The 243,793-nt window shown below is 37.3% G+C and overlaps 2 protein-coding genes and 1 pseudogene across 5 annotated transcripts; all 3 read left to right on the top strand.

The window, feature by feature from the left end:
• Positions 21,838 to 106,640, top strand: ANO5 (anoctamin 5). 3 transcript variants are annotated; one of them, XM_005661072.3, is made up of 22 exons: positions 21,838 to 23,163; positions 34,407 to 34,453; positions 41,221 to 41,268; positions 47,925 to 47,966; positions 50,907 to 51,020; positions 54,576 to 54,644; positions 56,694 to 56,978; positions 62,292 to 62,405; positions 65,521 to 65,636; positions 75,143 to 75,277; positions 76,087 to 76,192; positions 76,291 to 76,351; positions 84,017 to 84,168; positions 86,521 to 86,595; positions 87,721 to 87,943; positions 90,162 to 90,331; positions 90,684 to 90,781; positions 94,980 to 95,110; positions 97,978 to 98,183; positions 100,330 to 100,508; positions 102,101 to 102,206; positions 104,449 to 106,640. In XM_005661072.3, exons 1-22 carry the CDS (start codon positions 22,392 to 22,394, stop codon positions 104,668 to 104,670), a joined length of 3,471 nt encoding a protein of 1,156 aa, XP_005661129.3. In that variant the 5' UTR covers positions 21,838 to 22,391; the 3' UTR covers positions 104,671 to 106,640. The 3 variants fall into 3 exon arrangements, with proteins under 3 accessions (XP_005661129.3, XP_020938909.1, XP_013849933.1); XM_013994479.2 differs by lacking the exon at positions 21,838 to 23,163 and adding an exon at positions 23,170 to 23,348 and having other exon boundaries at positions 104,449 to 106,543; XM_021083250.1 differs by lacking the exon at positions 47,925 to 47,966 and having other exon boundaries at positions 104,449 to 106,633.
• LOC110259289 lies at positions 125,533 to 128,414 on the top strand (annotated as a pseudogene).
• On the top strand, positions 139,107 to 179,059 carry SLC17A6 (solute carrier family 17 member 6). Of its 2 annotated transcripts, none has more exons than XM_003122911.5 (12): positions 139,107 to 140,350; positions 143,041 to 143,293; positions 144,806 to 144,924; positions 164,425 to 164,539; positions 165,203 to 165,290; positions 165,800 to 165,886; positions 168,471 to 168,613; positions 171,625 to 171,774; positions 174,983 to 175,115; positions 175,526 to 175,636; positions 176,106 to 176,233; positions 176,925 to 179,059. In XM_003122911.5, the coding sequence occupies exons 1-12, from the start codon at positions 140,265 to 140,267 to the stop codon at positions 177,258 to 177,260; spliced, it is 1,749 nt and encodes a 582-aa protein (XP_003122959.1). In that variant the 5' UTR covers positions 139,107 to 140,264; the 3' UTR covers positions 177,261 to 179,059. The 2 variants fall into 2 exon arrangements, with proteins under 2 accessions (XP_003122959.1, XP_020938908.1); XM_021083249.1 differs by lacking the exon at positions 139,107 to 140,350 and adding an exon at positions 142,295 to 142,847.

Below are 243,793 nucleotides of genomic sequence, written 5' to 3'. Positions count from 1 at the left end.
AGCATTCTGAGAGCACAGAGAAATCATTCTATGTCTCCTTCATCTCTCCTCAACCCCAGGAAAGGTTAATATGTCAAAACATCACTGTCCCATTAGCTTCTGTGGTCAGATAAGTTCTTTGCATTTCACGTATAAATTTACAATTTGGCAATCTGGCACAAAAGCTCTTCAAACACAACACATCCAAACATCCTTAAAGCACTGTAGTAGCTTTCTATTTCTCTTAAGATGCAGATGTTGGGTGAACATCCATGCCTTCAAAAGTTTTACCCTTCTTACAATGGTCCATGTCCCATCCATTCAATTGAACAAGACAGAAATCTGGGGTTTTTCTTGGTAACATAGGATATGCTCGCATACCTTCTACAACCAATCCATTACCAAGGCGAGTCAATTTCTGCCTTAAGAATTTCTTAAATATATCTGCTTTTTCTATCTCCAAGGACACATTCCAGTCCAAGGCACCAAAATGATACATTCACCATGTTCTAGCCAGAGTGACCTAATGATATCACCTCAGCTAAAGCACTTCAGTAGCTTTCTATTTCTATTAAGATGCAGATCAAAATCCTTGAATAGTTTACAATCCTCTGTTTGTCCTGACACCTACTACCCATTCCTCCCCTGCCCCTTGCTTTCTTTGTTTTAGCCATATCAGTCATCTTCAATTAATTGAAGTGTCACATTCCTTCTTGCCCTGTCTTCCACATGAAAGAACTCTATTTCTTTGCTCTGCCCAGGTAACTCCTAACTTGTCCTTAGCTCCCACTTCACTATCTCCCCTCTAAAGCCTTCCTGCTATTCCTGTCTAGATCAAATCTCCCTGTTATACGCTCTCATGGTAACACTGACCTCACTTTCATAATGTTATATTATTTATGTTAATTTCATTAATCTTTATATCTTCTATAGGACCATACACTTAACACTTAGAAGGACAGGGAACATATCAATTTATTCTACCCCCAGAACCTACCATAATGGATAGTTATCTTTAAGAATTTGTCTTAAGTACGTAAGTAAACGAAAGATATATTACTAGTTTCTGAAATACAAAATCAGTTACAATAGCAGATTTACTGCATTTGAGTGTAACATTTAACATTTAACATATGAGGAGGAGGCACTTGGTGGATTTCCCTTTTGTTGCCCTTATTGAGCAAAATGTGTCCATCAAGAACTTGGAAGGTCTCAGAGGTGACCCAGAGGTTGACTGGGAGGGAAACTAGATAGGCAGTTAAATGGTGGGGAACCAGGAGTTCCCTTCATGGCTCAGTGATCAATGAACCCTACTAGGATCCATGAGGATGCAGGTTCAATCCTTTTGTACTCACTCAGCAGGTTAAGGATCTGGTGTTGCCATGAACTGTGATGTAGGCCACAGACATGGCTCAGATCCAGCTATGCTGTGTCTGTGACATAGGCCAGCAGCGGTAGCTCCAATTTGACCCCTAGCCTGGGAACTTCCATATGCCGCAGGTACAGTCCTAAAAAGCAAAAAAAAAAAAAAAAAAAAAGAGAGAGAGAAAGAACCAAACACCTCCACTTGAACTGGATTAATTTTGATTTTCCCTGTGTTTTACTATAGATTTCCACAGACTACTTTGTTTGAATAAGTGCCTACTCTTCCTCTTCCGCCTCAAAAAGTTTTGAAAATTATTGTACTAGGTAAATTTCAATATAGAAATAAGAAAACTGAAACCTCCATTAAATAAATGAAATAACCCAAAGCTGCAGAGGAGGTGAGTGTAGAATCTCTCTATGAGATGGGAAAAATGATACGAATCCCCTAGAAAGAACATGGTAGTCCTCTGACAACAAAGAGAAATCACACTTTTCTCTTTTCTGGTTGTTCCCTTCCCCTCCTGCTACTTTTATACTCACAATAATCACTATGTTATCAAGAAGTGGACTTCACAGACTGAATGTGAATATCTCATTTTCTGACTTTGTAAGGGAGAGCCACGCTGGTAACAAAGTTTTCCAGGCAGTTTTCATTCTTTCATTTGCCAGATGGAAATCCAGATACTTTTTAATGCCAGAACTCTTCCAAAATAACTACTGGCTGCCACTCATTTTTATTCCTGGAGTAAATATGAAAATATTCAAACATTAGCTCAATCGGTACTGATATAATTCATCCATGTGAAGGAATCCTAATAAGCAAGAAACAGCGTGGAGGTAAAATATATTGCTATCTTTTCTTTGCAAACACCAGAGGGCACTAAATACTGAAAAAGAAGTCAGAAATTTTACAAAGTGTACACATACAGATGTTCTCACTAGAGGGAGCAAGAAAAAGTTAAATTAAGAATTTGGGGTTAATAGATGCAAACTATTGCCTTTGGAATGGATAACAATTGAGATCCTGCTGTATAGCACTGGGAACTATATCTAGTCACTTATGATGAAGCACGATAATATGAAAAAAAAAAGAATGTATATATGTACGTATGAATGGGTCACCTTTCTGTACAGTAGGAAATTGACAGAACACTGTAAACCAGCTATAATGGAAAAAAAATTAAAATCATCAAAAAAAAAAAACACACTACGAGCACACTTAAAAGAGTCTCTCTCTATGGAACATATATGCTACGTTAAGATAAGGGAACACATATTTATGTTAATCTAGAGAAACATTATTATCAGAAGAATTATAATAAAAATCAGTAAAGAAAATGATCTCTTCTTCAGGAATCAAAGTAATAAAAAATCTATATCTCTATCTATATAGGATATTTCATTGCTATCCTTTCTCTGTGTCTCTCTCCTTTCCTTCTCCTTCCCTCTCTCTATATTTATACTTCTATTTCCATTTTCATCTCAAGCTAGCTTTATACATTTAGATAGTATATGGATAAGTAGCTGTCTCTTTCTCTCTCTCACTATATATAACTATATACGTATAGAATGAAAACATAATTCAAAGAAATAGCATGGCAAAAAGAAAATTATAAGGGAAAAAGTTTATCTACCATAGTAAAAAAAAAAAGCAATATAACATAAAACTAAAACAAAATTAAAGTGTTAAATGCTCGTAAGTAAATAGCAAAATAGACACTCATACACCACTGGTAGGGGTATTAAGTCGGTCAAACAAATAAGAAATTCCAGAAAACAATGTGAAGATGCACGTGTTTAGACAGATTTCTTTAATCTGAAAATCTACTTCTTTAAATCTACCTTAAGAAGATGAGAGATACATAATATATGAAAGTACAGACATTTGCCAGAGCAAAATAATAGTAACAAAGTAGAAATAAACTTAATACTTTACAGTAAAGAAAATGGTATAATAAATTGCTGTTATAGCCAAAGATAGACTATTATTCTGTTATTAAAATTTAGGTATTCAAAAATTATTAAATGATATTTGATAACATTATAATAAAATGTCAAATTTTTAAATGAGAAATAAAATTATATACACAATATGTTCCAAATATATTTTTAAAATATTCTTTCGTTAGCAGTGGTTAGATTTACATAGTAGGGCTACAGATATATCTTATTTTCTTTTAAAATTTTTCATTCTTTCTAAATTTTCTAGAATGGACGCATACTAATCTAATAATTAGAGAAAAGAAACATTTGTAAATTGTATTTTGAAAAAAAAAGTTACCCAAAAGATGCAAGAATAGCAAAACTTTTATTAAGATACATTTAAAGAACTGAAAATGTTCAGGCTAAAAGATGTGTCATTACCTATCTGTCCATTCATCCTTCCAACAATCACCTATCAAGGCATACACTTAGGAGTTATCTGTTTTGCTATGTACCTACCAGCACTGAATATTATAATTTGTTTGTGTTTCATGTAGCATTGCTTGATTACTATTGAAGCTGAATATGTGTTGTGATTTTTGGCCATTAGTAATTCTACCACTGTATTAAATTTCCTGCTATTATATTGTGTGCAGACCATATTCAAATTTTACCTATATGCCAGAAATTTCCATCTTATAATTTTTTCATCAATCAAGAACCTATCCAGGGTTACACAATACAGTTACTTGGAATACTTCCTTAGTCTCCTTTAATCTAGAACAGTTCTTTAGGCTTTCTTTGCCTCCAGAAACAGTGATTTCTTTGAAGACTACAAGATAGTTATTAAGCATAGTGTCTCAACAATTTGTGTGGTTTTTTTTTTCCTTATAATTCAATTCAAGGTATACTTTCTTATCTCAGATACTAATAAAGAAATGTTTTCTCCTCAGTGAATCATATCAGATGTCCTATTTTTGGTGATTAGTAAGTAATCTCTGGAAAGCTACTTTGAGATAATGTGCATATCCTATTTCTCATCAAAATTTACATTATAGTTTTATCATCTTTTGATGATTCATGCCTGAGTCAGTCAGTACTGTGATAATCACAAGATGGTGACTTCTCTATACTTTCTTTTTTTCTTTTTCTTTTTTTTCTTTTTATGGCTGCATCTGAAGCATATAGAAGTTCCTGAGCTAGGGGTCGAATTGGAGCTGCAGCTATGACCACAGCTATACCACAGCCAAGGCAACACTGGATCTGAGCCACATCTGCAACGTATGCTACAGTTTGTGACAACACATGATACTTAACCCACTGAGTGAGGCTAGGGCTTGAACCCACATCCTCATGGATACTAGTAAGGTTCTTAACCCACTGAGCCACAATGGGAACTCCAATGGTTACTTTCTAATACCATCATTCCTTCTACTTTTGGTAGTTGGCATTCTTCTATTATAAAAAGCTTTCCTTTCCACCCATTTACTTAACAGCAGTATAGACACATGAGTCCTTCTAATCAATGAGTTATAATACATTTCTATGAATTTTTTATTTCAATATTCCAATTGTTGTATATTTAGCGACTGGAAGCCTCTTAAGGTTAGCCCTTTGTCCTTTTGCCATGTCCCCAGCATTTTTTTTTTTTTTTACATTTCTTACTTGTGGCCCTACAAAATGTTCCAAGCTCATCTTGTGCTTTTAAACCATGGAAAATTCCAATCTAACACCATGGTATTCTTTCTAGCCTTCCTCTATTTCCATAATTGTGTCTTCCTTCTCTAGGACTAACATGCTGGCTCCAAACATCGTCAATGTTCTTACCCATTAGCTTAACACTGCAATACACAGAAAGGAGTTTTTTTTTTTTCTTTCTTTCTCTCTTTGTATTTATTTATTTATTTATTTATTTATTTATTTATTTATTTGTCTTTCTAGGGCTGCACCTGAAACATATGGAAGTTCCCAGGCTAGGGGTCAAATCAGAGCTGCAGCTGCCAGCTTTTGCCACAGCCATAGCATCACAGGGTCTGAGCCACGTCTGTGACCACAGCTCACAGCAACACCAGTTCATTAACCCACTGAGCGAGGCCAGGGATTGAACCTGTGTCTTCATGGATACTAGTCAGTCAGGTTCATTACCACTGAGCCACAACGGAAACTCCCACAGAAAGTAATTTCTGAATTGCTACACTCATACTACTGTGAAATGCAAGCCTACTAAGTATGTTCAAGATTATAGTTCTTTTGTCTTTAGAATAAGAGTATAGTTCAATGGTTATTTGGTTTAGACAATATTTTTAAAAATTATTTGGTTGGTTCTTTTATACCCCTTAGTTATGTTATCTGAAAAATTATTATTATTATTATTTTTTTTTTTTTTTGTCTTTTTGTCTTTTTGTTGTTGTTGTTGTTGCTGTTGCTATTTCTTGGGCCGCTCCCACGGCATATGGAGGTTCCCAGGCTAGGGGTCCAATCGGAGCTGTAGCCACCGGCCTACGCCAGAGCCACAGCAACGCGGGATCCGAGCCGCGTCTGCAACCTACACCACAGCTCACGGCAACGCCGGATCGTTAACCCACTGAGCAAGGGCAGGGACCGAACCGGCAACCTTATGGTTCCTAGTCGGATTCGTTAACCACTGCGCCACGACGGGAACTCCTGAAAAATTATTTTTTACAAAGCTAATTATATTTGTTTAAATTTAGCTTATGTGAAAAAGTTGGTATGAAGGTTCTTCTGAACTTATTAATGCATTTCAATTTGATACCAAATTAGAAATATTTTCATTTACTTTGTTTTTTTACAATATTACCCAAAATATAAAATAAAGTCCATACTGATGCAAATAAATGACTGAGTAAATAAGTGCAGAACTGGAAACAAATCTCCTATGCAGAATTCCAAATAATTTATGCAGTTATTTTGTCCTCAAGGAGATGGAGCATAACTCCTTTATATTTAAGTGTGGGCTGTGCATTATGGCTTTCTGTCAAAGAGAATAGCATGAAAAAGAAATAAAAGAGTAACTTAACAGTAAGGGAATCTATCAGACACTCTCTTGTCAAGGTTAACTTCAACAGTGATAAATCATTCTGATAGTACTACCCTTGTGGGGTATACAAGAATTCTCCCTGTTCTTTGTAAATTTTCTGTAAATCTAAAGATATTCTAAAATTAGAGGTTTATTTTAAAAACCAGTGTGAAATACTTGTAAAATAAAAATGTATGAGGAGGAAAACTTAATCATTTCCACTTTCCTAAATGAATACCTTTAATATTTTTTGTATATTTCTCTCTCCCCTGCCCTTCCTCTTCCCTTTTTTTTTCTTCCCTATTTACCCTTGTCCCTCTATTCCTATTTCCATCTCTTTTAATATTTTTCATACTTCCCTTTCTCTCTCACACACTCAGTGACTCTTTTGGGTGAGTATATGTGTAATTTCACTGAATCCCAGAATAAAATAGATGGGAAACTTTAACTGGCTCTTGACTATCACAACCAAATCAAAAGTATAGAAGGAATGGAGAGTAGGCAGGAGAATTGAAGAGAATTCCTTAGAGAAAGCTCTTTCTACAATGTGAGTCCTCACTCCATCCCACTGAAGACCTTGGATAAGAATTTGCTTGAAGCTTATCGAGGCAGCAGAGAACTCACAGACTTAAAATCTGTTTCTGTAGTTGAGAAAACTTGTCCAGTAAATGATTTGGGTCTGAGAATGCCAGCATAGCCTATGGAAGCAAGGTAGAGAGAGTTATATTGGGATAGGTCTAAACTCAGACTGTGTTAAAGCAAGGGAGATGAGAGTTTTCCCTTTAACCAGACATAAACCATGCAGGAGCAAGAGGCAGTATTGGGTTATCCTGGGTCTTGACCAATGCAGCTGTCTAGAAGAGCAGAAGAGCCCTAGCTGCAAGAAGCTGGGTATGACTAATAGAATCTTGGGGACTAAGGAAATGTGCTATAAGCAACCACTTGGAATAAGGATGCAGCCACTCAGGTCAAGGGAATTGCTGGAGACGTGCTTTACTGATCATAGTCACTATGGATCTAATAATACCTGCCAGCAACTGAGACCATTAAGCCATCCAGCCTAGTTGGGATGCCTCTGTGACTTTTGTAGGATGAATGTTCATATCCTCCAAAATTCATCTTTGTGTGATTGTATTTTGAGGTAGGGCCTTTGGGAAGTGATTAGATTTAGATGAGGTCATCATGGAACCCTAATGATGAGATTAGTACCCTGGTAAAAGGAGAAGAGCATTCTCCTTCTCTCTCTCTGCCTCGAAGAAAGGCAATACAAGGTCACAGTGAGAAGATGGCTGTTTACAACCCAGGAGAAGAGGCCTCACCAAGAACTAAACTGCCCAGCACCTTGATCTTGGACTTCCTTATCTCCAGAACTGTGAGAAATAGATATATTTGGCTTAAGACACTCAGACACTACAAGTCTGTATAGCACCCAAGCTCTTAGCTTGGCGCCTTTCCTAACTTCTATTTCCTCTCTTCTCAGCTTTGCCTTTAGAAACCAGAAACATCAGATGGCAGGTGGATTAGGAGGAAAGGAGAGAGATGAAGAGGCCAATTATACAGCCTCTTTCTGAAAGCAGGTGGGTGACTTATACAGACCTCAGCAGGGAGGGAGATAAGAAGTCTTATCTTTCAATAAAGACTGAATCACTTGGCGTGGCAGAAACAAATCCGACGAGGAACCCTAAGATTGCGGGTTGGATCCCTGACCTCACTCAGTGGGTTAAGGATCTGGCATTTCTGTGGCTGTGGTGTAGGCTGGTGGCTACAGCTCCAATTAGACCCCTAGCCTGGGAACCTTAATATGCCATGGGCACAGCCCTAAAAAGCCAAAAAAAAATTTAAAAATAAATAAAAAATGGTTGAATCACTTGATTGATATCTGGAAATGAGCACATTGCAATTACAGAATTGAAATAATATTTTGTAAACATTAAGTGATATTTTAACTCTTTAAAAGCAGAAAAGTATTGGACTCTTTCCAAATACTGCCCAGGGTCAGGAAACATTTACCTCCATCAAACAAACAGGAAAAGACTAACATGGATTAGTGTTTCAATTGTGAAAAAAAAAAAAAATTGTTCATTATCCTGAAGGTATATATGTGATGGGCTGAATTGTATTTGCCCCAAATTTCATATGTTGGAGCCCTTAGCCCCAGTACTTCAGGATGTGACTATATTTGGAGAAAAAGGCCTTCAAAGAATTAATTAAGTTAAAATGAGGCTGATAGGATGGATCCTAATCCAATATGGCGGGTATCCTTGTAAGAAGAGGAAATCTGGATATACAAAGACACACCAGGGGCATGTGTGCACATAAGGACAACCATGTGAGGACACAGAGTAACAATAGCCATCTACAAGCCAAGGAGAAAGACCTCAGGGGAAACTATACTGAACTGAAACTGCTTACACCTTGATCTTAGGCTTGTAACCTCCAGAACTGTAAGAAAACAAATTTCTGTTAAGCCACCTAGTCAGTGGCAGCCCTAGCAAACTAATTCAACATCACCTATCTGACATATCACACTTATTTCCTCAACACCTCCCTGCTCTGTTTCTAACCCTGAATGCATTCCTCAAACTAATTCACTCTCCTTTTTCCTCTGTTGTTGCTCTTGGCTTCCCTCCTAACCTGTAATTGGAATCCTTTCTCTTGCATTAAGCCTGCTTTTAGCCTTTATAGGTACAGAACGATCAGATCTAAATGGATGCTGTCACTTTTCCTGAGGCCTATTTTACAGGGCTAATGCAACCACCAGATGCTATTCTTTCCATTCTCAACCCAAATCCCGTGGTTGAATTGAGATGAAGTCCACCAGCTCTACCTTATAAACATCTCATCAACTAATATCCCACCAAAGCTTGGAGAAATGAACTCCCCCTAAGCATCAGAAACATGTAGCAAGTCATACAAAACCTGAACTACAAGCTCAAAATCTTTGTTGGCTCCTCAGAATAGGGTCAGCCTCAGGAGAGGGGAATAATCTCTGATGGCTGTAGATTTGCTCTCTATCAATAATCTTCTTCTTTCCTTTTATTTTTCTTGATGCTATTCAGAGTAGAGACGTTTGGTTACGTGATAGCCTTGTCAAAAGTTCCCTTTGGTTGGAAGAACAAAGATTTTTTTTCTTCTTCTTTTTCTTCAAGAAGGAGGTGCCAAGGCAATGGAAGAGATAGAAAGAGTAGAGGTAATGGGACCATGTTCACGGCCCATCATACCCCTAGAGTCAGCTGAGAGCTCCTGGACAAGAGAGGAGTTAGGACCAGAGTACAATGAAGGCTCTGTCAAGAGGGACCCAGAGAGGGCTGAGGGACTGGCACTGCCCCTGTGGGACTCGGTGGCTAAAAAGCTGAGTAGAGGATCATTCCCCTCCCTTCCTTAAAATATTCTGCTTTGACCTCCAGGGACATCAGCAGCTTTAGCTTAACTGCATGCATGTATTATCAAAGGCACCCTAAGGTTCCCTCAAGCAGCTGTGAAATGCTGGATTTTGACAAGGGAGAGCCAAGTGAGATGTGGCAGGTGCTACATGCTTGCTGTGGCTGAGCAGAGAGACTGAATTTTGAGCATGTTTGACACGTGCTCTTTGAAGATACCTGGAAATGGTAAGGCAAGATACTTTGCTGGGAGAGATGGTATGGAGTACATTGGAAGGAATGACTGGGCATAGTATTAAGGTGGAAATCTACCTCCTTCCTGTTTCATAATTCCATGTACCTCTAGTTCATAATGATCTGATACTCAATTTCTTTGCATCTGTGAAGATTCTATTTCCAAATTAAGTCATATTCACAAGTACCAGGGGTTAGGACTTAAACATATCTTTTGGTGGGGACACTATATAACTCACCACATTTCCCTACAGAAGTGTTCCTTCAGTTGAGAATCACTACATTTTCTGTTCATCGCTACTAGGCAAGACAATTGCTGCAGTTTGTATTATCAAAAATTTCGTGTTTTTTATTTTCTAAAAAAATTATATTTACCTGAATTTTGTTTTTCAGAATAAATTCTGTCTTACCCTCCTCCCATTCCTATGGGTTAGGAAGCCTCTCAATACCTAACAGTTAAATTGTGTTCCACTGATATCTACCAAGAAAGGCAGCCTTGGGCAGTTCACTACATGGATTGAATTATTATTTCCCTTTCCTCCTTGGCACCATGCAGACTTGCATTTCCCACTCTTCTTTGCAGTTTAGTGTGGTAATATAGCCAAATTCTGTTCAACGGGCTGTGAGCGGAAATATTGTGCCCACTCACAACTGGCCCTTAAAACCCTCTCATGAGGTCACCTACCCACTTCTCTCCCTAAACTCCCTGACCCAGTACTAATAACTACATTCAGGGCAGTACCCCTGACCCAGTATCCCCAGTCTAGACAACCACATTCAGGACAAACTTGAAAGCCATGGGTTGATGACAGTGAATCTTCCATCAGTCTGAGTGCCCAAATGATTAAGTAAAATAGAGCTCCCCAACACTGATCAGGAACACCGTCATGGAATAAGAAATATACTTCTCTCCCATTCAGCAGGAAGTCACTGAGATTTTGAGGATTATCTGTCAGAGGAGTAAACATTCCTTTAATTGATATAAGCAAATAAGGAAATGAGTAATCTATTCACCTAGATCCTTCCTAATTAGGAAGATTGAAATCCAAAGACACAGAATGGCGAGGATAATCCATGGAAAAATGAGAGTAAAAGTCACACATTTCACAGTGACTCCCTGCAGCCTAATCAAGAGCCTCCTATTGTTCATACTGGTCTCTTTCCGGAACTTGAATGTAACACCTGGCCTTTGTGTAGGCCATTCTGTCTTATTGGATTACTCTTCCTTCTATTCTATGCAGTTACTTTCTTCTCATCATTTAAGTCTCAACTTAAACATCATCTCTCTAAAGAAGCCTGCCTAACTGTTCCTATATAAACTATGGGTAAAGTAACCTCTGTCACACCTTTGACCCAACAATTGTCTATCACATTAATCTCTTGTTGTTCCTTTAACCCTTTGAAAATGGTCATTTTAATTTTTTACCTGCTTATTTCTCTCTCCTGAGACACCAAAAGTTTCATTAGAATATGTGTTGGTCACTGACATTATTTTGCCTTTTTGTCCTTTTAGGGCCACACCCTTGGCATATGGAGGTTCCCAGGCTAGGGGTCTAATCAGAGCTGTAGCTGCCAGCCTACACCAGATCTGAGCCGCATCTGCAAACTACACCACAGCTCACGGTGTCCTTAACCCACTGAGCGAGGCCAGAAATCGAACCCACAACCTCGTGGTTCCTAGTTGGATTCGTTTTCCGCTGCACCACGACAGGAACTCCTGTTTGGTGATATATTTTGAATGAGTGAATGAGAGAAAAGGGAAAGAGAAAGGAGAGAGAGATATGGCAGAATACCCCCAAAAAATCGCTTATAATATACTTACAAAAAACTTTCTCTAGTTAAGTCCTGAGTGTATCTCTTCCTTGTTCTATGAAAGGACCTAATATATGCTACACTCTACTGACCTGTGCTATACCATGCTATTCTATACATACTCTTAGAGAATACTATTCTTTTAAATTACTCACCTAACTTTTTTCCAATGTATTTACTTCATACAGTAATGGGCACACTTCAAAAAGAAGAGAATATTTAATTTGGATCAAAGATACCAGAAAATGCTTTCAAGAAGATTTCAGAGTCTGAGGACAGAAAATGGACAATTAGCTGGTTTTGGTTGCAGCAACAGAAGGGGCCTTAATCAAAGTCTATCAGGGCTCAGAGATTCAACATTTTATGGAAAACTGAGACACAATTTCCAATCCACACTGTGCTGCTTACCAGCTTTGGGACCATGGGCAACTTCTTCATCCTCTGACATTTAGTTTCCTTGTTCATAACCGGGGACTCATCATAATGAACTAATAGGAGGTTCCTTTCCGTCCCCTCTGCCTTTCTCTTACCAAGCACCAAATCCAGTCCTGACCTCCCAGGAGTTCTCCAAGGCTCCAGAATCTTCTCTCTCCTTCTTTCCCCTTGTCCAGCCTTTATACATCTTAAAGGAGGTAACTTGTGTTCCAAACAAAGGAAATTTTAGTGGTGCAATTACAGGCAGGTAGAGTTATCTTTGTCAGGGCACCCCCCCCCGGGCCCCCCACCGCCCCTGCCACAGCCCCAGTCATTTACATAACATTCATGGGTAGTCACTTCTGCTATAACATGTCTGCTGGGCAGTAAGAGTTTTCAGCTGTAATGTATAAAATTAATAAACCATGAGGAGGCAGAATAGAGCACAGAGGAAGAGCATGATCTCCTGTGGAAATCCTGGCTCTACCACTGAATGGTTGTGCAATGGTGGGCAAGTAACTGAAACCCTCATGAGAAAAGGAAGGAGACAGGATATACTGTATGAGGTGGTTAGAGACTAAACGAGGTCATATATATAAAGTGAACTTTGAACAGTGCCAGAACCGGAATTAAAATCAATTGAATAAAACAGTTGAAAGATCCCTAAATATAAAGAAAATGATATATATTCTTATACTATTAACCTTCTTTTATTCAAAACTGCTAAATCTATAGTATAAGCAGACTAACAAAGTGCCTCAGCAATAGACACCTCATGCTCCTACTAAATGAAGGTTAGGCATGCAAAGATTTATGAAGTATGATACATACTAGTCACTCATTCATGCATTGAGAAGAAAAACAGATGACCCAGTCAGTCAGACATCTATAGCCTCTCTCTCTCTCATACACATACACACCACATCCTTTATTGCTATGCCCTACACTAGCTCCATCTTATTGCAGGAAAGTCTGTTAATTTTTAAACAAGTTGAATTTAAAGCCATTATAAAAACTAATTAGGAACTAATTTAAAACTATAGTATAGTAGTTAAAAGCATGAACTCTGAGTCATATTTAATTTCTTTATCCGTTTTGCCTGTCTTAACAGATAAGCAGATTGAGATGAGGAGGTGCTAAAATAATTGCACAAGATGATGGGGGGGGGTGTGAAGTGACTTTTACTGAGCATCTGTAATGGGTGAGAGGCTTAAATTCTTTGCTCACCTAATCCCCACAATATCTCTCCACAAAAAGACACATGCCCATTTCACAACTGAGGAAACAGATCCGATAAGAACTGGAAGTTCACGTAAGATTACAGAACCAATAAGTAGCACAGGTATAAATTAGACTTCAGTTTGCCTACTCACATGCCATGTTTTTTTCCTTGGTGAACCTTTGTCACTTTCCTGTAGATGGATGAATCCATATGAAATTAATATACAATTCATAGATTAATATGATCAAATTTGGGACTTTTCTATATATCAATATACTTAGAGATATGCTGTGCATAAATCATCACAGCTCTTTACTACCATTCTTGCTTCCTTTACCTTTTCCTTTCCTTTCTCAGATTCACAGCTTAACACCCCATGGGTACCGACACTGATTTGAAGAGAACACCACTGAAAGGATTTTAGAGAAATATAAGATATGGTCTCTGCTCTCAGATGACTGCAGTCTAGTTGGGAAGATAAGACAGTCACAAAAGAAATGATCAGAAAGAAAAACAATGAAGGAGAGATGCATCTAGACATTAATGCATTTGAATATTCATGTCTAGCCCTGGGCTTGCCTCTGGTGAATGCAGAGATGCATAAGGGACATGATTTGGGCCCTCATGGAACTACAAAGGAGAGATCAGTGAACAAATAATTAAATGATTGCCCATGTAAAATAGGCTTATCTGTCCATTTCTTTTCTGGCTAAACACCCTATCTGGACAAGTCCTGGTCTTTCAGACCCTGCCCTTGGGTCCCTCTGCAGGGCCTTCTCTAAACCTCAATAGAGTGGCAGTTGACCAGTTAACTTTTGAAGCAGCCTGTTTTGCTTTTACAGACTCCCATTTCTTGGTCTTTGAAGATGACTTTTCTGGCAATTCTGGGATAGAGACATGCCCTTAATGTAAAGCAAATATGTAATCAAGCAGGGTGGGCTCTCTTTCTCCGTGAGTGACTGCTTGAAACTACAAATAAGTATCTAGCTTGCGGGAACTAAATAAAGAATGTGCTTAAGAACTTTCTCCTTAAAACATGAAATTAAAAACCACAGCAGGCTCAGTTACAAGAATGTTCATGATTTGGGGAGAGTCAAATATATTCTTGAAGCTTCTTTTGCTACTGGTTAAAACCATGTAGCCACTGGGTGGAGTCCTAGAAAGAGGATTTAATTAGATAGATAAAATGCCAGATGTAACCACTGAGACAGTGAAACTCTTTAATTGCATTTTCTTTGTACTTATGGTTAAGATTGTAAGCAAATTGGGTACTTTGAAAATAGGCTGTTTTCATAAACATATTTTATAAAAGGCCTTCCAATTTCAGTGCAGAAAATTGTAAGCCTTCACTAACTTGAAGTGCCTGTATTTCAGTCAAGTTTGGTTTTCTATTTAACCCAAGTTTCAAGGACTCCTTTAAAATTTCAGCAGTGGGTATAATATATTTTAGGGAACATGAATTGGATGACAGCATATTTAAATCCAAGCATTAAATCATCTTTTAATGGGAAATTGATATTGCTCAGAAACTTTTATTTCACTGCCACAGCACTAAAGATCATCTGAATGCTACATAATGGAGCACTTTAATCAATATGTGAGTCCACTGGGTCTGAAGAGTATTGACAGGTTTTTTTGGCTGTTCCAGCTGTATGTGGAAGTTCCCAGGCCAGGGATCGAACCTACACCACAGCAGCAAACCAAGCAAACTGAGTGGATCCCACTGCACCACAAGGGAAATATGCTATTGACAATTTTTTATTGCCTTTTTAGGGCTGCACCCGGGGCACATGGAGGTTCTCAGGCTAGGAGTCGAATCAAAGCTGCAGCTGCCAGCCTACACGACAGCCACAGCAATGCAGGATCTGCAACCAACACCACAGCTCACAGCAACGCCAGATCCTTAACTTACTGAGCGGCACCAGGGGTGAAACCCGTGTTCTCACGGATACTAGTCAGGTTTGTTAACTGCTGAGCCATCACGGGAGCTCCCCCTTATTGACATTTTTATGCATGATTCATTTGATTTCAAAATCCAAACATCTTTCATTTGCTTCAAAGACTACAAAAGAATTATGGACTAATAAAAATAAGTCCTTTCATAGAAATTAAAGGCATGAATATATATATTTGACAATAAAAGGATCCAGCTTGTCAGAAACCTTACCACTTAAAACCAACAGATCAATCACAATAATACCAAATGCAATAAAGTGAAAATGGCATTCCACGGTTTAATATTTGAACAAGTGAAAGCATAAGAGTTATATTTATTACACCAAACAATCCTGTGAGTTAAGAGTTATTTTCTCTAACCTATAAATAAGGAAACTGAGGCTCAGAGAGGTTAAGAATCTCACCAAATATCACATTAAGAACTGAGAGAGTTAAAATTTGAGATCAGTTTCATCACACCCCAAAGCCAACACACTTATCTATAAACAAGATTTCCTGATGGAAAGGAAGGAAATCAACTATCAGGCTGTCACAGGAATCGAAGAGGGAGGTATAGAGTGATCACTGTAGGAAATGATTCATTGTGGCCTCAGCTGGAAGAAATCATTTTCAATAACTGCAGAGGGAGACGTTTCCAAAGAAGAAATGACATAAAACTGATCATTTAGATATACATTATAAAAATATTGCACAAAATCAAAGGTGATTTTAGTTTCCACATTGCAAAGCTGTATGGTGATTAAGAACATGAGCTGTGGAGTCAGGATATTCCAGGTCCAAGCTCTTGCTCTTTTAATTGCTATGAAATTTGGGGCTTAACATTTTTAAGCCTCGGTTTACTAAATAATTTTTTAAATAGGCATTAAAAATGATAATTTTGTCTTACCCTGGATTTCCCCTAATAGTGAAGCTGAGGGAAGTAGACTTATATACAGGAAGATTATTTTGGGAAGTGATCTAAGGAAGGTTGGTCAGGTGCTGCTGGGAAGAGTCAAATATGAACAAGCCAAGGGCAGATGGGAAGATTCTCCTGATGAACCCTTTAAGAGCTGTGCTAAATGCACCTCAGATTTGTAATATATGCAAAGCACACTGATGAATATTTTTGATAGTAACAGTAGCTATTATAATTACTAGTCACTAACTTGAGATAATCCTGGTGACTGAAATAAATGGGAGAGTTGGGAAGCTGAACTGGTTTGGAGGAAGATTGATGTAGCCTTACATTTGTTCAAATTAGAGTAATGTTAAAACATACAAGTGACTTATATGTTTTGTAAAGAATTTAGAAATTTTTAGTGATCAGTTAGTGTGGAGCTGGATATTTGAGTGGGAGCCTCAAAGAAGAGATAGTTAATAGAAAAAAAAAAGAGTAAATGGGAATAACAAGGGGGATGCTGCAAAAAGATGAAAGGGATGAGGAAATCACTGAATGTATTAAAAAAGATGAAAACTAACATTTCTTTAATGTATACTGTGTCAAGGACTTAGCATTATTATTTAACTTCATAACCACACCACATGGTAGACATTATTGTTTCCATTATATAGATTAGGAAATTAAGGCTTAAAGAGGTGCTGAAGTTATGCACTTCAAACTTGGACAGGTCTGCCTGATCCAGAACATCGGACTTTAATGTGCATGCTTTTTCTTCCACATGCTTCCTGAAGAGAGGGAAAGTCAGAATTGTGGATGGAGACTCAGAATGGCCCAGGTCCATTGTGAAGTTCTGGAAAGAGGCATTGGATATAATAACTGATACACGGCAATGAAGGATAACATTTAAGGAATCAGTTTCTTTCAGTGGCATGATAAGGTTCAAAAAAGATTTGATGGTCAAGAAAATGTAGAGCCAGGGGGTATAGGTTCCCTGATGGAAAACTCCATGAAAGATGAGAGGGAAATACAGTAATACAGGTATCTCTTTTTAAGGCCCAAGATACAGATTCTTATTTGATGAAACCAGCATAGATCATATGGACTCATTTTTTAAAATTTCCTGTTTATGTGTATGCCAAAGAAAAATAATAACCTAAGCATCTGCCATTGAAAAAAGAGGATGTGATAACTTTATACTAAAGGACACCTGTTATTAGAGGAATATAGTAGCAGTAAAGCACAGATGGATTTTTGCTTGCCTCTTCTTGTCATCTGCTGCCTTTGCTTGTCAAAGGTCTGGAATATGTCTTCAAAGAGAAGCCAAAAGATGCTTATATGGTGAGGCGAAGTCCTGATTTACTGTCTGTATGTCTGTCGATTCTAGTTGTAAGAAGGTAAATCTGATGTGTTTTTTTTTTTTTTTTTCAGAATTAGAAAATTGTTTCTCAGAATAGAACTGGCACTTTTGGAGCCACAAGCCACCACAAATGTGTCATCCAATTATTCTCCCAGATACAGGAAAGCCAGGGGCATTGGAGGAGTCAGGTACTGACTCAGAGAATAGGAAATGTGATGATAGACTTGGGTAATTCATTCAGTAAGTATCTGTTGAGAACCCTTCTGTGTCAGGTAACATTTTAAGTACCACAGATACACAGAGAAGAAAACAGAGTAAGCCTTGGCCTTCCTGGAGCTCATTCAAAAATAAATATGCATGAGCAAATAAGTGTACAAAGTCAGAAAGAGCAGCTATGAAGAAAAAAATCCACTAAGAGGATAGTGATGTGAGATTTTTGCTTTAGGGCAGTCAACAAAGTTCTTCCCAAGGAAGTGACATTTGCATAGAAAACTGAATGCTGGAAGTAAATGAACCATCCAGCATCTGTGTGAAGATTTTTAGGGAAGAGAAGAGTGAGTCCAAAGTGCTTGGGAAACAATGGGAAAGTGCTTACTGGAGTTGAGGAAAAGCCTCAAGACAGCATGGCTGGAACGTGATGGGAGACGTGGGATAGGATCAGGCTCAGATCATGTAAATACAGTGTTTCAGTCCTACTGACAAGAAAACTGTTTAGATTTTCCCCTATATGTGACTGAAAGCCATAGACAGACTGCAAGCAAAGAGGTGGCTATTTCAAGCAGGCACGGATGGGGGGATGAAACTATCCCTGTTCCTCATCTTTTGCTGAGAGAGCTTGCCAACTTTTTAGTCTGAGAACCAGCTGCATTTTTCTGGTTACAAGGCGTGGTAAACATGCCAACCAAGGCCTTTATGCTGGCAAATACCAAGCATGCGCGTCTGAGTGCTAAGTATCATACTGGCTTTACTGATGACTATAATGGTTCCAGAGGCTAGCCTGTAAAGTGAGTTTTTATAGGGGAGGGAAGAATGCCTGATAGTAGGCAGCAATGAAGGTCATAGTAAACAGGACTAGGGCTGATTGCAAAAGTCCCAGACCTAAGAAAGTCAGAATTCAAAGAAATAAATATTGCAAATAGAAAGACTCGGGCCCCTCCTCTGAAACCAGCAGATAGTGAGTGAGGAATCTGTGTGGAGTCAGAACATGCCTTCAAAGCCCAGAGAAATGGTTGAAGCAGCATTTTGTAAGGGGGAAATAACAAACTACACATAATACCCCTATCTACTGGTAAATCTATAACTTTACCCCGGCCAGTCGATAAACCTTTCTCATGTTTGTTGCATTTTTATTGTTTCCAAAGCCCTTTCAACTATGATTTGTTTGACTTTCACAACTTTGGGAGATGGGTGGAACAGGCCAAAGACCTTAATATCCACAGATGAGGAACAGGGAAGTAAAGTTATCTGTTCAAGGTCATTGTGCCCTTGAGGTCATTCAGGGACAGAGACAGGGAGAGAATGCAGGTCTTTTGATTCCTGAGTCAAAGATTCCATACCACAGAGCATGCTATTTTATGTGGATTGTAATCATGTTGAAAATACATTGAATAAATGAAAATAAATAATGTTTTAGGGGCTAAAACATTAATGAATGCCTATTAGTTCAAAAGGAAGACATTTACTGTAGGAGTTAAAGCCTTGATATGTAGAGAAATTGAGAAAGCACACTGATCCAAACCACAGACAGGGGCACCCATATCCTTACTTTAAATACTAGCAGGTAGAAGGATTCATCAGCTGACTTTTGAAGGATGTTTCTAGCCTCCAGATTGTAGGTCATGAACTTGTCCTCTTCAGAATTAAATCCATTTATTCAATCAGGCTTCTAGAATAAAAAATATTTGCATGCAGGTGTTGTTCAGTTTTATACATTTTAACTTTCAAACAGATCAGGGTTTCATACTGGTATCTGTAAAGTGTCTTTCTTACTGAAAACTCATTCTTTTGCTTAAGTGTTGGCCAACAAGTATTTCAAGCAAATCTTTGAAAGTTTCCCAAGTATCATCATTTATATATTTATAGTTGTGTTTCTATTGTCATTTAAACACTTTTGCATGCCATCCTTAGTATAGGACACAAAAGGAGAATTTTTTAAAAAGGCACTACCTGGAGTTCCTGTCATGGCTCATTGCTTAACAAACCCGACTAGTATTCACGAGGAAGAGGGTTCAATCCCTGGCCTTGCTCGGTGAGTTAAGGATCTGGTGTGGCATGAGCTGTGGTGTAGGTTGCAGATGCAGCTCGGATCCTGCATTGCTGTGGCTCTGGTGTAGGCCAGCAGCTACAGCTCCTATTGGACCCCTAGCCTCAGAAACTCCATGTGCCACGGTGCAGTCCTAAAAAAAAAAGACCTAAAATAAATAAATAAATAAAGGCACTACCAAATGATGCAATAACACTGAAATAAAGACTGAATAATCTGGAAACAAAGGTTGAAATTATTTGGACAGCTAAAAAAATATAATTTTTTTATACTTAACTGTGCATTCAATTACATTAAAAGAACATGTATTCATTATTCATAATTCTAGAAACATATGATTGAAGATTGTGTCTGAGAAGGCCGGGTATAGCAATGGAGGAAATTAGCAGATTCTAAAATTATGGACAAGCAAAATAAAACATTTCAGTGATAAGAATACAGAGAAGATTTCCCAAGATCTCAAGAGTTATGGATAAGATACATACCTTTCTCAAAAGAACACAGGTAAGGAGTTCCCATTGTGGTGCAGTGGAAACGAATCCGACTAGGAATCATGAGGTTGCGGGTTCGATCCCTGGCCTTGATCAGTAGATTAAGGATCCAGCATTGCTGTGAGCTGTGGTGTAGGTCTCAGATGCGGCTCAGAAAAGGTGTAGCTGTGGCTCCTAGCCTGGGAACCTTCATATGCTACAAAGAACACAAGGAACATCCAACTTTTTGTTAATGAAGTTGAGATGATACACTATCAGCAAATTCAGCATTAACATATTCCATTTAATTTTGCATAAAATCATTAATGTGTTTTCATATATATATCATTTTAAACATGGTGTACAGTCAAGAAAAATAAAACGTAATTACATAAAATTATATAAAATAATTATATTAATTTAATCTACCTAAAGAAAAGATTGTACCAGCAATCACAATATCCATAGCACCTAGCAGAGTACCTGGCATATGGGAAGAAAATGAAACAAACCACATTGTAAACATTTTATTAGATTCAAACCATTATTAATCAAGAGGTAAAAACCCAACACTTGTTACACAACCAGCAATTTATTATAATTACATGTAAGTCTATTCCTCAGACTTATGTATACTCACATTTCTAACATAATTCCAATCTGCATTAGGTAAGAAATTATGTATTGTCTCAAATCACTTGACCAGAATTGATGAAGTCCTAGAGGTTTAAATAGTGAACAGATAGCAAAGCATAGGGAAAAAAGGTGATTTCAAATTCCACAGTTAACCATAATCTCTAGTAAAACACCTCTCTAAAGACCTACTTTCTGTAAAAGGTAATTCCTGGAGTTCCCCTGTGGCTCATCTGCTAATATCTTCCTTGTTCTTAAACAAGTGACTGGGTTAAGGATCCAGTGTTACTGCTATGGCTTGGGTCACAGTTGTGATACAGGTTTGATCCTTGGTCCAGAAACTTCTGCATACTGTGGGTGCAGCCAAAAAAAAAAAAAAAAAAAAAAAGTAATTCTTGGTCCTAAAATGTCAATAGAAGGAAAAAAAAAAGGTAACATGAAAATTAAGGAAGGTCAAGTCTTCCTTGGTCATATCCTCATTTAAAAAAATAAAATAAAATTATTGAAGTACAGTTGATTGTTAATGCTGTTGATTTATAATGCTGTGTTAATTTCTGCTGTACAGCAAAGTGTTCAGATGTATATATATATATATATATATATATATATATATATATACACACACATATATGTATTCTTTTCCTGGTTTATCACAGGATATTGAATATAGTTCCCTGTGTTACACAGTACAACCTTGTTTATCCATCCTACATATACTAGTTTACATCTGCTAATATCTTCCTTGTTCTTAAACAAGTGACTGCCCCAAACTCAGTCACTTTTTCCGTAGGACTCTCAAGGCCTTCAGCTCAGATCTCCACTTCACCTTTAGGGCACCATCATTTGTCTGTTCCCCCCCCCCCCCCCCCATTAAGACAGTACTTCTTATCTCCTAGTTATTGGGGAGCTGGCTGTTGATAAAACCTCAAACACAGAACCAATTCAGAAGAGCCTGTGAAAAGTGGGACCACTGACTATGCTTGATGTCGAAGTGCTCAAGTCACTGAGAAACACTTTGAGGCCGAGCAGGGCTCAACGGACAACGGGTCACTCTTGATAGCAGCTAAAATTTCAACGCGTTTTGCCCAGACGCTTCAACTTGCTCCCCACAAGGCCCCTCGGTGGGAACTGTTAATGGTTCTCCTGAGAAAACAAGCTCATAGAAATTTGACCAAAGCAGTCCAGCTTTTAAGGGGCAGAGGCTGAACTCGAACTCAGGCCAAACATGTTTGCCTTTCCACCGACTGTGTTGGACAGAAATCACGTGTGCGTCCAGGAAGCTGGCAAAGTCAGTACTCATGCGCAGGACTCCGGAGGGAGGGGGCTGCTAGAACCTGGGAGGTCTGTCCACGCGCGGGCCTTAAGGGATGGGGTCCCCTTAAGGACGGACGGCTTTTTCTCACCCGACAAAAAATAACTCCTCAACTGGGAAGGGGTTCTCTCCTTCTAGGCGGAGGGCTGGGCAGATGGAAGAGGACCAGGCCAACTGGCTGAGGGAGCAGGTGGCCCGTCGGCGGGCGTCGGAGGAAGGTTCAGAGGAGGGAGAGGCGGCTGCCCGGGAGAACCAGGAGCCCTGGACGTGGGCCAGCCCTGTGGGATGGGACCAGCCAGGACCTTGGAGCAGGGAGCTGCCGGCTCTAGAGAGCCTGGAGGCAGCGGGCCCTGGGGGGGAACAGGAGGCGGTGGAGGCGGGACCAAGCAGGACAGAAGGCGGAAGCCAAGAGGAGCCAGGTGGCCGGGAGCCGGGCGGGCCGGGGGGCGGGGAGATGGCGGCCCCCGAGGTGGAGTTCGGGAGGAGGAGAGAGAAGCAGGGAGCGAGCCTGGAAGCAGACTCCAAAAGGGAGTTGCAGGAGGGTGGGAGTAGACAGTACTCATGGAAGCGGGGTGACCAGCATCCCGGCACGTTCCGGGAAAGGTACTGGGAGAGGTCCCAGGAGCGCTACCGGGAGAAGTCTGCGAAGCTAAAGCTCAAGAGTAAGATCGAGAAGAAGTATCGGCTGGAGAAGAAGCCCAACTGGCTGAATTTTCCGAGGCTGGGGGAAGCCGAGGACAACGAGGTTAACAAAGAAGATTTCTTCATCCCGACTCCAGGCCGGCGGCCCACGATCAGATTCAGTCTCCAGCCCAGAACTCGCCAACTGTCGCAGCTGTCCGCCTTCTGCGTCCCTTCGAACAGTGTCATCAACGAGCTGGCGAAGATGGGCGACCCGGATGTCCTGGAAATGGTGCAGGAGGAAGGTGAGAGCTGGCGGAGTGGGGCGAGTGGAGGCTGGCGGAGTCGGGCTCCGCGCGTGGACCAAGCCACTCCAGGCGCAAGGACCCCGGGGGACGTTGGCGGCCCTGCGGCCGGGCTCCCGGGGACGTTCGCGGAATGGCATGCTCTGCGCGAGACAGGATCTGCCAGGAGAACAGTCCCTGCCTGGGTAGGTGGGTAGGTGTCTGCACTCTAGGGTTTCTTCCTCAGCTCCAGCGAGGCCCGCACCTGTGTGGTGCGACCCCCCCCCCCCCCAAGGTTGCGAGACCGCTTTCCTTGCTCCCGCTACGCCGCGGAGAGGTTGAATAGTGCAGGGAGGAGACGCGAGCATGCTCAGCAAGTGAACCGAGGTGCTAGGGCCTCTGAACCCAGGCAGAGAAAGGAGAGAGTCTAAGCTTAGCAAGCTTGACCGCTGTGCCCTGTATGGGGAGTCCTGTTGCTTCTTTCTAATTGCTGACTACTCTTCAAGCTTTGAGATCCTTGTTAATTATGGGAGGAGCAGACCAGACCTTAAAGGTCCATCAGCTTAAGATTTTTATGCACTTGGGAAGGCTGTCGGTTTAGAGGATTTCACTGAATATTTAGTTCCCTTGAGACATGTTTGCCCATTGTTTGCTAAGGCCTTTGCATAGACCTATTTTTTGAGGGTCTATTTTAGTAAACACATTTTCCTGAAAATGCACGTATTTTTATGGGTCTGTCTCCAGGGCCCTCAATGATACTCGTTTCTCTCAATGACTCTATGTCTTCATGCCTTGTTTAGTATTAGATCTAAACATGGAAACAGCTTTTTTTTTTTTTTTTTAGTCATAAATGGTCTAGGAAGTCATACTCCTTAGTCTTCAAAAACACCAAGAAATACAATGCATTATTGCATCCCATCTCCCCTTTCTTAACAGCTTTATTGAGAGATAATTTACATACAGTAAAAGTCACCCATTTAAAGTGTACAATTAAAATTTTAGTATATTTAGTTTTGCAATCATCACCATAATCTAATTTTAGAATATTTTCATCACCCCAAATAGAAACTTACCAGTCACTCCCCACCCCCACAACCCCCATTCCCTATCCTCAGCTCTAGGCAGCCACTAATCTATTTACTGTCTCTGTAAATTTACCTATTCTGGACACTTCATGTAAACAGACTCACAATATGTGGTCCTTTGTAACTGGCTTCTTTCTCTTAGCATAATGTTTTTGAGGTTCATCCATGCTGTAACTTGTATCAGTGCATTATTCCTTTTTATTGCCAAATAATATTCCATTGTATAGATATACCACACTTTATCCATTCATCAATTGGTGGACATTTGGGTTTTCCTTGGCTACAGTGAATAATGCTGCTGTGGACGTTTTTTGCAAGATTTTGTATGAACATATGTTTTTATTTTTCTTGGATATAAACCTAGGAGTGGAATTGCTGAATCATAAGGTGGCTCTATACTGAGCATTTTGAGAAACTGCCAAACTGTTTTCCAAGTGTCTGCACCATTTTTTTATATTTTCACCAGTGATATATAAGGGTTCAAACTTCTCCACATCTTCACTAACACTTATTATTTGTCTTTTTTATTTATAGCCACTCTAGTGGTTGGAAGTGATATCTCAATGTGGTTTCGATTTGCATTTTCTTAGTGACTAATGTGTTAACTATCTTTTTCAATGTTTATTGGCCATTGGTATATCTCTATTGGAGAAATAGCTATTCAATCCTTTGCCCATTTAAAAAATTGAGTTATTTGCCCTCTTAATTACTGCATTTGTAAAAGTTCTTTATATAGTCAGTATATGTGACTTGCAAATATGTTCTTCCATCCAGTGGGTTCTCTTTCTGTGTTCTTGATGGTGTCACTTGAAGCAACTCCCCTTTTTTTAAACAAAAAATAATTTAAAGATAGAGGGAAATACAACTGCTGAAAACTGTAAACTTTGACTAATGGCTCTGCTAAATGATGCAGTAAACTTATTTGTTATGGAAAATAATTGATGTTCAGTGGTGCAAAAGAAGTCAAATGGGGAGTTCCCATCGTGGCACCGTGGTTAACGAATCCGACTAGGAACCATGAGGTTGCGGGTTCGGTCCCTACCCTTGCTCAGTGGGTCAAGGGTCCGGCGTTGCCGTGAGCTGTGGTGTAGGTCGCAGATGCGGCTCGGATCCCGCGTTGCTGTGGCTCTGGAGTAGGCTGGCAGCTACAGCTCCGATTAGACCCCTAGCCTGGGAACCTCCATATGCCACGGGAGTGGCCCAAGAAATGGCAAAAAGACAAAAAAAAAAAAAAAAAAAAAAAAAGAAGTCGAATGTCTTTTAGATGTATAAAATTTGAAATCCCTTTCTGTACTTATTTAGTGGCTTCCTCCTTTGCTGAGAGTTACTTCCTGTTGTAATGTCAGTAATCTGATGCTCTTAATAGATTTTGCTTTCATTTGAAGCATTCAATATTTACTTATAATCAATCCTTCTGAAGTAGAGCTATGAGAAACATGTCCTTCAATGAAGGAAGAGTGGAGGAAAAAATGTGGGTATGCAATTTTGTGTGTATAATGAAGAAAATAATATGTCAATATGGCATTACAGATTTGACCACTGCTCTCTTTCAGATGTTAGAAGATCCAATTTAGTCTCTCAGGATAATTTTGCTTACTAGACTGTGTATTTAAATTAGCATTACTTGAGGTCAAGATTACTGAATCTTTAGTCCATCTGAGGAAGATTTTAGAACATTTCACCAAATAATAACAGTTTCGTCTTTTCTTGGTAAAATTTATATTTCCTCTCGTTGTGGTAAAAGCTTTGCCTCTGATTTGGGTAGAGTAGGAGAAAAGGATATTGATATAGAATACCATATATTTGATGACTGGGTCTCATGAATGCATCCTGCTCAAATTCCTGTAACCTGTTTTGTTCACTGATCCAGAATCCAAGTGGCAGAGAAAAGTGGCACTGGTGAGAGCAGAATCTAAGGAGTGGGGGAGTCTAGATCTCTCAGATGACTCTTATTTTTCTAAATGTCTTTCAATATGTCAATTAATTTGCTGAGTTGTTTTTACTGCCCTTTTTTTGAGACTTTTGTTATTTCTAGAATCATATGAAAAGTACATGGCAATGAGGATGGTTTTTTTTGTTTTGTTTTGTTTTTTGTCTTTTTGCCATTTCTTGGGCCGCTCCCGCGGCATATGGAGTTTCCCAGGCTAGGGGTCGAATTGGAGCTGTAGCCACTGGCCTACACTACAGCCACAGAAACTTGGGATCCCAGCTGCGTCTTTGACCTACTCCACAGCTCACTGCAACGCCGGATCCTTAACCCACTGAGCAAGGCCAGGGATCGAACCCGCAACCTCATGGTTCTTAGTCGGATTTGTTAACCACTGCGCCGCAACAGGAACTCCAGGATGTATTTTTTAACACCAACAATCCTGTGGACTTTTGGAAACTCCCTTCTAAATATATGTTTCTTCCTGGAGTTTAATGACACAATTATGAAAATAAAAGTGTTGATTGAAGAAGGCTGAAAAATACTGAGTTTTTTGAGAGCTAATTTTTGAGAGTATTTTAAAAAGCTACATTTATAATTATTTGAGAGGGTTTTAAAATATAAATGGATTTCTTAAAGTAAATTCCCCAATATAGGTAAGCCTGTATCTTCTGTAATATGTATTTCCTAAATCCCCTTTGAAGAGTAAATATGAGAAAATTAAACAATTGATGTACATGTGATAAAATGAGAATGTTAACATTGTGCATTTCAGACGTAATATATATTTCTAGAATTCGTTGTATTTCCTCAGTTTATTTTCTTCACAGTTGAACACACAAGCAGTCAGTGATCTCCAATTAGCTATTTTCCTATGATCTAATAATTTTTAAAATGAAATTTTAAGGGCAATGTGCAATAGAACATTTAAATAGTTATGTAAAGAAAGACTGCTAGTAAAATATCAGTGCTCCTGAAATTGAACTATTGACTGGTTGACATTATAAGGAAGTTCAGATTTGAAATATTCATTCTCTCACTGATTTATGATACATCTGGTGTTGGAAAAGACAGTTGAAGGTTTAACATTGGAAAAGGAAGTTTTAAAGTTGAATGTAAAGTTGCTTGCATCTTTACAACTACGTCAAGCATCATGTTTAACCAATCCACCCTTTCCTTTAGTAATATGAATATTTGATTGCATATATGTTATTTTATGCTGCTGGAAGAAGTGTAAACTGAGAAGATCATTTGGCAAATGCAAGAGCTATTTTTGGGTTCTGGAATTGCTAGAGTATGTATTCTTAGTAGGGTGCTTTCAGTGAAAACTCAAAGCTGAGTTTGTGCTGGCTTGAATTTTAGCTCATATTTTATGATTCTCCATAGTGACTGATATGAAATTCTTCATAGATTTGGTTTCTAGCTGACAGGAAGAGTATAGTCAATTCTGCTCACTTTAGAGGAGTTGCAGGAATAACAAAAAACTGATCTAGGATTGTTGGCTTCAAATCCCATCCCTCCTCTTCAAATAGGATTCTGCTTTGACAGAGATTTGGAGATCGTGCATAGTTTTTAACAACTTTATACTTTGTGGGTGAGTGTGAAAGTGTATCTGGGTCTATGACATGTGAATATTTGTGCGTGTGTGTGTGTGTGTGAGAGAGAGAGAGAGAGAGAGAGGGTTAGCATGTTTGAGAGGGAGAATGCTCTATGAGCAAATACTTCTATATTCTTTAATCTTTCTGCTTTTCAGAAAAGGATACTTTACAAAGTGCACTCCAACTGGCTTTCAGAGAGCTTGAAGTCTTGTGGAGAGAGATATACTTGGGCTAGATACTCACAAAGGGCTAAATCCAGGGTGGCAAGGGAGCAGGTAGGAGGCTAACCCAGAAGCAGATTAGGAGGTTTCAGGCAAGGTCTGAAAGGAGGATGTCCAAACTGATATAAGGGGGAAAATAAGCAAAGAATTAGCTTAGAAAGAAAAATAAGCAAGAATTAGCTTAAAAAGAAATAGGGCGTGGAAGCAGTGAGTTGAAGGGTGAAAGTGTAAGAGGGAATTAGTATGGATAGAAGATAATCTGGAATGGGAGTTCCCGTCGTGGCTCAGTGGGGCTCAGTGGTTAACGAATCCAACTAGGAACCATGAGGTTGTGTGTTCGATCCCTGGCCTTACTCAGTGGGTTGAGGATCCGGCATTGCCCTGAGCTGTGGTGTAGGTGCAGACACAGCTGGGATCTCGCGTTGCTGTGGCTCTGGTGTAGGCTGGCAGCTACAGCTCTGATTTGACCCCTAGCTTGGGAACATCGATATGCTGCGGGAGCGGCCTAAGAAATGGCAAAAAAAGACCAAAAAAAAAAAAATATATATATATATATATATATATATAATCTGAAAGAACTATATCATTCCCTTCCCAGATTCTCAGATAAATGCATTGCATCAAGTTCTGATAGGAGTTTGAAAGTATTTTTTCACTAGTTGTTATATGTTAAATGTGGCAAAAATAATTAGAGGAAGGAGGGGTTAATGCTTCCAGTTTTTCGACATTCTTTTACCAAAATATATAAGTACAAAATGCTCTACAACTTAGCTTAAGGTGTGCATTTGTTTGCTCTGTGCTTGGAACTATATTTAGTTCTATGTATAGTAGTGACTGTCTTTGTCTTCAAGAAAATAAATCCTCCCTACATCAGTGCTCAAGTACCATACACTGAGAAACAAAGCATGTGTGTCTTAGAATCCTATTCTTTATATACTCATAAGAGTTTACTATATTTACTATAATACAATAATAAATCAATAAATATAATAAATTAATAAATTAAATACAAAATAAAGAGTTTATTTTATATATAATAATTTATTATATTTAATCTTTATTAAAGGTTTCATTTTCATTGGAAGGTCCAACAAGAGGTAGTCGAGACGTTGTGGAATTTTGAGCTTTACATATAGACAGCACTTATGAGTAAAAACCCTTTGAAGGTGGTACTGTATGATACCTTATATTTTTCAAGTAATTTTTGCTTGTGTTTTAATCTTTTATATGAGAAAGCCTGTACTCAGAAAAGTGATGTAGTTGTAAGTAGCTACAGTTTGTTGGTTTTCATACTTTGCATACAGTAGACATTACCTTTTTTTATAGATCCTACAACAAAACGATTTGAATACAAAAGAAATTGTTTCATCTTTATTCTGACACTCTAAAATGTAACCCAAAGAATTTAAGAGAGTTCTGAAAATTAATAAAATGATAAAACATGCCCTAATAAAAATAACAATATCAATAAGGATAACTAATATTCACAGAGTTTTCTGTGCCAGTGACTATCTGAAGCAATTTATATGCATTTTTCATTTAATGCTTGTGCATATCTTAAGAGATAGACATTAATATCATTTCTATGATATTTAGTAGCTTTGAATTTATATCGTATTCTAAAGTTGCAAGGAAGACTAGGAAAAGTGGTTTTTTGTTCTTTTTTTTCCTAGTGCTCACTGCTGCACCATATAATTAGTGCTTTGTTAGTAAAGAACAAGGGGAAAGGATATTTGTGGGGAGTCAGCAGCATCAGCTGTATTAATTGCCCACCAATAATATTCTTCCCCATTTCATTAAATGCAGTCTTAAAGCCTAGGAGTCTTCAGTCCTCTTTGTCCTTCAACTTGCACATTTGAAATATGATAGCAGTCTGTTTCAAAGTTTTACTCAAATATCTGTAATCCTTCTACAATGCTTTCACTTGTCTGCTCCAACTCCAAGCCAGACTGCCATCATTTCTTGCCGTTCATCGCAACAGCCCCATAGTTTGTTTCCTTTCTCCATTCTTACTTTCTTTTAACCCATTCTCCAGTCAACAACTACTGCTTTTCCTAAAACTTAAATGTAAATATCATTTAAAAGCTTTTTTTCTGGCAGACTATTTCACTTTGAAAAAAATCCAGGCATACAAGGTCCTCCACAAAGTATCCCCAACTCCGTGCTTTTCTGGCATCTTCTCATGCCTCTCTGCCATTTACCTACACGTCTAGCTTGACCTTCATTTCTTTGAACGTGTAAAGCTGTTCCTGTCTTACAGCCTTCCTGTGTTCTCATATGACTTGTATCCTCTCAATTTGCAGATCTCAGTATAAATATTGTTTCTTGGAGAACTTTTCTGAGTTCCTCAGGTCCAAACAATACCCCTCCCTGTTTCTTTCTTCTTCTCTGCTCCTTTTGTCTCTTTTATAGCATTTATCACAATTTTCGGTCTGATTCCTCTACAGAACTGTAAATTTCTTAATAGTAAAGAATCACTACATGTAGCCATTATTACTACCGTCACTGTTATTATTATAATACTGATGATCAATGTTAAAAACTGTGAAAAGTCTGAGATCTTACTGTACTTGGAAGTTAAGTAGCCTGTTACAATTTCAAGGATACTAGTAGGAGACATGAGACACCAGGATCAGAGACAAAGGACTGTTTATTACTGACTGCAATAACAGCAGCAAGAATAGCAGCATTTTGTGCCATTTTCCTGAGCCCAGGTTGCCACAGATCAGTGCAGAGGACTTGTCCATAGGGTGGTTTGCAATACAGGAGAGCAATCTGAGTTTAGGAAACTTGAGTCTTTTTTATTGCCCAGTAATTTTGCCTTCCAGTTACTCTAGTGGGAGACACTAATCCAATCTTTCAAGACTGTATGCAGACTTTCCCTTTGCTCTACAATGTGAGGCTATCTCTATCTCAACAAAGATCCTCGAAAGATAATCTGGAACAAAGGACCCTGAGTATCTAATTTGCAAAATGTGCAGAAGCTTGAAAGACCCAAGGAAAATTGTATCCCAATAGCATCATGCCCTTAAGTATTCATCCCTGAGTAACATACTTTGGTTTTGTGTAGTTAAATTTAGATAGTTGAAATCTTACTAAATATTTCTGCTATTTTTTGCTAAACAATTTTTGGGAGATTTATCTATGTTTTTGCATGTAATTGAAATTTATTTAGTTTTGTTGCTAAATATAATATGTGGCATGATTACATCACATTGTATTTATCCATTTTACTATTTCTGGATATTTAAGGAAATGATGGTTTTCTAGTTACTCCTAATATACTGTTACTGACATTCTTATACATTCCCATAGTGCATGTATTCTACTGAGTTTGTACCTTAAGATAGCATTTTTCTTTTCTTTCTTTCTTTTTTTTTTTTTTTTTTTTTTTATTTCAATGGCCACATTTGTGGCAAATGGAAGTTCCAAGGCCAGGGATCAAATCTGAGCCGTAGCTGAAACCTATGCCACAGCTACACAATGCCAGATCCTTAACCGACTGCTCTGGGCCAAGGTTTAAGCTGCACCACTGCTGAGACAACACTGGATCCTTAACCCGCTGCTCCACAGCAGGAACTCCAAGAAAACAATTTTTTTTACAACGGTATCAAAAAGAATAAAATACTTAAGAACAAAATTATCCAAGAATGTGAAAGACTTGTACAAATAAGACTATAAAACATTGCTGAAATTTGAAAAAGCATAAACAAATGCAAGCTCATCCCATGTTCATTGATTGGAAGACTTAATATTGGTAAGATGTCAATACTACCAAGGCAATTTACAGATTCAAAGCAATCTCAATCAAAATTGTAATGATATTTTGGAAAGAAATAGGAAATAGGAAAATCCATCTTCAAATTCATATGGACTCTCAAGCGACACCAAATACCAATCTTGAAAAAGAAGGACAAAGCTGGAGGACTCACACTTACTGATTTCAAAACTTCCTACAAAGCTACAGACATCAAAATATAGTATGATGTCAGTATGAAGGTAAATATATAGGCAGTTTTGGGTTAGTAGATGCAAACTATTACCTTTAGAATGCAAAAACAATGAGATTCTACTATATAGCACAGGGAACTCTATCCGGTCTCTTGGGATAGACCATGGTGGAAGATAAAGAACGAGAATGTATATATGTGTATGATTAGGTCACTTTGCTACACAGCAGAAAATGGTGCAACATTGTAAATCAACTATACTTCAGTAATAAAAAAGACAGATATATAGACCAGTGGAATAGAACAGAGAGCCTAGAAATAAACTCTTGCATGTGTATGGTCAAATGATTTTTTTATAAGGATGCCATGACCATTCAATGGGGAGATGACACTCTTTTCAGCAAATGGTGCTGGGATAAGTGTGCAAAAGAGTGAAGTTGGGCCCTACTTAAATAGTCAAAAACCTAAATTATAAGCTCTAAAACTATAAACCTTTTATAAGAAGACATAGGGCAAAAGTTTTATGACCATTGAATTTTTTAAGCCATATTTATTTTATTCTTAATAAAATTTTTCAATTAATTTCTTTTTTTAGGTTTTTATTCTTTATATTATAGTTGATTCACATTGTTCTGCCAATTATGACATTGAATTTGGTAGTGGTTTCTTGTATATAACAAAGGCACAAGCAAAAAAGAAAAATAGACAAATTGACTTCATGAATATTAAAACATTGTGCAGCAAAAGACACTATAAGTGGAGTAAAAAGTCAAGCCACAAAATGGGAGAAAATATGAGCAAATCGTATATCTGATCCAGATAGAGAACTCCTAAAACTCAACAATACAGAAAAAAAAAAAAGTCTGATTCAAAAATGGGCAAAGGACTGGAATAGTCACTTCTATAAAGAAGATATAAAATTGGCCAAGGAGAACATGGAAGGATACTCAACGTCATAATCACTAGGGGAATACACATTTAATGCTAAGAAGAAGTACTACCTCAAACCCATTAGGATAGCAAAACAAAACAAAACAAAAACGGCAAGAATTGGCAAGAATGTGAAGTAATTGGGACCCTGTGCACTGTTGGTAGAATGTGAAATGGTACAGCTGCTGTGGAAAACAATGTGGTGATTCCTCAAAAAATTAAAAGACTTACCATGTGATCTAGCAGTTCCATTTCTGGGTATATATACCCCAAATCATTGAAAGTATGATCTGGGAGATATTCATACACCCATGTTGATAGCAGCATTATTCATAGCAGCTAAAATGTGGAAGCAAGAGAAAGTGTCCATCAGTGGATGAATGGATAAGCAAAATGTGGTATATACACACACAATGGGGTATTACTCAGCCTTGAAGAGCAGGAAATTCTGACATATTCTATAACATTAATGAAACAAACTACTCACATAACAACAAATACTATACAATTCCACTTATCTGAGGTACTTAGAGTGGTCAAAATCAAAGAGGCAGAAAGTAGATGGTGGTTGCCTGGGGCTGGGAAAGGTTAGAATGAGGAGTTGTTAATAGTTATATAGTCTTTCAGCTTTACGAGATGAAAAGAGTTCTCTAGATGAATGGTGGTAATGGTTGCTCAACATTATGAATGGATTTAATACTGTCAAACTGTACACTTGTTAATGGTTAAACAGTAAATTTTATGTTATATGTATTTTGCCACAATAACAAAATTAGGAAAGAGAAGCTATACAAATGGTAGGTTTATATTTTCTGTATTTTCAGAACATATACCAATACTTCCTAAAGTTACAGTTGCTGTGGATGGTTCTTAAGTGATAGCAGTATTTTATTCCATTCCAAGTGTGACATTCTCCCCCCCCCATTTTTTTTTTTTATTTGGGAAGTTTTTCACTTGTGAGACATTTTCTAAGTATTTTTTTAAATTGGAGTCCCTAGAGAATAATAGTCAGTGTTCTATATTTAAGATTTTTTTAATGTCAGAAACTTACTTGAAGATAGATTTCAGTTCAAACAATGCATAACTATCATGAAGCTTTCTGTGCTTTCTGTGAATCAGGAAAGGAATTTGCCCTATTTAAAACTGGTAGTACTCTATTAGCACTTACAATCCAGGAAAAAACACTGATAGATTGTAAATCTTACATGGTTATCTTAAGAGATAGCGATGGACATCCCTGTTGAATGTTTTCCTCTTAGCGGTTTTGTGTCTATGAATTAATAACTGCATTTTTCAGAGATAAGTTTATTTCTTAGTGAGTGAGATTATATTTTACACACCAGTATTTGATGCTTTTCCTCTAGTACAAGTTTTGGTACTGAATTCTTTTTGTTTTGAACAACTTATCTCCAGGAAGATCTTGCATCTCCCAGTATTTTTCCCATTGAACTCTTTTTAAAAAATTTTTGAATTCCTATTTTCTCCTGATCAGACTTTTAACATATTGTGATCAGTTGGCCATTTTAACTTGATTTTTTCGTTGTTTAATTTAGAGAGAAGATCCAGTAGAGAAGCAGACCGCTGTTTTGAAATAGCTGAGGTAAGTTAAATATATGTATTAGCTTCTTATATGTCATAACAGAAAATTGAAACAAGGTTAGAAATATACTTCACAGAAATACTTAGGTCTTTGTACCTTAGTTTTTTACTTGTACTGCATTGTTTATATTTTGTCCTCTAGCCCATTCATTTTTGAGTCAGTAAAGCAAATTACATGTTTCATGCAGATTTTTTTTTTTTTTGGCCCTTCATCGTGCAGAAGTTCCCAGACCAGGGATCAGTCCCAAGCCACAGCAGTGACAAATGAGACAGAGCAGTGACAGGGCCAAATCTTTAGTTACTAGACCACCAGGGAACTCCTTGCACAGATTTAGTATTGAATCTTTCTGGATGTTACAAGGGAGCAGACATAAATTTTGATTTATTCTGAGGCTTCCTATAAAATACACTCAGATATGCTGAGACTTGATATGCAAGAAAATGTTATTTGACTAACACTTTGTCTAAATATAAAGCAAGTATAATATTTGACAGCTTTTTTCTGTTAGTTATTAGTAGTACGTGATTAGCGCATTTTGATTGAGGTATACTTGACATGTAATGTTATGTTAATTTCAGATGTGCAACATAATGATTTGCTATTTGTATATACTGAGAAATGTCGGTATAAGTCCAGTTGCCATCTATCATCAAAGTCACAGGTTTTTTTCTAGCGATAAGAGCTTTTAAGACTTTTTTTTAGCAACTTTCAGATATGCAATACACTACTATAGACTGTTGTCACTATACTGTATATAACATCTCTATGACTTATTTGTAACTGAAAGTTTGTACCTCTTGACACCTTTCACCCATTTTGCCTACCCCCAACCACCTCTCTTCTGGTAACCATCAGTCTTTTCTCTGTATCTATGAAATTTTTTTTTGATCATTTGTTTTATTTTTTAGACTCTACATGTAAATGACATCATACAATATTTGTCTTTCCCTGTCTGACTTATTTCACTTAGCATAATACCCTCAAGGTCCACTGATGTTGCAGTTGGCCAGATTTTATTCTTTTTTATGGTTAAGAAGTATTCCATTGCATATATATATATATATATATATATACACACATCTTTTTCATTCATCTATTCATGGATAGTTAGGTTGTTTCCAAAATTTGGTTATTGTAAATAGTGCCACAATGAACATAGAAGTATGTGTATCTTTTCAAATTAGTGTTTTCATATTCCTTGGATAAATAATTAGAAGTGGAACTGCCAGATTCTATGGTAGTTCTGTTTTTAATTTCTTTGAAGAATCTCCATGCTATTTCCCATAGTAACTGTACCAATTTATATTCCCACTAGCAGTGCACAAGTATTCTTTTCTCCACATCCCTGCCAACACTTGTTATTTCTTGTTTTGATGATAGCCATTCTGACAGGTGTGAGGTCATATCTCATTGTGGTTTTGATTTGCATTTCCCTGATGATTAGTGATGAACATTTTTGCATGTGCCCGTTAGTCATCCATATCTCTTTGGAAAATGTTTATTCAGATCCTCTGCCTTTTTTTTTTAATTGGATTTTTTTCTATTGAGTCATATGATTTCTTTATATATTTTGAATATTAATCTCTTACGTTAAATGACTTGCACATATTTTCTCCCATTCAGTAGGTTGCATTTTGATTTTGTTAATGATTTCCTTTCTTGTGCAGAAACTTTTTAGTTTAATTTAGTCCTACTTGTTTATTTTTGCTTTTGTTGCATTTGCTTTTGGAATCAGATCCAAAAAATTATCTTTAAGACTGATGTCAAGGAGCTTACCACCTATGTTTTCTTCTAGGGTTTTATGGTTTTTGGTCTTACATCAATTCTTTAATAGATTTTGAGTTAGTTTTTGTATATGGTTTAAGATAATAGTATAGTTTAATCCTTTTGCATGTGACTCCTCAGTGTCCCCAATGCTTCAATTTGAAGGCACTATCCTTTCCACATTGTGTTTTCTTGGCTCTTTTGTCATAGATTAATTGATCCTATATACATGGCTTTATTTCTGTTCCATTGTTCTATGTTTCTGTGTTTATACCAATACCATAATGTTTTGATTACTACAGCTTTATCATAGTTTGAAATCAAAAAGCATATGCTTCCAGCTTTGTTCGTCTTTCTCAAGATTGCTTTGGTTATTCAGGGTCTCTTGTGGCTCCAGGCAAATTTTAGAATTGTTTGTTCAGTTCTGTGAAAAATACCATTGAAATTATGATGGATTAGTCTGTAGATTATTTAGGGTAAATATGTCCATTGAGTAATATGGACACCTCAACAATATTAAATTCTTCCAATCCATGAACATAGATATATTTCCATTTACTCATGTCTTCAGTTTCTTTCATCAGTGTTATTTAGGTTTTCTTAAATTGGGTGCATAAATATTTACAAATATTATATCTTCTTGGACTGACACCTTGCTTATTATGTAATGCCAATCTTTGTTTTTATTGCAGTCTTTATCTTTACATCTGAAGTGAGTCTCCTGGAGGCAGTGTATAGAGGCGTCTTATTATTTTTACCCATTCAGCTACTCTTGTCTTTTGATTGGAGAATTTAGTTGCTTGTTACATTTACATTAGTTGTACTTATTGCTGTTTTGTTCATTCTTTTTCAGAGAGAATTGTTCCATTTGTAGCCATTGCTCTCTTTTCCTTTCTTCATCTCTTGTTGTCTCCCCTTGTGGTTTGAATACTCCCTGTGTGGTATGGTTAGATTCCTTTCTCATTATCTTTTGTGTGTGTGTGTGTGTGTGTGTGTGTGTGTGTGTGTCGTGTGTATAAATTCCCCCAACAGCACCTCCATCTCTGGAGAGAGCCCTGACAGGCCCTCACTCCTCTGATATATATTTTAAGATTGGCAAATGAATCTTTTTCACAAAGTTTAGGTGCTTTTAAAATTGCCTCTTTTATGCTAGGATCCATGTTGAGTGAGTCTGCATGTGAACCTTTAAGAGTAGAATCTTAGTTCCACATAGCCCTAGGTCTCCTGGACATAAGCCCTCTTGATTTTCAAAACATTCACTTTTGGGGCTTGTCTCCTTGGTGCAGGTCTCAGGGGTCAGGGTGCTTGATGTGTGGCACAGTCCCCTCACTTCTCCGGGAGGAGCTCTCTACTTGTACTCCCTCCTGATTGTGGATTAGCCATGCCCAAAGTAGAGTTTCGGTGGGACTGCATTTCTGCTTCTTCTACCCCCATTGATGTGGCTTTTTTGCCTTTGTTTCAGAGGTGCTAGTAAGAAAGTTTTCAGCTTTTTCAGAGAGAATTGTTCCATTTGTAGCTGGGGATTTGGTGTGTCCATGGAGGGAAGTGAGTTCTGGATCTCGCTACACTGCTATCTTGAACCTGAGAAATGCTTATTGATAATTATACCAGGGTTTAAGTTATTCAAACTGAATTAATTAAATACATTAAATAAAATAAATGAAATTAAGTAAAATTTATAAAAATGCAATATTCTCTTAAGCAAAGACTTTATATTATTTATATAAACTTGCAAATAGATACTAACAACTTAGATTCAGGGTTTTGGTTTGTTTTGGTTTTGGGTTTTTTGTACATAGAATGTAAACATTCTAATGGTGTTTCAACTGAAACAACCTTTCTGGTAGGCTTGGTTGACCCAGAGCAGTACTCATGGAGTTGGGTGTCCTTGAATTGGGTTAGGGATGAACAGTCAAATAGAAGAAGTCTCTTTAAAAATAGCTTTTTAGGAGCAACTGAAATGCCCACCCTGGGACACACAGGCTATAAGAATAGGTTGGCTGTGTGCTAGTTAGCTGGGTAAACAGGCCCAAAAGGCTGGTCTACTTAAAATTTCTAGAAGTTCTGGGTTCATTTAGAAGCTTAGTGACCAAAATGCTGAGTGAAATAGAATATGAGGTCTATCATATTTTTTAAAAGATAAAGTACTTTGAAATAAAAACAGTATCTCTCTGAAACAAAGATGAAGAATGGCTGATTAAATTTATTAAATAGTTATATTATTAAATTACTTCAAAAATGACTATAGTTTTTACTCTGGAAAAATGAAGTAGACAAAATTGTCTCTAGTTCTTCTGCTAAGTACAGGTAAGAACCCTGGACATTATATATAAAACAACCATAAGAAGAATGTGGAAGTCAGAGAAGATAAACTGGCTAGGGATCTTGGGACCCAAGGAACAGCTGTGAAGTTAGTTCCCTGGGTTTTCTCTTTGCTTCTTCATGTGTTAAGACTAGATGCTTGAGCAGCCAGTTAATACAGAAATGCTAGCTCAGACAAATAAAGCATCAAGAAAAACCTGTTGTCCCTAACCATTGGACCAGGAAAAGGGTGACCTAGGAAGACAGATAACTTTTGGTTAATAACTGCTCTTTGTACCCAAACACTACAGGGGAGAAAATATTGTAGTCCTGCCACTATTCTGTGCAAAAGAGCTCAAGTGGGGAGACTAGACTTTCACCTCTGTCTGCAGTAACAAGATGTCCCAACTCCCCTTAGAGTTGGAGTCAGAGAAGGCTGACTCCTTCAGCCCCCACTGAGTAATAATGGACCCGTTTACACACTTTCTGCATGATGTTGGTGGAGACCATATGGATCTCATGTTTAGTTTTATACTTGACAAATAAAACATGTACACTGTAGGCTGTGATAAATAATGTATATACAATATAATTAATATCAAAAGAAGCCATTTTAAAAATTATGTAAAGAGATACACTCAAAAGCTGTTTAGATAAATCAAAATGGAATTATGAAAATAGCCCCAGTAACCCACAGAAAGTCATAAAAATAAAATAGAGAAACATAATACAGAAGGAACAAATGGAAAGCACAAAAATAAAATGGCAGATTTTTTTCATTCCTAATACGCTGATAACTACATGAAGTGTAAGTGGTTTAAACACACAAATTGAAAGAAAAGAGATTTGCAGAGTGGAGTGAAAAAAATGAAAGTAAAAGGACTAAAAATATGTATTATGGCTGAAAATAAATGCAAACATTAACAAAAAGAAAGAAGTTCTACATTAATATCACATAAAGTATACTTTGGAGTAAGAAAAATTACCACTGACAGAGCAGGACATTCTATAATAATAAAAGGAGTCCATCCAACAAAAGACACAGCAGTGATAAATTCTCATTTAACAAATAATAGCATCACAATGTGTGAAACAAAAACTAATAAATAGGAGTTCCTGTTGTAGCTCAGCAGTAATGAACCTGACTAGTATTCATGAGGTCACAGGTTCCATCCCTGACCTTGCTCAGTGGGTTAAGGATCTGGTATTGCTGTGAGCCGTGGTGTAGATCACAGATGCTGCAAATGGGGCCCTAAAAAGCCAACAAAAAAAAAACCTCTAGAAAATGGAAAGCAGTAATATGCAAATCTATAATTATAACCAGAGATTTCACCCTTTTGCCTAGAATAAGATCAACTGAATACAAAAATCAGTAAGGATATAGATGAACTCATCTCACATCAACCAATAGGATGTAATCAACATTTATAGAGTACCTCACCTGACAACAGCAGAATTGACATCTATTTCAAGTGCTGATGGAATGTATGCCAAGACAAACTACGTTCTGGGCGATAAAACAAAACTTAACAAATTTAAAATAATTGAAATAGTAGAGAGTGTTCTCTGACTACAGTATCATCAAACTAGAAATTAGTAACATTGTTAACAGGCATATCTCCAACAATTGTAAACTAAACATACTTCTAAACAGTCTAAGGGTCTGGAAAGGGCCTCAAAGGAAAAACAATACAAAAACAAAAAACTCCAATGACCTGAATAAAAGTAAAAATGCAACATATTAACATTTGAAAGAGTAGACATAGCAATTCTGAGAGGGAAATTTGTAGTGCTATATGTTAATATAGAGGAAAAGTCTCAAATCAATAATAAGCTTCCATTTTAAGAAGTAAGAGCAAAATAAACCCAGAGAAAGTAGGAGAAAAATAATAAAGAGCAGAAATCAGTTAAGTTGAAAATAGAAAAACATTAAAGCATTGAAACAAAAAGCTAGCTCTTTGAAAAGGTAATAAAATTGAGATTTCTAGCTAAACAGATAAAAAGAGGAGAGAGAGGGGGAGGGAAGGAGGGAAGAAAAGAGAACAAGAGGGAGAGGAAGAGAGAGAAATGTTTGAGTGATCTCAGGAGTATATGTTGTGGTATGTGATCTGACATGGAACATTAAGATTTAAAATCCGCCATACAGCAAGAGAGGCATCACTGTTGCTTTAACAAAATTGATGTATGGCTTTTCTCTTGGGTTATAAGTACAAATCCTTAAGAATTCTGGTGGTGCATTTTTCCCAAGGTATTCACTTTAATGGTTGCAGGCAAATGTTGAAAGGCCTAAAATAGCCAGGTAATTCTGTCCTTCCTTTTGGTCCTGGATTCAGTGTCATTCAAAGAATGGAGCTCCTTGTTATTTCTATGCAGTGTAGTACTTCTTAACCATTTCTTGTGTCTCAGATTTTTTTTTATGATTTGTTAAAGCTACCTTCAAAATTCTCATTTTCTCTCAAGGGCTCTTTGCGTCTTGCCCCATCCCCCACATATGTATACACACACATTACACACCTACATATGCATGGCTATACGCATAGATACAGATAGTTCTACATCCAGTTTCAGGTGTTTCGTAGCTCCCTTCAGTTGTAGGTTTAGAATTTATGCATGAAAAACCTAGAGTTTTTGTTAAAATATATATGCTCTCCATTTGTATTACTATTAACAGTGTTTTATCTTCTCCACGGTGCCATTTGCAGGACCTGAGCAGCAAAGAGTCCAGCTTTCTCATCAATGAAGAACCAGTGGTAAGCAGCCGTCAGTACTATACTTTCTCACATGGAAGTATGTCTTTTTGTAGTTATCGATGGTCAGTTCACAGTTGTTTTTCAGGCTCTTATACCTGACAAGTTTGGGAATTTATTACTTTGGAAAAAAATCATTTTCTTATAGGAAAAAAGTAGCATCAGACACATTCATGAGAATGACACATAAAGCATTGCACTTTGCTTTCATTTACTTTCTCAGTTTTACAGATGAGAAAATGAAGGGTCTGAGAGGTTTAATGACTTGACCAAAGTTGTTCATATGTTTAGGGGGCAGATCCTACACTAGATTAGAACCCAAGTTTCTGGGCTGCCTTTGTTATTCTTTCTCCATGTATCTTTCTTCTTACCTGTAATTACATACCTAAGAGTAATCATAAAGAAGTAAAATTTATCTAAAAATCAAACTTGAGGAGTTACCTTCATGATGAAGCAGAAATGAATCCGACTAGGAACCATGGTTGTGGGTTCGATACCTGTCCTTGCTCAGTGGGTTAGGATCCAGCGTTGCCATGAGATGTGGTGTAGGTCACAGACGCAGCTTGGATCCTACGTTGCTGTGGCTGCAGTGTAGGCCAGCAGCTACAGCTCTGAATCAACCCCTAGCCTGGGAACCTCCATATGCCTCAGGCACAGCCATAAAAAAAAGCAAAAGCCAAAAAAAAATAATAAAATTTGAATATCAATTAAGATGTTAATAAAAGGATTCAAAATTTTTCATTAGTAAATAAAAATGCTGTTTGGTAAGATGGAGAAATAGAGTTATGTTCTTATACTGACAGCTTTGATACATATGTTTTGCTTTTCACTAATGTATTTTATGTTCCAGAGTTAAGATCATGGAGTTGACCAAATTATAATACTTGAGGAGTTCCCTTGTGGCACAGTGGGTTAAGGATCCAGCTTTGTCAGTGTAGTGTCTCTGGTCACTGCTGTGGTGCAGTTCCATCCCTGGCCCGGGAACTTCCATGTGCTGCTACGGCAGCTGAAAGAAGAAAAAAAAAATTTTACAAAAAATATTTGCCCGTGAAAGCATATTGCTTCCTAAATCCTTGAAGGGGCTGGTGCGAGTAAGAGGCACTGAAGCTTAGCTTGTATTAATTTGAAGGTAAATCTGTCTCAGTTTGCAACTATAAAGCAAAGCAGTTCAGAGAAAACTTTCTTCTTTCTTTTCTCTCTTAATCCTTCTGTTGCAACCATTTTTATTTTGTTTATCCTTCAAATGTGTGCTTTACTTTTCTGTGTGTATATATACAGATGTATATTTATATTCCTCTTGCTTCTTATTACTAAAGGCAGCATTCTTTATATACTGATCTATTCCTTGGTTTCCACTTAAAAACATATCCTGGGGTTCATTCTATATTGTGTACAGATTCCACTCTCATTCATTTGTATGCAGCATAGTGTTCTATTGCGAGAGTTTAGAATTGTGCATTTATCCTTGTCAGGTTATCCAGTCCCTTTACTTATGGACATTTGAGTTGCTTTTAATCTTGGGAATCTTTACTCTTTTTAGTCCTTAACCCTGGAAATCAGTCTTATAATATTTTGGACAAATTATATCTTTCTAAATAGGATTTAGGTATCAAAAAATAAAGTCATATGTAATTTTACTGTATAGTGCCAAATTCCCCTCTGTTTTGGATTTCTAAGAAATATATGAGAGTTCTATTTCTCCACAGACTCACTAACAGTGTTTTAATGAGTTTAGAAGTTTGCCTATCTGTTAGAAAGATAGACAGTTAACTTTTTTCATTTGGGAGCTTTTTCCGTTAGCTCTATATCCTAGAATATTTTAAATGTGCATTTCTCTCAATGTGAGTGAGACATTTATCTTTTTTTCTACATTGATGGAATGAATTTCATTCATTGATGAATAAATTCTATCATTTCAGTTTATCTTGCTGGATCATTCTGTTTTTATTGTCTCTATTTTCCTGTCAAACTGTTATGTTTTTCTTTTTCCTCTTGTTTTTTGGAGCTGTTTACATATTTATTATTGCCTCCTTGCCTGTGATATAAGTTGCAAATAATTTCTTCAGTTATATCATATACTAATAATTGAAATTTTAAACTCCAAATGATTTTAAAGTGATTTATGCTATTTCATTCTATATGATGACATTGTCTTTGGTTAAACAGTAAATTGTTAAAATTAAGCAATAAGTTTATTTTTTAATCAACTTTTTTTAGTATACTTTTAGGCTTACAGATTTATTGTGAATCTAATACATAAAGTTCCTTATACCTTATATCCATTCCCCTCATTATTAGCATCTTGCATTAGTATGGCATATTTGTGGCAAATAATGAACCAATATTAGTACATTACATTAACTAAGTCCATATTTTACTCACATTTCCTTAGTTTTCCCTAATTTATTTTTCTGTTCCAAGATCCCATCTAGGGTACCACTTTGCATCTAGTTGTCATGTCTCCTCAGGCTCTTCATGGTTGTGATGGTTTCTTAGACTTGTCTTGTTTTGGATGACTTTCACAGTTCTGAGGAATACTGGTCAAGTGTTTTATAGAATGTCCCTCAATTATGACTTTCTTGATATCTTTTTCATATAGACTAGGGTAATGTATTTTGGGGAGGAAGACAATAGAAGTAAAATGGCTCTTTTCATCACATTATATGAGGGGTACATCCTGTCATTGTGACTTACTATTCTTGATGCTATCCTTGGTTTCCTGGCTTAAAGTGGTATTTGTCAGGTTGCTCTACTGTGAAGTTTTTCTATCAGTTTTCCATTTTTATTCTGTCTTTGGAAGAAAAATCACAATGTGCAGCCCACCTTTAAGGATTAGGGAGATTATGCGCCACCTCCTTAAGGAATTCTATAGGACAGATGTGATTTATTTATTCATCAATATATTTACGTGTTTTATGTATGTATTTATTTATATCAGTTATGAATTCATGGACATTTATATTTTGCACTATAAACCCAATACTACGTTATTTACTTTGTTGCTCAAATTCTCCTTGCTTTGATTATTAAGAGCTTTTTTGATTGACCCGTGTGTGCCTTTGATATAACCCTATTGACTTTTTTTTTCATTTTCTTACTTTCTGGCACTACAGGATACTCTAAGCTCATCTCATCTTATACTTTTCCCATATCAGTCCTAGAATCAGCCATTTCTTCAGGGAAATTTTCTTTTCATGTTACAGAAATATCACAAAAGAAAAATCTTCTGTTTATCAATCAAGGTCCTATTAGGCATATTCAAAATAGGATAATTGAGGAAGGCTTAATTTAAAAAAATTTACAAAAATTGGGTGCAGGAGAAGATCTAATAACCATGAATCCATTATCATTCATAGAACTGAAGGAAATAGGGAGGGAACAGTTATTAGAACTCAGGAGAGAGTCTTAAATAAGACATTCTTGAGAGGCTCAGTGACCTACAGGGGAGAGATACAGACTTCCTGAATCCAACCTCAGAAAGGAAGGTACACTCTTTTCCCTCCCTCCAATCATTTGTGGGAAGCCAGAGGTCAAAGGAGCTCTTTGATGTCTATAACTAGTCACCCTCCCAAGAAAAAAAGAAAGGTAGAGAGGGGGTAGAGAAAGGACCAAAGATATCCAGCAAGATATCGCTGGACATGTGTTCTTTTTGGAAAAAAATTATGATCATTATTATGATAGAACTCCACTGCTAATGATTTCTGTAAATACAGAAGAATTAACATAAATGAACATTTTATTTTATATAAAATAGTCAACAGTGGATTCAATTGAGTACCCAAATGGCTAGCTAAATTGCTTGTATAGAAGGATGCTAAAACCATTAAATGGAATAGAGGAAAATGGAGAAAATTGTACCTGAAAGAACCTGTCTCTGAGTGAGTACCATTTGTGTTTGGGAGAAATAATTTGAAAAGTACTTAGTGTTTAAAGAAGGAGAAATGGGAATTGGAAGGGCATACTAAAAGCATGCCTGAATAACAACCAACATGCCTCTACCAAGTTTTGAAGGGGTGTGGGTCTTGTTATCCTCAGGATGATATTCCAAATATTTAATGACATTCATGGCATAGGCACAAACCGACCAGAAGGTACCACTGAATAAGTAGATCAGAAGCAATTAGTATGACTATAGCTTAGTATTTATAATTGATCTATGTATATACTTAGATATGATTGCTCCCGGACTCAGACATTTAATTCAGACTCCAAAGGATCTTATTCAGTCTCATAGTTTTAAATGCCATTGATATGTTGTAACCCTAAATTTAAGTTTCTAATATAGACATATCTCCTGACCTTCAGACAAAAAATATCCAAATGCTTTCTCTATCGTGTCCATTTGGATATCTAAAGAAATTGTTGCTGAAATATGGGCTACATATGTACTGTGATGGTGAATATAAACACAGAGGCAGAGTTGGAGGAAACAGCAGAAGTAGCTTTAATTGCCAGGCAGAGAGTGAACACGACACGCTAGTGCCTCAAAGACTGTATCCCCACCCCCTGGAGAAGGTAGCAAGGGGTCTTACAGTGTTCAAGGAACAGTTTCTGGACATTTTCCTGATTCGTTGGTGGAGAGGTAATTGGGAGTCTGCCTCATCAGCCTTCTTATTCCAACTGGTCTGGGGTCTCCATGCCTGTGGGCAGCATACTGTTAACTTTTTCCACCTGATGGGGGCTTCACCACCTATAGAACAGCTCTAAGGGCATGGTTCAGAATATTATCTATAATCCTTGAGCAAGACCTAAAGGTCCTTGATTTCGCTGAGTGGCTAAACTAGTATTATTTTGTCTTTTTTGACTGTTTTCCTTTTTCTCTGTATTTTCTCACTTCTCTGATTAAATTGATTGTTTAACTAAAGTTTCTATATAGACAAAAAGGCAGGCAGAGGACACAGGTGGGGTCTGTTCTGGGAAGGCCCCACAGGGTCCTGCTCAGTTACAACATCTACAGATTTACATGTCTAAATTTTTTTTCCTAACAAAAACTGTTCTGTTGAAGTCTTTCATGTCTCAGCCATACACTGTCTATCCTTCTAGGTGTTCATGACAAAACGTTCTTTAAAATTATCATCTTTATTTTTTTATACATTATGTACAATAAAATGTGCCCATTAACAAATTTTAACAAATTACAACAATCTCAGCACTTGTAATGTGGTGGTATTTACCTAACCCATAACTCTAGGGCCAATTTACTCTTTATACATGGCAGTCACAGTGCCTACTAGGGCCCATGATACTTTTTGGAGCCCACAGAAATGTTTTAATTTTAATTTCTTTTAAAACCAGAATATAAAACAAAACCAAATATAATCATATATATTATATTTACTTGGTTTTTGTTTTTCAATTAAATTTTTTAATAGAGGAAGGGGCCCATGAAAGTCATAATGGGGCCCTGTATAGCCCTTTAGTATAAGACTCTTTAATTTCCTTTCACAATTCTGTGATTTCTCAGATGACATCTGAGAAAAACAGTAACCTGTGAATCTTGAAGATTCCCAAGGAAATCAAAGTGCTGAGGTGAAATATTTCAGCCTGGTAGAAGAAGATAGTTTAAAATATGCTTTATTAAATGCTTCCATCTTGTTTCTGTTGTTTTTAAATAACAGCAGTATTAACTGATCTTTACGTAGCAGGTGCATCAGTTTACAGAGCAGGGATTTTCCCTGCTTAGTCACCAGTTGCTCAGGTCTCTGTAGCCTGTTCCAGAGAAACAACACTTTAAGCAAAACTGCATGAAAAGAACTGAAACTCTTTATTGATAATTTTATTAGATTATTTACCATTTTGTTATACTTTAAAATACTCACAATACTTGCCCTTTTTGCCGTAGGTTGTTTTTCTTTCAAGTATTATTGAATATCCCAGATGTTTTTAGATCGTTGCTTTGGTATTTTAAAAATAATGGTCATAGTAACTGAAGACTGAAGACAACCCAACATTTAGATAATTAAATGACTTTCCTTTCCCTCCCCTAGGGTATTGGTAATGAAATGTTTTAATGGTAATGAGAGAATCTTATTCTTTTTTGAATCTGATTAAAGATTTGGAACCTCTTCCTAAAAAATATAATTACACACATACATGATAATTTCAGTATACTTTTCATTAATGAAATATTTTATACTATTGGGTGAACTTTCCGTACCATACATGGTCACAGTGTAACTGCAGTAATTTTGCTTTCTTTGCCTGGTGTATACAAGCATACTTAATAGAATACCTATTTTACTTTACATTTCCATTATTCTCATGTTTTTCTTCATTATTCTCTTTCCTTAACCTAATTCCACAAACACGTATTATTTATAGTTATTGTAAATTGATTTAATTGATACAACACTGTAAATCAACTATAATAAAAAAATAATGCAACAAAAACTAAAAAACAAAAACAAAAAAGAATTTAGGGAAATGTACTTTGAAGTCTCCTTTTTCCCCTTTCATTTATTCTTTATTATTTTCTTCTTATTTTTGTTCTTTTCCTCTTGCTGTCTTCTCCCACCCTCCAGTTTTAAGTATTACACACACACATGCACATTTGCATGAGTGATCATCCTGAGGGTTTGTTTGTTTGCCTGCCTATGTTTTGGGAATCTTTTCTCTAATCCTGGGCAGAATTTGATAACTCTCTATCCATTACTTCACAGTCTGCAAAGCGATACAATTTGTTCCTGAGGCGGCGTCTTATGGTAACCAGTGCTGAATGATGCTGCTTGTGCTTTGAATGGCTGCAGTGCTAGCCTGAGACATTTTTTGCTGCAATGAATACTATTGATATGGGGGAATTTGTCACTGATTCCTATTCCCCAGCCACCTGAGTTTTTAGAATGGTTATTCTTAATATTTGGGGGGATCTGATTAAAGCTTTGGAAAGCTCTTCCTAAAAAATATAGCTCCACACACACACGCACACATTCACCATACACATATACAATTTACATACAGTTTCAGAGGTTTATGAACCTCCATCATGAATCTAGGTTCGGGAGTTCCCGTTGTGACTCAGTGATAATGAACCCAATCCATGAGGATGCAGGTTCGATGCCTGCCCTTGCTCAGTGGGTTAAGGATCCAGTGTTGCTGTAAGCTGTGGTGTAGGTTGCAGACAAAGACTTGGCTCCTGCATTGCTGTGGCTGTGGCCTAGGCCAGCAGCTGTAGCTCTTACTTGACCCCTAGCCTGGGAACTTCCATATGCTGCAGGTGTGGCCCTAAAAAGAAAAAAAAAAAGTATAATTTAGGTTTATGAACCTCAGAATAACTACCTAATTCAAAAGCCATGCAGATATTTGCCTCATTTCCACACTCTGTGGAAAATGATCTCAATGTCTTGTCTAGAGCAAAACGAAAGAATGTTGTGTTTTAATAGTATTCAGTTATATGTAATGAATTACCAGGTTTTTCTTCCCCAGTTATTTAGTTTCAACCAGTTTTTGTTAACAGTCCTAAGATATATATCTCATGGCGATTTACAAGGCTACCAGTGATTTCACAGTATTTTTTAAAAATTTACTGTTTATATTAGAGCAGGACATAATGACAGAAGTTTGGATTTTCCTGGGTACCCTGTGGCTTTCCAGAGAAGGGAGTTATATACCAATTTGACTAAACATTCAGTGAATAACTGGATTCACTATTCTAGCTACTTCATTCCCAAATAGTCAAAAACTCTGAGTGTAATTTTTATTAATTTCTAATGGCACATCTTCTATCACCAGAACTTTTCTTTGGGGACCTAGATTTAGCTTGTTTGAACAATATGAACACTTATAAATATATGTTGTTTAAAAAATGCAAAATGTGACTGTCACTAAATTAAAGCAAAAGGATTATTGTTTCTTACCCCTAATTTTTTTGCTTTGATTATATTTAGTCTACTTAGTATTTTTTTCTTCCCCAGTTAGTTCTAAAAATGTTGGTGAATTTCATAAGATATGCTAACACTGCGATGATTTATAAGAGATCAAATAATTTCTTGTTTACTTTTTAAGTGACTTGTGTCAAGACATAACATGATAACAATTTGAATTTTCTCAGTATTTTTAAACTTTTCTTTTAGGAAAAGAGAGATTATTATGCATTCTTTGGGGTGCAAAGAACTCTGACGTAACATTTGCATTAGTGTACTTTGATTTTTAATCTCTAGACCCTCTAAATGTTTTTTGTTTCTTTGTTCTCTTTTCCACTCATTTCGTCCTGTGCATTGGGAACTAGTTCTTTCTGAGATGTATCAGTTATGCATTCATATAAAGTAGAGTTATTCTGTTCATAGACCACAGATCAAACATGAGATTTGTGTCTTATTCTTACTTGTCTGATCTACATCCAATCCTTTTTTTGGCAGGTCTGCCTGACCTGATTTGATTTATAAACAGTGTAGTGTACCATAAAAGAAATTCATGAATTAACATGAAACCAGTTATGAATATGAAAAACCTCCAGTTCTACATTCACACCTTAGCTAGAGCAGTTACAAAGTTGTCTATGTTATAACTTTGCATCACAGGTTAGAGAGATCATTGATATCACTGCATCATCTATTTGTTCATTCTAGGTGCTATATGTAGGCTATTGTATATTATATTAAATATTACATATTACATATAAACTATGAAGAAGACCAAATCAGTCAAACATGAACTCCATTCTTTATGTGGCTTTCTAGGTTTTTTTTTAGTTTTGAAAGAGGAGGACTTAATAAACTGTACATGTGAAAGTTGAATTTGTAAGTTTGGCCATTATATTGAGAGAATTGATAACACAAATTTAAACACAAGATTGAGGAGTTCCTGATGGGGTGCAGTGGGTTTAGAATCCAACTGCAGCAGCTTGGGTCATTGCAGAAGCATGGGCTCAATCCCTGGCCCAGCAGAGTGGGCTAAAGGATCTGATGTCTCTGCAGCTGTGGCATAAGTTGCAGTTGTGGTTTGGATTCAATTCCTGGCCCAGGAACTTCCATGTGGTACGGGTTCGGACATAAAAAATGAAGACATAAACTAAGGATTGATTTTGGCTCACTTAGGAAATTGATATTTAAAGGAGATTTGCATGAGAGTACTTTTAGTGAAGCCAGCTGGCAAGCTAACTTGCTTTCTAATTTTTAACTGCACCTTGATTTTATTTTAACCCTTCAAAAGTTGAGTTAGAAAGTAGTGATTCCATGAAAACATAGTATAACATTAATCATAAGTTTATGTTCTTGCAGTGAGATTCATTAATTGGTCTATAATTAATTATATTCCCAAAGTAGTGAGTGACCATGAATTATTTGCCGGATTAATTGGTATGTTGTTTAATGAAGGTGATGTCATCTCTCTCTGAATGTGCATTTTTGAATCAATGTGTACATATATTCATTTTGTATTTTTGCGTATTTGCAGCATTTTGTGTGTGTGTGCATGTAGTCGATATGCTTCGCTTCATCTTGAGTCTTGATTGTTTACTATATAACTCCTTCATGGAATTTCCCTTTCTAAAGTAAGCATTGATGAAAACTCTAGTTGTCTTCCTCTGTCATTTCAGACTGAAAAAAAAGGTAGATGATAACCACATTTTAGCTAATCCCCTTTATGTTTTTGCCATTTGAAAATTAAACTATAATTTAAAGTTGTGTCTTTCATGTCCTCTGCAGTTTAAAAAAGATGAACAAAGCAAAGATTCTATCTTCTTCCGGGATGGGATCAGGCAGATTGATTTTGTGCTTTCCTATGTTGATGACATAAAGAAAGAAGCAGAACTGAAGGCGGTAAGTACTTATATGAGAGAAATGGGAATAATAAAAAGAAGCATGGTCTATAGTTTGACAGGGATGATTCCCCTGAATTATATTGTAAAATCAGAGGCCTCAGAGTGTTACTGAAAGCTGAAATTGAGTGAGAAGACTGCACAATATGCAGCCCAAGAATAGATATATGAAGTCAATTTTATTCTTTGGACATTTTGCACAATAACTTCTTCTTCTCCCAAGTGACTGATATATTTTTATATAGAAATATATAACGTTAGAAATAAATGTGACCTTCAAAATTTGAGGTGTACATCCGAATATAATATTTATCTTCTGTGTTAATTTTCAACTTTCATTAATCCATTCTATCTGAAATAACATTGACATTATGTTCTTTCTGAACTTACATTACTATGTTCATTTTTTAAAACTGCAATCTCCAACACCATAAATTAAGTTAAAAAAAAACCAAGGACTTTTATCTTGTTCGTTACTATGTACTCAAATGCCTTGAATAGTGACTGAAGCATAATGGATGCTTAATAAATATTAGATATTTGAAATGGATTAATATATTAATTCATATGGGTGAGCATATAAATACACACTAACATACGTATGAAATAAATGTCATACAAAATAAAAATAAAATCTATAGATTTAATCCCCATAAGACCCAGTACATAGTCATTTCTGTCCATTTCTTTTACCTTTTCCCTGGAAACTCTTCCACCAGGCCTCTACAGTTCATTCACTGTCATAATTTTCATCTCTTCTCTGAATGTCCCCTGCAAACCTGGCTCCTCATGAGGGTTTGGTACCTTCCCCACCAGTCCTCTCAAGTGGTGTTGGTTTTTCCAGACCCTTTTCCTGGAGAGAGATGAATCCCTCTCCCCTTGTCCAGTATTGTTGCTTACAGTCCACCCTCCCTCGTGTTGCCCTGAAACCTCTGAACTTTGAATTTCACTACAGTTATCACTACCCTGCATTGTTGTTGTCATTAATCAATCTCTGGTCTTCTGTTTCATTTCTCAACAATTTTAGCTCCTGGTTCACTATCACTCTCTTCACCAGTGTGCCTTTTTTTATTCATTGATAATCTCAATGCATACATAGAGGGTCATTTTGACATTCTAGCCTCTGTTCCTTGAACTCCCTTTTCCAATTATCTGAGTCTCTAATTCATTCTAGAATGTGTCATTACTAATAACTAGAAATATTTGTAATCTCATTCCAAGTATCCAGCTATCTGACTAACCCCTCATGTCTGTTTGAACAATACTCTTCTTTCTTCAACTGCACCAAGATCAGATAACAGTTATCTTAACTACCTTTTTTTTTTTACTGCTACTCATTATCTTTCTGCTCTTTTTAATGCTTATTCAGTTTAAATCTTATATCTGTAGGTTATACTCTATTGCATATGCCATCCAGCTTACCCTGCTCTCAGTTGTAGTAGCCAGAACAACAGCTTTAGTTAAACCCAACTCTCCACCTGCTTTACGCCAGGGCTATGCAGAAAGAAAGAAATACAATTCTTTTACTGGTTTTTACCTCGTACTTGTGCCAAGGGACCTCAGCTGCATCCTTAACTCTGTCTGGCAGTCGTACTTTACTTCTCTATTCACTTTATCCACTCTTCTTGATGACTATTTCATAACTTTTTCCTCTCTCACACCCCAAATATGCCCAGACCACTTTCAAGCTTAGCTGACCACACTTTTCTACTCTACTGAGAGAACTGATGTAATGGAAGAGAAATTCTTAATTTCCATTACCACATCCTTCCATCTACCAGCATCTTCACCTGAATAATCTACCTCTTTTCCTATCACCATAGGAAAACTATTTTATTTATTCTTCTATCTAATTCCAGTACCTCCGCTTGTGTCCTGGATCCCATTTCTTCTTGCCCCTTATTTAGGAATCAATAAGACTACCCTAAGGTTGCTGATTCATTAAGAGCACTCATAGAATACAGCATATAGCCCATACTCAATGGCTATGTTTTATTACAGCAAAATAGTACAAAGCAGAATCAGCAAAAGGAAAAGAAGCATGCAAAATCCAAAGGAAACCAGGAGCAAGTTTGTAAGAGTTCTCTCCCAGGGGAGTCATACAGGATGCACTTAATTCTTGCAGTGAGGATGTGTGACATCACATTGGAAGTGATATCTAATAGAGAAGCTCATTAAAGTCTCAGTGCAATAAGATTTCGTTGAGGCTGGTCACCTTGTCACCTTCTGTCTAGTATAAACCAACATGTCATAGTCCTGGCAGGAAGCATATATTTAGTTATCAACTACATAGTTTGTACAAACAGCTGAGGTGAAGTGAACCCCTCTTAGTAGTTCTGGGAATGGTGGGAACCCTCCTGCAAACCGAGTTCCCAGATGCCAGGACCAAGTTTGTCAGCAGGCCTTTCTAAGGACAGCAGTGCCAGGTTTGTTACATTCAAACTCTTTTCTGTATGTCTATTTAGGGAGATTGCTTTTACAATCCTTTCCTCTCTCTCCCGAATTACATTTTGTGTTGTTCTTTACCGGATCATTTCTTTCAACAAATAAATGTGTTGTTAATTTTTCCATATTCGAAAATATTAAAAAGCAAGAACTAAAACCTTCTCTTGATCTCCACACAACTTACAGAAGAGTTTGTTACTACAATGAAAAGAGATATTCATTTTTTAAATGTTGATAACAATATTTGGAAGGTTCTTCTCTTCCCCTTGTTTTTCATTTTGTTTTGCTTTGCTTTGGCTTCCTGGAAGTTTTCAGTCTGCCTTTGATAGCATAAGAGAAAGGTAATTGTGGAAGGTGGCAAAGAAAGGAGAAAACTGTTCATGGACATATTCTCACATGTAGTAAACTTTGGAAGTGGAGAAAAAGATCACGTTAAAGTGATCTTCACTGACAATTGCTCAAGGTGGATTTATCCATTTGAAGACGTATCCTATGTCTTAGTTAAACATTTTAAAATTTCAGTTGCCATGTTTCACACTTAAATCACAGTTATAATTTTTCACTTAAATCATAAAGCCAAATGATTTTTCAATAATCGATCATTGTTTTAAAGCCTACAAGAAACGGTTATTTGCATTTAAATAATTAAATTTAATTTTGCTTTTTCTAAGTGAAACTCTTCTTCATGATCAAAATATCATGATGGTACTCTGGCTTAAAATTACATTAAATGTGTCATTTATTTGAAAATTACTGATGTCTTTATAATATAAGTTCTTCCCAACTAGGAAGAATATGATATGTCTCTCTGTTTATCAAAGTTTTTTTTTTTTTTTTCTGTTAACTGGTAAAGTTTTCTGTGTTTGTTTCCTATTGAAGTCCTGCTAATTCCTCGGAGATTATTCCTAGATATGTTGGATTTTTACAGTTATATTGTGAATTATAGCACAGCTTAAATGCAGTCCACAGCACTCAGATGGGGATAATACCTAGGGTACTTTTGTATACAACTAGGGCACCATCTGGAGGCACAGTCCTTGTGTGACAGTCAGCTGATCACTGGGCAAATAAAATGTTTTCCATAATTCTACTGACTTGTTTTTTTCCATAGATGAGAAGAAAAGAGTTTGAACAAAATCTCAGAAAAACAGGTCTTGAGTTGGAAATTGAAGATAAAATGGTAAGTGGAGTTGTTCATCCCTGCCAGAATCTTGGTGTTTTAAACATTGTTTTCTCTTGCTCTGCCTTTGACTGGCTAGGCTTTATATTTGGGAGCAAAACAGTAGCTTTTTTTAACACAGACATATATCATGGGGTTGGCAGGGCCAGTGATCTTCCAGGCAAGTAAGTAGGTCAGTGCTCTCAATTTGAGACGATGAGTGGAATACTTTAAAAATAAGCATACATCATTCTCTTCAGTATCCGGAGAAAGTAAAGTCATGTTTGTTTGTTTGTTTGTTTGTTTGTTTGTTGTTTTATGGCCACACCTGGGACATGGAAGTTCTCAGGCCAGAGATCGAGTCTGTGCCATAGATGTGACCTATGCCACAGCTACAGCAATGCTGGATCCTTAACCTACTGCGCCAGGCTGGGGATTGACCTTAAGCCTCCACAGTGACCCAAGCTGCTGCAGTCAGATTGGATTCTTAACCCACTGTGCCACAGCAGGAACGCTAGGATATGGTTTTTGTTTCCTATCTGTCTCGTTTCGAAGGCTTACTGTAATCTGACACTGTAACTAGTTAGTCTGGCTATTTTGCAACACAGCTTTCTAAGCCAAGACACTTTTTCTCTCATGAATATGCCAAGTTCTTATTTTTTTTTTTAACCTCCTACCATTTATTGGTTTTCTAGAATTTCCTTCAAAATAGCTTTAAAAAAACCTATTTCTGATTCCACCCTGTCCATAGATCTCTAATACTCTCTAGTTCTAAATTAATACTTTCTACTTTTTATCCCTGTTTTTGACTGAACTAGTAAATATACATTTTACCACATATTCTAACTATAACCTAGTTGTTCTTTGGTGTAATGGAACCCTTATTACTTCAAGTTCTTACTCTGGTATAGCCTGTCCATACAGGTGAGAAGGCTGAGTTGAGGAGAGAAAGTAAGTACCTCCTACACTTTGTGTGTATTTCTCATATGCCCTCAGCACAGCTCTGAGCTTATAGGTAGTTGCTAAAAACTTAATTTGCCCAGAACCCCATATGTTTCTGGATTTTCAGGCTAGTGTACATTGACCCTGAAATATACTTTTTAAAAATTTTTTTAATTTTTTTATGTTTTTTTATTTTAATTCTTACTTCCTCAATACAGTTTTTTTTTTCTATTGTACAGCATGGTGACCCAGTTACACATACATGTATAGATTCTATTTTATCCCATTATCATGGTCCATCATAAATGACTTGACATAGTTCCCAGTGCTACACAGCAGGATCTCATTGCTAATCCATTCCAAAGGCAATAGTTTGCATCTATTAACCCCAAGCTCCCAGTCCACCCCACTCCCTCCCCCTCTTCCCTGGCAAACACAAGTCTATTCTCCAAGTCCATGATTTTCTTTTCTGTGGAAAGTTTCATTTGTGTATATATTAGATTCCAGTTATAAGTGATATCATATGGTATTTGTCTTTGTCTTTCTGACTTACTTCAATCAGTATGAGAGTCTCTAGTTCCACCCATGTTGCTGAAATATACTCTAAAAAATATTCTCGGGAGTTCCCATCATGGCACAGCAGAAACAAATCCGACTGGGAACCATGAGGTTGCGGGTTCGATCCTTGGCCTTGCTCAGTGGGTTAAGGATCCAGCATTGCCATGAGCTGTGGTGTAGGTCGCAGACGCAGCTTGGTTCTGGCATTGCTGTGGCTCTGGCGTAGGCCTGCAGCTACAGCTCCAAGTAGACCCCTAGCCTGGAAACCTCCACATGCCGTGGGTGCGGCCCTAAAAAGACAAAAGACAAAACAAAAAAAAAATTCTCTCTTTGTCTCTATGTCACACACACAGACACACACACACACACACACGTACATACATATACATATGTGTATATTAAGTATAATATATGTAACTGTTTTGAGCATTTGCTCTTCTAAAAGTTTTGCTGAAATTTTTCAATAAACAAATGCCTTGGCATTTTTAATTTGTTTGAGATTTTACAGAATTTTCTTTCTTTAATCAACTGAGGAAATCTCCCAGTTATTTTGCCTCCATTTTTATGCAGAACTCTGAAGACGGAAGAACTTATTTTGTGAAGATCCATGCCCCTTGGGAGGTATTAGTTACTTATGCTGAAGTGTTGGGAATCAAAATGCCTATTAAGGAGAGTGATATTCCCCGAGTCCAGAGATTGCCTTTTAGCTGTGTGCTCGGGCCTCTGAAGCTCCCCAAGAACGTGAAGCATCCGCATCCCGAATATTTCACTGCCCAGTTCACCAGACATCGGCAGGAGCTCTTCCTCATTGAAAATGAGTCAAGCTTCTTTCCATCCTCAGCAAGAAACAGAATTGTAGGTAGAGAAGACCTCAGGGCACATCTCTTCATATAAGGGGTGTGTGCCTGTGTGTGTTTTTATTCGTGTGCATGTGTGATACTCTGTCTAAGGGTGTTTTTGTGTACGTTTGATGAGTATTTGGTGGAACTGGTCAAGTTTGAAAGTCCACATGGACCTCTTACACCTGTTAACCTCCCTCTTTTTCAAACTGTTGTCATAAAATGAATGGTTGATTGTGTGGACACAGCAAAGAAAGAGGCCTCATGCAATACTGGGGAAAGCACTTAATTGAGAGCCAGAAGACTTTGATTTTATAAGGTCTTTGTAAAATAGTTTTATAATTGTAGAGTTTAGCCTTATAAGTTCATTGAGCAGTAGGAGAAATATCGGTCATTCCAAAAGGAAATGAGTGTTTTCATTCCTTTATATGTGGGGTTGACTAAAGAAAATGCACAACCTAAAAGTGGAGAATTATGTTTCATTTGAGATATTACTGACAACTGTAGTCCAGAAACAGCCTCTCAGATAGCTCTGAAGAACTTCTCCAAAGAGGTAAGGCAGGAGGCAGGATATATAGGAATTTTTGCTAGAAAAAAATACATGTAGTGGAACATCAAAAGATTGCTGCTAATCACAAAAACCAGATATCTCAGAGTTCCCTTGTGGCCCAGTGTGGTAAGGATCTGGCTTGGGTCACTGCTGTGGTATAAGTTTGCTCCCTGGCCTGAGAACTTTCATGCTACAGGCATGGCCAAAAAACTCCAGATATCTATATTTTAAATTAATGATTTTAGTGCTTTTGTATATATGGAAAGACGCAAAAATCTAGGATCTTTGAAATTATTCCTTCGATACATACCTTATCTCTCTGGGATCTATATCCTATTTTTCTCAGTCCTGAATTCCCCACTGGGGGCTAGCTGCCATGGCTAATGGCTTGGTGGCAGGCAACATTATTATGATTATGATTATTATTATTATTGGCCATAATAGATAGCATTTGAGAAACATCAGAACTTTTTCCTTTCATTTAAAACCATTTTCATTATTTTGAATAATAGTATTTCCTCTCCATTTGTAGTCCCGGGATCTTTAATTTTCCCTTTAAAAACCTCTCTCCTAATCACAGTTCAATGCCATTGCTTCTTCCTGTTAAGATAGGAATAATATCCACCTCATAGGTTACTCTGAAAATTAAATGAGTTAGAATGTGAATGACTTTGCATAGTTGCTGGAATATACTAAGTGTTCAATAAATGTTAGGTGTTACTATTATTACTATTGATCTGACTTTAAAGAAAAGAAATTCAGGTTCTTTGTTGCTCTTTCCCCTTCCACCTGTTACCTAATAATGAAATCACCAGGGTTCTAAAAATCACAAGACTCTTTCCCTTGAAATTACTCTCTTTCCCTGAGGAATAAAACACTTCATTCCCTTTAGGTCCAGCATTATTAAGTGTCTAAGAAGGATTTTGAAATAATCATTTTTCTAGATATAGCATCTGAAGACCTGGTTTAAATTCATGACTCTACTTTCTAAGTAGGATAACATCTTAAAACAGAGAGAATGGTAATTAAGACTGGCATCATTGGGAGAAGCAAATGAAAGGATGTATGTGAAGCAGTCTACAAACTATAAACACTTCAGATATACTTGTTGCATTGAATGCTACAAAAGGTCAAAGAACCTGTAGGACCAAGTTAGGAACTTAATCAGGTATAAAAATATCAGTACTCATTTATCTTTACTTGTTCTTTGTAATGAGTGCCAAAACCTTAGGCTAATTCAGCATTAAAACACAACAATTTCCCCTCCTTCATACTGGAGCAATACTGTTCTTGCTGTTTTGGGAAGTTATATGGAAGACTGATGTAGAAAAAGACCTTCCTGTCTTCATCCAGAACACTGTATAGTTCATGTATGTATACATTGCATAGTTTTGCAGGAGCATCTTACATTTGTATAGAGTTTCATACTTTTCAAAGCATCGTTACAATCATTGTGACATCTGATGCTCTCAGTATATATTTCATAGTATCTAATTTATAGATGTAACATAAATTTATAAACCATCTCCACTTGTGACAGCTGTTGAATTTGTTTCCAACTTTTTTGATACTGCAGTCATTACTGCTGTTTACAACCCGGTATTTACGTATTTCAGCACATATGTAAAATTTTTCTGAAAAATATGTACCACATAGAAAATTTCTGGATTTAATAGGGCATGCACATTATATAACACACACATATATATGTGTATATATATATATATATCACTCTTTACAAAAAAGATGTACTAATTTAGAGTGTAACATAAGAGAATACTGTTTTCTACATGTCTTTCTCAGCACTAAAAATTACCTGTTTTCTTTTTCTTTCTTTTTAAACTGTAGCATAGCATAAGTAGAGACAAGCCCATAAGACTTCAGCATATGGCTATTTGAATTCAGTCACAAAATACACATAGTCATGTAATCACCAGTCAGATCAAAAGAGAAAACCCTCATAGCCCTCCAGAAGCCCCAGTGTTTTCTCCCAGTCAGTATTCCTGTCCTCAGCAGAGGCCACCTCTTACTTTTAACAGCAAATATTAGTGTAGCCTGGTTTTTTTTGTTTTTTGTTTTTCACGTTTGTTCTGTTTTTTTCCTTTTTTCAGCTGCACCAGTAGCATATGGAAGTTGCCCAGCCAGGGGTCAAATCTGAGACGCATCTGTAACCTGCACCACAGCTTCAGCAACACTGGATCCTTAGCCCACTGTGCCAGGCCAGGGATCAAACCAGCAATGCCACGGAGATGAGCCAGATCATTAACCCACTGTGGCATAGCAGGAACTCCTAGTGTAGCCTATTTTTAAACTTTATAAAAAGGGAGTCATAACATATGTATTCTTTTGAGTCTGGCTTCTTTGACTCAACATTTATCTGATTGATTAAATTAGCTATGGTTAGTTAATTGTACAAGTTTTGTTCATTAATTTTCATTATTTTCTTCTTCATTTTTTCTTTCTTCCTTCCTTTCTTTTCTTTTTCTTATTGATATATTTTAACATGTACCAAACTCATATACCCAGACTTGTATTCTTAAAGTAATTATATTCAGAAGTACATACTTAATCCAGTACCCCTGCAAATGTGCAAAATAATTTTGAGATTCCTTAAAATACTAGTATTCCTAATAACAGCAAATACTTAAACAGCACTTACTATGTGCTAGGCACTATTTTTTTGTATAACATAGTGATTCAATATTTTTGTAGATTAAACTCCATTTAAAGTTATCATACATTGTTGGCTATTTCCCTTGTGCTGTTCAATATATCCATGTATCCTGTTTATTTTATATATAGTAGTTTGTACCTCTTATTCCCTACCCTTATCTTGCCCCTCTCCTCTCTCTCTCCCAACTGGTAACCACCAGTTTGTGCTCTATATTTGTGAGTCTGTTTCTGTATTGTTATATTCATTTATATATTTTATTTTTTAGATTCCACATATAAGTGATAATGTAGAGTATTTGTTTGTCTTTCTCTGACTTATTTTACTAAGCATAATACCCTCCAGGTCCATCCATGATGTCGTGAATGACAAAATTGAATTCTTTTCTGTGGTTGAGTAATATTTTAGATCTACACATACTCTTACAGTTTCTTTCTTTTGTCATTACTTTTTAGTAATAAAGGTTAGACCAGGCCCTCCACATTGCTGTTCTTTGTTTCATAGAAGTTTAGCTGGGATGTTCCCATCGTGTCTCAGCAGTAATGAACATGACTAGTATCCATGAGGATGAAGGTTCAATACCTGGCCTCGCTCAGTGGGTTAAGGATCTGACGTTGCCATGAGCTGTCATGTAGGTCCCAGACAAGACTTGGATCCTGTATTGGTGTGGCTGTGGTGTATAGGCTGGCAGCTACAGCTCCCATTCAAGCCTGGAAGCCTCCATGTGCCTTGGGTGCAGCCCTAAAAAGACAAAAAATCAATGAATAAATAAAAGTTAGCTGGACTATTTATCCTCATTGATCCATTGAAACAAAGTACTTGTTAGGTGAATTGACCAATTGTTAACTGAACTTCTTTATTGCCCCAAAGACCCTAAACTTTAATGTACCCTCAAACTGATCCAACATTGGCATGTAAAACAGCCCTTCCTTAACACAAAGAAAGATACTTCCTGAATTTGGTTTACTTCTCCCTACAAAAGAAAAGCCCTTTTCTGCCTGATTTTTCAGATGTTCTTAGATTTCCCTGTTGTAATAGCTCCCCATCCCCTGCAATAATCCTTTATAATAAGGTCTTTCTTAAGTCTGGATTTGTTTTTATTTGACAATACCATGCTCTATTTATTACCATAACTTTATAATAAGCCTTAATATCTGGAGGAGTGAAATTTATCACTTCATTAGCTCCCCAGTACAAACTTCTTTTAGGTAAATCTTTTCCGGGGAAATAATCCACAGTATGTAAAACAGTTAATATTTATACCACATTATTTATAAAATTAAAACTACTTTGCATAAATTATCTTTTATTTGCTGAGACAGAATATCGAACTGCTCCTAAAATGAATAACCAGATTAGATAATGATGATTCGAGTGACAAAGATTACAATCAACAATTCCTTAAACAATAAAATATTTAAAAGGGAAGGAGAGAAAGATATCCTAAACAGTGCTAAAAAGGCCACATTTAGCAAACAGAAAAACAGAAATTCTGCAAAGTTCCTGAAAGACAAAAAGCAGATGAGATTGAATTGACAGAAATACAAGAGCAGTAAACACCAAAGCTCAAATTATATGGAGGAGAAAACTGATAATAATATATAGATGGTTGCAAAGTAGTTGCAGAGGTATAAAAATCTTGAGTTAAAAAATTCTGATATCAGGAAAAGACCCTGAAGAAGTCATTAGAATAATTACTTGAACAATATTCAAGACAACTTGGCCAAGCATCAATTCTATTCCGTATTCCCCTAACTGAACCATTAGTATCAGTGATGTTGGACTACAGCCCCAAGCCACTGTAGTGTGAATTCTGGCACAAGGGACTCCTAGAGGAGCTTGGGATAGAAGCAAAATAAGTTATGACCCATTCCTGTTCTCCCAAGGAAATAGGGAGCTCTCAGGCCCAGGAGCTGAAATTCCTGTAATTCCACACAACCCCACTCTCTGTATCTTTCCCCAGATAAAAAAGGTGAAGATTCTTTTCTTAATCAGAGCCCATATCCAATCTGAGACAAAGTAGACATTGTTAAGTTGTGATTGAAAAACACATGTGGAATTTTGGAAAGCATAGTGTTCTGAAATGTGAGTCTCTTTATGCCTGATAGGTTTATTATATTCTCTCACGGTGTCCTTTTGGCATAGAAGATGGGAAGAAAAGGTTTGGGATTGAAAGACTGCTAAATTCTCACACTTATTCAGCTGCCTTTCCACTCCATGATGTAAGTATGTGCTTGGGCTTGAAATACTGAGCTTTATTTCCCTTTCTCACATTCAGAAGTTGCCTTTTGGGGAGATGGAACCCTCCATTTGCTTACTTTTTTATGACAGGTTACTTGCTTCTCTCTCACATTAGGACAATCCTCATAGACTCCCTAGGTTCAAGCTGAGAATATGCTGAGATACATAGTTACTACTGCTACACATAGAGGCTTCAGTGGAAATTTATTAAAAATATGATTACCTTTGCACATGGATTTTCTTTAGAACCTATATTGAAAATAATTATTTTAAAAGAACATTTTAGGACTTCCCACTGTGGTGCAGCAGGTTAAGAATCTGACTGCAGCAGCTCAGGTCGCTGCAGAAGCGCAGGTTCAGTTCCCAACTTGAGAAGTGGGTTAAAGGATATGGAGTTGCCACATGTCACAGCTGTGACTCAGATTCAATCCCTGGCCTGGGAACTTCCGTATACTGCAGATGTGGCCATAAACTTTAAAAATTAATTAATTAGGAGTTCCCGTCATGGTGCAGTGGTTAACGAATCCGACTAGGAACCATGAGGTTGCGGGTTTGGTCCCTGCCCTTGCTCAGTGGGTTAACGATCCCGCATTGCCCTGAGCTGTGGTGTAGGTTGCAGACGCGGCTCGGATCCCGCGTTGCTGTGGCTCTGGCATAGGCCAATGGCTACAGCTCCGATTGGACCCCTAGCCTGGGAACCTCCATATGCCGCGGGAGCGGCTCAAAGAAATAGCAAAAAGACAAAAAAAAAAAAAAAAAAAAATTAATTAATTAAAATCAATCCAAGAGTCCATTAATTAATCCATGGATAAATCCATGAATCCAAGCTCACAGACTAGGAATTTGGGGGAAATAAAGCATATATACACTTGCAAAACAAGCTGAAAACTTCAGTCCATAAGAAGAGTCAGACAAACAACTGAGATTCTGAAGGATTCTTTGGGACTACCAGATCCTTGTACAAAAATATTGAGTTCAAGAAGTCACCTTTTATATGATGGATCCATTCAACCAAACCTGAAAATTTGGCTTGGCAACCTAGGTAGCCTAGTTTCTGGAGGTTTCTGAGAGAAACCTTTCCTTTTGGATATTCAGTGTTCAAAGTTCATCTGTTGTCAGTAGACATTTAGCTAAACTATATAACCTACTTTGAGATCACCTTCTGGAACTTTTGTTTCCTTTGGTCCTGTTTTACTCTCCCATACTTATAGATAAGACTTTTTGATGATGCTCCCTTTTCAAGAAACACATTCCTTTGGAATGTGGAACTAGGTATTACTGTTTAAACAAGTGCTGTCTAAATCATTGCCCATGTTTTTGAAAATGATGTTGCTATCATGGTTTCCTAAAGCCCAAATCCATCTTTCCCTTTTCCAGGTTTCCTCTGTTAGTATTTATTCAACTATGATAATTGACTGTAGGTCAGCTCAACATTGGTTAGTAGTTTATCTTTGATATGTTTCCTATAAGAGTACAGCAGAATTTTCCAAAATGAGTGGCAGTTTTCAACAGGGATATCGATTCAGGTGAATTTAACTTGTGTTAGAGAAACTACCTACCCTCCACACTCAAGCACATGCACGTATTCCCCTGGGGCAAAAGAACTTCTAGGGGATTATGGATCCTAAATAAGGCCCCACATTAGACCAAGTAGAGAGATCTATAGCAAGTTAAGAAACATTTTGCAACTCATTCTTTGTTAATTGTTCTTCACAAAAGGGCTCATTATTTATTTTTTTGGAAGGTTTTAAAGATTTTGTTTGTTTGTTTTTAGGGCATTGATTCTTTTCTTATTATAACCAGGTGGTAAAGCCAAACAAACTGTCCTTAGTCACCAGCAATTTTAATCCATACATCTAGCCCTCCAGTGGAATCCTGCAAACTCACTAGGAAATCAGTGTTACTGAGCTATTGCTAGAGAGTGTTATCATTGACTGTTAATTTTACTTTTTTTTCTTTCTTCTCTCCTGAATGCAGATTTAGGTATGGATTTTCCCTTATGTGCTTTAAAGAATTTTAAGATACCCAAATAGGTATACCTATATAAGATACCCAAATAGGCTGCTTATACCTATATGATACCCAAATAGGCTGCTTATACCTATATAAGATACCCAAATAGGCTGCTTTTTTTTTTCACTTCTCAAGATTCAGTAGGACTAGCTACAAAAGACAGAAGTTAGAATCTGGATGATATAAAATTGTGTACCTTATCATACAGAGATTTTCATATGTGCTTACTTTTAAATTGGATGTTTACTCAGTGTTCTGCACTTTACTTGTGTAGGCAAATGGTTAAAAAGGAAGTATTAAGGAGTTCCTGCTGTGGCACAGCAGTTTAAGGACCTGATGTTGCCACAAAGCTGCATTGTAGGTTGCAGCTTCAGGCTTAGATTCCATCCCTGGCCTGGGAATTTACATATGCTACTGGCATAGCCAAAAAAAGAAAAAAAAAACTATGTGTAGACAGTACCCTACTAGGCCCTGAAGGGACAGTGATAAAGCTACTCAATTCCTAACAATGAAGATACAATTTATGGAGGGAAACAATACTGAGGCTCTTAAGTACTAAAGCCTGCTGTATATATTTTAAGTCCTTTGGGAAACTGATATCAGTGAAGGTCAAAGAGGACAGGACAGGTTCCCTAGAGACCATCCAGTCATAGCAGGGTGACCTTGGATCATTCACTTAGCTTTCCTTGGGGTTTAATATTTCCATCTGTGCAATCAAAGTGTCAGCCTATTTCCAAAGTCCCAGCTGGTTATGTCATTGTGGGAATCCCTGAGCTGTGACTATTGGATCTGAATATTGATGAAATGAGCATTCCAGGTGAAAGGAGCATCTTGAGTAAAGCCATAGCCTCAGACTTGGGCTCGTGTTTTTAGATAGCTGCCTGTGAGAATAAATAAATCATCATTATTTTCACTTAGTATAGAGTGTAGTGAATAATTTATATCAACAGAATATGAGAGTAAAAATAAAAAAGTGAAAGAGAACATTTGCCTCATTCACTAGCCTTCTTATAAAAGCAGCATGTCTTTATTCACTCTGTGGTTTGCTTTGTCATTCAGCAATTTCTTCTTTTGTATGTGTAGGGTCAATACTGGAAGCCATCAGAACCTCCTAATCCTGTCAATGAAAGGTACATACTTTGCCAGAACTGGGCTCGGTTTTCCTATTTTTACAAGGAGCAGCCTTTTAATTTGATTAGGTAAGTTTCTTGCACAGGATCAAGCCAATTAAAACTTGATTATGTGTTTTTTATTCACGGTGGTGTCATACTCTATTCTTTTTACTACTATTTTCACCCATTACATTTCCCATCTTCCCTGTTTTATATCTACGCTATCATTTAGTTATTTGTTTGTGAGTAAAGTGCTATTGCCAAAATGGTCTTAACCACTGTACAGAGTTAGCCCAATGGTTCAGAGGTTTGGGCTTGGTGTTTAGGTAGACTGGGGTCAAATCCAAGCTCTTACTCTTAGACGCATATAAACATGGTCAAGTTACTTAACCTCTGTGAGACTCATCTGTAAAATAGGAATAATAATAGTATTATTTCTTTATGGGGTTACTTGATAATTAAATGATATATGTATTTTTTAGTATGGGGTTAGCACTTACTGTTTAATGTATATTAGTTTCTTTTGGTTTTCTCTGAGTATAAGAATTTAGAAGATAGCAGAAAGGTCATGTATGGATGTTTGTGTGGGTGTATTGATCTCAGAGAGCTGTGAAGACAATTGTTCTCTGATCTCAGTTCTTTATACAGTTTCATTAGCTGTGCAAGAAGACTATGGTTGCAGGTTCTTGCATGAACCATGACAATACTACATACCTACAGGGTTTTAGGATACTCCTGCTGTGCTTTCAATAAAGAAATAGTCAGATTATAGGGACCCCTAGTTGCTAGAGATAGAATTTTTTCTCAGTGATTTATGCCTTTACTATTATACTTGCACAGTATATATCCAAATCAACTGAAATGTTCTTTCAACAGTTTCATTTAAGGCAAGTAACGGGGGAACATTTTAAGAATAACTAAAAGGCAGCTCACATAAAAATGGGTGCTTTCTTTAAATCATTATATGAACTCTTCATTGGATGGATGTTTTAGTTGTTCTGAGTAAGGGCCATTTAATTTTTTAATTATAAAAGTAGCACATTTATCTAAAAAATTCCAAGAAATAAAGAGGTGTGCAAAGTTTTAAGTGAAATTCCATCTCCGCTGAACTCCACAGATGTTAACTGTGCTTCATTTGGTAATGGCCATTCAGTAGTATTTTTATGTGTGTGCATGGTAAAATACATATGCAAACTTTTTTTCCTGGAGCAATGGATCTTTATCTACTTTTTTTGCTAGGATTGTCTTTTTCACTAAACAGTATATTAATTGGTGTACTTCCCTGTGAGTACGTTCAGAGCTATCTTGTGCTCTTTAATGGAACACAGAATGCCCTATTGTAAGTTTTACCTAATTTATTTTTCTGGTTTTTTTCTATTGAAGAAGCTTATACTGTTGCAACATTTTTACCATCAGTGCTATTAAGAACATTTACAAATATTGTGCCTTTGGAGAATATTTTCATAGTATATTTTCAAAGAAGCAAAGTTTTCAGAGTGAAAGTTTACGTACTTTACATTGTTCAAAATATGTTGAGAGGATTTAACTTTCTACAGATATTTCTGCTATAAATATTCCCCAAGGGTTTGTATTTATAACCCACAGTATACATAAATACAGTACATCTCAGGTCAGTACTTGTTTAGCATTTGCTGATTTTATTTTACAACAGAATGGAAACGCAGCTATTTCATCAGATGGCAATGTCTAGCTTAAACTTAACTTTTCAAAGTTTGTCATCCTATTTTTATAACTTTTCCATTTATAGCAATTCATACTGCTTTCCATTTCAGTAGTGAGGTCATTTTTTAAATAAACTGAAATTTTTAGCAAAATTTAAAGTAAAGAATTGATCACTATGTGTAAAGTTTTCAACTAAGTAACTGATAAGGCAAGAAAGCAAACATTATGTTGTCACAGAGGGAGCAATTGCAGAAAACAGCTTATTATCCCTAAGATTTCTTTTTGGCGATTATGTAAGATAATATTCATATTCTTAGTAATAGAAAATGAAATATTTGAGAATAAAAGACCATGATGTACATATTCAACCAGTTTACTTGCAAACGATTCAGAAAAAGGTATATATATAACGGAAGTACACGAAGAGAGAGAAAATGCAAATGGAACAATATTTTCACAATAAAAGACTTAAAGGGTATACGGGTATTATTTGAATATACTTTTCTGTATATTTTCAGTTAATTACAAAGAAAAATAAAGGAAAGTCTAGGATTAGATCCACACATATATAGTCAGTTCATTTCCAACATGGGTGTCCTGTTATTCACTGGGGAAAAGATGGTCCTTTCAAAACAAGCGATACTAGGAGAAATGGATATCCACATGAAAAACATGAGTCTTGATTCTTTCCTATGCAAAAGTTTAAACTATCTTGAAATGAATGAGAGAACTCATTATAAGTCCTACAGCTACAAAAACTTCTAGGAGGATATGTAGAAGGATTTCAGCTTTGGGGAGCACCAGGTTATTTGTGATAATTTTGATCATCCAGTCGAAATCTGATCCTATTTCACAACTCTATAGATTATATTTTTCCCCCTGCTTTTAATAAGCCTCTTGTTTTTTGTATTGATTTTGGTCACCCAGTTAAGCATTTGTTTAATTTCTCTACCGTTTTTCACCTTGCTAGTAATAAAGCAATCTGTGGGAAGTTTTCCTACTCATTAAAATTTCCACCTGGATGTAGCATATATACTAATTCTTACCTGAATCAATCTTCACTGTTTCGGTTTCAAAATAATTTTACAACTGCAGCCCTCCTTCCAAGTTTACTTGTCACTCAACATTCTTACCAAAGCTCCATTGTGAGCCCTTATAGCTGGATCCTGTGACAATATAATAGTCTTCCTCTATCCTCCCCACAACTCTGCCCTCTCACCTCAGGTACAATAAGATATATTTCAGTTTGTTTTCAATTTTAGTTAAAACTTAGGGAAATGGTACTCCCTCCCATTTCCCTTTCACCCCATTCCTTGCCCTCTTCTCTTGTTATTCCTTATAACTAGCTAACCAACTTCATTATTTTCTGGCATGTCTTTTTATAAAATAATGAAAATATACATATTCTCTCAAATTTTTCCTACCCGAGTTCCTGTTGCGGCTTAGCGGTAGCAAATTCGACTGGTGTCTGTGAGGATGCAGGTTTGATTCCTAGCCCTGCTCAGTGGGTCAAGGATCTGGCATTGCATTGAGCTTTGGTGTAGGTCACAGATCTGGCATTGCTGTGGCTGTGGTGTAGGCTAGCATCTGTTGCTCTAATTCAACCCCTGGGAACTTCCATATGCCACAGGTGCGGCCCTAAAAAGCTAAAAATAAATAAATAAAATTTCTCCTACCTTGTTAAACAACAAGTGGATTCTACTTAGACTCTTTTGCAGTTTACTATTTTCGCATAATAATATATCTTGAAAATCAATCCATATGAATTCATAGAGGCATGCTACATTCGTCTTACTTATGTGTATTTGGACTCAGGTAATTTCGAGTATTTCATAATTATAAAAAGTACTTCAAGAAATAACCACATACATGTGTATTTTTGTATCCTAAGGGTGCATCTTCAGGGTAAATCTCTATATATGAGATTGCTGGGTTGAAGGGCAAATGCATATGTAGTTGTATTAAAGATTGCTGAATTCCTCTTCACTGGGATTGGACTGTTTGGAATTCCCACCAACCATGTTTGAAAGTATGTTGTATGTATGTATGACAGAGTGCACTTTCAAGTTTTCTAATTTTTTCCAAGCCAACAGGTGAGAAATGGTATTTTAGTGTTGCTTTAATTTGCATTTGCCATTATCATGAATGAAATTGAGTATCTTTTTGCATGCAAAGGTACATTTTTTGTATCTTTTCTTATGACCTGCTTATTGCTATATTTTGTCCATTTTTATAAAGGATTTCTGTTTCTTTCTTAATGTTCTCAGTATTCTTTATATGCTGAGGATTTATAACCCTTTATCTGTGATACATCGTTCTCATATTTTCTCCAGATTTGTCATTTGCATTTCAATTTTGCTTATAGGATTTTTGGTTTTTTGTTTGGGTGGTTGGTTGGTTTTTGCTATGCAGAACTTAAGTTTTCTTACATGAAGGCAAAGTTGTCAATTTTTTTAAGTTGGATTCATAGTGACAGAATGCCTCCTTATACACACAAGTCATTTTCTTCTACTTGCACAGTTTCATTTTTTTTTTTATGTTTAGATTCCTGATCCATTTGGAATTTGTTCTATTCAGGGAATAGATCTACTTTTATCTACTTGTCCCAAAATTGTTATTAAAAGTTTATCATTGCCTCAGTGATTCGAGGTACCACCTTTATCACATACTGGATTTTTATATGGAATTGAGTATATTTCTGTATATTCCAGCTATTCTATTTCTCTAGCTACCTATACATGCACCAGCACTAGACTGTTTTAATTGTAGTGGTCTTGCCCTAGAATGTTTTAATATCTAGTTGGGCTAATAATACTTCATCATAGCTTTTATTCTCGGTGTTTCCTTCTACATTCTACATGTTTATTCTTCCAAATAAACTTCAGTATCAGTTTGTCTAGCTTGTTATGAAAAAAGATGGTTGGTATTATGGGGATCGCATTAAGTTTGTAAATTAATTTAGACCTGGTATTTTGATGTTGAGACATTGTAATCAGGAAAACTTATGTTAAGGAAAATGACATCTTTCTTTAAGCCTACTTTTGGGTTTTTCAGGAGTGTTGTAGAAATTAAACTTCATGTTTAATCCTAAGTATATTTTTGTTGCTATCATAAATTATATATTCTCTTACATTATGTCTTCTAACTAGTTATTATTTATGTTGAATGCTATTGACTTTTGCGTGTTAATTTTATGTTCTAATGCCTTGATGAATTCTTTACTGAATTAGTTTCATCATTGATTCCTTAAGGCTATCCAGGTATATAATCATGTTGTCTTTATTACCAGTTCTTATGTCTGTAATTATTTTATTTTGTTCAAGTCATTGGCTAATAATTGTAGAACAATGTTAAATAATAGTGGGTGTCTTTGCCTTGTTCCTGATCTGAGTGGAAACACCTCTGAGAATTTCTATAGGATCCTATCTGCCCCTCTTTTCTTTCTCTTTACTGCCACACTTTTAAGAAGTACCACCCTTTATATCAGAAACTTCCCCCAGAGACATTGTTTCTCTGAGCCTGCCACTTTCAGTCTTACTCAGTTTCTTTCAGGTTCCTTTCATTTCACTAGTGCAGTGAATTACCAGGTCCCAGCACGTGTTCAGTATTATGGCATTTAGTTAGACTTTCCCCCCAGGAGTTATTTTATGTATTTGTTTAATATTCCAACCCAACTTTGCATATTTTCCCTAGGAGTTCTTAAGAATCTTTGTCATTGCTTTCCCTACTTCAGGATTTGGCAGCTGGTAACAGGAACTCTGTTGGAATTGGGTTTATTTTTTTATTTACAGGTGATTTGAAGATCATGATGTTCTCTGTCATGATGCTTGAAGGCCTGTATCAGGTGTGGCTTTATCTCCTCTTACTGATTTTTATAGTTTTTAGGAAAGATTTTTGTGGGAAGACTTGATAGAAATAAAAATATCCTTAGAAATAGGAAGGACTTATTCACAGAGGCATAGTTACAACAATACCTTCCTTTAGTGAACCTTTGTTTAGCATCATTAGATATCAGCAAGAGGCAAGGGCTGTAAAGATAATCAAAACATGGTTTCCTAATATGAATACATTTGTAGGAAGACACAGAAATGCATAATAATTACAGCACAGTGATAGCCATGAGAGAATTGAGCACAGAGGGAAAAGCACCTACCTTTATGGCAATAAGCAAGTTTCACATTGCTTATTCTTGAGTGCCTCTTGAGAGAGAAGTAAAAGGTTGTTAGGTAACCAAGTTAAGTAAGAATATCCCAGGTAGAGAGAGCAAGTACAGAACACTGGCTAAGGGCATTGTGCATTTAGTTCTTTATGTAGGAAGAGTTCCTGGTGAAATTTGAACATTTATCGTAAAAAGATCATGAAGACGTAATGACAAAACCATTGAAGGAAGGAAGAGGGCATTATTTAATTTTTTGCTTTAGAAACCTCAGTCTCTTGGAAAATGGGCAGATAGTTTAGAAGAATGCAAAGGAGGCTGTTAAAGTTTTCCAGTAATAGATATTGAAAGTCATACCCAAGGCATTGGAGAAAGCAAAGGGAGGATACTAGGGATTAGAAAAAGACTTTTATGACAGAATTTATTGGACCTAGTGGATTGGCTATGGAGGATTAAATTTAAAAAGAGAGAGAGAAAGGATGACTAGGGGTGCCTAGGAAGAGATTTAGAATATAGGATTCAAATTCCTACATTTCACACATTTCATGTTATCTCTACACCAAACTTAGGTACCATGTCCAAAAATTTGTAAATATTTTTACTCCCTTTTGGATACTGATCATTTTATCATATGAGAGTCTACTTTTTTCAGTGAAAACGGGAATACCAAGGTTGCCATTATTGGTTTATCAGTCTTTAATTTTATATGCCTTCCGATCCCATATTTTTCTTTCCAGTATAAGAGCTCTGTGTAATTTATCTTTTGATATCACCTATTGTGGTGGTTTAATACTTATAAATACAATAGATATAATTATATAATTGCTATGTAACAAATAAGTTAGAATAAATATATTTACAGTGACTATGATGCTGCTATTAAAAAGCCAAGATAGTGTAATAGCTAAGTTTCTCAGATGTCCGTGAATTTGTGTAAAAATGGATCACTTTAGACCAAATGTTTATTCATTCCTTAAGCCTGTATTTATTTCAGTTCTATCATCATTTTGATTATTTATGTCTCAGACTACGTACCAAGTCCTGGGAATACAAAATTAGACCAATTCCATCTTACAAGATCATACTGCCAATATTATTGAATGTTGTCTACCTATCTGATGCCATATTTGATATTATGGGGCCACAGACAAGTTCAAAGTTTAGTATATCAAATGGACAGGTTAAGATACCATAGTTGAAGATCCCATTGTGGCTCAGCAGGTTAAGAACCCAACTAGTGTACATGAAGATGCGGGTTTGATACTTGGCCTCATGCAGTGGGTTAAGGATCCAGCATTGCCGTGAGCTGTGGTGTAGGTCTCAGACGCAGCTCATATCCTGCGTTGCTGTGGCTGTGGTGTAGGCTGTCAGTTGCAGCTCTGTTTTGACCCCTAGCTTGGGAACTTCCATATGCCACAGTGCAACCCTAAAAAGACAAAAAAAAAAAAAAAAAAAAAAGAGCGAGAGAGAGAGAGAAAGAAAAAAAGAGAGAGAGAAGAAATACCATAGGTGTAAATAAAAGGAAAAATTTCCTAAAAAAATAATACTCAAAAGAAGTATTTATTCTCCTTACATTTGAAACTTTATAGTGTATCTCGTTATTAGACTTTTCTTTTTCTTTGTCATGAATAAGATAATTATTAAATGTTATTTCAATAATATGTAAATAATATATTTGGTTTTTTACCATAATACAAATCTATGACATGTCTCTTGCTTTTTGCATTAAGAGACTGTTTAGTTGTTAATCTATTCTGAAGCTCTCCAAATCCAAAGTTTAGTAGTTTCTATAATTCTATATATAATAACTATTCCTTTGAGAATTTCTCTTTTTGAGAATCTTTTAAATAATAAAGTTCTAGAATTCTTGAGAACTTTTATTTCTCAATGAACAAGATTCTTGAAACTTGAAAGAAAATTGTAGTTCAAGAACAAAGATTTGAAATATCCAGTTTCTTTATGAATTTTCAAATAATTTTTTGATTAAGCCTACAGCAATAATATTTTACCTTAAAAATCATCAATTCTATCATTTTTAAATTTCAAGTGGAAGTAGACATGGTAAATAGTAAATTTTCTCAAATCAAATATCTTTATTCTTTTGGGGGGTGGGAATTTTGATATTATAAAGTCTTATAGTAATTTCTCTATTTTTTGGCCGAAAAAAAAAAAGAGGAGGTCCCGTTGTGGCTCAGTGGTTAACGAACCAAACTAGCATCCATGACGATTTGGGTTCGATCCCTGGCCTCACTCAATGAGTTAAGGATCTGGCGATGCAGCACTGCCATAAGCTGTGGTATAGGTCGCAGACACGGCTCAGATCCCGTGTTGCTGTGGTTCTGGCATAGGCTGGCAGCTACAGCTCCGATTGGACCCCTAATCTGGAAACCTCCATATGCCACCGGTGCAGCCCTAAAAGACACACACACACACACACACACAAAGAGCAAAAGCAGTTTTACTCATCCTGTGTGAGTGAACCTAAGGAAGTCATAAGTGTAAATTAACAAGGTGATACAATAAATAATATACATAATTTGCTTTCAAGTTTATAGTCATTTGAAGAGCAGTACAAGGGAAAACAACAAGGTAAAAATGTTTATTATCACTTAAAAAAATGAAATGTGGTACAAGGAGAAAGATTCCTATTTCATTAGAAAAGATTCAAAACTTTGAAAACTGAAGAATGGGAGGGTCAATAAAATTAATATTATGAGAAATATTATAAACCTCACTTGGAAATTGTTTTGGTTAAGTCTGTATTAAGTTTATGTTATATAAAATTTAAACCCTTTGTGTTGAGTTGCCTGTTTTTTTGAGCATGTGTGGGAATTACAATTTAATGTAAAGTGCTTTAATAGGTTTATATATGTAATGCAGTTAGAACCTAAAAGGACTCACATCTCTCTACATAGAAAACTGTGGAAGGACTTCACGGATTTGGTGAGCTGAGCTCTACGTGAATAAGGGGAAAAATTAACCTATTTTTTTAATGTTGTTTTTTATAAACCTGGTTTTCTGAGGTAGAGAAAAACCTAGTTCTCTGGTTCTTTGAGGGATTCCTTAAGAGAGAAGTCGCTTTAAAATCAACAGAAAAAAAAATTCGGTTATAAGGCATGAACATTGATGCCAAATAATGCTGTCACTTTTCCACTCTTTGTAAAGCAAGAGCTGAACTGTATATTTTATGGAACTTTATTACACAGTCATTCTTGATTCCTTGGTTTGCTGCCTGTCTTACAACCCCATAAGCATCCATCAGTGATCCACATTTGAAGGAAGGTGGACATTCATGTGTACAACGACGCTCACCTGTTGTGGTCCTCGTACTTTCTTCAGTTTTAGAGAGGAAGCAAAAGTTCCTGAGCAGATCGTGAATGTGATTTTGATTTAAGTTAATTACTAGAAGTCACACCACAGAATGATTTGCACTTTATTTTAAACTCTCTTTAACATTAAAAAGCTTTTCAAGTTACCTTATTATTTCACAAGTAAAACAGCTTGTACTCAGTTGGCTTCCTGTTTATATTTGTTATCTCTTTTAATCCTTACACCAGTTCTGTGGATAAGCATAATCCTGCATTTTATGATGTGGCAACCAAAGATTAGAAAATTTAGTAACTTTATCAAAATTACATGGCTAGAAAGCAGTGGAGCCAAAATTAGAATACAGGCTTGTCTGAATACAAAACCAAGACTCTCTGGACTGTATCATTCTTGCAACCTCTGATTCTATTTTTATTCTCTTTCATAGGGATTATTATGGAGAAAAAATTGGCATCTATTTTGTCTTTCTTGGATTTTACACAGAAATGCTATTTTTTGCAGCAATAGTTGGCTTAGTTTGTTTTATTTATGGCTTATTCTCAATGCATGATAACTTAAGCAGGTAAGTACAACTGAGTTGCCCAAATAGAAAAAGAAATCTTATGCTAACTGAAGCTGTTGTTATTATTTTTTTCTGGAATTTGTGTCAGAATGTTTCCTGTGGCAACAGATAATTGATACTTCTGAAAAAGACCTAAACAAAGCAGTTACCCCTCACTTGGTACTTCATGGAAAATCTGCTGGGTTTTTTTCACCTTTATTGAAATATAATTGACAAAATTGTAAGATATTTAAAGCATACATCATGATGATTAGATATACATATACATGTGAAAAAATTTCTCCCATCTGGTTAATTGGTGTATGCATCATCTTAACATATTTTTTTGGAAAATCTGTTTTATAATGATGGGCACTAAAGATCCCATTCCTCAAAGCATTTCACAATGATGGGAGGTAAAGATCCCATTCTGCAAAGCATGACTTGACCTGCATTGCTCCTTCTGCCATATGTGACAAGCAGTGTAAAGTTGTTCTGTTAAGAACAGCTTTGGACTTCTGCCCAAACATGTCACTTTTAAAATAACTTTGCTGGAGTTCCCACTGTGACTCAGAGTTAAGAACCCTTCTAGTATCTGTGAGGATGTGGGTTTTATCCCTGACCTCGCTCAGATGGTTAAAGGATCTGGCAATGCCAGGAGCTAAGGTCTAGGTCACAGACGCAGCTTGGATCTGGTGTAGCTGTTGCTGTGGCATAGGCCGGCAGCTGCAGCTCCAGTTCCACCCCTGGCCTTGGAGCTTCCATGTGCCATAAGCGTGGCCCTAGAAAAAAGAAAAAAGAATAAAATAACTTTGCTCTTCCTTCTGCAGCACTGAGATCTGTGACCCTGAGATTGGAGGTCAGATTATCATGTGCCCACTCTGTGATCTGATGTGTGACTATTGGAGACTCAATTCCACGTGTTTGGCTTCAAAGGTGTGTATGTATTGTGGTATGTTGAAAAGACTTGCAATTTCCCTCCTTTTGTATTGTGTTTGTTACTAAGCAGTTTTTCTGATGTTGTTGTTTTACAGTTCTCCCACTTATTTGACAATGAGTCAACAGTGTTCTTTGCAATATTCATGGGAATTTGGGGTAAGTAAATAGTCACACTAAAAACAACTTTCTCCATGTTCTGTTATATGGCCATTCATATAACATATACAGATGGCATTTCTTATAAACCCAAAGTGGTTTTACATCTTTGTGTCTTTGCTAGCTTCAGTACACTGATGGAGTCCACATCAGTGGTCTTTAGGTCTTGGCCTTTGGTCCAGAAAGGTCTCTTATTCATCTGCTCATTTCTCTAAAACACACTATGATTTTTTAAACTTTATATATATTCAGCCCACACTTAACACCATAATAAAAACAGTCTCAGTAAGTGCTTCATTCACAAGAACATAAGTATTTGGTGGCTGAAGGATATTGAGTCATGGATACAAATGAACAAAACTCAGAAAATGTTGAGCACTAATCAATCAGTGTTTGAGTTTACATTCCCTGTGTTGAATTCTAATTTCAGCTTCCATGTCCATTTAGTAAAAGTCTTCCATATAAAGTGGAATTCCCCTTAATTTTGGAAATGTCCCCACGTTTCCTCTTCTATATCATATGGGAAGTGAAAGTGTCATGAGGTTCCCACCATCTGTAGGAAATATTTTCTGTAAGAGTAACTCAGCAAGAGTAGGCCTAAAAACTTCTAAACCATGTCTCAAAATTTGGGGGAATTCTAGGAAAAGAGAGACCTTTTTCTTTCCAAGTTAACAAAAAGTCTTTAACAAACAAAAATATGTCCATTTAAAAACTGGGCAAGGGAGCAGCTTGGTCCAGGCAAATGAATGCCAAATTTCGTAGGGGGGAAGGGGTGTATGTGAGACAGAGGAATTTATGGGTTTCTGTCACTTCCGCTTGGATGCTGTGATCCAAAGGGAATGGCCCAGATTCAAAGGGAGAATAGGGGACACAGAAGAGTCTTACCAACAATTCTTGGGCAGCCTCCTCTGGTTAAGTTAGTATATGGACATCTCCCTGTCATATGGCTGCCTCTATCACATTTTGGAATCAGAAATGGATGATAGGTACAAAAATTACAACAAATGTAATAGTTTTCAGTTGTTTACATTGAGAGAGATTGTACACCAACACTAGCCTTATATTTCATAACAAATAGGGGAGCAACCAAACATGGAACACCCAGAAGCTGCAGTAACCCTGGGAGTGAAGATATCATTTCAATAGAGATTTTGTTTCCTTTGGATATATACATAAAAGTGGGATTGCTGGATCATATTGTAGCTCTATATTTAATTTTTGGAGGGACATGCATAGTTTTTTTCCATAACGGCTGCACCAATTTACATTTCCACCAACAGTACACAAGGGTTCCTTTTTTTCAGTTTTGTACTTTTGCAAATGAATATCCAGGTTTCCCAAGCCGTTTATAGAAGAAACCCTTCTTCCCTCATTGAGTATTCTTGGTTCCTTTGTCAAATGTTTGTTGACTATAGTAACTAATTATGGGGTTATTTCTGGGCTCTTGATTTGATTCAGAGGTTTGTGTGTTTGTTTTTATGCCCGTAACATACTATTTCATTACTATGGCTTTATAGTATAGTTCGAAATCAAAAGTATGATGCTTACTGCTTTGTTCTTCTTTCTCAAGTTTGCTTTGGCTATTTGGAGGCCTTGATGGCTCCATACAAATTTTAGGATTGTTTTCTCTATATCTGTGAAAAAAAGCTTTGGAACTTTGATAGGCATTGCATTGAATCTGGAGATTGCTTAGGTATGAACATTTTTATAATATTGGTTCCTCCAGTCCATGAACATGGACTCTCTCTCCATTTATTTGTGTCTTCTTCAATTTCTTTTATCAATATCTTGTACTGTACAGTGTACATATTTCTCACCTCCTTGGCTAAATTTATTCCTGGGTATTTTGTTCTTTTTGATACTATTGTAAATGACATTGTTTTCTTAATTTCTATTTATTTATTTATCTATTTATAGAGCCACACTTGTGGCATATGGAAGTTCCTGGGCTAGGGGTCAAATCAGAGCTATAGCTGCTGGCCCGTGCCACAGCCACAGCAACACCAGATCTGAGCCACGTCTGCGACCTACACCACAGCACACAGCAACGACAGATCCTTAACCCACTGAGAGGGGCCAGGGATCAAACCCTCATCTTCATGGATACTAGTTGGCTTCATTTCTGCTGAGCCACAGTAGGAACTCCTCTTAATTTCTCTTTCTGATAGTATGTGGGTAGAATATAGAAACACACTGATTTTTGTATATGTTAATTTTTATCCTGGAAGTTGACCGAATTTATTTATTAGTTCTAACAGTTTTTGTGTTTGGGGGTGTGTGTGTGTGTGTGTGTGTGTGTGTGTGTAGCCTTTAGAATGTTCTTTATAACCTAATTTTATATGCAAATGGAGACATTTTTACATCTTTCCTTTTTTCTTTCTAATTCATATGATTTTATTTCTTTTTCCTGATTAATTACTCTGGCTAGGACTTCCAGTACTCTATTGAGTAATAGTGGCAAGAAAAGCCATCCTTTTCTTTTCCCTGATCATAGCGGAAAAGCTTTTAGCTTTTCACCATTGAGTATGATGGTAGCTGTGGACTTGTCAGGTATGGCCCTTATTATATTGAAGTACTTCCATCTCTACCCATATTGTTGAGAGTTTTTATCATCATGATGCTGAATTCTGTCAAATTTTTTCCTACATCTGTTGAGATGATCATCTTTTTATCATTTATTTTGTTAATATGGTATACCACATTGATTAATTTGTGGATATTGAACTGTCCCTGTATTGCTGGAGTCAATACCATTTGATCATGGTGTATGATTTTTTTGATGTTTTGCTGAATTTGATTTGCTGCTGTTTTGTTCAGGTTCTTTACATCTGTGTTCATCAGGTATATTTTTCTTTACATGAAGTGTCTTTATCAGACATTGATGTCAAGGTAATGTCGGCCTCATAAAAAGTTTGGAAGTTTTCTTTTCTAGTTTTTGGAAGAGTTTGAGGATTTATTCTTCTTTTCATTTGATAGAAGTTGCCGGTGAAACTATCTGGTCTGGATTTCAGTTTGTGGAGGAGTTTTTGTCTGATTTGATTTGATTCAATATCCTTACTGAAAATTGATTTTTTATTTCTTCATAATTCAGTCTTGGTAGGTTGTATGTTTCTAGGAATTTATCCAGTTCTTCTAGGTACCCACTGTGTTGGCATATAATTGTTCATTGCAGCTTTTTTTTTTTTTTTTTTTTTTTTTCCATTTCTTGGGCCACTCCCGTGGCATGTGGAGGTTCCCAGGCTAGGGGTCAAATCACCTACACCACAGCTCATGGCAACGCCGGATCGTTAACTCACTGAGCAAGGGCAGGGATCCAACCTGCAACCTCATGGTTCTTAGTCGGATTCGTTAACCACTGCGTCACAACGGGAACTCCCATTGCAGCGTCTTTTGATCCTTTGTATTTCTGTGCTATCAGTTGTCATATGCCCTCTTTAATTTCTAATTTTATTCATTTCAGCCTTATCTTTTTTTCATGGTAATTCTGGCTAAAAGTCTTTCTATTTCGTTTATCTTTTCAAAATAAATAAAAGTTTCATTGATATTTTATATCATCTTTTTAGTCTCTATTTTATTTACTTCCACTTTGGTAATTGTTATTTCCTTCCTTCTACTGCCTTTGGCTTAGGTTTTTCTTTTTCTAGTACCTTGAGATCTAAAGTTAGGTTGTTTATTTGTGCTTTTTTTTGGTTCTTAATGTGGGCATTTATCTCTATGAACCTCCCTCTTAGAACTGCTTCTGCATCCCATAAGCTTTGGTGTATTGTATTTCCAGTATCGTTTATCACAAGGTATTTTTTTATTTCTTTTAGACCCATTGTTTGTTTGGTAGCATGTCCTTATAATGTCCACATATTTGTGAATTTTCCAGTTTTCATTTTTCTTGTAATTCTAGTTTCATACCTTTTGGTCATAAAAAAATGCTTGATATAACTTCGAACTTTTCAAACTTATTAAGACTTGTTTTGTGGTGCTCGCATATGATATTCCCTGAGAATGTTCCATGTGCACTTAGAAGAATGTGTATTCTGCTATTTTGGATGGAATGTGCTGTCAGTGCCAGTTAAGTCCCTTTGCTCTAACATGTAGTTTAAGTCCAGTCATTCGTTATCAGTTTTCTGTTAGGATGATCTATCCATTATTGAAAATGGGGTATTGAAGTACTATTATTATATTACTGACTGCTTCTGTCTTCAGATCTGTTAGCATTTATATATTTAGGTGTTCCTCTATTGGATTCATAAATATTTCTAATGTTATATCTTCTTGTTTGATGGATCTCTTTGTCTTTATACAAGGACATTCTTTTTACCTTACTGTGATCTTTGTATTAAAGTCTATTTTGTCTGATATAAGTATAGCTAGTCTTGCTTTCTTTTGGTTTCTGTTTGCATGGAATATCTTTTTCCATCCCTTCACTTTTAGTTTATTTTGTGTCCTTACAGCTGAAGTGAGTTTCTTGTAGGCAGCACATGGTTGGGTCTTGGGGTTCTTTTGCTTTTTTTTGTTTTGTTTTGTTTTTGGTTTTTGGTTTTTTAATCAGCCACTTTGTGACTTTTGATTGGAGAATTTGGTTAAATACATTAAAGTAATTACTGATAGGTATAGACTTACTATTGGTATTTTGTTAATTGTTTTATAATTCCTTTGTTCCTTTCTTCTGCTCTTGTTCTCTTCCTTTGGGGAAGAGGATTTTCTGTAATGGTATACTTAGGTCCCTTTACCTTAGGTCCCTTTGTTGATAAGATTTTTTTTCTCTGGGGTTACGAGGCTTACATAAAACATCTATAACATTTTGAAGACTAACTTGAAATGTATATTAAAGCTCTATGTTTTTAGTCTCCCTTCCATGCTTTATTTTTTTGTTTGTTTGTTTGGTTTTGTTTTGTTTTGTTCTGTTTTTGTCTTTTTAGGGCCACACCTGTGGCATATGTAAGTTCCCAGGCTAGGGGTTGAATCAGAGCTGCCACTGCTGGCCTATACCACAACCACAGCAATGCAGGATACTTAACCCACTGAGTGGATTCAGGAATCAAACCCACGTCCACATGGGTACTAGTCAGATTCATTACCACTGAACCACAATGGGAACTCCACGTTTTATGTTTTCGATGTCACAGTTTATATCTTCTTAGCTTGTCTATTCTTTAACCAATTACTTGTTATACAGTTTTATTGTAGGTAGTTATTTTTATTGCTTTTGTCTTTTAACCTTTATAATATATTTATGAGTGTTTTACCTGCAACCATTATAACATTAGAATATTCTGAATTTAACTATACATTTACCTTTACCAATGAAATTTATACTTTGATATATTTTCATTTCTGTTTAAAGGGGTCCCTTTAACCTTTCTTAAAAAGCCATCCTTATTGTGATAACTCTTTCAGCTTTTGCTTATCTGGAAAACTTTCCAGGTAGAGTATTCTTGGTCCTCAGGTGTTTTTTGTTTTTTGTATTTTGTTTTTTTTTCAGTGCTTTGACTATATGCTACTCCCTTAAGGTGTGCAATGCTTTTGCAGAAAATTCTGCTGATAGTCTTATGTGGGTTCCCTTGTTTGTAAAGATTTTGTTTTTGTTTTCTCTGACTGCTTGTAAGATTTTTCCCTTTGTCTTTACCTTTTGACATTTTGATTACAATGTGTCTCAACATGGTTCTCTTTTTTTTTTTCTTCACTTTTTTTTTTTTGTAATTCAGTGGCTTTCCTAGGTCTGATATTTGTGGGGTTTTTTTCTCCCCATGTTAGAGATGTTTTTAGCCATTATATCTTTGAATAAGTTTTCTGTCTCTCTCTCCATCTCTTCTCCTTCTGGAATCCCTATAATGCAAATGTTGGTCTGTTTGATATTGTCCTATAACTCCCTCAAGCTAACCTCACTTTTTTTCACTTATTTTTCATTTTCATTTAATTCATTTTTGCCTCCCTGCCTGGATGAATTTTAATTCCTTTTCCCCTGTTTGGAGTTTGCTGATTCTTTCTTTACTTGAACTAATATGCTGTTGAACTTACCTATTGAATTTTATAATGCAATTATTGTATTCTTCAGCTCTATAATTTCTGTTTAATACTTTCTTACATTTAACATCTCTTTGTTCAGAAACTTAGTTTGTTCATGCATTGTTTCCTGGACCTTTGTATCTTTATGACCATTATTTTGAACTCTTTATCAGGTAAATCACTTATCTCCATTTCATGAAGATCTTTTTTTGAGGTTTGTCTTGTTTTATTTGGAACATATTCCTCTGTTTCTTCACTTAGCTTGCCTTTCTGTGTTGATTTTTGTGCATTAGATAAAACCATGACCTCTCCCAGCCTTGAAAGTGTGGCCTGTGATTGTCCAAGCTGCCTTCTTTATTCTTAGTGGCTCCCAATATTTGGGAGTTGTGCCAAGACCTATTGGTATCTCAAATGAGAAGATCTCCTTCAGCACCCAGATTCAGACTGTTTGCAAGCTGAATTATCAGGCAGCTGCTTTTAAAGTATGCAAGTAGATTTCTTTCAGGGAAAGATTGGACCATGGGTATTTGTGTCTGCCGCCCTGGAGAGATAGCCAGTTAGGAACTATTTGTTTTCTATGGCAATCAAAACAGTATGGTACTGGCATAAAGATAGACCCACAAACCAGTGAAACAGAATGGAGTCCAGAAATAAATCCACCCATATATGGTTGACTAATCTTCGACAAGCTTCCAAAAAAAAAAAAAAACGCAATGCAGAAAGGATACTCTTCAACAAATGGTGCTGAGAAAACTGGATATTGACATGCAAAAGAATGAACTTGGATCCTTATCTTTGTTGACTGAAAAAGAAAAAAAACACAATCTAGAAAATGAGAATTATGTATTTTGTTTGTATGTTTGCTTTTTAGGGCTGCATCTATGGCATATGGAAACTTCCAAGCTAGGGCTCAAATCAGAGCTGCAGCTGCTGGCCTACACCACAGCCACTGCAATGTGGGATCTAAGCTGCATCTGTGACCAACACCACTGCTCACAGCAACGCCAGATCCCCAACCCACTGAGCCAGAGATTGAACCCACATTCTCATGGATACTAGTCAGATTAATTTCCACTGCACCACAGTGGGAACTCTGAGAGAATTATGTTGTATTTGGTGGACTTTCTGAGGACTTCAAGCCCATGAGGTAGCCTCTCATACTATATATTATATCGTATGTTATACATATAGAGAGAGACAGACAGAGCAGGAGAGAGAGACATACTGCACTGTGAAATGGGTTCTTATGTTTTCCTTAAATTTCCATAAGCGTGAGCAAGTGGTACAGTTGCTTGAATGATTTCAATAAAAAACAAGCAAACAAAATCTAGGTAAAAGTCAAGTTAGTAAAAAGTCAAGTTCAAATATTACTTCAAATTATCTGAATGAAGAGAGAGAATAATGTTCCTGAAAAATTTTTTCTTGTATGGACTGTTGTCCAAGAAATCAATTTGTATTTATGTATATATGAGTTATTTTCAGTACTACTAAGTAGTATTATGCAACATTAATACTTTTATATTTATCATCAAACATTATAGTGACAGAAGAACCATCATGCAACCAAAATGCTTTTTAAAATAAAGAAAACCCAGTTATTTTTTTGTATTCATTTATTTCTCCATCTCTTTATTATATTTGTTCTTATACATTTCTTTCTCATAGTCACATTATTTTTGGAGTTTTGGAAACAGCGACAAGCCAGACTAGAATATGAGTGGGACCTGGTGGACTTTGAAGAGGAGCAGCAGCAGCTTCAGCTGAGACCTGAATTTGAAGCTATGTGTACACACAGGAAAATGAATCCAGTGACTAAGGTAGATGAGGGGAGCAGTATGGGCAGCATATTTCAACAGACGCACTGCTGTAGGGGGCCTCATAAATAATGACGTGTATTTTAATTAGCCTTTAAAGTAGTCTCTAACATATAAGTCATATAAACCTTTTTACTTGCTTCTAATATACATTTCAAATACATGTAAAAGTAGATAGAAGAATATAGTGAGACCCAGGATGGAGCCATCACCCCGCTTCAATTATTATTAATTCATGGACAGTCTTTTTTTTATTTATACACCTGTCCCTCCCTGCCACTAGATTATTTTGAAGCAAATCCAAGTCATCATATCATGAACTATATCATTTGAATACTAAGTGAAATAAAATGAAATAGAAAATAGTGTGTATGCTGTGGGCTTTGTGTGTGTTTGTGTGTGTGTGTGTTTATACATATATGGAAATGATACTAAGTTAATATGCAAAAGTTAAAATTGTATCATATTATTGTATTAAGATAGAGGGCTTATGAATGATTGCTTTATCAGGCCAAAGTTTATTCACCTAGTCCATTCTAATTATAATGGGAAGATCATTGCACTGGGGTCTGGGAAGGGAAGTCTAGGCTTTGGGATAATTGGAAACTGGCTGTATGTTGTTGACTGAGTTATTTGGCTTCTTGGTACCTCATTTTTTTCTTTTCTTTTATTTTTTTTTTGGTTTTTTAGGGCTGCACCTGTGGCATATGGAAGTTCTGAGGCTAGGGATGGAATAGGAGCTGCAGCTGCTGGCCTACACCACAGCCATAGCAATGCAGGATCTGAGCTGCATCTGCAACCTACACCACAGCTACACCAGATCCTTAACCCACTGAATGAGGCCAGGAATCAAACCCACATCCTCAGTGATACTAGTCGGACTCATTTCCACAACAGGAACTCCACCTAATTTTTTTTTCCCATGTGAAATTGAAAGGTACTTGGCAGACTTTTGGCTGCATATTCTTTTAGAGTCCCTACCTTTCCACAATCTATAATCACCATGGTACCTGATGCTATTAAAGAGAGAATAGAATATGTCTCTAAAATCTCTTCAGCAGAATGTCCTGTTCTGTTCAGAATACTATTCTTGTGTATAATACTCACAATTCCTTTCACAGTTTAGGCATTAATTAAACATTTATTCAATTTCATTGAATACTACAAAAGTTCAGTGAGTGAATGAAAAGAAAAAACCACCTCAGAAAATATATTCACAACCTGGGTGGCAACTTGCAGTTAATTGAAATACATTAAAAGAGATCATAATAATGACATTACATGTATCTATTCATACCTCATGGGATAAAAATGAAAATAAAAGCAGGTCTTTTGGCTTTGCAAAAAACTGTTGGGCTAAAAACAAGATGTACTGAATGTTTACCTTTGAAACCAGTTGAAAAACACTATGTATTGATTCACTGTGAATCATCTACTTCCCTTAGCTTTAACGGTTTTGAAAATGAGAGGATTTCTTTTTTCTTTTTTTCTTTCTTTTATACTTTGTAGACATGTTTCTTCAGTGGCTAAGCACAACCAGAACTTTTACATTTGAGTCTATTGGGAGCACACACAGGCATGCATGAGCACACACACATTGGATATACACATGCATAACCAATCAGATGTATGCACACACATCCTGGGATTCTGTAGAGTTCTTGGGCAACCAACTCTACCTGCTAAGTTCTGTTTGCATTCTGTCCTTTCTGAAAATCCCTGGGCTACGAAGATGTAAAATCTTAACTGTTAAATAGAATTACATGATTTAGATTTCCACTGACAGATATTTTTTACTGTGTGACAGTACTTGAGGGGTAAGATCTAACTGCCTCTTGATATAGCTAAAAATATCAGCTAATGTAGTTAATATATTCCCTCAATGACTTAAAAAACTGTTATGGTGGAAAAGTCTGGGCCTCTGAACTCTGTAGAAGAAGACAGTTAATCCTACGTGTATAAAGAAGGTACCCTATGTAATATCATGCAGAGCACTTACAGAGCACTGCAGTTCAATTCAATTCAATTTAACTCAATTAGAATAAACTTTTAATGCCATTAAGCCATGTCCACTTCAGCAGAAGCTTAGGCTTTGACTTTGTTTTCCTGTCTGCCTGGACCTGAATACCATTCTAATTCAACACTCAGGAAATCATGTGGATTATTTATATCTCATATCATTTGTAAATTATCTCATCTAAGAGCCCTAAGGACTCGTTACTAGAATGTAGCTTTCCATGAGCTGTAGTGAACCCATTGGGGAGGTTTCTACCTCAGCTGGGCTTTGTGAACTGTTTAGAGTCTCAACTTTGAGGGCAGATTTTGAATTGTGTTGTGATTTCTTCAAAATTACAGGAGATGGAACCTTATTTGCCTCTGTGTAACAGTATCCCATGGTACTTTTTATCGGGAGCCACGGTGACATTATGGGTGAGCATTCTTTAAAAACCGTTATCATTTATTTGACATAAGTTCATATTGAAATTATCTCAACAGTTTCATCTACAATGATTCTTGAGTCCCTCTCTTCCCTCCCCCTCCATAGTATGTTTTATCTTGAATGGAATTTTTATATAAAATAAACTATAATTTACATGGGTGTCCTGTAGTTGAACCTTGAAAAAATAGTTAGGGGGAGAGAGAGGTGCTTTATCTTAAAGCCTGTCCCTCACTCTCTCCCTTCTCTTTGTTAACTTGGTGATAACTTGAAACCAGAACAAGATTACAAACAATTGGATTGCAGAGTATATGGTTATTTTTTTAATTATTAATTTATCTCTATCTCCATTTAAAATAGAATATAAAGAGGTAATGAACAGTATGAGAAACTGCTTAAAAATATTCTGGAGTGTGGTTCCAGAAAGATCACTGTTACTTATTTCTAGTACTCATTCGATTTGATTCAGTTCCTCAACTTTCAGAATAAAATCTTCCAATCATTAAATCTTTATGATTTTGCAATGAGGGAAGGTATAAAATTTATACTAGGCATATCAGGTCACTAATAGCAGTATTCTGAAATGGAATGAAATCTGTAAACATATCTTTTGTGAAAGGAAGCAATTATCACACAACATGTTTAACTACAACCTAGAGCAGAGATCGCCAGACATGTGCTATAAAAGATATATTTTACCCTTTGCAGGCCGCAGGTAGCCTCTGGCACAAAATTGTCTTTGTTGTCCTTAACAACCTTTAAAAATGCACACAGAAAAAATTCTTACCTCAGGGGACACACAAGAACAAGTAAGGCCATGAGTAGACTCTGGCCTGATGGCTAGTTTCCCAACTCATTCTAGAGGATGGACCTAGAGGATGGACAATGAATACTTTTGTATTTTTTATTTACTCAGCTGAGGTCATGCACCTTCTCTCTGATCCTTTTACTTTCCTAGTTTTCATTTCCTGCCATCGATGGTGAGAGGACCTAACTTGCCTTGCTTTCCACATCAGAGCTGCTAAACTTAGTATATGAGATGAAGGAAAGTGTGTGTTTCAGTTAGGCAAGTATCACAGGAATACAAAGAGTGACCAGTTTTTGTTTCCCTTCTGCAGATGTCTCTGGTCGTCGCGTGCATGGTGGCTATGATTGTATACCGCCTGTCAGTCTTTGCTACATTTGCTAGCTTCATGGAAAGTGAAGCATCCTTAAAGCAAGTCAAAAGTGTCCTCACTCCCCAGATAACCACATCTCTCACTGGGTCATGTTTGAACTTCATTGTCATCTTGATCTTGAACTTCTTTTATGAAAGAATATCAGCCTGGATTACAAAAATGGGTAAGCTGGCCAAATCATTAGTATGACTCTGAAAAAAAGGTTTCTACCAATGCTGTACCTCCATTTTTAGATTGTTGACTAATAAAATATGCACAACCTAAAATGGAGAGTTATATTGTATATGGTGGACAAAACTGAGGCCTTAAGCCTGGGAAGCAGCATCTCAAGAACCCTGAGAAAACTGCTTAGAGGAGGCAAGGTGGGGAGCTAGGATGCATAGGAGTTTTGCACCAAGGGCAGGTATTCTGAACAAAAGTAAATTTAGTGCTTTTCTAGGGGAAGATACGAGAGTCTGGGCTCATTGAAATCATTCCTTTGATATGCACCTCAGCCATCTGGGGCCAGTATCCTAGGTTTTCACATCCTCAGGGCTCACCATCAGGAGTGGCTGCAGTCTGATGGCTGCTAGTTGGCAGGTATTCTTTGTTTCCTTCCTGAGTTCCTTCAGGGCTCCCAGATCAGAGGTGGTTGCAATGGCTGATGACTGTGACATCCTTTGTTTACGGATATGGCAGCCAGTATTTTATTTTTCAGGATCATCTCCCAGGGAGTTCGTTTTTTTTAAAGGCACATTTTAAGGCAGTTTTGCTCTACAGGTAGACCCATAACCTGGTACTTCAGAATCCTCTAACAGCTACATTCAGGCCTGTTATACGACAAGCACGAAGAACTAAAAAGAATTAGGACTCTGTAGATCTTCTTAATCCTCCTTTGATGAGGTTAGTTGAAACCTAAATAAAATCCTCATACTTTTCTGAAGGCACAGATCCTTTTTATTTCATGTGTATGGTTTTTAGAAGGCATTGGATTTTGAAAACAATTGTGAGGAGAACAAAACAATCGGGTCCTCCTGAATAAATTTAAAACTTAGTGCTCCTCTTTTCAGTTGCCATGTCTTAGAACCTGGATTGTTTTCTTTTAAAATTTTTTAAATGTCTCTTAAAGCCATGAGGGAATGAAGGAGTCACAGGTAGGGTGGGAAGTTCAGTCAGGGAGAGGAGCACAGAGCAGACCTTCTGCTGGCCTTGCCCCCAGCAAGTTAGAGATAAGACCAGAGACTCAGCTCCAGGCCTCAGCTGCTTTGGGGACCTCTCTCTCTCTCTCTCTCTCTCTCTCTCTCTCTCTCTCTCTCTCTCTCTCTCTCTCTCGGACCTCTTGCCTCGCCTCTAAATCTGTACACTGACATTGTGCTCAATGGTAACCAAAAAGGTAGCATAGAAATTACTCTAGTGCACTGGAGTAACCATGAGAAGCAGATGTTATTAAATATAGAGTTCTTCCTCAGTTTTATTTATTTTTTTCTATTAGCAACAGCAAAATATATATATATAATATATATAGTTAATATGTGTGTATATAATATATATATATATATGCAAATAGCACCTAAAAACTAAGCACTTAAAAATATCTCACTTTCATCAATGAGAAAAATCACTTGTATTCACATTAGAGATTTTTTTTGGAATGCAACTAAATTTTAGTAAGATGGGGTAGTTTTTAGAATACGGGTTGCAGTTTCAGTGTCACTGACGATGTCATGGATTTGGCTGGATCAGCTCAGGCTATCAAGAGAGTGTAAGCTTGGAAGACACTCTCCCTTACTCTTAGATACTTCCCCTTGTTCTACTGTGCCGTGGAGAAACTCCATTTTTCTTGTCTTTAGAATTCATTAAGTGATAGATCGTGATCATGCATTTTAAATGAAGGAGAGGGAAAATGGATACTTTTTACTGCCACCATTTGCGTGACATTGTTTTCAAAAACTGATAAAGCCATATAATTCATGAGAGGAAAGCACAATTCAGTTTGGAAATCCTCCTCTGCCCTTTAGATGATTTACTTTGTTTAAAGCGGATTGAAAACAGATGAAAGTGATCTAAAATGTGTACAGGATGTTGTATAATGTAACAGGAATGAGCATAAGGCTCTTCAGTCTGGTAAGGGTTTGAATTTCGTATTCCAGTAGTTCACCCCTCTGAATGTACTAATGACGGCTCCTGAGGCTTTTCCAGTGATTAGATTAATGCAAAGTCTCTAATAGAAAGTCTAGCACACAGCCATAGTTACTCAATATCGGTCAGTTATGAGCAAAGTGGGAAGCATTTCAACAGACTCTCAGAGTAGTATGACCAGATATCCCCTTGTCCTAGGGAACACAGAATTTGGGGAGAAACAGGAAGGCGCATTATTAAACTTTGGTGTTTTTATTTACCAGAGATTCCTCGAACTCACCAGGAGTATGAAAGCAGTCTTACCTTGAAAATGTTCCTGTTTCAGTTTGTAAATTTTTACTCGTCCTGCTTCTACGTCGCTTTCTTTAAAGGGAAGTTCGTGGGCTATCCCGGAAAATATACGTATTTGTTTAACGTGTGGAGAAGTGAAGAGGTAAGAATTCTCTTGAGACGTGAGCCTGTGGCTTCAGCAGCTCAGTGTTAACTACCTACCTTTTGATGTGCCTGGCACAAACTCAAGTTTTTATCCAGCCCTCACCCAGATACGAATATTCGAAGTTTTCTAAGAATGAGGCCCAGAAACTTGTTCTTAACATTTCACAGCTGACTCTAATATAGCTAGACGGTACTCATCTGTGACTATGCTTGGGACTGTTGAGCTAAATATATCTTTACTATCCATTCAAAGACAGATCTTCAGAGTCTCCTTCTGGTTTGGGATTTCTCTTGTGGAAATCCATCTTTCATCATTCACTTTACTTTTTTTTTTTCCCCCTTCTTACCAGTGTGATCCTGCAGGCTGTCTAATAGAATTGACAACTCAGTTGATCATCATAATGACTGGGAAACAGATCTTTGGAAATGTTAAGGAAGCCATTTATCCGTATGTATTGCTTGGAATTTTTTGCTTAATTTAAGTAACTAGGAGAAATTTCCTTTGGAAGAAGATGGAATTCTTTGATTATCATAGTACCTTTGTTAGCAAATGTCAACAACAATAACAACAACAAAAAAATCCTTCAGTCAAGACTCCATTAAGGTAATACAGACTTTTAAATATGCGTATCTGTTACTTATATTGAGGAAAAGGTAATTCTCCTCGCCTCCTGTGAAGATTCCACTGGAGCATCTAAATGTTATATGCTCTCTAGATTATTTTCCATGTTGCATTTTATTACAGATTTCTCAAAATTTGTATATTTCTGAAAATTACTAAAAGATGAGCTCTTTTAAAAAATCTACGTGTCATGGACACATGAACACTGAACCAAACTTCAGTCCACCTGCCTGCGTACATTGGCAGAAAAGCCAATGTACTGATGATACCAGGTTGCGGTGAGGAAAAGTTTAAAGTTTTTTGTAAGGCACACTACAAGTAGTCCAGGACAGCTAGTGCTAAAAAAGCCTGAACTCTCCAATGTATTTCTGTTTCAGGAACACATTTTTTTTTATTTTTTATTTTTTTTTATTTTAAGTGATTTTTATTTTTTCTATTATAGCTGGTTTACAGTGTTCTGTCAATTTTCCACTGTACAGCAAGGTGACCCAGTCACACATACATAGATACATTCTTTTTCTCACATTATCCTCCATCATGCTCCATCATAAGTGACTAGATATAGTTCCCAGTGCTCATTGCTTATCCATAGGAACACATTTTTAAAGGCCAGGTGAGGGGGGGGATGTTTCAGGAACACTTTTTTTTTTTTTTTTTTTTTTTTTTTCTGCTATTTAGAGCCGCCTCTGCAGCATGTGGAGTTTCCCAGGCCAGGGGTCAAATCGGAGCTGTAGCCACTAGCCTACACCACAGCCAAGGCAATGCCAGATCCCAGCTGCATCTGCGACCTACAGAACAGCTCACGGCAACGCCCAATCCTTAACCCATTGAGCGAGGCCAGGGATAGAAACTGCGTTCTCATGGATGCTAGTCAGATTCATTTCTGCTGAGCCGCAGCAGGAACTCCCAGGAACACAATTTTAAAGACCAGGTGAGGGAACTGGTGTGTGTGATCAGCTTGTGAACAATTCTCTGACTGGTTGATGAGATTGAACCCACTCCAGAAGGACTGGGGTCTATGCGCTCAGGATCATCAAATAGTTACCATCTTCCATTTTATTGGGGGGCAGGGAGTCGTTTGTTTGTTCTCTGCTCACAACTGTGCACCTGGAAGTCCCCAGGCTAGAGACTGAATCTGAGCTGCAGTTGCAACCTGCATCACAGCTGCAAAAATGCGGGATCCTTAACCCACTGTGCTGGGCTGGAGATTGAACCCTCACCGCCTCAGAGACAACACTGGATTCTTAACCTGCTGTGCCACAGTGGGAACTCCTCTATTTTTTAATTTCTTAATAGTATCTTTAACCATAGGTTCTCATCCTCAGTACTATTGACATTATAGAGCAGATAATTCTTTGTTGGGGGGAGGGGAGTTGTCTTTTGAATTATAAGATGATTGGCAGCATCCTTGGACTCTACCCACTAGATGCCAGTAGCCCACCCTCCCAGCTGTGACAACCAAAAATGTCTCCAGATACTGCAAATGTCCCCCTGTGAGCTAAATCACTTCTAGTTGGGAACCACTGCTATGGATGGACAAAAGTACATACATACTTTAATATAGTAGAATTTATCAGTCTTTCCCTTTATGGTTTAGCATTTTTAAAGTTTTGTTTAATATAGCCTTCCCTACCGCATAATCAAAAACCTATTCTGGAGTTTCCGTCGTGGCACAGCAGAAACAAATTTGACTAGGAACCATTAGGTTGCGGGTTTGATCCCTGGCCTTGCTCAGTGGGTTAAGGATCCAGCGTTGCCATAAGCTGTGGTGTAGGTCTCAGGCACGGCTCAGATCTGGCATTGCTGTGGCTCTGGCGTAGGCCAGTGGCAACAGCTCGAATTAAACCCCTAGCTTGGGAACCTCCATATGCCACAAGTGGGGCCCTAAAAAGACAAAAGAGACAAAAACAAACAAAAAATAAACCTACTCTCGTGTCCTTAGGTCTAAATATTTTTAGCACTTTACCATTATTATTACCTTTCTCTTTTAAATTTTTCACATATATGAAAAAGATTTTTGTATTTGACATGAAATTCAATTTCTTGTGCATGTGTGCGCACACTCACACACCCACACGCACACACATATCGTGTTACCATTTATTGGGAAGACCCCCCTCTCTGTGACCTACAATACCATTTATGCCATACAGCAAGTACAAGGCTGGTATACTAGGGCTCCATTCTGTTCCAAGATTTGTCTGTCTCTGAACCAGTACTATACTATGTTAATTAATACAGCTTTATAATAACTTCTCATACCTGGTGGGGCCAAGTTTGACTGATTTATTCTTCATCTATAGAAATCTCTTGGTTATCTTTGTCCTTCCTCTTTCTGTGTTAATTTTAGAACCATCTTATAAGATTTCACATGGACAATTATTTTGTTTTCTTGACTGAAATTACATTTCAGTTGTTTCAGTAAATCAACATTTTGTTATGCCAGGTCTTCTTATTCATTAACATTTATTTTGGACTTTAATGAGTTCAAATAAATATTTAAACTTTGGCATATGGGTCTTATAAATCTTTTGTCAAACCAATTTCTAGGTATTTTTAACTTTATTATTTTAAATGGTATCTTTTAAAAAATTATTTTCTACCTATGTTTTGTGGGTATGTAGGAATGAAATATATCAATTAACTCATTATTTCTAATAATTTTTATTTAACTTCATTTGGGTTTTCTATGCAGATAATCCATTCACATTACTGTTAATAATCATGGATTTCTCCTTCATTTCTAACTCTTTTGCATTTTTCTTTTTCATCTTATTATGCTGGATAATATCCCCAATAAAGTCTTGAATGTGATCATACACACTCTATTTTCTTCTTGATTCTAAAGAGAATGCTTCAGACTTTTCCCTACTTAAAAATGATGTTCATCCCAGGATTTTGGTAGATGCTTTCTATCAGATTGAGTAATTTCTTTCTTTTCCTACTTTTTTTCTTAAATAGGTTTTAATAGGTAATTGAACTACCTCAAATACATTTTTCTGCATCAATCAATATGATTTTGTATTTTTCTCCTTAAATTTGTTAGTATGGTCTCTTACATTGATTGAGTTTTTAATAAAAAGAAAACTTTTGATCCTTAAAGTAATCCATCATTATCATGATCTACTATTTTTTTATACAGTGTAGAATTTAGTTAGGTATTTTTTTGTTTAGGATTATTTCATTTCCTTTCATAGTTATATTAACCTCTACATTTCCTTGTCATACATTTTCTGTTGTAACCAATTTCTCATTTCCCCAAGTGTCTTTCTGAGTATCATGGCAACATCAAGATTAGTAAATTGAATAGAAAAAAAAAAAAAAAAACAATCCTGTGGTGACCCTCTCCTCTGCAGAACTGTGTCTGAGTAAATACATTTCCATGCAGAGTCAGGGTTGTCTTTCTTTTCTTTTCTTTTTAAATTTATCCTATTTATTTTTTTATTTTTTTACCTTTTACTGAAATATAGTTGATTTACAAGGTTGTGATAATTTCTGCTGTAAACAAAGCGATTCAGTTATACGTGTACATGCATCCATTCTCTTTCAGATTATTTACCCATATAGATTATCACAGAATAATGGGTAGAGTTCCCTATACTATACCTTCCATATACCTCAGTGTGCATGTGCCAATCTGAAACCCCCAGTCCATCCCTCCCCCCACCCCACCCCCTTTGGTAACCATAGGTTTTTCAAAGTCTGAATCTGTATAAGTTCATTTGTATCTGTTTTTTAGATTCCACATATAAGTGAAGTTAGACGGTGAAAGACAAACATCATATGATATTACTTGTTTTACTTTCTTAAATCACCCTAATAAAGATCTTTTGCCCTCAGCAAATATTGTGAACAGAACACTAGATTTTGACTTGGAGTTTAGCTGTAGTCATATCTTTATTTGTTCTGTGATCTTAAGTTACTCAACCTCTCTTGCTGCCAATTTCTAGCTCTACCATTTTGATTCTCTGATCTCTTCCTTTTAAACCCTATTTCATGTATTTACTTTTATCACTTCCAACAGCTTGGTTCTGAATTGGTGGAGACGCCGAAAAGCTCGAACCAACTCGGAAAAGCTATACAGTCGATGGGAGCAGGACCATGACCTTGAAACTTTTGGTTCTCTTGGGCTATTCTATGAGTACTTGGAAACAGGTAATTTTCAACCACTGTCTTTAAACACAGAATAGACTGAGTAAAATAAGTGTTTTCCAGCTCTTAATATTTCTTCCTGCCTTGGACATAGTAAGTGTTCAATAAATCATTGGACAGTGGACGGATGGATATGGAAAATATTGGTTCAGTATTTCTGTTGGCCACCAAATAGAATGCAAAATGAAATTTAGTTTCAAAACACCAATCTCAGAGATAATTTTTCCTACCAATTAGAAGTTAATATTGTTGAATCAAATAAAGTAAGGATCATTTTTAATACCTGTCCCAAATTAGTTTAAATAGGTTTCTCCAAAGGGTGGGGGAAAAAAATGTAATTGTAATGTATACATGTAAGGATAACTTGATCCCCTTGCTGTACAGTGGGAAAATAAAATTAGAAAAAATAAAATAAAATAAATAGCTTTCTCCTTTGGTTTGCCTCAGTAACTGCTTACAGAGGAAATACATTGAGAAACATTTCCAGAATCTGACATATATTAAGTGCATGCAGTCCTTTGTTTCCAGTTGAAAAGAAGGCTAAAAGCAGTTATGTAAGGAAAACCCGAACTGAATACAAAAAAATGCATAATATCCTAAGGATTAAACAGAGAAGAGATCTAGAAGTGAAATTTTAGGAGAAATAATGATGGGGACTGCTTGTAGAGTCTACCTGCTTCTTCTCAGGAGACCTTTTCTGTTTCTTTGGTGGAATTAAGGAGGACAGTTCTCCCAACTTATCCTCATGGCCCATAAAAGTCATGATAGAATAAATGAGATGACCTGAATTTGCTAACATACATATAATACCTGAATTAAAATAGGAAATTTAGGACAGATAAGAAGAAGTTTCCAGTTGTAAAGTCAGGTAACCCTTGCATTATGGAGTGATAAAGCTGTAATTTTAAATTAACTGTATGTTTCAAGTGAATTGATACATAAACACAGCTGAGATTATAACTGAAATTAAAAGATGCAATCAAGGTTTCATAATAAGATTAGCTACCATTTATTGAGACACAACTAAGAATAATTTATTCTGGGAGTTCCCGTTGTGGCGCCATGGTTAACGAATCCGACTAGGAACCATGAGGTTGAGGGTTCGATCCCTGCCCTTGCTCAGTGGGTTAACGATCCCGCGTTGTCCTGAGATGTGGTGTAGGTTGCAGACGCGGCTCGGATCCTGCGTTGCTGTGGCTCTGGCGTAGGCCGATGGCTACAGCTCCCATTGGACCCCTAGCCTGGGAACATCCCATGTGCTGCGGGAGCGGCCCAAGAAATGGCAAAAAGACAATAATAATAATAATAATAATAATAATAATAATTTATTCTGGATGTTTTACAGGCATTATCTCTAATCTTGAAACATTCTACTCTATGGTCATTATTCACTACATTTTATTTTAGAGGATAGTGAAACTTGGATAGATTAAGTAATCTGCCATGGCCCACAGAGATTATGAGTAAAGATCTGTGTTTAGAATCTGGAAATTCAAGCTGTTTCTACATAATACTTCATCTCTTTGGTTTCCATCTCTTGGTTCAGTAGAGAAGGCAGGTAGGATGCAGTTTGTTCCCTTGTCTTAGCAGATGGCAAGACTGATTCTACAGAGAAAGTCTTAGAGAAAAGAAGAAATCCAGAAACACTTGAATCTATCTAAAAATTGAGTACTAGTGGAAGATTCTTTCTTCCTTCAGTGGAAAGCCATTTTTGCATCTCATTATTTTTTCTTCACTCACATGGGAATCCCAGTCTACCAGCTGCATGGATTTGTTTACCCCAAGCATCGATGGAAACAAAGGCAAAGAAAACAAAAACAAAAATGGAGAGAGAAGCCAGTTTACCCAGGTGTTAAGTGTTAGTGAGGAAATAGAGTAAAACATTTTAAAAGAGGCCGAGTTGGGGAGTTCCCATCGTGGCACAGAGGAAACGAATCTGACTAGGAGCCATGAGGTTGTGTGTTCGATCCCTGGCCTCACTCAGTGGGTTAAGGATTTGGCGTTGCCGTGAGCTGTGGTGTAGGTCACAGACATGGCTCGAATCCAGCGTTGCTGTGGCTGTGGCGTAGGCCAGCAGCAACAGCTCCGATTAGACCCCTAGCCTGGGAACCTCCATATGCCCCAGGTGCAGCCCTAAAAAAACAAAAAAACAAACAAACAAACAAACAAACAAAAAAAGATGTTGAGTTGTTGCAGAGGATCAGGATCGTAACAAATACCTCATTCCAGGATATGTGTATTTCCTACGCCCACATAAAATTTATATATATGTTTCTGATACTTTATAAGGTTCATTTTCTGATTTATTCTGAAATGTCTTGTTTATACTACCTTTTCCTCTATTAGCTTCTTCAAATCTTAAATAATGCATTCCTTCATAAGGCTTATAGTTAAGTACTTTTATATGCCCAGAGCATACAAATGAATTAGTCATTATCCCTGATCTTAAAGTTAAGTACCTAGATTACAAGATGGAAAACCTGATTACCCCCCTGATGTGCTGATACCAATGTAAAGGCTAGACCAGCATAGACTTCAGCACCGACCATAGTAAAAGACTGTTTTACAAAGAATAAGAAGAATGTCTTATCTAACAAGAGTTAGTGCTTCCTTTAAACAAGCAGATCTCAAAAGAGACATCAGGGATGGAACTGGGCTTTGCAAGCCCAGTTTCCCCTTCCTGTTCTAACACCCAAATAAGTCACCATACTTCCTACAGAGAAGAGGAATTGGGCAGCTAGAAAGAGGCCTGGACTGTTTTGCTGGTGTAAATCCCTTGAAAATGAAGGAAGTGGCGGGAATTGGGCAGGGTGTTCCTCCCTTGCCCCTCCACAATGATGAGTTTGTGAAATTTTCTTTTGTCCCTACAGTTATCCAGTTTGGATTTGTCACATTATTTGTGGCCTCTTTTCCTTTGGCTCCTCTTCTTGCTCTCTTGAATAACATTATAGAGATTCGAGTGGATGCCTGGAAGCTTACTACTCAGTACAGGAGACCTGTAGCTGCTAAGGCTCATAGCATAGGTGTTTGGCAAGACATTCTTTATGGAATGGCTGTCCTTTCTGTTGCAACTAATGTAAGTAGACCTGTTTTGGTGGAATAACTTTGTACTTGGTTTTCTTGGAGATGGGGAGATAAGAATGATGTGTAACTCAATCTTTACTTATGTTGATTTTATCATGGTGGTAGTCCATAAAGATAAAACATCCCTAAACTTATATGCGCTAAACAACATAGACAAGTCTATGACATACAAACTCTCAGAAATACAAGGAAAAAATTAAAAAATTTTTTAAATTTTTAATTAAAATACCATGGTATAGTTTTGTAGCATGTAAAAAAGTATATAAAAATAAGTAATGGTATAAAGGATTTAAGTCGTACAATTAAAGCTCGATTATACATAGTTATACGTGACAGACAGAATATACAATATTTACCTATTATTTTTATGGAGCACTTATTAAAAACAGTAATAAAACTGAATTCTCAAAAGCAGAAACTTTACAATGCATATTTGCCTATAATAATAGCATAAAAATGAAGTTGATAATATAGACAAAAAATAAAATTTAACCACTTAACATTCATGCTTCTAAAGAAGCTTTATTGTACAAAGAGGAGATAAAATTGAAATTTATAAAGAGAGCTTAGGGAGTTCCCGTCATGGCTCAGTGGTTAACGAATCTGACTAGGAACCATGAGGTTGCGGGTTCGGTTCCTGCCCTTGCTCAGTGGGTTAATGATCTGGCTTTGCCATGAGCTGTGGTGTAGGTTGCAGACGTGGCTCAGATCCTGCATTGCTGTGGCTCTGGCATAGGCTGGTGGCTACACTCCGATTAGATCCCTAGCCTGGGAACCTCCATATACTGCAGGAGTGGCCCAAGAAATAGCAAAAAGACCAAAAAAAAAAGAGAGAGAGTTTAATTAAAATGAAAACTTTAGGAATCAGTTAGAACCACAGTTACAAAAAGTATGTAGCAAAAGATGCTTTTTTTAAATGACTTTTATTTTTTCCCATTATAGCTGGTTTAGTGGGTTTTTTGGTTGTTTATAATGATTTTTTAAAAGATGCTTTTATCATTAAAAAAATACAAGAAAACATGAGCTGAGCATGTAACTTAAGATATTAAAAAAATGTGAAACTAATCAATAGAAAGTAGTAAGAAGAAAGAAGATCAGAAATAATCAAATTAGAAAACAAACAAAAAGCAATATAATTGCTAAGTGAATCAAAAGTTGTTTTGTTGAAAACACAAAATTCTGAAAATCTCAAACAAGGAAAAAAAGAGTTATAAAGTACAGGAGAAAAAAATATGAGTGCTATGTATGCATTTATTCCAACACATTTTAAAATCTCTTTGAAATGGTCACTTTTTCAGAAAATAAAACTACCAACATATATTTAATAAGTGACATAAAGCCTGAAATGAACCAGCAGATATAGAAGCAATATTAAAAGATTTAAAAACCTACCATTAGCATTGTAGATAGCAGAACCAGATGTTTTTAAACTGATTTATCTCACAGTTCTACAGCTTGAGGAAAAGCATGGGAAAACACCATTCCTATGGAATCAAATCCTGAAATTAACTGTACTGAGCTGTGGGAAATTTATGAGCACATAGTCTTCTCTCTCTCCATTCTCCATTCCCTACACACACACACACACACACACACACACACACACACACACACACACACACACTCAGTCTGTCCTAGCTTCTGGAATTGGTCTAGGCAAGTAAATTTATGTGGGAAATTTATGAGCACATAGTCTTCTCTCTCTCCATTCTCCATTCCCTACACACACACACACACACACACACACACACACACACACACACACACACACACACACACACACACTCAGTCTGTCCTAGCTTCTGGAATTGGTCTAGGCAAGTAAATTTGGTAAAGGACAGTAGAACTGTGTTAGGAAACAATAAGAAATGTAAGAAATAGCTAAGTATGGTGGAGAGCAATAGAGGCCAGGTATTTTTGGAGACATACATTTAGGTTAAATTTTCAAAGTAGGCACTTGTACCTAATGAAATTTTAGAATACTGATCATACACTGTAAGTGAACTATTTCATGTTCTAGGCCAGACTCATATTAACGTGATTCATCATAGCATTCTAATCCTTTTCCATCCATATGGCCCAGGGAACTGAAAGCTATAAAAATCAGCTGATGATCTCTCTCTTGCTTTTTCCTTTAGGCTTTTATTGTTGCATTTACATCAGACATGATTCCCCGTTTAGTTTACTACTATGCCTACTCAACCGAAACCATGCAGCCAATGAAAGGGTATGTCAACAACAGCCTGTCAACATTCCTGATAGCCGATTTTCCAAACTACACTGTACCTTCGGAGAAGCGAGACTTCACCACGTGCAGGTTTTTCTCTTGTTTTCTTAGATTTTCATTTTGCTTTTTAAATGTCTTTCTTAAGTTCTCCATTTCCTTCATGTCTTACAAAAAAAAAAATTACTTGGGACATTAAAAATCCTGGATAAATAAAGTGTATCAATTTTGGAATCCAAACATTGTAGGGTTCTGATTTGGGAAAGTGGAATGAATATTATGGGTAAAGATAATATCAATTTTGAATTGTTTATTTTCTAAAATTATTGGAAAAATTTTCTCCAACGAATGCCCCTTTGGTTCCAAGTTGTAATATCTATAGATTACATAGTATAGTCATATTATGTGCATTTAACTTACTCGAATTTAACTATGTGTCCTCAAAAAGAGACAGAGTGAGGAAGAAAGAAATAACAATGTGATTAGTTCACCAGCCATCCCATTTTAAGGTTAGTTCCATGTAGGGAGTGTGAAACTGTATTTGTAAACCTGCTGTTTTTACACTCAGTGTCTCATGTGCTGTGAGGATCTTTTTACTTTAGGATTTAAAGATTTTATAGATATGTAGATAGATAGATAGATAGATAATGTATATATGGTACATCAAGATTTTTAACTTAAACCTTAAACCAAGTGCTTCATCTGGGATTCCAATTTTTTTAAAAAAAAGCAAAATATGGCAACACAGGTGGACAAAAACATCATTATAGTCCACATTTATATAGAGAGGCATCATAACATGGACAATTGTCAGATTTCTTGATATTATCACTTCCCAGTCAAACTAAATCTTTAAAGAACATCAATATCTAGACACTTTGAAGGAAAAAAATGAACTCACAAATTGAGCACCCAAGAAAACCCCAGAAGGATAATAAGGAAAACAAAAACCATGCAGTGTCAGATAAGCCAAGAGAATATAGAGTCTCAAGAAAATAGAAATGGTCAGAGTTCCCATCATGGCTCAGTGGAAACGAATCTAGCTAGGATCCATGAGGATGCGGGTTCCATCCCTGGCCCCCCTCAGATAGGTTAAGGATCCACTGTTACTGTGAGCTTCTGTTTAGGTCGCTGATGTGTCTCAGCTCTAGCATGGCCATGGCTGTGGTGTAGGCCAGCAGCTGTAGCTCCAATTAGACCCCTAGCCTGGGAACTTCCGTATGCCACATCTGCTGCCATGAAAAAAAGAAAGAAAGAAAGAAAACAGAAATGATCAACGATGTCCAGTCCTATTCCTCACAGTCAAATAAGATGTAGATTAAAGTGGTCCCTCAATTTAATGACGGGACCATTGGTGTCAGTGAAAGATGGCAGAACTACCTGTGTGGAGAGGAACAGAGGGAATGGAATGGAAAGAGCAAATTTGCTAACTCTCTTAAGAAATTTATCTTTGAAGGACAGGAGAGAAGTTTCACTTATGTCTTCTGCTATGTCTATACTATACAAGTAACAAAGCATGATTTTTATCTGTATAAGAAAAACAAATATTTCATAATTGCAGTTATTTTCCTTTGACTTGACTTTTGTGATCAACTAAAAGTGTCTCTTAAAAGAAATAATGTGAATTTATGCTAGATGTCTTTGATGTTACAGCTAATTTTTTTCATGTACTTCCTTTTTTTCAGGTACAGAGATTACAGAAATCCTCCTGACCACGAGGACAAATACTTTCATAATATGCAGTACTGGCACGTCCTTGCTGCCAAGATGACATTCATCATCATTATGGAGGTAAAGCCTTTCTTAACTCTCATTCTAGTTGATCTCTTTTCTCCCTTTAGGCCTACCTTTCTAAAGATATTGGCTCCTGAGAAAATTAGCATTATCTCAATAGCGTGTTTTGAAAGAAGCTTTTGTTGTCATAAAAAATAACGTAGGAATATTTTCAGTATAAGGGATTGCCTGTTATTCACTTCCCATTGTTGAAGATATTAAGGTGGCACAAAAGAGAAAGTAGGACCTCGTTCCTTGAGGTCAATCCAAGGGCAGAAGATCCCATTGATTTACTGAATACTTATATACTGGTTCCAGGGGCTATATATAATAACTTTGTAAGTTCGACTTTATTATTTACCCTTGACGAATGAATCTGCCAGTCAGCAAAATAAGGTAATTAGCTGATTTTAAAGATGATTAGCTAGTAATAGAGCTGGATCTCAATGCCCAATGTCTCACTGCCAAACCTCTGTCTACTAGATTATGCTTCCTCCCTTGTGGAATAACTAGAATAATTATGGATATAAGGCATGCAGTAAAAGAGAACCAATACAGATGGAATATTTGACTAAGTTACAGACTGAGTGCTACCAGTCATAAGACATGAAGGCCAATAAGAGAAAGATAAATAAATGCAAGGCACTTTTTCACTCAACAGTGAAGGCCAGTAGCAGACTAGAGAAGTCTAATGTGAGCATATTTAAATTCCAATCAGTTTTGATTTGTTTTATTTTCATCAAGGTTATACATGTACAGTAATTTAAATCCCCAGCTGAGTTGAGAGCTAAGCGGGACAAAAGAGAAGTTATTGTTATGGCACAGTGAGTTAAGAATTTGACTGCAGTGGCTCCAGTTGCTATGGAGGCGCAGGTTCCATTCCTGACCCAGCACAGTGGGTTAAAGGATCTCGCATTGCTGCAGAGGTGGTGTAGGTTGCAGCTGCAGCTCAGATTCAGTCCTGGTCTGGGAACTTCCATTATGCCATGGGTGTGGCCATTAAAAAATAAAATAAAGGAGTTCCCGTCATGGCACAGCAGAAACGAATCTGCCTAGGAACCATGAGGTTGTGGGTTTGATCCCTGGCCTCAATCGGTGGGTTAAGGATCCAGCATTGCTGTGAGCTGTGGTGTAGGTCACAGACACAGCTCGGATCCTGTGTTACTGTGGCTGTGGTGTAGGCTGGTGGCTACAGCTCTAATTGGACTCCCTAGCCTGGAAACCCCATATGCCATGGGTGCAGCCCTAAAAAGCAAATAAAATAAAATAAATAAGATAAATTAAATTAAAAAGGCAGGAGAGACCAGAGAACTCATGACTTAGCATGCTGAATTTCATTGTGTTGCCCTGTTTTCAGTATGGTGCCACACCTCCAGCTTTCTGTCTTAATTTCTACAGAAAATAAAGCAATTAATTGCTTCCAGGGTTTGGAGAGAAGTAGTACCTGGACATGGATGGGAGAGATGTTGTGAACATGCATCCGTCCCTTATACAAATATTTAATTAACCGTCTTTTAGTTCCACCCACACTGTGTCTTCAGAGTTCTTAATACCTTCTTTATTGAACTTTTCTGATGATTGAAAAGAAAATGGGCTTGTGTCTTGGTTTCTGCCATCACCATATCACCAATTGCAAATTTAAGTGCTATCTTTTTTCATTCTTTCGAGTCTGTTTTCACTGTTTCCTCTCTTTTCTTTGTGTCTTTGTGAATGATAACAATTTTTAAAATTTCTTTACAGACATTTTGTTAGGTTTTCATTAGGAAGCATACGTAAAGATTATGTTCAATAGCCACATTCAATTGGAATCTCTGTAATTACATATTTTAGGATAAATTTACTTGTTTAATGTTGGTCTTTTTAGGAAAGTTCCAGGACAGGGGCTATATTTCCTTGCTTTTTTTTTTTTTTTTTTTCTACTTTCTGTATTGAGCACAGTGTATACTTTTTTTTTTTTTTTGGCTTTTTTTTTAGGGCCATAACCACGGCATATGGAGGTTCCCAGGCTAGGGGTTGAATCGGAGGTACAGCTGCCAGCCTACACCACAGCTCATGGCAATGCTGAATCCTTAACCCACTGAGCTAGGCCAGAGATCGCACCCACATCCTCATGGATGCTAGTCAGGTTCACTAACCACTGAACCACAACAGGAACTCTAGAGCACAGTTTATTAAATGAATGAGATGATTTGTAAGAACTTTCTGCTGAACATTTGACACCTCTAACAGTGCCTCTGATTTTCTTTTATGTTTCCTCTAGCACGTTGTGTTTTTAATGAAATTTTTGTTGGCCTGGATGATCCCTGATGTTCCAAAAGATGTTCTGGAAAGAATCAAGCGAGAAAAGTTAATGACTGTCAAAATTCTCCATGATTTTGAGCTTAACAAACTAAAAGAGAACTTGAGGATTAATTCAAGTGAATTTGCCAAGCATGTCATTATTCAGGAAAACAAAGTACATCTTGCTAAATCATCAGTCTAATCAACATAACGAGCAAGCAGCTAGTTGCCTATCTGGCTTCATGATTTTCCCTGGGTTTGGGGCCAGAAGTCATAAGCCATGTGTCACTTGTACCCTTTCTTCTTTTTTTTTTTTTTCAACTCAGAATTCTTGTATAGTTTTATAGAGACCACTTAGTAGAGGTTGGAAGAATACCTTTTGTCTGCTTCATTGGCTGGGCCCTCCCCAGGTGTCATTTTCTGAGGTTCTGTAAATGATTGTTAAATGTATGTGTGAAATCAGAATACTGGAAAATCATGGGATGTTACAGTTTAAAAGTAAACACTGGGTATGGGCTGTCCCATCACCTTCCAGTGCAGCTGCACATTTTCTTGGTTTTCTTTCTATGGGTTATTTTATATCTCCTTCCCATCAAAAAAAGAAGAGGTCTACTGAGCCATACATATATCCTGCCATTTTAGACTATGCAGATGAAAAACCAGAATCAGATGACATAAGAAAATTCACATATTAAAAATATTGGTTAAAATATATTTGTTCCCCAAGTCATCCTGCATAAGGTAAATTTCCATCAGAATTCCAAATAGTCCTTCCAGGTAAATACAAAATTGATTTTTCAAGAGATTGAACATTTGGATTTCAGTAAAAGACTTAACAACTCAGTTCTTTTTATATAACATCTTGGTTAAAAATTGTTTTAAGACTGGACTGTCTTATCTGGGAAATAGCATTGAGAAGGTGTTAGATTGTTTCAGCTCTTCAAGTAAATGAAAGGTATTGTAGAGGAATTAATGTATCTTCCTAGTAATTAGTGATTGATAGACAATGTATGTTGATTAATTTATTGACTTCAATCTAAAAAAATTGTTGAATTATTTTTTAAAATCATTTTTCTTCCACAATGTGTCTTTTGCATCATGAAGCCTAGTTGAGCATTAACTATTTGTATCAGTTAGGTACAAGTTGTTTATGAAATTTTATCTTGTTTAAAGTAGTCTCAAATCTTTTCATGAGTTTACAGTCTTTTCTATTGATACACCTCTGTACAGTACTCAGTGCCTTGTTCCTATGCCTTTGACCCACAAGATGTGGTTGTACTGGTGATTTGATGTGATATAACATCTCAGATGTGAGCTTGCTTTAGAGAAATTATAAGTTTAACATCAATAACAGAGTTTAACACCAAATGTGGATCCAAGTAAAAATGAGGTGATGGATTTGATATCTGAGTAAAAAATGTATATACGTATTTTTCAAATTATTTCTCTCATACTTAGGCCTATGGAACAGGTACCCCAGTTCTTGTTTTTCTTTCCCTTAACAATACTTAGTATATATTTTAACACCATAGAGACATGCAGTTTAATTATATAACATTTAAATCTCTAGTTTCAAATTACATTTCAGTTTCAAAAGAATAGTGTTTGTTAATTGTACACAAAAGAAGAAACCTTATTACAAGATTTTTTAAAAAGTGATATTTCATTATTTGATCCTAATATGTTTTTTACAAAATTTTCAGTATTAAGTGTATGGCAGATAGTATTAACTAGTGATCAATATTAAACATTTAGAACTGAGGATTATGAATTTTATGAAACCATGAGACAGTTACCCCAATATTGGCAGTAATGATTTGTCATCCACTAGGTCAATTTTATGAACATTTTTTGCATAATTTGAAATGATCTCACTATTAAAGGTGATTTCACATGTGAAGGAGACATATGTTCTTGCTTGAGAGAAACAGTCAGTGTTAACTATGAAATTAGCCACAGATGCAGTATCTTTGGCTTTTCAAATCAAACTCTATGTTACTAAGATGTTGTACATTTTGCATAGCTCATATTGTTTCCTTCCTGGGTGCTAATAAAAATAAGGAAGAGCATGGAAATTGGTTTCTTGGATATAAGTTTTAATTTTTATGGCTTAATGGTGTTTATAGAGCTAGACTGTAAGATAAATAAAGACAAATTTAATTCATGAAGTTATCTATACATTGCAATCTTTTTTTTTTTTTTTTTTTTTTTTTTTTATTTATTTTTTTGTGTGGTCTTTTTTGTCTTTTTGTTGTTGTTGTTGTTGCTATTTCTTGGGCCGCTCCCGCGGCATATGGAGGTTCCCAGGCTAGGGGTTGAATCGGAGCTGTAGCCACCGGCCTACGCCAGAGCCACAGCAACGCGGGATCCGAGCCGTGTCTGCAACCCACACCACAGCTCACGGCAACGCCGGATCGTTAACCCACTGAGCAAGGGCAGGGACCAAACCCGCAACCTCATGGTTCCTAGTCGGATTCGTGAACCACTGCGCCACGACGGGAACTCCTATACATTGCAATCTTAAACCAACTCAAGTGTTGGGTCTCTAGGCTGTGTGAAGAAACTGGGAAGGGAAGAAATAGGTTTTAAGACAAGTAAATAGTTCCTATGATTGGTAAATATTTTCCTTTTAAAATGTTATTGACAAGAGCTTTGCATTTACATTTCAATTTTCTACAAAAAACTTTCTCCATGCTTCACAGATTTTAAAAGGAAATACAAGTATCCCTCAACTTCCTCAATGTTTAGTAAACAAATTCTGAAGCCAAACCAATTCAGATAGGTTTGTTTCATCTAATTAAACCCATTAGTATTGTGAGCAGGCTGAATTGAGCACCTGACAAAATGTGAATTGATATGTATCAGCGTGGCAGATGTTTTTATCATTCAGTCAAACCCATAGTTATTTTTTCAGAAATGCTCCAAGAATTATTGGGGACTTTATTTGAAATAATATGAAGTTCATAAGTCAAAAACACATAACCTTTCAAATGGTATCTCAAATCCTTGCCTCTATCAGTTTTTCTTTGCACAAGAGAAGCAGAATCCACTTAAAAACTTTTTTTTAGAGGAACCCATCAAGAAAGGGGGTGTCCTAATTAAATGGAATGCTGTCTTATTTTTGCTGCATCTCATGACTCCTCTTGACTTTAACAATCTTCTTTTGACTAAGCCATCAAGCAAGTTATCAAGAAAAAGAAAAAGGACAGAAGACAATAAAGAAGGGGAGAGACAAAAATAGGAGATAGGCTTGCTTTCCTTTGAACCTGTGTTTGTGCTTCTATGGGGAGAGGGGTCATGAGGTGCCTGGTGCTGCTGTGGGTGGTAAGAGGGATGTCTCTTTCCTAAACCATCTAACAAGGGTGACGGAAAAGCCAAGGAAAGTTCAAGTTGGAAACTGTTATGTGTCAAAAGTAAAACTTAGGTTTCAAAGTAATTTTGCCGTGTCCGCGGCTATGTGTAGTGCTGGATCTCTGTGTTGATTTACTTCATTTGAGGGTGAGGAATTTGTACTGCTGATTCAAAAGGTGAATCTATTGTTGTGAAAGAACCTCTCTAATGGTTGTTTTTAGTCAATGGTAGTTACTATGTTATCCAGGAATGTCATTAAGGAAAAGAGCATTGCAAGAAGTGCCGTTGGCCAAGCTTAGAAGTCAGCTACTGTGAATCCCTATAACTATTATGTTATTTTTTTCCTAGACAGATTTTCACGCCCCTACTTTATGTGTTACAATTCAAATATGTCAGTTATTGCAGGATTATGTAAAAATTTGGGAGAATATTAAGAAGAATAGTGTGGTTGAATGTGTGTGCAATGCTTCTGTCCCCTAAAACTGGATGACTAGGTATGCCTTTCCTATGAATGATTATGTGCCAGCCATAACCAAGAAAAGATGTGCTTTCTTTTCTTTCTTTCATTTTTTTTTTTTTGCACGGATGCAGGTATTCAGGAAAAGTTGCTCTTAAGTTACACATACATAAATTTCCTAAACCTCAAGGAATTCAAATTGTGTAGTGAATAATTAATTTAAAATTACATTTTGACATGACCTCAGTTTATTCTTACAGTAAAGTGTTGATGCAATTTTTCTGAAGAGGTTTTTAAGTTATTTTTTGTTGTTCAGAAACATTAAAATACATTACATGTAACATTTTTAAACAAAATTACATGTTTATCATACTTAGAGATGAAAACTTCTTAAAGGAAGAGTCTGGATGGTCCAGAAAAAAATGGAGAAGGTGGTAATATTATTGTTTCACCTTTTTATCTTTTCTACTTTGAAAAATGATTAAAATGAACAGAAAGGATCAAGGAGAACAGTGGTATATTGAGGTATTTCCCGATTTTTTTTCTAGATGCACTTTTCCCAAAAAGAAGTCCACAAACACCTTCCTTAGAATTATCTGGGCTAGTTGTGAGAAATGCATTTCCCTTGATCCTATCCCAGATCCCTTGGAGTAGAGTCTCTGGGATAAGGGCTTTTAAAATTCTCCAGGATATTTTTGGAAGGATATAAGACTAATGAGAATTTCAAAAAAATATATCAAGGCCTGTAGACTCAAAGTTTCCAAATTTGTCAAACTGTTCGAATCCTGCGGTGCGTAGAAGTAATTGAAATTTTAACACCGCCAGTGCCCTAGGCCTGTGTATTAAGAAAATAATTACATAAAATAACTATAGAAAAACATTTTTTAAAACTTTATTTTGTTGTTTTTAATAGTTATAAGGTTTAGGGTGCTCGTTCTTTCTAAGTAAACCTTTTTTGAAGTATGACTTACAAACGTATGGCAGGGAAAAAGCTGAGAATACAGCTGATCGCTGTTTACAAAGTGAACATACGCATACCCACCACCATGTGGAAGATAGACAACACCAGCATTCTAAACCTTCTCTCGTGCTCTCACGGTCATCTACCGAATGTACATCCCCCTTTCTGTTAGATTCGTATAAGTGAAATTGCTAGCATGCATATATTTCACTTTAGTGGATATCGACATTTCTAAAAAAGGGCTTGTATCAACTTATACTTCCAACAGAAGTTTGTGAGAGTTCAAGTTGCTCCAGATCCTTGTCAGCGTTTGGCATTGCCAGTCCTTGCCTGGTGGGACTATAACAGTAGATTATTGTGATTGGGTGAGGGGTGTCTGTAAAGCCATTTTATTTTTAATGTTTTAAATTATAGTTGATGTGCTATGTTGTGCCAATTTCTGCTGTACAGCAACACGACTCAGTTACACACATATCTTACACTGTCAGATGCCTAGACCTGTGCAGTTAAGAAAATCATCACATAGGCGTTCCCATCGTGGCTGCAACTAGTGAATGAGCCAACTAGTATCCATGAGGATGTGGGTTTGATCCCTGGCCTCACTCAGTGGGTTAAGGATCTGGTATTGCCGTAGGCTATGGTGTAGGTCACAGACATGGCTCAGATCCAGCGTTGCTGTGTTTCTGGCGTAGGCCAGCAGCTACAGCTCCAATTCGACCCCTAGCCTGGGAACTTCCATATACCGCAGGTGCAGCCCTAAAAAGACAAAATAATAAAAATAATAACCACATAAAATAACTATAGAAAAAACATTTTTGAAGGGGGAGATAAAAGTAAATGTTTGCTTTTACCAATATACTCAGGAAAAGTGCATACTGGTGAACAATTAAGGTAAATACATCACATTCTAAGTTTTAAAAGAGTAGATCACTTCTCAGATAGGACTTAATCAGGGCTGCAAAGCTATGAATTATAGAATAGAGGATTTGTTATAGAAATAGGCCTTTTGAAATTGTGGGAGGAACCAGGAGGCCGTGGTCTGGGAGGGAGATTTTGGAGAGTCAGAGGAAAGGCATCATTCCACTCTCCTGAAACTTTGCCATGCATGGACCCACGGCAGCATCCAGGATATCCCAGTGCTGAAGTGAGATGAGGAAGGAAAGCTCAGGAAGAAGTCTGGAAAGCTGTGGCTCCAGTGTAGTTACAGCTGTGAAACTTCAGCCAAGTTTCCCTCATGGGCTTGGGGCCATGGCTGGTTAGAAAAATCTGGACATGGAGTAGAAAACAGTGTGGACAAGCCAGAGCCCACTGGATCCCTTTCTCTGTATCCTTGACTATATCTGGCTTCAACAGACATTGCTGCTTCCCTTTTGCAAATCTGACCCAACACTGCCTAAGGGCAAGACTTCTGGGAAATGCAGCTCTACCTTAAGCAAATTGACATAGTACAAACTACCACAGGGACAGTTAATAAGTAAGTAAATAAATAAATCTATTGATCCTTTGAACAATGTGATTTAAAAGCTGAATTAATTTGTCTTCATGAAAGATACTCAATAACTGAAGAATAGGAATTTCTTTTCAAGCATATTCTAAATATTCACAAAATCTGACCAAATACCAGGTCATTATAAATGAACAAACAAAACCCCAGCAATTTCCAAGGGCTAAAATCAGTCTGATAATTTTCTCTGTTCACAACAAATCAATGTAGAAAACAATTTTTAATAAGATAACTAGGAAAATTATGTAACAAATTTTGAAATAACTCATGGATCATATAATCAAATTTAGAAAATAATTCGATGGTGGTACTGAAAATATCATATAGCTCAAATTTTAGTATACACAAGAAGTATTTGTGAATAGTAAATACTTCTTGTGAGTTGTTTTTAGGGAAAATATATAACTTTTAATTAGTCTATTTAAAAAGAACAAAATTAGAAAAAACAGACTAAGCATCAAAAGAAGTTAGAGAACAGCAATATAAATAAAAATAAAGGAAAATGAAGAAAAAGTTAATTTAAGAGGATAAATTAAAGGAAAGCATACAGAAAACATTATTCTTAATCGGAATGTGTTGGACCCACCCCCTTTTTAATCAACAACAAGAAATTACAGTTCCAGTAATATCCTCAGTTTTGTTCAGATCTTTATAACTCTGAGAACAACAAAAACAATGGGGTAAAATGTCTTAAAAATTGATTTAAAATATCAGAAAATTACTAGGCAAAGGGAACTAGAGACAGAACCAATATCTAGAAGAGGAAAGAAAAAGCAGACTAAAGGAATCAAGCCTGCATTTGTGGTGATTATTTCCTTGAGGAAATTGAAGATTTCAGAAGTAAAAGTAATAGCAAAAGAGAAGAGCAGTTCAACCGAGTGTTCAACAGACCTTAAGGCTTATGAAAAATGGTCAAGTTTAGGTCCCACCAAAGATAAATAGCCCTGGTAAAATCCCAGAGCTTTCCTTTGAATCAATGCATGTAAGGACACAAAAAAGTTTGGAAGTAACAGAATGGACAAAAGATACATCAAGGAAAGATTAATGTAAATGAAATAAAATAGATCTATTCATATATCACACAAGAAGATTGTGAAGCAAAATGTAATACTAAAGATTGAGAGATTTTATAGTGAAAAAAGTGGTAATTTAAAAAATACAGGAAGTTCCTATTGTGATTCAAGCTGTAACAATCCCAGCTAGTATCCATGAGAATTCAGGTTCAATCCCTGACCTCCCTCATTGGGTTAAGGATCCTGCATTGCCATTGCTGTGAGCTGTGGTATAGGTCACAGACACAGCTCAGATCCCACGTTGCTATGGCTGTGAAGTAAGCTGGTAGCTGCAGCTCTGATTCATCCCCTAACCTAGGAACTTTCATATGCTGCAGGTACAGCCCTAAAAAAAAAAGCATAAAATAAAAAATACATAACTAGTCTAAATATGTATCTAATAACACATAGGAAAATATATTTTTAAATGTTATAGAGCTAAAAGGGAGAGTGAATAACAACAGTACTTGGAAATGTTAACATAATAACTGTTAGACTAGGGGAAAATGCAATAAGAATATAGAAAATTTAAACAATGCAGTCAATGTGACAGCTGATAGATAAAATTACATCCAACTGGCAACATACACTTTCTTTTCAAGTGCACGTGAAATATTTACCAAAATGGAATATAGCCAGGTTCATAAAATGTGTGGTTAATTTCAAAGGGCTGAAATCATTTTTAATCCAGTTCTTTGATCACAGTGGATTGAACTAGAATTCAACAACAGAAAGATAATTAGAAAATTCCCTAAATGTTCAGGAATGAAGCAAAACAACCATCAATGCTACGTGAATCAGAGAGGAAATCTAATGGATATTAGATAATATTTTACAATGAATATTGATATTTCAGAATGTGTGGGAAGCACCTAAATCACAATTATATATCTTTACAATAAATAACGAAAATCAATTAAACTTCTATCTCAAATATATAGGGAGAAAATTAGCGAAATAAGCCCAAACAATTACACATCATGACCAAGTGGGATTTACCCCAGATCTACTAGGCTGGTTGAAACTTCATAAATCAGTTAATGTAATCCATTCACATCAACCAGCTGAAGAAGAAAAAAAAATCACACAATCATATCCATAGGTGCAGAAAAAGCATTTTACAACATCAAACACTTTTTTATGATAAAAATTCTCAGTAAACTAGGAAAAGAGGGGGATTTTCCCAACTTTATAAAAACAAAAATCTATAAAAATCCTACATCTAACATTAAATTTAATGATGAGAAACTTGGGGGGGGGGAGAACTACCAAAAGTTGAATATACATATTGGGAATGATGAAATAAAACTGTCTTTATTCACAGATGATGTGATCATCTATGTAGAGAACCTGAAATAATAGGGGGAAAAACGTCTGGAACTAGGAAGCTATTACAGCTAGGTTGCAGGATACCAGGATACTATAGAAAAGTCAATCACTTTCCTACATAATAAGAATGAACAAATGGAAATTGAAATTAAAAACATAGTATCATTTACATCGTATGGCCCAACATGAAATACTTATGTATAAACCTAGAAAAATAGGTACATATCTATATGAGGAAAACTTCACAACTCTGATTAAATCAAAGAATTTAATAAATAGAATTTAATAAATAGGATAGGAAGACTCAGTATTGTCAAGATTTCAGTACTTTCCCATTTGATTTATAGATTGAATGCCATGCCAGTCAAAATCCCATGTTAATTATATATCAATAAAAACTTTTTTATTCCACCAAGTTATCTTGTGGATATCAATGAACTGATTTCAAAGTTTATATGGAAAGACAAAAGACCCGGAATAGCCAACACAATGTTGAAGATGATAAAGTTTGGAAGACTGACATTACCCCACTTTAAGACTTACTATAAAACTACAATGGATCAAGACAGTAATGGTAGTGGCAAAAGAACACACAAATAGGTCAATGGGACAGAAATAAAGAGTCCAGAAATAGACCTACCTCCATAAATACAGACAATTGATCTTCGACAAAGGAACAAAAGCAGTACAATGCAGCCAAGATAGTCCTTTAAATAAATGATGCTAGGGCAGTTGGACAATCACATTTAAAAAAAAAAAATCTAGACACAGACCCTATAACTTCCACAAAAATTAACTCAAAATGGGTCACAGACCAAAATGTAAAACACCAAACTCTAAAACTTTTAGAAGATAACATAGAAAATCTAGATGACCTTTGGTTTGTTGATGACTTTTAGACAAAACACCAAAGGCACAAGTCATGAAAGAAAGAATTGATAAGCTGAAGTTCATTAAAATTAGAACTTTCTACTCACGAAAGACTTTTCTATTTCAAGAGAATAAAAAAGACAAGCCACAAACTGGGAGAAAAGATTTACAAAACGCATATCTGATAAATGACTGCTAATCTTCATGGGAGAAGGAGCAGGAGAGAAGAAATAGCTGCAGTAGCAGCAGAATTATGAAGGAAGCATAAATTTGAGTGATGTTTTCATTTCAATGATGGAATCATTTTCAGGTATGATAATGATGTTATTGCTATAATTTTGAGAGTGCTTATATTTTAGAGATAAACGTTAAATATTTGCAAGTGAAATGACATGATGAATAGATCCCTCAAAATAATCCTAGATTGGGGAGGAGAGGTTAATCCTGTCGTGGTGCAGTGGAAAGGAATCTGACTAGCATCCATGAGGACGCAGGTACAATCCCTGGCCTTGCTCGGTGAGTTAAGGATCCAGCGTTACCGTGAGCTGTGGTGTAGGTCATAGACGCAGCTCAGATCTTGTGTTGCTGTGGCTGAGGTGTAGGCCAGTAGCTACAGCTCCCATTAGACCCCTAGCCTGGGAACATCCATGTACCTCAGGTGTGGCCCTCAAAAAAGACAAAAAATAAAATAAAATAAAATAAAAAATAAAAAATAAAAATAAATGGGAGAAGATATAAATAAAACAAGATTCCTGGTGCTCACACTTGTTAGAAGTTCAGTAATGGAGACATGTGAGTTTTTAAGAGCTATTTTTTCTACTTTTGTAAATGCCTAAAAATTTCCAAAATGAGCAATTTAAAGCAATAGCCACAAACTACATATGCTCTGACTGGCAATTTCACTCCAAAAATTGACGTTACAGAGATACTCACAAATTTTTCAGCTTCAAATAGATAAATGTGTGTAGAAAGTTAATAGGTCAAGTATATTTTATTCATTGTGGCAATGTCTGTAACAAACAAGTATTGGAAATAACCTAAATGTAATAAAGAAATGATTAAATAAGTTAACATTATAGGATATAACACAGTTCACCGTCTAAAATTAATATGGCAATTTTACAAAACAGTAATCTCATTTGTATACAGTTAAGTTCACAATTTAACTCACACTAGAAACTAAGATAAGCAACAAAAAGTACTTTTTCTGGATACTCTTGATTTCCACCTGCTGGTAAGCAGGAGAAAATATAATTTTTAACTGTCATTAGGCTTCCGCTTTAGTTGGATCTATCTAAAGACATAAAGAGTACTTTCAGGTGGATCTGGGTAAAATTCTAGGATAAAAATGCCCAGTCTCTCAGAAAGCCTGTCTCCTGTCTTGTTTCTACTTCAAAGATGGCATTCCAGTTTATTAGTAGAAGGAAATATGTCACGGGAGAAGGGTCTCTTGTTTCATGCTGATTTTGATATATGTGCTGCTTTCTGCTCTTCTTTGGCAAAATAACCCTTGTAAGTCTGTCACTGGGATCCCTGCTGGCATCCTATAGCAACTGAACCTGTGGTATTTTCTAGTGACATCCTATGGCAAGTAAACCCACTGTATTGGCTTGGATAATACTCCTAGAGAGAAGCCATTATCTTCCACTTGTCAGCTCTATTCTCCTCCAGATTTTGCTAACTAAAAGCCCATAGGTTTTTGTCATGTCCCTTTCTTGTCCCTTGGCCCAGTGGCCTTCTACTATCAGCCTCTGCTATATAGGGCTCTCGGTCTTCCAAGAGCACGAGTGGCAATTTCACACATTCTCAGTTTATGATCCACTAGACACAAAAATTGAGGACAACTAGATATTCTTTCTGATCATACCCACCTATTCCTTGTTATTATGCTGGGCTGATCCATATTCATGTGCATCCTTTGTATAACTTTCTAGTTTCCTCCTAGAGACCCCAGCTGGAAAGCAGGCAATTACCCCCTGCTTTCAGTGTCCTCCTGCTTATTGAAGAAGCTGCAATGAGAACTTGGGTGAAGTACTGCATTTAGGATGTGATTTCAGGGAATGAGACAGGGGATAAAGCATATGTTTATTGGTGGGTTACCACTCTGGGCAACTAGGGTTCAGTCTGAGGGTCTTTAAAGACTGTTTAACATAAAGCTAACAATTACTATACTGAGGAATAAACAAGGTATGGTCTTTATCAACCAATCCCCATCACGCATTGATTGGGGGTTGCTTCTAGGAATAACTTATGTAGTTCTACCTGTCCCACCAGAATAAGAACATTCCCGCAACCAGAAAAACAAACAAACTAACTAACAAACAAAAAAACCAAACCAAACCAAACAAAAAACCAGGCGAAGAAATCCATGGTCTTATGGAAAATGTCCACTGGAGCTGCAGGCAAACCTCTAGGTGAGTGAAGGCAAGGGGGAGGTACCAACATCATCTGTTTCCATCCCCTGACCTTATTAGGACATACATTCCTCTACTGACTGAAGCCTAGGAAGATGAAAATAAGATCCAGATCTAATTAGTATGATTTCCTCCTTATGACTTATCTTTCTTACCACCATCCTTCAAAGCCACCAGCAGTGGGACTTCCCACTTGTCATACTTGCTTCTTCCTAATTCTAAATCCAGTCTTGCATACGTTTTACTTTTTTTAATGGCAAACTGAAATTGCCTCCTCTATGAATTGGAAGAACTCTATGGGTGACTTGTCAAGTGGAAGTCAAATGAATTTATTTAGAAAAAACCACGCAGTTTATTGAGATACAAATACACAACATAACATCCAGCGACTTTTTTAGGAGGAGGGAGTCTTTTTTGTTTTAGGGCCTCACCTGTGACATATGGAAGTTCCCAGGCTGGGGGCCATATCATGATCTACACCACAGCTTGCAGCAATACTGGATTCTTAACCCACTGAGCAAGGCCAGGGATTCAAACCTGCATCCTCATTGGATACTAGCTGAGTTCTTAATCCACTGAGCCATGAAAGGAACTCCAACAACATACCATTCAGTCACGTAAAGTGTGTAATTCAATGGCTTTTATAGTATTCACATATATAATCAACAACAAATTTTAGAGCATTTTCATCATCTCAAAAGAATAACCCTATACCATTTAGCGAACATCCCCTCCATAGTTTTAAGCAACTACTGTTCTACTTTCTGCCTCTGTGGATTTTGCTTTCTTTGTCTTTTTGCCTTTTGAGAGCCGCTCCTGCGGCATATGGAGGTTCCCAGGCTAGGGGTCTAATTGGAGCTGTAGCCACCGGCCTACGCCAGAGCCACAGCAACGCGGGATCCCAGCCGCAACTGCGACCTACATCACAGCTCATGGCAACGCCGGATCCTTGACCCACTGAGCAAGGCCAGGGATCGAACCCACAACCTCATGGTTCCTAGTTGGATTCGTTAACCACTGAGCCATGACAGGAGCTCCGGATTTTGCTATTTTAGACATCTAATATAAATTACATCACATAATATGTAGTCTTCTGTAACTGGTTTCTGTCACTCAGCATAATGATTTAAAATCCATCCATATTGTAGCATATAACAGTATTTTATTTCTTTTTATAGATGAATAATATTCCATTGTATAAATATATCAGGTTTCATTTATCCATCTGTTGATGAACATTTTGATGGTTTCTACCTTTTGGCTGTTATGAGTAATACTGATATAAATATTCATGTACAAGTTTTTATATAGACCTAGTTTTCATTTTTCTTGGAAAATACCTAAAAGTGGAATTGTTGAGTCATATGATAAATTAATGTTTAATCATTTGCGAAACCAAGTGAATTAGGTAAATGCTTTTACTATATATAAGGCTTGTATTTCAATATATCAAACTCCTGCAAGATTCTATTATGGATATTAGATGCTAAATATTACCCTGTGCTTTCTCTTTATATTCTTTTTTGAATAAATCTTAAATTACTTCAGTTGGACCAACATCTTGTTATGACTAAGGTGAATATTGCATGTTTGAAAATATGGATAAAGTACACAGATAACTTTGAAGTATTATTCTCTTTACATGTGTAAAAATTATATGAGAATGTGTATGAACCTACAAGGAGCTTTGTAAGGATATATACCAAACTCAACAGTAGCTTCTAAAGAGTAGGATGAGGGTAATAGGGAAAACATTCTTTCTGACTTTCTGACATTGGTTATTATATGAATTCTGTTGCAATCAGTATATAATAAATATATTTATTTTTAAAGCCTAGATTATCCAAATGTATGATGAAAAATCATCAAAATGTGATGAAATCCCAATATTCCTCTTCAAAGTACTCATACATTTAGATCTCATTAGGTGAACTCCTTATAGTGTTACCTAAATTGATTGGCAGTTTTTATTTTTTCCAACTTTATTGAGATACTATTAACATATAGGATATGTAAATTTGAGGTATATAACAGGATGATTTTATATGAATATGTATTACAAAATGTTTACCGCAATAAGGTTAATACCTCTGTCCTCTCACATAATTAACTTTTATGTGTGAGGGTTACATTTAAGATCTACTCAACAACTTTCAAGTATATAAAACAATATTGTTAACTATAGTCACCACGCTGTACATCAGATACCCAGAACTTACTCATCTTATAACTGGAAATCTGTACCTTTTGACCATTTCCTCCTTCCCCGAACCCTTGGTAACCACCATCATACTCCCTATTTCTATGAGCTTGGCATTTTTAGCTTCCACATCTAAGTAAAAGCATACTGTATTTCTCGGTCTGACTTAGCCTACTGCCGTCGAGTTTCAGCCATGTTGTTTCAAAAGGCAGGATTATCTTATTTTCAATGGCTGGATAATAATCCATTATATATTCTAAACATGCACAGGCATACTTCATTTTAATGCTTCACCAATATTTGGCTTTTATATATTGAAGGTTTTTGGAAACCCTGTATCTAGCAAGTCTATCAATGACATTTTTCTAAAAGCGTTTGCTCACTCTCTCTTTCAAATTTTGGTGGTTCTCACAATATTTCAACTTTTTCATTATTATTACATCTGTTATGACAATTTGTGACCAGTCACTTTTGATGTTACCACCATGACTCTCTGTAGGCTAAGATGATGGTTAGCATTTTTTAGAGATAAGATATTTTTAGGAGTACCTACTGTGGCACAGTGGGTTAAGAATCTGACTGCAGTGGCTCTGGTTGCTGCAGAGACATGGGTTCTATCCCTGGCCTGGTGCAGTGGGTTAAAGGATCCAGCCTTACTGCAGACACACACACACACACACACATACACACACATATAGCTTTTTAGGGCTGCACGTGCAGCATATGGAAGTTCCTGGACTAGGGGTCAAATCAGAGCTGTAGCCATGGGCCTAGACCACAGCCATAGCAATGCAGGATCCAAGATGCATCTGCGACCTACACCAGAGCTCAGGGCAACAGTGGATCCCCAACTCATTGAGCAAGGGCAGGGATTGAACCGGCATCCTCATGGATACTAGTCAGATTTTAGGTTTATACATTTTTTTTTACATGTAGTGCTATTGCACACAATAGACTACAGCAGAGTATAGACACAACTCTCATATGCACTGGGAAACAAAAAAAAATTGTGTGACTCCTTTATTGTGATATTTGCTTTATTGTGGTTGTCTGGAACTGAACCCACTATATTTTGATGCATTTTCTTTGTCCATTCTTCTGTCAGACTTTTAGGTTCTTCCCATGTCTTGGCTATTACGAATAATGCTGTAATAAACATGAGAGTGCACATATCTCTTCAAGATAATGGTGTCATTTCCTTCAGATATTTATCAAGAAGTGGCATTGCCGGATTATATAGTAATTATATTTTAAAATTTTGGAGAACCTCCATATGGTTCTCCATAAAGCTTGTACCAAATTATATCCCCACCAACAATGCCTAAGGGTCTTTTTCCACATCTTTTTTTTTTTTTTTTTTTTTTTTTAATGAGAGTTGCAATGTTTATTTCAGGTTCTCTCTTGGTTTTTGTTTTTTTGTTTGTTTTGTTTTTTCTTTTTTTGCCACACAGACAGTATGTGGGAATTCCTGGGCCAGAGACTGAACCTACACTGCACAGCAGCAACCAGGACCACAGTAGTGAGAATGCAGGAGCCTCAACCCACTAGGCCATCAGAGAACTCCCTTTTTCCACATCTTTGCCAGCACTTTTTAACCTCCTGTCTTTTTGATAATAACCATGCTAACAGATAGGAGAGACATCTCATTGTGGTTTTGATGTACTTTTCCGTGGTGACTAGTGATATAAAGCCTATTTTCATGTCCTTGTTGACCATTTTATGTCTTCATTGGGAAAAATGTCTATTCAATATTCTGCCCAGAAGTTCCCCTCATGGCTCCGTGGGTTACAAACCCAACTAGTATCTATGAGGTTGCAGGTTCGATTCCTGGCCTGGCTCAGTGGGTTAAAGATTTGGCATTGCCATGGGCTGTGATGTAGATCGCAGACACAGCTCGGATCCCATCTTGCTGTGGCTGTGGTGTAGACTGGCAGCTGCAGCTCCGATTCAACTCCTTGCCTGGGAATTTCTATATGCTACAGGTGGGGCCCTAAGAAGCAAAGCAAAAAAAAAAAAAGGAAAAAAGTATTCTGCCCAGTTTTTATTAGGATTTTTGGTGATTTTTTGCTATTGAGTTGTATGAGTTTCTTATGTATTTGAATATTAGCCCCTTATCAGACAGATGGTTAGCAAATATTTTCTCCCACTCTGTAGGTTGTCTTTTCATTTTGTTGCTTGCTTCTTTTACTATGGGGAAGCTTTTTAGTTTGATGTAGTCCCACTTGTTTATGTTTGTTTTTGTTTTTTAAATTTTGATGTCAGATTTAAGACATCATGTCTCAGCCCATTTGGAATACACATGAAACTTCATTATGAGGATAGGTAAGGTATCATTAACTCCATTACATATGTGGGGAATGTCCTATGTATTATATCAGAAATTTCAGCCATTTTTTCACACACTGTGAATTAGCTGCAAAGGTTCATACGAACACTGGCTATTTGTCTCCAGTCTCTCACTGTGATCACAGAGCCACCTTACTCTGTGCAACGGCACCAGGAATGGGGAAGAGTTCTACACAGTGATGAATGCAGCTCAAGTGCCAGCTCCTCCTGAAATATGTCACTACTGGAACATATCTTTCTCTCCTTGGTCCTCCACTACCTCTTCTACAATCTTCTGCCTCAGTCCCCATAACACATCCTTGCAGGAGTTTATTTTTATGTCTGTCTCCTCCACCAGCTGGATGTTTCTTGATGGTACTGACAGTCTTAATCTTTTTCATACTTTAGTTGTCAGCATAGAACCCAAGACACTGTGATTACTCGATAACATTGGTAAACAAAAGGATGAAAATCAGGTGCATATAGGCATTCCTTGGTTCAGCTGAATCTGAGTTTAGAGTCTACCTCAAATACTAAAAAACTGTGGGACTTTGGGTATTTTTACTTTTCTATCTGCAACATATTGCATTATTATGCCCTGTGATACCTTGTATCATATCATCAATGTACTACTTCATAAGGAGACAATAAGGATTAAATGAAATACAATTTATAAAGCATTTCAAACAGCACCCAGAGCTTGATAAATGGCCAATGATATGTAATGCTTTTAGAAAGCGGGATGGCATAATGATGTGTTTTTGTCTTTCCAAATAGAATCAAAGCTCCATTGGGATAGAAGATCATCTGTCTTGTTCACCCCTCTTCCCCAGTATCTGAAATTGTCTGGCACATAGAATATGTTTAATAGCTAATTTTTTTAATGGCCACAACCATGACATATGGAAGTTCCCAGTCCAGGCATTGAACTACCTGGATTGTAGCCACAGCTACAATCTACCCCACAGTGGATCCTTTAACCCACTATACTGTGCCAGGGATCAAACCTGCACCCACCTGGTCAGGGACTCAAGCCACTGCAGTCAGAGTCTTAACCCACTGCACCACAGTAAGAACTCCTTAATAACTATTTTTTTGAGTAGATGAATGAGTTGAATTTTGATGGAAATATATCAAAGGGTCCAAAAATGCCTAATTTTCCCCCCAAATCATGTATCTCCTCTCTGTGGGTTCACTAAGGGGATTTTATACTTAAGGATTCCAAAGATGAACCAAATGACTCATAAAAAAGATGTTTCCTTGTAAGTGTTTAGGATGAGTGTTTATAAGTTTTATGATAAGTACGCCCCAGAGAGACCTTGGAGATAGAACATGTAGCTGGATCTTGTGAGCTAAGTGAGAAATGATCCCTTTTTCTCAATCTAGTTATTGGAATTCTACCAAGTTTTATATAAACACATGAAGGAAGAAAGTCCAAACAGAGGAGAGAAGAGGGTCAAACCCGCTTAACTCTTTCCCTCAATTACATTAATGAAAGAGGTTGAAAAAAGGCGGGGGGGGGGGGACAACACAAGGAGGTGCTTGATGCTTTAACCTAGTAACTGGGCCCATTACTGTGGGTTGCCTAACTGGTGTTTTAAATTCATCTGGGGAATCAAGTCTCTTTCGAGCGAGGACAAAGAGAGGAAGTAGAGTAAAGGAAGCCAGGGGCCTCCTTAAAAATAAAATTATTTTGGGAGTTCCCAGTGTGGCTCAGCGAAAATGAATCTGACTAGTATCCATGAAAATGCAGGTTTGATCCCTTACCTCGCTCAATGGGTTAAAGATCTGGCATTCCCATGAGCTGTGGTGTAGGTCACAGAAGCTGCTCAGATATGGCAGTGGCATAGGGTGGCAGCTACAGCTCTGATTTGACCCCTAGCCTGGGGTCCATATGCTGCAGGTGCGGCCCTAAAAAGAAAAAAAAAAGTAATTAAAAAATAAATATATATATAATATATATAGCATATATATATATATATATGGTATGTGTTTATAAATAAAACCATGTTTACTTATGTTCACACTTCTTTCCCAGTTATTAAGAATAGTTTGGTACTAAGAAAGAGAGAGAGTTCATCTTTTCTGGCTCTCCATACAAATGGAATCCAAGGTTGCACTTGCCTTACCTGTGGGGAATAATAGAACTGTGAACCTGAAACTCAGTAAACAGATGAGACAAAGTTTCATTGCCCTTCTAGTCCAGGAGTTGCATGATGCTGCATCTTAACCTTAAATGGAACAGCTGCTCCTAGTAGATGAGCCAAGCAGTGAGGGAAGGAAGGGTCTGATAACTGAGCAGAAGATCCAGTTTTGAATTCTGAATCCAAAATACCAAAATGCAGTGTGATCCTAGTCAAGTCACCTAACCTCTCTGCTCCTCAGTTTTATCTTTTGTGAATTACAATATTTGGACTAGATAATCTTTAAGTTCTAGAATGATGTGTCTCAACCAAAAAAAAAAATCATCGTTTTACTTTCCCCTACTTAAGGAAGTATGAATGACTTCAGCCATTAAACTGTCGACCATCCCCCTCAAATAAAAGTGAGGAAAAGAATATATATATATATGTATGTATATATGTATATATATATATATGGTTGGGTCACTTTGCTGTACAGAAGAAATTGACAGAACACTGTACATCAACTATAATGGAAAAAATAAAAATCATTAAGAAATTTAAAAAATAAAACCTGTGTGATTCATGACTCATTTTAAAATGCAAGTGACACATCCACCAGAGTTTTAAACCAGGTCAGACTGATAAACCTGTGCCACGAAATTGTCTCTACTTCCGTAAAGGCAAGGCAGGAATAAATATTGCTTGGTTTTTCAGTGGGCATGTTTATTCTAGAACAGCAATTTATTCTTAGGGAGTGAACACTTTTAATTATTGCAGCCACTTTTTTATATCCATGCAACATTTTTTTCCCCCTAGAATGTAGAGAAGCACATTAAAAGCTGCAAAAGTCCTAATGACTTCTCTCTGTTCCCACATTTAGGCACTGTTGCCTCCAGACACACTTCACCTGTTAAGGACCCGGACTTGCCTGAGCTGATCTTTTTCACTGCCCTGCCAGAAGTCTTTCTCCATCTCCAAAAGGTCACCCTGGGGCTAGAAACAAATTGGATTCTATGAAGCTTTTTTTTTTTTAATTCTGGTTTTAATGGGATCATAAGGTTATAAGAGAGGAAATTATTTGGGATAGTGGTGTTAGGCACCTCTTCCCTTCGGCTTTTTAGCGTCTTTGGTTAGAGAAAATCTAGTGAGGACGAGGTTACTGGAACATATTAAATGGCCAAACTGTTCCGTGGCATAGATTGTATTCCTAGATGTGGCCAATAACCTACCTCATTCATTCAGTGTCAATTCATTCACTTAGTCAATTAGATGCCAGAGATGAAAAAAATATTAATACTAAGTAGCAATTTTTAAGCACTTGGGTGCCAGGCACTGTGAGCTTTGTGTTTTCTAGACAGGATCTCATTCGATCCGTACAATTGCTTAATGTAAATATGTTGTTATAGCCGTTTAATATGAGGAAATGGATACTTGAGCACATTAAGGAACTCACCAAAGGAAGAAGTGAAAAGGAGCCAGGATTCAATCTCAGGCAATATGAGTCCATATCAAACTAGGGAATTCTCATTCCCAGGAAACGTGTACCTCAATGGGGGGGGGGGGGTCAGACACCAAAGGTTAATAACCTAATGTGCATCCACTTATTATTTGATCATAATAATTAATCGGTCATTATACAATTGTGATAAGGACTGAGAAGAGGGATTGAGGACAATTAGATTCTGTTGAGACATCAGAGAATGCCTCCCTGAGGAAGTGACACCTAAGCTGAGACACAAAAGTTTAGGATTTGGGTAAAAAGTGGGAAAGGTAGTGAGCTTTCCAGGTGAAGGGATTTGTCCCATAAAAAATTTAAAAAATGAATAATAGGAGAAGACAACATTTATTGATGGATTAATAATAACGAGATTATAGTAAATCCTTCATAAGGCTTATCTCTTTTAATTTACACAGAAACTCTTTGAAATCGATATTATTATTTCTCCTATTTTACCCATGCAGACACTGACACTGGGTATAGTTAAGGGATGTAACCAAAGCCATAATCCAGTTAGGGTAGGACAGGGCCTGGACTTCTGCAGTCTAGCTAGAATTTATATTTTCAGTTACAATTTGTTTTAAGTGGGAAGGAGACTTGTGCATACTTGTTGGGGGTTGAATAATGTTGCCACAAAATTCATGTCTACCCAAACTTGGGAATGTGGCCTCATTCAGAACTTGAGATGAAATCATTCTGGACTTGGAGTGGGCCCCAAATCCAAAGACTGATGTCCTTGTAAGAAAGAGGACACTGGGGAGTCCCTGTTGTGTCTCAGCAGTAACGAAACCGACTAGCATTCCTGAGGACCCAGATTCAATCCCTGGCCTTGCTCAGTGGGTTAAGGATCCAGCATTGCCCTCAGCTGGGGTGTAGGTCACAGACGTGGATCAGATCCTGTGCTGCTGTGGCTGTGGTGTAGGGCAGCAGCTGCAGCTCCAATTCAACCCCTAGCCTGGGAACCTCTGTATGCCACAGGTGCAGCCCTAAAAAGAAAAAATAAATAAATAAAAGAAAGAAAGAGGACACAGAGACATGGAGAAAAGAGCAATTATGAAGACAGAGGCAGAGATTCAAGGGACGTGTCTACAAGGATAAGGAACTACAGGAATTGCCACCCAATACTAGAAGCTAGGGGAGATATGGAACAATTTCCCCCTCACGGAAGGAACCAGCCCTGCGGTTCCTTCCGTGAGGGGGACTGCTACCCTCTTAAACTGTGAATCAGTTTCCAATATTTTAAGCCACCCGCTGTATGGCAATCTACTGTGGCAACCCTAGGAAAATAATATAAGACTTTTTGCCACAGAGGAGACTAGCAATAAAGTATAGGAGGATATATTTATTTATTCACTCTTATTCACTGTTTATACTGATTGTCAGATATGTCAACAAGGGTTATGACAAACACACATGATGCAAATATGGGCTCCTCTTCCAAAGACTACAAGGTGAAAAGTACAGGTGTAATAGAAAAGTATTAATCAATCACAATAATAATAATAATAATAGTCTCATTCATGTACTAAGTACTCCTATACCAGGCACTGTAAGAGATGGGTTTACATGCATTATTTAATAGCCAGAAGGTAGATATAACTCATTACATTTAACAGGTAAGGAAACTGAAGCATAGGGTTCTTTTGTGGTGCAGTGGGTTAAGGCTCTGGCATTGTCACAGCAACAGCTCAGAGAGCTGCTGTGGCACAGGTTCAATTCCTGGCCCAGGAACTTTCTCATGCCATGGGCACAGCAAAAAATAAATAAATAAAAATTTAAAAAAATAAAAAAGAAACTGAAGCATGATGAAGTTAATTACCTTCTTCAAGACTGTACATTTCTGCCAATGATAGGGCTGGATCGCAATTTCCAGTGAAAGGATAAAGGAAGGAACTCTGATCTGGGTCTTGAGTGATGAGCAATGTTGGGCACTGATAAATGGAGGGCAAGGGCCATATAGGCGAGAGTAACAGGGAACTTAAAGACAGAAAAACAGAGAATGGGCTTTTGTTGGTAATAGAGCGCTCTGATTTGTTGGAATGTGTAGTCCACCAAAAAGGAAACATGGGAAATTGATTTGGAATGGCAGATTCAGACCAGTTTGAACAATGAGCAAATGTCAGGAAGAACTGCAAAATGATTCCTTAAAGAGATTGAAATTCAGAATGATTGAGCTAAGGTGAGTAGAATGACATGAGTGTTGCTTCAGGGAGATGGATCCCACAGGAGTGTGGAAAATGGACTGGAGAATGGGACAGACTGATGCCCAAAGAGATATTTATGAGTCAAATGTCATAAGAGAGAGGAGAAAAACCCATTCACATTCCTCAGAAAACAATTCTGAGTGTAACCCCCATCACTCACCTTTTACAATACCTGTTGAGCTTTGCACTGCAACCCAAGCGGGGTCCATATGGCAATGTCCTGGGTTCATATCATACCCCAGGGAATCTTTCACAATGTCTCAGCCCTCAGTATCCTGCAGATGGTGGAGGAGGATATTGTCAAGTTTCTTGCAGCAGGAATATACTGAAGCAACATCAATGCTGACTTTGAAATAACTGTACATCTGCCAAAGGAAATAAGTGATGGCATCTCCATCATAAACCTGAAGAGGACCTGGCAGAAACTTCTGCTGATGGCTTGTACCACTGTCACCACTGAAAATCTGCCTGATATCAACGTCACATCCTCCAGGAATACTGGCTATGGGGCTAGGCTGAGGTTTTCTGCTGCTTCAGAGTAAAAGTAGAGTTTTTTCCAGAGTTACTTTTATTACTGGCCACGTTGCTTCTGGAACCTTTACTAATCAGATTCAGGAAGGCTTCCAGGAACTACGTCTTCTGGTGTTTATTGATCCCAGAGCCTACCACTAGCCTCTTCCGGAGCTGTCTTATGTGAACCTGTCTGCCTTTGCTCTGTGTAACAGACTCTCCTCTGCACTATGTTGACATGTAATCCTCTGTAACAACAGTGGGTCTGATGTGATGAATGCTGGCCCAGGAAGTTCTGTGCATGCATAGTACCATACGAGCACCTATGAGAGGCCATGCCTTATCCATATTTCTACAGAATCCTGAAAGAGATTGTAAAGGAAGTGCAGGCTGATGCTGGAAAGGATGTGACCCAGGAGGAATTTCAAGGTGAGCATACCGCTCCAGCTCCTGAGTTTACTGCTATTATATCTGAGTTACAGACCTGTCTGAAGGCCCACGTGCCCTCTGTGCCTGTCTATCAGTTCCGGGGTGAGGACTGTAATTCTCAGTCTGCCACTGGGGACTGATCTGCAGCTTCCACTGCTCAGGCTACTAAGGGAGTAAATGCGATCTCTTAAGTAGCCTCAAGTTGTTCTTCCATACATCAAGTTGTTCTTTGGTGAACTACACATTCCAACAAAGAGCGCTCTCACACAAAAAAATGGAATAGAGTTGACTGGAAATAAACACCAGTTTCTTTAAAACAAACACACAACAACAAAAAGCCAAGGCTAAGATTTCTCCCTAGAGCATCTAGAAGAAAGCAAATCTGTTGGCATTTTGATTGTAGCTTCGTGAGACTTCGTCAGACTGCTAACTTATAGAACTCTAAGATAATGCATTTGTGTTCTTTTAAGCTACTAAGCTGTATTCATTTGTTACCATAGCAACAGGAAACTAAAACAGATAGTAAACTTAAAAAAAATCCGAGATCTTTTGGAGGTAGTATTATGATCTAGAATGGAGAAAAAAAAATGAGGATTTTTAAAACTGATACGAACTCAGATATTATAGTTTTTTCTGTAGTGAATATTATGTTTTTTCTATGCCCGAAAAAGACAAACATGGACACTGCTTAAGTTTGTTTGTTTGTTTTGTTTTCTTTTTGGCCACACCCATGGCATGTGTACGTTCCTGAGCCAGGAATCGAACCCGTGCCACAGCTGCACCATAGCTGCGAAAATGCTGGTTTCTTAACCTGCTGCACCACTGGGGAATTGTCCTTGCTTAAGTTTTACATAGCAAAGGTGACTTTTTTGTTTAAATTAAGGCTTTATTTTTTAGAGAAGTTTAAATTTCACAGCAAGATTGAGAAGAAAGTATAGACTTCCCATATACTCCCTTTCCCCACACATGCACAGCTTCTCCCATTAACCAATTCCCCATCAGAGTGGTACATTTGTCACGATGGATTCTCCTACACTGACACATCATAATCACCCCTAAACTGTAGTTTAGGATTCGTTCTTGGTCTTACATGTTCTATCGATTTTTATAAATGTATACAAACAAGTATCCATTGATGTGATATCATATTTTCACTGTTCTAAAAATCATTTGTGCTTCACTTCTTTTCCATCCCACAAACTCACCCTCCTCCCCACAACCCCTGGCAATCATTGCTATTTTCCTGTCACCATAATTTTTCCTTTTCCAGAATGTGATACTGTTGGAATCATACAGTACATAGCCTTTTCAGACTGGCTTCTTTCACTTAAATATTCATTTAAGATGCCTCCATGTCTTTGAATGGCTTGATAGCTCATGTGTTTTTAGCACTAAATAAAATTTCACTGTATAAATATACCACAGTTTATTTATCCATTCACCTACTGAGGGACATCTTGATAGCTTCCAAGGTTTGGCAATTGTGCATAAAGCTGCTAAAAACATCCAAGTGTAGGTTTATGTGTGGACATAAGTTTTCAACTGAGTTTTGTTTTAAATATAAAATGGATACAGATTTCCAATGAAATCTGGATAATTGAACATATGGTTTGTGTTCATTTTCTCTTGGTATCCCACTAAAATCATAATGAAAAGGGTTTTCTTTTTTTGCATGTTATAAACATGCAAGTATAAAGAGAATGGGACACCAGGCAACAATGTTTAGAAGACATTAACAAACTTTTAGAAGATGGGAAGCTGAGGGGCATGTGGAAAGTGGCCTAGAGAGGGAGAGAGGATGAGCTCTAAATGCCTTTCTGTGGGAAGCCAATCAGACGTCATCTGATTCATGCACAAACCCTGGAAAATCTTGGGAGCTGAAATGACCAGGTAACGCTCAGAGCAGGATTGCGGGCCCCAAGTTAAAAACAGGTGGTTTGGGGCAATTCTATGTAAAGTGAAGTTAGACCTACCTAGTCTATACAGACAGCTAATAGACCTAACCTCACATGGCAGAATATGAAACTGTATCTTTGCAGGGCAGTCATATCATTGCAGATCTCAAGGACAGAGGCATAGCTGAGGGCTGGAGTGAAGTGCCTTATTGAAATAAGGAGGAACAATAAGTTTTTGTACTGAATAGTAGGACTCCATCCCCCATTCCTTTCTCTGCTCAGCTTCTAGAATGCTAGTTTCCAGTTGTGTAATCTTCTCCAGGAAAAAGGACTCATATATAGACAAGGAGGCAGGGAAATGATCAGGAAGATTGAATAAGAATGTTTCCTGATTTGAAGGACTTAAAAGGCTTTGCGTCTGAATGATAAGCACAAAAGTGAGAAACATCTCTTATTCATTTTTCAGAACACTAGACATAGAGTATCACAGTTTCCAGGGAAGGATGTTTTTAAAAGCATACATGATGCTTCAGGAATAAGAATGGTATTAATCTTCCCATTAGCAACACTAGAAGATGGATAGTGATGAGACAATGCCAGCAAAATTATCAGAGAAAAACTACTGTACTTGGAATTCATAAAAGCAAAACTATCAATCAAGTGTGAAGGCAGAAAAAAGATCAATTTTTTATATTTGCGGGGTTTCAAATAACAATCTCTTGTTATAAATAAATAAACAAACAAACATGAGGCACCTGTTTCTATGTATAAACAGGTTCCTGTTTCAGGAAACAGTAGGAATATGTAATCCAGAAAGGATGTAGTTTCCAGAAAACAAAAAGGTGACACAGAAGAGAGGTGGAAAGACCGCCCCCCCCCCAGAATCACAGTGACCAAAGACTTCAGGTTGGCATCTGTATAAAAAAGCTTCTCTTATATGAGCAGAAAGTAGAAGGGCAGAAAGCCCCAGGAGAAACGTACCCAGGGAAAAAAAAAAGGAATTGATGAGTTTAATTACATCAAGAAAAATTTGTAGTTCTCTTGGTATGTTTTAAGATGGATTAATGACAGGAATATAGAAACATAATAAAACAACGTCAACACATAGAAGCATACAATAAACTTTAGGGAAGAGAAAATGTTATATAAGAAAGGAAATGAGAGCAAAGTAGCCCTTGGGTTTGGCTGTGAGGCAGAGAGTTTGGATGGCATGAGTTGGAATTCAACTCTGCCACTGAACTGTGTGATCCTGGGAGAGTTGCTTACCATTATTATGTTGATTGTTACATTAATATCACATTTTGTTTTAAATAAAATTAGTGAGAGAATGGAGAATAGCAAGTCTTGGAGTGGCGAATCAGAATTAAAATCATTTCCCATCGTGGCTCAGCAGTAATGAACCCGGCTAGTATCCATGAGAACACAGGTTCATCCCTAGCCTGGCTCAGTGTGTTAAGGATCCAGCATTGTTGTGAGCTGTGGTGTAGGTCACAGATGTGGCTAGAATCCTGTGTTGCTGTGGCTATGGCGTAGGCCAGCAGCCAAATCTCTGATTTGACTCCTAGCCTGGGAACTTCCATGTGCCTCAGCCCTAAAAAAAAAAAAAAAAAGACAAAAAGAAAATCTGATTTTAAAGAAAAAAAAATTAATACCTCATCTTTCATAGGAGGATGTCGTAGACATGCCAAACATTGAAATCTAGCCAACAGCAATGAAATGATTATGAGCTGACACATATAGTGCTTACTTACTCCATGCCAGAAACTCTTATCCTTTCACACACACGCACATTTGATATTCAAAAAAGTGGTCCCTCCTAGTAACAAGAATTATCAGTAGATGAAATGGGTCAAAGTACTGCTGCTATAAAAAATAATAACTTGACTTTTAAGTCTAGGTTAATATATATCACATTGATAAAATAAAGTTTACACTAAATATAAAATATATAATGGATTAGAGATATTTTTGTATTGTCTTTCTTGCTATGATAGAAAAGTACTTTAATATCAGACGTTATCAAAATTTTGCTTCCCTAGAATGTGAAGTCATGAACTACTGAAAACTACCCTCCTCTCCCCCTTTCCCCTCTTCTGATCTTATAACCTCTGGGATAGGATGCTCCATAAGAAAACTGTGTTTCATTCTAATGACGGGGCTGCTACTGCACACAATTTGCCTCTTCTGATATTGTTTCAAGACTCATTCCAACTCTGAAGACTTTCCCTAGAACAATAATCCAACTGGCCAAAGAATGGGGGTTCACTTGCTTCCAAGTTATCTCAGTCCAAAAGGAGTCAGTCACATCTTATTCATTGTTAGCTGCCTGTATCCTGAGGAGGAATTTTCAGATGGTGAAGGGCCCAAGGATAGGAAGAGTGAGGGTTGTCCATTGACGTTATTTGCCTTCGACATTTTCCTCATCTCCACTCACTAAATAAATGTGCTTTTTTTTTTTTTTTTTTTGTCTTTTTTGATGTCTGGAATCACGTCAGTGAGGAAACAGGAAACTGGGCTAGGGAGAAAAAAAAAATATGCTTACTAGAAATCAAGCTATTTGACAGAAGCCATCTCCCAATGTCATATGAGTCCATAATTTTCAAACTGATCTAAGCAATTGTTCTAAGGATGGCTCTCGTGTACTAGCAGTGTATCTGGATAATTTTTCACCAATCCTTGAATAAGTTAAAAGTCTTCTGATCAGAGTTCCCTTCGTGGCACAGCTAAAACGAATCTGACTAGAATTCATGAGGATGTGGGTTCGATCCCTGGCCTCACCCAGTGGATCGGGGATCCTGTGATGCCTTGAGCTGTGGTGTAGGTTGCAGACATGGCTGGGATCCTGCACAATTGCTGTGGCTGTAGTGTAGGCCGGCAGCTGCAGCCCTGATTCAACCCCGAGCCTGGGAAATTCTCTATGCCTCAGGTACAGCCCTAAAAAGACAAAAAAAAAAAAAAAAAGTCTGCTGATCATAGGGGAAAAGGAGACTAATTTTTCAAATATTCTGTCAGCTCACACAGACTTTGCAATAGCCATTTTTTGAATTGACATTCTTTTGCCTTCACCTTCTCTCCATATTATTTATCATACTGTTGCCTGATAAACTTCTAAGAACGCTATTGTGCTTAATAAAATAATTTCTTTGCTCATTATTAAATTTTTTCCAATTAGCCATAAGAAAAAAATCTAAATTTCTTATTTAAAACCTGAGATTTCTGAGAGCAAAATATGTGTCTTCTTTATCTCTGCTTTCCTGGTATCCAGTAAAAGATGAGGCACATAATTATGACTTAGCAACGTTGAATAAACATTTAATTGAATTAACTTGAAATTCAAGGCTTTCTTTTGTGTTATTCTGTTCTTTCTAACATTATATTCTATAATTACTCTTATATGACGCTCCCTTCTTTGCAGTGTTTTTAATTTATATTCAAAACCTTGGATTTGTCTCTCCATTCTTTTTCCATTCATCCACTTATCCATTCATAAAATACATTTAAAGTGATATGTCAAGATTCTCTCTGTTGCAAGTTATGGAACCTCCAACTCCAATTGGAGTTAAGTGTTAATTAAATGGGATTCATTGGCTCAAAACTTTGGAAAATCGGTCTAGTTAGAGAGCATGTTTCAAGGGTGGTTTGAGCAGATTTCTGACTCTGCATCTCCAAAAGAATGACAGAAGGTATTCACACTCAGTATCCAAAGGGCTTCAGTGAATTGCCACAATGTCTTCATTTTACACCATAAAACCTACCCACTATGGTTCTTACCACCATATAATGGTGTATTTGCTGTTCTTGTTATCCCACTGGCAGGCATAACAAATTATGTGAATTGCAAAATCATTCAATCCTGATTTATCAGTGCCCTTTTATCTCTTGTACTAGGAAAAAAGCCACACATATGATGTGAATATTATTTGAAACATCTTTTCCTGCTAACTTTCAAATAATTTAAATCAACCTATTTATTCTAGGTTGGTCTTTTTGGCGTAAAGAAAAATTTCTATTTTACCACTAGAGGGCAGCAGTTAGAAACCATTTATAGTTGTCAATGCATTTCATTACATATTTGTTGTTCTTCCTCCAAAATTAAGATTAAAATAGGCTTACAGCAGCAGTTAAATAGGGTATATTTTAAATATCCTATCTTATTAGCAAACTATGTGTTCAGATATTTACTTCGTAAAATGTCATTTTAAATGTCTAGAAGTGAAATCTTTTGACCTGCTTTTCACAGCTTAAGTAACGTAGAAAACAGTATGAAGTTAAACAGAAAATCCCTAGGTATCTGCAGTCAAGTAAGAGAGTTCAATAATCTTATATGCTTTCTTTCAAGAAAGAGCATATTCCATAATCTGGAATGATAAACATAATGGTACTCAAAGGGAATCTGTAACCCAGGATAATGAAAGCAAAATAACATCCTTATAGCAAAGTGGGAGAGAGAGAGGGGTATGGAATTTGAATTAGGTAAGATTTCATCAGACCAGATAATGCTACATATTACTTGTCATTTAATCTATTTATTAGTCTGCAAAATATCTTAAGTCGGGGTGATCTCTGTTTTAGTCTCCTCCACATTGAAGTATGTACTTCTTTTATTCTCTTTACAAGTTGCATCTTTTTTCTATTACTTTTTAATCAGTATTCTCATACAATTGTACTTTTTACTTTAATAAACAAAAATTTTGAGAATTTAAAGAGGCTAATACTTTCAAAATCCTTTTATAATTTATCATATTCCTCCATGTATGTAATGTGGGATTCAAAATTAGGAATTCTGTTCTGGCATTAGGAGAACAATAGTTGGTCTTCATTCACTTTATCTATTTATTTATTTTTGCTTTTTAGGGCCACACCCACAGCAAATGGAGTTTCCCAGGCTAGGAGTCCAATCGGAGTTGCAGCCAGCCTGCACCAAAGCCACGTAATGCAGGATCCAAGCCACATGTGTGACCTACACCAAAGCTCTCTGCAATGCCAGATCCTTAACCCACTGAGCGAGGCCAGGGATCTAACCCACATCCTCATGGATACTAATTGGGTTCATTACCACTGTGCCACAACGGGAACTCTCTGATCTTCATTCACTTTAAAACTTGGATTTTTCCAAGGCACAATGTTGTGTAAATGAATATGTATTTTTCCCCCTGGGGACAGAAATAAAGAAATGGAATAAAATGTATAAATCTTTCTAATGGTAAATTGCCCAGAGTAAAATGTACACAAAATGGACATACATAATAATATCCATGTATTTCAGTAGTTAAATTTGGTTAAATAAATGTACACCAAAATTACAGTGTACATTTATTTAAAATTTCCTGCTTCCAATTTTTAAATCAGAGAGATCACAGGGAAATCAAAAGATAATTTATTTTAGGCCATTAAACATAGATAACTGAGATACGTACAGAGATGTGGGTAAGACAAAACTAAATTATTTCTTCCATCTCTGATTCTTAAGCAACTGTATGATCATAATTTCTTAGTAATGTCTCTGAGGCTAACACTGCAAAGTAAAGTCAAATAAAGCTGGACTAAAAACTGTCCACTTGAAAATCCTTCATAAGAAAAAACTCAGAGATGAATCCTGGAGCTTATTTGTATAGTCTCAACCTGAAAGAAATGGGTAATTAGAATGAACATTGATTTAAGAATTCAAAGTCAAATACAGCCATGCTATAAAAAAGTTTCCAAAGCAGTTTTTCCTATAGGAAGGTGCACACTGTACAATTATTGAAAAGCTATGAAACTTCTGAGTTAACTGGTTTACTATACCCCCAAAAAGCGCCTACTCTACAGTGGGTGCAAATATCTGTTGAATAAATGTTTGTGGATAATAAATAGAAAATGTTGCCTTCATAACATCCTCAGAATTAGACACTTGGAAATATTTTTCAAAATAAATTTGCCTTAAAAAACATCCTACCAGTGATTTATAAATAGCATTAAATATGATGAATATGTATATATTTATAGATTATCACCATATGAGGAAGGAAATTTATCAAACTTATATTACTATTTAAAAATATATAAAATTACCATAATTTATTCTACTGGAACAAGAAACTTTAACCCATTTTCCCCATGATTATCATATCATTTCTAAATCTTAACAGAGTGAACTTTCCTTATGACTTTTTCATTAACTAAGGGGTTCCCAGACAACCAAGTTATTTCTAAGGACATTCAGTACATGGTCAGGCAATTTCAAACATATTGCCTACAGAGGATACTTCATATTTTAGGTGTAGCTTTTAATATAACAAGAACCGAAAAAAGAAGGAGGAGGAGGAAAAGCTAAAGGAGGGAAGAAAAGAAGGAGAGGAAAAGGATATAAAGAAGGAAAAAGAAAGAAAAGAAAAAGAAAAGAAAAGAAAGAAAACAGTTTTAATTACTTAAAGACTACAATTGCTTCTAAAATAAGAACACATCCTTCCACCAGAGGGCAACATTTGCAAGACATTTAAATAATACCTCAAAAGTATTTCCTAACACACAAGATAAACAAATACAAACTTGTGTCATAGCTATTGGGTAATATCTTAATATTCTTAAATTTCAAAGAATACTCTGATGACAATTATTTAAATGTTGCATATAAACTTAATATCTACTCAGTAAAACACAAGCAATAAATTGGTTTCTTTAAGTGTATAAGAAAATAGAACTCTGAGAAAGGAACATATTTCTCTCCATCATTGGCATTTTCTTCATTTTGTTATTACCCATTTAGCTCAAATACAATAGAAAAATCTTAGGGTATAAGAAGTGGAAAAAATGTTCTGCATTATTGAATAAATTAATTAAAAAATTCATAGAGTTTTGCAAAGTGGAAGGGATAATAGAGATCACTTACTATAAGCCTTCATTGGTACAAATAAGGACACTGAAGTTTATCAAAATTAAGTAATTGATTCAAAGTTGCAGGGATGATAATCAGCAGAATCAGGACCCAAAATCAGGTCAGCTATTTTCACATTTTGTACTCTATACCACTGATATCAAATTGTGACCCATGGGTGCAGCCTTGGAAACTGGTTAGCACTGCTAAATCGTGGGCTCCACTGTAGAGCTGTTGAATCAGAATCTGTAATTTAAAAAGATCTTAAAGGGTGAAAAACTACTCTCACCCAGGCTGCTGCATCACTGGTTGTATGATTTCAGGCAATTCATTAAATTTCATTTCCCCTCCTCAATAAATTGGGAATAAAAAAAACTGGGAATAAAATTAGTTTGAACAACGATTATAAAAGATAAATAAGATCATGTAAACAAAAGTCATTCATAAATTATAATACTTCACACATTAGTCATAGTCAATGAAACCTTCTCCTTTCATGGCTAAGCGTGCTTGGGAAGAGAAAACAATTCTCCTCAAGGAGGACATGTCTAATGTAATTTAAGGCTAAAATTGAATGGAAGATAGTAAAGTTAAGGGAAGATATCTAGAGAATGGAAGATTTTTTTCAATATCCTTAAATGAAGGCCATGTGTATAACTACTTATACTTACTAGCATAAAGATAAATCTGGTGAATTTAAGGTCACAAAAGTACATGTTCAGTGTTTGAATTTGGGCACCATGCAGGAAGAAAATCTGTTAGATAAGTAAATAATATCTGAATATATTTCTCTTATATTGGGAGTAGCTATTAACTTAAGAATATCCTAAATGGTAATATAGTAACTATTCTTGTAATTTTCCACATATAACACTTCCCCCTTGTTTATGACTTTCCTCAGGGTGTCTTCTCTGGCCGCTATGCTCTCCAACCATCACCATCTTTTCCCACCCAATATTTTTGGGGAGGTCATCATTTTTTATAGCATTAAGTTTCTCTTCAAGTATTAAGACAAGGAAATGTCACCTCCTAAAATCTTTTCTGTATACTTCCACTCCCAGGCCAGTTGCTTAACTTGTCCAAGTTCACTCATATGTATTTGTGTGTTTATTTCCCTGGCAGCTTGTGAGATCTTTCAGGGAACAGTCCCAGAACCTAGTGAAAATTTTAGCACTACATAAAACAGTTTAGAAAAAATAAATCAATATAAGCAGGAATTCTGATTCAAACATTCACCCTCCTACCAAAGGATAGAGGAAAGAGCCAAATGACATTCATTTCAATAAGATGAATGTTAATTATTTTGCTCTATAAACAATACTTTTTTTTGTTAGATATATATCTCATGCATATATGAGACTTAGGAGTCATGTTCGCCACTGGTTTGGATTGCTAGTCATTTGGGGTGAAACTTAGGCAGGAATGTTTAGAAAAATAATTTTTATGTCATCATCATAGCTTCACAGATATTTATTTGACTTCTATTTTTATATAACTTTCCAGAATTTCAAAATCATGGATATCCCTAAATGAATTAAATTTAATAAATTTGGTCACTAAAGATAGGATAAACATAGATATTTTGAAAATTACTAGATTGAGTCAAGTCCTGACTAGATTTAATATTTTGTTTGGAAAGAGGTGTTTTCAAGAGACTTTTTCTTTTTTTTTCCTTTTCATAACTGATCACCTTTGGGGATCAATATTACTTTGAGGCATCCCAGAGTTTTAGAAAAATCTTGTTCAGTATTCTAATAAGATGTTTATTTTTAATACATATCAAAATGAGATAGATGCCTCCAGAATCCTTTTCTTTATTATAATTTATGAGAAAATATAATTTAATATATATTAAATTTAATAATGGCAGATGGTTCTAGCTACTTTTGATAATTTTTTCAGCTAGCCACTCAATGAATGCATATTCATTATATTATTTGACCTATTCAGGGAATATTCTTATATGATTTTGTATTTAAATCCATGCTCCTGAGACCTGGCACCAGTATCCCTAAGAAAAATCTACTCCCCCTGTTGGCTTAAAGGAAATTCAAGGATTTTGACTTTGAGAATGTGGTTCAAGGACAATCTGTTTTGTCACTATTTGCCTGAATTGCATCTAAGAGCTTTGTGATTCATGTCAAGTGCATTAATAATTAACATTAAGCTTGCATAGTTTTCTAGCCTTGCTTAATGAAATAGATTCATTAATGTTATACCTATATGTGTGAAGCAAATGTCTTATATGGATGTCTATCTGTAATTCTGCTTTAGGAGAAGAGGATATAAAATAAAAATTACATTATAAAAATTTACAAGTAATTTTAAATAAATCTCAAAAGTATCATCAATGATAATTTGTTAACAACACAAGGTATAGCCACGAATCTCATCAGTTTATTGATATTTCAGTAGTGTGTTGAAAATTAAGTGAAGAAGCATAAAATTCCAAAGAATTTATATTAAATTGCTTGTCTTTTATTTAACCAAGAACACCGAGAACAACTATTCTTTTATTATTATTCTCTAGTCTTTCCCTCTCTCTCCCTCCTCCTGCCTCCCTCCTTCCCACTATCCCTATTATCTCTTTTCTTTCTCCCTTCCTTTTCTTCTTAGCTATCAGGGGTTAAAACAAAACACATGATCAACATATTTATGCATTTGGGGTCCATATTTTTTATATCCAAGGGAGACCAGGCTTCCAAATACCACAAACAGAAGTAAAATATGTTGTAATCTTCCTTCCCTGCAACACTGTCAGAGCTGGCATCAGCTTGCTGGGCAAAACATAGGAAACTAGAAGTAACTTGTCAATTTTTAATAAAGTCTTCCTCCCTTGCAGAGCCAAATGCACCATTCTCCCTGTAAACCCAGGCAATGATGACATCTTCTCATTTTGTTTCCATAGCATCCATTTCTGAAGATCCCCATTAAGGTCCTTGGTCAGTGCAATCCCCCCAGTTTCCCCAGAAAGTTGGTAACCTGACCAGCCAAAGGAAGCCTCCCCTTTTCCGGAAACTTACTCTGTCCGTGGTGCTGAACCATTTTGCCGAGAAGCGCCCAGACAGGCGCTGTCAGCGGTGGTGAAAAAAAATAAAAAAAATAAAAAAATAAATTCTGACGCTGCCCAAATCAGAACTGTGTAGCTGTTATTTACTCACGTCCTCAAAGAGCAGCAAGCTTTCTCCATCTTAATTCGACTTTACCGCAGAGCAGAGTTGCGCTGGCGTGTTGGGAGGAGATCACGGGCAAGGAGGAAAAACTAATAGCAGCATCGCTCACCTGAGACCTAAGATGGTCCCCTGAGTTTTGGAAGTGCTCTGCTCCTCACAGCAAGGGCACCATTTTAAAAAGTACTATTTTGACTTTGCCCTTATACAAGGGTTCTGTGGTATATCCACCCGCATTTAAAAGAAAGAAGATTTGACAGCAACAAGGCTCTCAAAACCGGGAATTCACATTGTTTTTCAATGGACTGACTTCCAGGACAAGGACTCATCTGCACCCACCCAAATACCATGGCACTATGTGCTCCCTTTGCCACCGGATCCTCCCCTTCCAATGAGACTTTCTGATTGTGTCTACCAACTCTCCTATTAGGAAACCCGTGGGTTGCATGCAGCTATTCTGTTGTATTCTCATTCTCACTCTCCCTCCCCTCTCTCACTCGCACTCTTGCAAGAAGCACACGGATACCGTTCTGCTGAGAAGAAAAAACCTACAACTATCTTAAGCGATTAAGACAATATGCGAAACTCTTGCCTTTCATAGCGGTCACTATTTAAACCTGGCAAGAGCTGACACCAACCTTTGCAAGAATGGAGTCGGTGAAACAAAGGATTTTGGCCCCAGGAAAAGAGGGGCTAAAGAATTTTGCTGGAAAATCCCTCGGCCAGATCTACAGGTAAGAGAAAGCAAACCTATGTTTGCTTGGGACTTGGCATAAAAGAAAGAAAGAAAAAAAAAAAAAAACCTGCAGAGCTATTTCCTTAAACCCTGGTTGCTTAGAGAGATTGTAACATGATCGGAAAATCTTTTTTTGTTGCTCAATGCTGAAGCGGGGCTGCTCTGGAAACCTACTTATTAATTCAGGAATGTTGCACTAAATTAACCTGTCTGCTTTGTGGGGTGTGTCGTGAGTGTGAGTGTGTATGTGAGAGAGAGAGAGAGATTGCTGTTTTGGTACCTGCAGATTCTTATCCTTTCTTACTGAGGATTTATCCTCTTTACAATTGAGAAATAATCTGCACCTGTTCAAAGAGCCTCTCTTTTGCTGCTCATAGCAACACCAAATTAAATTCCTTTAATGCAGAAAAATGAATAAAAAACACAATCATCTAAACAAATTAACCAAGAAAATCCCAAAGAGTAGTAGCAAAAAGAAATCTAGAGCTCAGCTTTAAAACCACTTGAGTAGAGAATCCCCCAGTGGAATCTTTCTTCAGTACTAAAGGAAGGAGAATCAAAATATATAAATAATTGATAGCTGAAGCAGTTCTTCTCTTTAAATCTGAAGCAGTGTACATGTATTTTTAATTATTTGACCTCTCCTAGAAGTCTATTTCTTGCATGGGAAATGCCAGAGTGCTTTTAAGAAAAAGCCATGATAATAATCAGCAAAATGATTTTAAAAGTACTATAAATGATTTAATTGTTTTTTATTCTGCCATAGTCCCTGTACTAATTATTCTGAAAATTTCACAACTTCAAATCTTTTCAAGAATGTTAATATGAATACACATTTTGTTAATAATATGAGCAAAATCAAGGAGAAACAAAGGGATAAATGATTCTGAGAGAGAGCTAGTTTTCACATTTGGGAAATTAAAGCCTTTGGAAATATATAGGAAGTGTAAAGAAAATAACCAATGCCCCTGCCCCCAATTTTCCAAATCTCTCTGGTTCTGGTGGGTTTCTTGTAGGCACTATCATGCACCTATGCGGCAGTAGATACTGCAAGGGCCCTGCAGTACCGCAGATGCCCTGGAAAGAGCTATTCTTTCCCAGCCCAACTGCCATCAGGTGGGGAGTTCAGGTGCAGAGTTTAATTTGCATATATGAGCATATGAAGCCAATATTAAAAAAATCACATTAGTTGGAATTTTTTTCTCCCAGAATAAATTGCCATGTTCTCTAACGTTGGAATTGGACTTTAAGAATAAGTATTAACATAGCCGCAAATACCTTTATGATCTATTCCCCAGGTGGTATTTTGCAGAATTTGGAAGTCTAACAGTTTTTCTGGTGGCCGTAAATTGCTTAACTGTTATGTCCCAAGTTATGCATTCTTAACATTGGTCTAAAAATTTCATTTGCTTTACCTGTGTAGATGAAAACAATTGTTTGTGGATATAATCATTTAAAAGGGCACATATAGAGAAGAGATGTATGGTGGGTTGGAAAACATCAGCAAATCTTAAGCGGAGAGGTTCTTTGTCTAAATAGCCATTTCAAGGGTGTGTTACCCTTCACATTCTTCCTCTTTCCTAATAGAAATTTCACGGATATATTGTGAGCCAGAACAAAACTACCAGGTTTTTGTTAAACCATTCCATCGCTTTGCTTAATCCCTCCCCTTTCCCCAAGCCTAAAAGCAACTGAATCAGAGCGGCGAAATCTCGAGAAATGCTATGCAAATTAAAAAACACCAAGCAAAACATAAATGTGAGACCTTCTACCTTGGTATGGAACATCTTACCCGAAATTATTTGGGGGCGCGTTCCTATATCTGGAAGTCGCATTTTTACGTCTTTGGAAGTGGGCCTATGACACTTTTCGATGTTTGTAACCGAGATAGTAATGACGCAAGATTGTGAATAATTAATTATTCATGCTCTGTCAGTAGGAAGCTTAGGTGTCGGCCATATGTTGCTGAGGCCTTTGTTTCAAATTCGAGTAACAAGAGGGAAAAGAGTAAGCCGTGTAACAGGAGAGTTGACGTTGAACCGGCACGCTCGGTCTGGAGGAAGGGCAAGGAGTGCCTGACACTCAGAGGGCTTTCACAGACCTTCTCTGCTCGGACACCAGACCGGACGCACAGGCCTTGGTCCCCGGGGGCTCCTGAGCTCAGCTGGGGAGGCAGGATCCCGCCGTCCTCTACCCGGAAAGCTTCGACTTGGCTGGGAAGGAAAGGCTAGCGCAGGTGCAGGACGGTGCCTGGGTCCTCCCGCGGCATAGCAGCCCTTCGGAGACTGGGTGGTTGCACAAAAGCGGCTGTCGCCGAGGTAGAGAACTGTGGGTAGTAGGCGTCTACCCAGGTGCTAAGAAGGCGCCTTTCAGGTCCTTTGTCCCCTCACAAACTGCAGACCTCGCAAGAAAGTTGGGCCCAGGCCGTGTATATGAATCTAGGCGCCGTGGGATGTATCCCGAGGGAATGGGGATTTGCTGCCGTGGGCCAGAAGGTATTAAAGTTGAAGAGACGCTACTGCGGGTAAGGGGAATGGGAGGAGACTGGAGATCCCTGGAAGTCCTAAAGCCTGGGTTCAGCCCTAGCACCCTAACCCCTGAGGGAGAGGTAGCAGGGAACTGGGAATGGCCCGGCATCCGGGGTGCCTAACCCGCAGCATCCTTGCCTCCCCTCGCTCTGCCGCGCAGGGTGCTAGAGAAGAAGCAGGAGACCGGGGAGACTATAGAGCTGACGGAAGATGGGAAGCCTTTGGAGGTGCCTGAGAAGAAGGCACCGCTGTGCGACTGCACGTGCTTTGGCCTGCCGCGTCGCTACATCATCGCCATCATGAGCGGCCTGGGCTTCTGCATCTCCTTTGGCATCCGCTGCAACCTGGGCGTGGCCATCGTGGACATGGTCAACAACAGCACCATCCACCGCGGAGGCAAGGTCATCAAGGAGGTGGGCAACTGTGGCCCTGTGGTTTCGCGACACGACTTCACCCGTTTGATCCCCACTATCCCCACTAAATTGAGGAAGCCTGCCTGTCCCCTCAGACTCTCTAGCGCTGTCCTTCTAGGATGGGCGCGGCAGTATAATCGCCTCCTTTTTCACGCTGGAGCAAGTCACTCGTGCTGTCTGGGCCTTCCTATTCTCCCCTGCAAAATGGAAAAGAGTCAATAGCTCACCAGGTTTTTGAGGAGAGTGACTTCATACAAGGAGTTGGTGCTTAATACTGCCCGCTAACTCTAAATCGAAATATTTTTCTTTTACTAGGAGTAACAGAGCAGCGGATTAGTTATAATTTCCCCCCTGATTTTCTCCAGTTCTCGCCAAATATTCTTAATTGTCAAAATGAAACAAAACCGAAAAATAAAACAACCGTGCGCACATATCCGCAGTTTTCACTGAAGGGCCTTTGGTAGCTGTCCAACCGACTAGCGAGGAGAGAGAGGAGCCGCAGAGAGGACAGTCTCGGGGTCACCGGGAATCCAGTCTCATAATCTTATGATGTATGTTGGGTGACGCCTAAAGAGAGGCGGGTCATTGTCAAGGTCACAGAAACCCGTGGGTATAGACTTCCTGTTTAGAGACCTTAAAGTACGCCAGGCAAAGCAAGGGTTGGGGGTTGGGAGGAGAAATTTAGAACTGGCTGTGGGTGAGAAGCTGTGAACGCTGATGGACCCCGGGTATTCCGAGAGATTCTGGAAAAGGCGTTTTGTTTCAAAATTTTATTCAAAGAAGAAAAAAAGAGGGGGGGGAGTCCCCAGTTCCCCAGGCCAGATAAGCGCTCTTCCACATTTCCTGGGCAGATAGTTCGCTCCAGGTTCACCTAGTTCTGCCGCCCAGGTTGGAAAAGGCGGGGCTAGGCCCTGACCTTCAGACACACCCCACTCCTGAGCTTTGGACCACCTCTGAGCAACACCTCCATCTCTGCTCTCCCGCAATTGCCCTGGGCTTCTCCAAATCTGCCGGCCCGCGCAAATCCCCCATTTGGCAGAGACCATCCTTCCCACCACCTACTCCGACTTCCGCACCTTTCTGCCCCAGAATTTCCTCAGCTGGGTTTCATTCTCCAAGCGATTTCATTACTGCGTCCACACAGGTCAGTGTCGGCTAAACGGACGCCCACCAAGGGTTTCTCTCGCCAGCCGGAGAGTTCTATTTCCCACCCAAGCTCTCACGGTGCCCGGTTCAGAGAAGTGGTCCGACAGTTGCCGGGCATCAAAGCCAGGGCACTCAGCTTCGCTATTAATCACCTTCCATTTCAAATGAGCATCAGAGGCATTTCTTCTCTGTGAGACGGTATAGACTCAGTTTTGTTAGGAAACGAAATTTAAATCACCCCCACGCCCGGAATGCAGAAAGTGCCCCAGGTGGTGAGGGCTCTTCGGCTGAGAACTACTGAACGTGTATTTTCAGGCCAAACACTGATTCTCTCTCTCCACCTGTTTTATTTTCATACTGTCTTAGAAAGCCAAATTCAACTGGGACCCGGAAACCGTGGGGATGATCCACGGTTCCTTCTTTTGGGGCTATATCATCACCCAGATTCCGGGCGGTTACATCGCTTCCCGGCTGGCAGCCAACAGGTAACGCGGAGGGCTGGGCGGGGGCTGAGGGAGGTCGGACCTGTACCCTCCGAGGGGCAGCGGAGGCTGTGGGCAGGGGCGACAGCCCCGCAGGGGTGCAAAACTCCTGGACTAGGTCTCCTAGTCCCCTAGAACCCACTCTCGGGGCTGGAACATGGTGCCTCCTTACAGAATAAGGTGCCCCAAAGGATTTGGGTTCTCCAAGGCGGGCGTGCTTTGCCGCTGCCGCCTCCTCTCTGGCTGAACTGGCTTCTTTCGAAACGGTAGACGTGGCTCTAGGCCGGGTAGGAGCTGAGGCTTGGCTGGGAGCCGGTGAGCACAGAGAGGTGTGGTCGGGCGCACAAAGAGGTGAGGGGCCACCACTGTGCTCTGGTTTGTGTTTCCCTCGGGTGCCCCGGCTCTCTGCGATGTTGACTTCCCGGTAGGACGCGTCGAAAGCCGGGCGAGGGATCCCGCCCAGAGATTTGTTTCTATGGAACCAGGAGGGAGTTCAGGCGCCAGGATGCGATTCTACCTGTTAATGAGCTTCGCTAAGTAGGGGCGGGGTGGGGAAGGCGCTCCGTGGCGTCCTGCAGCCGGGGTCCTAGAGCCAGCCCTCTTGAGTGCCCCCAGCGCCACCTGCGGAGGCACCCCGGAGTATGAGGCAAAAAAACTGATGGAGTGAGGGTATCAGGGAGCACAGCCTGGCCATCGGGTAGGAAGGGCAGCTTCATTTGCTTCATTGTATTACGACAAATAAAACTAAATGCTGCTTAAGTCTAATTGTTAAGCTGAGAAAGAACAGCTGCATCCGCCCTTCCAGGTATTGCTGCATAGAGACCCCAAATAAGACTTGAAGTCTTCTTTCAGACTCTGTAGCTATGACTTCATCCCTCTCCTTCCCCCTCAAAGGGTCAAGTTTTCTAGAAAGTAATCTACAACTGGGCACCTCTCTAGTCTCCACCTCCCCTCTGCTTCCTTCAACTGGTCTCTCCTTATTTCTCAGTGAAATCTCCCAGGCCCCTTCTCTGTCTTTTGTCACCTACAATCCCATTCACCAGTTGTGTTTTCCTGTTCAAGATTTCTCTTCTCCCTTGGAGGATTAGGGAGAAATTCTTGGAAATTTATTTTAGGCTTAATGCTCCTAGGGTGTAGGTTTTTGGACTGTCCTTCAAAATGTCAAGAGAAGGGTGCAATAGATTAGGAATAGTGCCTTTTGATATGGCCTTTTCCTTGACATTAGGAGAGTTAGTACTCAGACCCAACCCAAGACAAAATATTCTTTTAGAAACGGTATCAGTTTAAATTGAAACTTATTAAAGTGTGTAGAGAAACCAATTTTATGGATGGGATAAGTCAAAGAAAAATTGATATAAGGCAGAAACATTTTAAGGAAATATTCCCTTACATATTACTGGTAATAAGCATGTTGTTACATTTTGGGCTTTTATATCCCTAATGCATAGTGTCTTGAATTTTTCCCTCCCAAAATTTTCTAAAATATAATAAATTTCCCAGAAAATACTCCAAACATACATTTATAAAGTATTTTCACTTTGGTGAAAAAACAGCCAACAATTCACCAAAATATAATTGAGGAAATTAATTATATATATATAATTGAAATTAAGTATAATGTGAAATAAAAATATAACGGCTGTGCCTTTAAGTTTTTTTTTTTTTCCAGAGTCAAAACCATCAGCTTGCCAAATGTTAAAATGCTAACATTTTCCTGCCAGGAAAAAACACCAGGGATGCTCCAGCTTTCCCTGTTTCTAACACTGGGAGGTCAGTAAAGAGGTTTTCCTGGTTTTAAAAAAATGCAAGCTCATTGCCATCATTTGTGTCATGTTAAGTACAGAAAGGACCAATGTTGACTCAAGTTCTAGTTTCTTTGGTAGATTTTCCTCAAAGGAAAAATTTCTGAATTTTGCAATATTTATTTGGATCCAAAAGCACCTTACTTTTAAATGGGCATTTAAAGGAGAAAAAAAAAATATTTTCACATACAATGTTTTGTGTTTTCCAAGACTAAGAAAATAAAGTCAAAATTTACTATAAAACTTATGAACAGGTAGAATATTATAGACTCACTTCCTTATCTCCTTTTAGAATTTTCACATATTTGCTTCAATTTTTTTTAGAATATAATAAACATTGTGAATAAAATGGAATCCTTCTGTAAAAATAGGTTTAAAAATATATAACATAAACTTTTCAGATCATAAAAGCATTCTGTACCAAATAAGAAAATATACTAAAAAGAAAGGATAATAAAAAAATCATAAATAATTTAATCACCCAGAGACACCTATTCTTAATATGTTGGTGAGTGAATATCCAATTTAGCCTCATTTGTGCTACACAGTTTTATCTTAGAAAAGTGTTTTAACACAAAGCCTGAGAGATTTTATGAACTGGTTGAAAGATGTGTATTTACTGTTTTTCAAAAACAGTAAAAACACAGCAAGACCAGTTTTCTGCCCACAAGCATGTATGCTCATTCTCCCTGTAGATTATTTAATAATAGAAAAAGATTTCCCTTGAGTGGGATGCTGGAGACAGATCTCTTTCCCTCTAGGTGTAAAAGAAGCTCACTTTGGAAAATATTTGCCATCACAGTTGTGGGTGAAATTGGAGTAAAGTCACTGAGGAGTGTGGAGACAGTTCCTCTTGTAAGCAGGGCTTCTGGTTACAACTCCTTGCAAATTTCTCAGTGAAAAACAAGCAGCAGTGATTTGGCTTCTCCATTTTATGGATTAAGCAAAAGCATCCCCACTATTGGTGGGAACACAGATTCTTGGTCCCCTTTTGGTTAAATTCTATGTATTCTTGCTTTTCTGCTCATTGAGAGAAAATGGTGGGGAAGGTGGTCTCAGAGGAGAGCTCTTGCGTCTTTTTTTTTTTTTTTTTTTTTTTTGCCTCTTGCCTTTTGCCTTTCCTTAAAGGGCTATTGTACATCCAACAATGGAGAATGTAGTCACCTCCATAAAGGGCTTTAGGGTGGGCACCAAAGGAAGATTCCTTATAAAATCTGTAATCTCTTTAGATGAGAATATTAAACCCAATGATAAAAAGGTATTGAGGCAAGTTAATTTTTTCTTTGAACAATAAAGAGCATAGGGCTTATGATCACTCAGATATTTACAAGTGTGAAGTTGCCAAGGCCTATCTTTATCTTGCATTTAGAGAGTGAAGAGGAACCTGGCCAGGTATTCAATGGGAGAAATAATAGAATGTTTATAGACATAGCCAAAGACAGTCTGATTTACCAAAAGAAGTTAGGTCAACATTATATTTTTAACAGGTGATACTGTATTCACAAAGACTGTTCTTGTCTCTGTCTAGGTAGCAATATGATTTAAGCTCTATTTAAATATTTTTTCCTATTGTTCTCCTGTCCCCCTGATTTCCCAACTATGCTTTAACGTTTTATATAGCACTTAATGCCAGATATCATACCAGTATTTTTTGTAGCAGTCTATAACTAAGAAATAACTGTCTTTCTTCAATAAAATGTAAGCTCTATGAGTATAGGCAGTTTTGTCCATGCATGTACACCACTGTATCCCTAGCATCTCAATGAGGGCCTAGCCCATGATAGATACTTGTTGAGTAAATGAAATGAACATCACAACAAAATGTTTTACACTTTTTAAAAAAGGCAATATTGCATAGTGGTTAAGATACAGGCTCTAAAGCCCAAAGATATAGGTTCAGACTTCTGAATGTGCTACTTAATAACTTAATGATATAAAATATTCCTTAATCTGAGTTTCTATTTCTGTAAAAGAGAACTAATCAAACCATCTACCTGGTATGAGTATCATGACAACTAAATAAGAGAATATGTGTAAAGTTCTTAGAAACCTCCAGCACTTAGAAATTGTCGGCTGCTGTAATTTATTTTTAAGAACATCTTAAATTCAGAAAAAAAAATTGATCTTATAGTCATTCAGTATCACATGTGTTTAAATTAGCCTTAAGTGTTAGTAATGCAAAAAGATGATTTCTATTGAGATGAAAATACCTCTTTCCACATGTCATATTTCTGTTTTTAAAGTTATTTTGCCATACGCATTATTCACAATTAAAATAATTCTTATGCTGAAAATACCATCTCATTTGAAGGCTTGTAAAGGGCCGTTTTAAAATATTTTTAGCCAAGAGTACAGAGAGTGCTAGTATTTCAGTGCATATGCAATCTTTGAATTCTAGCCGGATGTCATAGATGCACTTAAGAGCAATCCACTTAAGTTTGAGGTTAGACTTCTCTGATAAAAGTTACAGATTATTTCTCCCCACCCCTATCCTTTATTCAAAAAGGGTTCAATTCCTAGTGGACATTTGATCTTTTCAGGTGTTTCTTGTGTTTCTAACTTGACATTTGCTGAAGTGAAAATAGTTCTTTATTCAGATAAGAGACTGAGGATCACATGCATCTGCAGCACATAGTGAACTCCCTATAACAGAAAGACCCCATGTAGAACCAGGCAAGGCTCATCGAACCCAATGCTCTCACTTATTGATTGGGAAAGGAAGTAGGGAATCAGGGAGGTGGTGAGTTGCTCACAGTCACAAAGAGATTGTGACTAAATCTCAGATGTCCAGTAATGGATGACCACAGGCTCCTCTACATTGACATTTAACACCTCTGCCTGATATTATGCGCTTTATTGCAAAATTCACTTTCGGTAGCAAGCTGAGCCCTCTGCTCTCTGAATGAGTGCCTACAATCTATCATGCCCCAAATCCAGGACAGAAATCCACAAATTAGAGAGAGAAGCCTTTAGCAGCCCCAAGGGATTCTTAGATTTTTGTGACAAGAGAAACATAGTACATTTTGGTGTGTGTACTGGCTCCCAAATAATTTGGCCATGCACGACCATGTTCTTTTCCTCCCAAAGGCAAAATCCAAACTTGATAATGACTCAAGTGGTTTTCTTAAACAAATAGTGTGGTTTTCTGGATAAGAAAACATGGTATTTGGAACTTCTCCTGACCTGGCCCTTTGGTAGTTTGAGCTTCTAGAAGATTACAGTGGTTTGAGTGTGACTAGGATAGTTGAGCCCTTTTGTCTGCAGTAAAGAAAAGGTTCTTCCTTACAATTTTGATTGCTACAACTCAATTCGTACCACCGATATAAAAGAGAGAGGATTTACACTTAAAAATGAACAAATTCTTACGCATGGATTATAAAACTGTTTTCTAATGTGCATTTGCATTTATAAAAGTGGAATTTGATATGCTTTAGGTAAATATTCTGGCTTGCCTGATTATGAAAAATCCTCTTGTGAGAATGATTTTCAGAAAGAGGAGCAAAGATATTTTAAACACAACATCTTCATATTTTAAGCCCAGAAAGGAATCATTTTACTGGTGTTATTCTGTCATTTTCTTTCACAGAAATGAAATAATGAAGATGTACTTTATTTATTGTAATAAGCTTTGGAAATGAATTCTTGAGTCTCAACACCTATTTATCTATCATCATTTTTCCTCTGTACTTACTTATACATTGCAACATCTGTTGCAAGCAGAGGTTTCTAAACCCTTCCAGTGAGAAATATGTGCAAATCCCTTTTGGTAAAAAAATAATTCAGACCAGCAACATAAAGCATGCTAAAGGAGACCACCATCCTGCTATGATGGAATTGGTTTATAATTATCCAGTCTTTTAGGGCCAGAGGCGACTATCTCTATTTCACTCATCTAGCTGCCTATCAGACATTGAGCCATCTTCCCATTGTGGGCTCTGTAGGTTAGGTATCTGGGGCAATGCAAAAAAGCCCTTCTTTTTTTCTGACAAAAGAAAATACCCTTGAATAGATGTATCAGGGAGGAGGCGTCCCTAAGGGCTTGCACGTGGTTTGCTGACAGGAGCTTCTCTCTTTCCATTCTCCTCTCCTCCCATCCTTACTAGCTCTGGCTTCCCCTGTGGCTGCCACATCCTAGTACCACAGTGCAGACGCATCCTCTGGGGGTGGGGGTGGGGGGCATGATTTTGAGGGAGGAGAGAATCAGATGGGCAGCTGGTAGAATGATTCTCCCGTTGCCATATGCCAGTGTTGGGGCTGTCTAATTTCTCTGTCATGAGTGATGAAGTCATTTTTACAACATAATGATGTGCCAAGGGACTCAGAGGGCTGGCTCGTGCTTGTGTATTCCTTTTTTAATTTGGGAATGGGGGCATCAGATGTGACAAAGGGAAGTACCCGAACTCTGGTTTGATTAAATTAAATCCATTAAACAGCCTGAATCCGTCTATTCCTTCAGACCCTCTAGCAGAGGATTAGTGCCACACCTGGGGTGAGGAACACTAGATCCTTGTTAAGTGACAAACCCCTGCCCAAATGGAAATTGATGGATTCTATTCCGGGAAAATAGAGATCATCTGTAGAAATGACAAGTCACCAGTGTTCCTGTCACCTCTCTGGCCAAAGCCTTGTTGGGTGGGTTTGATATGCAAGGGTGTTTGTGGCAAAGGGTCATAGAAAAAGAATATGACTGAGAATTTCACAGCTACCTCACTCTGGGTCACACTGAATATTAATCATCTGGTGGGGTGTGATGCTTCTTTTCAGCAACTGCATTTGCTTTTCCAAATGTCTCTATATCCAGGCTACTCTGTGCCTCTCAATTCTGGCTTATCTGTTTGGTGATACGGAGCCTCCTTTCTCTCTCTCCCTCTCACTCCCCCTCACCCTCTACCCACCTCCACCCTCCCTCATACACACACATATACACCCACCCCCTACACCGACACTTTTCCTCTTTTTTGAGGAATGTTTATAGTCTCTTCTCTATAATCACTCTATGAACATTGGAGTGGTGTGTGTGTGTGTCTGTGTGTATAATAAGCAGAGGGAAAACAAGTAAAATTAGGTTTTAACTTGAAAATAAGAAAATTGAATTTACCTAAGTATGTCATTTGCTGCAGAGGAAATGATGAGGAAAATAACAATTTTAAGTAGCTTTCAAGTGGTTTATCATTTTGAAAAGCAATCTTAATAAGCAAATGGCCCTTATTTCATTTCACAGAAATTATGATGATGTTCTGAGAAATTGAGAACAGCCATCAGTTTCTAATCCTGTTCTTCAGACAGAAAAATTTTCATATTTAGTTTGCACACTTCTTTGCTTTGTTCCCCCCTTAGCCTAATCACTGACTTATGTTAACACCAGGATGGGGTTTTTAAGGTAGCCCTGTAGATTCTGACTTTAAGGAGAAGGATTTTAAATAAAATGAACTACCATTTTAGTTGAGATTCATCATACTATTTGGAACTTCAAGTTCAGCAGTGTTTATTTTATTAATAATTACATAGTTTGATTATTTGTTCAGTGCATGCAATATTTTAATTTAACTCACTGCTAAAAAATTAGTGTATTTGTTAGAATTTTCATGGATGGTTTATTTTTATATATGGTATCAATATAAATATACTGGCCGATATTATAGAAAACCTAGATTTACAATTAAAAAATTTAAAAAATTGAGATGGGAAAATGTTTATTTGGAGGAAATTTATTTCTACAAAATTTTTCTCTATAAAATAAAATATTTTTTCTACACATTATTCACCTTTATTTGGAAGGAATGGTGATCAGAACTTACCTGAGTTTCTTAACTGAAATGGATTATAAAGCAAAACACAAGACATAAGGGAACTCCACACTATAAATCAGAAATTGAATTAATATTACAAATGTGTAATTGGTTAATTTTATTGAATAGAGTCTTAAATTTCTATCCTCTAGTCACCAATTCATTAAAACATTTTCAGGTTTCATTTTTATTTGGTATGTTTTAAAAATTAAATTTAGTCTATGGAGAGGCAGCAAAAATGTACCTGAGAAATCCACAATGGAATTTCCAAAGACAAAATGGTCATAAAAATAAACCCAAAAAACAGCACAAATGTTCTCTTTAAGCCTTCTGAAGTCAAGCAGTGGCATGACTGCTTAATTTATATGATCGAGTAAGAGACAGCCCTCTTCCCCATAGCTAAAAAGATCCCAGAAATCTAGCTTTTATATTAAAATGAAGAAAAATACAAAGCCAACTCCACTGCATGGAAACACAGAAGAGACACTCTAATCACACAAAGCGGAGAGGAGTGAGTGAATATCAGAAGAGCTTTTCAATCAATGTGAAGTAGATCGTTCAGGGATAAAATTTCTATCTCTCCCTAAGTAGGATATTTGTATTGTAGGTGGGAAGAGAGAAAACATAAAATATAAATTGTCTTCATAATTGCCTTATTTCTCTATTTCAGGAGGCAGATGCAATTAGAAATAAATGGAATTAATAAATACATGTGTCACTAAACTTTATATATCATTATTCTATACAGCAACTCTATAAGGCAGACATTCTTGTCTTTGTTTTACTGCTGAGAGAATTGAACACAGAATAGCAGAGTTATGTTGCTAAAGATCCCTACCTGGTAAGAGGACGACCTATCGTGTGAGCTTCAGTATGTCTGATTTCAAATGATGTGCTTCTTTCTTTACTAAGTACACTTCTCCTATTGAATAAATTTCTGTGTGTGTTCTTTTAAAAAATCTATTTTATAGTCTCTTTAAAAAAAAAAGTATTATTTAGTGCTCAGCTAGATCTATAGGAAAGAGCACAGCTGTGGAATAATTTAAAATATTTATTTATTTGTAAGGTTTTGATTTTTAGACAAGTCCTTTGATCAGAGGAGAAACTTAAAAAACTGTAATGGGGAGTTCCCGTCATGGCGCAGTGGTTAACGAATCCGACTAGAAACCATGAGGTTGCGGGTTCGGTCCCTGCCCTTGCTCAGTGGGTTAACGATCCGGCGTTGCCATGAGCTGTGGTGTAGGTTGCAGACACGGCTCGGATCCCGCGTTGCTGTGGCTCTGGCATAGGCCGGTGGCTACAGCTCCAATTCGACCCCTAGCCTGGGAACCTCCATATGCCGCGGGAGCGGCCCAAGAAATAGCAAAAAAGACAAAAAAAAAAAAAAAAAAAAAAAAAAAACTGTAATGGCAAGTATTATTTTCAGGGCAACATTGTCATGAAATGCAATTGTTTGTCAAGGTAGAGATTAGTGCTATGGGAAATAAAACTCACATGAATACTAAGTGTTTCTTAGTATAAAATCTATTTCCTTCTGTTGAGGTATCAAAAATGTATTCAATTCTCATGTTTATGTGTTTGATTTTGTAACATCAAGCCAAACAAAAATGATGACTGTTAACCATAATGCAACATACACAAATACATTAAATATTGATAAATGGAGAGATCTTTTAAGAGGGAAATATATAACCTCTGAAGCATTACCACCTAATTTAAATTTAAAGCAGAGCTTCAAAGAGAGTGGTTTCAGAAGCTGATGATGTTCTGCTGAACAGAATGTGTAATGGCAGTTGGTTTCAGGAGATTCCACAGTGTGGTTTGGAAGTTTTAAGGATGAGGCCAGACTGGGCTATGTTCTTGAACTCAGCAACTGTTTCAAGCAAAGATTTATCCATAGGAACACTCTAAATTCTGTAGTCCGGAGTTCCCGTCGTGGCGCAGTGGTTAACGAATCCGACTAGGAACCATGAGGTTGAGGGTTCGATCCCTGCCCTTGCTCAGTGGCTTAACAAGCCAGCGTTGCCATGAGCTGTGGTGTGGGTCACAGACGTGGCTCGGATCCCATGTTGCTGTGGCTCTGGCGTAGGCTGGCAGCTCAGCTCCGATTAGACCCCTAGCCTGGAAACCTCCATATGCCGCGGGAGCGGCCCAAGAAATGGCAAAAAAGACAAAATAAAATAAAATAATTCTGTAGTCCATAGCTACCATTTTACAGTTTTTCTATAAGAGTAACTTGTCTTCCTAAGATTGTTAGTCTACCCAGAGCAGAAGTTTGTGCCCCATCAAAAACTCAAGAACAAATACATGGTCAATTGATTTTAAAAGACATTAGGATAAAAAAGGTTCAGAGAAGAAAGACTTGTTAACACCTACATGTATTTCTGGAAGGGGAGATAGCATTTCTCTCTACTTAAGATCTGTGCAAAAGTACCTGGTGATCATTTCTTAAGAGCATGCCACAGGAAAAGTGTCCTGCCACTATTAAGGAGTTTGAAGAAATGAAAGACCTAGACTGTCTTCTTCAAAAGACACAAATGATGCAGGATATGAAGGACCACATGATGTCTTGGATTAAGTCTCATAAAAGTGATGTATAGTGCTTGAGGAATATCTGAGAGAGACAAATAACTTGAAAAAATATGTGCGTAGCACAATGGGTAGGTATTTCAGGCAAGCATAGGGGCATACCAAGACAGATATAATTGACTTGGAGAAGGCTCTAAGTTTTGTCTGTTTCCTGTCATATATTTTATTTTATATATATTTTTTTTTATTAAAGTATATTTGATTTTTGATGTTTCTTCAATTTCTGTTGTACAGCAAAGTGACCCAATCATACATAGTTCCTGGAAGCCATTGCCCACCCATTCCAAATGTAACAGTTTGCATCTACCAACCCTAAATTCCCAGTCCATCTCACTCCCTCCTTAACCCCCAGTAACCACAAGTCTTCTCTCCTTGGCTGTGATCTGTTTCTGTTTTGCAGATGGGATCATTTGTGCCATATTTTAGATTCCACAAATAAGTGATATCATATGGCATTTGTCTTTCTCTTTCTGACTTATTCACTAAGTATGAGAGTCTCAAGTTCCATCCATGTTGCTGCAAAAGGCATTATTTTGTTCTTTTTTATGGCTGAGTAGTATTCCATTGCATATATGGCTGAGTAGTATTCTATTGTATATATCTTCTTAATCCATTCATCTGTCAATGAACATTTTGGTAGTTTCCATGTCTGGCTATTGTGAATAGTGCTGAGATGAACATGAAGGTACATGTATATATTTTTGTTGTTGTTGTTGTTGTTTTTATTTTCCCACTGTATAGCAAGGGGATCAAGTTATCCTTACATGTATACATTACAATTACATTTTTTCCCCCACCCTTTGTTCTGTTGCAACATGAGTATCTAGACAAAGTTCTCAATGCTACTCAGCAGGATCTCCTTGTAAATCTATTCTAAGTTGTGTCTGATAAGCCCAAGCTCCCGATCCCTCCCACTCCCTCCCCCTCCCATCAGGCAACCACAAGTCTTTTCTCCAAGTCCATGATTTTCTTTTCTGAGGAGATGTTCATTTGTGCTGGATATTAGATTCCAGTTATAAGTGATACCATATGGTATTGGTCTTTGTCTTTCTGGGTCATTTAACTCAGTATGAGATTCTCTAGTTCCATCCATGTTGCTGCAAATGGCATTATGTCATTCTTTTTTATGGCTGAGTAGTATTCCATTGTGTATGTATACCACATCTTCCGAATCCAATCATCTGTTGATAGACATTTGGGTTGTTTCCATGTCCTGGCTATTGTGAATAGTGCTGCAATGAACATGCGGGTGCATGTGTCTCTTTTAAGGAAAGTTTTGTCTGGATATATGCCCAAGAGTAGGATTGTGGTGTCATATGGAAGTTCTATGTATAGATTTCTAAGGTATCTCCAAACTGTTCTCCATAGTGGCTATACCAGTGTATATTTTTGAATGAATGGTTTTTCCAGATATATGCCTAGGAATAGGATTGCTGGATCATATGGTAGTTCTAGATTTAGTTTTCTGAGGTACCTCCATACTGTTTTCCATAGTGGTTGCAGGAATTTACTTTCCCATCAACAGTGAAGGAGGGTTCCCTTTTCTCCACACCCTCTCCAGCATTTGTTTTTTGTTGACTTGTTAGTGATAACCTTTCTGACCAGTGTGAGGTGATATCTCATTGTTGTTTTGATTTGCATTTCTCTAATAATTCATGGTGTTGAGCACTTTTTCATGTGCCTATTGGCCATCCATACATCTTCTTTGGAGAAATGTCTGTTTAGGTCTCTGCCCATTTTTCAGTTGAGCTGTTTGTTTTTGCTGTTGAGCTGTGTGAGTTGTTTGTATATTTTGGAGATTTGTCTTTTGCCTGTTATATTGTTTGCAAAGATTTTCTCCCATTCTCCCAGATATTTTAGATAAGACTATTGAGGCACAGATCCAGAGGCTGATGCATTTCAACCAGTTCTCTATGCTCTCAGAATGGAAGCTAGAATTCCATGCATGTTTAGCTGCTACAATTTCAGAATGATATGGAAAAACTTTGAATTCATGGTCACAGAAATAGCATTATTTAATCAGAACAGAAACATTCTGGAAGAAAAAGGGCAAGGAATAACGATTCTCTAAAAACTCAGTTGAATGTCAGGAAATGTCTATATCATCATAGCTGATGTTATAAACCACTTATTATTAACTTGATACTGTCCCTTTCATAATTAATTCATTTAATCCCTTGATGTATGAAGACATCTCCATTTTAGAGATGGAGAAAATAAAGCTTAAAAAATTCAAGTTGTAACAACTTACGCAAGGTCAGACCTAGTAAGAAATTTGAGTTGGAAATTAAATTCACACAGTGTTAACCGCAGAATGCATATTCTTAACATTATGTCATTCTGGGTTTTTTGGGTTTTTTTTGTTTGTTTGTTTATTTAGCTTTTTAGGGCCATACCCATGGCATATGGAGGTTCCCAGGCTAGGTGTCCAATCAGAGCTATAGATGCTAGCCTACACCACAACAATAGTAACACCAGATCTGATCTGCATTTGTGACCTACACCATAGCTCTCAGCAATGCCAGATCCTTAACACACTGAGTGAGGCCAGGGACTGAACCCACAACCTCTTGGTTCCTAGTTGGATTTGTTTTCACTGCATGATGATGGGAACTCCTGCCATGTTGTTTATATGTCCCCAAGAAAAAATGGCAGCTGCTTGGTCAGTTTGGTCAGTGAGGGCAACCAGAGCCAGGTCAGAGAACTTCACTTTGGGTCTTGATTAATTGAGTTACCTAATTATTGTTTGTATTTTGTAAAGGGCATCGTCCCTTTCAGCAAGTGTTTCCATTCCACCCCTGCAGCTCCCTCTATTATTAAAGGTAAGGACCTTATTTCAGCTATGACAAACTCTGCTCTTTTGGGGCCTGCTCCTTGGCCTAGATCTGTCTCCTGTCCTGATATCCAGCAGGAATATCTAGCATAGTATTGCTAGACCAATGATCCTCATATCAGGAAAAGCAGCATAAGCATTGCCAGAGAATTTGTTAGAAATGCAAATTCTTAGGCCCCACACACACCTATGGAATCAGAAACTTTCGTCCCTATTACCATGTATTTGAACAAGCTTCCTAATGTGAGGATCATGCATAAGGAAGTTTAGAAATCACTGTGCTAAACCACACTATTTTCTGAGCTTCTTTTCCATACTCTGTTTTACTACTTCTTCCACTTTCTTTTTTGAGGCTCAGAGACTTTGCTCAAAAAAAGACAAAACTCTCCCTAAATGAGCCTCTCCACTTAATTACTTACTTCAAAGCAAACCACTAAGTATAAAGTCAATAAGTGACAATTTATTATAAGGTACAGCACAGGGAATATAGGCAATATTTTGTAATAACTTTGTATAGAGTGTAATCTACGGAAATTTAAATCACTGTGTTGTACACTGAAAATAAATAGAATATTGTAAGCAACTATACTAAATAAATAAACAAACAAACCCAACAATAGGAGAGTAGAATTTTGCTTTTGCTTCCCACTGCTAAGACCATCCTTCTTTCAGTAATGCTTTGGTCTTTCAGAGTTTTTGTTCTTCTATCTACTGCTGCTGGCACTGTTAGTATTAGCATTAGATCTAAAGCTATTAAAGTACAATAGAGCTTAATGGTTAAGTATCTAGGATCTATGACCAGATTGAGTCATTGTAAACCATAGCTCTCTATTTAATGTCTATGCAACCTTAGCAACTTATTTAACTCACTGGGACTCGGTTATTTTATTAGCAAAATAAAAATGGCCATAGTGGCCTCTAACATAGTTGTTATTAGTTTAAACTGAGACTCTAAAACAATGACTGACACACATTAGTGTAGCACCATTGGCTATTATTTCTACTTGACTGACTCACATTTATGGATTTATTTTTATATGTCAGGCACCAGACTAAGCCTGTTGAGTGTATTATTTCATGTAGCCTCACAGCAATCCTACGAAATATAAGAGATTAATATAATCATTGAACAACTCCCAATACCCCTTAAATGCTTAGGAGATGCCAGGCATTCACCTGGGTGCTTGATTTGTAGTAACTCATAAGTTCTGTTACTATCTCCCTTTTACAGAAGAGGAATGAAGCGTAGATGGTAAAATAAACCGTTCAAGGTCACTCAAGTAATACATGACAGAACTGGACTTTGAACCTCAGCTCTCTGGCCCTGGTAACCATGCTCTCACCATTATATAGCATTGCTCTTTTTATAGACAAGGAATCAAAAGCCTAGAGAGGTCAAGTAGGTTTCCTGTCACATAGTTATTAGGCAACAAAGCTAGAGTCTTAGAAAAATTTCTGTACAATATTTGTCATCTTTTTTTCCCCTCTGCATTTAGTGACTTTGGCCCCTTTTTTCAGTAAGCCTTTATTTTGTCCAGACTTACATGAATCCTGGTCACTTTCTGTCTCCTTGACTTCATAGTTTCCTCTCTCCTCAATTTCAGTAAGCTTCATAGTTCTTTGACTTAGGGGGCAAAATTGATCCCCCTAAACTCCACCATCTCCAAGACATCATAGAATTATGGATGCATCTAATTCCCCTCCTTGTCCTATATACATTTCCTCAAATCCTCACCGTCTCATGCCTGATTGTCTGACTCATCATTACCACTCTGCCTAACCATTTTCAATACTGCCTGACTTTCTGATGTATAAGGTCCTCTCCTCTTTTTTTTTTTTTTTTTTTTTTTTTTTTTTTGTGTTTTGCTGATCCATTTCCTCCTTGGAATTTCTCCATTCTTTTTCATATTAATCTTGCAAAGCCCAACTTAAAAGTTTCCCCCGAAGGACTCATTTCCTGGTCACCCCAGCTGGAAAGGACTTTTCCCTCCTTGCTTTCCATTTGTACTCTTGATACAGCCTTTGGCATATGTGGCCTTTTGGCTACTTGTCTCTTTCTCTTCAACTATACCAAGGGCAGCCTTGTCTTTTTCTAACGCTTAGTTCCATCCTATATATAAAAGTGTACAGATTTACAGATTTCCACGTCAGTGAGCTCTAGATTCAAATGTCAGCTCCACTGCTTGTTTTTTTCTTTCACAGTCTGTCTCTATTCTCTGATTTGTAAAATGAAAGGGAAATGTAACTTGGAGAGTTGTGGTGAGGATTAAATGAATTAAAGTAGGTGGAGAAAGTATAGTAGGTGCTGTGTAAATTTTAGCTCCCTTCTCCCCCTCAACACAGTTCCCTGAATATAATTGCACAAAGGTTTGGAGTGTGAATGCATAAATGAATGTTGAATGAAGTGGCTGATTAAACTTTGGCTGTGTGTTATATAGCAAGAAAAAGTGTAAAGACTTCCCATATTGGCCAATAATTTTAATAATCAGAATTTTAATTACTTGGATAATGATTTGGATAACATTTTCGTAAAATAAAAAATGACTAGATTCTAGGAGTTCTCTTGTGGCACAGTGGGACAGTGAGGTAAGGATCCAGTGTTGTCACTGCAGTAGCTGGGGTCACTCTTGTGGCAGGTTCGATCCCTGGCCAGGGAACTTCTGTATGCTGCAGGTTCAGAAAAAAAACAGAAAGCTAGATTCTGAGAAGTTTGATGGATTATAATCTTAAACAGTTAGAAAAAAGTCAATCATTTTTTGATGCAATGGCCACTAATAATGAGAAAGGATGATTAAACAAATTAAGAAATTTAGAAGTAGGAAGCATTTAGAAATGTCACAGATTACATAATTGGAAACATTATTCAGGGTAAGAGTGGAAAGTAAACATTGAAAGTGATCTATTAACATTTTCTCTCAGGAATAGTAGTATGATGTCAAGTAACTTTGTGAAGATGATTATTTAAATTTATAGTTAGAATCCTGAATACATTACTAAGCACACATTATGTGCTTAATCAGATGTAAATCCCAGTGACAAAACCCACTCGTTTTGGAATCAGACAGACTAGATGTTAACCAGGGCTCCTCTGCTTGGAACTGGTTAAAAATTTGGGCAAGTGATTTAACTTATCTCAGGCCTAGTTTCTTCATCTATAGAAAGGGTATATTAATCATGCCTACATCACTGAGTTGTTACGTGAGTGTGGATTTTACGGCATGTGAAGTGTTAGCATGGTTCTGACAAGTTGAATAAGCACTCAGACTTAAATTTAGCTCTGACTGTGGTGTGAGTTGAGTAACAAAGATTTCATAATTGATTTAGCTCTACTGACAGGTGATTTTGTCCCCCAAAGGTCATTTTGCAATTGCTGGAGACATTTTTGGTTATCACAACATGGAGGCATATGCTACTAACATCTAGTGCATAAAGGTCAGGGGTGCTGTTAACATCATACAGTGCACAGGACTATATCCCACAACCAAAACTTATCCATCCCGAAATATCAAGTATCTATTTTCAACTAAAGAGTGGATAAAATTCATCTCTCTCCATCTTATCTAGAACTGCTTCCAATAAGGAGAAAGAAACTAATGATTAAAAGCTATATTCATAGAAAATAAACTTCATGTACCATTTCTTCAAAATAATTATTAGAAAAGAAGACATTCATATTAGATAAACCTGGATGAAAAACTTACAATGTTGGGTTTTTTTTTTTTAAATCTTAGGATGCAAAATTATCACCTGTACTGCTGATTAACACAGATTTCTAGGCTTCACTCCTAGCACATTCTTGTTTGGGAAGTCTGGAGTGAGAACACTGCATTTTTAATAAGCACTCCAGGGAATGCTAATGCAGCTGGTTCATGGACAACCGTTTGAAGGAATTCTTCCAACAGGCTGAATGGGGTGGATGCATAAATCTTTGAAACACTTTCAAAAATCCTGTAGCATTATGTAGCTCTGGCTCTCTTTATCCTTGATGTCTTAAGCAGTCTCAACTTCATTATTATCGAGAATCATAAACAAAGAGGAATGGATTTGCAGAAGGGGACTGTGCAACACCAGTTTTTCAGTACCCAGATAGCCTATCCATATGTCCCCAAGCTCCTGTGCTGTGTGCCCTTTCTACTCGCATCCTCCCTGTTGCACAGGTACAACATTCAGACTCCCAGAAGAGGAGAAAGATATACTCACCTCACTGGCCTTTGAGAAGCAGGTACCATTCACCCCTAGATTCAGGAAACATGCCCTATACATTCCCTTCTAGTTCCTCTCAACACCAAAGGAAACCTCCAAAGGGTTCTGGGGTTTGCACACAAGCACGTGGATTTCACTGCTAAGAGAGATGAAAGTTCTTTCAACATGAAAGTCATCAAGCATGATTTTTACATTTTACATCAATTTTAATAATTTTGGATATTTATTATTTATTAGTATAAAGATTATGGGATTTTGGTTTTTATTTTCTGAAAAATAAATCCCTATCTGGTGGGTGTTTGATATCACTGGGTGTGTGGCATTTTAATGGGAGTAATCATTTCTATATTAGATTAGTAATCATTTCTGGAAAGTTTCTATTTTATGCCACACCTTTAGGAAATAAGTTATTCTTTGACTCAAGCCCAAAGATACCTATTCTGCAAATAGCACAGAGGAAGAATGGACTGGAACATTCACCCCCTAAGTGACTCTTTACCTCTGAAGAGAAACCATTTAGGACAGGCAGATATAAGGCTGCATCACGTAAACAAAATATTTGACACAGCCTATGATTCATAGAAAAAGAGCTGGTCCACCTCAGCCATTCATAAAGTCATTTCTCAAATTTTAACAGAACCAATCTTGACTGAATTCAAAACTCAATGTTTGACTTGAGAAAACTTGCACCAAACTTATCTTAGCCTATTGGAGATGGCGTATCCATAAAACTCTCTGCAAGAGAAAATATATTATTTTTTGGCTGTGCCTGCAGCATGTGGAAGTTGCTGGGCTGAGGACTGAATCTGTGTCACAGTAGTGACCTGAACCACTGCAGTGACAGTGGAAGATCCTTAACCCACTACACTACAAGGAAACTCCTGAAAATCCTTCTAAAGCTATCCAGTTGAGGGGATATTTTTCTTGCTCAGTATTAACATTATGAAATTTTTTTTATAATGGTGAAATGGGGAGTTCCTCTTGTGGCTCGGCAGGTTAAGAACACAACATTGTCTCTGTGAGGATGCAGGTTCGATCCCTGGCCTTGCTCAGTGGGTTAAGGATCTGGCGTGACTGCAGGCTGTCACATAGATCACAGATGCATCTTAGATCCAGTGTTCCTGTGGCTATGATGTAGGGATGACAGCTGTAGCTCCAATTCGACCCCTAGCACAGGAAATGCCATTTGCTGCAGGTGTGGCTGTAAAAAGAAAAAAAGTGGAATGGAATTTTTACTTACAGATGGATAAAGATGTTAGCATCATATTTCCTGCAACTCTTTCTTAAATTGTTGTGTATATGTATGCAGCTAGAGGTGTGCCTCAGACAGAATCTGCCACCCTGCCCATGCACCCACCGACACCAAAAGAAAAACAAATGTAACATATATAATTTGTAAAATATATATAAACCTAATGTTTATAAAGTATCTATCATTTCTATAATAAAAATATGTCCTGTGGGATCTGATCATGAGATTTCTTAGGGCATTTAAATATGATTCCATTCATAACATTTTTAGGTATACGCAACCTCTAGGGAAGTTGCAAATAGTTGTATCATGTGAGGCATAACTCCCTTTGGGCATTTATTATTTTTTAACAGCTCTTCAGTGAGTATCTACTAGGTATTAGGCACTGTGCTATGCTTTAGGGATCTGATAGTGTATCTGAAAAACAAGCTTGATCTTAAGCAACTTACATTATAGACTGAGATGTAGACCAAAAACATTTAGAATGATTCATTTAGTATTTGAAATTTGATTTTAGATTTATGAAGAAAGTGAATAAAAGTAAGTTATAACCAGATCCTTCTTTTATTTCTTATGCTTCAAATAAGGTAGCAATTCAAAATTGTCCAAATGTTGGGAGTTCCCATCATGGCTTAGTGGTTAACGAATCTGACTAGGAACCATGAGGTTGCGGGTTCGATCCCTGGCCTTGCTCAGTGGGTTAAGGATCTGGTTGCCCTGAGCTGTGGTGTAGGTCGCAGATGAGGCTCAGATCCCGTGTTGATGCTCTGGCTCTGGCATAGGCCGGTGGATACAGCTCCGATTAGACCCTAGCCTGAATACCTCCATTTGCCATGGGTGCTGCCCTAAAAAGACAAAGACAGACAGACAAACAAACAAAATAAAAATTGTCCAAGTATCTATCTGCAATGACTAGCCAATCGAGGCTGGAACCTATTTTATTCTTTTAGAAAAAAACATTCTACCTTAGAATTGCTTGTAACTAACTTGATCTGAGAATTATAGATCTATTCACTCCCCCCCTTTTTTTTCCAGGGTTTTTGGAGCTGCCATACTTCTTACCTCTACCCTGAATATGCTAATCCCATCAGCAGCCAGAGTCCATTATGGGTGTGTCATCTTTGTTAGGATACTGCAGGGACTTGTTGAGGTATGGAACTGGAGGATGACATCATCTTAAGGTTGGCATGCTAATAAGAATCAGAAGATTGTCTTGATCTACAAGTAAATATATTTTACTAGGTTGTGTCTAAGTGTGCTAAATAAAATTGGAAAAAGTTAGGCAAGCAGATATTTTGTCTTTTTCTTTTTTTTAGGGCTACACCCATGGCATATGGGAGTTCCCAGGCCAGGGGTTGGAACTGAGCTTCAGCTGCCAGCCTACACCACAGCCACAGCAACACCAAATCTGAGCTGCTTCTGCAAACCACGCCACAGCTCCTTAACCCACTGAGCAAGACCAGGGATCGAACCTGAGTCCTCATGGATGCTAGTCAGATTCATTTCCACTGAGCCACGATGGGAACTCTTAGAGTCTTTTTTTAAGCCTTAATCAGAAGGAAATTGAGGTAGAAGGAAGACTTGAAGGGTGAGGAGAATTTAAACATGTGACTAAAAAGAGGACATGGATTACCTGGTCTGGGCTGAAAGTTTTTAAATAGAATTTCAGAGAGTCAGCAAAGAAAGACCTATGAGTAGCAACTTTCCCTGATATCTTGCACCCACTCAAGGAAACAGTATCAGAGAAGAGAATGGGCTTATTTTCCAATGATCCTGGATCCTAAATGATGATACATATCTTCCCCCATCACAGGGTGTCACCTACCCAGCATGTCATGGGATATGGAGCAAATGGGCTCCTCCACTAGAGAGGAGTCGATTGGCAACCACCTCCTTTTGTGGTGAGTGTTACATGCAGATACAGTTATGGTGGGTAAAAGCTTAGGAACAACTTAGAAGTTGGTAAAGCTCACCTGTGAAACCATTCATGGAGTGTCTGTATGTGTACATGAGGAAAGGTTTTTGACCCACCATTTCAATTTCCGTACTTATTATTGACCTCCTCAAATCCTCTATTTCTTCCTGCATTTTGTATTTTTCTAGGAGTTTATTCATTTCACCTGGGTTTTCAGATATATTCATGAATGATTTTTATTATAGTCTTTTCAATTTTTTTTCTTATAGTATTGTTTTTATATTTCTCCCTTGGGTAAGTAGGTTATATTAACTTGTGTAGTCTTAGACTCATGGCTAAGTCTGTAGACATATGTGTTTGGATGTGCATGGGTGTGAACACACATAAAAGCAAGTGTACACGTGTGTTTGTGTGAGCCAACCAAGGAACATGAGAAGAAGTCAAGAATTGCTATTGATTTCACTTAGCTTTCTCCCATTTTCTCTGCTACTTTAGGTTCCTATGCTGGAGCTGTGATTGCAATGCCTTTAGCTGGCATTCTTGTACAGTATACAGGCTGGTCTTCAGTGTTCTATGTGTATGGTATGTTGCATTTCTGTATAATAGAGTTGAAAGAAATGTGCATAAACTAAAACAATTTGATAAATCAGTGAACATATTTCTGTGTTTACTCACTGTTTTTTAAATTAAGAATCCTTTTCTTATATTCTCAGAAGATCAAGGAAAATGTTCCTATCTCTGTGATTTTCCTTGTTATTTATTATTTTAAAAAGCAACCACATTGCTGATGGAAACTTTGTAATGTATGGTATAAGTTGTCCTTGATTATAAAAATAAATTACTTCTTGATGGAAAGCTGATTAGGAAGAAGAAGCTGGGTGGCCACGTCTCTTTTTTGGCTACTTCTTTCTTGGTCATCTTCCTGATCCTGCCTCCTCAAAACTGAATAGGAGTAGAAAAGTGAAAGATGATATTAGGGCTGAAAGGTGATATTAGCGTTAATGCAGCAGCAGCAGCATCAGCAGCAGCACATTTTAGTCCACAATTCCTCAGAATTCAAGATTAATCCCACAAGTGGAAATAAAAATGACAAGAAATCCAAAGTCCAAACTCCCTTTCTGTTCACTTTCTAACCAGAAGCTGGAAGTTTGCTACTTGAAAGTACACTACCATCTCTAAGACACTTTTTTTTTTTTTAAATAAAGAAGAAAGAAGAAATCTAAGAGATCTGGATTCCAACTGATGTTGTCACTGATTAATACCATTTTTGGACATGGGCAGGAGTATCTGAAAGATTAGGAGTATCTGAAAGAGTTATGTGGCAGAGCAGAACAGTCTCTGGCTGCTTCCAAATTTGCTATGATCCATTCTTATTTTTTGGTTTGTTTTTTTTTTTTGTCTTTTGTCCTTTTAGGGCCGCACCCTTGGAACATGGAGTTTCCCAGGCTAGGGGTCGAAATGGAACTGTAGTCACTGGCCTATGCCACAGCCACAGCAATGCCAGATCCAAGCCACGTCTGTAACCTACACCACAGCTCACAGCAACGCTGGATCCTTAACCCACTGAGCGAGGCCAGGGATCGAACCTGCAACCTCATGGTTCCTAGTCGGATTCATTTCCACTGTGCCACGACGGGAACTCCCATTCTCATTTTTGAAATATTCTCGTCAAAGCACATTCTTATATTTGCAGAATGTTATTAATGTACTTTATGATCTTAGCTCAAAAGCCAGAATAGGTTTTGGATTCGCAAATGCTGTTTGCAATAATCTTATAAAAACAGAATTATCTCATTTTGTAGTAGAGAATTTCAGGGATTCAGTTAATGATTAGAAGAAGTAACTAGTGAGAGACATAGCGAGGATATGATTCTGGGAGAGAATGATTCTGGCATATTCCACAACCACTACACTATACCAAATTTTCACATACCATCTGGCCCAAAATTGTGTTGGCTGTCATGTTCAGTGACAAAAAAGGCACAGCACATCAGAAGTTATAGTATTAAGGAACACTTCTTAGAAACTGAATAAGCAAACAGAAAAACAAAAAATCAAAACAGTACTATAGAGATCAGGGGCATTTTAGATTGTTACCCAGGAGGAAAATAGAAGAGTATGAGGCAAAAATGAAATGGCCAGTTGCTGGGAAACCAGAATGAATTCTGTGAAATTCTTTCTATTATTAAGCCTTCAGAATTATATTGCACAACAAGGGCATATTTTAATGGTGAGAGTGCTAAATAAAAGGATAAGGAATAAACTTGCAAATAGTTTATTATACTGGAGTTCATAACTTTGATCTACCCACACAATGATCAATAGTATGTGCTGTTGTGTACAGTCACATAAAGTGTTAAATGTTACCACATTAATTACAGAAGACCATCTTTCCTGTACAAAAGCCGTTCAGGCTAAAATAATCTTCTGGGTTTTATTTAATAATCTATTTATTAGATCCAGAAGTGCTAACAAGAGAGGGAACACAAACATTTATTTTCCCTAGAACTGCAACCATTTTCATGTATTTAAGACAGACAGAAATAAAAGGATTCACCCCTAGCAAATTTCTTTGAAGACAGGAATTTTGTCTTGTACATCATATTTCTCTCACTCAGCTGAGGGCCTGGAACAGTAACACTACTTAGTAAATGTTGGATATATGGACATGTTCCACAACTATCCCATTCAATAATTATTTATTGTGAGTTTCATGTGCATCAACATTATTTACTAGTGACAATGAGTAGTTCCCACCGTGGCACAGTGTGTTAAGGATCCGGCATTGTCTCTGAGCGGCTCAGGTTGCTACTGAGGCATGGTTTCGATCCCTGGCTGGCTGGTGCAGTGGGTTACAGATCTGGTGTTGCCACAGCTATGATGTAAGTCACAGCTGTGGATCAGATTCAATCCCTGGCCTGGGACCGTGCCCAAAAAAATATAGTGACAAAGAGATAAAACTACAGGACCAGAATTCAGGATGCTTAAAGTTTAGTAACAAAAGACAAGTAAAGATGGCTAGATTCATCTGAAGTAACATTAGCTCAAATTTGCATTCTATATTATGTCACAAGATTACTATAGTTTTATTCCAGCAAGTGACTGTTAACTGGAAGTATTTATGATGGCTTTCCTTGACTTCTTCCTTTTGAACTCTTGCTTTCAGGAAGCTTTGGAATGATCTGGTACATGTTTTGGCTTTTGGTGTCTTACGAGAGTCCTGCAAAGCATCCTACTATTACAGATGAAGAACGTAGGTACATAGAAGAAAGCATTGGAGAGAGTGCAAATCTTTTAGGTGCAATGGAAGTAAGAACTTTATTATGGTGTATATTCCTTATTCTTGTTCCTCATCTCACCTCCCTTCAACCAGATTATTTTATGATTCCCTATTCAACAAAACCTAATCCGGTCTCGATCATGATTATTTTCTTTACACCATGCATATTCCCTGACTTATAAATGACTGCTATTTCTTCCATCTATGAATTCTTTTTTTTCTTTTCTTAAGCATCTTTAAATTTTACCTGGATTATAGCTATGATTGTAAACCTCAGCAAGGTTTTAAAAGCAGTTCAATATGGCTTATAATTGAAACAAATTCAACCAATATTTTAAAATTTAGATTATGGGAAGTGTCAAATCACTTAAAATAGTTATGAAAAGGGCTATTGTTTGTTTATTAAATATTCCTTTTCTTTTTAGCTGTGTCTAAAGGCATGTGGAAGTTCCCGGGTCAGGGATCAAACCCATGCCACAGCAGTGACCCAGTCTACTGCAGTGGCAATGCCCAGATCTTTAGCCTGCTGTACGACAAGGGAACTCCTGTTTATTGAATATTCTGAATCTAAGTTTTATACATGTATATTTCTATGTGATTTAGTAAATTCTAAAGCATTATCATGCCAACCATAGGTAGCTAACCTGAAAAATAATCTTATATAATACAATATAATTCTTTTATTGGTAAAAATGTTACCATTTTTAGGATTATTATGTGAAGAGCAAGTATTATAAAGGCAATGGTGTGAAGTCTTTTTCTGATTATGATTTAGTTTCTTCGGCAGGACTTGCTTATGAAGAGAGAAATGCAATTCTATATCAATAATGCAAATATTTTAATATGTCATAAGTAGTAATTAAAGAATAGCCATCTGATACTGTGAAATATAAAACAAAACTGTTAGGCACAAGTAATATATTTAGACAGGTTCAGTAATTTAGCATCTAATCAGTAACTCAATTTTCTTATGTTAAGATTTAGAAGTTACTATGTGCTGGATGAGGACCAATGCCCCTTTTGCATTATTTTTCTCCTCTGTCTTTTAGAGGCTTCTTTTCCAACTTTAATTGTATTTTATTCCAGCTCTGATTCTTTACTTCATTTGTTAGGGAGACCTGTCTTTGACATTTCATCCTAGGTAAAAAGTCGATCACCCATGTCATTGAGGTTATCTTGGCCTTTAATGAATAAGAAAAATACCATACTGGGTATCATTCAGAAGTTAAACTAGTACTTAGAAAAAAATCTTACATTATAGCTGTTCATGTAGCTAAATAGACTGGCATTAGAACTTTCTATTTTCCTTCTGCAAATGGACTGATAATTTCTAACGGTAGCTACCAAAGAAATAAGCAGTGATAAATGGGGGTGAGGTGGATGTTGGCAGTAAGGTCTGGTGCCCACCGACTCCAGTTGCTCTGAACAAAATCTAAATATAGGGTGATATATGGTGAATTAAGTACTTAGCTTTAATTTCCAGTAAAAATAATCTGATCAGTCCATGTCTTCATTAGTTTAATATACTATTTATTTACCAGTTCTTGAGAGATTGTATGTTAAAGTCAAGCACAAATTTTTTAAAACAATAAAAAAATTCAGTGTAAGTGAAAACCACTTTCTGGAAATGACCCAAAAAAAGAATAATTTGTTGGTTGATAAAACAATAGATAAGCTCAAATTCCCCACTTCCTATAATGTATTCTTTTTCTAAACACAGTATTTTTCTTCTTGTTGATGCCTTTATATTTTTCTGTAGCTTCAAGTAAATTGAAAAACAAGATCAAGTAGGAATAGCCCTTGCACTTTAGTTATTTTGGACTTTTTATTGTGATCAGGTTCAATATGCAGCAGGAAGAATATTGGGCTTTTTTTTTTAATTATATTTGAAATAGGTATGTTTATCTGGTGGCAATTTTCCAGAACATATCAGAAAAAATTAAACTTGCACTTTTGAATCTATCAGTGATGCTGTCACTAGAAACTTTTATTTAAAGTCACAGTACTCACTATATATTATTAGAACAGATTCTTGTTTTTTGACTTGTTCCTCATGATCACCCCAATCCGTTTTCCTATTGCGTTGCTTTAAAGTCATCTGTAAAATGTTTCATTAGGTTCACAATCAATGGTAACAGTTATGAAGGTCTACCTCCAGGAATAATTACTAAATCTGTATGAAAAATATTTGCCACTTCTTTTGCTAATTTGACCAGGTGAAGAATCACAAGCTAGCATTAAACAACGTTGTATCAGGCTATTGTTTCTTCACCAAACAGTATTTCTTACTCAAAATCAAGGATTCAGAAAGTGTTTGGAATTATGAGAGATATTTTAAGGTCTAAAAATTTTAATTTTTTTGTTTTGTTTTGTTTTTGGCATCCCTGGGTGGGCCCTAAAATTTTTATTTTATTTTATTTTATTTATTTATTTTTTTTTTTTTTTGTCTTTTTGCTATTTCTTTGGGCCGCTCCTGCGGCATATGGAGGTTCCCAGGCTAGGGGTCCAATCGGAGCTGTAGCCACTGGCCTACGCCAGAGCCACAGCAACGCGGGATCCGAGCCGCGTCTGCAACCTACATCACAGCTCACGGCAATGCCGGATCCTTAACCCGCTGAGCAGGGGCAGGGACCGAACCCGCAACCTCATGGTTCCTAGTCGGATTCGTTAACCACTGCGCCACGATGGGAACTCCTAAAAATTTTATTTTTGATCTGCCACTGCCAAAACAAAACAATCTTGAACTGGGATCTTCGCTTTTAGAATTACTTTTCTATAAATATAGAATCTTGTATATTTCTAAAACTGATACAGTTTCTCAGAAGGAGAGACTAATATCTTTTTTTTTTCCTCTGCCAACAATTATGGAATCATGCAGCTAAAGTTAAATTGGACTGTTGCAGTTCACAATTCACTATGCCCTGCCTCCTACTCATGCTCCAACATACACACATCTTGAAAATACAAAGTATCTGTTATTCCCATTTAAGTTAGAACATATTTTAAATGGACAAAATGGCTCTCTTTTTTGGGATTTCAGAAATTCAAGACACCATGGAGGAAGTTTTTTACATCTATGCCGGTCTATGCAATCATTGTTGCAAACTTCTGCAGAAGCTGGACTTTTTACTTATTGCTTATTAGTCAACCAGCATATTTTGAGGAAGTCTTTGGATTTGAAATCAGCAAGGTATGTAAAAATTATACTTCTTTAATTGAAGAGTTATTTTTGTATTTAAGTGACTATTAAGCTGCTTTGCCAAGACAGGGTTTTTTCTTCTAAATTTTGTGAGTTATTTATTCATTCAACAAATAACTTCTCGGAAACAAAGATTAAGTAAGGTGTTTGAGTGCTTACTGTCTTCAAATGCCTGCTAGAAATTGCTCTATAGGAAAAAAAAAAAAAAAAAAAAAGAAAGAAAGACCTAATCTCTGCCCTCATGGAGCTTACATCTTGGTTGGGGTGGGCAGCAAAGTAGCCTTTTCCCTTAAAAGAAACATAACTCCCTTTAAGTTTCAGGTCAGAGATAATACAACAGTGAATAAAATGGTATTTGATTAAAATGGAATTGTATCTATATAATTATCAATCTAACTCTTCTTCAGTGCTCTCAGAAATCTATCTGGCTAAAAGATTTGAAGAGAGCAAGAATATCTGAAAACGTCCTTTTAGGTTGTCAATCCAATTTATTAATTTAGCAAGCATTTGTTGTTCATGGTATGGAATGCTTTATGTGTTAGATTCAGAAATAAAAACATGGTTCTTCTCCTCAAGAGTTCACAGCTCGGTGTGTCGACAAAAACAATACATCACCACTTATAGCACAGCATGTACAATGCTACACTTATTTGTAGCTATGAAAATATAATCATTTTGAGGTTTTCTATAAGGATAAAATTAACATAAAAATACTACTTTATATTTATATAAGGGTTTGAAGTTTATAAGGTCCTTTCATATTCATGAACAACCTTGTTTGGTTGACCAGCTGGATGACTATCATCATTTCTATTGAAATGATGGAGAAACAGAAACTAGGGAAGGTATTTAAATTGCCTAAGGCCAAGCTGGTAATAGATGACAGAATCACGTTTAAGCCTATATCCTTTCATTTATGTTTCAGTTTCCTTTACTATGCTATTCAAATTCAAGTAAACCGTAATTCATTTAAGCTTTTGGCAAGCATTTGTTGAATGCCTTCTCTGTGCCAAGCCCTTTTCTGAGTCCTGAATACATTTGTCTGCACTAGCCATGGACTTGCCATTTCTCTTCATGTATTACATAAATCCAGCTGGGCTCGCTATTCATATTATGTCTCTACTTGAAAGACTATCTGGGGCCTGGAACTGAAGAAAACCTGAGTTTAGGAGTAGCTATTCTAAGAGCTCTTTTGTAATCCTTGTTTCTAAGGAAACTGTTTCCTCCATTCCTGAGAAGAATGGCTGCTTTAGACAGGGCTCTTCTCTCTGGAGCTGATCAAACATTTCAGGGTAGCCTTTGGGAGCTCTGAGAGGTGTTATACTTCTCAACAAAGGCTGCTGGAGGTGTGAGTCCATTTTCATAATCTAGGACAAATGTGACACTGAGAGGCTATTAATAAAGTCAGGTCCCATGGGGAGAGAGTAAAGGAGCCAACTGATGTTAATGAAACTGTGTGGTCATTCAGGCCCTGTAGCTCCAATTAATTGAAAAATGCTTGAGTCAAAGCAATGGTATTTTGCAAAAACTAAATATAATAACCAGATATGCTGATTTGATTCACTTACTATATTTTTACCTAAAATTTTGGATCAATTCTATACACACAGATTGGCCTGAAAATCTTGATTATACTGGTTTAAAAAAAATTACTGACTTAATGTGAAAAATGAGAAAAGGAGGTGATGAAGAAGATAAACCATGGGCTTTGGGACCAGGCTGACATAGTCCCCAGTCCAAGCTCTATAAAATACTGTTGATATGTAAACTTGTGCCTGTTTTTGAATAACTGCTGTCCTCAGTTTTTTTATCTGTAAATAATGGTATAATACCATCTTTCAGAAGTGCAGCAAAATTTAAGTGAACTAAAATATTTACATGGAAGATGGTTCTTACCAACCTTAAACTGATTATCCCACAGACAAAACCACAAATGCAATGTCTTAGTTTATATATATATATATGATATATATGACATAGTTTTATATATATGATATTATGACATAGTTTTATATATATAACTAAGGTATAGTTTTATGTATATAACTAAGATATAGTTTATATATACTATATATACATTTATCATCAACCCCTTTTGATGACATAACTCTTCTAAGTCACACTTTCTTTGTTAATGCAATGAAAATAATATGAAAAGTTTTCATTAGGAGGGAAAAATAGAATTAAATTTCTTGGGTATTTAAGCTATTTTAGAGTCATTTAATATCTCAATAATCAATAAAGACCTCAAGTCCATGGTCGTGACAGCACAGTATACAGCACTGTAAAATAAAAGAGTCTCTTCTCAAACTTTCAATACTCTAGTCTGCAAAGACATATTTACACAGGTAATAAACATTTATCTAGTACGTACCATTTGCTAGGAATTGTACTTCAAAGTATAGTTAGTAAAAATCTTGTCTATGTGTTTATCTATGCAGTATTAACAAAGTCCATATATGTGTTAATACACAATTAAAATGCATTTTATTCATAATTTCTGCCACCATAATTATTGATCAGAAAAAGGTGTGTTGAATTGACTCTGGCAGGTTTTGGATTGGACCACTTAGTACGAAAAAAGTGTAGAAACTATATACAACAGTATGATAATGTGACAAAATATTGATTTTTGACATGGAAAATTCCTAAAATTGAGAATTAATCTGCATTTTCTGGGCTGGGCTTTCAATCTATAGAAACTAAATATAAAACTCATAAAAGATACATAATTAAAATGCATTTAAGATTTTAGCCTTATTATGCATTAAAGATGAATTTTAAATTAGTCTCTTCAAAATTTGTCTGATGTTATTTCACTTCTCTTTGATTCTGTCTCCTTTTTTTCCCCCTCTCTCAACTAATGATGAATTTTTGCAAACATATATAAGACTATAAAATGGACATATAAATGTGAATCACTCTATAAGTGTCAGGATTGTTTGTTCATGAAACTCAAAATTTACTGACTCATTACAGAAGAAAGTATTATCTCCTAGAAGAAAAAAAGGAATCAAAGTAAATTTACTTAACTTTCCTCATTTATTCTGTGGAGGTTATTGGTTATTCTGGGAATGAGTAAGTGGTCATTTGGAGACAGTATTGTTTCCTTCTCTTGTCCAAAAGAGCTTATTAGGCCATTAAATTACCCACATTACTTATGGTCACGAATATTTCTCCCTGTTTTGTTTTTCATCAGGTTGGCATGTTGTCTGCCGTGCCACACTTGGTAATGACGATCATTGTGCCTATTGGAGGTCAGATTGCAGATTTTCTAAGAAGCAAGCAAATTCTTTCAACTACGACAGTAAGAAAGATCATGAATTGTGGGGGTAAGTACGTAAGTGATATAAGAACATGTTTTTAGTTCAGAGTTCTTTTATGACATAATTGAGTTACTTTTTCTATGAGTAACAAATATGCTGTTAAATTTGTACCCTTTCTGTTCATTCATAATCATTCTCCCATCTTCAAATTTTCATAACTCCCAGTTTTTAATGATTTCATAACTAATTTTACTCTTCCCACCATTGAAACCTAGGGTTGTTTTTGATGTTTTTATTAAAACACAAGGAAGTCTTCAGTAATCTTTGTGCATAAATTATTACTGTAAACATGTTTGAGCTAGATTCCCCAAAGTAGTTTGCTAGATCAAATAAGTGTGAGTGTTTTTTAACAGTTTTGACTCATGGGAAAGATCTACATACATTTCTGAAGTGTTTTCATGTATTCATTTCTGAAGGTTTTGGCATGGAAGCAACACTGCTTCTAGTTGTTGGTTATTCTCATACTAGAGGGGTAGCCATCTCGTTCTTGGTACTTGCTGTAGGATTCAGCGGATTTGCTATTTCTGGTAAGATACTTTTTTTAAAAAAAAAATGTACTTATTCTGATTTTTGCCAGTGATAAAAATCAAATCTTCTGCTTTCCTCTTTAACATGTTGACTATTGAGAAAGTTTACTTAACATGTTTCTACTATAAAATAAAAATGATAAAACATTTAGAAACCTTTATTTGGATTTGTTACTACTCATGGCCCACTTTCCCCCTGCTTACCTTTCCTCCTTCCTCTTTTTTTTTTTTAAACAAACATCTCCTCCTCACTGTGGAGTGAATATTGCATCTTAAGTATTGGATACGAAATCATGCCTGCTTCCATTCTTATTATGTCTTGAGCTAAATAATCAAAAAGTGGTTATTAAGCATGTGCTGTGAACTAGTACCTAAGGAGGGCAGTCACTGTGATAGAGGATGTTCTATCTTCACCTCCTTTTTAGAGGTTTGGGGCTCTCTGAGTCAAATTGTGTGTGTGTATTTTCAGGTTTCAATGTTAATCACTTGGATATTGCTCCAAGATATGCCAGTATCTTAATGGGCATTTCCAATGGTGTTGGCACATTGTCAGGAATGGTTTGCCCTATTATTGTTGGTGCAATGACAAAGAATAAGGTAAGATGGAGCAAAAGAAATGCTTATTTGTAGAAAACCCCTTCTCGTGGTTGGGAAAGACATTAATATGTTTTCATTGGCATTCTCTTTGTGGGACAGACACCGCACCTCTGAGTATGAGAAATAAAGGAGGCTTAGGAGAGAATCTCTTTCTAAGAACTCTGAGAGTTCCCTCTTTCCCAACCAAGAAGTATTATGCTTTTCAAAACCTTTTAATAGTTCTGATATCTTTGGTGCGCCGAAACAGCACACCTAGCTCATTGAGGCAAGCGATAGTCTTCTGAGCTTTATTTGTAAACCTCAGTAATTGATGGCAGAATATTGTTATCAGCTATTTGCCTTTATATGTAGAGCTTCTAAACTATGGTTTACTCAAGGAAAGTAAACAAAAGAAGTGGGACGGAAAACATAAGACACTCAATGGCAATTAAAAGAGAGATTATACATGTTTTAAAAATTAGCAGACCATAGATATATTTGAAGTTTATTTCAGAATTTTAGGCTAAAAGTGTTTAAATAATGAAAGTCGTAGCCTTCTAGAACATTTCTATCACAGTATTTGCTTTATGTAATTAGGGTTTCCCCTGAAGATAGCATTTTAATAAAAGCTTGATGGAACATTCAAATAATATGTTAGGCTTTTCAGATGTGGAGGGTTTGTTCTCACAGTGCCACTTTTTTGTCACTGCAGTCACGTGAAGAGTGGCAGTATGTCTTCCTGATTGCTGCCCTAGTCCACTATGGTGGAGTTATATTTTATGCAATATTCGCCTCAGGAGAGAAACAACCCTGGGCAGACCCTGAGGAAACAAGTGAAGAAAAATGTGGATTTATCCACGAAGATGAGCTTGATGAGGAAACAGGGGACATTACTCAAAATTATATAAATTATGGTACCACCAAATCTTATGGTGCCACAACACAGGCCAATGGAGGTTGGCCCAATGGTTGGGAAAAGAAAGAGGAATTTGTACAAGAAGAAGCACAAGACTCATATACTTACAAGGACCGAAATGATTATTCATAACGAAGCTAACTGCTGGATTTATTTTTAGTGTTTGTGATTAAATTGTGATTGCACAAAAATTTAAAAAAAAATGTGCTGTAAACATGTAAACATATCAACCAGGCAAGTCTTGCTGTAAAAATGAAATCAAAACAAACTCATGAATTTACCTTCAAGTGCAATCTGTAGAACTTGTGAAATTCCATCATTTCCATTCAGGTTATCCATTCTTGCATTTGTGATTTAAAGGTTGACTGGTCAAAATTGTAGAAGTAAGTAGTTACTCATTGGATTCCTATGAGCTAAAACTCATTACCATTTAAAAAAAGCACAACTAAAACAGTTGGCACATCCCATTGCACAAAGGTTAGGAAGCCAAAGCTCCTTGATCATGCAAAATGCACTTATATATTTGTTACACTGTATTGCAAGATACCTGCAGAAATCCTGTTTAAAAAAAGTAAAGTCATTTTGGCTGCATCAGGTGTTGGCAACACTTATTGACTATAAATCATGGAGTTGGGATATCTCTCATGCAGAGAAGAATGCTGTGGGCTAGCAACTAGCAAGGAGTACTAAATAATTATTGTTATTACATAATGTAGAATATTTTGTTGGTTCTCAAGAGAAATATCTTACAGTGTTTTCTATGAAATGCTTGGGCACAAACACTTATCCGTGACAAAGAACTTGTAAAGTGAGGGGTATGCTTCATGTTCTTCCATTCATTTACCTGACAGTATAAAACACTTCACATTTCAATAAAATCTGACTTTTCATGTAGCATATAACATAACTTTTTTGCAAAAAATAAATAGACTTCAATGTATTTTTATTACAACTTTGTACTGGTTGTAACATGCATTAGGAAAAAAAAAGATGCATACACCACAAAGAATCTAATAAGAAACCTACGATGAAGATAGAGCCCTTAAAATGCAATATTAACAACAAAAGAAATAGAAATGATATAGATACCTTTCTTCCTTAATAATTAAATACTATATGAAACTTGTGCCACAGAGCTATATGTAATATGAAAAGATAAATTTAATAGAGATATTGTAAGTAGATGATTTTATGACTTACTTAAAGTCCCATTAAAATAATTGTCTTAAATACATAGGACAATAAATTATATTAAAATTATATCTATATCTATCTATCTATATATATATCTGTATATCTTATACATATCCATACACAGGTACATAATAAACAATCTTCACAAAAAACCAAAAACAGCATACACCTAATGTTGGGTTAGGGAACTGCAATTTCTACTTTCATAGAGTCCTAGAATTTTAGATGGGGCAGAGGCATTTTGCTTGTCATTTCTTAATAAATCTCAACAGGAATTGCAACATTTGTGTACCGAGCAATAAGTGCAATGCATAAAATTTCCTGTCTGTATATTATCTTCATTTTGCTTGTGGTAGCTGTTTGGGTGGTTGGAATGAATTTTTTTCTTTTAAAAAAGTTAACATCAGACCTCTTTATAATGTTCTAAAATGACAATAATGCATTTCCCCATTCAACTTAAAATATTATTGGTGTGTTTGCCTATTCTGGATATTTGATCCGTTCATTGTATTGTGCTAGTGACTGGAGGCCCTTGCTACTACAAATATGAAACATAAAGTTTGTTTTAAAAATGCAAGCCATTTTTGACCTTAAGATAATAAAAATATCTTTCGCTTTGCATCTCGAAGTGATGTAATGTGATCATAGCTTTTGTTGTATTGAATGAAAAGATGAGGACTATCATTTTGTTGCTGCAAAAAAAGTGTTAATAAAATACTCTATCCTTTTGCAAAAAATGAGTACATTAATTTGAGTTTGTTTTATTTTTTGTTTGTAGCTATGATGTGAATTTGGCTTGTGTGTGCCCCAATGAAATCAAATCTAGGCTCAAGAATATAAAAAGGCTGAAGAATCTAGGCTTCAGTCTTTTTAGTTACTTGAGGTTTAATGGAAGCACATAGCATTCTTTAGATTGTGTAGGATGTGATTCCACAAAGAGAAATAGGTCTCATCAAGAAATAGGTCTCTGAGGAGTTCCCGTCGTGGCTCAGCAGTTAACGAATCCGACTGGGAGCCATGAGGTTGCGGGTTCGATCCCTGGCCTTGCTCAGTGGGTTAAGGATCTGGCATTGCTGTGAGCTGTGGTGTAGATCACAGATGAAGCTTGGATTCTGCATTGCTGTGGCTCTGGAGTAGGCGGGTGGCTACAGCTCCAATTCGACCCCTAGCCTGGGAACCTCCATATGCTGCAGGAGTGGCCCAAGAAATGGCAAAAAGACAAAAAAAAAAAAAAGAAATAAGCCTCTGAGTCAAACTCTCTTTCGGTGACAGTCTTCTCACAATCTGTGCTAAGCTTAAGAAAAATTTAGGAAAAAACTCAAAACTTGTCAGGTCAATGATACTATCTCATTTTGATTGTACATGTATCTTGTGCTGGAACTGTCCTAACCACTTATATGGAGTATCTTATGTAATGGCACAAGGACCTCCAAAGTAGGTACTCTTTTTATTCCCACATTTCAAATGAAGCACAGAAAGCTAACTTTCCTAAGGTGAAATTACGTCATGACATTTTAGTATAATGTGTCAGCCAAACCAGCAACTAGTGACCAAGATTTATCAGGGAAACCAGTGGAATGACTATGTCACTGGAAAGATGATAATTTACCGTGATCCCCTCTTTTGCAGATGTGTGGAAAGGAAAGACTGTAATTACATAGTACTGGTGACTGAAACTCGGAGAATTCATTACTCAAAGGGGTCTATGGGATGATTTAGTTGACATCTCTTATTTAACAAATGAGCACACTGCAGGTCAATAAGGGAAACTGATTTGATCAAGAGGACACAGAGGGTATTGTGGATTTGGAAAGAAGTTGCTCTGATTAGCTATGCTTTTACTTTTATTTTTTAAATCAGGTTTTTATTTAAGGAATTAATTAAATAGTATTTATTGGTTCAACCTTTATCCACCATTCACATAATCTCAGAGTGGGAGGTGAGGGAATCCATTTTCTCTTCCTGTAATCCTCTGCATAAAGAAACAATGCCCAGAGACCCAGTCTAATTTTTAAGGAGGCCACATGCCATCTTTGCATAACTTGATGGCAAGAATGAAAATGTCTTAATCTAACACTCTATAGTTTTCCTAATTCCACAATGCAAAAGTTTACAGTTCCTATCAGAAAATTGTTCTAATGATGTATCTAAATATTACCACTGGCCATACTTATTTGCTTTGATCTCAATCTTGCAAAGTCATCTTCCCCTTCATTTTCCTCCTCCATGCCCACTCCCATCTCTACAGTTATATGTATCTAGTATTTGCAGTTGGCAAAATGCTTTCCCATGCATTCCATCATTCTGTCTGCACATCTGCCTTATAAAATTGAAAGGCCACATATCATTATTAGTGTGTCTATTCTCCAAGTAAGAGAACTGGGTCTAAGCAATGTAATTAACTTCCTAAAGATTCCCCAGGCAGGATTAGAACAAGAATATAGACTCTCTGGCTATAGCAAGAGAAATTTCTTTTTTTACTTTTAAATGACTCTATTACTCTTCTGATTATAAGTGCAGAATGAGGGAGGGGGAGAAATCTTCATTAATTAAAAGACAGTACTAAAACAATCAAAATAAGGGTAATTAAAAATCTTGGTATCCCAAGAAAAGCATTGTTAATGTATTTAGATTCTTATCTATGAAAAATATGCAGAAAACTCCCATATACTTTTAATTTGCAAATTTAAGGTCATGCTTGATCTGCTGCCACCTACTTTTTCTTATTTCACAGTATAGCATGAACATGTTCCTATTTAAATAATGAGTCCTATAGTCTAATATTCTATTACATAACATGAACTATATTTTATTTATGTAATAACTTAGTTATGAACGTTTCATTTTGCACCCCTTTCCCTTTATCTTTGGCTTGTGTGGTGTTTTGGGGAAATGTGAAGTCACGTATACACATACTTTTAACTTCTATAACTGTGATGGCTATTTAAGTTATTATTTGTAGTTTACCGTTCCTGTTTGTCTACAGAGAATGCTACTGGCAAGTGGCTTTTCTGGGGTTCATTTACTTGTTCACTTGGTAAATGTCTATTAAGCACCTACACTGTGCAATCACGGGAGATACAGAGGGGAGAAAATTGCTCCTGCTCTCTTGGACCCTAAAATCCAATCACCTTCCTGAGGTGTTGGTGCCACAGCAGCTGCCCGGTCAGGCCACAGAGATGTGACCAAGAGACTATGCTGCTGGATACCATGAACTCACCAACCTCCCTGCGAAAGGATTTTTCTTAAACCCCCAGAGACCTCAAGTAGACTGCATTCAATGTGTTCCCCATGTCATTTTATAAAAAGTTTCAGGTGAGGAAGCTTTTCTCAGCCTCAGAGATGCCTCAGTGCTGCAAGGGGTCTAGGCCATGGGGAGGAGGCCGGTATCAACTATACTCAGGGCCTGACTCTTCAGGAGGGGTGATGGATGGACTGTTCAAAGTGCACTTCCCACTTCTCCGGATTTCTTTCTGTTGTGTTCCTCCCCTGACTTCCCAAGGACCCAATATATTTTCTCTTTTCATTGTTTTCCCTTCATCTACCTGCTGTCTCCCTAAGATTTAACCACAAATAGCAGCTATTGAGATTTAATGCTACTGTAGTGATATGATTAGCAGGTTTTTCTTATTTTCTGTCCATCCTCATGCAAGACCTCACACCTAAATTTTCATTCAGCAGCTGTCAAAAACACTTTTTTTTTTTTTTTTTTGGTGAAGGTTGGTCTGTGCTATACAATCCTTTAAAATGTTCCAGCTTCTCCAAGCTTCCCCCTGAATGCAGTTGGCACCCGAATGCTGCATAATCTGGATCTATTACCCTGTCTCTTGTTCAAATTCAGCAGCTTTATTGAATGAAAAACCCTCAGCTTTCAGCAAGATCAAGCAAAATAAGAAACCTCTCTAGTTCTGTTAAATCACATTTAAGGATGTGTTCTATTACTTTGTTTAATACACATTAGATAAAGATCCTTGCATTTCTGAGGGTTTGAGGGATGCTTTTCCTGATGCATTAGGGCACCGTCAACAATTAGATATGAAAGGACCTGAGACTACCCCCCTCAACTCTCCATGGCTCCTTTGTCTGCTTTTCAAGGAGCTTAGAGGCTCTTTTTTGGCTCAATTACTGATTTTATCTCCCTTCTTCATTTTCATTTCATTTTTATCTTTCACTGTTTGTTGGTTTGTTTAGGTGTTGTTTACTTTCGATTTTATTTTGAATGAGGACGTGAATGAGGGATCAAGTATAATAATTATGACAATGGAAATTATTTATAGCTTATGAGATGCCAGACACTATTCTCAGGGTTTTGTTATGTTTTAAGTCACATAATCTACACAAATACCCTTTGTGGTAGAGACTACTATCAACTCCACTTATGAACGAGTGAACTTGGGCACAGAGAAGTTAAGTAACTTATCCAAGGTCATACAACTAATGGAGTAAAGTTGGAAAGTGAACAGAAAACTGCCTGGCTCCAGACCCTGTGCTCTTCATCACTACTGCCCACTGCCTCTGAATAGTTGTGGGAATTTGGAAATTTACTTAACTTCCCTGGGGCTTAGCTTTTTCATTTGTAAAATGGCCATCTAACACCTCATTATTAGCTGGGTTTGCAGTTAAATCAAATAACATAAAGAGCTTATTATCACAGTACCCTGCACACAGTAAGTGTTTAACAAATGTCCTTTTCTTCTTCCTCACTATACTAAGTCAATATTAACTCTTCAAGTATATCTTCAATGTCAGATTCATCAAAACTGACCATTCTGGACAGTATCTGTAAGAAGTACTTTTATTTTTACCATAACTAAGTTACTCAGGTTGGTTCGTTCCCTAAACTTTTTTTTTGGTATGTATATGTTATCAATTTTATATAACACAAAACAAGCGCAGAACAGTAGACACTGTAGGATGCTATTTATGTAAACTATAATACATGAAACTATATGCTGCTTAGTAAAATGAGAAAAAGATAAATTGGAAGAACACACACATAAGTATTCATAGAGGCTGAATCTGTGGAGAAAAAGGAAGAGAATGGACCCAAGAAGAGCATAAAAGAATTTTCAAAATTGTCATCTTTTAATTTGAAAGAAGATCCAAAGCAGATATGAGAAAACACCAATGTTTGTTCTCAGAATTCACATATGGCTTTTTATTATATTTTTCATGATACTTTTCTATATTTTAAAGTACAAAACAAGCAAACTAGATTGGGATATATTTCCCAGAGAACACACGTCTTATTTCTTTTCAGGTTTTTTTTTTTTTTAAAAAAATCTCTGGACTGCCAATAAAGATATTGTCATGATCTTCAAGAGCATTTGACAGTTTCCTGAAGCCACAGAATTTAATACAACAGCTTTGGAAGAATGTTTTTATTTTATAAAGTCAAGATAAAGGTAGAACGATACACATTTACGAACAGGTTTATGAATCCAAATGAAGTTCTTCTGCACAAAGCCAACAAAAGTGTGCATGAGAATAAATGTCAGAGATGAAAGCCATCGTTCTGACAGATCTCATCAGAGTCTATTGGACTGCTTCTCAAAGATTAAAAAAAGAAGTGTGAGTGAGTTGGGGGTGGGGGCCATGTCTGTCTCCATGGATTCAGAGTGGCAATAATTAGTTTATTGCCATTAGACAAAAGGCACATTAACTCTCTCACTTCCAGTTGCAGTAAGATCCCAAAAAAACAGAATTGTTTGGGTTCAAGCCCTAAACCTTTCACTGCCCCTTTACATAGTCCAAGGCAAGTCATGTTGGCTCCCTGGGATTAGGCTTTCTCATCTGAAGAATAAAGGGATTGGCTATCCCAAATGGTTTTTGAAGATTCTTCTAACTTTGATACTCTGAAATTTTCTGACTTTGCTCTTGCTGACAAATAGCTGAGTTCCTTAAGTTACCTTGATGAAACACTGTGATTGTTCGCAGAATTCTGCTAAATATGACTAAATGCTTATTTTCTGCTTACATTTCTATCGAGTTTTTGTTGCTGTTGCCATTTGTTTGTTTGTTTGTTTAACCACCCATCTCAATAGCTAATAGAATGGGCACTCTTGGAAGCTCCTTTCATCCTGGTGGCCTTGTTTCTCTGATGCGCCTTTCATTTCGATCTGAGATTTGAGAATTTCATGAAACCATGTATTAAAACTACACACCTGCAGTGAGTTGAAATATGTGTGTGAAAAACACAAATCTAAGTTCCCATAACAAGTCACACTCGCCTCTTACTTGTTTAATGGAATAGGCAAGAGCCCTGGAACTGGAAAGGATGGAAATACATGCTCAAACGCCTTCCTTCTAGATGTGGGGAAGTTGCAGTTAGAAAAGTGAAGTGGTGGGCTCAAGTCTACCCAACTAGTTAGTGGCAGAGGTGTAACTTCCACCTATATCTTGGAATTCACAACTGTACTTTGGAGATAAAAAACCACTCGCATTCAGTAAGTTAGTTTTCAAGCAATATGTATGCACTGATAATCATTATGTGACTGGTCCTAGGAATACAATAGTTTCCCTATTGACTAAATGGATCCTGCCTTCATAGAACCCTTAAGACAGTGGTGTGACAGATGGTTAAAAAAAACTAAAAAACAAAAAAACCAGGAGTTCCCGATATGGTGCAGTGGAAATGAATCCGACTAGGAATCATGAGGCTGCGGGTTCAATCCTTGGCTTCGCTCAGTGGGTTAAGGATCCAGCGTTGCCATGAGCTGTGGTGTAGGTTGCATATGTGGCTCAGATCTGGCATTGCTGTGGCTCTGGCATAGGCCGGGGGCAACAGCTCTGATTAGACCTCTAGCCTGGGAACCTCCCTATGCCATGAGTGCAGCCCTAAAAAGACAAAAGACAAAAAAAAAAAAAAAACAGAAAATTCTACTACAGTTGTGATGCTGTGAAATAGAAATGCACAGAAGATTATAAATGGGCGACTTAATCTAGTGTATGGGTTGAGGAAAATATCTTCAGAGTTGGGATATACAATATGAGACCTTGGAAATGAGAAGTTAGCTTGGCTGAACCCTACAAGAAGAAAGTTTCAGAAAGAAGAAATGATATGTGCAGAGACCCCAAGATGAAAAGAACTTGGCAAGTATTTCAGTATTTAGTGTTAGCATTTCCCAAATGTTAATGAGTATACATAGAGGATTTAGCTAATATGTAGAAATGCTAACAAGTAAAGCTTAAATCTACCATGCTAAATTTTTTTTCCAGAGTTGCCATGTTTTGGAGTTCCCGTCATGGCTCTGTGGTTAACGAATCTGACTAGGAACCGTGAGGTTGCTGGTTCGATCCCTGGCCTCGCGAAGTGGGTTAAGGATCTGGCATTGCCATGAGCTGTGGCGTAGGTCACAGATGTGGCTTGGATCTTGAATTGCTGTAGCTGTGGCTAGGCGGGCGGCTACAGCTCTGATTAGACTCCTAGCCTGGGAACCCTCATATGCCGCGAGTGCGGCCCTAGAAAAGACAAAAAAAAAAAAAAAAAAAAAAAAAGATTTTCCCTGTTTTCCTATTCATTACCTCAGTCAACATCTATTAAGCTACTTGCAGGGCTCTATTGCACTGTAAGGATACAAAAATGAATTACACATGGTATCTGCTCTTGAGAAACTACTGGTTTAGAGAAGAATGATACAAATAAAAATAGGTATAGATTGTCACCAGAGCAAATATAAGAGAATTTCATGTATATACAATCTTTCATTTAGGCAGGAATCCAAATATTTGCAATCATTCCTTACATAAGTATACCACAACATTTTCAGAACAGTTTTTTATAAGATTTATCCAATTTGCACTTAGATATTTTTTCATTTGTTTATAACTTTAGCATATATTTCTCCCACTAAATCATAAATTACATGAAGCATGTCTTTTGTTCTCCATACTATATTCAAGTCCTAACATAGATTGAGAACTCAATTAATACTTAATGAATGGAAAATTTATGGTCATATTTGATATGCACAGAAAATTATTATAGGTAGACAGAATGATATTATTCTCATGAAATTAATTCTTCCCAGAAAAGAAGTCAGAGAAAAAGACATAGAAATAGATTTTGAAATTGGAATAGATGGTTGTCCACCATGTAAGTGGAGACTAGGCATAGTGGCAAAGGCCACATCATTAGCAGATTGTGGAGGTGAATCTACCATGGTAGATCTGGAGAAGTGAGTGTGGTTGGACAATCAAGTGTGCTTAGGAGCAGGTATTAAGCTAGAAAGGATGATTAAGCTCTTTGTCCCGTGCTTTGGATGCCAGGCTAAGATGTTCAGGTGTTATCTTTTAGTTGAAGGATTTTTAAGTGGGGCCTGAGTGATCAGCTCTGTCTGGAAGATGTTGCACAGGAATGAGGAGAGACTGGAGGCAGGTGCTGTCTGAGTGCTAAAGAAGACATGGAGGAAAGATGGTGTGCCCTAGGGACCACGGTAAATTTATAGATGTCAAGACAAAAGCACGGCATATTCACCATTTCCATAGGCACCCACTCGCAGGTCAAACCCCACAGCAAGATGTGAATAACCAATGCATGATTCATGCTTTCTGGACCTTAAACCATGATTCCGAGGCAGAGTGATCCACTTGTCCCTGGCTTCCACAACTCTAGACAGAATGAATGCACACTCTTTATGAGATAATCCTTTTTTCTTTTTTGAAATTCTGTACGAAACTCAATGTTATACATAAGAAAAAGTATCTCAATTTTGACTTTGTTTTCTCTCTCATGTCCTAGTTATCCCAGAAGTGTCCCCAAGTTGTTACATTTTCTCAAGGAAATTGATACATTCAACAAAGGGAACACTAGAGTTGCTTCAATGGGAGATTCACCTTGAGCTTTGACCATATCCCCATCATTTTTTTGTGCTTTTTTCCCTTTTGTATTCCTTCCTCTTTTTCTTGACAGAGCATAGTTATTTATGATGTGTCTAGAAATATAAATGAAAACTTGATATATCATCAGTGGGTTTTCAAGGTCAAACATCACACTTCTTCATCAGTAATGATGGACAGTATGATTGATTAGGATTTATTTTTTAAGAATCATAGAAAGATATGTGTGATCCAAAATATTTCCCTCAATGGGGTTGCCAAGTGCAGTGTGAATAACATTGGACTTGGCTCCACAGCGAATATCTAATCATGTATAAGCAAACCATTCCATTTCTCTGAGCCCAGTATCCACATCTGCAAAGTGGGTATAACAATGCATATTTTACTGAATTGTGGTAAAAAGCAAGATGATTTGATTTACAAGTTTTGTACATCTTTATAAGGTGTCAAACAGACGCATGGACTTTAAGTTCCTCCATTTAGGTGAAGGTAGTATTCTCCCAGAAGCTCTCAGTAACAGGGAAGTCTATTAACTGGATGCAAACATATTAGACCACTGGAACTCTGCATATTTTATGCTACATTACAGGTTTTCAAAGTGCCTCCAAACATTCTCTCCTATTTTATCCTCACTTCAATGCTATGAGGTAGAAGGGAGAGGGATTAGTATTCCCTTTTGTTTTTTTCTTCAAAAAAGAAAAAATCAAAATCAAGATTTGTAGAGTCTTTGATTTGTCCCATCCTAGGCTCAAATCCAAGACTAGTGCTAATTCAGTTACACCAGTTATTCATTCTTAGGTGGAACAGACTCAAGTGAAATAAGTCCCAAGAGGGGTAATAATTTGGAAGGACTTCTCTCCAGGAAGGATAGGTTCCGTAGGGATACCTTTGGGTGGAGATGGACAGAAGCAGCCATATGACTGCATGGAAGCCTTGGTGGGGTGAGGAGAAAGGGAACACTGAGAGGGAAAGGAGTGTGACTGGTACATCAGGCTTTCCTCTGCTCACTGACACAGACTACTTTTATTTCCATGGACCCCTCATTTATCATTGTCTTATTTGTGCCTAAATTTCTGCTCTCCAGCAAACTCACTGAAGGTAGAAATCATGACATTTCTTTTCATATGTTCCCATGTTACTCAGAACTATGCCTCCCACCAAAGAAACAAAATCGAGAGGAGGGAAGCTCAGAGTATCTCCGTACTAGTTTCTTCCAACTGTTATAATGAAGCACCATAAACGGGGTGGCTCAGAACAAGAGAAGCTTAGTGTCTCATTGTTCAGAAGTCTGCAATCAAGGTGTTCTTGAAATCATCAAGGTCAGGTACTTCCTGAAGGCACTAGGGAATGACAAGTTCCAGGCCTCTCTCCTAGTTTTGGTTAGTTCCTTGGCTTATTGGCAGCATCGCTCCAGTCTTCACATGGTATTCTTCTTTGTGTGTGCATGTCTATCTTTTCACATGGAATTCTTTTTCTAAAGATACCAGTCACATTGAATGGGGAGCCCACCCTAGTCCAGCATGACCTCATCTTAAGTCAACTTGTTACATCAGCAATCATCCTCTTTCCAAATAAGTTTACATTCTGAGGCACTGGGGGCTAGGACTTCTACATATGAATTCAACCCATAACTACCTCCCTCTGGTCTGAAGAGAGCCTACTAGGCTCTCCATTTCTCAGAGCTCGTTCAATTAGTGATCGCAAAGCAGCTCTTTTTTAATACTCTCTCCATTTCTCCTTTTTACCTTGGGTAATAAGGCTCTTGCAAAATGTTGTTACACTTGGCTTATTGTGGGCATTCGTTTCCCAGCATTTTCTCCAAGACATGCAGTAATACGAACATCAGATCCCACCACAAACACAGCAAGAAATGGGAGAGTGAACACGCATTCTGGACAGAAAGGAAGACATCACAGAGACACTGCATGGCTGTTCTGCCGACGAGGAGTCCGTCGGACAAGACATGTTGTCAATTCCCTCAAGGATCAGATGGCAAAAGTCCTAGATCAAAGGGTAAGAGATAAAATGAGCACTGAGGACAAGGGCATGAAACAAGTGTACTGGCTGTGTGACTGGTATCTCAAATCACTCAAGAGCCTTATTTCTTTTTTTTTTTTTCTTTTCTTTTTTTTTTTTTTGTCTTTTGTCTTTTTGTTGTTGTTGTTGTTGTTGCTATTTCTTGGGCCGCTCCCGTGGCATATGGAGGTTCCCAGGCTAGGGGTTGAATCGGAGCTGTAGCCACCGGCCTACGCCAGAGCCACAGCAACGCGGGATCCAAGCCGTGTCTGCAACCTACACCACAGCTTACAGCAACGCCGGATTGTTAACCCACTGAGCAAGGGCAGGGACCGAACCCGCAACCTCATGGTTCCTAGTCGGATTCGTTAACCACTGCGCCACGACGGGAACTCCAAGAGCCTTATTTCTTCCACTTAGCAGTTTGTGTCTTACTCTATGCTTAATGTCACTCAGAAAATCCAGTGACGCTATTCAATATAATGGCACAGCAGTCACTGCAGGAGGTAGATCAGATATTTAGTGTAAATATTATTTTAAGAAGCAACAACCATGTATATCTCAGAGTATGAAACTGAAAAGTTTCCTAAAAATCAAATAAAACCAGAATTCCTCTAGGTTATTCTGCTTCTGGAGTCTAATGAGGTCACATAACAGTTAAACCTGTTGGCTTAATGCCCAACTTTCTTTGGGGGGAGCTTCCCTTGGGCCACCATATCCATCTGAGTCACTGATAGGGCCTCTGCTGTATGTGGTGCCAGGGAGCTGACCCACTTCCACTGCTACTGCTGGAAGTTTCAGCAAGGATTCTTACTGCTACCACCATGCTGGCCTGAGATAGTATGGCTCTCCCACAGATATATCTTCTGCATATGGTCTGCCCATGGCTAATGAATTACAAAAAAGGCAGATGAGATTTAAAAGGGACATGGTTTCTTCCATTTTAGGTGGACTGATATCGGAGTATGTTATTTGGCAGGAAGGATTCTGGCTGAGTTGAATCATGATGGCTCCCTCAGCCTGGTCCTTTGTGCAGACTACACTTTGCACAAAGTTATGAGATGGTTCTACAAGCTCCTGCTTATCCTCTAATATTCCCTATAGTCATTCACAGCACAGCTCAAGACAGACTGATGGTTTCTCCAAAATTCACCAAAGAAAGAATCCAGGTTATAGAAGTTTTCAATACATAGCTTCTCAATTGGTCACCAACAGTATTAGAAACTGCACAGTAATCAAACCTATTATACAAAAAAGGAGGAAGGCTAGTGGGGATGTGAGGCAGACAAAACTCATGCCCAGCCAAAAGGGGGCAGCAGCTCCTCTGTTCCAATAGACTGTGGCCATGTGGGAATGAGGCTACTTTTTTCAAGAAGCTAAAAATCCAGATATTTAGGTGACATGGCCCAATTTTTTTTTTTTAAATGTTGGCAAACATAATGTCAGTTTAATAATCAACCTTAGTTTAGCAAAATGTCTCCAGGCCAATTTGGCCCTCAGGCTCCTACTTGGAAATTTCTGGGCTAACAGTTTTAGAGCCTGCATGGCTGGGAAATTCCTCAGGCATTGCTGAGGATGCTCCACACTCATTACAGTACTGATTTAACAGCAAGATGTAAGGATAACTTCCTGCCTCCCTCTTAGCCCATGTCTCTGTGGCAGAGATCACCTTTTTCCTTCATCTGCGATGATGCTCAAAAATATCTACCCACCTTGGAGGCCAGACATAAGAGATCAAAATCTTGAGAGAGAAAGAATTTCCCTTCTCATCTATGTCTAAAGCCCAAATTCCATGTATTCAACGAATATTGACTATATGGCCACACATTAACAGTTATTGTTACATAGGTATATATGTCATGGAGTTTATTACATGCCTAGAAACCGGATTTTGTTACCAAGTCCAAGCTCAGATTGCTTACCATTGAGAGGCCAATAAATGGAGAGACAAGTTGTTTGGGAAAGGAATAGCAACTTTATTCAGAAAGTCAGCAGACTGAGAAGATGGAGGACTTGTGTCCCAAAGAACCACCTTGCCCAATTAAGAATCTAGGCTTCTTTTATACTGAAAAGGGAGAGAGTCAAGTAAAAAATTTCCTAGTTCAAGTCAGCCTCTGGAGGGGATGTATTAATTTCTTCCTTTCTGCCGTCATTCACCGGTTGGCCTGGTCAGGTTGTTGCCTGTGAGCTAAAGAAAGGTATTTTAACTTAATGCTCATTACCTAGGAGGCAGGGTTCCCAGAGATGGATGTATAATTTAGGCTTATAGACAACATCTGGTTAGTGATTAACCTGTAGTAGAATACAAAGGTTCTTCCCTATTACAATTTTTCTAAGCAAATCAATAAATAAGATAATTTCAGAATGGTATTTTTAGGGCAAAAATTAAAGAGGCTAATGAGATAGACAAGAATGGTGGGGAGATGGAGTTCTACTTTAGATCCAGCTATCAAGAAAGCCTCTGACGAGGAATCTTAAGGAGGGTTTTTTAGAAATAAAGCCTGAAGTGGGGATTCCTGAGTGGTTTGTTGAAAGCATGCTCTCAGGAGAAGAGGAACTAGAGGAAAAGAAAGCAAATCAAGGATGTTTTCTCAGCTGTGGATCCCTTAAGCCTGGGTCCACCAGGATCTCTAGAACATGAAATGAACCAACAGCTGGTGCCATTTTGAATCAAGAGGGCTGTCCTTCTGTGTCTCCCTGTCAGTGGGTCATTAGCTTCAGTCAGCTACTTGGTGAGGGGAACACAACCTCTCAGGCTAGGGGCCTGAGGGCAATTCTTTTTAAAAGGCATCAGCTGTGACCTGTTAACAAGTAACACCCAGCAGCCCAGGATGAGTGCACCAGCATAGCAATGGGTAGGAACCAGCCATGTTCACTACGGGGGGGAAAATATTTGATCTCGGTCCTGGAAATAAGAAAAGCCCATCACATAAAATCTTGAGGAAGAGTACTTCAGGAAGAAAGGTAAGTGCCCTTTCTATTATGGCAATGAGTTTGGCCAATGCTTCTGACGTTGAATGGGAATATGTAGCATAAAGACGAAATGTAGCTAGAGAAGAAGACCTGGATATATTTTCTTATAATACTACGGGAAAATCATTGTAAGGTTTTAAGTGAGTAGTGACATGATTTGACTTAAATTTCAGAATAAGATCTGAGGTTCCTTGCGGAGAATAAATTGCAGAGGACGCATGAAGCAAAGCAAGAGACCAGTTCGCTTACTTTAGCATCTAGTCGTCAGACAATGGAGTTTGGATGGGGAAGGTAGTCATGGAAAAGATGAGAAGCTGTTAGAGTTGCAGAATATTCTGAAGGAAAAGCTGACAGATTTCCTGATGGATTAGATTATGAGGTGAGGGAAAAGAGGAATCAGTAATGACCTCTTGAATTTCTGGCGTTTGAAATTAATCAGGTTAATAGGGTGGATACAAGAAATTTTAAAGTAAGGAAATGGCCAATTCTATGTTGGATATTCTAAATATAAGGTTCCTATTTCACATTCAAGTGCAGATATTATAAAAAGTTGGATAAATGAATCTAAAGCTCAAGGTAAACCTGGGGCTAGGGATATAAATTTGAGAGTCCATAATGAATAAATAATATTTAAAGCTGTGGGACAAAGTGAGATCAACCAGGGAGAAAGTATAGAAAAGAGAGGGTGGGTCAAGCTCTGGATCATGCAGTATTTACAGCCTGCATAGAGGAGGGGAGCCAGTAATGGACACTAAGAAGGTAATGTGTGAAACAAGAGATTTTCTCACTAAAGCTGAATTTGACTAAACTTTTGTTTAACTAACGGGCATCAATTTCACCCCTTCTTCATGGTGTGGTAGCCATGGAATTTGAGTGGGTTTGACTCAGTCCCATAGAAATTTCCCCAAACTGTGAATCTGTTGAGATAGTCTCAATCCCCTTGACTGAGTAATTGGTTTGGTCGCCTTGGTTTAAGTCAGTTAGTGCATGACATTGTCTTGACTACAGGATTACACTCTAGTCTGTTCTTGTCAACATGAAACATGCATTTTAATTTTTCCGTAGTTAGAACCTATATTTTCTTCCTAGTTGTAAATGAGGGAGCTCTTAATCTAGATGTGGCTGGGGGATATCTGTAACCATAAAGAGCACACGTGTGGATGAAGCTGACTCTTGGAGGATAGTGCTGAAAGAATTGTGTATAAATGGAATCAGAGCCTGGACCAAACTCTACCCAAATCTATCCTATGCCATCTCTGAATTGTTTATACTTGTATAAGTCAATAAACCCCTAGTTTTTAGAGCTAGATTTTACAGCATTTAGTGACTTGCAACTAGGCTTTCTAGTTGATACATAAGTCAGAAGAGAAGAGTATTTCAAAAAGGAAGGGGTTACCACAGTGTCAAATGCTGCTGAAAGTAATTTAAAGGACAAAAATTAATGCTTAGATTTTGAAACAAGGAAATTGTCAGTGTTGTTAATGAATGTTCTTCTCTTGTGACAAAGTATTCCAAAGGAAGCATATATAACTCTCTGAGATATTTTGGAGGCATAGGACTCTAAATCTGTACTTGGAAATTAGACCTCTTAATGAAACACAGGGTTCAGAGACGTAGCTATGCTTAACATCCACAAGCATTCGCAGCAAACAGTTCAGTACCTCACTTCCATAGCTTCTGAGATACCCCTATTACTGATCATAATCTCTACAAAGCACTTGTCTGAGTAAATAACCCATTATATGGTTTTCCAATAACCAAGAAATGGTCTACCACAAAGGTATCATTATATGATAATTAAGTTCCCATCTCTTGTATTATAGAAATGTAACAGTTGTGATAATATATCCATCAAGGTTTAAACAATCGAAGGGGTAATATTGGCCAGATTTTTAGTGTAAACTAGCATATGTTCCCCTTCAACTAATAATCTATGCAAACAGAAAACCTTCCTAAGCCTATGGCCCAGGAAGACATCTAAGTGCTGGGACTATGACCATGGAGAATCCGTTTTGCTTTTCCACATTTTTCTCTGGGGAATTTCCTGGACATTTGGCGGCTGATCTCTGGCCAGGTACACACTCAATTTCTGCTCAAGCTGAGCTGGAACACCTACTAAATAATTTTTTGTGTGCGTGACCTGAGACACGAAGTCTAATCTTTCAAAAATTAACAGAGTAGCTGTGTAGATATCACACTAAGAATAACCTATATTTTAACTAGCGAAGCTTGCTTAGCTGACTTTAAAATGATACCATAGCAAATGCTAAATATTCTTGGAATTAATTACTGAACAAGCTTGGAAATTTTATCTACACTACAATGGATTTGTTCCAATAATCTCTTCCTCTTTTGCTTTACTCTTTGAGTTTACTGAGTTGCTCCATAAGACTGCTTTTAATTTTTTTTCATTTTTAATATGCTCTGTTATTTACTAGATGTCACTTAGTTTTCTTTTCCTGGTGTTGTACCACCCTGAACTGATATAACCTGAATTATTGCTCATGGTTCATTGCACATAGTTGTGTTAAAATTACCTTTCTTGTTTGAAAAAAAAAAGTTCTCAGGGTGGATTTTTATGACTTTCCAAGTTCTAGGTAAGTGAAGAAAATATTCATAATATTACTATATATTGATAAATGGAGTTGTTGGACTATATGGACTTTTGTCATGAATTCTAGACATATTACTTATTAGGCAGAAAGAACTTGGGCAGGGGCAGGGGCTGGAGCTGACGTGGCTGTGTTTAAAGTATCTGAGAGAAAAATCAATAGCTGGGGGATTCAGAGAAACAAAGAAATACATTTTGGTATATTCCAATACCTTTGGGTAGCCAAAACAGATAAAGCAAGGAAAAGACTATTGCTTCCCAGCCTTTGTAGCCTTTATACAAAGCCCTTCAACCTAGTAAGCTACAATCCCCTCTGAGGCAAGACCTTGTCCAGGAAGTGGCAGAGAGGACTTAGAGGAGGATTCAGATTCTATTCAGGCAGGGTCTTTTCCTAGATGCTAAGAAAACCTTCTTTGGAGGGAGTATACTTTGGACCTGCCCTTTTCAGTCCTACAGTTATAGACGTTGATAGGAATTAGATTACTTTCCTCCTTACATTCATCAACCCTGACTGTCCCCCACTGATCCAAATGTTTCCCTGCTGGGTCTGCTCTTTCCTTCTGCCACGAATCCCCTCTCCTTTTCCTTGCCATTTCTCCCCTCTTCCACTTATCATTTGTCTTGGTGTGACCTTTTGATAAGCTTATGAACCACAGCAATATGTGCTCTTTGAATACTAGCAAAGAGCATATATTTAAAAGAGAGGTTTGATTAAGACAGATAGTTTAAAGTTCAGTCATTTTTTCAAGTCTGCTTGATGTGAATAATGCTGCCTGTAAAATCATGATCAAGAGAAATTCTACAATTAGTCCTTTGGCTCACAAGGTAGCTACTTTTTCTCTTCTTTGCAAAAATAAATGGAATGTAGAAAAGAAAGCCAAGTTCTTTTGAAACAGAGATGGTTTTCTAGCTAAGAGCTTCCACAGATTTCTCTTAAGAAGGAACTGGTAATTGAGATTAGAATCTATGTATTAAACAAATGTGCATTGGACACCTTATTAAGGTCACAAGAAGCACAGAATTTAAGTGCACTGTCTCTTGTGTTAAGTAGACCTGTGCTCCTTTACTAGCTCAGCTACTTAAGAGCTGTGTAGCTTGAGCATAAAACCTCTTTGGTGCCTTAGAAACTTCATCTATGAAGCAGAAATAGTGAAGAGTATCTGCATGATAGCAGTTGGAAGATTAAATGTGAGAGAGTACAGGAAGATTAGGGTAGAGCCTGGCATAGAGGAGATAATCAATAAGCAAGAGTTACTGGTATAAAATGGTGCTATGACTTGGGGATTCAGTGATATATGTCAAGATTCTTGGCTTCGGGAGAATTTGATGGGCCAGTATGAAGAGGATTCAATGACGTAGGGGAGAGTATTAAAATAAATTATTTAAAATGGAATTTCAAGTTCTATCAGTAAATGAAATTGAATGAGAAAGGATTGAGAGTAGGTTCTGAGAGAAAAATCTGATGTTAGGCATGTGACAAGAATGTGGTTAAGTGTGAGCTGAGAAGGCCTTGTCAAATTCACCTTGTTTCTGAGAGCCATACCTAGCCTCGATATGACAGAGATTTTCTTTGTTTACTTGTCTTTTCCTTTCCCTGTTGTTCTGTAAAATTCTATATGTGCCAACATTTTTAGAAATAGTGAAGTTCAAAAATATGGCTACTCTTTGAATTTATGGGAAAAGGGCTTAAGAAAACAGCATTTCTATAAATCAGATATTCTATACATGACAATATAGTGAGATAAAATAAATACTTAAATATGTGAGAATTTTTAATATTCAGAACCATCTTTTTGATTAACACAATGATGTGTACATTATAATGTAGTGTTTAATCTCTTAAAATGTCAGGACTAACTACAGAGAGGCTTACTATGACTTCATTACAAATTGACAATATTTCCTGATAATTGAATAATCAGTTTTTAAATTTTGAGCTTCTCCTTCACAATGTGGAAAGTCAAATTAACATCTGCATTTATTTAAGCAGTAATTTCCAGATGCTTCTATGCATTGCTTTAAATAATTGCATATCTCAAAGATATTGTGGATTTGGTTCTAGACCACAGCAATACAGCAATAAAGTTCATATTTCAGTAAGTTGAGTCACATAATTTTTTTTGGTTTCCCAATGCATATAGTTATGTTTACATTATTTTGTAGTCTATTAAGTATGCAATAGCATTGTCCAAAAAAACAAAGTTCATACCTTATTTGACTAATACTTCATTTCTAAAAAATGCTAACCATCACCTGAGCCTTCAGTGATTGTTACCTTTTTTGCTGATGGAGGATTGAAACATTTTGAGAAATACCAAAATGAGGCACAGAGACACATAGTGAACAAATGCTGTTAGAAAAAAAGTTGCCAATACACTTGCCTGATGCAGGGTTGCCACAAACCTTCAATTTGTTTAAAAAATAAACAAACAACAACAAAAAAACATATACAGCAAAGCACAATAATACGAGTTATACCTGTATATCTAAAATGTTTATATGTGTACGTTCAAAGCCAAGTTTGCATCAGGAAGTAGCACACTCAAACAAGGTAAATGGAAAGGGTTTTATTACAGGGTCTATTTTCCAAGCGTTGTTTTGGTAAAAGGAAACCAACAAAAGATGGTGAAGCACCCTTGAGTTAGAAACCCCATGGAGGCCTTATCTGCCTTAGACTGCCAGGCCAAAGATGAAGGAGGATTTCACTCACCTGGAGAGAGTCAATGTAGATTCAGGTGTAGGAGAAGGCTCACTGAGAAGGTTTATCTCTCTGCAGCTATGGCTTTGGAGGAGGGCCATGGCCAATCCACTGTGACTCTTGCAGAGAGGAAGCAAAGGAGTGTAACTCCCTTTTCACTGTCTATCCGCCTAGATTTCCCTTTGGCCAAACCCAACCAGAAGCCAAGACAGGGGAATACAATGAAGCAGTGCATAGAATTCATATCAAAAAGTTGAATCGTATCTTTGGAAAAGATTGGCTTATATTTCCCTCTTGAATTCTATTTTTGGGATAGCAACATGTCTAATATGATTTTCTCTTTGTTAGCATTGATGCATATCATTTTTTCCAGTCTTAATTTTGTTTTATTTTGGTTTAGTGCCTTTCTTAGTTGTGTGCCTGGCTTTTTAACACAAGATTCAACCTTGTGTTTAATTGTGAGACTCTAACCCATTCAAAATTATTCTTCCTGGTTGGGATATTGTGATTTATCATACAAATATATATATATTGTTGTTTATTCACTGTTCTTGGTTCACAAGTCCCCAAACGCTTTGAATTTCCTCAGCAATAAGAACAAATGGAACATCTTTTGTCATAATATTTGGCCTCTTGTCCTCAGTTCCTGAAATTGATTCAGAGCCATAAAGATAAAATGGATGTCCTGTTATATAATAAGTGTTTTTCCACCACAACTGGGTTTATGTTTATGAGGTGACTTTTATTATTTATTTATTTATTTATTGCTATTTCTTGGGCCACTCCCACGGCATATGGAGGTTCCCAGGCTAGGGGTCCAATCGGAGGTATAGCCACCAGCCTACACCAGAGCCATAGCAACGCGGGATCGGAGCTGCGTCTGCAACCTACACCACAGCTCACAGCAACGCCGGATCGTTAACCCACTGAGCAAGGGCAGGGACCGAACCCGCAACCTCATGGTTCCTAGTCGGATTCGTTAACCACTGCGCCATGACGGGAACTCCGGGGTGACTTTTAGAAAGCACCTAAGGATGGGGGCTGGTGGCCATGTGAATCAACCATAATGGAGAATTAGAACTTTCTGTCCCAGCCCTGACTTCTGGAGAAAGGGAAATACTGGAGTTTGAATAAATCACCAATGGCCAATAATCAATCATGCCTATGTAATGAAGACTTTATAACCCTCCTTCCCCCAAAAGATCAAGGTTCAGAGAGCTTCTGGGTTGGGCAACATATGAAAATTTGAGGAGAATGGCAGGCTTGGAGAAGGCATGGAAACTCCTCATTCCTTTCCACATGGCTTGCTCTGTGAATCTCTTCTGTTGGGATGTTTATCTGTATCGTTAATTATATCCTTTTAAGATAAACTATTAAATATAAATAAACTTTCCTGAGTTCTTTGAACAAATTAATTGAACCTAAGGAAAAGGTCATGGGAACCTCTTTTTTTTTTTAGTTTATTTTTTATTGAAGTAGAGTTGATTTACAATGCTGTGTTAGTTTCAGGTATACAGCAAAGTGATTCAGATATATATATATATATAATCTGAAATATATATATATAATTTCTGAATTTCTGAAATTTATATAAATTTCATATTATTTTTCCCTTACAGTTTATTGCAAAGTATTGAGTATAGGTCCCTGTGTTATAAGAAGGTCTTTGTAATTATCTATTTTAAATATAGTAGTGTGTTTATGTTAATCCCAAATTCCTAATTTATCCCTCCCCACCTTTCCCCTTTTGTACTGTAAGATTTTTTTCTATGTCTGTAAGACTGTTTCCATTTTATATATAAGTTAATTTGTATCATTTTGTTAAGATTCTACATATAAGTGATATCCTATATTTGTCTTTGGTTTACTTCACTTAGTATGATAATCCATGTTGCTGCAAATGGTATTAATTCATTCTTTTTCATGACTGAGTAGCATCCTATTGTATATATGCACTATATCTTCTTTATCCATTTATCTGTCAATGGACATTTAAGTTGCTTCCATGTATCAACTATTGTAAATAGTGCTACACTAAACTTTGAAGCGCATGTATCTTTCCATATATGGTTTTCTCTGGATATATGCCCAGAATTGGGATGGCAGGATCATATGGTAGCTGTTTTTAGGTTTTTTTGTTTGTTTGTTTGTTTAGGCAACATCCATGTTATCCTCCATAGTGTTGGTACCAGTTTATATTCCCACCAACAGTATAGGAGGGTTCATTTTTCCACAGCCTCTCCAGCATTTAGCAGATGGGTCAGAAGTATAGGACTTGCAATTGGGATCTAAAGTGGGTGGGGGCAGTCTCAAGGGACTGCATCCTTAACCTGTGGGATCTGATGCTGTCACTAGATAGACAGCATCAGAACTGATGAATTGTGGGGCACTCACCTGGTGTCAGAGAATGACTTGGCTGTGTAATATCCACCCCACCTTCTGCCCCAGGCACACTGTAATTGATACCAGAAACATTTTTCTGGTTATTTTTTGAAATGTTACTACTGTAATTTTGTTTTCTACCTTTCATATGTCAAGTTGTTTCTTTTCACTTTCTTTCATTGCCTGCCTTTGTTGTGATTAGTGAAAGTTGAGTGGAAAGTTCCTCCATATATTTTATTTCCATTTTCTAATGGCTATTGTTGAAAATGTAACAACTATATTTTAACTTAATTGCTCTATCAATATTTGGCATTAATCAGTTCAAACAGTAGGATAGCATACTATACGGACTTTGAGTCAAATACAACTCTGCAAGTTTTATGAGCTGAAAGGAAGTTAGTCATTGAAACACAGATCTGAGGAAGTATTGATATATGACAAAAATGGCCAGGTAAGCAAGGAAAACAGTAATAAAAGGAATGGTTTGGGTGGGTCTGACCGTCATGTTAATGTCACAGAAATAATTCTGTTTAACAAATACTCTCAGTGGAATACAAAAATAAGCATTTATTTCTGGCTAATGAATCTCTGAAAGAACTGAGGCTGATATGCTCCAGGTGTCTTTTATCCTGTTTCTTGGGAATAGCAAGCTCATGGTGCTGACAAAAGTGCAAGAGGGCAAGCCTCACTGCCCATGTACATTTATACCCCAGCATATCTGTTAACATCTCATTGGCTAAAGCAAGTTATATAACTGGAGCCAAAGGTAAGGAGGGGGGCAGGTCAACATTTCTGGGAAGAACTCCAAGGTTACATGGCAAAGGACACAAATACAGGACAAGGTGAAGAATGACAGCTGATAATTCAATCTTCTGCACCATATAATCTTCTTGACATTTTATCAAATCTATGTAAGTCTTATATAACCCTTATATAACCAGGTCAAAACAAACTATGAATCTTATACTAAAGCCACTCCTATATAGAATTTCTAGAGCTACAGTGGGCCAGGTGACGAATTAGCGAAAGCCTGATATCCAAGTAAAAATGTTGGATTTTATCCTGAATTCAATGGGAAACATTGAAGGAGTCTAAGCACAGGGTAAATAATGGATTTACATTTAAAATTATCAATGTGTCTACTGGATTGGAGGGAAGGACAGGAATAGCTTATTATAGAGCAGCTGCAGTGTTGAAGTGCATTGTGGCTGGAGAATAGTGGAGAGTATATTTGTATGTATATCTTTTTCTGAACCATTTTGTCTACTATTGATTCCTTCTAGTGTATTTTTAAATTTCAGTTACTGTATTCTTCATCTCTGTTTGTTCTTCATATTTTCTAATTCTTTGTTATAAATTTCTAAGTTCTTGCTCTATGCATCCATTCTCTTCCAGAGAGTTCTTAGATCACCTTTATGGTTTGAACTCTTTCTTGAATAGATTGCCTTTCTCCAACTTCACTTAGTTCTTCCAGGGTTGTATCTTGTTCCTTCGTCTAGAACATATTCCTCTGATGTCTCATTTCTAAGTTGCTATTTGTGTTTTTATGTGTGGAAGGTTAATTACATTTCTTGACCTTGGAGAAGTGGCCTTCTGTAGGAGATGTCCTATGTCGCCTATCAGTGTATGCCCCTCTCCTTACCCAAGCTACATGCTCTAGATAGTCCCCCTAAGAGGGCTTCAATGGGTCCTTCTCTTATGGCTGGCTCGCTAAGTTGGTGGTTAGGTAGCCTTATTTGGTCCCTAGTCTTGTTGATTGCCAGGTGCTGCTTTGTGTAGATGCTTCTGTCTGTTTATCGTGCACTAGCCATGAGGTGGTTAGTTGCAGAATCCTAGGGGACTGTAGGGCTAGTGCTGGCTCTCTGGTGGGCAGAGTCACAGTCCTAAAGACTGGAACTATTGCCCACCCACTAGCAGGTGAAGCCAGATCCTAGGGTTAGTTGCCAGACTACTGGCAGGTAGATCTATTTCCTGGATTCTGGCTGCATGGCCCAAGGATCCCAGAGCTTGTTTCAGATTATTGGTGGGAGGGGACAGTTCTTGACACAGTTGGATATCGAGTCTGGGTTCTGAGGTCTGAAAAATTGCTTTGGCCTCCTTGTAGGCAGGACCTTCTGTCCCACGGTAGGGTCTGGCCTGTGTTGTGGGATTGTAATTTTCTTATTTCTGGTGTCTGTCCCCTAATGGGTGAGACTTGTCTAAAGGCCTGTTCAGTCTTTCTGGTGGAAGAGGCTGATACCTGCCCACTGAAGGGTGGAGCTTGTTTTGCCCCCCCACCCCCGTGTCTGGTGTGTGTCCCGAGCAGCTGTGGGCTCTTTGGTCTGTAGTCTACTGACGGATGGACTATATCCATGCCCAGTTAATTGTTTGGCCTGAGGCATCTAAGCACTAGAGGCTACAAGCGGTTGGGTGGGGCCAGGTCTTGGGGCTAATGAGCCAATATGGCATCTACTGTGTTCACATGGTTGAGTATTCCCTAATATATCTGCTCCCAGTGTTCATGTCCCAAGGGTGAGCCACAGCTTCCCACCACACCCCCTTCTCACATATGCCTCTCCCAGAGACACTCTAAGACTAGCAGGTAGCTCTGGACCAGGCTCCCATAAAATATCACTATTGCTCTGGGTCCCAGTGCACATGAGATTTTGTGTGCCCCCTTTGAGTGTGAAGGCTCTATTTCCTCCCATCCTATGGCGCTCCTGCAGTTAAGGCCCACTAACCTTCAAAGCCAAATCTTCTGCAGGCTCATCTCCCGGTGCCCCACCCCCAGCCTGGGAGTCAGGGATCCTGACATGGAGCTCAGAACTCTCACTCCTGTGGGAGAACCTTTGAAAAATAATTATTCTCCAGTTTATGGGTCACCCACCTAGGAGTATGGGATTTGATTATATTATGAGTCTCCCCCTCCTACCCATCTCATTTTGATTCCTTCTTTATATTTTAGCTATAGAAGATCTTTTCTGGTAGGCTCCACCTTGTTTATATATTTATTTATCTTAGTGGATGGTTATTCTAGAGATAGTTGTGATTTTGGTATGCTCCTGAAAGGAGGTGAACTCAGGGTCTTTCTAATCTGCCAATCTTGGCTACTCTCTTTGTATATCTTTTTTGTGAGATATAATTGGCATACAGAAAACAGAACATCATTCAAATGTATAGCTGAGTGACTTTTACATATATTTAAATAATATATCTACTAACTAGTTAGAGATATAGAACATTTTCAGTACCACAGAATACCACCTCTTGTACCCTCCCACTGAGTACCTCTACAAAGTTAATAACTGTTTCGTGGCTATCGCCCTAAATTTTCATATTTTTGAGCTTCATATAAATGAAATCATATAGCATATCTTCTTTTGCATCTGGCTTATTTATGTAAGATTCATCCACGTGATTGAATATAGCAATATATATCATTTTTGTTACTGTATATTATTCCAATATATGGGCATACTATATTTTATTTATTCAACCTACTATTTGTGAATCATTTTGTTGCTTCTACTTTTAGCCATTGTGGATAACACTGCTATAATCCTTACACATGTTTTTAGGTACACATAAGCACTCATTTCTGTTGGGTACATACTCTGGAGTAGAATTGTTAGGTCACACAAAATCCATGCTTAGCTTGAGTAGATACTGTTAAGTGGTTTTCTAAAGCTATTGTACAAATTTACATTCAAATCATCAAAGAACTAAGTCCAGTTGCTTCACATATTCACCAGTATTTTGTATTATTAGACATTTTACATTTAGCTGTCCTGGTGGAAGTAATGAGATCACATTGTAGTTTTGATTTGCATTTTCCTGATGACTAATGATGTTGAGAGCCTTTCACATATTTATTTTCATGTGATATTATTTTTTATGAAATACCCATTCAATTTTTTCCTATTTTAATTAATTTTTATTGATTTGAGGAGTATTTTAGATATGATGGATACAATCTTTTGTCAAATATATGTATTGCAAATATCTTTGCTTCACTAATGGCTTGAATTTTATTTCCTTAAATTTGCCTTTTAATAAGAAAAAATAAGTAAGACCTAAATAAATGGAAGTATATACCTTATTGATCTATTGAAAGACTCGGTATTCTTTATATGTCATTTCTCTTCAAATTGATCTGTAGACTTGATACAATCTCAATTACAATTCCGCCATATTTTCCTGGAAATTGACAAGATGTCTCTAACTCAAAATGCAAAGCAGTTAGACTAGCCAAGACAAATTGAGAAGAACAAAGCTGGAGATCTTGCACAGATACCAAGACTTTATTACAAAGCCCCAGCAATTTAGGCAGTGTGGTATTGACATAAGAATAGACAAATTGATCAGTGGAATCAAGAAGATTGCCTAGAAACATATTATTACATATATTTATTTATATATTTATCTGATTTACTACAAATGTGCCACTTTCAATGCAATAGAGAAAAGATTTTTTTTTCAATAAGAAAAATGGGCAAGCTATCTAAATGAAAAACACTAAATGAAAAATACTTTCTTGTTCAAAGTTTAAAATGTCCAGAAAAATAATACAGGGAATTTAAGCAAATACTTCTTAAACAGGATACGGAAAGAACTCATCATAAAAAAACATTTAGTTGGACTTTTTTAAAATTTGATGTTTTGTTATAGGGTTGAGAGGGATTTGTAATGATGTCAATGAGTGTTGATTTATCAGAGTTTACTTCCAAGTTTCTGACTTAAGCAACTAGTTGCATGGAGGGTTCATTACTGAGATGGGAATCCTGGAGAAGAGCCAATTTGATGGGAGGATAAGTGTTGAACTCTCATATCCTGTGTTCCTTGTTTAATGCTCCTGTTTTAATTTATTGTCATAAATACATAGCATAGGGATTTTAAAATAATCTTTTAATTTGATTGCTCTTTGAAATGATGTATTTTAGGCAGACGTTGTGTGTACACCCAAAACTGGGCAATATCTCTGGGTCCAAGACATCTCAGAAGCCCTAGACCAAATTAATGCTTCCAAGTGACTATCTTGAGCGTGGATGGCTCATTTAGTGCTCAGGAAAGAAAACAAATGTTAACAGATGATGACATTCCCTGAGGACAAGGGTCAATATTGTCTGGTATTTAGCCTTAATAATACTTCTGTTTCCCTAGTATGAGCCACAGGCCTGAATTTGGAAAGAACTATGAATTGTATTTTAACTGGAGAAATGATGTTAGACTCACCTCAATAAATTTAACATCTTTTGAAAAATCTTGGTACTTCAAGTTCTAGCTGCTTCAGCAACTCATCTTACCCTCAAAAAAAAAAATGTTTTTTTGTATTTTATTTAGTTGTTCTATGTAGAAAAAAGACAGACATGGAAATAATCTCTGTCATCTCCTTTTAACATTATCTACTCACCAGGTGAAGGGCTGGTCTGCAAAGAATCAATTATAGGACTGGAAAATTTCTATAGCCAGGAAGGGAAGTTCTGAATGTTAGTGGGTGTGTGTATGTTGAGGGGGAAATGTGATCATGGGCAGCTCTACCAATTTGTTTGGAATCCTATGTAAGAGGTTACATGGGGAAGTTCTACTGTGATCTGTGGGTTAAGAATTGTACTGCAGCAGCTCGGGTTGCTGTGGAGGTGTGGTTCTATCCCTGGACCAGCACAGTGGGTTAAAGAATCCAGCATTGCTGCAGCTATGGCATAGGTTGCAGCTGTGACTTGGATTCAATCCCTGGTCCAGGAACTTCCATATGCTGTGGGTATAGCCATAAAATTTAAAAAAAAAAAAAAAAAAAAGAGTCTCATGGTTATAAATCAGCTCTCTCAAATCCTACAGAAATCTGGGCAAATTTAATACAAACCCAACTTTTCCCATCTTATACATATTTCATTTACCCAAGTTCAAGGAGTCTCCCTCAAGAAAGAATGCAAAAAAAAAAAAAAAGCCTCTGAGCGACAGAGTTTGATTCCCAATATGGTTTGTACCATTTGGCTTTGAAGGTTATTGACTTGAGCCAACCAGTTAGCCTATGTAGAACTCTGTTGTTATGTTTAAGAAAAGTATTCTTATCACTATATTTAATAGAGCACATTATGTTATGAATTATTTATGTATGTATTTATTTATTTCCTATTTCCCTTTCCTGACCACAGCTCTATGTGGGCAAGATATTTTCAGTTTAGTTTACTGATATTTCCCTGGTGCTTAGAACAATACTTAAAACACAGTTGGTTCTCAATAAGCATTTATTGAATGATAGATCTACCTGTCTCTCTCTACTAATATCACTGCCCTTCTGTTTATTTCTGACCTCTTTATTTCAATGATCAATCAGTTATCTCTGTGTCTAATTTGTGCATCATGCTAAGCTGTGTAGTGAGTTATCATGCCTTTAGCTGATCATATCTCTGTTATCCTATCTTCTGGGATCAATGTTAATATAATGGTCCTTCAATTTGATCTTAAAATGCAATTCTTGGTGTTGACTTCCTGCATTAAAGATGCCATAATAGTCTCCCTGTCAGCAATCCTTTTATTAAAATCGCCCTGAACCACAAAACCATTGGAAAGAGGGCATGTGAGTGGCCATAGTTGGATCACATAACTTGACCTCATTGGGCAGGGTTGAAAGGGCCAGAATGGGTACCTTGCCCAGGGGAAATCCAAACATAGGATTTATTCTCTCTACCTCTGTCTCTTTATTTTCCTGTCTTCCTTTCTTTCTCTCATTCCTGAATTTAGATACAGAGGTCTAGCTGTTTAGAGTGTGATAGGCACTAACATTAATAGGTCACTGAGAGCTATGGTTACAGTTTTTCCATCACTAGCAGAGTCCCCAGAGACACACAGGAAACAAGAGACTTATGGAAAGAGCAAATCCTCAAAGAAGATAAAGGAGTGGATGTGCAGAGAGAAGCTGAGATCACAGAGTACAGGGCCCAATGGGAGAGGGAGAATGTAATAGAGGCTGGGCCCACCTTTTTAATGTTTGACTGATAACAGTGTTACAGCCTCTCCCTCCTTTCTCTTCTGCCCTTCACCTAAGCAAACTGGTAAGAAAGCCCAGTGCTACCTCCCTTTGCACTGGTAGAAAGTCCAAACCATGCCAGGCCCAGTTTGGGAATCCTCATTCCAGCACCACCCCCAACTATAATAAACTCCAAAGCCTTTTGCCCATCTGCTGTCTTGAGCCACTTTTGGAATTTCTTGAGACCCTGCTCTCCCCAGATAGCTTTATTATGTGAATAATAAATCTTTACATAGTCTCTTGCTGTGGATGTGTAGTATTCTTATTCTCTACACAGAAGCTAAGTTGTTAACAGAGGGTCCCCTCTGTTCCTGAGCGATGACCTCTGAAGGAAATGAGAGAGGAGTTTCCAACAACAATTCAGTCCATCTAGGACATTTTCTTATCCTTTGTTGCTTGTGAGACTCTGCTTTTTTTTCCTTCTCCTGAACTCTATTCTACTTAGCTTTAGATGAGCTTTAATGGATTTCTGTGCTTTGCATTCAAGTGATCTCTGCTTATGACACCTGATGACCCTTCCTTTACCGTAGCCCACAGATCTTGTAAAATATTGATGCCTTTTCCTGTAGTTCCAAAGCATTCTTGACTGCCTTGATTTTTTACTGGATTTTCGCTTCCTAGTATGCTGAAGGAACGACCATTTCTTGCAAACGGAAACTTATTATTTTTGGCTAGGTAAAAATAATAATTGCCCAGCCTCTAGATAAAGTTAAGTCACAGGAAATATTTGAGTCATAAGTTCCCAGAGCCAAGAGTGTGAAAAATGTAGAGACTGTGTCACTAGGGCTGAAATGGTGTCATCCTCCTGGGGACACATGGTAGAGTCATTCCTTTTGGCTGTCAGGGTTGCCGTTAATTTTGTCTGCAATTGCCAGCAAAGTACAGGGAGATGTATGAGAATGAACTATTGATTTTCACTTGCATTCTGATTGGAGCAGTTTTGCAGCTTATTTCCAAGTAACTCTTTTCATCTTCATGGCAATAAATACAAGCATCTATTTAGTTTATCTCTCTTGAGTTAGCACCTTTCACAATAAACTCAGTAAAAGAACTCTTTCCTTCTTATAATCAGCAAATGAAGAGCTACAGTTGAACAGATACTTCCCTTACACCAAAATTTAGAAATAGCACCTTTCAGTAAAAAGAAAGATTAATGGAGGGTGAACAGAGCTTGTGGAAGGTTTTAAATACAATAACTCTTATGTGCTTGAGAATGCAAAACATTCCTGTGGAAAAGAGTTTTGACAGTAATTGAGGAATATGTTTCTTTGCTAAAACTCGATTCCTATTAGGAGCGCTTTGGTTTAATTATGTAAACCCTCTGTGCATCTGGGACTTCTCTCACTCCCCCATCCCCCTATCCTGCAAGAAAAAAAAAAAGACAGCATCTCATGTGGTCCAGAGCTAAGCTACCTACTCTGAAAGCACTCACACTACATATTATCTCTTTGTCTGCTGTGTCCTCTGTAGTGCTGAAGAGCTCCCATCCCCTTCCTTCCATTTGCTTGGGAGACAAAGCTTTCAAAGAACAACATGGATGGCTATTGGTTGCAAAGTAGGCCCTTCACTGCTTGGCAGCTGTTTGAAATTTTCTGGTCTCAACCTGCATGAAGATTTGATCTTTCAGGATTTTATTTAATGAGGGTAGTGACAGACTCACAGCTTCAGAACAGATCACCTGTCCAAAATAGGCTCATTTTACCAGAAGTCCTAATAATTCAAAATCATTTCAGTATGGTGTCTTACAAAAAGACACCCTGTCTTCTCTATCAAGCTGAGAAGTAAGGCTTGCCCAGTAAAATATAAAAAAAAAAAAATCTCATATATGAAAACTCATTTTAGCATCTATTTCAGGAGTTTTTCTTTTGCTTGAGAACATTTCTGGGGAGGAAAGTTTAATTAGGTGTAGACCATACTCATTAAACATTTATCTTAGATATTATCCCGCTACCTTTCTTTATTATGCTTGATTTAATTTTGAAAAATCTTTGATAATTTTGTAATTTTTAAGATATTTGTTTTATTTAAAATATACAATCCGTGTGTGTGTGTGTGTGTGTGTGTGTGTGTGTGTGTGTATGCTATGTTTATGCATAGTTTCCTTGGATGTCAAGAAAAAATATACAAATCAGATATTTCCTATATCTTGAAATAAAAATAAAAAATAATAGCTCTGTTCTTGAAGATTACAAGGACAGCATGACTAAATTTACAGCCAGAAATTTTGTGAATATTATTAGCCCGAGACATATTTTTCCATGATGTAGAACTGCCTTGAGATGGCTCAGAGAGTTTAAATTGTCTTTATTTGTAATTTTCACTCTCACCTCCCAGTTAGAGCAGAGCTGCAAAGCTGCAGGGAATTGGACAGGGGGTGGAAGGGGGGCTGCTAAGCAAAGGGATAATTTGTATTACTTTATTAGATAAGAGCATCTGGCCCAAGAAAAGAAGACTCTGACTGCTGGGCTGATCTTTTGCATGAGAAATTGGGTGGCTCCCTCTGTTGTGTGATTTTTTTAAAAAAATATTTATTGGAATATAGTCGACTTATAATGTTGCGTTAGTTGCAGATGTACAGCAAAGTCATACATATACAGAAATCCATTGTTTTTCATATTCATGTCCTACATAGGTTTTTACAAAGTATTGGGTAGATTTCCTTGCGGGGAGGGATAAATAGGAGGTTGGGATTAATATATGCACACTACTACATATAAAATAGATCAGTAACAAGGACCCACTGTATAGCACAGGGAAATCTACCCAGTTGTCTGACTTTGGAGACATGGAAGTCTCCCCTTCTTTCTCGTCTAAATATATCTTTTATTCATTCAATTCAAAAATACATGTATGCTTTTTTCCCAGGATTCACATACCTCTACTACATTTAGATAGTTCATGTGTAGTGGGGCATACAGAAAGAAGAAGAGATATTCAGTGTACAAGGTCATACATGTTCTGATAAGGGGAAGCATAGAGACTATGGAGCATAAAATGGAAACATTTACCTGGTCCTCGGAGTCAAGGGAAGTTTCTGAAGAAATGATAGGCTAGCACTGAAGGACCAACAGAAGAAGGTGAAGCAGAAAGGAGAACAGAAAGAAAAGGCAAGAACATGATGGATGGGAGGAGAAACAGGAAAAAAATTGTTTAGGGGCAGAGGGATCACATACCATTCGTATTCTACGAGTTATCAGTGGTTTGACTTTGGACACATCTTCTTTGAACCTCAGTTTTCCTGTAAAATGTGGGTAATAGCACTCAGCTCAGAATTACTGAAAATTAAGAGATTGTTTCTCATTTAAAATGTTGCTGTTATTCTTTAGCAAGAGAGAGAAACTCAACTTCAAGCAGTTAAAGTATAAAGGGTAATGTATTGGAAGGTTATGGAGATATGCTATAGGAGGTGAACCCCTTATGAAATGCAAGGGTGTGGGAGTATCCCAGAACCAACAGCAATCAGAAATTCAAATGCCATTAAGTCACTGTTCTTCTCATATCTATTTGCATGTGGATGTTACACCTCCCTCCTACAGAACACCAGCCTTTTATTCATAGTAGATGATTGTGATCTTCTAACCCATCTTCTGAGTTTTATTTCTTTGGCAGAAGTGACTCAAAGAGAGTTTGCTTCTCTGAGTTCCAAAATTCGTAGGAAAGTACTGATCATATTCCCACCCCCATACCACTGACAGTGGCCAGGGAGTGAGGTCATAATCTATTCACATGGTGGTTCCTGAAGTGACTTTGATGGTAGAAGAGTTTCCAAAAGGGAAAGCATATTAGAGAAGCAGTTAAGTTCTGGTTCGTAAAACCACTAATTATGCTAATAATCATAAGAAAATACCTTTGGTGCACATTCACTATGTGACATGTACAATGCCACAAACTTTAGGTGAAATAGCTAATTAACTGTTAACCTAATGGAGTAGTTACTATTATTATCTCCATAGCACAGATAAAGAAATTAAGTTACAGTGAAAGGGTCACTTGCTCAGGCTTCATACAGCTAAGAAGGTAAAAAGCCAGGATTCCAAACCAAGCTTTCTTGGCTCAGAATTTTAGCTGTTGACTATTATGGAGATTTAATTGAATAAATGTCTCTTTTCAGCTACAGACCAGACTTCTACTTCTCTTCACGAAGTAGAAGAATTCTGAACGCTGGTAAAGGGGGAATAGCTCATTTCTCTCTCTCCCTGGTGTTCAAGCCTGTCCAGAGGTTGCAAGCAATTCTTCCATGAACATGAAAGCCAGAGCAGAACTCAAAGACAGGAGCTCTTTAGATGTTGTAGGTCACACAACTTTGATGTGGTTTTGTAACCTATGTCTATATCATCTTCTTCTTTCCAACAGAGTGCAAAACACCTTTCAAGCTCAAAGTGACTTTCACATGTGGTTGCTGACTTTTCATAAACTTTGGTGGTGTTAGTCATCACCTAAACCTATGGGTCTCACTAGAAATTAAAGAGATGTGATTCTGTGATTCTAAAAATGGATGTAGGCAGATTCAATAGATTGCAGTTTTAGAAAGACGATGCATCCAGTACCTGCAAGTTGACCATAAATTAAGCGATGGCCCGAGTATGAGTTTATTCAAGATTTTCCAATAGGGTTCTACAATAAATAACTGAATATATTTCTCAGTGAAGTTCTTTGACATCCTGGATGGATCAGAACCTCCACCTCAACTTTTTTCACTTAAATCTACAGGGTGCATTCATTTATCAGTGTTTTAGTAGAGTAGAGGGTGGTAACATGACTTTTTTGAGAAAGGGGGAAGATGTTACTGCAAATGTATTTGTTCATTTATTCTACAAATAGTTATTGAGGTGGAGTGAAATGTAATTGTGGAGGGGATACAATGGTGACTTAATTTTATCTGTAATATTTTATTAAAAAATTTTGAAGCAACCGTGGCAAAGGTATTAAGAGTTGTTCAAAGCTGACTGTAAGTACATAGGCATTTGTTTTAAAGACAAGTATTTTTATTTTAATATGTAACACTTGTTTGAGAATGAAGACTAAGAGAAAAAGAAATGTATTTTCATTCCTGTAAGTACTAAAACCACTCCATTTTGCTTCAGTTGTTTTTAATGGTTAGTTATTATTTTGTGCCCATAAGTTCTAATGTGCCAGCACTATGTGGGTTTTATACTTTGAGTACATGATACATTGTTTCTCTATGTTCCCTATTTGGTTAGAGGTGGTAATGGTACATTTGGGGGCTAGAAAGGAAAAAGGCACATCAGATTGGGAGGTGCAGACCTCTCAGAATTGCCTCTTTTCAACCAAAAATAGAAACTTCTTGTTTGAAATGTTACCTGGTATAATTACCATACTTAAACCTCAAGCTCGATGTATAATTTGTCCTAGAATTTTAGATTGCCCCACTCTGAGCTTCAAGACATGAGGCAAGTCACTCTTCCAAATCTCATATCCTTCATATACAGTTGGGAAAAATAAAAATAATCATACTGTTCTCACTGGTTGTTATAAAAAGAAATGGATTTACCATGACACAAGTAAAAGATAAATTTCAAGTCAACACGTGGGCATATTTTTCCCAATTGAATATCTGACTTTGTATTTGTAATTTTGTATTGTTTTTCTTAAGAAGAGCCTCCTAATTTAACTACTTTCAAGAAATGTGATGTCTGGATCTACCTCTGGTTACAAAGATTAAATGAGATAGTAAGCAAATATAAAGCTTTAGGGATTATCTTACGTGGAGGAGAGAGAAAGGGAGAAAGGAAGAGGGAAAGGAGGGAGGAAAGGAGGGTTGGTTAAGGAGTTAGCTTACATGATTGTGGAATTTAGAAACTTCAAACATTGTAGGGCAGGTCAGCAGGCTGAAAACTCAGGAAAAATCAATGTTGTAATCTTCAGTCTGAATTCTGACTGGTACACAGGAAATTGAGGCAGGACTTTCATGTCAAGAGTCCTGATGTAGAATTCCTTTCCTAGTGAACCTCAGATTTTGCACTTAAGGCCTTCCTCTGATTGCATCAGGCCCACTTGCATTACTGGGATAATCTCCTTTACTTAAAGTCAACTAAATTTAAATACTAAATTATAACTACAGCACACCTCCACATCAACATTCAGACTAGTGTTTGGCCAAATGACTGGGCACCATAGACTAGCCAAGTTGACGTATAAATTTACTACACCGAATGAGTGTTCAACAAAACGAAGTATTCTGCATGGTCCTAATTTTTCCTCTTCTTCTTACCCTTCCCCTTATTCATTTCTTCTTCTTCTTCTCCCTCTCCTTCCCCTCGTCTTCCCCCTCCTTCTCTCCCTCCTCCTCTTCCTCTTCTTTGCTTTATTACCACCTAGCTTTATAGAACAGCACCTGGAATTTGAAAGGTTCTAAAAAAAAAAAAAAATTTTTGAGAAAATGAATAGTGAGAATGCATGAATAAATGAATAAAAATGTCATTGCTAGCAAACAGCTTGATATACAGACCCTTCAAAATGGTTAGCCTAATGAAGTTCAATGAGTTTCTCTTGATAGCACAACAGATAATGACAAATGGAGTCTAGCATATTTCCTGTATATTTGTCCTGGTCCAGGAACACGCATCCTAACACATGGTTCTGAAATAAAGTTTAAAGTCTGAGGAATCGGTAAATGTTATCATCGGTAAATGTTATCATCTTTGTATAACTATTTTTCTTCCTCAAGCCATTTACAGCCTTGGCATATCTAATATTTATACCTTCTTAATTACTGTTCTCTGATGGTTGCTAAAATGAAGCTAGAGTTAAAGAATGTAGTAAATATTTTCCTTCTAATCTGAACTGTCCACAATACAAGGCAGCATCTAGTCACACATCCTTATCTTTATCTTTCTGACATTTTTCCATGTTCAAAAAAGTCTGTCCAGTTTTAACCTTTTTCTCACTCTTGCCTGTTTCTTAATTCAAAGGGCATTCATTCTTCACCAGAGAGACACAGAGTAGGAGGTGCCAAGCAGAAAAATTATGTCCTAAAATTCAATAAACACTTCTCCCTTATGCAGGGGAAACCTGTAGGCTTGCCTGTAGAGGGATAAATCAAAATGGATTAAAATTAATCCACTTTCTTTCCCTTCCATGACTCTCCTTTAATGCCTCTGCTAACACTAGGAATCAAATCATTCTGCTTTGCTATGCTCTTAATAAATCAAACTTCTTCAGAGGTCAAAGATCAAAGTGGTGTTTATTTGCATCTCTGTTTCAATCTTTACTCAGTAGCTTGCTTCCAAACTGTTCTTCCTGGGAACAAGTGTATCCTTATCAAAATGCCAATTACATCTGTTCCCTCCGTATTATCAGACCAGGCTTCTTGCTCCCATCCCTCTAGTGCTTTGTGTATCTGACTAGTAATTTACACAAATCAGACACTGTCTCACCCTAAGGCCTCTGGAATGTGAAGTCTTACTGGTGACTGAAACTAAGTTTCACTCTCCACACACGCCTGGGCCAAGTCTCCCTTCTCAACCTCTCAACATACTTTCCACTATTTGAATGGGATGAATTTATGGGACTTAAAAAATAAATGCATTTTGGTGGTATTTGCCCATTCTTTTTTTTTCTTTTTCATCACTTTTTCTGAGAACATTAGACTTAAACATTCATAAAATTTTTTCAGTTGGTATAAATTTTAAAGATCTTCTAGTCTGGCCTCCCATTTTCTAAACGAGGTAATACATATATTTATGGCTTTGAATATTGTTTGAACATCAATTTATTAAATATTTCCTGGGTATCCTCTATGGTCGTGGCATGTGCTGGTCAGTGAGTGGTCCTGGAGCCCTGTGGAATTTTCGCTTGTGTCAATGGACCCTTAAGTAAATGTCATGACAAACGGTTGTGTAATTACAAGTTATGTGAAGGATTTTGAAGAAAAAATGCAGAAGAATTTATGGGTATAAAATAGGGGGACCTGATTTGTTGGTGGTAGTAGAAATTAGAGGTGGTTTTCCCAAGGAGTACTTTAAGGCTGAGACTGGAGAGATTAAGAAAGGTTATTAAGGAGAAGTCTCTCTGTGCCTCAATTGCCTCATCTGTATTATGAGGGAATTGGACCAAATTCACTTCCAGCTCTAAAGTGAATTTTTCACTAAATTTAGAGATAGGGGATTTAAGTTTGACTGGAAAACAGATGTGACTATTATTCAGAAAGTTGCTGGTTTTTACATTCATGTGGATTGTTTATTCTATAGTTCAGTAAGAAAAGATACTTAAAACTGGTATTTGGGCACCCGATCTTTTTTCAATATGCTCAAATCCTCTACCTTGGGCTGAGCTCTCATGGGATTTCTATGGTATCTTTTAATCAAAACTTAAGCATAAACTATATAATGGCTCCAGATTTCTCTTTCAATACACACAGAGTGGCTAAGGGAGTTATTTCCTTTTCCATATAAAATCATCTCTCCAATGGAAAATATGGTTCAAATTAGGTACCGATTCCATGAATGAGTGCAGTGTGAATGTTCTATGTCAACATTTAAAAGACTGTTAAAAATGAGAAATGTACATTTTATGTGTTTATGCTAAACACTGGACTTTTTCTCTTTGGAAATATTGGCATCTCTATTCCCATCTGAGTAAAGCCATCTTATTTTAGCTTGCAGAACATTTGAAGGAAAAAAAGTAGGGAGAACAGTTGCTTTAGAAGCTGATCTTGGGATGTATGCACAGCAGTTCTGAAATTACACTGGTATGGAAATTAGGAGCTCACTGAACTAAACTGGAGCAATCCACTTCCAAAGTGAGCAGTGGTTTTTTTGGAAACAAGTATTGGCTCAAATTTTAAAAATTCTTCCATTTCTATTTCTCAACATTTGATACTTTCTACAGCTTGTCTTTAAAGGCAGGAATGATTGAGGAACATGCATGTGGGAAAACTGAGAAATGGAAATAAATGCTTGCTTTGACTGCTTGTCTTCCCCCACTCCCAACCCTAGGACACCCATGGTTGGGACTTTACGGCACATATGTAATAGAGTCATAATTTTGGCTAACATTATGTCTAGTTCATATGACATAATTTACTATATAAATATTTCATGGCATTACGCATTATGCATATATATATATTCATAACACACTAAAATCCCAGTGAGACTTCCTGCATTCCCCCAAATCAAATAGGAGAGAATCATCATATGAGTATGTAGAGGCCTTTTTAATTCTAACTCTTCATTAACAAGTTAATCTAAGTATTTATTTATTTATTTTTTAGGAGATAGCTGTTCTTGTAGTCCATTTTACAAATAGTGATATCAGGACCCAAAGAGAACTTTCCTGTCTAGGCACACACATCAGTATTCAAATTAGGATTCGGATTCAAGAAATGCTGAGAACACAGATTTCCTCCATGCCATGTTCACTGTTAATTGCCTGCTATTCAAAGTTGGCTAAGAGCCAGCTGGGTTCCTACAATAAAGGATTTATCTTATATTTACGTTGGCAAAAAGAAATAACAAACTTGTCCAAACTTTGCCTGGTCTTATCTCTCTATCCTTCCATTCTCCCTGGAGAAAGCTGAGAGATGGTCCAGGCAAAGAGAAGGCCATTGGGTGCTCAAGTAGAGACCCCACCATTGGCAACAGGGAATGTTAGAAGTTAAGGCGGGACTATGTCCAAGACTCTTCCTGATTATTGATGTACTAAATGCCAGGGATAGAGTCTGAGAGGTTACAAAATGGGAGGGAGCAAAATATGGTATCAAGTCAGGATCTCAAAACAAGAGTTGGGACTTGGTTAGTAAAAACAGAACAAGTAAATTGAGAAAACATAGGCAGGAGGTCATTGGCTTAGCCTTCAATCATGAACTTTTGCCTAGGTCATCCTGAATATTGTGACATACTTGTCAAAGTCATTGCATCAGGGTGACAGTATCAGAAGATTAAGGTATCCAGAAAATTACTGAATATAATCTCTAGAGTTTCTTTTAAAATAAGCATTTTTCCTAGGTTTAGAAATATTGATTGATCAACACTTGGAAGAACAACAGTGACAATACTGTGTGGATAAGTTCCATGGCATTTGACAATCTGCTAACCAGATCTCTTTATTAAATGATGTTGAAGCATGCTTCCTGATGACAACCAATGGGGAATCTATGATGTCCTCAACTGTCATAATATCCATAATTATTTCATCAGGGAAAATTGTTATGTTTATTGGGGTTTTCATGTATTTCATGGTATGCATGATTCTTGGATAACATTTATGGTATAGATAGTCTCTTAAAGAGGTTATTTGTTAATATCCTGTTATACACTAAACTTTTGATACTTTAGGAAGTTTTAGTTTTCGAACTAAGTGATTGATTGTTTAACTCAGCAACAGGCATTTACTGGGTACTTAATGTATTCCAGGCAGTGGCTAGGGACTGAAGTTTAAAGACATGTGGATACCATTTCTAGACTCAAGTAACTTACCCCTTAGGGGAAGAAAGAGGTGAGCCACCAAAATAATACAAAGTGAAATGCCCTGTGTTAAGAGGTGGACACAGGATACTTCAGAAGTCTCTAGAAAGTAAGAAGCATTGAATTCACCTACTGTGAAGGGCTAGTTAAGGCAAGGTTGATCTGAGTCATTTTCCTTGAAGTGATTAAGCAAATGATGAAAAGTATTTTTAGCAGAGAGAAAAGTACATGTAAACTTCAGTAAACATGTCATGCAAATCATTCATAGAGTGTTGGGTGTATGGGATGCAGGAGAGAAGAATTAGGCTAAGAGGTGAGCAAGGGAGAGATTAAATGAATTCTGTATTCCTAGAAAATGGGAGTTTTAGGGTGTGTGCATGTGTGTGAAAAAGTACAAAATATACATCATGTTGACTTAATTGAAAATTGATATTTTATTGCTTGATATATATATATGTATGTATGTATAGTATGTATATGTGTATTATATATATGTATATATATATATAATTACCTAGTTCTTCTTCCCCTTAGTCTCTTAGATTGAGAGATGTCATCTCAGAAAGCAGAAAGAACAAGCACTAAAGGGGACATGCAGAGAAAGTATGACCTTTGAAGTCAGATGGATCTGGGTTTGAATTTCATCCCCTTTACTTCTTGGCTCTGTAACCCTGAGAAAAACCACTAAATTGTCAACAGAAGGACAGGGTTGTTATGAGTTGTAAATAAAATAAAAAACAGAAAGATCTTACCCCAGGGTTTGCAATGTGCCTTAATTGCTAATTATGTGTTTTTCACGTGTGTGTCCTTTATCCTCAAATACTACATTTGCTATTGGAAGTAATGAGAAGGATAATAAATGATCTGCAGGAGAGGAGTAATCAACTTGGCACTATATACATGAATGATATTAGATAAATATAGATTTAGGATCAATGACAATAGAACTAACTTCCCCTTTTGGACTACCACAACATGTGTCCATACTTGGGACTATAGTATCTGTATCATTCAATGCCCTTGGGCCAGTCTGGACATCTAAAATCTCTCCCATATGGCACCCCCTTATTGCTAGCCCCCTCAGAATAGCACTGTATTTGCCAGACTTGTTTAATGCCCATTAAAAACTAGTGTCCCATTACTTTTTCTTTGTGAACTCACTCTTAAAGAAATTTAAGAGTGTGCAATCCTTTTCAGCTTAGATATTTGCATTCTGACAGGAGAATTTTATCAGTTAGATCTTGTTATGTGTCAAGCAGTAGAAACCAACTTTAGCTGACTTTTTTTTTTTTTTGGTAAGAGCTTTGTTAGAATACAATTCATATACAAAATAATTTACGTATTTAAAGTTCATGATTCAATGTTTTTTAGCATAGTCACAGATTTGTGTAACCATCACCACAATCAATTTTAGAATGTGACTTTTTTTTAAAGGAAACCATATTAAAAAATATTAAGAATACCATAAAATTATGGAACTAGGCTTGGAATTAGCCCAGATCCAAGAGAGCTCTGTAAGGTGTAGAGATGGTTTCATGGTTGAGAGAATCTGGTAGGGCACTGCAGCAGCAATGACAATCTCAAATGGGCTCCTTGAGTTCTTAAATACTTACCTAAAATTCAGTGTCCTGGAGAAGCTGTCTAGTTGGCTGTAAAAACCATCTGACTGTACTGAGCCTTCAAGTGTAGGAAGTTGGCAGCTGGTTTACCACCCCATATAGACTGTACACAGTGTGGGACAAAGTTGTACCATGGAAGACAAGTACAGTGCTATTGGGCAGAAGATTAGGTCGTGAAACCCAACCCTATACCAAGATTGTTGGATAGTAATAAAACACCAAAAAACATATGGTAATCATGTAATTTCAGAGTAAGAGGAGTATTGGGGGGAACTTGGCGGTGGGGAATTTTTACTTGGTCATCTACTAAAACAGATTATCTCAAGGATCTGTTTCCCCCGTAGAATCACAGTGAGCGTCACAAACTTGCAAAGATGAAATTTCCTTCTTTTCCTTTTCCCCTCTTTTCATTCTAATCTCTATTGAAATGTTACTTCTGTGCAATATTATGAATCTATTTCATCCTTAGAGAAGAAGGGTGGAGGCAGTAATCCAAAAGATGCTTATTTGTCACCAGATATTTTCAAACCTTCTTTCACATTTATTGCAAAATAGATTTCCAATCAGGTGGTAGTTAGCATTAAATACTTGTATGGTCCCTTCAATTCTGAGATTCTGTGATTTCTTAAACTTTTTGGTGAATTGTTACATGTAGAAAGGAAACTCCACAAGGAGTCACTATATATCTATGAGAACTTTGCAAAACTTCAAAAAAAGAACACTTAGTTAAAAATGCAATAGCCCTATAAGTCAAGTTAAAGTTTTCCTTGAAGGTCAAATGAGCCTTTAAACAGCCAAGTCTCAATATGTGTCATCAGAATTTAGGAAATATTTGGGGTTAAATTAATTTTACTTTCTTCCAAATGAGTGAACGAGAGGCTCCTGGGATTTTGACACTTTCTCTCAAAGCATTTCTTTTGAATTCTGTGAGGATTCCCTACATTCTCTGAGAAATATGTAACGAATAAACCTAGAAGCTCAAAATAAAGTGCAAACTAGACTCTCAAAGTGAATCAAAGGTATGTTTATTTTCATCTTATGTATTCATTTACCTCCAGGTTTTTTCCAAAATAGCTTAAGAAAAATGAAGGTACAACAGTAAGATGATGTAAATAGAAATGATGCAAACAGAAATACTATGTTAAATACTCATTATGTATCGATATAAATGCATAAATCATAGTTGTTTTCTATTGCTTCAAGCAGTCCCACTAGTGCCCTGACTGAAACCAGCAAGAATAATCTTTCACTGTTCAAGAACATTGACACCGATAGATGACAATTTTCCTGCTGGGCTTGGTGCAGTTTATGAGGAAGCATGAACTGCCCAAAGCAGAAAGATCTGGTGATGTTTTCAGACTGCCGGCTACAGAGCCTCATCAAGGTGAACTCCTTTTGGCCACACGCTGAGCCCTAAAATCTCTATCACCTAGTCATTCTCTGTCCCACCTTTTTAGGCCCCCTTTTCCTAACAGACTTGCTGAAAATTGTCAAAATGAATACCTGATAATATCTTAATAGGTCCTCCTAACATTCTCTCTTCCCTCTTAAGGGTTGGTCCGCATTGAACATTTAAGAGCCCAGCAAGGCAGAGACTGTACTTTAGGAGAAAATCTGACATTACACTGGTCTTCTGGCTATTAGTCTAGTGTTCATTTACATAACACCTACTCTAAAGGAGCAACAGTGGCTGTCATGGTGGGACACTGCCTATTACATACGTGGACAAGCAAGCTCTATGGCATTCTTTGTGATCATTCATATGTAGATCAATTATTAAAGAACTTTATATATGTCAGATATATGTGGGGCACTGGCAGTATAAAGAGTAATACATATTTGAATCCTGGTTTTGGAGGGTTCGCAGATTGATGGGGGAGGAGGCAGGTACATAAATACGCCTTACAGCAAGGTTTTTAGAATCATAACTAAGATACATTTGGGAGCAGAGAGGAAAATCGTTAAGTCTGCCTAAGATGATTGAAGAAGAGTTTTCAGAGGTGGTATATTATATCTGTGTTTTGAAAGAAGAGTTTGAGTTTGGCTAAGTGGAAGGGACTCCTACACAGAGGGAAGAACTGAGAATTAAGACAGGGCATCCTTGAAGCTAATGACTTATTTGGCAAACTGTAAACATTGTTTGGGCAGTGGTATAACAGGTAAGAGCTGGAGCCAAGCTTCCTGAGTTTATATGCTAATGCTTCTTAACCATGGATGATGAGATTGGTTACCCTCTCTGAGCTGTAGTTTCTTCATCTGTAAAATGGGAAGAATACTCTAGGAGTCATACTTACCCCATAGGTTTTCTGGGAGAATTAGAACAATGGCCAGATGTACTAAGACTCAATTTGTGTTAGCTATTGTAGTCTTATTATGGCTGAGCTCAGGAGGTAAGAAAGGCAGTGGTGCTGCACTGGTTGCCAGGAACTGGGCAATAATAAAGACTTTTCAAGTCTGAAAAGCTTGTCCCTGCACCCTGAGGGGGTAACACTCTGGACTGCCAATTAGAAAATCATGTGGTCAACCATTTCTCCATTTATAAATGAGAGGCTTATGGAAAATCAGACCAGAATCCAGAGCACGTATGCACTCTGAGAATGCATACAATGTGCTTATTAAGGCAACCTTTAGTTTGACTTCATCTCTAAATGTTGTAAACACATGTCCTCAGTTTAGTGGTGTCTTACCTGCTCTAACAATTAGGTTGGAAAGAAAGACACGGTCCCAGAGTTTTAGTCCAGAGGTATGGATATGTGAGATGCTAAAGTGACCCAGGCAATGTATCATCCTCTAATTGCTGAACTCATAAAATGCATGCTTTGAAAATGTTTCCAAGCACCTAAAAATGCATATCTGAAAAGTTATCAGAGCCTATAGTACCTTTCCCTGGCTTCTAATAAAAACATACTTACTCCCATTAATACATTACTAATAATTCATTAACCACAAAAAGCTTATTATTAATGGCTTTATTAAAGATGTTAAGCTGAAAATAAAAGTAACTGGCAGTCCACAATTTTGGAGCTAATTTTCTGTTATGTATGTAATACATTAAATATTGTAATATGAAACATTTTATAAAAATGGGATCACATTGTACATTCTGTATTTAACTTGCCTTTCTTTTCACTTAACACTGCACTGTGAGCACTTTACTGTCTCGTTGAATAGTCTCCATTTTCAGGCTTAATGGCAGCATACCATTTTATCATCCAGCTGTAATGTGATTTCTTTAACTCTTGGACATTTATGTGCATTCTAAAATTTTACTGTTATAAAATAGTATAAAAATAAACATTCTTGTAGCTCTGTCTTTGCCCAGGTCTATGATTTATTTTCCTCAGGATAATTCACAGGGAGTGGTTCATGAGGCTGAAAAGGGTTCAGTTTCTTTGTATCCATTGGTCAGGCCTGGGTTCTTCCTTAGAAATGAGTTGCCTTAAGTGTACTTCTCACAAGCTACTTGACAAATGTCAGATTTACTCTCGCCAGGGTGAGAAAAGAGCAGTTTCTCTAAAAGATCAAGTAGTCCTATGTGAATGAGATGGCAAGTTGAGTTCCCTGCTATTTCTGGGGCCTGGGTACCAGGACCACAGGGAAAGCTGTTTTGAAGGATTCACCTTTGTGCACGATCTGGCCCTGGAGCCAGGCCTCTCATCAACACTCACGAATTTCCACTTTCAACCCACAACTGCTTTTCAATTTACAATTCTACAGCCAGAAAACAAGAACAAAATGAAAATCTTAATCCACAATAAAGATATATGACACTAAAACGTTTGTGAGTATTCCTTAAAGTCATTATGCTCTCAGTGGAGACCCATTTTTGTTTCCTTTGGTGGATACTGAAGAATTAAAGAAATAGTTCCTTTCCAAACAAAATTCAAGTTCTTGGACATCTGAGTGGGAAAACCAAATGATCAGTCTGATTCAGAGCTCTTTTTCTCTATTAAAATCTTCCCTTTCTTTTGACAAAAATAACATTAATTTTGACCAAAGTGTAAACATACTATAATTAGAGTATTATAAATATCTATATTTATTTATTTTATAAACACATCAGAGAAAACATTGTTTTTTATTGTTATATATAACAATACAAAATAATTCATGTCACTTCAAAGAAAGAGAAGGAACAATATAAAGTCACTTATAATCTACCACCCAGACATACCATTGTTAATAGTTTCCTTATTAAATACATTTAATAAAATAGGATCAAATTAATTACTATTTAATATCTACTTTTCATTTAGAAATACATCATCAAAATAACTTGCTAGGAATTATGTATCCTCTTATTTCATTTTTAAAAGATACACAGTATTTCGTTGTATTGATTTATTTATCCAGTCCTCTGTGTACATTAAGCTGAATTTAAAAAATATGTTACCATGAGCATCTTGTAGCTATGTGTGGTTCACAGTTGTAATTATTTCTTGAAAGAATTGCCTCCAGGAAGATTGTCTCAAATCTTCATCACTAGTCATAGATGAGGGTTTTGCCACCCATCAACACTGGTTATTATTAAAAACAAGCAGAAGTTCCTTATTTTATAGCATACTTTGGCTATTTTAATTTGCATTTCTTTGATGACTGAGCCTGCAATTTTGTCCTTTGAGGTCATTATTTTCAATTACTCACAATTAAGAATATTTGTTTATGTATCTACTTTCTGCAATGCCATTTCACTGGGCATTATGGATAGGCCATAGCTAGAGAGAATATTGTATTTCAAACATTAATTACAGGTGGGAGAGGGTGAGAATGTAGTCCTGTAATTATGAATATAGTATATATAATAGGCTATAATAATTATATATAATTATTCATGATTTATATGTCTTGAAACAGGCCTCCAAACGTTAAAATGGTTCCAAGACTAGTGTCGGCAAATTGGAGTTGAATTTGAATCCTGCTTCTTCTAGTAACTGGGCTGTGCTTCCTTGCAGGAGAATGACCAGATTGACATGGTTGGCCCCGAAGTGGTGGGGAGAACATTTGAAATACATGGGTAGTTTTTTCCAGCTTCAGGAAGCAATCAGATGAGCAAAGAACAACAGTTAGGAAACTAAGCCCTCAGAGGACCGCATTAACTTGCGCAGTAACAAGTTCAGGGACACTCCGTGTCTCAGCTGTTCAATAATGAGAGAGGGAGAAAAGGAGGTTGCCATGGCGATGCCTTGCCGCACGTGCAGCACAGAGGAGGGCGGTTCAGAGGTGACCTTCTGCAGAGTTAAATGAAGGCGTCGGTGGCCTCGCCTTGGCCTTGGGAGGTGCCCCAAATGCGGGGCATCTTGGCCGCTTCTCCCCTGCTTCTCTTGCACCGCAGGCCCGGGGCGCACTGGGCTTCTTGGGGAGGGCAGCCTGCCCTAGGTCTTGAGCATCCCTTCTCCTGGCAGCTGCAAAGCCGGCAGCCATTTTAGCACAGCTCGTTCCCTTACGGGCCAGGCCTGAGTGGAGCCCAGATCCGCCCATGACCCGCGAGGGCAGGCAGGCATCCCGGCAGAGCCAGCTCACTCATGCGCGCCCTTGAGCCTTCTCATCTCCCCTGCAGCTTCGCCTCCCACGGGCTTGCATTTTCTGCTGGTTTGTTAGCTGTCGGGAGGGGATCTGGAAATTTAATTCTCAGCCTACTGAGATGCAGTTTCTCATCTCGCTCTGGCTGCATTGCGCATGAGGAAAGGAGACGCAGATGTGATGTGAAAGTGAAGGCTGCAGTCTAGGCGCACTTGGCAAGGGCCTCTTATGGTGTTTGCATTTTGCAGCAGTGATTTCTTCGGAGGCAAAGCTGCCGCGGACTTGCCTGGAATTAGGAAGGATAACTCACACATTTTTTAAGCACGGGAAGCCGACATTAATTTCTGCCTTTGCACAGAAAAGAGAAAATATTCAGGCATCACATGTCTTTTTAAAAGAATTTTTTTTTAACTCCACCGCTGTGGGGAGATGCAAAGCAGGTCCTGAGCATTGAGAACTTTGTCTAGATACTCATGTTGCAACAGAACAAAGGGTGGGGGAAAAAAATGTAATTGTAATGTATACATGGAAGGATAACTTGATCCCCTTGCTGTATAGTGGGAAAATAAAAAATAAAAAAATTAAAAAAAAAAAAAACAGGTCCTGAGCAATAGTTTGCTTTATTACATTCGGTACAGGGCTTGCTCTAGGCATTTTATTTTCCACCTGATGGATAGAGTGACACTAAACCATGGCATCTTGTTCTGCACTGCGTTTTTGTGTCTGCTATATGGCATATATTTTAGTCCAAGACTGGTCTGATTTTTTGACACTGGAAGTAGTGACTTCTGTAATTATAGTGAGGTAATCGAATATAAATCCTTTGGCGGGCAAAAACTTAGGCGGAAAAAATTGTTAAAGATAGCGATGATGTAGGTTGGAGCTATAAAAAAGATGACAAAGCAAAAACATTTCTACTGCCTTCAAACTAGGAGCAGAGATCATTTATAATTCTCCTAGTTACAGAATCTAAGAGCTAAAAAAAACTTCATTGAGATCATCTTGTCTAGCATTACCTTTTAGCAAAAGGAGAAATACAGATTTGAAAAGATCAAGATTTAATTTCCCAAGGTCACAGAGACCTAGGAATATAGACAGACCTGCTTTTCTAGCTTGATTACACTGTCAAAAAAACACTGTATGGGATTTACTACACTGTTAATCAGTGATTCTCAAACTTTTGACCTCAGACCCCTTCTTACTCTGAAAAAATTTTTGAAGACCCCAAAGAGCTTTACTTTCTTGACATATCTGTTAATATTTATTACATTAAAACTAAAAACTAAGTATAACTAATCCAGTTTGTATAGAAATGAAAAGATTACATGATTACATTAACTGTTAAAAAGCAAAAATATCAATTGAGTAAATTATAAAGATCTTATTGTCTTTATTCAGTGAACCCTGAATCAGGCAGCATCCAGTCTAGCAGATTAAAAGGAACTCTGATGAGTTATAGAAGGCAGAGATGTTACAGGTGGAAGTGAGCAGGGATAAGGAGGTTGTACTAGCAAAAAAGCAGATTGGTAATTGCAAGGTTATTCTCTTTAGAGGGGATGGCAGGGGTTTATCAGGCAGATTACCTAACTAATACTGATGAGGAGATTCCTGTTGGACTGGTTTAAGATTTCATTTTTTGACAGCTGAAACTGTAATTAAGTCCTGACATGATGAAGAGGAGCTTAGCATAAGCAACTCCATTTTGGGCTTGTTGTCTTTAATATAACACAAATAGCACATTTTTATGAAAAAAATTAGCAAGAAGAAGCCCACTGTTTTACATTTTTTGAAAATTAATGTCTAGCTTACAATTGGAGTCTCATATCTGCTTCTGCATTTAATCTGTTTTAATACTTGTTTTGGTTAACATGTATGGAGAAAATCTGGCCTCTTACATTCAGAGGGAAGACTTGGTAGATCACCTGAAAGGGCAGTGTGAAATGGAAATGGTGTACTGGTAAACATTTTGATAACTAGCTCATCAGGGAAGAAAGAAAAGCTAAGTGTATAGCATTTGCCAGTTTCCCGGGTGTACATATTCCCAACTTTGGCTGATGATGAAGAGTTGGGAAGACATGCAGAGTAGCACACCAGTGTATAAGATTTCTATATAAAAATACAATACATATAATAACCTCGAGAACCTAGAAATAGTGAAATGCACTGAAATATTTAGGAAATGATGGGTTTTGAGTTTTTATTACACTTATTTATATGCAATTTAATTATAAATTTTTATAATTTAATTTTTTTTTTTTTTTTTCTTTTTGCCTTTTCTTGGGCCGCTTCCTCGGCATAAGGAGGTTCCCAGGCTAGGGGGTCTAATCAGAGCTACAGCTGCCAGCCACAGCCACAGCCACAGCAACACAGGATCCAAGCCACCTCTGTGACCTACACCACAGCTCACGGCAATGCTGGATCTTTAACCCACTGAGCAAGGCCAGGGATCGAATCCGCAACCTCATGGTTCCCAGTTAAATTTGTTAACCACTGAGCCATAACGGGAACTCCTATAATTTAATTTTTACTTATAGTCATATTTAACAGCTGGCTCATACACTTCTCAAAAAGTTGACAATTACTGCTTGTGTGATGTTAGAATATGCTCTAGCATACCACAGCCTCCAGGGGCCCTCAGACCAAATTTTGAGAACCACTGTATCAAATTAATTCAACAAAAATTTATTAAGCATTTATTTTGTGCTTATGTGCCTGGATATAACACAGGTTGAAATCTAGAAATAAAACAAATAATATCAGCGTTAGGGAAAAATAATTAGCAAATATATCAATTAGGGTCATTTTAAACCTTCTATTATTGACTCAATTAATTTGAGTATTTGGTTTCTTTAATATCTTCCCCACTCCCCTACCTGCTGCCCCAAATGATAATGTGTTCAAATTTCCTCTAGAAGAGATAGATGTTACTATTTTATATTTTGTAATAGAGCTGTAGGCTAAGTCAATATTTTCATCTGACAGCTGTGATCTGGATATAAGACCTCTCTAAAGGTAAAATATCATCTTAACCAGCAGAAGTTTATAAACCACCATGATTTATGAATTTAACTTTCTCTGCTAAAGAGGGCAGGATCTGTTTGGTCTTCAGTGCAACCATAGAGTTTCCAGATTAGAGGAAGCATACTTATGGTGAATGCATGAAATATGTACTGCCTTTGTGGAAAATTAGTCATTCAGTGATCGTTTATTGATCATCTGTTCTGTGCTAGAAGCTGGTGAGCTTACCTGCTAAGCAGCCACTCAGTGCTTAAGGCCAACATTGATCAAGGGTATTTCCTAAGCATTGGAATTGGTGCGTGGTAGGTATTACCTTGAGGATCATGGGATCCTTTTGCATTCTATTTTTCAGCTTCCCAGCAATGTTAACTGTGAACCCACACATGAACATCTTTTTTTTTTTTTTTTTTTTGTCTTTTTGCCTTTTTTCCTAGGGCCACTCCCATGGCATATGGAGGTTCCCAGGCTAAGGGTCTAATCGGAGCTGTAGCCGCCGGCCTATGCCAGAGCCACAGCAACGCAGGATCCAAGCTGTGTCTGCAACCTACACCACAGCTGATGGCAACACTGGATCCTTAACCCACTGAGCAAGGCCAGGGATCAAACCCGCAACCTCATGGTTCCTAGTCGGATTCATTAACCACTGAGCCATCACGGGAACTCCACAAACATCTTCTTTAGTGATAGCTTGAGTCACCTTTGCTTTTGTTGCTACCTTGCATCATTTGAAATGATAAAGTATTTTTGCAGTTGGTTTTTTTAAGTCTCATCTATAAAAGGAAAGTAATGAAATTTCAAGTGATACCAGGCAAGAGCCTTTCCAAAGGGCCTTGTTCTCTAAAAACTTGCACTCTGTGCTCCTGCCAAGTGCTGGCATTGCCAGAATGTGCTTCCACTCTAGTGGTTGCAGTCTCTGAACAGTGGGGCCTGCTCATTATAGCTGGGTGTCACACTCGTCAAAGTACACCTCTGAAAGATGGTGACCTGGTTGCAGCAATGGAACAATATCTGCTATGGTTGAAAATTAAAGCCCTCAACTTAGCATCCCAGGCCCCATTTCTTTTGTGCCTTTCCTTGTCATCTTAGGTTTTAGAAAAGTAAGAGCTGAGGATGAGGCAGAAGAACTGTGAGTTTGGGTTCATAACATTATGTCTTTAATTTCTTTCACTTTTTTTTTTTTTTTGGCTGCACCCATGGCATTTAGAAGTTCCCAGGCTAAGGACTGAATCTGAGCCACAGCTATGACCTGTGCCACTGCTGTGGCAATGCCGGATTCTTAACACACTGTGCCACAGCAGGAATGCCTGTATTTCTTCAGCGTTAAAATGAAAATTTATTCATGCAACAAAATAGTTATTGAACACCTAGTTTGTGCCAGACGCTTGTCTTAGGCACAGGAAATATCAATTAATAAAACAGATGTAGGCCCTCTTCCCATGGCTAACAATGGATGGATGGAAATGGACAATTAATAATAATTAGAAATATAGAATAGAATGTGAGCTGATGATAAAATTTGACAAGTGGTAGCTTCCTAAGTGTTAATTGCAATGTTGCATCTAAAAATCATATCCAATAAGCTTTTCATATTCCATTACAATAATAACCATCAGTTTATGCTTTGAATGGATCTTTTAATCTTCATGGTTTTGTAACATTATACATTTGTCATCTGGAAAATAATTGTTCACTGAGTTATGCACATATACAACATTAAAAAAATCACATTTGTACACGAAACCTAGTGTTCAGAGCAGCACTATTTACAATAGCCAAGACATGGAAGCACCCTAAATATCCATCAACAAATCAGTGGGTAAAGATGTGGTACATATGTGCAACAGAGTATTAGTCAGAAAAAAGAATGAAATAATGCCATTTACAGCAATACAGATGGACCTAGATATTATTATACTGAGTAAGGCAGATAAAGAAAACATCATATGATATCACTTATATGTGGAATCTAAAAATACTATACAAACTTATTTACAAAATAGTAATAAACTCACAGACATAGAAAACAAATTTGTAGTTATCAAGGGAAAAGTGGGAAGAGATAAACTAGGAATTTGGGGTTAACAGATACACACTATTAAGTATAAAATAAATAAACAATAAGGACCTACTGTATAGCACAGGGAAATATAGTCAATATCTTGTAATAACCTATAATGAAAAAGAATCTGAAAAAGAGTATATATATATATGTATATATATAACTGAGTCACTTTTCAGTAACCTGGAACACTGTAAATCAACTATAGTTCAACAATAAAATTGATATACCAAAAGGTCACATTTGCTAATATAACCACAGCTCTCATCAGAAAATTCTTAAGTATTTGGAAGCTTTCAACTCATGGTGGCACATAGGAATTTTCAAAAATTCTGATTTTTTCTTCTAGAAAACTCAAATTTTATTGCTGACAGAAAATACATTCAATTGTTTTCCTTGAAGTGGCAGATTCATTTTTTACGTTTTAGAAAATATCTGCCAAATACACAAGTTTCTAGGTTGTGCTTTTGAATAGAAACACTATTCTAGGGAAAAAAATCAATAATTCTGCTCTCAATTCAGTCGTACTAGTGCTTTTCTTTGGGATAATCATACCTCGGTGTGCATCAAAATTGCTTTGTAAGTTGGAATTCCCACTGTGGTGCAGTGCGTCAAGAATCTCACTGTGGCTCAGGTCCCTGAAGAAGTGTGGGTTTGATCCCTGGCCCAGTGCAGTGGGTTAAAGCCCAGTGCAGTGGGTTAATCCAGCATTGGCCTGGGATTCTATCCCCTGGCCTGGGAATTTCCATAAGTCTTGGGTGTGGCATAAAAAAAAAAAGAGTGTTTTATGTGTACTATCCACTTCATCACATAGAATACTGAAAAAAATATGTACACAAGAGTGAAGCTTTCATTAAACTAATATATTTTACTGGTTCATCAAGGAGATATACATATATTATTTTATTTTATTTTATTTTATTTGCTTTTTAGGGCCACACGAGCAGCATATGGAAGTTTCCAGGCTAGTTGAATCAGAGCTACAGCTGCTGATCTGTGCCACAGCCACAGCATCATAGGACCCAAGTTGTGTCTCCAGTCTACACCATAGCTCATGGCAATGCCAGATCCTTAAGCCACTGAGTAAGGTCAGGGATCGAACCCGCATCCTCATGAACACGAGTCAGAGTCATTTCTGCTGTGCCACTACAGGAACTCCAATCAAGGATATTCTTAAGTTCCTATTTTTGCTTATTATTTATTTATTTATTTATGTTTGTATCCTGAATGACACTGATGAGCGCAATGACCAGTAGTGCAGTTGGTGCCAATGACTTGATTCATACAGGGCAACAAGGGTCATATCTGCTGTAGCTTTTGCACCATTAGTACAAATGTCAATACAGTCAAAAAGGAAAAAAGCATCTTAGTATTATTATTAAAACATTGTTCTCTTCATGGTTCCCTTAAAATGGTGTCAGAGATCCCCACAGGGCATCAGAAGACATTTTTAGACCCCCCCAAAGAAGTAGAGGAAAAGGTAGAGAGTAATATGGGAGAGGCAGGCAGCAGCTTTAACTTGGGTAGGTAACAAAAGCCTCTCTTAGAAGGTGAAATTTAAGCTGACACCTGAGGGATGAGAAGGAATCCGCCCAAGACTCTCAGGGAAAATAGTGCAGGTGGGGGAAACAGCTAGTGCCAGAGACTCTGATATGGAAATTCAAGGACTAGTAAAGGTCACAAGGCTGGGACAAAGTAAGCAAAGAAAGATTTTAGCAAATGAGTTTAGTCAGTAAAAATAATTACAGTATCTAAATCATGGAGTTGGTATTTAAATAAAATAGTGCTTATCAAGATCTTAGGTCATTGTGTTCCCCTAATTAGCACCCAATAAATAGTAGGCTGTGTTCTTCATGAATGTGGTAAAATTGATGTGTTCTATAAACCTTGAAGTCTGTTTTTCCCTGGCGTGTACAAGCCTTGCAGCAGAAAAGAGTCAGGTTGTTGTCTTCCTTTTAAGGAAAACACTGTCAGGGCAGATAGGAAACTCATAATATTCTAGCATTCATCTTATAAAACTTAGAACTTAAACAATTGAGCTAAGTAACAAGACTACATCTTCTCCAAAATTTGAAAAATGTAATATCTACATATGTTTCTCAAACTAAATGGTTAGCTTAGTAGATGTAGAGTCATTTTCTAGGAGAAAATGTCCCGATAAAAGGTAGAAAGGAGAGACCCCAGCCATGATGACTCAGCAAAGTCCAGCCAACTGCCCCAACCACCCCTCCCCAACACATCTGCTTCTGTAAACTTGTTTCCACATCTATTACTTTGCCAGTTCTCACTCTGGTCCGCCAAGCATGGACCTGGAAGAACTAGCCCATAAAAGCTTTGTGAAACCCCTCTTTGGGGCTCAGACTCCAGAGAGCAATCTCGTCTGAGCCTGCCGGCATAATAAACCTGAGTTCTCCAACTCTCCGAGTGCTTGCTTGGTTTCTCCCAGGTAAAACAGCTGCTGGAGCTGGCACACTGCAGCCACAGAGCTGCTGGAGCTGGTACACTGGCCATAGGGCTGCCACCAGAGCTGATACACTCTGGCCTTGGGCTGCTGACAGCCGCTGCAACATTTCGAGATCCCAAGATGCCAGAAATGAGTAGGGGACAAAATGAGATGTATACCAGGATAAAGAGGGATATTCTTTTCTTCTTTTCCCTGCATAAATTTTGTATGTGTGTTACATTTATCAAGATACTGCATTCTTCATGACTGCCACAGAGCCTTCAGACATTAAATAAGCAGAAAGTAGCCTGCTGGATAAGCTTTGTACAGCACCATATTATGGCAAGATCTGGGCTTGATCTGATTATTAATTCATTTGACCATGATTAATTGATGCCCACCATGGACTAAAAGTTATTCTGAAAGTGGGAGAGATAAAGGACATAGTTTCATACCAAGGAATTCCCATTTTTGAGAGATTTTACATATAATATTTTATTTATTTGATATATAATATATATTATATGCATTGTATAAAAATATTTTATGTATTATGTATAAAATAATACACATTTTATTTAAAGTGTGTACCAAATGTTGCAGAAGTGTATAAGAAAGACAACTAAATCTTTGTGTGGGTAGTGTCAACATAAAAAAATGTACAACCTGAAAGTTAAGAGTTTTTATTTGGGGCAAAATTAGGACATAAGCCTAGGAGACATCCTTTTTTGTAGCCCTGAGAAACTGCTCCAAGGTGATGAGAGAGGAGCTAGGATATATAGGAGTTTTTGTAACAAAGGGCAGGTAGCAGGAACAAGAGAGGCCTGGGCTAAGTGAAATCTTTCCTTTGATACGCACCTCAGCTATCAGGGCCAGTATCTTGAGGTTTTACAGCCTGCAGGACTCACTGGCTCTCACCCTTGGAGGTGACTTCATTCAGATGACCATGACATTCTCTGTTTTACCCTTGACTGTAGACCAGGCAGTAGTATTTCAAATACCACCCCAAAGAGGAAAGGGGGAATATCAGGATATGATAAAGGTGACGGGGAGGTGCATGGAGCCATGCACAGATTTTACAAAAGTTTGTTGCTGATCTCCTGAAGGTCACAAGGAGCAGGCATCACCGTGAAGGATATTAGTGTTTTTGTAGATATGAGGAGATGCAAGAATTGGGCACATAAAATCTACTAAAAGTACTTGACCATCTGAAGACCTGTTCCTCCAGTTTTCCCAGAACAGAGAGCGCTTCATTCCTGATTTTTACCCTGAGCTCTGCTCAGGGGGTACAGGGTTGGCAGCTGCAGTGGCTCATGATTTAATTCATGTAGAAGCTGAAGGCAAGTGTCAAACTTCAGTTCACAGTAGATAGCCTAGAAGTCATTAAGGAAGACTTCCTAAAAGAATGTGAAGTTTGAGCTGAGTCTCAAAGAATGAGCAACAATTACTCAGTGTCAACGCAAAAACTGTACCATAGTTAAACAGGGGCGAATGACTTTATTCAAGGCTCTTACAATCAGGGAAAGAGGCCAAAACTCAATCTGTATTCAACCCTACTGAAAGAGTGTTGCTGAATCTCTGGCCTCTGTCAGCCATTGCTGAAGAATAGAAACCCAGAAACAAGAGCATTGGGTAAAGGAGAAAAATAGAGCTGGGCCACAGCAGGCTAATGCAACGAAGACTGTGTGGTTTTATAGTTTGGGGAGTGGAAAATAGGGATGCAGATGAGGATCAGGGTAGAGGCAAGCTTGCATTGTCTTATAAATAAGGTGTTCAGTGGCCCCAGGACTAGTTTGGGTGGTCCTCCTTCTGCCTGGAATGAAGAATGCTTCATCAAATAGTTCTTCCATTGTAGGGGGCTTTGGTTCTGTGAAAAGGCTCAAAGATATTGTTATGTATATTCCTCAAGGAGGAACTAGGGCCCTGCACCAAGGCTGCTCTGCTCCTCCCTGGTCTCTGCATCTCCTCCCTTCCCTGATTAGCAACTGCCCCTTGGAACTCAGGGAAGATCATGGAGGCTGAGGCTTGTCCCTATAAATAAGAAATGGAGGACACAGAAAGGGTTGTGTGTATAGAAGCCCCACACTAGCTTGGTTACATAAGGAGGAAGAGAAGGGTGTATAGTGGGCTAAAAGATGAACATAGTTTTTGATGCAGTGAGTCTGAGGTGTTTGTGGGAAATTCAAAGAAGAATTGTCAATAAGCAATTGAATATACAGGCCTGGACCAAGGAAGTGGATAGAGATGGACGTTTGGTAGGCTTCAGCACTTAGTAGGACAGATGGCCAAAACTGGGATGGGAGAAATACCTGAAGCACAAAAGGAGAAGAGCCTCAGAACATCAGGGACAGCACTCTACATGAGGTACAGAGAAGAAAAGAAGACTTGGAATGTGGATCTAGAGAGACAGATGGTAAATCAGGAAACACTAGTGTCCTGGACCAATAAAGTGCTTGGACAGCTAACTAGAAGGCAGTGCTCCCCATTCTTTAATATGCATATACCATTTAGTTAAAATACCGATTCTCTTTCAGTAGCTCAGAGGTGGGGTCTGAGATTCTGCATTTCTAACAAGTTCCCAGGTAACAACAATACTGCTGATTCACACTTGTAGTGGCAAAGCTCCTGGAAACAGACAATTAAAAAAAAAAAGAAATTCTGCCCCAAGGATGCACCCTAAGTTTCCAGTCTATCAGCCTACCCTTGCCATCCTCAACAAATGCATCAGCCATTTTCCAAGATAAGTCTTTTCATGTGCATGTATACATATTGATCTTGTGCTGTTTCTCTGGAGAACTCAGATTGATACAGATTTTTTTCACTCTTCATAATCGTTTTGAGATGCATCTATGGTGGTTGTATGTATATTGCTGAGTAGAATTCCATTGCATGAATGCATTATGGTTTGTTTACTCATTGATGGACTCCTGGGCTATTTCTAGGTTTTGGCTAATTATGATAAAGCTGCTATAAATATCTTTGGCAAAGCACTTTGTGAACATGTGTTTCTATTTACCATGGGTAATTATTGGGAGAGAATTGCTGGGTCACGGAATAAGTGAATATTACATTTTATAAGAAATGATCAGATTTTTTCTCCAAAGTTGTTGTATCATTTTATATTCCCACCACAATGTATGAGAGTTCTAGTTGCTCCACATCCTTACCAAGACTTAGTATAGATTATAGCCATTCTTGTGGATTCATAATGGTATCTCATTTTTGGTTACTTTGCATGTCTCTAATGAATAATTCCTTCTTGTGCCTTATTAGCCATTCAAATATCCTCCCTCATGATGTATCTGGTCAAAGCCCCTGTCCACTCCTCTGCTGTTCTTTCTATTATTGGTGTATCAGTCCCTTGCCATATATGTATCTTGAGAATATCCTCTTCCATGGAAGATGATCTTTCATTAATATATCATTTAGGTGCTGATAAAGTCACTCTCTTCTACAAGAAGCTTTCTAAGAAGGATATATCACTGATTCAAAGATAATATTAGCTAAACGTTTCTTGAAAACTTTAACTCCTTTCCCTCTGAATTCTAGATTGGTTTTATGGTGCAGGGTGAGTTGAATTGCATTGTATAACACCTTATTGAGCCTGCATTTGCAGAACACATAATTTCTTAGTTATCAACTACAATTGACATCTCTTTTCTTAGGTCATCACTTTAGTCTGTTATTTGCCATCACTTTTTATGAGTGTGTTCTCTTACATAAAATATTCCAATCACTTGTTTATTGCTTCTATTTCCTATTTCTGCAGCAGCAGAGAAACTTCCAGCCAACATCTCTGGGAAAATTATTTGTGCCAAAGAAAATGACAAAGATCCTAGTATGTATACACTACAAAGAATAAAAATTCTCTGTTTTAATCTTACGCTGATCATTACTGCCTTACTCGAGTGATGAAAATACATTCTTGAGAAACAATTCCATTTCTCTGTGTTAGAAATATAAAGAGTTATTTCTTTGTCCTCTTAATCAGTTTTATAGCTTTACTTTTCCCTTCATTTCTCATTCCTAGCTATAGAAAAAAAAATGCTCTTTGATAAAACTGTCTTTGCTGGTCTCACATACTTAGAACCTTTATGAAATGAGTAGGTTCAGTAAGAGGTCTCTTTTTTTTGTGTTGTTGAGACCTTGAGACTGTCTCCCATTTCTATCAGCAGTCCATGTCATTTCTCAACAGTTATTTCACTACTTCAGGTCATATCAAAATAGGAAATTGTATAGAAAGATAAAAAGCAGTAATTTACTCATTCTTACCTATTTTTAGAGCCAGAAACTTAGCAGTTCCTTGACTGTATCTAGAAAGATAGGAAACTCTTTGGTCTCTACTTGTCTTTTTGGCACTTACTGAAGTGATGCAGACCTTAGTCCTCCCACCAATTGGAAATCTATATACTGGCTAATGGTGCCCCAATCTAAGGCATCTGATGACTTAGAGAGTCATTGAAGGATGAGACATAAAACCTACCTTACTGGTGTTGTTGGTCTGAAGCTGCTGCTTCAAGTACGCAAAACCTTTTGACCTCATAACTGTTGTGGGGTTTGTAGGAATTGGGGAATTAAATATAGCAGACTCTAGCCTGAGGCTATGAAATAGGCAGGCTTGAAGAGTTTGTTATGGCTTCATTCACTTGGTCTGTGTTGTACAGATGTGTCCAAAGTCTCTGGAGCTTCTCAGCATTCTTCATTGTCCAAAACCCATGTTCTTGTTTGATATTTACCGAGAATCCCTCTAGTTGTTGCCACACCATATCAAACTGGTGCTACAAAAGTCAACTGTAGGAACAAAATGCAGGAAGTTCATACACTCTCTCAAAGAAAAAGATAAATGTTAGATTAGAGCCCTCATATACTCCTTGATTAAATATTTATTGAGTGCCAACAGTGTCCCATATGTTCCTGCTCATTGCTGGAGTCCACAGCTCACGCCTAGTGGAAAAAGACAGAGATGTACACAATTCAGTTTCCTTAGATATTAGGTATAGAGGTATGTACAAGACCCATGGGTGCTCAGGGGAGGATCCACTTGTATGCATGGGTGTGTTTGTGTGTGTGTGTGTGTGTGTGTGTGTGTGTGTGTGTGCACTCGTGTGTGTTGCATGAGGTGTCATTTGTGGTTGGGGAAGTTGCCTGTATCACTAGATAAATTTTGAATGGATGAGTGATAGTTAGCCAGGTCAGTAGGGCAGAAAGCATATCTATGGTAGAAGGGACAGTGTTTGAAATGACAGACATGTGAGGACATGGCCCTTGAAGTAGGTCAAGTAGTTTAGTCAGATTGGTGTTTAAGGTTCGCTGGGGAAGAACGGAGAGAGATGAAGCTTGAGATGTTTGTCAGATTATGAGGGTTGTAGGTTGCTGTGCTAAGAGTAATAGGTGGACTATCAAAGAACTTTAAGCAGGGGAATATCATGAGGTTTAGATCCAAGGCTTAGAAATATCACTTTTGCAAGGTAATGAATGAATTTTAAAGTGACTCAATGAGTAACAATAGAAAACATTTGGCTAGTATTCAATATGTGCCAGTATTACGATAATTTTATGTTTTGATTCCTATTATTATCCCCATATTACACATAAATATTGGAGGGAGAGAGCAGTAAAGTAACTTGTTCAGGTTCACTCAGATGTTGAATGACAGAATAAATATTCATGTCCTTACCACTTTGCTAGATTGCCTTTCAGTAATCACTGACATTTATTGAGAACTTTCAGCACACCAGGCAGTGTTCTCAGCATGTTATACAAATCAGCTAATGTACTTAAAACCATCTTATGAAGCAAGTACTATTATTATCCTTATTTTTATAGATGATATAATTACAAGGAGACAATTAAATGATTTGCTCAAAATAACTCAGCATGTAAGTTACAGAGGTGGGATTCAAATGGTCTTAGATTTAGAAATAAGTCTGAAGTAAGAAACTGAGTTCTCCTCTGTGTTATGTGGCTATGGGTAGATTGTTTATGAGGGAGTTGAAATAATCAAGGTGGAAATCACAATGGCCAGAACTGAGAGACTGATAGAGAAGGTATAGAATATAGATCCATGGCATAGTAGGAAAATGGGTTTTATGGGATTTTAAGTAATTATTGGAAGAGTAGTGAGCAGTGAGAGGGAGAAATTTAGGATGATCTGGGTAATGGTAACAACAGCATTTACCAAAGTGGAAAAATTAAGGATGATCTGGGTAATGGTAGCAACATATTTTGCAAGAAGGTTTTTAAGTTTAATTTTGGACATTTTTTTACTTTGGAGTGACTGTGGAACACTCAAGTAGAGATGGCCAATGAGCAGTTAAATGTTGAGGTAAGTTTAGGGATGTGCATTTGGAATTATAAGAATAGGGGGAGGTAATTATCAGTATAGACATAGGCATGATTTCCCTGGGAGGATGGGTAAAAAGCGAAGAGAAACAGGCCACCTATCAAAATACTTATCTCCCTGGCATCCCCTTTCTAGGAATTCATAATACCCGGTTTGATGGTCACTGACTTAAATCATGAGCAGAGAAATAAGTGCTCAAAAAAGAAACTGGGACACAGGAAGTTATAGAGGTAAGAAGGAAACCAAAAAGAGGTGATGTTCCCCAAACCACCAAAATAGTGAATTTCAAGAAGGAAAGAGAGGTCAACCATGTCAAATACTACACTGATATGAAAATCCTTCCTCTGAATTGGCATTGATAATCTAGGAGGGGCAATTTCAGTACATTGTTGGGGTGGAAGGCAGATTATTGCAGATAGAGGAATAAAGTCAAGGAGGGAAAATTATGAGAATGGACAACTTAAAAATAACTCTATTGTATCAGAAAGAGAGTGTGTGCCAAATAGAGGTAATCTATGCTTAAAGATTTTTTTTAAAAAAAAAGGAGAGGCAACATATGAAGCCATTCCAGATAACTGGGCCTTTCTATAGTATTAATAACGGAGAAGAAATAAAGCCATTTGGGACATGATACTCCAGTACCTCATTCCAGTGACCAAACATCTGCAATGCTCTTCCTGGGTTATGGAGGAGCAGGGTATGTAGTGGATTTCATAGACTGACTTGGAGATTGAGATGGGACTAGCAAATCCAAAGAGAAATGCCTAAGAGTCTCTTCTATCATTAAATCTCTCCCTGCTGGTAATTTATTATGATTGCTTGAGACATTATATTTCTGTTCTGTGGTACAGCATTTATTCTGTGTATCTGAATCTTCTGCACAAGTCACACTTGTTAGGGAAGTGATGCTCATCCTAATGCACCAAATGTAACTCATATTTTGAATAAGTGCTAGGAAGTATATTGCTTGCTTTGAATACACTTCCAACCAAGTTTGTTTCTCCCACTTTTATCTTATGATCTAATGAAACTTCTTCTCCTGGGTTCTCTTAGTTAAAATACCACCAAATAGCCTGGAGAGGCAGCTCTAGTGTAGCGGTTAAAGTCACAGGCTCTAGAGTTAAACTATCTGGCTTCACTTTTCAGCTCTCATATTAATTAGCTGTGTGACTTTGGGCAAAGTACTTAACCTCCCTGTGACTCAGATTTATTGCTTGAAAAATGGTAAATGTTTTACCACCTGTGAAATGGTAAAATCTTGCTCACTGGAATTGTTATGAGCATTAATGAAGTGCTAGCAGTCAGAAAAATGCCTAGCATATAGGAAGCACTCAACAAATGTTGGGTGCCATCATAATCACCATGCTTATCACCGCCACTGGAAACCTGTTATTAATCCCTCCAGCTTCCTTCACCCTCCCACATCTGACTAGCTCTTCAGTCTATGCTACTTTCAAAATAGTGAACTTGTCTTTACTAAGAAAATTTTAATTAGTGGTGTTAGACACAATGCTCGCCTGCTTGAAGCTGTGACAGAATATTTTACCCTTTGCCTCAAAAATGGTTAATGATGTTACTTAACTATACTGAGTTGAACATTGTTATCCCCAAATTCATGTCCACTTGAACCTCAGAATGTGACCTTGTTTAGAAATGAGATTTTTGCAAGTATATGTAGGTCACTCTGGATTAGACCCTAATCCAATTAGACTCTAATCCAGCCCAAAGAGAAAACAGAGAAACAGAGAGACACAGAGAGAAGGCAGCCATGAAGGTGAGGGCAGAAATTAAAGCAATTCAGCTGCAAGCGAAGGAATGCCGAGATTTGCCATCTAAGAAAAGGCAAGGAAGGATTCTTTCCTAGAGCCTTCAGAGGGATCATGATGCTACTGACACCTTAATTTTGGACTTCTGACCTCCAGAACTATGAGAGAATAAATGCCTGTTGTCTATAGTCAACAAGTCTGTGCTAATTTGTTACAGCAGCCTTGTGAAACAAATACAGTTACCCACAGACTTTTCCAAGCTCTTTAGCATGTCATCCAGTGACCTGACCTTTTGTGTTCTGTCCAGATTCTGCCTCTACGTTAAGACCTTTTGTTCATTGCTCATGCCGTTTACTCAGCCCAGTAGGTCTGCACCACCCCCACCACCACCACTATCCCACTGATACTCTGACGTCAAGACTCAAATCAGTTCTGTGTCTTCTGATCAGAATGATTTGTCTACGCTTCTGTATTCGATATGCAGTGTGTTGCATTTACCCCATCATCTATTTTATGCCTTTGTTCTTTGTTTATACACTTGTCTCTTTTACCAGAGTGTTAATTTCTTTAAATCAGGGTCTTTGTCTTTTTGGCCTGTTATGTGGATATGAATGGATTGGGTCAATAATGAACATAGTGGTCTGCTGATTGGAGTTCATAATACATTTTTTAAATGAATGAATGAATGAACCTGGGGAACAACTAGTGTCCTCAGCTTATGGTTCACAGGCAGACCTCCCCATTCCCTCTATCAATCAATGAGAGCAAATCTAGAAAGCCCACCATCAGAGATTCATTATTTTATGTTCTCAGGATTCTCATCATATCTCTAGAAGCCACAGTTCTGGGAAGAATAGGCCATTAATCCAGAACATTTTCCTGAGAATGTATTTATCAAATCAAAGACAAAGAGAAAATATAAGAACAGGGCTACAGGAAGAACAGGAGGGGAGTTCCCTGGTAGTCTAGTGGCTAGAACTCAGAGATGTTACTGCCATGCCCTGGGTTCAATCCCTGGTTTGGAGAAATAAACCACAAAACAAACAAACAAACAAACAAACAAACAAACAAACCAGAAGGCAGCAGGACAGTATGGGTTTTTTACTTAATGATGAACCTCTTTGTACAGTTTAGACAACTGAGGAGCCAGGAAACAGGCTCCAAATTTTTTTCTTGCATCACATTTTTATATGTGAGGCAGACAAGGATGCTTAGTCATTGTGCCATTGCTGCAACCTGACAAGCAGCCACTTTGTGGAGTATAGATGTCCTATTTCTGGAGGAGTAGGGCTGTGCAGAAAGACAGCAGTGATGAGGGTTCTAAGTGTCCAGGTTTCGTCCATTCTTTCCTTCTGTATATTAGCTGGTGGCTCCCTCTGTATTCTGCTTCTCCAAAAAAGCTGTTACAGTAGCTTCCAAATCCCATTTATCCTAATTTCACCTCCTGTTTGGTGGGGAAGCAGCTTTCCGGCTAGGTACTGGGATTATTTATGTCTGCTTAGGCAGAGAGAGTTTTGATGAGCAGAGCTGCTCCTACTTTGTGGCTGACTGGGAGAGGCTGTGGGGCTCTGTTCTCCATGGGGATAAGCAATAGAGCAGAAGGCTTTTGTAGAGGCCCTTTGACTGAAATAGAAGAGGTTTGTCTGCACTCATCAATATTCTTGGAACCCTCAAGGCAGAATTTGGAATTCATGTTCTCCACCTGTGTCTACCAATATACTCCCTGGGGTAGGAACTCAAAATTATTCACATGCTAGTGTGCAGGCCTAGACCAAAATGCTCTGAAAATTATTTATGTTCCAATTATACTTCATTACTTTTTAACTAAAGATCTCATTTCATTCCAGTGAAGAACCCAATACAATGTGGCTAATTTCAAAGCAGATAACCTGCATTTGGGGGCCATATTTAAAGAAAGATAGGGCATACCATTGAGCCCTTTCCCCATTGGTGAGACCAAAATGCTTCTGTGAAGTTAAGAGGTCAAATCTGGAGTTGCTGTTAAAAATAATAATCATAACTATTTATTTCAAAAATTCTTGGAGCTTAATCAGTTTCTGGCAATATCCATACAGTAGTTTAGTTTTTTCGTCTTGTCAAGTTGTTTTTGTTCCTTTTTTTTCCTTCCAAGCAGCTTTTACTCCTTTCTTCCAATTCCGTGATTAAATCCAGATGATGTTGCAGTAGATCTTTACTCCCACAGTTTCAAAGCTACCCCTCTAACTACAGTGATTTTGTTATGGCCTCTAGCACCAGTCAAAATAAATTGTTTCAAAGGAAAGAGGTATCATCATTGGCTTAACAACAAGCTCAGGGAATCAGGTTTCTTCCCCTTCATTTCAGGTTGTAATGTCACTTTTGGCCAAAGTTTTCCCCACAGAAAAAGGATGCAATGTGTCTTTGCGGTCCTCACTGCCAGGTTTTTAGCCAGAGAACTGATTTTTCACAGAGGGCAGCTGGGTCCTGGTTCAGAAGTTCCAGCTGAGGGATTTTCTTTGTCCCCCTCACACCCCTACAAGATGTTGTCACTGGTTTTTGTTTTGGTTGGGGATATTTTTTGAGCTTTTTCTTATGAATGTTTCTTTGTTTTAACTCTCTATGGGCCAATGATAACTTGGTGTTTAATTCATATGGTAAGGTGGTATGGGCTCTTTAAAGACTCATGTAAAAAGTTACAACATTGGCAAACGTTTGATTCACCTGCGAAGCCACCCCAGTTTGCCAGGTCGGGGACAAGGATGTCGGGGATCATCTCCCATGTCTGCCACCAACTTACTATGTCTCTAAGGATGACCTTGGAGAAGATTTTCATTCCTTAAGGCTCTGCCTATTATGTAAACACCAAAGGTATTTTTCCCTAATTGCTCTGTGGAATACTATGATCTTTGACATGGTAAAAAGTGTTCTTTAAGACACACAAAACTAAGATTAAACAAAGCAAGAACTTCTGTGGTAAAATAGGTGTGAGAAATGTTTCCAATATATTCTTCCCTTGAAGATTCATATGTTCTATTAGCATCTTAAAGCCTTTAACATTTCAGTAGTAAAGAGACCTGTATAAATCTGTGTTCTTCAAAGTTAATTGATTGTTGTATCAGGGTAGATGAGATTATGCTGAGAGAAAAAATGGATCCATAGGCTTAAATAAGAAAGTTTCTCATTCTTTCCCTCTCTCTCTTGGTCTCTCTGTCTCTGTCTCTGTCTCTCTCTCTCTCTCCTGTTTCTCCCTCATTACAGTTCCATTATATGGTTTCTAGGGTGTGCGAGGGGCCTTTTTTTATTCATGGTCACTTAGGGATCCCAGCTGATGGAGTAGGTAGACTTCATTATGAAAATTGCAGGTCATTTTGCCAGAAAGAAATGAGGAAGTTTGGGGTGGAGGGGGAGAGTCTCAAATCAACCATTACATGGGAAAGCCCAAGTATGATCCAGATAATGTCCACTCACAAGTCACTGGCCATAACTAGTCATATGACCTTCATCAACTACAAGGAAGAGAGTGTTCAGAGGAGAGGAGAACTGGATGAGAAGAATTAAGGGCTACTATGACTTTGGAACCCTTTCTAATTATAAAAGCTACAATTAACTGGTAGAATTACATTTTGGAAAATTCTGCAGTGAATGAATTTTCTAGGAACACTTCCAGTTCTGAAGGTGTATAATTCTGTGGTCTAGTCACTAAAAACAGTTCCCATTTCTAATTAGTATATGTGATTCTCTTGGAGAAAATATCGATTTATTTACTTTTTTTG

This window comes from Sus scrofa, chromosome 2, assembly GCF_000003025.6.
Source record: "Sus scrofa isolate TJ Tabasco breed Duroc chromosome 2, Sscrofa11.1, whole genome shotgun sequence".
Taxonomy (NCBI): domain Eukaryota; kingdom Metazoa; phylum Chordata; class Mammalia; order Artiodactyla; family Suidae; genus Sus; species Sus scrofa.
This window is presented reverse-complemented; position numbering and strand designations above follow the sequence as displayed.

What these genes read in the sequence shown, in the direction of transcription:
- ANO5 (XM_005661072.3), top strand. Translation starts at nt 22,392, where the DNA reads ATGGAAGAGGACCAGGCCAACTGGCTGAGGGAGCAGGTGGCCCGTCGG. An exon ending in GGAAATGGTGCAGGAGGAAG is followed by an intron (nt 23,164 to 34,406) that starts GTGAGAGCTGGC and finishes TGTTTAATTTAG; the next exon opens with AGAGAAGATCCAGTAGAGAA. An exon ending in CTATGAGTACTTGGAAACAG is followed by an intron (nt 95,111 to 97,977) that starts GTAATTTTCAAC and finishes TTGTCCCTACAG; the next exon opens with TTATCCAGTTTGGATTTGTC.
- SLC17A6 (XM_003122911.5), top strand. Translation starts at nt 140,265, where the DNA reads ATGGAGTCGGTGAAACAAAGGATTTTGGCCCCAGGAAAAGAGGGGCTA. An exon ending in GGCAACCACCTCCTTTTGTG is followed by an intron (nt 165,291 to 165,799) that starts GTGAGTGTTACA and finishes CTGCTACTTTAG; the next exon opens with GTTCCTATGCTGGAGCTGTG. An exon ending in AAAGATCATGAATTGTGGGG is followed by an intron (nt 175,116 to 175,525) that starts GTAAGTACGTAA and finishes TCATTTCTGAAG; the next exon opens with GTTTTGGCATGGAAGCAACA.